This window comes from Crocodylus siamensis, chromosome 3 (assembly GCF_052110815.1).
Source record: "Crocodylus siamensis isolate JL-2025a chromosome 3, ASM5211081v1, whole genome shotgun sequence".
Lineage (NCBI taxonomy): Eukaryota > Metazoa > Chordata > Crocodylia > Crocodylidae > Crocodylus > Crocodylus siamensis.
Window position 1 is genome coordinate 173,303,467 of NC_143397.1, and position 243,793 is coordinate 173,547,259.

At 43.3% G+C, this 243,793-nt stretch overlaps 1 protein-coding gene and 1 long non-coding RNA gene across 2 annotated transcripts in view; one reads left to right on the top strand and one right to left on the bottom strand.

Annotated features, from left to right (window-relative positions):
* LOC149869133 (uncharacterized) overlaps window positions 1-9,006 on the bottom strand; it is a 10,018-nt gene extending 1,012 nt beyond the window's left edge. The window contains exons 1-2 of the long non-coding RNA XR_016441077.1: window positions 8,905-9,006; window positions 5,520-5,680 (exon numbers count right to left, since the gene is read on the bottom strand). This is a non-coding gene — a long non-coding RNA (uncharacterized LOC149869133). The remainder of the gene's footprint in view (window positions 1-5,519; window positions 5,681-8,904) is intronic.
* A 44,027-nt stretch (window positions 9,007-53,033) lies between these two features.
* COLEC12 (collectin subfamily member 12) lies at window positions 53,034-229,915 on the top strand. The gene is made up of 10 exons (XM_090039769.1): window positions 53,034-53,240; window positions 72,822-72,872; window positions 196,128-196,250; window positions 209,867-209,965; window positions 215,725-216,771; window positions 220,111-220,599; window positions 221,217-221,353; window positions 222,469-222,578; window positions 224,337-224,482; window positions 225,049-229,915. The coding sequence occupies exons 1-10, from the start codon at window positions 53,234-53,236 to the stop codon at window positions 225,069-225,071; spliced, it is 2,232 nt and encodes a 743-aa protein (XP_089895895.1). The 5' UTR covers window positions 53,034-53,233; the 3' UTR covers window positions 225,072-229,915.
* Window positions 229,916-243,793: the final 13,878 nt, after the last annotated feature.

Consider the following 243,793-nt stretch of genomic DNA (forward strand, 5'->3'; position numbering starts at 1 on the left):
TTGAACTTGGAAAAATACCATTACTAATGTTATGTTATCAGCAGGAGAGATCAAAGTCAGAGCAAGGATAACAAACTCAGTTAGAAACAATTTATTGTAAATGTATGAGGCAAATCTGGATGGAATAGTTACACAAATAGATTTCAGGAAGCATTTAATATTAAAATGCTCAAGTTTTCAGCCAGATGTTTTGAGAGGATTCAGTTTCAAGCTTCTTCAGGAACACGAAAATGGAAGAGTTTTCTTGCATGCAGATATGCAACATAACAGTTTTTAGTCTGACTGTGAAAGGAACAGGTTAAAATGATACCATGTGCTTGTTCATCTGGTTACTTAAATACCTATTCTGAATTCAGGTCTAAAGCAGCTGGTTGCTGATGAATTGCTGATTGTTGAAAATGCTCCTTGTATTTTAGTGAGCTGAAGATGAACGAATTGACACTCAATCCTGTGAGTGCTGAACACTCTGAGGGGTGCTGCTGACTGCCCTGAGAGGAAGGTGAGAGCGCTCAGGATCAGGCCTTTACAACAATAGTGAAAAAGCTGGAAATTGCTTTGGGGTACTTAGAGTCTCAAAATCTGAGATGTATACTTGGTCTCTTGCTTTTGATAGGCACTAGAACAAGTTGTACTCTATGTTTAAAGGAAAGGCTATACAAAGAAGGAGGTATAAAGATTAACTTCCTCAATATATCCAATAACACAACAATTGCAACCCCACAGCTTATTGTAGAACGGAAATGGAGTTGTGTCAGGGAGCAAAGCTGTAATGCTGCCTGAAGCTGAACTTTCCCCTTATTCATTCAAACATTAATTTCAAGTTCTATGAGGTTTACTACAAATTAGAATTTAATGACTTCATTCTTCTAGAAGTTCTTGTTTAATTGCCATCCTGTATGTTTTTACGGTTGTCTTTTTTCATATAATTACTATACTACTTGTTACATCTGCCTTGATTGCAAAGTGCTTCTGAAGTTCTGTGATAGAAACATTAGTTATTGATACTTGGGAAGAAATGGCAAAGAAAAGGGTGGGAGGGACAGAGAAGAGAAGCAAAGGTAGGGAAACAAGATAAGACCATAAGATACTAGAATTTAAAAGGAAACGTTGACAGAAGGAACAGACTGCAATTACAGTTATACTGTTATACTGTGTATGCTGTCATCTCACAAGTAGGCAAAAATTTAGCAAACCCACCCAACAAAAAAAAGTAATAGGATTCATCAAGATATGCACATGACAAAACAAAGTATCTCTATATCCCTTGAAAGCCAGCTCTTCTTTCCCCTCCAACTGTTTTCTTTTACCCGAGTTCTTGTGCCATGCCTTGAGGGCACAGAGTTTTTGGTGTTGGTAGTTTGTGTTTTAAAGTTTCCAGCTTTTGGACACTCTAAAATAACAACAATAGATGTTGTCCATAATATGGCCTTCAAAAAACAAATCTGTGCCAGGGACTGGACTTGTTGATTCTTGATGCCCCTTCCAACCCTTTGACTCAATTATTCTAAAGTGGTCCAAACAAAGACTCAGATTTGTGCTCCCTGCTCTGTTTTTGCCTACAAAAATCCATAAAAAATTCTGGATTACATCACTGTATGTAGGCTCTGAATATGCAAAGTGCAGCACAAGCAAAACTAGAAATTAGCTGAAGTTGTAAAATATTATATTTATGGCCCCTAGAATTCCCTGGTTCAGTCTCCAGAGTCTGCAAAGCTGTTGCATACAAATCAGCAGACTGTTGAAAACTGAATCAATGTCCTACATTTATTAAATGTGGAAGAAAACTTCCTTTGGATACAACATGTATTAATTGAATACTATACTTTAGTCTCTAACACCTTTAAAACCTGTTTGAATTTTTTTGGTACTCATTTACTCAAAGCTACAAAAACAATGGTCTGGTGCAATGTCAGACACTTTTTTAATTCCTCGGCAAGTAGCCAGTAGGGATTACTATTATCAATATTATTTTACTCGTGTTGTATTCAGATAACATGGTACAAAAAGCGGGGGAAAATAACAAACTGAATTGCTCAAATCCAGCTAACTGTGAACATAGTTTGTTTAAGCACCTGGTTCCTAAAACGCTGTCCTGGCCCTTCTTCCCTCAACCTCCCTCTGTCTGGCTGAACCCACTTGTAGCACTGAACCTTAAATTAGACCAGACTCTTCAGGCCAGCAACCAGGGGCTAGACTCACCCGTGGTCTGGCTCAAAGGCCAGTGCAGGGACAGAGAGAAGGAAGCTTGAGCCTGTTAGCCTGCTTTAAGTTGTGTCCTTACTGCAGTGGCTCCTTCAGCCATTTTAAGGATTCAGAATTAGTAATGTATAAGGAACATCTAGCTTTTCTCCTTTCCACAAGGGTCTCCTGTGAGGTAGAACCCATAGAGCTGACTTTGTAGTTCCTGTGGTCCTGTGGATTATTGCTTGCATATGCTTTTTGGCATGGGGAAGGTTCCTATGGCTGTCCTGCCCATAGTGGAGAGTAATACCATGGGGCCATATTAAGTTTTCTGGATTATAGTATAAATAATACTGACATATATTCACAAACTTTACCCTCAGCTGCACCCATGTCTGCTACTGACCTTTCACTCTACCATCTAGCCAAGAAAAAAAAAGGCGGTGGAACAGCAAAAATTATACCCTAATGGCAAAGGCATGATTTTATTAATTTTCCAAAACCTCAGAGAGAAAATGTCTTGTAGTAGCAGGCTGATAGTCTTCTGTCTGTGGGTTTTTCTGCTTTTCTTTTTTTTCTTGCAATGTTTGTTTTTTTCACAAACGCACAAAAGAAAGACTTTTCAGTGGTTTGCCAGCAGTGACTATTTTTCTAGAGCTCTGCTTGTGCTCTTTGTTTCTCTGATACAGGAAGACCTATGAAGCTGTTAGTCCAAAAACTTTGGCCTGTTTGCTCCTACTGCCCCTCATCTCTTCCCTCCTCTGATTGCAGTGTGTCTTTATAATAGAAACCTGTGTTTTCTGAATTATTTGAAAGATCAGGCAAAAATGAAGACACCTGTTCTGTCCTACCCTAAAACTGTACCATGTGATGTTAAAGGCCTATCCACCTTACCTTATATAGCTACTATTGTTTATGTTTAATCCCCATTCCAGGGGCTAATTTTCAATGCCCTTAATCTTTTACACCCCCCTTTTACACCTACTGATGGACAGTTTTAAAATATAATTAGCATCTATATTGGCAGTCATTGAAACAGGTATTACAGTTCATGCTTCAGTGCTACTGTTTCAGGTTTTCTGCAAAGCCAAGCAGACATTGTTGCCCCCATTATATTTTGAGTTACAGGCTGAGGTCCCTAGCATACTACTTGTACTGAGAGGGACTAACTTTTAAAAAGAAAGCCAAGACTATGAAGAACCACTAGAGTGTCTGTCTGTACTCCATGCCCGTTGAGTACTTCAGGCTACTCCCCTATCTTCCCTCTCCAGGGTGTCCACGCCATGTTTTAGGAAACACTGATGTACCACTATAATCCAGTGGTGTAAAGCTCACCTTGTACCCCAGGCCAGTTCCAAGCTGTGGGACTCCTTGTGGGCTGGATCCAATCTGGGGCAAAAGGTGATTCCAGACAAGGACATGGGGCAATGCAAGGGTAGCAACTGAGGGGGGGGGGTAGTAGTGGCAACAGGCAAAGTGGTGGAAAGGCAACCAGAACTATATCAGACCTTGATCACTTTCCTGCCCCTGATCACCATGTCCACCAAGGACTAAGGCAGGGGTGGGCAAAATGCAGCCCGTGGGCTAAATGCAGCCCACCAAGCCATTCTATCCAGCTCGCAGGGCCCTTAAAAATTTAGAAAATTAATATTTATCTTCCCCTGGCTGCCTGTCATGGAGCCCTCGATGGCTTACCAAAATTCAGTAAGTATCCCTCTGCCCAAAATAAATGCCCGCCCCTGGCCTAAGGGCTCTAGATTGTACAGCAGGTCATGCCCCTCCCCAAGAAATGCCCTTCAGCTTCTGGAAACATATCTGTAGTCCAGCAAGCCAGATAGAGCAGCTCTGAGAGCCATGCATTTGACATCGCTATACCAATATAAGGGCACGTCTACACATGCAATTAGTCATGACTAAATTTACTGCGCATTAAGCTCATGCGCAGAAAGCGGTTTTTGACAGGTGTCTACATGTGCAGGGACTTGGCACTAATTTAGTGCTAAGTCCCTCCAGCCATGCCATGTGCCCCTGTGGCCACCATGGAGAGCTCCATCCTCAGGCCCTAGATACCAGCACTTGGCAGCCATTCTTAGAAGCCAAAACCGGCTGCCAGCACTTGACAGCTATCCTGGAAAAACAACCCCAGCCTCTGACCACTGGCCAGAACCTTCCCTGCCCAGGAGCTGTGTATCTAGCATAGGGACAGCACAGAGCAGTTCCCTCCTTGCTCACCCTGCCTCCCTGCACCATGGCTGATCCAGCCCCTACCCCTGCCCCTGCCCCTGCCCCTGCCAGCAATGCCCAGTGCCCTGTGCTCTTGCTGGCCATGATGCTGGCTCTGGTGGCCCTAGCAGGCACCCCCTGCCCAGGTCCCAAAAGAGCCACACACCCACCAGCAGAAGCCAGAGCACTGGGTGCAGGAGGCCCTAGCCAACACCCTGGTCCTGCACTCCCCACTCCAGCCCACCTGCCCAACTACCCATACACCCCCTACTGCTTGCCCACCCCCAGCACCACTCTCAGGACACGCACATGTTCAAAATAAAAACCTTTATTTCCCTAACAATCCCCATCCCTCCCCCCACCCTCCCCAACAAACAGAGCTCCCTCCCCCTTCTCAACAAACAGAGCCCCTCCACCACCCTCCCCACCCCCCCAAACAATAAAAAACCTGTTTATAATGCCAAAACTATTTACAATGTCTCTGTTTTTCTGTCCCAGAGTGGGGAGCCATAGGTGGGGGGAGGTGCCCAGCACTTATGGCTTGGGCCATTCCCCCACAGGTCCAGGGGCCACGGTGACCCTAGTGGGTGGCAGCCTTGTGCTGCAGCCACCTGAGATGGCATTCTCCAAAGCTGGGTGGCTCCCCCCCGGCTGTCCCAGTGCAGCGCCAGCATCCCTGTGGGGCACATCTGGGTTCTCAGGTGCATGTTGCAGGAGACAGCAGCAGAGCTGGGCCCAGGCTCAAGGTCCAGGGTGAGGGTTGGGCCAGAGGCTCTGGTAGGCAAGAAGTGTCAGAGGACCATCTACCAGGCCCAGGTGGGGGCCTGCTATGGGGCAGAGGGTGGGATCAAGGGGCCCTGTGGGGCAATGGACAGAGAAGCAGTGGGGGGCATGGGCATGACCGCCAGGCCCAGGAGAGCGTCCAGGGTCTGAAGGTGCGTGTCCTCAGTTTCCATCACCTGGGATTGGAGGGCCACCTGCTGCCAGAGCACCTCAGTGGACTCCCACTCCAGGACCTCCACATGTGCCCAGTGCTCCTGCTGTGCCTGGTCCCATGCCTTCTCCTGGGCAGCCTCCCAGGCAATATCCTTCACCCATCAGGCCTGGTCCCATACCTCCCACTCCTCTGTCACTGCCACCAACTGTTGGAGCATGATAGTTCTACCCAGGGTGCGCCGCAGGTGCATCCAGATGGCTCCAGTGCTGGGTGGCGGTGACCTGGATCTTGCATCCATGCTGGGGCTGGTGGGCTCTCCCTAACATCCAGATGTTGGCCCTGCAGAGGCAGGAGACAGACACCTTTTGTGAGAGTTTGCAACATTTGCAGATGCTCTGCACCAGGCCTGACTGGTTTCAGATTGGGGGTCAGCCATGCATGGGTGCCCAGGAACTATGGTAAGTCATCTGGGCAGGCCCGGGCCTAGGCAGCCACTGGCTGAGTGCCCCATCCCCGCTTGTTCCTCTCGGACCAGCAGCCTGCCTACCTTGCCCCCTTCCCAGGGTGGGACAAGCCAGGCTACTGGCTGCTACTGCCACTCCAGACAGTGCTCCCTGCTGTGTCCCTGCAGGCCTGCCGCTCTGTCGACCATGCCATGGCACCCAGGCTCAAGGTGTGCAGGGCTGCCAGACAACTGGGGCAAGGGGCTGGCCATGTCCCCCCTTCCTCATTCAGGGCCTCTCTCATGAAACTCCCTGGGGCTGCCCCCTATCTGATGCTACTGTGCCACAAGTGTGCCCCAGGCTGTGCGCAATTACCTGTTTGTGCATGCTTAGGGATGCCTGACCCCCTATGCCCTGCTGATGATGATCCTTCTGGTGCCCAGGACACACTTGTGCTCTTGGTTTGGGACCTGTAACAGGAGGGGCGCTCTAGGGTTGCCATACTCTCCCCTAGTTGCCCTCTGTACTATGCCAAGCCACCTACAAGCACCGTCAAATCTCTCCTGCCATGTCTTTGTTCTTATAAATTTTATAGGGAGGCTGCCTTTTGTTCTCTTGACCACGGTTCTCCTGCTATTACTAGTCCCATTTCTGTAATGGGTGTTCTGTGCACCCAGGCCTTATGGGCTATGCCTGGCTCCAACCACCTCTGTACCACACTCCAAGCCTCACAGATGTACTGGATGTTTTTCAGTCTTTCTTGATACTTCACTGCCACTTGGGCTTTCCACAGCCCTATCTCAATCAGCGCCTTGCTGACGCTCTGTTCCTTCACAGCCTTGTCTTAATGGGCACCTCTCTAGTGCTCGGGTTCTCTACAATCTTGTCTTGGACTCACACTGCGCCTCTCTGGGTGCTCATGTTCTCCACAACCTTGTCTCAGACTCGCACTGCACCTCCCTGGGCACTCGGGTTCATAGGGGCATGGCCAGGGATTGGGAGCTGCATGGCAGAGGCATTTCACCACAGTACCTGCAAAGACAGGATACACTGATGGGGGTGAGCAGCAGCAGGGAGCAGGTGCTGGCCGTGCTGCCAGAGACAGCCAGCTAGCAGCCCTGGGGGGACATCAGCGCTGGGCAAGGGGTGCAGCAAGCTGTAGCCCTTTGCAACACTCATCTGTGGTCAAGCAGCAGCTGTGGAGAAGGGACAACCCAGGCAGAGACAGCTTGTGTTCTGCCCAAGGGGCCACACAAGGCCTGTAGTGATCCTGGGGATTGCACAGGAGCCACAAGGCTTCTGTGCAGTGTGCCCCAAGGCACAAAATAGCTGCACACTTTTATAGTCTGCAGCTAGGGACACAGCTAGGGGCCCAGCCCTGGCCCAGGAGTGGGTCCCAGCCGGGAGTCCTGCAGCTGGACTCAGGCCAGCCCCCTACTGGGAGGGCAGATCCAGCACTAAACTTAGTGCCAGGTTGTGTCTATACATGCATTACTGTGCATTAACCAACTGCGACTAAATTTGATACCTGCATTTGCAGGTTTCAGATTCAGCCACGAATAGCCATTTTTACTGCTCAGTAAGGACACACATGTGTAGAAGCATGCCCTTACTGTGAGATAGTGCTTATGCTAAGCAAGGCCTAGCATAATGAACAAAGCACTAAAACTCCCAGAATGCTTCAAGGAGGTTGAGAAGTCAGCGATTGACATTCTGGTGACCGGTATCTGACCCTGAGATGCAAATGCTACTATGACAACTTGTTAACTGCAATGATAAAAATTGCACATAGCAACCTGCAAGCCTTGACCTTTTAACCTGCCAAGGACAGCAAAATATATAGATGAATAATGTATTTAGGTCACTAAGAATTAACATAAGAAGTGTAAAAAATTATAATAAAGAGCATATCACCTGATGTTATGATGTAGATGAGTTGAGTAGTAACCAATAGAAGTAAGAATTAGAAATACATATGTATATTTGTTATCATATATAAGTGATAGTAAAGTTATGTTAGATGCCTCACTCAGAGACAGAGCGTGGACAGTTTTGTATCTTTGCCTAAAAAAAGATAAGGGACTCCTTTTTAAATGAGCTGTTGACCAGTTCTGAGACTACTAAATCGGGCAGCCACACCTAGCCTTCAGGTTAGAAAGCAAGGGCCTGATTTGGGAACCTCGTGAACCAACAGACCCCCTTAGTTTATGACTTTGTGAAACAATAAAAGTTTTAAATTGAACCTCCAGGTCTGAATCTGTGCTTAATTCAGTCCTTATATAATTCGGCACGAACTCACACACTTACTGTACAGTAAACTAAGCTAAGGTGTATTAACATGTCTCATGTAGATTCTCCCAAAAATGTGTTTGTTGTGCTGTCAAGGCTTTTCTGTCATGTATTTATCTATAAGCATGCATGCATGTAAGTAAGGTTGATAATGGGCCAAATCTTTACCTGATATAAGTTAGCATAACACATTGCTTTCTGTGAAGCAATCTTAGTTTATATAATCAGAAGACCAATTCACAGATGCATCCATTTTCTTTAGGTCTGGCTTTAACAAGCCACACACACTGCAACAAAGGTTCTTGTTGGAGGAAATATTTTTCATTTAGGGCACTGCTGAACAAATAAACTAGGCAGCAAAGGGGATTAGTAGTAATAAAAAGCATTAGTTCCTCAAAGAAAATAACATCCCAAAAACTAATGGTAACCATCAGCCAAAATTTTTTTCTTCAAAACAAAGTTGTCAAGGAAATGTAAAATTTTTCAGTGTACGTGAACCTGCACTGGGCTAGTTAATTTAATACTGCACTGCTAACATTTAGTACAGAATAAGCATGTAACATAAAGAAAAGAGAAAAGTAAATGAGAAAATAAAAAGACTTTAGACCCCATTCAAATGAAGTAGTTAAGCGCATTCTTAACTTCTATCATAAGAATAGTCCCTTTGAAATCAATGGGATTGTATGAGTTTAAAGTATAGAATGTGCTTAAATAATTCAGTGGATCAGGACTTTAAAAAAATAACTGTTAGCTAATAATTCAACCTGCATAGTACCTTTATAATTAATGAGCCCTTGAAAAGCTAGTGAAGAATGAGAAAAACTTTGTTACCTTTGCCATTTTGTGTCTAATTCACTTGATTTTTCTCATCAGAAGGCTGAAATAATCAGATATGGGAACAAGCGTGTTTATTCCCTCTACCGCTGTTGCTTTTTGGTAGCCTAGAACTTTATGTTCTATAGTGCAATAATGTTGCAATACTACTGAACAGAATTAGTCTCAATCACATTTCCTCCTTTGTCTAATGGGCTGAGTACAGACAGTTAAAAAGCCTGAGGCAAAATCAGTTTAGTCTTTGCAGGTTAGTTTAAGCTGCATAGATTGAACTGATAGGCTACTGAACAGACATATACTTTTGATTCCAGAAATGCAGCCACATGCTTGAAGTGGTCCAGGCAAGAAGCCAGGGGGCACTGGAGCATGACTCCTTGCTCAGCGGGTGCAGAAAGCTTGAGCCAAAGCTAGCCCCCACCCCCAACCCCCTGGGGGTCTTCAGAGGAGTCACAAAACATCCTGGGATGCTGGGGGACTGAAGTAACTTGAATCTGGAAGGGATCTGGAACGGAAGTTCAATAAATCAATTTAACCTAAAATCACTTACGTCTGATACTCTATTTATCCAGGTTTATCTTAAACCAGTTTTGGCCATTTTGGAAGTAGTTTATGTGCCCCGAACTTCTGTTGTGTTACAAATTTGAACCAGTTTCTGATCACTTATACAGCTTTATATGTCATTCCTGTCCCTAGCCATGATGAGCAACTTCAGGCCGGAATATAAAGATTATTGGTGGCTAGACACCCAGAAATTTAAGAACTGCACTTATAGGACTACTCTAACATCTACCTGGAAGGAAGGTAGGAAGGTAATTGTCTTTCTGTTGCCCATCATCATTTTTGTTTTGTTTTTTCAATAACCAAACCAAAACTCAGATCAGTATATGATATTGATATATGTGCTTTTAATGAAGAAAAGGACCCTGTGCAGGGATAGATTCTCAATAAGTATACACCTACTCATCTTATTCCTAGCATTAATATTTTTCAGGAGGTTCAAGTCAGTGGTCCTACTTGTTCATTAGGACAATTCACTATCATAAGATTTAATAAATAACTGCATTTGAGAGAAATTAAATCCGAAATTTACCAGCATATCACAATGGCACAACTCCCTGAACTTACTAATAGTAAGCTGATCATAGTCATAAAGGTTAATTCTGAAAAATAATTGCTGTGCCCTTTTCTAGATTTGTTTTATGCAGTCATACTCAGCCATACTTTGTACCCCTTATTCATTATTTCTATTTAATAATGAATTATTACTGCAGTTTCCATTGGAAAAAGTTTTCTTCACGTCCTATTCCTATTTCTTCACTTCACATCTTAGCTGAGCATTATTGTGATTAAGTGGCCTCCACATTACACATACAGATAGCTGTATGTCAACCTGTCTAGTGAAATATACCTTCAGAGGCATACATTGAAAGTTTGGTGCCCTGGGTGGCAGGCAGGAGGGAAGTGAGGACTGAGCGAACTCTTACCTCCCTATGCAAGGGCTGCCACAGTTGTGGCAGTGGCACTCCCTGAATAGGGGCAGTGGTGTGAGCTCCATGGGGGCTACTGTTCTAATGCCCCCTCTGAATTGGCACCTAGGACTTACTCCCTCACCTCTTCACCCACCCCAAGTTATACTACTGCATCCATTATCCAGATCTAGAGGATCGAGAAATATGTTTCCAAAAATAGGGTAAAATGCTTTTGGTGCTCAGAACGTCTCCATCTAAATTAATTTCAGGTCCCCATTCTAGCTAATTAAGGTTTACTATATTGAGAGGGTCCAGAGGAGAGCTACATGCATGATTAGAGAACAAGAGAGTAGGCCTTATGAGGACAGGATAAGAGCCATGGGACTCTTCAGCCTGGAAAAGCGTAGTCTCAGAGGTGAGTTGGTGGCTGCCTACGCACACCCCTAAGTACATAAGGGATGTGCATCAGGAACTGAGAGAATGTCTATTCCCCAGATCACGCCAAAACAAGATGTGGTCACAAACTCCTGGAAGACCGTTTTAGGCTGGACATAAGGAAAAACTTCTTTACTGTCTGAGTCCCCAGGGCCTGGAATAGACTCCCCCCAGAGGTGGTGCAAGCACCACTTTCAAGAAATGCTTGAATGCCTATCTTATTGGACCCCAGCTGACTTCCTGCCCTTTGAGCAGGGAGCTGGACCTGATCATCTTGCAAGGTCCCTTTCAGCCCTAGTGTCTATGAAATCTATGATATATTCACTTCAGAAAGTGCAGTCAGAACTCTTTGGAACAGAAGTACTCTAAATGTTAATCATTATCCTATTTAGATAAATGTTTACATAGCATTTCTGCTATTTCCTGACTTGTTCTTATTCAAATAAATATGAGGAGGATGTTTAGACCCAGAAAACTATTGAGGAATGAGGAATATTTAAGTTTATTTCAGTAGCTATTATACAACAGAACAGTCTACTCGCCTTTCACTGATGTGATTTTTTTTTTTATGTATAATCTGAAGTAGTGACATTTATATACAATTCTTTTGTGTGTCTTTTTGAGCACAAAACCTTTTGTCTTCTGCTTCCATAGTGAAAATTCAAGTTTTCATGACTTTATAAAGCATAAGTCCCACAAGTGAAATAAAATATTAAAAAATATTTGCATCTTTTAGAAACATAAGAATGTATCGCCAAGTTTTTCCATTTGTGTGTCTAAAGTTAGACAAGTCTAAAACCAAAAATAAATGGCCACATTTTCAGTCATCTAAATACTCCCAATTCCCACTGCTTTCTAAATACTCCCAATTCCCACTGAGTCTCTAGAACCCAGGACTCTTACACAGTCATTGAACCAAGCAGGAGGTGGATACAATTTACCTATGATTGCTGGCAAGTTTAGCACACCATGTAGGATATAGAACTCAGCTGAAAATTCAGCTTCTTGCTTCAGCTTCTAGAGCAGGGGTGGGCAAAATTCAGCCTGCGGGCCAGATACAGCTCGCCAGGTGATTCTGTCCAGCCCACGTGGCTCCTAAAAAATTTTTTAAATTAATATTTGTCTGCCCCTGACTGCCTGTCATGTGGCCCTTGAAGGCTTGCCATAACTCAGTAAGCAGCCCTCCCCCCAAAATAGTTGCTCACCCCTGTTCTAGAGAATGTTGCGTTGTGGCACCCAGATATACTTTACAAGGTAAAAAAATGCAAGATGTGAACCAGTCAACATGGATTTATGAATATTTAAAATATGAAACTAGGTGTTAAGGATGTGATTATATAAAAGACATAGGTAGATTATCAAGGAAGCCTAATGTTCTCACTTGTAGAGAAGAAATAACCTGCTTTGCTAGAAGAAGCCTCTCTCTTTTTTTTTCTTGATTGATTGGTTGCTCCTTCCTGGTTGGTGTGTTTTTAGGTTATGCTTTAGTTTGGATTTTTGAAGGGGAAAGGGCACTTATATTGGCCTGAAGAACTTTTAATGTACAAGCTTTAAAACCAGTTTACATGTATATTTGATGGTAAATATGTCAGTGTGTGTAAAGGTTAGTGGAATGATATTTGTTTGTTAACAGAGTGTAAACTGCACGTTATCTTGGTAGAGAAATCCAAGAAAGAATGCTGATTTTTTTTAACATAAATTATTGTAGAATTATCAAAATGCAGGAAGCTGCACCACTTATTTCAAAATGCTATGGGAGTGGGGAATGGAGAACTCCCACATTGACTTTAACTTTGTTCATTTTTACCTTGCTCCTAAACTTTTCTTCACACCAGAGAAGCAGACCAAGTGGATCTCATTCAGAAATAGATATATGAGTGGCAATCCCAAGTATGCCTACCACCATGTAGAAATAGCTATACAGCATCTATTTGGGCAACAGCACACATGAAGTAGCATGGCATGTTTGAGGACACCAGTGCCAGGCATAATGAGTTTGAGGACATGGCTTTAATTTTACACTGAACAAAATGCTAGGAAATCATTTGTGGAAAACAATCTTGTATTGGCATAGAGATAGGTCCATGTCAATCAGCTATGATTTTATGATCAGAGAAACAGAGTTAATCAGATGCCAGTAACGTCTACATATGAATTACATGAAGCTTCCTTATTGATATTACTCATTATAAACCTTTCTGAAAAACTAGGAACCCAGGAAGGATGCGCAAACAGGCAGATAGGCAGCCTGGTATACATAGCTGCCCTATGTCCTTCCTGTGAATTTTTTAGTAAATTGTTTATAGCCTGATTTTCAGACGTGCTGAGCTACCTCTGGGGACGATTAAATCTAGGGAGACATCTTGCCTGTGCAAGCAAGGACAGAAGATCTTTTGTTTGATAATACAGAACAGTGCTTAGTGAAGAGTCAGATGACCCTAGAGGTACATCTCAGCAGAGGTAGCTAAGTATTATTGGCCATCATTTGCAGATGAGGACACTAAAACACAGAAGGGTATAGCATGATTTTTCAGGTCATGACACCCACAGCAAAACTTCCACTAATTGAAAGATGAGCCCAAGGATGATAGAGAACATCTGTAGAAAATTGTGCAGGAACTCAGTGTCTGATCCTCCAAAGAGACATAACTCCAGCGGATCTAACTCCCCCTAGCCACTGTTCTGCATTATCAGATAAAAGACCTCCTGTCCTGACCAGCATAAGCAAGATGCCTCCCTGGATTTAATTGTCTCATTAGCTAACACTGCCTAAAGGAGGATGACATAGTGAAGGAGGGAGTTTTGGCACATCTGTCCAATGCACATGAAGTCAAAGGCAAACAAAAAGGCTAGATAGTAAAATTAGTTTGATAGACACAAAGATTTCGAAATCATCAAAGTCTTGACATGGATCTGAGAGGTCTAAAATGACATTTGGAATCTAAATCTACTCTCAAAATCTTCAAGGTCAGGCAAAGTTAACTATATAGCATTCCAATTTGTACTTTCCTATCAATTTGTTTCCTGTACCCCTTCACCCTGCTGCCTTTGTATCATTCTTATTTAGGTAGCAATATCTAATATTCTACCAAAACATGCACAAAAAATCCAGTATTTTTGGTTAGCTTCTAATAAAGCATTGTGATATTGAATCTCGGTTGCTGTTGAGGTTGGGAGCTCTGAAAGGGTTTGGTGGGTTGGGGGGCTCTCTGATCCTGCCAAATGCCACTAGATTAACCCCAGCACCCACCCCCCTCCAATGCCACCAAACTTCTCCTTATCTCGCAAACCACTCCTGGGGCCAATTTACTGGGGTTCACTGATCCCAGGAGCCTGATGGAAGTAAGTCAGTGTGGGGGAGGGGCAGGCAGGTTGGGGGAACCGGTGGTTCTGCAGGGGATAACGGGGGGGCTCTCTCCTCCCTTAGGACCAGGGGCTATTTTTAGCCCCTGTCTCACCACCAGGCAAATAACCACCCCCCCAGTAAAACAACCCCTCTGATTCTGCCAACCCCTCCCCTCAACCTGACATACTTCCTGGGCTCCTAGAATCAGTGAACACTGATAAAATCAGCACCAGGAGCAGCTTACAGAATGGCAGGGTTGGTGGGCTTGGCAGTGGGGCTGGTTGGTCCATAGGGGTTTGTCTGGGGGTGGCAGGAGTGGCTAGCAGGCTAAAAGTAGCACAGTGCCAGGGGGCAGGCAGGAAAAGCACAGCCCTAGGTCTGGGGCTAATGACTGGGTTTTTCCAGCCCTGGGGCTGTGCTGGGAACTGTACAGAATTTCAATTATATCAGTCTTGCCAGACTCAATCTAAGTTAGACCTTCTTCAAGGTAGGGTTAAATTAGATCAAGTTGGTCATTTTTAGACCAATCTAACCTCCCTGAACGTCTGTACAGTTCACACTTAGACCAACCTAACTAGGGATCTAAGTGTAAGGTCTGCACCTGTGCAAACTAAATTAGATCGGGTGGCCATTTTTAATGTGTTTTAATCTCCCCAAGGAGCTGTACCTAGCCTAGATGTCAGTCAGTCTTTATGGCTGTAGGACATAAATTCACAGCTAAAGTATTATATATTGTATATAAAACAAGTGTAAATACATATCAGATGCATCTAAAATAGAATTAGTTTGCTACAAACTAGGGTTTTATCACTTACCATTTCCCTTATAAATAACATGACTTCTTTTATCTAATAAAGCAATAAATAGTAAGACTTTATTTTTAAAAATTACCTTCCATACCTCAATTATCCACTGATAATACTTGTTCTTGTTGAAATCTAGTATGTCTGAAAACAGTTTCCAACCTGGAGAAGGCAGGTGAGCTAAATTTATTAAGAGCCCACTTCTTCATTTCAAGTGCTTTTCCCACTGATGGCCAGACCAAACAGGCATTTAGACACCAAACTTCCATTTAGGATTTCAAATCAATTGGAACCAAGGTGCCTATGTAGGAGTTACATGCCTAAATATCTTTGTAGACCTAGCCCTGCATTCCTAACCTGTGGAGATATGGAGCACTCAACTGTACCTTTCTTCCATATAATCATTTGCATCATCTTAGCTAATTTTGCCAGTCACAAAACAGCTATTCTTCTTTTTGTGTGTGTGTTTTTGAGACAAATGCTCATATCACTGCCAATCATGACAACATAAAATCCCATGACTCTGGAAGATGTTTTGGTTTTTCTCTGTATCATATACACAATTCATATGAGCACCAAGAATAATAGCATGTGACAATGTCCAACCAGCTTAAACAGCAGTTTTATAGTACCAAAGCAAGTGAGCATTTAATGGGTCAGCTGGGAAGGTCTTATCACAGCTGTAATCAGTGAATGCTGTCTCTATCATATGCAACTTGTCAGTATTAATGAAGCATTTACTTTTGTTGAAACAACATGTATCTGTGTGTTCCCTGAACCACGGTATTACAATATCCCATGCAAGATGCAGTTCCATAAAGACACCAATGGGAACAGACTTGGAAGCACATGCCTTCTAGATTCACATGCATTTAGAAAAGAAATTTTACATTAGCCACATTTATAGCAGAAATTAGGGCCCTGGGACAGATGCAACATCAGAAAGTATTACTCATTTTAATGACAGGGTCAAACCAGGGATCAGTTCCAGACCCTCCTCATAGTACAACAGAGGTAATTGTAAAGTAAGAGAAATCAAGTTTGAAGATTTAGCTAATCCAAAGCCCTCAGTAGAAGAATCCTCTCTTTATATGGCCCTTTATTGAAAAAGCAAGTAGACTATTCTCCTTCCATTCCCTTTAGCTAGGAGTCCTAGCATCTGACTTCCCTAGTAGATGTAGCTTATTTCTGTCAAAAGAAATGGACACAAGAATACGATGATAATGAACATAATTTCCAAAGATGTAAAGGTGTTTTACCTATTGTCCAAAAGCTCTGAAGGACCCATTTTGTGTCTGTCTTCTTCACTAGCTGAATCTCCTTTGACATCATTATGTATGTCTTACAGCTATGAATGCTGTATACCAGGGGTGGCCAATGTTGCATGAGTGCCGCAAATGGCACAGGCAGCCTCTGTATGTGGCACATGACAGATCAGGGAGGGGACAAGCAGCACAGTGGCAGGTAGACCAGGAGGAGGAAAGCAAAACAGTGGATTGGGCAGAAAGCACATGGCAGAAAGCATAAAGTAGGGTAGCAGATCATATATGGAAAGAGAATCAGAGTGACACTGAAGGAGAGTATGGTACAGCAGAGACCAGTCCAGAGTAAGACTAAATATTCATAGAACTACTTATTTCAACACTGTTCAATATTAGGATGAAATTAATACCACCATTCTTTCAACCTGAAGCAGATGAACAGCAGAAATGATGTTTATGGCAACATTAATGGACTGTGCATAATTTGGTTCCGTAAACTGTTATTATGTAAACGTAATGTAGTTTTTTTTGTAATGTTTACTTACTTTTGAACAGCATCTGTTGTTAAGTATGGGGCTTATGGTTCCTGAAAAACAGGAAGTTGTATTATACACCACTGAAGAAAATAAAAAATTAAATTTTGCCAACAAAATTTGCCAACAAAAATTTGCCAACAAAATCCAACACTTACCCATATCACATGAAAAGCTTCATGTCCTCTTGAATGCAGACTTTTTGATTTTTCCAGAAATATCCAGTGTATATCCTCTGCACATAATCTGGCCAATTCTCACTCGTCAGCTGACTCCTCTAGGGTCCTGGTCTTCTACTTGTTCAGTGTTTCTCAAGTAGTCAAGAAATTAACCTTAAATGAAAGGTTTAAATTTACCAACAGCCTTTGTTTGAGGGTGTATAAAAGCTGTATTTGCAAATGCAAACTACACTTAAAGCATAAGTCCTCTTAATTTTACTGTAAAACTCTCCTTATAAATCACCACCAGTTTTGCCAGTAGAAAATTATCTGGCTGATTCACTCTCTAGTGCAACCTCAAGCTAAAGGAAGTAGGGTTAATCCTATCTGTTTGGCATGGGAGATCTCCATGGAAAAATCCTAAGGTAGGGAGAAAATGTTCTGATTAACCAGTAGGTAGAACCTTTTTCTGTAAATCACAATCGAGTCAAACCACCAGCATATTATTAGCCCCAGAGGCAGCATCTTGAGAATGAAGCACTCCCAATCATTCATGAACATACTGTTTCCGTAGATGTAGGGGTGTTTGTTTAGACAGTCAGGGAGGTCAGGGGCAGGTTAGATCAAGTTAAAAATGGCCACTCTTCCCAAATGTCTGTACCTAACCATAATGTCCTACCTAAATTTAATTATGTGGATAAACAAACTTCTCCTACAAACTTCTCCTGTTGTTTTAATTAGATACAATATTTTCTTTTACTTCCTGTCTCTAAATAGTTGTATTTTTTATACTAATAACATTATTGTGGCTCTGACGTAGTGGTGAATAAAGAGAGATGAAGTTTTCTGTTATACAGCTTGTATATATTTTATAACAGACTGCTGGTCATCTGAGACCCACCATTTTGAGGTCCTTTATTCAGTTTGTATTCAGTCTTAATGCACACAAAATTCCCATAAGGTTAAAACAAGTGAGGACAAAATGAATTTAATAATGATAAAGTATTCTGAAACAGAAAGCTTCTTCCTTTTTGATTATGTAGCAAAATTTAAATAAAGGAAAAAATGAGTCATCCATTTTACTGTCCAGTTTCTTCTTTAATAGAGAAGTTGGTTTTGTCTGCTATGTTCCAGATTCAAGTACATGACTTATTTCCAAATCCCTCCTTACCTTGGTTTCCTCTGCTTTGGGTGGAGTGGCAGCAATAGCGCAACTATAGCAACAGTAGTTTAATATATCCAGCAATAATTGAGCAAGAATTTCAGTTCCTCACAGGGGCATTTTATTTTATTTGATACCTTTCAAATGAAGATAATTCTCTCCCTTGCCACATTTTCCACCACCTGCCTTGACCACCTATATGACTTTGTTCCTCAGTACACTGTCTTACGCAGGCCTCCATAGCATTAATTTAATCATCCATGTAAAAAATGTCTGTAAACATTCTGAACCCCTCCTAAAGAGGACAACCTGCTTCACCTTCTTAACTTACATCCTTTATACTACAACAACATCAGTTGAAAACTACCTGTTTACATCCTAACCATAGGCGAGCCCTGTCCAAAATGAATAATACAATTGCAAATATTCAGGAGGATTTTCATTATGGTCAAAACAGTACTTTCTACTAGGGGTGTGCGAAGCAGGCCCTATTCAATTTGGATTCGTATTTAGACCAAATTGGGGACAGTGATTCGATTTGTTGACAGATACAGCTTTAAATGTTTTTTCTACATACCTCGAGGTACCAGGCATGACTTGTGAATGCTGTGATGCTGGAGCAGATGGAGCATCTCACAGGAGCATGGGAGGCCCTCCACGTGCTCAGTGGTGAACCCAAAAGTGGACCAGAAGTACTTCCGGTCCACTTCCGGGTCCACTGGGGAATGCACTAGGGGGCCCCCTGCATCCCCCTGGCTCTGTGATTGGCTGCAGGGGGACCCTGGGTGCCCCCCCAGACCTAGGATGCACCAGTTGCTGACCCAGGAGGTCATGGGGGGGGGCCCCCAGCTCACTCCATGGTGGACCCAGAAGTGGACCAGAAGTGCTTCTGGTCTACTTCTGGGTCTACTGCCAAGCCTGCTGGGGAGGCCCCCATGCTCCTGTGGGATTCTTCATGAACCCCACCATCACAGCATTCACGCGCTGCCTGCTACCTAGAGGTACGTTGAAAAAACATTTAAAGCTATGTTTATTTCCAAATTGCCAAATCTTTCCAAACCTCTCCAAATCAATTCAGAAGGTTCTGATTCAATTCAGAGAGATTAAAGGGTCCTCTGATTCAATTCAGATTCAGAGATTCAGCCAAGGAATTGGGCTGAATCTCCGCTGAATCGAATCAGGGACCGAAGCTTCACCCAGCCCTACTTTCTACTTATTGGCCGGAAGATCTACATATGGGAGTGTGGCAGGGCACTGTTGGTGCCTGCCAGTTTAAGGACTGAGCCAAGCAGCCATCAGGTGCTTGACTGCAGCGGCCATTCTAGATCTCTTGCCGCCTATATAAACAGAACAGTACGTTGCTGGCAGGCCAGGCTGAAACATTGCCTGGCTGCATACAACATCCTGGAAGTAAGGACAGGAGCTTAAGGGAATGGTTTAGAGGCTCCTGGTCCTGGGCATGACCTAAAACTGCACCCTGCCGGGAGTGGGTGACCTGGTGGGGCTCCCGGTGGCACAGGAGCCTCCAGGAATTACCAGGCCAGTTACCACCATGGTGAAAGGTGAGTCAGGGCACCTCATTAATCCCAGCTCCCACAACTCGGTGGGTCACCCCATAATAGGGTCAAGAAGGCAGATCCAAGTTAGAGAGGGGGCTAGAGGCTCAGAGACCTGACTTGAAATCCCTCAACTGCTCGGGCCAGGATCAGAAGGGTCAAAAGGGCAACAGGCCTACCAAGAGGGATGCCCAAAGCTGAGGGCCTGGGGTTTCTGACTTGACTTGGAGGTGAGGCCAGGGTGTGTATGGCCAAAGGTCCTGGGGGAACCACACCCAAGAGGGGGAACAGTTCAGGGAGCTAGGCAGCCAGAATGAGAATGGAATAAGCCACCTGAGTAGAGAGATCTTGCAGGGGTCTGGACTGGAGGATTTGGGGCCCCAGAGTGGTGCCGGTGATGTTAACAACTGTGGATGCTGTCTACAAGGCTTGGGCTGCAGTGTAGGGGAGGAACGGAGCCACAGATAGTGCTCCCTGGCATCGGAGCAAGAAATAGGCAGCCTTACGCCTAGTTAACAACTTAATTAGATACTAGCAAGGCATGGCAGGAGAGAAGGCGGCCGGTTGGCCCAGAAACAGGTGGGTGAGCCAATGACAGATCGGCCCGGGAAGGCCCCCCCGTTACAGTGAGGTATCTGTGGAAACAACCTAAGCCTCTGGATTCAGAAAAAATGGACTTTATAGTAAAAGAGATGGTACTTTACAGAAGAATGGCTCACTGGTCATCAGGTACATCACAACTTTCCATCTGGAAGAATAGTTCATAGACCCCAATAATCCCTGAAAATTATAAAGGAAATATTATGTACCAAAGGGTTAAACCGTACCTTCAGCAGCACATGGAGTTTCCACTAAAGGAAGCAAAGTCCCACCTACAAATCTCAAGGCAGACCATGGCTTGCAGGATTCACATTTTTGGAGATGTTGTTGACCACAGGATATGATCTCTTAAAGGAGAAAAGAATACAGTTCTGCTTCTGAAATGTAGCTCTTTGGTTTGTATCAAACACTAAATCAAGTTACTTGTGGGTATCTGTTTTCCTCTTTTCACTCTCTCTTTGAGATGCATATAAGATATTACCTCCCATTTACCCACATCAAAGCAGTTGTATCTATTAACTTTTTGTCTTATTTATATGTTCAAGAATAGGCAACATTCCTTTTCCTGTTATACTAGAGGTTCAGTCCCTCCATAAAAGCACTTATTATAATGTAGAAAGAAACATTACATTTCCTGCCCATCCAAAGTGCATCAAAGTAACTTTTTTAAAATGTTAAAATGGTGTTATTTTTCCCAGTCTGCATTTGATTGTAGTGAAGATAATTCCTTGAGTACCACAGACGGAAAAAACAACAATGTTTAACATTTCAACTTCTTACTCAGCAGAGTTCTCTAAGGAAGACAGAGTGGCCAAAACATTAAACTTTGTTAGTTTTTCCATTTCTTTATTTAAATAAAGATAAATGATCTACATATGTTCTCTTTTATTTTGAAGATCTTAGTCTAAAAACCTTTGATGTACATTAACTTGATATTTCTATTTATTAGCATGGAAAAGCATAGCTGTTTGGTTCCATTTTGCACTCCACAATCAGGGTGAATAGGATGTATGTCACTGCATTATTTTGTCTGCAGAGTTTACCAATAATATTGGTCTAGCAAAATAGCTGTGGAATAGTATTGTTTGCATCTTCCCCCTTTTCAGAATGGCAAATTCAGGATTTAATTGGAAACAATGATCTTATATGGAAAGGTGGGGAACTGATAGGAAATACCATTTTTCATGATCTAGCTGCTGTATTTCATGAAGTAAATTAACTCATAAAAGAAGCCTTGTTCAACTTAGCTACCAATTCAGGAGAATTGCTTATGAGTGAGAGCTATATTACTGCACTCTCTGAACAAGTCATTTCAAACTGAAAGCTCACAAATGTTGTAAAACTCATGCAACCTTATTCTATTATTTATGCCTAAATACTACTCAGCATGAGAGACAGTTGCAGATTTGGGCTCTGCATGACAAGTTTAGTCTCTTCGTAGGGTGAGGATTTGAAATTCCTCACTTAATGAGTAATTGTGTTATACAATCCCTACTAAGCTGCTAAAAAGCAAAAGACAGACATTTTAGCATAGCAGAACATAAAGAATCCCTCCTAATTAAGTCTACCATGCCACCCTTTGTGTTTGTAAAGAAACTCCATGATATTACTTTTACCAAATTCTTACCCTACTCATCTTATTTAAACTATTTAATGCTTTTGGCTCATATTACCTAGTGCTGTCTCCTCCATATCCTATCAGCTAGTTTCTGTTTTCCTGAAGTTATGTCTGTATTCCTTCTGTTTTCCTTAACTTAACTCTGGCAAGAACCCATATTTCCTGCTAGCAGCTATCTAGATCCCTTTTATTTCTGCGCGTATCATAACAGTTCCTTTGAATCTTTTCTTTCAATAATTCACAGACTCAGCATTTTTAATGTTCTTTAACTAAGAACTTTCAGTCTCTGCATCATCTGGTTTCACTCTGGTGTCACTTGTTCATCTCTGATAGCCTGTCAACCAAAACGTAAACAGAACTCCATGCAGTGCGCCCAGGGCTTCTGTACCTCTCAAAATTCACTTACATTTACACAAGTGTATCTGAGGGCAGGATAGGGGTCACCGTTCTTAAACCTAAAAATATAATAAGCTGGGTGGGGAAAGAAAGATCTGGGTTCCTGAGCTCAAGCCATGCCACAAAGCTGCTGACATGCAGTTATAAATTGCATAATGAGTAGAGCAACAACATATCCTCTGTCTTTCTCTGACACACCTGCTTCCTGTCCCAAAACTCTCTGTCTTCTTTCTCTGATTAAAAACTACTGTACCAAGAGGCACAACTGCACCAGCGGAAATTCTCTGTTGATTATTTGCAAATAGTTTCAGGATTTTTGATGCAAAGTATATCACATTTGTCCCAGCAGATTACAGGTCTTTTTAAAGCAGGGCCTTAGCCCTATTGCTTAAATTGTGGTTTGTTCTGTCTACAGTTTAGGTTTATACTGGTGATGCTCCAATAGTCCATTGCCATCAATTGCTGAAACTAGAGCAAATCCCCACCAAAGATAAGGCCTTCATTTAAGTGTTCAAGGGTAGAGGCAAAATAGATGGATCATCTTGAAGGTGTAAATTAAATAAATGAGTGTGAATAAATAGGAAGAACAAAACAAGGCTGTTAAGTCTGGTTCTTTTTAATGAGAATACAGCATAACAGTAAGCCAAACAAAAATGAGTTGAATTTTAAAATATGCTTGGTGAAGTCTTTGTTCTGATCCTGTCCTTAGGATTCTGGTATGGAGTTATTCTGGCACTGAAATGTCATCACTCTTCAGATATGCTAATTAGCTTCTCAAACATGAGCCTAGTTTCCTACTTCAGTATTTATTTTTCCTCCCGTGAGATTATTCTTGGCATCTAATTTCGTATCATTATTTGAACACTGAGTAAAAATATTGTGTCTTAGTTTTAGTAACACTTACAGAATGTATCAAGGTAGAGATACTGGCTTATGTAAGAAATCCTATTCTCTTCTGTTATCTGTTTCCTATAACATGTTTTAACCCCTTATGGTATATTCCTTTCTTACTATCACTTTACCTACACTCTTCTGTGATCTGTAGCTGACACCTATTTCTGTGTTCATTCATCCAGATTCACTGAGAACCCAGGCTTAAAAGGTGCTGAAGAACTGCACATCCATTGAAGTGAGTGGTCACTCAACACCTTACAAAATTGAACCATAAGAGATGAAAGGATTCTGAACTATTTTTTGAGAACTTTGAAGTAAACGAGAGCAAAGGAAAGGGTTCTTATTTTTGGTCTGCCCACAACAAACTTTTCCTCATAATATTTAATCAAAATAAATGTAATTCCACTTCAATGGACTCTGGAACATGTTTTAAGCTGAACTGATGAACGACTTTCTACGTGTTGATTCTCAAGCAAGATCCAAAAGAATAAATTAAACAGTTCTTATTAGCATTTGTAAATAGACTTCAAGGATCTCAGGAAATACCGTTAGCTTAGTTGAGGACTAATGAAATCCCAAAAGGGTGTTTATTTATCAAATCTGTATGCTGGGAATGCAGATGTTCATACCTATAGCAGAACCTGGGCTAACACTTACTGGTATCTTATATCCTGTTAAAACTCTGTGACTGTTGAACTATTAAGCATGCCATGTATCACAAATCATTTAAAAAGTACTTCCTTAATGGAAGTCATGCTGGAATTTAAACCTCATATAATATTTTATTTACCTATCAGCTCTTCTGTGCCCTTATGGAAAGCAATGATCCTTCCATCTTTCCCAGAACCACTGTTTTTACAACGTGCTTTCCATTTGTTGTACAGTATAAATATATTGCCCCAGATGCTTAGTGGTGTACAAGAGCTCAGTGGCCTTGATCTCAGTGCACCCATGTAAATTTACACTACCTAAGGATAGTCCCAAGGTTTGTCTAGAGTATAATTAAATGTTCTTAACACCACAATGTTTTGTGGTTTGCCTTTAAGGCTTTCTCTTTCTTAAAAATAAGTGATATATTACATTGCATTCACAAATAGAAATGTGACTATTATCCTCAATTAAAGAGAACAACTGAGATACTGTTTTAAAAAGCATACTAATATCTATTTGCATTTGCATAGATATTAGGACATTCTCCTCTTCCTTTAAAGTTTGGAAAAAAGTTTATGATTATACAACAAAAATTTACAACGAATGCTTAGTAAAGAATAGCAATTTCAGGGCACAAGCAAAACAACAGTATTAAAGAGCACTACTGGTGTCATTTAAATGAGTCAGTATATTAAATAAACTGTGCTTTTTCCATTTGGCAAGTTCAGTCTTTTACAGCTGGTTCTACAACAGTTTGTCTGGTTGTTTTTTTCATTCTTAAATAATAACAAAGAAAAGAAGCCATTTGGCCATCTTACACTCATTTAAATGGAAAAAGAATTATTCTTCTGTCCTCTTCAAAATACAAACCTTTTAAAAATGAAGGTACACATATATTTAAAGAGGCCAACACAAATCTTTAAAGAGTAAATTAGCTGGATTTGTAGCATCTTGTGGAATTTAGGAAAACTACATTCTTTGGATTCCAAATCTCTAGCTGTTCCAGCTGCTATTCCTAATAATATTGATTTTGCTGACTGCTGCCTCTGAGGGCTAGCACAGTTGTTTAATTTTATGTAAATAATCTTGAAACATATCCATGTTTGACATAATGTCACACTAATATTTGCTGCATTGAAAAAGGGATTTACTTTGAGGATATTGAAAAATTCCATTGGTGTTTAGCGGAAGTAGCAACTCTGACCCTTTATATATTAAAATAGTTAACCTTGCTATATGATGCATATGATCCCAAACATTTATAAAACTCTAAAGGTAGAAAAAGAGTGGTTCATATGAAAACACAATGTAGCATTTATACAAGCAACACCCCCGAGTTGGTGTAGAGCCCTTTAACTTTACTGGAGATGTATTTGGTTATCTCATCATTTCATCAAGAAAGGACCTTATGCCTTAAAAGAACAAGAAGCTGTAAGCCTGTACCTAACTTTGAACATATAAATAGAATCCTTTATAGAATCACAGAAAAATATGGTTGGGAGGGACCTCTGGAAATCATTTAATCCAACTCCAAGCTCAAAGCAGGATCTTTCTTGACTGAATCATGTTATGTTGCAATTGTGCTGTTGTAGCTACAAAAGTCCAGGTAATATGCAAACAGTAGGAAGTCTCCTACCTGAGTTGGGCATTTTGTGCCTGACAGCTTGTTTAACCTCACTTCCAACTATATAGTTGGTCCAATAAAAGATGTTACTAAGCAAATCTTTTTTCCCTTTAACCATCCAGACAAATGTTTGTCTAACCTGTAGTTAAAACCTTCTAGTAACGGAGATTCTATAATCTCTCTAGATAACCTATTCCAGGCCTTCAACACCCTTGTAGTTAGAAAGTTCATCCTACTCTGACCTAAACCTCCCTTCTTGCAATTTAAGACCATTTCTTCCTGAACAATTGATCACTATCCTTCTTATAACATTTTTGGGGTATTTTGAAGACTGGTATCAAATTATTCTTATGTCTTCTCTCCTCTGGACTAATCAATCCCAATTCTTCCAACTTTTCCTCAGATGTTAAACTTTCAAGACCTCTAATGACTTTTGTCGTTCTCTTTTGGACCCTTTCTTATTCAGCCACGTCTTTCTTGAAGTGTGGTCCTCGGTATTCCAGTGGAGCTTCACCAGTACTGACTAGTATGGAAAAATAACTTCCTGTGGCTTGTATAATAGTAGTCCATTTGAAAACATTAAGACACTAAGATCCAAAATGATACACAGCAAATTACAGCATTGAAGACCATTCCCCAGATAGCATATTCAATTCTCACAACATATTTTTAAATAATACAATAAATAGTAACATATTATTTATCATTAAGAAATAATGAATTTCTTACAGAGATCAGTCAGTGTGACGTAGATGCATAAAGCTTAGCTGAAACTCTTGACTTGGAAAATCTTTTGAGATCAGGCTTTTTCTTTGGATTCCTCTATTTCTGTTTCCCTCTGAAATCAAACAAATAAGGAATACAAAAGGCTTTGGGATTAATTCATGGTGGGCACATCTACATGAGATGCTACTGCACAATGGTTACTGCACATTTATTTAGTACTTGTTTTAGCAAGTACTGAATAAATGCATACTAACCAGAGTTATTGCACAGTAGCACTGGTGAACATCTTTTAAGTGACACTACTACACAGTAGCCTAATAATACTGCACACTAGTGTATTACCACCATCTGTGCTGTGATGTGCTACTGCACAGTCATCATCTCATGTAGGTGTGCCCAGTATGGATAAAGAATCAGGTCAGTTCTCACTGCATATGCTTACACTTTGTTTCTAGTAAAACTATGTTACGATACCTGTTATTAGAGTCTTAGTCTACTTGAATTAAATTGTTTGATCATTATAAACTGAGTCAAGTAATTTTATGGACTTGCACATTTGAGTAACCCTGCAAAGACTGCCAATAAATCTTGCTAACAAATTTGCCCTTTGCAACCTCATGCTGTGAAGTTACCACAGTAATTAAAAGAGTTGCTATATCAGGTAACAGACCCCTTTTTGTCAGTGGAATGTGTAACCATTGTAGATTATCCTCTCCAGTTAACTATCAATTTTTTCAAAGGGAAGAAGAGAGATTCCTAGCGCTGAGATCACAGGACTGGGAGGCAGGAGGTCTGGGTTTCATTCTTGGTTTTGACGCTGTCCTGCTATGTGACACTGAACCCCTCTGTGCCACATTTTAGTCATTTATAAAATGCTTTTTACATATCTCACAGGGTTTTTGTAAGGTTTATTATTGTTCTTCCTGCTTGTAGTGCAGCAGTGCTGAAAGACTAAAGCTCATCAAAACTCTGTTTGGCTTCGTGCTGTAACAATACCCAAGAAGTTTTGGCTCTGAACATCTTACCATGTAAATGACATCTGCACACCAGCAGGTGAAAAGTGAGATAAGAGATGCATAAAGACACTTGATAAAAAAAATTGCTATAGTTATGGCAAGCATTCCTAAAGACTAATTTCAAACTCTTTCTTGTGTGACTATGGTCTAGTCATTTAATTCTCTTCTTCCTTAGTTTCCAGGTAGTAAATAAGGATCAAGAGTACCTTTTTTCAAGGCCTGATTCAGTATATATTGAAGTAAGTGAAAAAACTCCACTGACTTACAGTCCCTTTAGTGTCCCAAGAGTCATGAGAAGTATGATACTTTAAAGAAAGATTTTGCTGGTTAAACATTACTTTTATTACTTGCTCTGGCTTACAGCGCTCAGTTCTAGAAAGAACAAGGAGGTATCTTCAGTAATTCCACTGGAATTTAAATACATCTAACAGCTTGAAAGAGTTTATTACTGCGCACAAGATCTGGATGAAACAGTACTGCCCACCATCTCTAATCATAATGAAATCAATTATAGTCTTATCCTGACTTTTACATGCTGCCACAAATAGCAAATAGGGGCACTAAAGTTGCTGCAGCAGTCCATACCCAGAGTGCAGGAACAGCCTAGGGTATATATACATAGTCATATGCTGTCCAATCACACAGACCCCCAGTCTAGGGAGTGAGCCACAACAGGCCTAGGGCCCATGGAGTTCCCAGTGCTATAGGGATTTTGTGCTGTAGCACAGGGGTGGGCAAAATACAGCCCACAGGCTGGATCCAGCCCACAAAGGCGGTTTGTGTGGCCTGTGGTGGGTCCCTCAGTCCTGCCGGGCCCAGGCAGCGCCCACACGTGGTGCATCTTGCTGCCCCCATGACACACAATGGGGCTGGGGTGGCTACATGGCTAGACTGCCTTTCTACACAGCCCAGGCAGCAGTGACTTCTTTCAACTGCTGCCACCACTGGCCCCAGCCCAGTGGTACCAATGGGAACCAGTGCACACAAGTCCTGACCTGGCCTGCCCCTCACCTGTTCTGGACTTGCCCATCTAGGCTCTGCAGCTGTAGCAGTGGTGGCAGCTGGGCAGAAACTTTTCCTCAGCGTGGGGGAAAAGTGCATCCTCCTCCTCTGCTGGGCCTTTCCTGCTGCAGCCATGCTGGGTTGCCCTACATCTCCACTGCCATCACTGCTGCCTCCAGGCTACTCAGGGCAGCGGTGGCAGTGCAGAGCAGACACAGGGCAGCCTGGCATGGGGTCCAGGTGGCTGCAACAGGAAGGGCCCAGCAGTGGTGAGGGAGAGGAACTGCTTTTCCCCCCCACACTGAGGAACAGTTTCTGCCTGACCGCTGCCGCTGCTGAGCCTGAGCAAGTGAGTCCCAAGCAGGAGTAGAGTATACCAGGTTGGGGCTGTGCACACAGGTCCCCGCCTGTACCATGGGGCTGGAGCCAGTAGCAGTAGCAGCAGTGGCGATGTGTGGGTGGTGCACTCCCCTGAGAGCACTGATGCACCCCTTGACTGGCCATGCTTCCCACTTAGGCAATGGGTGGGGGGGGGGGGGCAGGTGGGAGCATCAGCGCCCCTCTTGCGAGCACTGGCTGAGGAGTGAGAGTGCTGGATGTAGTGCTGTGGCCACTTGCAGAAACATCACAGCCACTTCTGGAAGCACTGTGGCTGCTTCTCAGTCAGCCAGATTGGCTGTGGGAGGACCAGCCCTCCCTCCAGCCACTAACTGGTCACTGGGGGGGCATGTATGACCCTTGACTAAGGTGGCACTAGTCGCCCATGAGTAGAAGCCAGAAGGAGCTGCTGCTCCCTGGGCTGCCTAGAAAGGTAGGACTTGCCACAGGTGGGCAGTGCGGAGCAGGCACAGGGGAGGCTGGGGGTGGGACTATGCCTGCAGATTCTGGCTGATCTGCTCCTCCTGGGGTAAGTCTGGAGTGGGTGTGGGTTGAGGCTGAGGCTATGCACTGTTGGCAGTGGGGTACCACAGGGTGTACAGGCTCTGGGCTGTTGTGGAGTAAGTGCTGACCGGCTCAGGGGAGTGCACACAAGGGCTACCATGCACCCTTCACCATACCCACAAACCCTCCCCACAACCAGACTCAGAAACCCCACAACCACATCCTCCCCCATACACAACCACACACTCCACAAACACTGCACCCACCCACACCCACCCCCACAAACCCCACCCCACATACACATCCATGCACCTCTGGGGGGATCCCCACTCACTGGTATGCTTACACACCCCACTACACACACTTACCCACACACCCCCATCCACACCCCAGCCACCCTCCCCCTCTACACACCCCACAGCTCCCCACAAACCCCATACCTACCCACACACCCACCAATGCATCCACACAAGCAGCAACCCCATACCCACCCACCCACATCCACATATACACCCACACCCTCCCTCATCCCCCCACACACATCCAAACACACACACGTTTGTTTTAAACAGTATATTTTCTTCAATGATCCAGTAATATTTCCACAGAATCACAAATCGCTTTTTTTAAATTCTGGGGTGACAGTTCTCTAATAGAATGTGTTTGTTTTTTTCCTTTTGCTCAGTAAAGGAGTTTTTATTAAATCACAGTGGAGTGGAAAAAGAAAGCCTTATAGCAATTCCAAATTAAGCCATCTGGCTTTGTGTTCTTATAACAATGTTAACAAATGACCTGCATCTGAAAGAGAACTATGAAGATCTTTTCATATGACACATTCCTTCAATTTATCTGGAAATGCATAGAATGTGTACATGTACTTTTATATAATGTATATGTACTTTTACATAAATACATAGAATGTGTGCACATGTACTTTTACACGTACTTTTGTCTTTTGTTGGAGGTATTAAATTGCTTTCTTCCCTGTGCTTTATTCTCTTATACAGTTAAGGCCATGCATACATAGAAAACGCTTATATAGTTAAGGCACGCTGGTGGGGAGGGACAGAATCCAACCAGATCTAGACAAATTACAGAGGTGAGCGGATGAGAATAGGATGGATTTCAATGCAGACAAGTGCAAGGTACTGCATCTAGAGAGAAGGAACCAGTAACATACCTATAGGCTGGGGAACACCCCTCTTGTCAACACGGTGGCAGAAAGGGATCTAGGAGACATTGTTGACTCCAAGATGAACATGAGCCACCAATGCAAGGAAGCGGTCAGTAAGGCTAACCGCAACTTGCTATGCATCTACAGATGCATCACAAGCAGGTCCAGGGAGATGATCCTTCCCCTCTATGCAGCATTGACCAGGCCACACTTGGAGTACTGCATCCAGTTCTGGGTGCCGCACTTCAAGAGGGATGTGGCTAGTATTGAGAGGGTCCAGAGGTGGGCCACTTGCATGGTCAAGGAGCCGCAGGGCAGGCCCTATGAAGATAGGCTAAAGGGCCTGAACCTATTCAGTCTCCACAAGAGAAGGCTGAGAGGGGATCTGGTGGCCATTTAAATTCACCAGGTGGGAGACCAGCAAGAACTGGGGGAGGCTCTGTTTCCCCAGGCACCACCCTGGGTTACTAGGAATAATGGCCATGAATTATTAGAGAGAAGGTTCAGGCTGGACATCAAGAGATGTTATTTCACAGTTAGGGCTGCCAGGCTCTGGAATGAGCTTCCAAGAGAGGTGGTGCTCCCTCTTACCTTGGGGGTCTTCAAGAGGAGGCTAGACAGATATTTGGCTGGGGTGATATGACCACTAAGGCAGGAAGTCAGACCTGATGATCTGTTTAGGTCCCTTACGACCCTAAGCACTATGATACTATGAAAACTTAATACACCAGGCTTTAACCCCAGGTGCACCTTACTGCTCTACTTGGTTTGACTCACAAGACAGAAACAGTGTAGTCATCAAAATAGTGCCATGAGGTAGCTAATTAGCTTGGGTGCTTGGCTAATTGGCCCTGCTCTCTGGTTTAAAAGCTTGTTACACATTACCGTCTAAGCTGCACAAATGTTAATCAGCTTAGTGTTGCTCAGCTTAGTGGAGCAGTCTCACCTTAAGGAAAAAAACAACTCTGACTGTTATTCACTTACACAGCTGTGACTTGCCACTAGAGGCTTGGTGAGCAGAGACAAGACTTGGAGCTAGGGGCAGGACTGGCTTGCTACTCCCACCAGGCAGCATGAGCTATGCAGCCTCAGAGTGCCTGGCAGACATGAAGTCTCCCTCCACCCAAGCAGCAGTCCAGGTGATAGCAGGAGGCTGTGGCTTCCAGGCACTCCAGGGCTACAGCAAGCAGAGGGGCAGAGGTGCAGCACCTGGCCCCACTGTGCCCCAGCATTCCTGCTCATCCTGGCTCAGGAGAGGCCACTGCATCCTGGGATACTGAAAGACTTCAACTTGGGTGGAACAGCTGTGTGCAGTGGCCACACCTTAATGGGAACAGGAGCATGATTATGTAGGTTAGAATTAATCCTGCCCTGAAGTGACGTAACTTTAAGCCAAATAGCAAGTGCTCTAAGACACTTAAAGAAGTTAACATGTAGCCAATCCAGGGCGTAAGAGCTCCAGAAGCCACCTAAAATTACCATGTAACAAGGCCCTCAGTCTGTTCTGGTTTAAGGGGTAGCTGGCCCAGAGCAGTACAACATACTTGAGGGTGTTGCTGCTGGAGACATCCATTTTACCACATAGATGCAATATGGTTGGACTTCTCATTTCAATGGGCTTTGAATCAGGCTGCAAGCCTGCATTCTTCTTAACACCCTTCATGTCTCCACGTGCACACACACATGTTCTGCTGATGCAACTTTGATGTTATTAACAACTTTGCTTCTTCTTTTTGTTTGACCATCTGTGATTTTGACACATTTATTGCAAAAGTGTCCAGCTTTTCTTCTCTTTTTTTGCCTCTTGCGGTTTCCTGAAATTTTGTCCTCTCTTTTCTGGAAAGTGTTCAAGCAGGCATTTTAGGAGAAAAAACAAAGCACAGAAATCCCCTGCACCTCTCCTAAGTTTCTTTTTTCTGTGAATATGAAAAAAGTGTTTTTACATATAATCTCACCATGTGGGAATCAGTGACTTAATACTGGAAAGCCATTAGAATATTTTGGAAAGCTTACAAATCTTAATAACAAAAATAGGTTTAGAATCAAATAAAGCATAGATAATTACGATATATTACTTTTAATAGGCTGTCATATTATTGTGGTGTGTTTATTTTTAAAAAAAGTCATTCAGAGCAGTTGCTAATTAGTACTGATTGAAACATCTTTTCTTGATCATAGTTTCACATGTTTGCTGCCCTGAAACAGCCATACACTTATCCATTTAGAGAAGAAAAAATGTTTGTCAGTACTAAACAAAAGTTGAGTTTTTAAATAAATAATAAAACAAGCTATAAATAATAAGAGTATTATGGTATATAATATTATACCAAGTTAATGCTGACATAATATGAAGTGGTTACAAAATAAAAATAATAACATAAACATGAAAAGCCCATAACATAATATTCAAAATAAAATTTTAAAATTCTAAACACATTTTTAAATGGAGGAGCAACATTTCAAAATTAATTTTTTCTAAAACCAAACTCTTTTAGACTTTGTTTCATGGGATAATTTGGGAATGTAAACAAAAATAAATATTGAAATGTCAAAATTTCCTGCCAAACAAAAAATTGAGTTTCAACCAGATTTAGTATTTACACATACAGTTAATGTGTGCAGGAAATGCATATTTCTGAGTAGTACTATGTAGCTGTAGAAGAGCATGTTATATGGCCAGAGATTTAATCAAAACAGTTTAAACTCAGACTGTTATTCATGAACCATGAAAGAATTCTAGTGATTGTTCCAATATCAATTTCTACACCATTATTATAGGCAATATAAGATTATATGTTTCTTAATAGCCAGGAGTGCTGCCCATCAATATAACCAGGAAATACAAGTCAAAGTTAAACTGTGTAATTATACACAAACCATTTCAGGTCACTCTTGCCAAGGAAAATATTAACAAAATATAGGTTACATGACCAGCTAACTCCCAAGTGAAAGCTTGGCAGTTACGATCACAGGCTGTGATCTTCAACTGTGCCCAAAGAATGAACAGCGCAACTCAGGAAAGATGGTGAAAAAAGTTGCTTTAAGCCAAGAAGGCCAGTCTGTGGCACAGTCTGTGGCCACAAATGGTAGGGCAGCTTCTCTGTGTGTGGCATGCAGCAGATTGGGGACAGGGGGATGGGACAGGTAGGACCACAGCAGATACAGCAGGGAACAGAAAAAAAGAACACTAGATTGGGCAGGGGAAGGGAATCAGGGTGGCGGTGGGGAAGAGCGTGGGGTTAGTTTGTGGCACACCTGCCAAAAAAGGTTGGCTCTACTGCTTAAAGCTATCTTTCTGCTCCCCATTTTTCTACTGTCTGAAAGTGAATCCCTAACATCTAAGATGCCACTGGGAAATTTTGGTCCCAGCTGTGACCCCAGTAGCAGGAAGGAAGAATAGCATCAGAGTGGTTCAGCTAACAGTTTGTCACCATGATTTCCACTAAGTAATAATTAGTAGTAATAATGGTGAATAAAACCAGCTGTCAGGCTACTTCATGCTGCCAGCACAAAACAGCTCTAGTACCAGGAAGGACAGTATGTGGGTCACACACCTGAGGGCAATTTAAACTGTCACAAAAAATTACTCAGTAATTCAGTATAACTGACCTTTTGTAGAAGGTTAATTTTCACTAAGCTGTTCACACTTATTTTTGTTAATTACTAATAAAGGTCTTAGGAGGTGTGCCAAGACATTGAAATACCATTAAGACTTTCTAGGATGTGTTTCTTTGGAACAATGAAACTAAAAGAGCCAGTAGGTAGAAACTTGTCAGTAGAGAAAATAAAACATGCCAGGCAATGATCAAGATAATATAACTTGTTCCTACCAGAAATAAAAATGAACATGACTCAATCTTTTGCAGAGCTAAAGGCAAAGTTTATGTCTTTGTTTAAGATTAAACATCAAGTTCCAAAAACCCTATGTCCAAAAAGAAACCCTAAAACATTCAATACAAGCCCTCTCTCTTAAATAAAGGAAAAAGACAGGGCAATTTTTATGTCTATGTTTAAACAGTTGCTGCTAAGACATTAGGGTCTTGAGCCCCAGATAAGTACTGTATTATATAAACAGAAAAGCAGGCATTTTGGTCCTGTACACATTTAGGGCCAATTTTTTTTTAAAGGCTTTTAGCTCACTAACATTGCTTACACATGTTAAAAATCTTGGTGCTTTAATAAGCATTGTCAATGTTTTGAAGAGTTGTAAGAATTATAGCAGTGATATAATTTCATCCACATTTTTGAAGGATCCTTTTTATCCACATCAGAGCCCTGCAGAATCCTCAACCAGAAACTAGTTTCTCAACTTGACATCATTCTAACCTCAAATTCCTCTCTGTAAGTGAGTGTGGATGGGGCTATTTTTCCCAGAGATTGTTGCTGTACAACTTTTCCCATGGAACTGAGTAGGCTACATCAACAGCTGACAAACTGCTTTCATTCCACATTTGAAATCTGTAACTAGGCTGATAGAGCTTGAAAATGGCTTGTGTCTGTGCCTCCCTTCAATTTCAAGCATCCACATTGTCAAAATGTACAAAAGAAAAAATGCTCAATTCTTTAGATTAGATTCACTGAATCTGGTAAAGAAAGATATAGTTTATATCTCCGTGTACCAGTTTGATTGTGTATGATCTGGGTGCCTTTAGTCACACAGGGTATATCTACACTGCACTTCATGGTCATAGACACATCAGCCCAAACCAGTCTTGTTCCCAGTTGCCCATCCCATGCATGTACTATACCATGTATACCTTCATTTGCCCTGTCTTTCATGGTGCAGACTGAGCACCATAGGCATAACTGACCAAGACTATGCCCAAGTCAGTCCTCCCTTCTTCTTCCCCCTGTACCCTCTGGCTTTGGAGCCTTCAGCAATGGGCAACCCTCAGTACCAGCAGCTGAAGTTCACTGCTTCTGAGGGGAAGTGTCACCTTTTTTTTATTTTTGCTGCAGATGCCCATGTCAAGTGGGGAAAAAAAGCCTCCTGTTTTTAGCAGCAAAAAAATGCTGTGACATCTCCCCCAGGCAGGAGGGAAATCTACCCTCACGCCACAGAACTACATTTCCCAGAATGCCTGTCCCTCCCTGACACTCGCCTATCACCACTGCTTGCTGCTAGGGCTGGAACTAGATGTAAGAGGAGGTGCTTCCCCTTCCTCCCCCTAACTCCCACCCTGGCTCCATTCTGGCACCGGATAGTCCTCTTAACCAGCGCCCAGGGCTCATGCCCTGCTCTCACACCTGCTCTTAAGCTATTGTGCAGGTATATCCCAGGTTTTCAAGCACAGAATAGAACCTCTCTCGAAACTGGCTTGTAGTACATTGTGAGACTACTTGTCTTTCCTTCACAGACTTGAAGATGGATGTGATCTTTAGCCTGCCATCAGACCTATCTAAACTGCTACCAGTTGTGCAAGTTCTTCACTGCAGTACATTTTACCAATTGTTCAGTCGAAGAGCAGCTCCTGATTTTGGACTAAACACTTATGCAGCTGGGCAGGCACTCAAGGGCTGCTTGGTTATCTGTCTTTCAGGCCTGACTGCATCTTGGAATGGTGATGAGCTTGACAATACTTTCTTAGGTAGACACAGTGAATCCTAGCCGTGCAATCTCCACATGTACATTAATGCCTCTGGAGCAGGAGAACTAGCACAGTATGGCAGGATCATGTCATCTCACAGGCCAGTAGGGTCTCCAAGCCTTAAACAAGAATAAACAGACCTGAATGGATCTACGTGAAGAGCTTGTCCTTAGTCTGCATTGCTAGAATAGTTAATTGAATGAACGCACAAGTTTCACAAGTGTTTTCTTCTTCCTCTGGAAGCTAGCTACCCTATATTGATACAAGTCTGGGACTTATCAATGTGGCGTCAAAATGCTAGGTTGATGGTCCTGAAGGTTTGTAAGATGATTCTTAGCAATCTTAGCCATTGGTAGCAAATTTAAGAAATCTGCCTAAAATAATGGCTATTGGCAAAAGAAAATGGAGAGTTTTTAAGAGAATGGAGTTCCCAAACTTGTGCTGGAGTCACTGAGATAAGTTTGCCTGAAGGGCTGAGCAAATGTCAACCACAAGAACTACTACTGTTGAGGACTCAGTGGATCAAAGAAGCAAGTTCTTGAAAATACTTGTGTAACGTATAGGAAAGGTGGATGGTGCCAGATCTGGCGTTTATATGCTTGGACTGGTTTGGCAATACCATTTCCTCTTGATAGTGCTGTTGTTAGACTGAAGGCAAGGTGGTACTGCCTCCAAAATATTTAAATGCCATTGTTGCAATTGGTGTCTGTTCTGCTGCCCCCAGAACACTGTCTATGAGGCGTAAGTGAACCTTTTTTACTCAGAACGGACGTTGATGGCTTACAGACAACTGGAAAGCGCACCTATCAATACTGACACAGGTTCAAAGGAGACATCAGATATTAGTGAGGCCACAGCTAGGTACAGATATTAACTATAACCCAGTTTAATTGGTCAGAAACTGATTTAAACCTGTAACAGAACAGATGTTCAGTGCACATAAACCAGTTTGAAAGTGGCTGAAACTGGTTTGAGATAAACCTGGTTGAATGTAGTATCAGACTTTACTGATTTGGGTCAAACTGGTTTATGCTATGTCTGTCCCAGACCCCTTGTTGGTTTAAGATAAATCAGACTCCCCCAGCATCCCAGCATGCTCTCTGGGCTGGGCGGTTCCCATTTGCTCCCTGGCTGCAACTCTCCCAGAGCCTACAGGCATAGCAGGGTCTGCCTGGCTTCCCCCTGCCCTACCCACCCCCTCGCTGCTTAAGCAGAAATCCTACCCCCCCTCCCTCCCAACTCCCACAGCATGGACCCCAGCCCCACAGACCCTAAATATGTGGTATCCTAGTTAATGCCTAGAGGTGTCTGTCTGTGTCTCCAGTTTCACTGGGACAGGCAGGCAGACTAGTGACCGCTTAGGGCATTTCTGAGCTAATCAACAGGTCAGCTGGTAAGCTGTTCAAGAAGAGTTTTAACTAATGGAGAGAGGTTATTGTTTTGCTGATGAGATTATAAACACTGTTATCAGCTCCTTGCTGGCTTGCTTGCCTGTCAGTTTGCTGCAGACAGGTTAAAGAAGCAGGGTGGGAGATTGAAAAGTGGGGTGGGTAAAACAGCACAGCTCCAGGGCAAAGGTGAGCAGCTGGAGTTGTGAATGTCTACAGGGCTGTGCTGTGAATGTGTGTAGACATTCGTTATATCATGTTAATTTATTTGACATCAGGTTAACCCAGGCTGACTTAAAATTAGTTCACCTCTGAGGTGAAATAATTAGATTTCATAGACATTAGGGCTAGAAAGGACTGTGCAAGAAGGCCACCTCTGTTTCTCCCCAAAAACTCTGTTCTGTGACAATTTGATTAAGATGGGCCCTGCAGAGAGTACACACCTTACTCTATCTCTTTAGGTAACCTGAGCTGGATACATTCTTGAGGGAGGGGGGAAAACCTGCTCCCTCTACCTACGTGACTGGTATCACATACCTGGGTGAGGGGCTTGGGCTCCCTGGGGAGCTAGGAACTGCCAGTCTACCCAGCAACTAGTGATGCATTTCAAATTGGTTGACTGACAGCCAACAGGTGCTGGCCTCCATTGGACCCGGTAAATGAGGTCATAAGGGCTGTATAGGTTAAGGATTGCCCAGAAGGTGGGGAGCAGCAGCTAAGAGGAAGACTCAGAGAGAGAGAAGTGCTGCACCATCTGAAACTTGCTCTCTCTCTCAAAACTCATGATCAAGGAACTGCCTGCCTCCAGAGGGAATCTCCACCTGCCTCTGGATGATACTTGTGAGTAAGCTACTTGAGATCTAACTAGATATATAGCTTGCAGCAACTCAGATGCATGATCAAAGGCTACCCAGCCATGCTAGTTTGCTCTATGGGATTTCTCTCATATTGTTCTACCCTGTATCCTATTCCAACCCTACCCCTTGTAACCAGTAAAGTTCTTCTTTGTACCTAGCCTGGGAAACTTACTTGGGTGTGGGTCTAGATTATGCCCTGGGATCCCCTTGGTTCAGCTGACTAAGTGAAACCACTACTTGTGCTTCCTACTGAGAGAAGCACCCCCAAGTGCTTGAAGTGAGTCAAGTATTGTTGAGGGCTACTAGGTCTGTGTTTCCCAGGGTGCCCATGTTGCAAAATGGCAACGGCTATTGCTGGCAGTCATGCATTTGCAATTGCAAACTGGAAGTTGGTGTGTCTGCTTTACTCTGAGTGCCCAACTGTGCGCCTACACGACTGTTCACAGCCAGTTTGAATAGTATTCCTTAAACAAAGCATGAGGCTACACTTTGAAAAACAAAAAGAGAAATGAAATGCTCATTAAGTAATTACTGCAGAATAAGAAAGAGTTCCAGTGGAAAAATATAATCTATGACCATGTAAATAAAGATGTATTACATAGATTTCATAGACATTAGGGCTGGAAGGGACCTCAGAAGATCATCAAGTCCAGCCCCCCCGCAAAGGGCAGGAAGTCAGCTGGGGTCATAGGATCCCAGCAAGATAAGCATCCAATTTGCTCATGAAGGTGTTCAATGTAGATGCTTGAACCACCTCCGACGGCAGGCTGTTCCAGACCTCGGGGGCTCGGACAGTAAAGAAATTCTTCCTTATGTCCAGCCTGAAATGGTCTTGTAGTAGTTTATGACTGTTCGACCGCATCATCCCTTTGGGCACTCTGGTGAACAAATGTTCTCCCAGATCCTGGTGGTCACCCCTAATAAACTTATAGGTGGCCATCAGATCACCCCGAGCCTGTGCTTTTCCAGGCTAAAGAGCCCCATGGCTCTCAGCCTGTCATCGTAAGGTCTGTTTTCCTGACCTCTGATCATGTGCATGGCTCTCTTCTGGACTCTCTCAAGCTTCTCCACATCCTTTTTGAATTGTGGAGCCCAAAACTGGATGCAATACTATGAGGGAGCGGGGACTAGGGGTGGCTGTGAACTCCCTAGCGCCCCCTACCGTCACGTTAGGGTGACCTTAGCACCCTCAGAATCTCGCCCGCCACGACTTTGATGACCAATAAGTTGTATGGGAGGCTGCCTGTTTCCCTAGTGGATGGTATCGGTGTTCCTGCCCCTACTCCTAAATGGGGTATCTATATGCACCCCGCCTTAAGGGCTATGCGTGCCTCCAAACCTCCCCTTCAGCACGCCCCAAGCCTCGCAGCTGTTCTGGGGACGTTTGTACGCTCTTCGCCCACCTGGCGCCCCCTTGGGCCAGGCTCCTATCTCCAGCCCGCTCCCTGCGCCCTGGGCCTGTCTCGCTGCCGTCCAGCTAATCGCTGGCGCCCCCTGGGTCCGGCTCGCTACCACCGCCTAATACCGGCGCCCTTGGTTGGGCTTGCTACCGCCGCCCCGATGCCGGCGCCCTTGGGCGGGCTTCTCGCCGGTGTCCGGCTAATTGCTGGCGCCCCCTGGGTCCGGCTCGCTACCGCCGCCCCGATGCCGGCGCCCTTGGGTCGGCTAGTTACTGCTGCCCCGATGCCGGCGCCCTTGGGTCGGCTAGTTACTGCTGCCCCGATGCCGGCGCCCTTGGGTCGGCTAGTTACTGCTGCCCCGATGCCGGCGCCCTTGGGTCGGCTAGTTACTGCTGCCCCGATGCCGGCGCCCTTGGGTCGGCTAGTTACTGCTGCCCCGATGCCGGCGCCCTTGGGTCGGCTAGTTACTGCTGCCCCGATGCCGGCGCCCTTGGGTCGGCTAGTTACTGCTGCCCTGATGCCGGCGCCCTTGGGTCGGCTAAATCGCTTGTTCGGCCCCGCTCTGGGGCCGACGCCGCGCGCCTCGCGCTCTGTCCCTGCCCCGCTCTGGGGCCGACGCCGCGCGCCTCGCGCTCTGTCCCTGCCCCGCTCTGGGGCCGACGCCGCGCGCCTCGCGCTCTGTCCCTGCCCCGCTCTGGGGCCGACGCCGCGCGCCTCGCGCTCTGTCCCTGCCCCGCTCTGGGGCCTTGCCCCCTCCAGGGCCGACGCCGCGCGCCTCGCGCTCTGTCTCTGCCCCGCTCTGGGGCCTGGCCCTCTCCAGGGCCGACGCCGCACTCCGCACGCTAGGGGCACAGGCAATCACTGCCATGCCTGTCCCCTTGACCCTTCGCTGGGTCCGGTTGCCCCACTGGGCAAAACACCGCCCTTATAGGCTGGGGGTCTGCAACCCCGCACACTGCGCCTCCCTGGCAAAATACGGTGCCTCTCCGGCACTGACAGTAGTGCCCCGCTGGCACTGTGCCCCTACTGGGCACCAGGAACCCCCAAGCTACTGGGGAGCCCCCCGTGAAGCCTCCTCGCTCCCCTACAGCCTCACCCGGTCCTCCGGTGCAAACTGTAACATAAGCTCAAGCCATCTGGCTGCAACATAAACACAGAGGCTCTGTACTCCAAACCATAAACTCCAAGCCCCACCAGGGCTCTCAATCCTACCTCCCTTCAGGGTGTTCTTGTTCCCCGCATCATCGCAGCCGGTTAGTGTGATAAGGCTGCGACCACTAACACAGGCTGCTCCTGCTCCTGCTCCTGCTCCTGCTCCTGCTCCTGCTCCTGCTCCTGCTCCTGCTCCTGCTCCTGCTCCTGCTCCTGCTCCTGCTCCTGCTCCTGCAGCAGCCAGAAGGGAACTGTGTGGCAGGCTCCAGCCTAAGCTGTTTATAAAGGCCTGGCCCTGCCCCCTTCTGGCCACGTGACCCGCCTGGTCGCCCTGGTAACCGGCACCTGAGCTGCCTGGGTGATTGGCAGCTCTGCCAATCACACTCACAGTCACGGGGCACTTACGTGACTCCGTGACAAATACTCTAGCTGCGGCCTCACCAAGGCCGAGTACAGGGGGAGAAGGACATCCTGGGATTTGCTTGAGAAGCATCTATAAATGCAAGCCAGCGTTTTGGTCACTTTTTACTAGCCGTAGCATCACATTGCAGGCTCATCTTCATCTCGTGGTCAATGATGACTCCCAAGTCTCTTTCTTCCATAGTGCTACCCAGCGTAGCACTGCCGAGCCTATAAGGATGCTGCAGGGTTTTTTTCCCAAGATGGAGAACCTTGCATTTTTCGGTGTTAAACACCATCAGGTTCTCGTCCGCCCATTTGCTGAGCCTGTCCAGGTCAGCTTGGATCACCCGCCTGTCTTCTGGTATGGAAGCTTTGCCCCAAATTTTGGTGGCATTGGTGAACTTGGCCAGTCCGCTCCTGACTCCAATGTCCACATCATTAATGGAGATGTTGAACAATATGGGTCCAAGGATAGAGCCTTAGGGGACCCCACTAGTCACAGGACACCATGATGAGTGACTTCCATCAATTAATTCCCTCTGGGTCCGACCACAGAGCCAATTTCCCAGCCAGCGGATCGTGGTGGACCCAAGGCCACAATTGTCCAGTTTTGCCAAGAGGTGATCATGGGATACCAGATCGAAGGCTTTTTTTGAAGTCAAGATATATGACATCAATCTCTTCTCCCTTGTCCAGGTGATAGGTCACCTGGTTGTAGAAGGAAATGAGATTGGTCAAGCAAGACCTACCCACAACAAACCCATGCTGGCTATCCCTTAGGATGTTGGTGTCAACCAGTCCATTAAGGATGGCCTCTTTAATAAATTTTTCTAAGATCTTCCCCAGGATAGAAGTCAGGCTGATGGGCCTATAGCTAGCCGGATCCACTTTCCTCCCTTTCTTGAAGATCGGCACCACATTGGCCTTCTTCCAGTCTTCCGGCGCTACACCAAAGCACCAGGAGTTTTCAAAGATCTATGCCAGGGGCTGGGCTATGATGCTCGCCAGCTCCTTGAGTACTCTGGGGTGTAGATTGTCAGGGCCAGCTGACCTGAAGGTATCCAGCTTCTCAAGATGTTCCTTTACAAGGTCAGCATTGGTGGAGGGCAGGGGTTCTCCCTCACCCAGACCACCATGTCCCATAGCGGGCATGGATGTCCCATGAGACTGATGAAAGACCGACACAAAGTACCCATGTAATAGGTTGGCTTTTTCCTGGGCGTCAGTTGCCCCATTTGGTTCAGCGGGGTCCAATGTTGCCCTTGTTTTTCCTTCAGCTCCCCACATATCTGAAAAAGGACTTTTTATTGTCCTTGATGCTCGAAGCTAGTTGGAGTTCAGTTGCAGCCTTGGCTTTCCTGCATGCATACAAGTAAGCTAAATTAAGGTTACATAGGCAACCTCAATCCTAGCATTTTCTAAATTATGAGTGCTGGTTTTGCAACATAAACAGTGTTCTTGAAAATATTTTTTTATGCAGTGTGTATGTGTAAATATATACACTGGTGTATATATATTTATAGTGTGTACATACATGTGTAACTAGAAACAAGACACGAGCTCTTCTGAAGCTTTTAATTAATATTTTCAATGAATTCAATAGTACTGTGAATACATAGCACAATATGAAAGAGCACAGAAATGCTACATCAGAGGGAATTGCTGATAACATGTGCTCAGAAGTAACATACAAGAGGCAATTTATCTCCACCTATCTTTTAGTCTGTCTGTTCCTTTTGAAGTATGTTTAGACTAAAAAGCAATACCAACCTAAATCTAGTAAATAAGACCAAAAATACTTATTAAAGTGACTACAAGTTATTATCATTATACACCAACTAGCAAAACTTCAAAGTTCAATAGTTTCCATAAACAGTATTTACATAAATTACAGATGTGTTCTATATACTAAGCAAAATACTTTCTTATCTGAATCACAAGATTTCATTATTTTCAAAGTTCTTTTTGTACTTTCTGGGCCAAATTCAGAGATGGTATGTTGTAACTTTATACTTCCTTTGACCTACTTACACCCACTTACTGATGTGTAAAGGACTCTCAGTGGGTGTAAGAGGCTAAGGAGCCACAACAGGTTATAAGAAGTTAATTTAAAATCCTGACTAGGCAGGATACACTGCCTGTTCAGTTGCCTTTCTTGCTAGAGGATTAATAAATTGAAGTAAACTACAGATCGTGGAGATCAGAAGAAAATGTAAATCACATCAGCTTCAACTCCCTCTAGTGTTAGATAAGTTCATGAGACACCTTTTAAATGTCCTAGCCTACAAAAGAAGTAACAAAATCGGACTGGAGTGTACAGAACATTGCTAATGCTCTGCCTACTGCATATGGAACACTATCTGGCATCTTTAACTACCCTGTAAGCAATACTTCTTTTTGCTTACAGTGCACTTTCCTGCAAAGAGATGAATATAACTTAGATGGTGGCAGCCTTTCCAACTCCTATTGTAAATGGTAATTGATGATGCTTATTACCTCAAAATGCTTTGAATGTTGTGGGTTCTCTGCAATGCTATTCATTTCTTTTCTTTTCCCTGACACAAATCACACTATAGCTGGGGTTGTTTCCAAATATTATTCACTGCTGCTATCAAATAAAGTGTTTATATTTTGTCCCAACTCCAACAGAATAACATACACCATGGGGAAAGTATGAATTATTTTATTCCATGCTTTTTGTTGAAAAAAGTGGATTATAACCAAAGCAATTTTGTTATTAACATATGAAAAACTATCTGTGGAATGGCTTTATGAATGTTTGAAAATATGGCAGTAATTAATTGGGCCTGATTTTAATTCATTTTTAATTTAAACAATATAGTAACTGATTTTTTTTTTTGCCTTAAACTCTGAGTGCAGAGGAACTAAAATGTTTTGTTCATCAACATAGTCAATAAAGTTGAAATAACATTTCTAATCATTTTGGTGAAATAATATGCAAAGATGTTGGTTTATAATTTGCCAGGGAAAAAAGCCCCCAAATTCTTTATTCCAAATATGAAAAATATTATGAAGTGTTCCATCAGATATTAAACATATGAATCAGTGGTTCTCAGATGTCATCTGCAACTAATCATAAAAGGTGTCATTCTGGCGTGTTGTTTTTATTTAATTCTGGCTAATGTGATCTCCCAATCTGCTTTAGATCTAATGCTTTTGGAATAAAAAATGTTGCTATTTCTAAAAGTATAGTACCAGACAGAAGAATTCACAGTAATCCAAGCCAGAGAAGCTGCTGATAGAATGTGACTTGGAGCAGGACTAATATTAATATTCAGAAGGAATGACATAGAAAATCGAGTTTGGGACAGTTAGGTACAACTATATAGTTCAAGGCTTCCAGGTCCTGCTTCAATTATCTAGAGAACAAAAAAAAAAAAAGAAGGAAATTAAAATAAACTAAAAGAAAAGTCAAACTAATTAAATACTTTCAAATTTTGATGATAAATGGAAGAGACTGCATCATTCAGACTAAGGAAAAACTTGTCCGTAGGCTTTACAAAATGATTAGTAAATAACTTCACCATTTGTTCTGGATCATTTACAAACTCATTACCCAGATCCAAGGATAATATCTTTCTCCAGGCACAGATCCAAAAAGGTCATTAACTACAACACGAAATTGTTGATGGGAAACAAAGTTGAATACATTACAATATTCCATTTTTACTTTTCAAGCAAACATTTTGCATTAAACCCAAATGGTTCATTTTTTTCAGACAAGTGATCCCCTACATATGGTTCTAGAGCAGCATGCAACTCTCCTGAGTGAAGTTTACTCCATATGTTTGGGCTTCTTTGCACTGCACTTGGCACTGTCAAGTGAAGAGCTGCTCAAAAGGGCACTCCCAACATCACTCCACATGCAAACAGTGGGCGCATCTACACAAAATGTTTGCTGAGGAATAGACTAATTAGTTCCACAGTAAACATCTTGGTGTCTACATGGGCAAGGCTGTTAGTCTGGAGTAAACTAATAAACTCTGCAGCAGAGTAGTACTTGTAAATGCAAGTACTATCCTGCTGTAGAGTTTTTTACTCCATAGAAGTGCACGTGTAGATGCTGACCTGACTGCCTGGGGCACTGAGGGTGCTTCCATGCAGGGTCTGCCCACCAGCTAGCCCTGCACTGGAGCACCCTTACACCCCAGCCAGCTCCTCCACAGCACATTGAGCCAGGTCAGAGCAGCCCTGGGCTGGCAGGCTGATCCCTCAGGCTCCCTGCCAGCAGAGACTGCTCTGACCCAGCTCGAGGTGCCACAGTCCCAAGCACACATTCAAATGGCATGTACAGGAACAATAAACTATGGCACAATAAGCACCAGAGTTTATTCCTTCAAATTAATTACATGTGTAGATGTGCCCAGTATGGAGAACACATGGCCCAGAGCCTCTAGGACTACTTCAAATCCTTCCAAATGCTAATGGGGGGAGACACAATAGAAAGCAAATTCTAATGAAACTAAACATGCCTTATTATGAGATGTCTCCTGTATGTTGTCCATGTTTCAGCTTCATACACCAAGGTGAGTATGACAAGTTCTTGATAAACCATGAGTTTGGTTTCAGATCTGATGTTGTGATCTTTGAAAACCCATTTCTTCAGGTGTCCAAAGGCTGCACTTGCACATTTGAGGCAATGTTGGATTTCTTCGTCAATGTCAGGCTTCTGCAAAAGATAGCTTCTGAGGTACGGGAAATACTCAACATTCTCCAGAGTCTCGCCATGAATCTGGATTACCACAGCTGGGAACTGTTCATTAGCAGTTTGTTGGTGGAGGACCTTAGTTTTCTGAATGTTAAGTATCAGTCTCATTTTCTTGTATGCCTCGGTAAAGACGATTGCCTGAAGGTCTGCTTCTGAGTGAGCACACACTACAGCGTCATTAGCATACTGGAGCTCAATGATTGAGGTCGAGGTTGTCTTGGTTTTGGATCTGAGTTGGCTGAGGTTAAACAGCTTACCATCCATTTGGTAGTTTAGCTCCACTCTGGCTGGAAGCTTGTTGGTGATCAGATGTAGCATTGTGGTAAGGAATATTGAGAAGAATGTTGGACTGATGATGCAGCCTTGCTTAACTCCTGTTTTAACCTCAAAGGGATCTGTGATAGATCCATCACTGAAAAACAGTGTTTGCATCTTGGAGCAGGCAGAGAATCATGACAAATTTTGGTGTGTATCCATACTTCAGAAGGATCCTCCACAACACTTCTCAACTGACAGTGTAGAAAATTCCCATGAGATCAAAGAAGGTGATGCAGAGGCTTATGTTGTTGCCAGCATTTCTCCTGCAGCCAGCAAGCTGTTAAGATCATGTCAGTTGTGCCTCGTGATGCCCTAAACCCACACTAAGATTCCAGGAGGAGCTCTTCAGCAAGTGGAAGGAGTTGGTTTAGAAGGGTTCTCATAATGATCATTCTTGTGGTAGACAGTAAGGCCATCCCTCTGTAGTTTCCACAGTCAGAATTGTCTCCTTTCTTGAAGATTGAAGGTATCCCTGAGGTCATATGGGATTTCCTCATCATTCCAGATCCTTAAGATGAGGGCATGAAGCTATGATATGAACTCCTGAAGATTTCAGCAGGGATTCCATCCACTTCAGATACCCTGTTGTTCTTCATCTGCTTGATGGCTTTCCTCACATCATCAAAGATTGGAGGGATTCTGAGATCATTTCTGACTGGGTGTTGTGGGATGGAGTTGAGAACACTTTCATCAACAGCAAAGTCTTGGTTCAGAAGGTCTTCAACATGCTCCTTCCAATGGACGTTGATGGCTCCCCTTTCCTTGATCATGTCTCCACCATTCTTATATCTCAAGGAGGTTGGTCCCTGAGTGCTTGGACTATAGATGGCTGTGGTGGCACTGTACAAACTACACATATTCTGCATGTAGGTGAGATGTTGAATCTCTTTAGCCATGTCTTCTCATCATTTGTTTTTAATATCATGGGTCCACCTTTGCACCTCTGCCTTGGCTAGTTGGAGATTCAATTTCTTTTGCTTGGAGTTGGTGTCATTTTGCCAAGCACAAAATGCCACACACTTGAGATTAATCAACTCTTGGATCTCCAGGTCATTCTCATCAAACCAGTCTTGATGTTTCCTGGTAGAGAATCCAAGTGTCTATTTATAGGCTTTGATAACAGTGGTCTTGAGGGCACCTCACACACTGGTGACATTCGCCTATTGTTGTTGATTGGAATTCACCATTTTTTTGTTGAGGCACTGGTGGAAGAGGTCTTGCTTGCTTGGATCCTTGAGTCCTTCAACACTGATCTTCCATTGGCATTGCTTCTGCTGCAGCCATCATTTGAGAGCCAGTTTGAGTGACATACTTGAGTCGATGAGTCCGTGATCAGTCCAGCAATCATCAGCTCCTAGCATAGCTTGAGTGATGCAGACATCTTTGCGATCCCAGGCAGAGATGATGACATAGTCAATCAGGTGCAATGCTTAGATTATGGGTGTTGTCATGATGTGTTTTGTCTATTTTTCTGGTGGAACGGAGTGTTGGTGATGATGCATTTGATCAAGAGGAGGATGCCGTTGGAGTTGACCTTTCCTACTTCTTCCTTGCTGATGGTTCTGTTCCAGACATTATGGTCTCTTCCAACTCTGGTGTTGAAATCACTGAGAAGAATAAGTCTGCCTCCCTCTGGAACGTCAGAAAGGATTTGGTCAAGGTTGGCATAGAATTTCTCCTTGGCTTCATCGGCAGCCCCAAGAGTGGGGCATATGCTATGATGATAGTGGCATATTGGCTCCCTGCCAGTTTAAGACTGAAAGTCATGAGGTGCTCTATGAGGTGCTCATTCAGGGGTAGTCACCTCCTGTTCTTTGAGCTGCCTATCTCCTGCTCTCCCAGTCTTGCTCAGGACAGCTACACTGATGTTGTGTCACCTGAGTCCTCAGGCCATGATTGCAGTGCAGTGCTCCAGGCGTTCACTGTTAGGTTTGTCTATAAGTGTTCTGATGTTCCAGGTCCCAAAAATGATGATGCGTCTTCGCTAGTATTTTCAACCACAGTAAAGATGATCCTACTGGATGCAGCTATGCAGTCAGAAAGAAATGCAAAGTACTGTATTAGATGGGCTATGTTTAGGGCACCTTTCCTAGCCCCCTTCCCATGTGGGATGAGCAGAGCGGATCCTGAAGAGGGCTGCTTAGTCATGGTCACAGCTATCAAACCGCACTCCTGTCTCATCCAAGTGCTAGATGACCTTTTTGTAACTGTCACCTTCATGCCAGTTCATGATTAGGAGCTTCCAGACCTCACAACCCTGCCTCTCTCACCATTAGCTGGTAGCCAAAGGGCTTGTGGAATGTTCTGGAAAAGCTGTTTTCATGGAAGATGCCTGAAACAGCTTAGCCCTTGAAGCCCAGGCATGAGCCCAAAGGCTCCAAAATCAAGCAATACACCATGAGGAATGACCGATGCTGACTCACCACACTAGCATCAATTCAAAGCTTCTGTCCAGTTTGGGATCCTCTAAGTGGTGCATTATAGTGCCCTGGGCTGCTTGTACAGAATCCCAGTGGCTGTCTTGTAGGACCTTAACACCCCCTGGCCCTTACTGCAAGGGTCTGGTCTTAGACTTCAGGGGCCTCCTGTAGCCCATGCCGTAGTATAGATCTTGGGGCTTGAGGAAGTGCAGAGTCCCCAGATTCCCTTTAGAGTCTGATGCTGCTGTCTAAGGCCTGTTCAGGCTCAGCATTTAGACCTTCTGGTTGGTCCTCCTTCACCCAGGGTCCCTCTGACCTGCAATTGGTCCTAGGGTGCAGGGTGTTTGGATGACCAGTGATTGGGACCAAGTAGTGTGTTAGGGCTAGATGAAGAGTGATCCCATGGAGAGGCATTTTGCCACAGGCAGCACAACCCAAGGTCTCAGGGGATGGCCCAAGTAGGAGAAGGCAGCAGTTGCCTGAAAATAGCAGGAAACTATTAGTATCAGCAGGTAAAGAAATGCTGGTTTGATTTTTGTTGTTGTGAAAAGCAATTGTACCTGGGTGAAAGGATGGGCCAGTGTTTAGGGCACTAGCCTGAAATTTAGGAAAACTAAGTTCTAGCCATGTAACTTTCTAGCCATGTTACAGACTTTCTGTGGGACTATGAGGAAGTCCTAGCATCTTTGTCCCCCAGTTTTCATTTGTAAAATGGAGATAACAGCACTTCCAGTACAGGTAATGGGCACTATATAGGTACCTAAGAAGTAATAGTGCCTTTTAGCTTTGGGCAGCTTGAATAAAGCTTTTTGGAGGCATTCTGAGTGTGCAGATTTTTATGAGAATCCATTCAGAGTTTGACTGTGGAAGCCTTAAAAGCACTTGTTTCCAAATTCAAGGTACACAGGATACATTAGTAAAAGCTGAAAAGGGCTGTACAGTCCAGTGTTCATAGCAGTGCTTCACTATGGTGTTGTTTATGTTGATAATAAAAGTTGCAAAAAGATGTTGTCCTTGTTGCAACACAAAGTGGAGGATAAAATGTGAGCATATATACATCCTTGCTGCAAGTTGTGCCACAAATATCCATAAGTGTTTGCAAAACAATACCTATTAACAGTTTGTCCTGCTTTATTGCTAGCTTCTCATTACTGGCAACTGAAAATGGGAGAAATGGGGAGAATACTGGAAAACAGCTCTGTATGGCATTATCACTTGTCTTTCTGTCTGCATTCCTCAAGTGTGATACTCAAGGGCTCCTACTTTAAAATATATACGTAAGTGTATGTATATGTACACACACAAACTATTTAATGTCAATAATCCTTAGAGCCAAGGAACCCAGACAAAATCCTTCTCATTCCCTTACACAAGATACACTAAATATATTTAATTTGGTTCCTCTGTTTTCAGTGATCAACCACCTGTACAAGAAGCTCACATTTGATAGTTTCATAAATACTTGAGTTAATGAGCACTCTGGTAATAATGTTCAACAAACTTTACTGTCAGATACTGGAGTCTGAGTAGGGGCTTCAGGAGTGTTCAATGGATAAAAAAGGGGGCTACTTAGGTCAGAAACTCTGATAAATAAATGGTTTATTACAGAAAACTGGGTAAAGTTCTAATATTTTTTTTAAAGCTTTATCATTGCTAATATAGCTGTGCCTTTTAAAAGCTGTATAAAATGAGTAAATGTCAGCAGAGGATAATGAGGCTTCTAAAAAATATAATTACTTTCCATTCTATATACAATTTAAATGGATTTATAGTTTTACAAGGTGTGCTTTACTGCCTGGTATTATGGATTGTATTTTCCTAGTTAGCTGGAAATGTAATTTACTAAACATATAAATGTAGGATAACCATATATAATCATGATTTTAATTTTTTTTTAATTTCTGTAAATTCCACATGTGTGTTGACAATTTAGAGAGATCTTTCATTAGGTATTACTTCTTATTAAACAAAAGCAAAGAGGGTAGGTTTAGGTTAGATATCAGGAGGCGCTACTTCACGGTCAGGGCGGCTAGGGTCTGGAACCAACTTCCAAGAGAAGTGGTGCAGGCTCCTGCCCTGGGGGTGTTTAAGAGGAGTTTAGATGAACATCTTGCTGGGGTCGTTTGACCCCAGTATTCTTTCCTGCCATGGCAGGGGGTCGGACTAAATGATCTGCTCAGGTCCCTTCCAACCCTAGAAACTATGAAACTATGAAATATATATATAAAAACTACAATTCATACAACTCGGATGGTCAGAGGACATACAAACATCTTTAAAAGCATGAAGTGCTACAATAGACAAGTTTTAATAAACACTTTAGAAAAACAAAACTATGTATTAACAGACTCAAGCCCTAACTCATGTCATCAACATCTAAAAAACCTTATATGTATTCAAAATTCACAGTATTTCTTCAAAAGAATAGTTTTTGTCTGGTTCCCCCTAACCACCAATCATATCACTGCACTCATTGCACCACTCAGCAGTCAGTGGTTTATTTGCTGTCATGTTCCTAAGGTTGCTCTTCTGACAATTGCAAATGTTGTCAACAAACACTGCTTTTGAGGATTTTTCAGCCTTCTTGCAAATTCCAGCTCCTAGGATCTTCGGTAATCTGACTAATTTTAAGCAGCATTAATTCTTTTAATATCATCCAAAGCAGTTCAACTACAAGTCAGATGTAGTTCTTGTGTTGAAAAGAACTAGACCACTTAAAAAATCCAGAGCCCATTAAAATCAGTGGAAAGATGCCTGTTTGGAATCTACTCTGATGGGCTTTGGGGTCAGGCTTTAAAGATCTTTTAATACTGGCAATTTACTACATAGTAACACAGATTCCACAAACTCAGAAATTAGAAGTTGACTCAGGATCTCATTTAAGCTAAACATCTGAGCATTAAATATTACCAGTGCTGTTGCCTTTCAGATGAAAACTCTCATGACAGCCAAAATTCAGCAAAGCAGGTAAGCACATGCTCAAAGCTTTTAGGGCTTTTGGTTGGACTAGTGTTTTGCCCTCTACTTTCAAATGTTTGAAAATAAACTGGCGGAATATACATAAGATGGTGAGTGTACTTTGTCTGATAACCAACCCCTGATCTAAAATAAGCAGGTGATTCCTGGACTAATTACATGCATATGATACCCAAATGTTTTTTGTAATTCTGTGGAGAAAAAAAGATAAGGGACCTGTCATTTCTAAGCTAGAAAAATGATGATTGTCTCAATTGGAGTCAACAAAGGAGACTGCCTGCATTGAAAATATTAAGACTTTTTTGTGAACGGCAAGGGTTTTTATGGATGGGATCTTTTATTGGACTAACTGTGTAGTTGGGAGCTGGTATAATAAAAAATATCACTCACAAAAATCCCTGCATCTAACACTTTTCCTGGGCCATCGCTGTTCCAATGTCACCCCAGCATTAGCACAAGTCTTTATTTTTAAACTTTGCATTAGGGAAATGACTGTTTTTAAAGTCTGACCCTTAGACATGCCAAATGCCATTTGACTTAATACTGGTTTGGCTCCAGTATTTGGTCCCCCTGTGTTCAATGCTTTCCTGATTACTTTTAAAACTAACTAGACTGTGCACCACAGTTTTCTAAGTAATAGATGGCCTCTCTGGGCTGTGGGCTTTCTGAGAAGACCCTGTACAGCACAACAGTTGCTTTGGCTGGCCCTACTTGTGTGTACCCCTAATTTTATAGATGCCATAGACTTTAGGGGCTGGAAGGGACTTCGTGAGATTGTCGAGCCCAGCCGCCCTGCTAGAGGCAGGGATCAAATGATCCCAGTAAGACAAACATCCAGATGCCTTTTGAATGAGTCCAGTGTAGGTGCTTGCACCATTTCTGGGGGAGTTTGTTCCAGACCCTGGGCACTTGGACTGTGAAGAAGTTTTTCCTTATGTTCAATCTAAGTCGACCTTCCAGGAGTGTGTGGCCATTGGACCTTGCTATCCCTTGGGGAGCCCTGCTGAACAACTATTCTCCCAGGTCCTGATGCAACCCCCTTATATCCTTGTAGGCTGCCACCAAGTCCCCCCATGAGCCTTCGCTTCTCGAGGCTGAAGTCCCAAGTCCCTCAGCCTTTGCTTGTAAGGCTTGCCCTCTTGGCCTTTGATTACAGGGGTGGTGGCTCTCCTCTGGACTTCCTCGAGCTTATTGACATCCCCCCTGAAGTGGGGGGCCCAAAACTGGACGCAGTGCTCCAGCTGCGGCCTCACCCACTGATGCCGATGGCCAGGAGGGGACAAAACCAAGCGGCAAAAAAACACTTTGTGGGAAAGCAAAGATCTGCCACCGAGTCCCTAGGAAGCTCCTATGTCCCCTCCGTGGAGCAACTGCCCCAAGCCCACGCCTGAGAGGCCGGCGCGCACCGCTCGCGCTCAGGACCCGGGGGGGAGGGGGAGGCCCGGGGTGGGGGGGGGCGGCATGAGGGGCCAGGCAAGCGGGCCAAGTCCTCCCCCGACGCCGCCTGGCAGCCTCGGCCCTGCGCGAGGGAGGGAGCGGGGGAGGTTTCGAGGCGGGCGGCGGGAGGGAGGGGCAGGGGCCGGTCGGGGAGTTCAGGCGGGTCGGGGGAGCGCCGGCGGCTCCGGGTGCCGGAGGGTGCGCAGGAGAGCGCGGCGGACGCAGGGTTGGGCCCTCGCGCGGACGGGGCTGCAGGCAGGAGGCTCCCGCGCCCACCATGGGAGACCAGTGAAGGAGCGGAGCGGAGCCGCTGCGAGCCCCGCAGGCGCCGCCTGCCCCCCCGGCTGCCAACATGAAAGGTAAGGGCGGGCCGGGCCGGGGCTGCGCTCCCTCTCGGGCCAGCACCTCCTGCGGAGCCGGGGGGAAAACCAGCCGCGCAGGGGAGTAGAGCCCCTTCATTTCTGCGCACGTCCCGACCCTTTCTTTCTCCTCTCTTTTGCCCCGCTCCCTTTCCTCCTTCCTCTGTCGTTTTACCCCCCCCCCCCCAGCGTTTTGTGATGTTCTTACTGCTGCCCCTGCACATCTGGCAGCGATTAGGTGCCAGCTGAGGCTCACACGGGCTTGTGAAACGTGTTTGGCACCGAGAGCCGCAGGCTGGAAAATATTTTTTTCGCCTCTGCAAAAGCCGAAACTTTTTCTTCGCCCCTCTCTGCTCCTCCGGAAAAGCGGCGCCCAAGAGGGCCCAGGTAGGGCCGGGTGCCCAACCGCCTGAGGGAGCGGGGCGAGGGGCCACAGCTCTGGGAACACCCGGGCACGCGCCGGCAAGTTTCAGAAGCTCTTGGGAGTTTGCAGGCTTGGACTTCAGCTTCTCTAGAGGGGCCACCATAAAGGAAGGGGGGAGGGGATAACCCTGGTTTGGGGCGCTAGTTTGCAAGGTGCAGCAAGGGAAGTTGAAGTTGGATATTAGGAAACGTCTCTCACTAGGAGAGCAGTAAAGCACTGGAACAGGTTGCCCACCGAGGTTTTGGACTCTCCATCCTCGGAGGTTTTTAAGACCCGAGGTGGGATGATCTAGTTGGGGCTGGTGCTGCAATGAGCAGGGGGTTGGACTTAGATGCCCTCCTGAGGTCCCTGCCAACCCTCATTTTCTGTGCTTCTAGATGCCAACAGGCCAGTAAACATCATGCTCCTTACACTTAGTTTCCAGAGCGCAGGATAGCCAGTGATGTGATTCTTTATTTCCTTGCCAGAGGAGCTGCCTCCAGGGAGGGGAGAGTGAGATGTATTTATTGATGTACTTTGTCAGACCGTGAACACAACTTTAAAGAACTTCTGGCATTGTGCCTCCCTCCCTCCCTCCCTGTCTGGGGCCTGTAACACTGATGATATGGCCATCATTTTTATTTCTAGGGCCAGAAGTTTTGTTGCTTGGTACCTGGTCATAACTAGCCCCCGTGGAACAACAGGGACAGAGTAGAATGATGAGAAGCTTTTACATTTGAAACCAGTGATAGTTACTTAAGCTCTTGAATTCTTGTGTTTCTCCTTGGGTTGGCATCAGTGGCATGTGTTTATTTTCTGCCTGTGCCTGCTTGGGGAGAGGGGGGAATTAAAGCAATATTAGCATAGAATTTTTGAGCAGGCGGTTAGACTAGATGACCTCCTGAGGTCCATCCAACCCTCATTTTCTATGATTCTAGGATTTCTTATCTTGATGAATGTTACACTGAACACAATGATGAACCCATTGAAACCCACAGGAATTTGGCCATTGATTTAAATGGATACCAGTTTTGGTCTGATATGGTCTGTGGGTCTTTACCCTGGAACTGCTGCTTTTTCTCTACTAAGTGGAGAAATGGCACTGTGGAAGAAGGTATAACTTCTCCTATAAGACACTGCTGTTGATTCCAGCAATGCTTCACACCTTTTTATACTCCCTAACCACTCTGTTTCTCTAAGTGATTCCCTTTCCCCTCCAAATCATAGAAACCAATAACAAACCTTGTAAAATAAAATCTTTACATTACAGTGTTAATACAAAACTTCCTTCAGCCAAGACATCAAATCAACTGGTACTGCAAGAGTTAGGGAAGTCATAAATAGGTACTGCAGGAGTTAGGGAAGTCATAAATACTGCCAAAGTAAATTTTGCCTCTGTATTTTTCACATTGCTCTTTAATGTACATATTTGGATTTCCACATTCTCTGTCTAAACCTGGTGCTCGTAATAATTCTAGGGCTTCAGAACTTGATGGGAACACACATATACCTCATGAATAACAAGTTGACCCATTCAATGCAGTTGCCTCTCCACCTTTATCTACACTCTCTGAATAATGGAACAGTATCAAAAAAATTACAACATTAGATATTTGTAAGGAATAAATTATATTTGCCATTGCTGGAGTTCTTAATGTTTCAAATCAGTCAGATAAATTGGACCGCATGTTTAATTTAATGATAGTTTCAGTTCCAGCAAGCTAAACTGTACTCATAAACCTTGATGCTTTTTAAACAACAGTTCAAATTATTTATAAAGGGATTTGACTGTTTTAGGGTTCAGCTGTATCTTTACCTAATAATACTTCTCAGTTTTAAAAGTTTTAAGTATTTTATGAGTTATGAAGTGGTATTTGTTACCCAGGAGACAGATGAAAACAACTTTCTCACTCAGACAACAACACTTTCAAAACCATCGGGTCTGGGGTTTGTTAAAACAGAGGATGGAAATGCATATTTCAGAACTTCTGTTTACACCTCTGTAATAGTCTCTGTAATATCATGATTTTTTTTGTCAAGTATTTGTGCTATTTGAATGCTTGTTTTTATTTTGATGAGTACCATATTAAAGCACTCAGAAGCAAGGCAAACACCGAAGTTAAGGTTCTAGGTTCTATATGCAATTACTGTTGCTTGGGAAGCCAAACTTTTTTGTAGTATGTTGTTAAGAAGTAGTTTAGCAGGCACTGTTCATAAAGTTTGTTTTTGTGAGCCCTGCTTGGCTGTCATGTACAAAGCTATGGGATATTATGTGTCTATGAAAGGTTGTGGGAGGGAAAATGCCTGATCTATCATCTGAGAAATAGCATGTAACCAGAATGCCCTCTCCTGTACAAAGTGACCTCTCATCTTAAGCTCTGCACACTCATGTAAGGCCAGATTCACACCGATATAATCCCACCTAGGTCACTAGGTAGGCCAGAGTCATCCCTGGTGTTCTTGCCTCTTCAGAGCCCTGGTTCATCATAGTGCATTGGCTTGTGTCGGGAAACTTTGGCACACAATTTTTTTAATGGGCCAAGCCAATATTTGTCTTATGCAGCACATGACTGGATAGTTAGTAAGTTATGCCTCCCACTCTATCATAATTACAATAATTGCTGTTATGCTTCTACTCAGGGCCATGGGACATCTAGGAGGAAAAAAAAATCTTTGTTTTCTTTCCTTTTAAATAAAAAAAAAAAAAGTGCACCCATACTTGCCAGACATGGAGTAAAAAGGCAGCCACTATTCCTTTATAGCATTGGACAATCTTTCTTTAAAATATAGCCTCCACTCTTGCCACATAAAGACTATTTTCCTGCCAAATTTCAGTTATTCTCTCCCAGCTATTTTTGGTCCTTGAACTGTTTTTAAAGACTAAAGGAGGTAACAAGAGTTTTCTTTTGTTGGAGAAAAGTACATCTCTTCTTATATTCAGAAAAAGCCGAACTGACTTTCTACAAACCAGTCTTTCCTGGAGAGAGATCAAGTTTCCAGAATTTATTTCAGTACAACATGTAAATGATTTGGGAATTTTGCCATTAGCAACTGAAAGGAGTAAATTTGGAATAATTCAGTAACTTTAATTTAGCCTTCCCCTTAAGACAGTATTAGTGTGTCTATACTGACATAACCAGACAAGACATATATTTACACTGTCTTGTAAATGTGGCAGTGGTTTTATTGTGGTCTTAAGAGTGATGCCAAGGAGCATAGCCCTACCTACCTGCTCTTGTTCCACTTAATCTGTGCCAAATCTGGAAACAATGTTGGATCTAGCCTGAATGCATCCCCTGCCTGCCTGCTTGCTGCTGCTGTCCAGCATGCCAGATATGGGAGCTTGAGAGTAGCAGTGGGGTTGCTCCTTGATGGCTTCACTGCCACATTTCTGGGTGGGGGCATCTGGAATGGAATTGGGTAGGTACGGTGTGTTTCTCACAATCACCATAGAAGCAACTTAGGTGTACCCTGGCTGACCTATGCTATGCATATTCCAGGACTTTACCAATAGAAAGGCATGAGCAGTACACCAAACTAAATACAACACAGAACAAAAACTAAGCTGTGCCAATATATGGTCATTATATCATGAATGAATTGGCAGACTATAAGGGTTATTTTTAAGTTTGTTACACATAGCGGGAGAGGGGAATCTTACATTCATGAGTAGGGAGGATATTTTTTTTTGGCAGTGTAGAGAAAGGCAGAGTGCCATAAGATGGAAAAAGAGGGAAAAATATAACTGTTTGGACATAATGCAGTTAGGAAAATCACTGTATTAAATTAGTATGGAAACTAAAAGTTACATTTTTAGAAATTGTATATGGTAAATCTCTATATTCTGTTTTCCATAGGCTTGCAGAACTGTGACTAGTGTCTCCAGGGGTCTCTGTGTATGTTGAGAGAGTTAGTAATTAAATATTTAGGCCCCTTAGTCTTTTATTTTCTTTTTATTCCATTTTGCAGAATCCAGTGCCATTGCTCTAGATTGCCAGTGATACAACAGAGTTAAATTTAGCAGGACTCTGCTCCCCAGCGCTGCTGCTGGCTGTTGCAATGGAGCAGAGGTGGTGGTTGTTGTGGCAGAGCAGAGCCCGCCTTCTCCCCTGCTGCCTGCCTGCTGTGGGCTCAGCTCTCTGTGGCTGTGCCCACTCCCAGAGGGGTAGGGGAGACCTGTGCCCCCCAGATCTGTGCACGGGGTGGGGGTGGGCACAGGCTGTGGGCTCCCGCCCTGCTGCCCTCTCCCAGGGCCTTTGCAGTCTGGCAGGTGTGACCTGGCACTGCAGGGTAGAGCAGGGCCACGCAGAAAAGCTGCTTGCTGCTGAGAGCTTTGCACTGCACTGCCCTGGTGATGTATCCCCTGCCTGCGTGGTAGCAGCAAGAGGCATAACCCCACACTGTTGCCTCTGCTGCTGCCGCGCATGCAGGTGATGTGTTGCCAGGGCAGTGCAGAGCTCTTAGTGGCAAGCAGCTTTCCTGTGGAGCCCCACTCTGTCCTGCAGTGCCAGGTCGCACCCGCTGGACTGCGGAGGCCCCAGGGGAGGGCAGCAGGGTGGGGAGACTGACCTCACAGCGGGCAGCCTACACCTACTCCACCTCTACCCCATGCACAGATCTGTGGGGCACGGGTCTCCCCTGCCCCCCAGAAGAGCACTCGGTGGGGAACCAACCCTATTGTGTCCCCTGGATGAGCCACCCACAGCCCTGTCCTGCTTCCCACTGGGGCCCTGTGGCTGTGCATTGCAGCCCCAAGCTCCGAGACCCACGCAACTGGGCAGCAGCCCCAGTAACTCCCTCCTCCATTCCCATCTCCCTCCACTTACGTGCAGGAGCTGCTCTCCAGACTGCCTGGCGGCCATGTGCATGTGTGAGTGTGCACATGCACATAGCAGCCCCTGCCTGATTGCCCTCCTCCTGCCCACTCCCAGCCCTTTGCAGGCTGGAACTCTGCCAGCCTGAAGAGAGCTCATTGCAAAACAGCAAAATCCACGGTAAAGGAAAAAATCCATGCTTTTCTCCATTTTTCCATGGGATATGGAAAACCCAGATCCCTTGTTATGATTCCTAAATTATTTTTTTCTTCCTGATTGTAGCAAAGGTGTGCTCATAGGTCTAAACATTGCTGTTTGTTTGAAATGTAAGATAAAGAGAGAAACATATAATTGTGTTTAGAGACAGAAGGTGTTTTCTTGCACAGTAAGAGGAAGAGTAAAAATAGAATAATTATAATTGAAGAGCACTGAAATATGGGTGAAATGAGAGAGATTTCTAAAAAAAACCCAACCCCCCCCCCAAATATTAGTACACTATCATCTCAGAAGTTGCTTAAGATTTCTACTTTGATAAAACAGATGTGACCCTGTGGTCAAGCAAAACTAAAAAAAAAATAAAATCGAAGTTTCTATTAGGCATTAGATTCATAGATACTAGGGCTGGAAGTGACCTTGGAAGATCATTGAGTCCAGCCCCCTGCCCCAGGGGCAGGAAGTCATCAGGGGTCATAGGATCCCAGCAAGGTAAACATCCAAATGTCTCTTGAAGGTGTTCAAAGTGGGTGCTTGAACCACCTCTGCTGGCAGTCTATTCCAGACCTTGGGGGCTCAGACAGTAAAGAAGTTCTTCCTTATGTCCAGCCTGAAACGGTCGCGGGGGAGTTTGTGACCGTTGGACCGAGTCATCCCTTGGGGCGCTCTGGTGAACAGATGTTCCCCCAGATCCTGGTGAGCACCCCTGATAAACTTATAGGTGGCCACCAAATCACCCCTGAGCCTGTGCTTTTCCAGGCTGAAGAGTCCCATGGCTCTCAGCCTCTCATCATAAGGTCTGTTTTCCTGATCTTTGATTATGCGTGTGGCTCTCCTCTGCACTCTCTCAAGCTTCTCCACATCCTTTTTGAATTGTGGAGCCCAAAACTGGATGCAGTACTCCAGCTGCGGCCTCACCAAGGCCGAGTACAATGGAAGAATGATGTCCTGGGATTTGCTTGAGAAGCATCTATGGATGCAAGCCAGCATTTTGCTCGCTTTACTAGCTGGAGCATCACATTGAAGGATCATGTTCATCTTGTGGTCAATCATGACCCCCAAGTCCCTTTCATCTGTAGTGCTAGCCAGCGTAGCACTGCCGAGCCTATAAGGATGCTGCAGGGTTTTTTTCCCCAAGATGGAGAACCTTGCATTTTTCGGTGTTAAACACCATCAGGTTCTCATCCGCCCATTTGCTGAGCCTGTCCAGGTCAGCTTGGATCACCCGCCTGTCTTCTGGTATGGAAGCTTTGCCCAAAATTTTGGTGTCATCGTTGAACTTGGCCAATCCGCTTCTGACACCAATGTCCACATCATTAATGAAGATGTTAAACAGTATAGGCCCTAGGACAGAGCCTTAAGGGACCCCACTGGTCACAGCGCACCATGATAATTGACTTCTGTTAACCACCACCCTCTGGGTCCTATCACGGTGCCAATTCACCAGCCAAGGAATTGTGGTGAGGCCGAGGCCATAGTTAGCCAGTTTCGCCAAGAGGTGATTGTGGCATACCAGATTGAAGACTTGTTTAAAATCAAGATATATGACATTGTTCTCTTCTCCCTGGTCCAGGTGATAGGTCACCTGGTCATAAAAGGAAATAAGATTGGTCAAGCAAGACCTACCTGCAACAAACCCATGCTGGCTGTCCCTTAGGCCGTTAAGAATGGCCTTTTTGATAAACCCTTTTCCAAGACCTCCCCAGGATAGAGGTCAGGCTAACGGGCCTGTAGTTTGCCAGATCCACTTTCCTCTGTTTCTTGAAGATAGGCACTACATTGGCCTTCTTCCAATCTTTGGGCACTTCACCAGAGCACCAGGAGGTCTTGAAGATCTGTGCCAGGGGCTAAGCTATGATGCCTGCCAGCTCCTTGAGTACTCTGGGGTGTAAACTGTCAGGGCCTGCTGACTTGAAGGTGTCTAGCCTCTCAAGGTGTTCCTTCACAAGGTCAGCACTGATGCAGGGTAAGGAATCTCCCTCACCCAGGCCTCCCTGTCCTGTAATGGGCAGGGGTGTCCCATAGCACTGGTGAAAGACCAACACAAAGTACCTATTTAGCAAGTTGGCTTTTTCCTGGGTGTCAGTTGTCCCATCTAGTTTAGCAGGGGTCCAATGTTGCCCTTGCTTTTCCTCTGGCTCCCCACATATCTAAAAAAGGACTTTTTATTGTCCTTGATATTTGTAGCTAGCTGGAGCTCCATTGCAGCCTTGGCTTTCCTGGTTTGCTCCCTGCAGGTCTGGACCAGTGCAGAGCATTCCTCCTTGGAAGTGGATCCAGTCCTCCATCCTTTGTAGGTCTTTCTTTTTAGATGGAGGATGTCTTCTAATTCCCTGGAGAGCCAAGAGGGCTGCTGTTCCCTTTTGCTGCCTTTCCTCTGAGATGGGGTAGACTTTGCTTGCGCATTCAGGATTGCTCCCTTGAGGAGCAACCACTTGTCCTGAGCACCCCTCCCCTTTAGGTCCTCGCTGACAAGTCTTCTTAGCTTGTCAAAGTCAGCTTTTCTGAAGTCCGGGACTTCTGTATTGCTAACTGACTTGCCAGATTTACGGTGGATGGTGAAGGTGATCAGCTCGTGATCACTGTCACCCAGCTTCCCTTCAGTCATTAGGTCACTGATTAGGTCATCCCCTGTTGCCAATACCAGGTCGAGCAGTGCTTTACTTCTCGTTGACCCGTAGACTTCCTGCATCAGATAGAGCTTGTCCACGCACAAGAGAAAGCTTTGCGACCACTCGGATTTGTCCAAGCGCTCTTTCCACGAGATATCTGGGTAGTTGAAGTCTCCATAACAACTATGCACTGGGAGCATGCAGCCTCAGCCAATTTCCTGGCAAACTCCTGGTCAAACTCTTAATCCTGGGTAGGGGGTCTGTAGCAGACTCCCACCTTTGTGTCCCCTGTGCCATGTTCCCCATGGATTTTAACCGAGGGGGTCTCCAATCGTCCACCCTGGGTGCCAATGTCAGCTTGCAGGGACGCATAGCTTTCCTTGACATAGACCCCCTCCCCTTTTGTCCACTCTATGTCTCCTATACAGGGTATAGCCATCTATACCTGTGGCCCAGTCATGGATGGAGTCCCACCAGATCTCCATTATCCCTATGACATCATAATTATTTGTGTTTAGCAGGAGGACAAGTTCCTCCTGTTTATTCCCCAGGCTCCTGGCATTTGTGTACAGGCATGCAAGTGTCCCTTTGGGGGCCCCTGCCTTGCCTACAGCTTGTTCTAGGGTGGGCCAGGGGTGGGTTCCCTTAAGTGTCTTGGCCTGCTGGCTTTGCAAGGGTTGCTCAGCAGGCCAGCAGTGGCAGTAGTTCCCCTGTCCCCCGGCAGGCTTAGTTTAGAGCCTGGTGGAGCAGGTCACCCAGTCTGGCTGAGAAGAGCCTAGAACTGCATGGGATCATCTTCATGTGCTAAATGTTAAGTTACACACGTGCAGGCTCAGCATAACATAAATTCTCTTTGAGATTAACCTGCCCCCTTCTAAAACTGCAGCCTAGTTTGGTACCTAAATTGGAAGTGAAGACTGAGATGTGACTGGGAAATAAAGTGAATGAATTATGGAAGGCACTGCAGCAATATATTCAGAAAAGTATAGCCCGTGCTCTAACTCTGGGAAATAAAACCTATAAAATACAAGTGGTAAAGTGATCATTTTAAGTTCATGAGGAGGAGCAAACTCATCATATCATTATTCTGAATTATGATTAGATTTAAAATTCAGGCATGAGATTCTAATAGTTAAATTCTGTCTGACCTTATGTAATGCAGCCGTCCCTGGTCTCACTGCTGGTGGACATATGTCAGTACTAGGCTCCAAGAGACTGCTTTTGTTTGTTTTTTGTTTTTGTCCAAGAGAACAGTCTTCAGCATGTGCCTGGCAAGTAAAATTCTTTCCTAAACCTCCAGTACATCATTATGGATAGATATCTAATTTAAAATACTTGAGGGTTTTTTCTCTCCTTTTGTTCTTGAAGTGGATTATCTATTTTATTGGGTAGATCAATGGGGGATGAAACTTGAGGTTTAGATGATACAAATAATTGGGAATGGGGGTATTGAACTTCATCTGTTTATTCCTGATAATTAGTAGTGTTATAGTCATGCTAAGAGCTCACTAAAATCCAAGGCCCATTTTACAAGACCCTAGACAAATGCAGAATAAAAATTGTAAATCCATTTACAATCCAAGGAGTCCAGTCCAAACAAAGGGCTGGAGAAAATTAATTACATAGTGGTACAAACATGCCATATTAATGACTTTTTTGTTTTTAATTTTGGGGAGAAAACTGGGAAATGCTGTGGTGAGAGAGGAAGGGCAGCTTGGGAAAACAGATAAAGTAAAGAATTTGTGAAGGGTGGAGTAAGGCAATTGGTGTTAACACAGGGGAGAGACTGTCCAGAGTAAAAGCTGTAGAAAACCAACTGAATACTGATGAAGTCATCAGCATCCAAAGCCTGCAGCTGCTTCTCTCTGCTCTTGCTGGCTCAGTTTAATCTCTAGTCAGCATTTTGAAACTGGAACAACTTAATAGTGAATAAAATATGTTAAAATCTGATGAGTTTTCAGCAACATTTAATAAAGATATTGGTGTTCTTAGTGCTTTTATTTATGTATAGTTATTAATATTACAGAAAAACCCACAAATACATGAGTTGGCACCTTTAGCAGTGTCCTAAGAAAAGGGAGAGATATGAATTTAATTTTTTTTCTACCGGAGACACGCAAGATTTGGTGTGAGAAACAGTGGTATAGAATTTGAGGAGAACTTTACATTGGCATTGCATGTACTCTCTTTTTAGTGAATTAAACGATAATTCCAGTTCTCAGTTATCGAGGTAGCACTGTTCAAAACTGTTCTTGATAATAATAAAGAGTATTTTACAGAACTACATAGATATAGAACTGTACTATTTCCATGATATCAGTGGGAAAGACAGAGCCCAAGCCACAAAAACTCCTTGAAAATAAATTTTAGAGAAAAAACACAGTGAGTGTCATTTGTTGCTAGAAGTTAGTAGCTATTCAAATATGAGCTGAAACCTGGCAGCATAATTTTCAAGCCTAATTTCTCATTCCTGATCTATATCTTCACTTGGTTTAGAAATTTGGTGCTGAAATATTTGTGTACGTATGTTTTGTTTTGGGTGGGTGGGGTGGGAGTTGGTATTTTAGTCTTTTCATTCATTCTTTGGTTTAAAAGCCTGCAAATTCAAGTTTTACCCTTGCTTACATGTGCCCAGTGTTGTAGACCAGGGCTGGGCAACTCTTTAGAACATTAGGCCAAGCACTTGTGACCCAGGTGCTGTGGGCTGCTGATTCCCTGCATCTCAAATTCCCTCCCTGCTCTGCTTACTGAGTGCCACTGAAAGCCACCGGGATTGGTGGATTCAGAGCTGAAGGCACAGAGCAGAAGATTTTAATGTGACCCCTTTAAATTACTACTTTAATTTGGCTCCTTTAAATTGGTCATCCCTCCCGCCACATCAGACCTGCCAAGGCTGGATCCAAGATGGCCTGTGGGCCATAAGGTACTGAGCCCTGTTCTAGACATTGTTGGATTCTGTGCATATATGATCAAGGTGAAATTTTGCTCTAAAGTTTGTCATATCCTCAATGTTATTCATTGGGGAACTAGTGTTTTTCATTAGTTTAATATTTAAATGAGCGAGTTATCTGCTTTTGAAAAGCAGTAGCTCCACATGTATATTAGTAGCTTTCTGCAACACATTTTCTGTGCCAAGAATGACATCTACAAAACACAGGGGTATGATTATAACAATTCCTCCAAAATGGTATTGGATCCAAAGAACTTTTGGATCTGACACACTTCCAGTGGATAGGGAGGTATGGGCTGGTTATGGGCCATATGACTAGGACAGATTTGAAATCCTTCCTGGCTCCAGCTCGGGTTTTTTAAATTGGCTTTGAACTGATTTGCAAGTGGCCCATGATTCATTTTTTTTAAGAACACAAAGCAGTGTTTGCTGGCAACCTGTTAAGATATGGTTGCCCCAAAAAGCCTCTCAATTTTTTTTAACCTGAGCCTTTTCTTCACATTTTCTTCCTAAGGCTAGGAACAGAAGTTGCATGTAAACTGGTTTAAGTCATCAGAAACTGGTTTAAACTTGTAACGGAACAGAAGTTCAGTATACATTAATCCATTTCAAAATGGCTGAAACTGGTTGAAGATAAACCTGGTTGAATGTAGTAGTATCAGACTTAACTGATTTGTGTCAAACTGGTTTATGAAACTTATGTCTCAGACCCCTTTCTGGTTTAAGTTAAATCAGAGTCCCCCAGCATCCCAGCATGATTTCCAGCCCTGGGCTGGACTGTGTTGTCTGCTCCAGCAGACGAGGGTTGGGGAGGGGGCAGGGAAGGCAGGGACCCTTGGCTGATATCTGGGTCTAGGTATCTCCCTGGATAACCCCCCCTTCTCCCAAGTACAGGGCTGCCCTGCCCTACTAAACTTACTGGAAATTACTGCTGGCTGTGACTGTGGACTACAAATTCCAGAGCCACTGGGAAGCAGGAAGAAGTAATAAACAACCCTGCAGCGTCCTGCTGCTGTGATTCTGGACGACAAATCCCAAAGACCATGGGGGGCAGCAGGAAGAGGAAGTGAATGCACAGCCCATGCTGGCTATGTGCGATAGAGTCATGCTCTAGCACCTCCTGGCTTCTGGCCTAAGCCACTGCAGGGACGCGGCTGAATTTCCTGAATCAAAAGTGAAGGTGTGTCCAGTTGCTTTTCAAGTTAATCTCTGCATCTTAGACTAACACAGAGACTGAATCGATTCAGCCTTGGGATTTTGGGCTGTCTGTACTTAGCCTAAATGTACCTGATCTCTTCCTATCACATTCAGCTGTGAAGCACCCATTACCTTCAGTGGTTTAGCACTGAGCCCTGTGTGAAGATCTGGTATAAAAGATAAAGATGTATCACTGGTGATGCCTGTCTTTCAAATGATTCATTCATTCTTCCTATTTGACATTCTTTGTGTGTGTAAAGGTTGACTAGTTACCCCACACTTTTTTAGCATTAACCATCTTACTGATTGGTCTCCCTGTTTTTGTACATCTTTCTTCTGGTAGATCTCCAGTTGAAGCTAATAGATGCTTTGCCTGGGCAAAAACCTGTTTTAAATTAGATGTTCCTCTTGTTCTTTTTTCTCTAGGTTTGCTGTCATTCTCCTCACTAATAACTGAGAGCTCTGTAAGTCACACCACTTATAATAGGTAGCCAGGTGCACTCATTTTAATGCACTGAGCAAGTTAGCATCGCACAGGGTTTGACCAAACCCTGAAAGTCTTGTTTCTGGGTTCAGTTTAAAATCTTGAAAGGCAGTTTCTTTTATTGGTGATTTAATTGTCATGATCAAAAATCTGGATGGGGTTTCCATAAGACACTGTTCTTCGAAGACTGACCTGTCTTTTACAGTGTATTTTTATGTTTTTAGAGGATCAGGCCAAACTTAGACAGGAAAACCCCTGCCAGGCTATCAGTTGTGTGAATGAGGTAACATTCTTTTGCTGTTCTAGTGATTCCACTAGAACAGCATAAGAACTCCAGCCTCACAAGGAATAGTCTCAGTTATGGCTGCAGCCTCCTGCCCTAGTCAGAAGTCAACTCTCTTCAAGCCAGATAGTGGAATGTTGTGGCTGCTTTAATGTCACATTACTTTCTTCATTACCATAAAGGAAATTATGCTCTTTATATTTGCCACTTAAGGAAAAATTGTATTAAGTTAATATATATATATAATTAGATACTTCCAAAGTACTTTTAATATAGCCGGTATCTAACTTACACATAAGTAAGAAGTTTCAAAATGAAGGCTTTTGTGTTCTCAAATGCTGCTCTGTAATAGCAGCAAGGCTCCATTGAAATAATAGGACTGTACAGCTATAAGTAAACTCAATACCAGTAATGCTAAACACAGATGGTCAAAAACCATGAGTCAGGACCCTAAAATTTCTGATATTTGCTTTCAAATAGTGACATTAAAATAATAGGGGTTTTTTATGCTTTTTGAACTTTTATGGTACCCTGGCATAGCATTTTCATTCTTTTCACCGCAATCAAGAGGGCTAGAAATTGTTTTCATGGGAAGGATGGGGAAGAAACTTCCTATTTATTCATGACTCCAGGAACCGTAAATTTAAGAAAAGCTCCAATTTTCATATGAGTCAAGATGCCCCAAAGATGTATGACAGCTCACTTCTCAAATTTTAGTTCAACATCATCTCCAATATAATTACACTATGTTGCTAAATATATCATTATAGTTATTGTTATTTTTTAAATGAAAGATTGCTATTCTGTTTGCAAATAGGGTCATAGATTTGAGTAAAACTCTTAGTAGTAGTTCTGGGTAAGGGATTGCTCAATGTGGGAAAATAAATAATCCTGCCCCTAAAAAAGACATTATCTGTTCCTAGAGCACAAGCACATGGTAAAACTTTCTTTAAAAAAATTAATATATGTTCTTTAATTAAAAAAACCACAAAGACTTTTTGACAATTTTTTTTCTTGCACACTACATTTTTCCTTCAAATATAAGCATGCTTTGTAGTTGAGAAAGATAGTGATTAATTATTAAGACTTTTTAACTCGAGGGAAAGAAAACTGTAATCTTCAGTAAACTACATTGTGCACTGTTGCAAAAATAAAAAAAAAGTGGTCCAGGAAACTCAAAATAAATCTTTGGCAATGCTACTGGGCCTAAGCAATTAAATTACTTTCAGTCCATGTAGTATTTTAGGGAAAAAAGTAAAGCTTTCAGCAAACAAATATAGCTAATTAACTATTTGTAATTTGTAAACTTCCTAGATTCTTCAGCATTTTTATTGCACTCCACTAACATTCAGTGACTTGTGACTTTGAAAATGGTACCTTGGTAGTCGTATCTATTCCTTCTGTATATTTAGGCTCAAATCTGCTTACATTAATGACAAATAATGTTTTTCATATTAGTACTACAAAGCCAAGACTGAAAAAAGTGTAGGTGGAGGTTTTGGGGAGGGCAGAAAGAGATCTTATTTCATGTGCATCTTTGCCAATTTTCATTTCAAAATTGGCAAAGATGCATACCTGTTTACAGAATCTCTATCACATAGGGTGATGTATGAGAGTCCTGTTTCACTCGCAGGTTATAAATGAGTTTATAACCTTCTTTCTAATGGTCCCTGTATTTTGTAAAATAAACATCTGATGTTTACGTTATTTAGAGAATAAATATGGAACTCCATAGCTCCATATTTTAGTAACAGAGTGAACTATATACATCAAGTACAATTAGTTTTTTTATCCAAAACAAAATGCATATATCAACCTGCTAGTTTTTTTCTTTTATACAAGACCTTGAGTAGAACTGCAATAATAAAATAAGAAAACTACAACAACTAAATAGATCAGCCATAATTCGCTAAAAGGGTCTAAACTAGGGATGTGAATAGTTAAATGATTAATTGTTTAACCAATAAGTTCAGTGATGAGTGGTTGGCTTACCAGTTATCCTTTAGCTTGGTGCTGGCGCAGTCTGGCAGGCAGGGGAAGTCACACAGTACCCCAGCAGGGATCAGGTGGCAGCAGTGCCCTGGGGAGGAGAGGGGAAGGAGGAGAGGAAGCAGGACTAGTACCCCAGCCTAAGAGGAAAACAGGAACAGCTTAATGATTAATCAATTAAGTGATTAGCTGCTTCTTCACAGGTGCTCCCTCCCTCTTAGCACAGGATTTCACCTGGGCTGTGTTGTCTGGCTAGGCTTGCCCCCTTCCCGCCCCTCTTCCCCCAGTCAAACAGTCCTGGGAGCCAGGAGCAGCTCCCAGCAGCAGCTGTGTCTGCGGTGCTGTGTTATCCATTAATTATTTAATCAGTATAATTAGAGGAGGTTAAATGAATAGTTTTTAAACAATATTTAGTCTAAATAGCATACGGACAGACTTTTTTCCTATAGAATAGGGTAGCAGAAGTACATTCTCTACTAGTGTCCTATCCTTCCAGTGCCTACTGTTATCCTTTCCAGCAGAACTCTCCTTCATAGTTTTGTCTACCAGGTTCCTTGAAAAATTATTTTAATGAGTCTCCAGTGGTTCCACTGGTAGCAGGAGTGAGAGCTCTCTTTAAACGAGGGATGAGCAGTTATTTCAGGTGGAGGGTCACTTAACAAGTTTTGGTGAGCTATCGAGGGCCGCATGGCTTTCCCCACCCCTTGACAGTTGCCTTGCCACCATCTTGGGACCGGAAGTCCCACCCCTAACCCCTGCCCTTTGCCACCGGAAGTCCCTCCTCTTGCCCCCCCCCCCAATACTCCTCTTGGGAAGGTGGGATTGCCATCATAAAACCAAAAAAAATCAAATCATACACTAAACATCAAACACCTACTATAACATATATTAATTTTATTACAAAAAATATTTTGTCATGATTTGTGTTTGCATAGTATACAATTAAAAATAAGCTCTTCGTTTTGTATATTGTGTGATATGTGTATGTATGGGGGGTGTGGCTGTGTGTGTGTATGGGGGGCGTGGGTGTGGGGGGTATGGGGGGGTATGGTGGGTGTGGTATGTGAGGTGGGTGTGGCCTATCAGGTATGTGTGGTGTGTGTGTGTGTGTGGTAGGATGTGGGGGGGTTTGGGGAGGTTGTGTATATATGGGGGGTTGTGGGGGCAGGGTATGGGTGTGAGGGGGAGTGGGGCCCCCCACACTCCCCCAATAGTGCAGCAGCAAGGGGTCCCGCAGGCGGGATGAACGTGCTTGTCAGGCCAGATCTGGCCCACGGGTCGTATTTTGCCCACCCCTGCTCTATACTCAGCATCCCTTTTTTAGTTGGTCTGCTTTTTTTCTTTCCATGGTATCCTGGATTTTTTCATTTCTTGGTATGGCTTTGTGCCTTCTGATTAAAGTGCCACCTATGTGCTTTCCTTCAGTCCACATTTTGTAATAGGAGCAAAGGCAGCAGTTTCTTACATAAAGTAGATATTTTTATATTTAGTTTCAACATAGCACAATGATATAAATTTCTGTCCAAAAGATGTACAGGCATTTCTCATACCTGGGTCCTTCTGGATTTATTTCCCTCAGTTGTTTCATTGGTCCTTACAGGAGAAAAATTTAGAAACAAAATAGAGTTTATTAACCACTCCAGATGCGTAATTAGAAACAGAAAATGCTTTTTCTTCTGGGCTGTATTGTAGCCCCATCCAATATGTCCATCAAGACTGTTTATCTTCATGTTCGTGACCTTAGTTTTACCTTCCAAGGCAGGCACAGTCTGTTGCTTCTGAGCTTTGTTTCTTCCAAGAGTTTGCTGATCAAACAACTTTCAAGTTATCTTTCTTAGCAGCAGCATTTTGAATGGATTGCAGTGGCTGAGCTTATGAGCTTGAAGTCCAAGAAAAGGATATTACAATATACATGGTGCAAGATGATTGGAGGCCTGGAATTAGGAAGTGGGAGCAGGGAAAAATGGTCAGACATGGCAGATGTGCAGAAAGCAGTGAGTTAGGGTCTAGTCGAAGAGGAGACCAAGGTTAGACTCCTGAGCAACAAAGAGGGTGATTACTATGATTAAAAAGGGTGGGAAGAATTGAAAAATTGGGAATCTTGGGCTGAAGTCTGTTTCATGCAGTTCTTCCCATTTGATAAAAAGGACAGTATATTTCTGAAGCTCTGAGTAGTGAACAAGGAAGCTGTTTTGTTTTTGTTTGCATACCGATTTGTTAGTGTTCACCATGGGGTGATCTTCATCTTTGCTGGGTAGGATTCTCAGTGTTGGAATCTGCAGAATTTGGGAGCTTTGAGAAAAACCCTGATAGTGGTTTCTTTGGGCCTTAAAAAGCAGCTATGTTGTTTTAGGAAGTAGACCTGAGTTCTGGCATTTCTTAGGCGGCTGCCAGATGTGCAGGTAAAGGTGCGATGGGATCTGATGGATGATCCACACAATTGTGCTTCCTGCCATGCCACATGTTATACTTTTACTATTAAAAGTGATCGGAAACTGCTCTCTACCTGTAACAGAAGAGAAATCAGGCACATAAAACTGGTCTATGCCTGTAACAACAGAAATTCAGTACACACAGACTGGTTTAAAAATGACAGAATCTGATTTAAGGTTACCCCTCTCCCCTCCTCCACCAAAGGACAAATGTGTGTTCTGCTTGCTACTGATATAAACAGTGCTTACAGAGAAACAGGTAACTTAGATCGATTCCACCTAGGTCCAGATCGAGTCTTTTCCATAGCTATGGAGAACAGCATATATAGTTGGGTGCAGCACCTGTAGAAAATGTTGTGTAAGGAGTTTAGATAGGGTGTTTTCCACTGTCTGATGAATTTTGTGAATATTCTTACCATGTCAAGCAACATCTTCAGCAAGTCTTCTGGGAGCCTTTGATATTTGGAAGTTTATAGATCTGTTTTCTGATTATACCAGATCAAGTAACTTTTGAGTTGAAATCTTTCCCAGTGCTGGATGGCATTTTCTTCATTTTTTTCCCTTCTATAACTTTGTCCTCAGCAGATGGGGGTGAGCCAGATAGACAGTGAAGGCAACTTGCATGTCATGGGTCTAGAGACTGGCATCATCTCCCAAAAAGAATAAATTGAGATGAGCCATTGGTGAAGATGTGGGATTGCTTTGGATCCTGAAGCATGGCAGAAATACTTGACGCTATCTGGCAGGCTGCTAATACTGATTTTGATGTGGGAAGGAGTGAGGTTCTATTGCAGTGTAGTAGAAAGTGGTGCTGCAGATGGATGGCTGATATTCAGCCATATCATCCTTGGCTTCTGGGATTCTGTGGAACTGATATGGAGCTGGTAACAGGAAGTATAGGAGAGGGGCTACCTTTATTTTAGCAACTGGGGTTAGAGAAGAATAAAGCGCTGCTTAGCCATGGCTCCAGACTCAGAAAATTCAGCTGCTGAGCTTGTCCTGAGTAGCTAAGAAAAGGGCCACACTCTTCTTCCTGGCTGTAGGAGGAAGGGGACAAATGATTAAGGAAGTTTACATACATATACACCTATATATGTATACATGAGAGAGTTGTGATATGGTTCTCAGATACAGTCACAGCTACTTTTTTGTTTTTTTGTTCCCCAAAGGAATGGGAGACCTGATTCCCAGCCTCCTATTCTCCACTAAAAGCCAGATGAAAATTTAGGGCACCTATACCCGTGCTCCCGGTGTTTTAATTAGAGTAGCTCTTGGGAGCCACTCTAATTAAAATGCATACAGTGTCTCATGTATTTACCATCTCTGCTCTGCAAAATGTCAGTGGGGGCTCTTTAACTAAAGTCCGTTTGATGAGGTTTAGTTAAAGTGTCCCCACCGCCATTTTGAAATATGAGGATGCTGAATACATGAGATGCTGCTAGCATCTGGAGTGTCCTGATTAGAATGTTCCAACAGACTCGATTAATCGAGTCCGCTCCAACACGCTCTAATCAGAACATGTCAGAGCACATGTAAAAGAACCCAAAGGGACAAAACACACTTATTTTGGTACCTCTCTGAGTTTAGCCAGCTTGTCATTTCTGTTTCCCACACCTTAATGGGACTGACCTCTCCAAGTGAATATAGTGGGCGTGAAAATGTGAGACTTACGGTTTTGGCATCTAAGTCTTTATCTTCCCTTTTTTTACAGAAAAAAGTGCAGTACGTAATAGCCCAAGCTTGCCCAAAAGACCTTGTCACCCTTAACTTGGAAGGAACCCTGCTTTCCTCTGCTGTTTAGAAAACAGTTAAATCTCTGCCCCTACTTATTCTTTTGACTTGCTGAAGCTGCCAACACAGATACTCTAAGTGCCAGTTGTGGTGTGTTTTGTGAATAGGGACTTGTCTAGTCAAGTTTATACTTACACTGCCAGAATAACCATCATATGAGACAGTTTGTGGACTGAATTTCTTCTGGTGACACAGGAAACAAACTCCATGTATCAGCCAGTAGCCAAAGATTAGAGTAGATGAGGAGTAGTGGCAAGAAGAAAATTTCAGTGATCTTTTTCTATGCTAATGATCAGCAATATGTGTTAAAATCAACTGAACTCTCAAAGACAAGGTTCAGTAGTTTGCTTGTAGTATGCTTGCTATGCATCCTAATCTAATCATGGTATAAATCTGTTTCTCTCCCTCTGTAGACGACTTTGCAGAAGAGGAGGAGGTGCAGTCCTTTGGTTACAAGAGGTTTGGTAAGTAACAAAGCATCTGTTATTTTGCTGTTCCTGAGTTAAGGTCTAACATTTGTTTTAAAGCCCTTCACTGGAAACAGTAAAACAAGATATGAGTATATGGTAACCACTGGACCAAGACAGATATGCAGAATACAAAAGGGGCTTGGTATGACCTTATCAATAAGCAGCATCCTTTAGAAGTGGTCTTCAGCTAATTGAAGTTTTTAAAAGGTTTTTTTAAACTTCCTTTCACATTCCAAGTTATTGGTTTTTATCTTGTTTTCATAAATACTTCATACAAAGTCTGTTCTTCAGCACTAGTGAATTGCTGCTGATAGTTAAGAAAATGGTATATTAGTGTACCTCGTTCATTTCGTCTTGGCAATCACTCATTCCTTAGGCCTATAGAAGACTATTTTAGTTGTCAGGAATAGCACGATGGGAATTATAATGGTTCCAGGAAGACAACGTGACACTTCAGCTAGAGTTTCTGTATATGTCCTTCTCAAAAGATGGAAGTTATCAAGGCAGAAATAGGTATGGTGCCTGGTTATTCACCATTTAAAACAAGCCCTAATAATAATAATAATAGTAACCTCATCACCATTTCATTATTTGCTTCTGATTTTAACACAGTGCAACATGATAACTTATTAATAGCTATGTATGAATATTCTTTACTAATCCTACAATATCAGTTGTCACCTTTTTAAAAAAAACCCAAACCTTTATTGAAATGATTATGGAGTGCATTGGAATCAGTCCCATACAAGTCTAAAAAGGGCCAGAAGCTTCTGAGGCTATTTGCTGTTCTCGTGGGATAACCTTCTCCTTGGCAGCCAACCTTGAAGGCATTCTTTGCCCTCCCAAGGTCAAGGGCCACTCCATCTAATTATCACTAATGTCATGGTATTGATCGTGTGGAAGTCCTGAGCCCAAGTGTTGCTAAATGCTGGGCAAGATATTTTTTTCCTAGACAAGCAATAGATAATAGCCCATTGGGTCAGACTTTTGGGGGGCCTGTGGTCCAGAGATTCTTTTTTGTTTGGTAGCTGTTTACAGGTAGGTGAAGGTTGTAGTACCTATCAGGCAAAAAACTTACCTTATATTTCTGTCCTTCAAATTATGCATAGCAGTAGGGAAAGAAGTGTCCTCCATCTATATCTACAATCTGGAACAGGAGACCCTTTAGTTGCCCCTGTTTTCAATGGGAATGGGAATTTAAATGATGTATATTAATAAGGCCTCTCCCCAAAATGAGGAAGAGGTTAAGGAGTTGTGGTGTTTGGGAGGTGAGGATTGCATTTGATGACCTCTTCTGCTGAACTACACTACAGTTGCCTGTGGCTGAGCTTTATGTTGGATAGGTCAGCTCACTGTATAGCCAGCATCTGTGGCTTGGAAAGCCTATATAGCTGTACATACTTTCTGCTGGATTAAACCCTAGAATTCCAGCAGATTGTAACTGGTTGTCACCTCCAGCTAGGAAGAGTACAAAATTCAACATGAATTATAAAAATAGTTTCCCTCGAAGTTGCATATTTGCTATGCAGATTCCTTCAGGGTATTCTTGCAAAGGACTGGAAAGTTTTAGTGTGGAAGTCCTCATGTTCTTGTAGCAGTGAAATAGTGTAGCATATTAGGTACATCTTTCCTCCATGAAAACAAAATTCCAGTGTTCAGGGAGGTTTTCCTGACATCTGCAGAATCTGGAAATAAAACCCTAAACTGTTCTTTGGTTTGGAAGAACCATATGTAAGGGGAAGGCAGGAAATTTCATGTGCATATCCAATACTCACACTGTGGTGGGAATTTTATAATCCTCTTGCATCCCATTCAAATACCTTCTTGAAATATCTACATTATTTGTTGTTTTCTTTCAGGGAGGCAGGCAAGAGGAGTAATTTTTCAAAAAGAACTGCCAGATCTGAAACTAGCCACAGCCTTCTCCTTCATGCTCGCTATGGTAGCAGGGAAAACTTGCTTTGCCCCTGCTTCAACCTGCTATTCAAAAACTAGTCCTTAATGTCTCCCACTAAGAAATGCATAAATTACCTATTTGTGCATGCCATCTTTGTGTTGCAAGAAATGTTCTTTAATAGTCCAATTACCTGATTTGTGTGTGTGAACAGTACAAATTGGAGTAATTATGTGATATACACACACACATACACAGTGGGGTGTTAACCTCTTGAACTTGGAGGTAGATACCACTACTTGGAATGGAAACCTGCAATCTAGTTTAAAGTCAGACTCTGTGGGTATCAAAATATATCATAGAATGCTAGTTTAAGGTTGTAAGTGAGAACCAGGACGTGTGAGTTTTTAATCCTGACTTCAGTGCTTTAGTCTATCTTGGAACAAGTTTCCTTGCCTCAGTTTCCTTATCTGTAAAGTTGGTGGTACTGGGCACCTCCCTACCTCCCCAAGATGTTATAGGGACTAGATATTTGTAAAGGTCTTTGAATCAGAAAAGCGTAATACAAGTGATGGTGTTGTGGATATATTAATTAAGGATAACTGAAGAATTCCCTTTAGTGCATCTACTAGGCTGCTGTTGATTGCCAGGCTCTTCTTGGAACATGGTTTTTACAGAGCAGGACACTATAACATTGTTTCTGCATGAGCCCTTAATGTAGGAGCTACTGTGTTGATGTGATCAGCTGGAAGCAGTGCTTTGCTGTAATATCAGTTTCTCATATATAGCCCCCTGGCAGAAGTGACATTGGCTCAAGTACCACTGACCCCAACTTGGTGGAGGGGGCGGGGAGGGGGTTGTTTGGAGCATAAAGTACTCCATAGAGACTGAGAGCTAAAGCCCGTCTGATTTCATTAAAAACATGGCTCACAGTGAGTAATTGCTGGCAGCTGGAAACAGTTGTTGGTCAGTGTTTGGCAAGCAAAGCTTTGACCAAACCACTTCCCTAGAATTCAGCTAAAGAGATTATTATTAGCTACATTGTTTTTATTGCCATTAGATCTGTTCATAGAATGATCTGATCTGTAATGTTTCAAGTCACTGAGAAGAAAAGAACACTGATAAACAGTCTTAACTCCCGATGTACTCTGTTTCATTGATGTTTACTGGAAGAAGAAGACATCCTTGGAGAAACCTTTTGTTTTTTGGAGGAAACTTTTGAAAAAATAGACTAAACACAGATCCACCCTGCCAATACACACCACTTCTCCTCTTTGAATCTTCCTCTCTCTCTCTCTCTTACAAGCTAATTTCAAATAAATTATGATGCCATCATTCTTTTCAACTGGGAAATATTAGACAATTGTATTAAGCCAAACTTACTAAATATAACTTACAAGTATATTTACTAACATCCACTGCAAACTGGCCCATTGCATGATGCTACCTGGAAGTATGCAGGACCATGTATTTTTTCTTTGGCCTAAGCCAAGAATAATATTGCTGAAAGAAATCAGGGAGATTGAGGAAAATGTTCTTTCCAGCTGAGCAATGGTTGAGGCTGTTTACTTCTTTTTAATGGAAGCTGCAGATGTGCACAAAAACTGCCAAGAATGAGTTGCCTGCTGACTCCACTGTCCATTACTCTGGATTGCTATGATGAGCCTGCACTTGACAAAGTGTGCTTCTTATCACCATTACTTCATTATCAGTGCTGGTAGCTATAGTTTGAAGTTATACTTTGTAGCTATACTTTGAAGTTATCTACCCCAGATAACAAGCTAGAGCTCCTGCCATTGTTTTCTTCTGCAAAACTACCTTAACCCTTTGCTCACAATGTTATTTCCATCTTTTCCTTTAGAATGACCACATCTGGAGACTATCTTTTCTAGGGCATGCATCTCCTAATTTCTTGTGGATTTTTTTTAGTAGCCCCTACCCAAACACAGTTAAGATTTTGAAGGGGATATTAAAGCCCCTGCATCAGTGCTTAAGCCAGCCTCTAATGGAGACCAGGTTGAGAACCATATGGGGACAGATTAATGCATACTTATTTACTGTGGTAGTCTAACATCCTCTGCAGCAGAAGCTGGCAACCTTTTGCTATGGTGGGCTGAAGCTTGGAAATTGGCCCCCTGCCACAGGCTGAAAAATTCTGCATCCCAGCAAGCTGAAGCTACCTGCTCTTACCTTGTTGCAGATAATTGGCTCCTGGCTGCAGATACCATGTAGAATGGTGCAACAATGACGGGGGCAGGCAGCTTGGCACAGCTCTGTGCCATCCAATCCGTGTGCTTCCCCAAGACAGATTGGATCTTTCTGGGCCAGACCTGACCAATTTGCAGTTTGAATGTGTACTCAGGACTGCAACACATTGAGCTGGGTCAGAGCAGCCATGGCTAATTAGGCAACTCCACAGTAAATCTCTTGTGTAGATGTACCTACAGTGGATAGAATACCAAAACAGTTGCAGACAGTATGCTCACCTGTGATTTGTGGGACTGAAGTATAACTTTCCTACTGGTGTAACTTATTCTTCTTATATCTGGCTTAAATTTCCTAATTTTTCTAACCTAAAATTCTTAACATGGCACAGAGGTTGGGAACAAAAGCCAGGATGGATCTTGCTTGATGTTAATAGAACAAGACCCTTTCTGGCATAAGTGATACAGTGTCTGTGCTGGAGTGTTTGTCTCCCTCTCCCAGTTGAACTCTGTTATGCTGCTGCCAGGCATATATTTGCATGTGTTCACATACCTGTATTCATAGCAGGATGTATTTGAGGTTGTATGAAACACTTTGGTGTTATTCAGACCTGTTATTCTACAGTAGACACAACCATATACTGAGGAGTTCTACAGGATTATCTTGTTTCATTTTACTTTTTACTTATACCTTTTTTTTTCTTTTCTTTTTTTGGACCCCCTTTTGCCCTGTGGACAATGCTGTTTCACAGCTGCATAAAGTCACTGGTTCACACAGGGAATGTTCTCCTGCAGCCTCTTTTCCTTTTCCTTCAAAAGGGCACTTGCATAGCACCTCATTTATTTTCTAAACAGGATGTGTTTTGAAAATATTTTACATCCCACAGATTTCATAGACACTAGGGCTGGAAGGGACCTTGGAAGATCTTTGAGTCCAGCCCCCTGCCCCAGGGGCAGGAAGTCATCAGGGGTCATAGGATCCCAGCAACATAAACATCCAAATGTCCCTTGAAGGCATTCAAAGTAGGTGCTTTAACCACCTCCAGCGGCAGTCTATTCCAGACCTTGGGGGCTCAGACAGTAAAGAAGTTCTTCCTTATGTCCAGCCTGAAATGGTCTTGGAGGAGTTTGTGACCATTCAACCGTGTCATCCCTTTGGGTGCTGTGGTGAACAAATGTTCCCCCAGATCCTGGTGAGCACCCCAATAAACTTATAGGTGGCCACCAGGTCCCCCCGATCCTGTGTTTTTCCAGGCTGAAGAGTCCCATAGCTTGCAAACTGTCTTCATAAGGTCTGTTTTCCTGACTTCTGATCATGTGCATGGCTCTCCTCTGGACTCTCTCAAGCTTCTCCACACCCTTTTTGAATTGTGGAGCCCAAAACTGGACGCAGTACTCCAGCTGCGACCTCACCAAGGGCAAGTACAATGGGAGATTGATGTCCTGGGATTTGCTTGAGAAGCATCTATGGATCCAAGCTAACGTTTTGCTCGCTTTACTAGCTGGAGCATCACATTGATGGCTCATGTTCATCTTGTGGTCAATCATGACTCCCAAGTCCCTTTCATGCATAGTACTAGCCAGCATAGCACCGCTGAGCCTATAAGGATGCTGCAGGTTTTTCCTCCCAAGGTGGAGAACCTTGCATTTTTCAGTGTTAAACACCATCATGTTCTCATCTGCCCATTTCCTGAGCCTTCCATGTTTACCTCCATGTGTAAATTGTCATCCCAGGTGTGGAAATGAATCCAGCAGCTTCTGACTCCAAAATAAGAACGTTAGAAGACCCTACTATCATACAGTATTGTGGAACCTACCGCATAAAAAGAAAATCTGTTATTTTAAAATAATATAGATCATAGCCCAAAAAATGAGGATACTTTTGTAATGAGTAGCACAAGAATAATTGGACAGGATCCCTCTAGCCACTAATTTCTAAATATTAATTGTGAATAGTATCATCCCTCTACCTTTTGATAGTATTAAAACAAATTTTAAAGAAAAGCTACATAAAAAATTAAACTGTAATTGAGAGGAAAAATCTAGATACATTTTCACATAATAAAACAAACAAACTTTCTTTTATTAACATGGTGCAGAATTATCACTATAAGCATATGTTTAAACACTCCTTTTGGTATTTTCTGTTAGTTGCAGAAATAACAATGTGACAAAGTAATCAGTAAAGATAACCACGCTCTATCATGCATTAGCAGGTGCATCACAGACAGGTCCAGGGAGGTGATACTGGACACTGGATACTGGATATGTGGCATTGGTCAGGCCACAGTTGGAGTACTGCGTCCAGTTCTGGGTGCCACACTTCAATAGGGATGTGGATAACCTCAAGGGGGTTTGGATAACCAGAGGAGGGCCACTCATATGGTTAGGGACCTGCAGGTAAGGCCTTATGAGGAGAGACTGAGGGAGAAGGCTGAAAGGGGATCTTCTGGCCATTGACAAATTAATTGGGGGGAGGGTGGGGCATCAAGAAATAGGAGATGCTCTGTTTACAAGGGTGCCCCTTGGAATAACCAGGAACAAAGGCCACAAACTGATAGACAGCAGGTTTAGATTGGACATCAGGAAGAGCTTCTCCGCAGTAATGGTTGACAGAATCCAGAAAGGGCTTCCAAGGAAGGTGGCGCCCTCCCCTACCTTGGGGGTCTTTAAGAGGAGACTGGACAAGCACCTGGCTGGGGTCATATAACGCCAGTGCTCTTTCCTGCCTAGGGCAGGGGGTCGGACTCAATGATCTATTGAGGTCCCTTCCAACCCTAACAGCTATGAAACAATGAAACATTTATTTATTAATAATGCACAGACAAAAAAAAATCCCTACCCTTTATCCTTTGATTAATCCAGCCCATTGTTCAAACCTGTAACAACACACACAAAACCTCTTCATCAATCTAGCAGTGTGCTACGTGCACATAAACCTTAAGTCTTCAAACAAAATATAAGCTTTAGGAGACTGAGTCAACTTTTCTTTTAAGTTTAAAAATATGCAGTGGAGGATTTCACTCCTCACAAACCACAGAGTGCAATGGGGCATTTTTAAAAAATAGGTGTCTACAAATTTAATAAAAAATTAGTAAGCTAGCATTAATAACGAGCACAGATAGGTCACCTCTAGTTCAGCATTCAGAATTTAGCAAATTATAAAAATGTGTCTGTTTTCTAATATTAATTAAGGCCATGCTCAGTGCAAGCCTTCATGTTGTGATGTGTTTTAGGATGGGAACTTCCATCTGAATTGTGGCCCTTGTATCTGAGAAGGGCAGTCAGGCAGAAGCCAGCTTTATCTCTTCACTTCTCCTACAAGCTAAGGTTGCTGACACTGTACATAAATTTCCTGAAACAGTCCCATATACTCTGTTCTGACCTTGATTTTCAGAGCATGTGGTCACATAATACATCAGAGAAGATAATGACAAGTCTTTTTCCCAAACGGTCTGTTTCCTGGATCTAGATTTGCACTGGAAAATATGACATTTCCTGATTTAAAGAAGAAAAGTGGGGAGGTAGGAGATAGACCCCTAGACTTGCATATCTGAGCCCAGTCCTCTCTCAAGGATTTCTACAATTGCTATCATGTGGCTCTTTTCAACCTGCCTGGTTGTAGCAGATCTTTCAAGACTTTTTCCAGTAGTTTAGTATTACTTCTGTGAGAGGCAAGGAATTTTTTTGGTTGGCATCTTTTACTGAACCAAGTGCATAGTTGGGACAAAGTTAGACAAACTTTCAAATGCAAAACATTCTTCTTCAGGTCTGAGGAAGTTACCACTATGCAGTTAGTGTTTGCTTTTCTCCTCAGATCTAAAGAAGGATGTTTTGCATTCAAAAGCTTGTCTAATTTCCTTGGACCATAGTTTGGATAAAAGATACCAACCAAAAAATTCTTTGCCTCCAACATAATTGCTTGACCACCACAGCTACAACATCACCCTAACACTATCCAGTACTTCTGCCTGAGTTATTCGTATCCTTATATAGAGATAATCTCCCTTTCAAAGAAATCTTTTTTGAGCTTTGTAGATAGGGGAGTATACCCCACTTACTTGCTCCCACTCAGCATGTGCTGGCTTAGAGTGGCCTTGAGCATGTCCCAGCATCACTCTTCAAACTCTGTTCCTTAATACAAACTCAGAGTCTTTCTAAGGTGGCCTCATGGCCTCATATCCAGGATCTGGGGCATGTTGCAGAGGAATGGGTGGGTGGGGTGTTCATCTTGGTGGTGAGCCTGATTCAGACACAGTAGTGGTATAGAAATTTACAAAATTGTTTTACAATGTATGCTCAATGCACTTAGCAAGGAATTGATGAAACAAAGGTTGATATGCATGAGCAGGATGATCATTATAGAGTACATACAGAAATTTGGGGAAATAAGGGGGGGATTAGATCTCTTTAAAAATGGCGACCCGGTCTAACTTAGTTTGTCCAGGTGTGGACCTTACACTTAGATCCTTCATTAGCGTGAACTGTGCAGAAGTTCAGAACAGTTAGTTTGGTCTAAAGATGGCCAACCTGATCTAAGTTAACTCTACCTCCAGGGTAGTCTAACTTAGATCGGGTCTGGCAATTAAACTTTTGTACAATTCTTAGGGCTGGGAAAGCCCAACCACTGGCGCCAGTCCCAGGGCTGCACTTTCCCTAACTCCCCTTCCTCCCTGGCTCTGGGCTATTTTTAGCCCCTCCCAGCCTCTTCTCTAGATGGACAACCCCCCCTGCAGACCAATTAGCCCCCTGCCCAAGCTTGCCTCAGGCTATTCCTGGTGCTGATTTTACCAGTGTTTGCTAGTGCCAGGAGCCTAGGAAGTAAATTGGGGTGGGGAGAGGGGCAGGCAGGATGGGAGGGTTAGTTCACTGGAGGTTTGGGGGCTAAAAATAGCCCCTGGTCCCAGGTGCTGGGGGAGAGAGCCGTCCTGTAGATCCCTCTAACACCCTTGATCTCACCAAACCCCCCAGCAGACCCCGCTTGCCCCTCTGATCTTCCTAATCTCCATTGTGAACCCTGCTTGGCCCCCTGATATTCCTCAACCCACCCTGTGGATCCTACTTGCATCCCTGATCACACTAATACCCAAGCTGAAGCTTGCTTGCCTCCCCAACCCTCTACAGAGTCCTCTTAGTAACTAACATGGGTAACTCAAGTCATTCCAGCTGTGTATTATACAGGCAGCCTAATTTTTCTTAGTCATGGGGTTTGGCATCTAAAATTGTCTGAATGCAATGAAAATCGCTGAGGCATTTCATTTGCATGTTTAGAATCATACCTGTTTGACCAACCTTATCCATTTTTTGAGATGTGTTGAGAGGAGATGCATAACACTGAGTTTACCTTCCCTTTATTGGAATTAGAAAACAGCTGCAGGAGCTTGAGGGGCTGTGTGCATCTGTGTTTTGGTGGTGATAGTGGTGTTATACCTGAGGAACTAAATTTTCAAACTGTATGGTATATAATGTTTAAGGATTTTGCTTTTTCTGTAAATTGGTACAATAGGTGGATAGATCACAAAATACCTAACAACTAGTAATTAACGAGATTTGCCACCCAGTTACACATAATGCTGTTCAAGTGGTTTAAATCAATTACCAGAAAATGACTGCTCTAAACAGAGACACAGAATTGTCTCATCAGAATTCAGCACCTCTGTGATGGAACAAAGGAAAAACTGTGAAAGAAATGAAGATTAAAAATGAGTAGCCTGTCCTGAAAAGATGAACACGGCAATGACTGGAAATATTTGTTAGAAAATAATCCCCCAGTCATATATGTTAATATTTCACTGTGTGCATTCTCGCCAATAACTTATGAAATTGGCATTCTTAGGTATTATTCAAACAAATGTTATGTACATATAGCTATTACTAATTCCTTCTCTTCACTAAACTACAATAATTTCAATGATGTCTTCATACAGTTAAACATTGCTGAACTGTAATGTAAACTTGCTCTACCTAGGAAATAATTTAGCCTTGTTAGGCAGAAGGCAGGTCAGGGAAGCACTTTTATAGACTAGCTCATTTAGGGAGGTATGAGCTTTTGTAAGCTACAACGTAGTTCAGTGGTGTTCAACCCTTTCCCGCAGGAGGCTGGATGGGCTGTACCTGGTCCGACTGCAGGCTGGATGGTGGTTCTGATCCAGTACCTGGGCACTCATGCAGAAGCCACCATCTAGTCATGCAGAAGGGGGCAGGAATGAGACCAGCCTGAAACTGGCCCTGCAGGGGGCAGGACCTTACCCAGCCCTGCAGTGAAGGGGGGGGAAGGTGTGACTCGGCCCCATTGAGGGGCAAGGGTCATGGTCTGGCCCTCTGGGGAAGAGGGCATGGCCTGTCCCTGCAAGCGGAAACAGGGCCCAGCCTTTGCACAACCCCGCGGTGGGGAAATGGGAATCTTGTGTCAGGAAGGAGTGGTGTGGCTGTATTAATGGCCACCACTCTCCACTGCCACATTTCCTGACCTGTGAGGAGTCCAGAAGGCCAAATGCGATGGCCCACATTTGGCCCACAGGCCAGAGGTTGAGCACCCCTTAGTTCATCAGAATGGACTTGCAAACATCAGGAGTACTAAATAGGAAGGAATAAAATAATTTAAATACAAAAAATAGGGAAAGGGGGAGAAAAGGATAGGGGAGGGGGCACTGCTGTGTGAGGCAAAAGTAGGTTGAAGAGATCAGAAAGGAAAAACAAAACAGTTAACCTACTAAGGGACGTAGGGGTTATAAAAGCTAGCTCAGGGAATGGTTTAAGAATCCAGAGTTTCTGTTTCTTTAGCACAGTCCAGTCTCTGAATAATTTTTGTCCTGCAATTTTGCATTCAAGTTGCTTTTTAGAGTTTTGTTTTCTAAGAACAGCTACTCCACAATCAGTAAGAGAATGTCCAGAGTGTTTAATGTGTTCTGCCACAGGCTTTTATGTCTTTCTAGAACTGATGTCAAATTGCACATCCCTACATGAAAAAATGAATGAAGAACAAAATAGACAGCAGTGGGACATTGTGAGTAGGTGATGGCATATATAACATTACACTACTTAGCTTATTTCATTCAGTAGCATAACAAGTAAGAAAGTTGTTGCACTGAATTTCCTTCTGATGGCTTGGCTATGGCACAGACACAGGTGCTAGTGAAATGAAGCTAGCTACATAAACCTAAACATAGGTGCAACTTTCTCTTGGTTAAATATGTTGTACTAGTGGCAGTCAGAAATAAAATGCACATCAGGTACCATCAGGTACACATCCTAGGTGCTACTAAAATTAATGACACAGATTCCCTTCTGCTCTCTGGAAAACCTCTTGAAATACAGGAAGATCAAACTTACAGGAAGCTCAAACTTCAGCAAGTTACAGTCTGGAAATTCATGACACCACCGTATTTGAATCTCAGTTCTGCAAAGTCATGGGCTATTTTCCTCTTGATGAATGTTGATGAAGAAGAACTTTGGAGGAGGTCAAAGCAGGAGGTTAAAACTTGGTCTTGGCTAAAGGAGACAATCTGGTGAGGGACTTGAATATAGATGGTAGCCTGGGCAGCAGCAACCACAAAACCATCACATTCACTATCCATCATAAGGCAGGCAAATCAGCTCACAAGGTTGAAGTTTTGGACTTCAAAAAAGTGAATTTCAACAGGCTCAGGGCAATAGTAGCAGAAGCACTGTGGGACCAAGGACCAAAGGTGAGAGGAGTGCATGAGTGGTTCTTCAAGGACACAATCCTTGAAGCCCAAAAGAAGTCCATTCCCATGCAGAGGAAAGGTAGCAGAAGGGCTGGTAGCTTAATAGGGATATCATGGCCCTCTTGAAAAAGAAGAAAGAAGCATACAAAGAATGGAAACTTGGGATAGTCCCCAAGGTGGACTATACAACAATGCCCTGCATTTGTAGGGAGCAAATTAGCAAGGCTAAGGTGACAACTGAATTTAAATTAGCAAATGAAATCAAGGAAAATAAGAAATCCTTCTTTAGATATGTAGGGAGTAGGAAGAAAACAAATGGAAGTGTGGGGCCATTCCTTAACAACTCAGGACAGCTGATTACCGATGCGCAGGAGAAAACTGAACTCCTGAATGACTACTTTGCTTCAGTATTTCACTGGACTAAGGGGAAAATCATACTAGATAAGGTTCAGAATTGGCATGGGGGGACTGGCCACCTTCCTGCTGTTGCTGTTGAACTGGTGTGTGATCAGTTAGGAAAGTTAGACATTTATAAGTCAGCAGGATCGGATGAACTTCATCTGAGAGTGCTGAAGGAGCTGGCCGCAGTCATCACCTCTGGCAAAACCCGTCCAAAACTTGTGGTGCCTGGAGTAGGTCCCTGAAGATTGGAAGAGGGCCAATGTGCCCATCTCCAAGAAGGGGAGGATAGAGGATCCAGGCAACTATAGGCCGATTAGCTTAACTTCTATCCCAGGAAAAATCCTGGAAGAATTAATCAAGGAGTCCATGTGTGATACGCTTTCAGAAGGTAGGATTCTGAACAGTAGCAAGCATGGCTTCATCGTAGGCAGGTCTTGTCTTACCAATCTCATCTCCTTCTACGACCAGGTAACTTGCCACCTGGATAAGAGAGAGGTCGACATTGTATACCTAGACTTCCAAAAGCCCTTTGATCTGGTATCCCATGATGTTCTCACAGGAAAATTGGAGGATTGCAGGTTTAATTGCTTGACTGTCAGGTACGTAGGAAGCTGGCTGCAGGGTAGGACCCCGAGAGTTCTTATGAACAGATCTGTATCATCCTGGCAAGAAGTAGCCAGTGGTGTCCCTCAGGGGTCCATGCTTGGTCCAGTGCTTTTCAACATCTTTATCAATGATTTGGAAGTGGGGGTGAAGAGCTCACTGGCCAAGTTTGTGGATGACACCAAGTTATGGGGGAGCATGGTCACACTTGAAGATAGGCTGCAGATACAGGCAGGCCTAGACAGGCTGGCAAGTTGGGCAGATCAGAACCAGATGAATTTCAATATTAAGAAGTGTAAAGTGCTCCATCTGGGGACAAAGAACCCCCAACATAATTACAGGCTCAGTGGCGCCAAACTGACTAGCACCATGGCTGACAGGGATCTAGAGGTAATAACAGACCATAGTATGAACATGAGCCATCAGTGCAATGCCGTAGCCAGCAGGGCAAACAATACTCTGGCATACATCAACCGATGCACCTCAGGCAAAAGCAAGGAAGTGATTCTTCCCCTTTACTCAGCATTGGTGAGACTGCAGCTGGAGTACTGTGTCCAGTTCTCGGTGCTGCACTTCAACAAGGACATGGAAAAGCTTGAGAGAGTCCAGAGAAGAACCACCCATATATCAGAGACTTGCAAGGCAAGCCATATAAGGAAAGGCTGAGGGATTTGGGCCTCTTCAGCGTAAAAAAGAGAAGGCTGAGAGCCATGAACACTGCTTGCCCCCGGAGGCAAGATCCCGCAGGCTGGCAAGATCCCGCAGGTGGTGGCAGCGCTGTTGGCAATGGAAGCGTGGCGGCGGCAAGTGGGGAACTCCCACAGGCAGCTGCAGTGCTATCAGCAGTGGTACGGGGGAGTGGGGAGTGGTGAGCACTGACTGGCAGTCGGCAACCACCCACAGATACCACCGACAGTCTCAGTGGTGGCCAGCGGTGATTGAGAACCCTCTGCAGATGCCACTGGCAGTGTCAGTGGTGAGGAGGGGGTGGCAAGCAGCGACTGCCTGCAGGTGCCACCAGCAGTGTGGGTGGTGCCTTTGCGCAGGGGGTGCACCACCAAGGGGTGCATGTGTACCCGCATGCATCCTCTACGCATTGCCAGTGCTGAAAAGAGACTTGGTAGCAGCTTACCTCTACATCAGGGGATACATCAAGGGCTCAGCGGACAACTGTTCACCAAGGCACCCTTGGGGAAAACCAGGAATAATGGCCACAAACTCCTGGAAGACCATTTCGATCTTAACACTAGGAAAAACATCTTCACAGTTAGGGTGTCCAGACTGGATCTTGGACAGTCACCTCGCTGGGGTCCCCTGACCCCAGTTATCTTTCCTGCCTAGTGCAGGGGGCTGGACCCACAATCTATGAATCTTTGAAAGCATCTCATAGGATCAGGCCATCATTTTTTTCCCAACAAAGCAGTTCTTGTATAAAGCTATGGTATTTATGTTACTTTCACAGGTCAGCAAGCTGTAAGCAACAAATAATGTTAACGGCTAAGAATTGCATATTTTAATCAACAGCTCAAAGACAAATCTTCAGTATAACCTAGCCTAACAGAAGAACTGATGTACATGTGCACTTGATAAGACATTTAAGTTAAAAAGCCTTGGATTCTTTTGACACCTTGCTAGAAAATCTCCCATGCCTGTCTGTATGCTTGCATTTAAAGGAGCAACCCTGTTCCCTCCTTTCTGTTTTAGACATGTTCCATTGAGGGGAAAGAGCCGATTAAATTGTTAGTATGACATTTTGTCAGCTAAAGTCTCAATAGAATCAAAATATCACAATGTTTTGACAAATAATGTTATTTAATATTATATCAAGGTTCCCTGCCTCTATTTGGCTGTTGTCTTTTTTTCCCCCCATGCTTGAAGGAGTGCAAACCAGTAAGTCACACAGAATCAGGCCTGAGCACTCTTTGCTCTGACATATTCAAAACCTTACCTTGTGGTTAGTTTCCTAGGACAGAAAGCTGGAGAGATGTGATTATACTGTATTACAGCTGCAAGCAGCAAGAATTTTGAAGTTAGTGTTTATATAAACCAAATTTTATGTCTAAAGATGCATTCAGCTATCACATAAGATGAGAGAGTCATTTAAATGACTTCCATATTTAGAGAGGTGCTTTCCATATTCGTCTTGATACTTCATTGCCTTGATACCAAGTCAAATAAAGTTATGTTATATGGGGGCTATTGTCAACCTTCATCTATAGATCTCTGTATTAGATTATAAAAATCCTCAATGTAAGGAATTCCATGTGTTCCCTGGCTGGAAAAACCTGCTGGTGACTGACCTAGAAAAGCTGCTTTAGGAAGAATGTGGCTTTGGGAATAGACTAAATGATGGACTTAAAAGTATTTTATGCTGGGCATGACTGACAGACAATGATGAGAAAGCCTATATGGTTTTGCTGTTGGTATAATGGAATTGAAATCAAATCAAAGGCCAGTGTGCAGAAATATAACACAGCCCAAGATGGGCAAAGATGAATGTTTTACTTTCTCTTTATTACCTGTGTTAATATTTGTGGTGTTTGACTTAACCAAAAGCAAAGCAAGGCAAATGGATAGTTCTTCTTGCTGGTGGCTAAGTGAGTGGGCTGAAATCTTGGGAGGAGTAGAAACATAAGCACATCTTGGAAGATGTATGAAATGGAAGAAGGCCTCTCTAGTGTATAGGAAGAATGTGGAGAAGTGTTGTGCAATCAGTCCTTTGACTGTTTCTATGTGCTACAGACACTTGATATTCAGCTCAGTCAGGAATACATCCAGACTGCTTCCTCTCTGTCCCAAAGCCAAAAAGTGGGATTGATGCCTTAGAAAAATAAAAATATGTAAATATAATGTTATTTATTTTTAAATTTTCTCTCTTCATGAAACAAGTGGAAATCTTTGTAGGAGGTTCAGCATGCAAGGGAAGAACATGTTTCAGTTTAATGCAAGTATGCTGGTGTTGTGGGCTTTTGGAGTTGGTTAAGATATAAATGGAAGAGGGTGCTCTGGGGTCTTGTTCTACTGACCATTATTTGTGCTGAGTTGGAGTTTTCTAAAGAACTGAAGTTGACTGAATATGTTTTTTAGAGCAGTGATTCTTAACTAGGGTGCCACAACACCCTGAAGTACCTTGAAATCCTTTCAAAGATGCCATGGGGTACCACACACAATGTTAGCACTGCTTGATTTACAAACAAGATTCACAAGATAAACTCAGATTTCAAATAGAAATCCATAGTTCTATTTCTTTGCAACAGAAAAGCTGTTATTTTTCTGTAGGTAAAAAAAGTGAGAAAACTAAGAGCTAGCATTTTCTGAGGGGTGCCTTGAGTCTATTCAGGGTGCCTCAAATCTGTCCCAGGTGTCTTTGAGTGTGAAAAGGTTGAGAACCGCTGGTTTAGAGGATGGCAAGATGGGGACAAATTTGGATGGGATTGTCTTTGTGTATCTTACAAATAGAATTTTTTTTTAAAAGAAGCTTTGCACCTTGGAAAGTGTATGTTAGTGTATATTAGCTTCTAGAGCTTGTTTCTGACAGGAAAGGTACCTGCGATATAAAGGAACATGAAAGATCAGAGAGAAAGTCTATCCATCCTAGATGAGAAGCAGGCTCCTTGCAAACTCTGTTCAGATGGGTAAACCAGTCTAGTGGTGAAAAATACATGCCTTTTTAAATTTTGTTTGGAGTTAAAATTTCATTTTGGTGTATGTCCAGGTTACCTGCATATATGATTCAACTGGTAACAGAAAGATCCTTCACTGGTATTTTGTTTCATCATGTAATAGAGAAAATCTGGTTATAATTGCAGGTTTACCTCCAATCCAATACTAATAAACAGTACTAGCCAAGGATTGTATATTAATACCATAAGTAGTTCATACAGTCAAGAGATCTCTTTCCCCCTTCCTATAGCATTTTTACCAACAGAACTTTGATGTCTAACTTCTCAGATGTCATTTGCCTGCCTGTTTTTCTGCCTAACTGAATATTTGAATGGCCTGTGGTTCAGTCTTCAAACTAAGAAAAAAAATCGTGGTTTGATTGGGGATACGGTATATAGTGGTCTATGTAACTCGGCATTTCTTGAATCAGAAAAGTAAAAGTCAAATTAAAAGTTAGAGACTTCCTTGAAAAACATGTCTTTCTGTACATGCTAACTGAATTCCAAGAGCCAAGTTCTATCGTGTGCAGCACACTATCACATGCCTTCAAGAATTTTGCACGCACAAAAATTTGTAGGTGTAAATGTATATAAATGTACAAATTCCATGGTGGGAGGAAAGGACATAAACACATAGGTTGGGTTACATTTTTTTTGAATATTTGCCCTGCAGGGCTAGAGACAGACATTACGAATAAACTGGTTTAAGTGATCAGAAACTGGTTTAAACCTGTAACAGAACAGATGTTCAGTGCACATAAACCAGTTTCAAAATGGCCAGAACTGGGTTGAAATAAACCTGGTTGAATGTAGTATCAGACTTAACTGATTTGGTTCAAACCAGTTAATGCAATATCTGTCCCAGACCCCTTGCTGGTTTAAGATAAACCAGACACCCCCAGCATCCTGGCATGCTCTCTGGGCCTGGTGGGGCTCTCTGCTCCAGCCACAGGGCTGGCCCCTCCCCTCTGCTCTCTAGCTGAAGCAGGGACCGGGCCTAGCAGAGACACCAGCCAGCATGGCCCCATTAAGGCAAAGTGGGCAGGGGGGTGGTTAATTCTTCCCTCCTTCCCCCACCACAGTCAGGGTCAGCCTATCTGCCGGGGAGCAGAGGGGAGGGGGCTGCAGCGATGGCCCCTGGACCTGGCAGACCCCCCACTGCAGGGAAGGGAGGGAAGAATTAACCCTTCTCCCTGCCTCCTTCACCTTAACAGCGCCATGTTGGGTTAGTTGTCCTGCGGGGTGGGGAGTGGGGCTCTATTCCATGCTGGGGGCACTGTTCCCACTCCTTCTCCTCCCAGGGTGAGGAGGGGGACTCTGTGAGGCACTGGATGGGAACTCTTCCTCCTTCTCCCCTTCACCGTGCCACCCCAGGGCTGGGAGGGGGTGCTCCATGCAATGCTGCCCAGCCCCAGAGTGGGGGTGGGGGACAGGGTACAGGGGAAGGCTTTGTTCCATGCTGGGGGGAACTCTTACCCCTCCTCCCCCCGAGGGGCAGTGGGAACACAGAGCTCAGCTGGGCAGGGTGTGGGTATGTGTGGTGTGAGGGAGGGTGGGGGGTGTAGAGACCTCTACACACTCTCCCCATGACGTGCAGCCCCCACTGCCTGGCAGCAGCAGCAGGTGGGGAGGTCAGGGCGCTCATGTCCAGCACAGGTGCGGTTCCAGCCAGTGCTGTGTAGGGGCGGGGGAGTGGAGCCTGCCTTATCTCTGTGGTTCTGCTCCCTGAGCCTGAAGCTCCTGCCCTTGCAGTGAGGGAAACCCTACACTGGAGCTAGCTGCTTCCCCCAGTCCCTGCTGTCCAGGTCCCAAACTCTGCTGGGCGTGGAAGGAGTCTTGCCCCCTGCTTCCCCACAGAGTCCAGTGTGGGGCTTCCCCATGTGAGTGTGGAGCTGCAGGCATGGTGCAGAGCTGCATGGGTAGAAGCAGCTGGGCAGGCTGTGCAGAGCTGTGCTCTGGCTGCCTCTATTGCAGCTTTGCACCGCCTACCCTTCCTCACACCCCATACACCCACACCGTGCCCAGCTGAGCTCCACACTCCCTCTGCGGGGAGGAGGAGAAGGAGGAAGAGTTCCCTCCAGGACGGAACAGAGCCTCCCCCTGCCCGGGGCAGAGGGGAAGAGTCCCTCTCTGGGGCTGGGCAGCATCCCATAGAGCCCCCCCGCCCATCCTGTAGCAGTGGGAGAGAAACAGGGTGAAGAGTCCCTGGCAGCCTCACAGAGCCCCACTCCCCACCCCACCATGGGGGGGAAGGGAGGAGGAGGGAGAAGGCTCATGGTGATGGGGCAGAAGGAAGAAAGGGAAGAGCTCCCCTCTGGGGCTGGGCAGTCCTGTGTGCCTGGATTGCTCCAGGCTGTCAGGGAGCCACTGGGGCAGGCCTGCCAGGGCCTGACCAAACCTCCTCCTCAGCTCAGCTTCCCTGTGAAAGGGATGGCTGCTCTAGCACCCCCGGGCTTCTGGCTTGAGCCAGTGCAGGCATGTGCTGAAGGTTAGACTAACCTGCAAGACTGAATCAATTCAGGCTCAGGCTTTTTTAATGTCTCTCCCTAGCCCAGATCTCCAGTCATCACATTCCCATAGCCTGTGAAAAACCTGGGGTAGCTTCTCTCTTTTGTCTGTGCCAGATTCTTAGCAAGAATTTTGGAAGGCCTTTTTCCAAAACCAGTACACTGCATGTGACTTTTCCTAAAGCTCCCTAAAAATTACTGTTCTGTAATTTATTTCCCAAGAAAAATGGAACTTTTGCTTGATTAATGACACCTATTAATTTAAAGCATCAAAAAATTGTATCCCTTTCTTAAACCTGGCACTGTGTCCTTAGTAAGTACCTTGTAGAAAGTAAGAGAGACTAGGCCTTTAGAGAATACTCTGTGAGTCAGTTTTAAAGAAAACAAACAAACCAACATCTGGTTCTTCTGCTTATTGCAAAGGATTGGAAAGAGCTTTCCAAAAGCATTAAAACATTTAAGAGATGGCCAGTTTGTAGATATTTAAAAAAAATGAAAAATAACTCTATAAAAAGAGAGAGAGATTTTAAAGTCATTGATTGGGTCTGAGAGAAGGCCTGAACTATCTGAAACATCAAGAGTGAAAAGCATAGTCAGAAACCTTGTAAAGAAAAGAAGGACTAACTAGGTCATCAATCATACAACAAAAGTCAAGATTTTTTGTAAAGAAAATCTGTGGTGCATCTAAGTAATTTTGAAAGAGAGCCAGGTTTCTCTAGATAGAAACATATTTTAGTCTATTTGGGTAGGTCTTATCCCATAGTAGAAGCTAAACTGGTTCAAACAGAACTGTCGAAGCTATATCCATAGGATAGCTTGGTCACAGGAGATCCAAGTATTTGTTTGTTGTGTAATATATGGTGTGGAGGGTCAGCAGCTCTATGCAAATGCTAGTTTGTGGTTCCCCTCAAGGAATCAGGCTGCCTCTTTTTCTTCTTTTGAAGTATTGGCTCTGGCAAATGAGAAGTGGCACCTCCCCTGTTAACAGGAAACCTCTATCCTAAATTCCTCTCAGCTCTGCTGAAAAGTCATGGTCTACTTCTGTACCATTGCTGCAGTATGAACATATATATATTGTGAGGAATATATTATCCCAGCCCCACCTCCCTCAGCCTATCCTGAAGGCAGAGGGCGCAGGTATTTGGGAAAGGTGTGAGGAGGGATTATCACACCTTGATGAGCCACCTTGATGGCTGTTTGCTTAAACATGCCTTAACTACAAGCCAAGAATAAATAAAGGCCAGGCACAGTTATTCAAGAAGTCTGAGGTGAAAGTGATTTAAGTTTCATGTTCTACTCTAAATGCCCAAAAGTTAGGTTGGGAGCAGACAGAACAGACGTTCACCCTTTGATGTGGGGGGCGTGCAAGCTGCCTGCACTGGCTGAGGCCAGCAGGTTGGGGGGACTCCTGCATGCCTCCCAGAAGGCCAAACCAGCCAAGCAGCTGAGTAGCTAGCCATCCCTGCTTGGCCAGTGCAGGCCCTCTCCCCAGCCCTGTCACCCCCACCAGCAGCTGCTGTCACCAGCCACAGCGGGGAGTGGAGGCCCCTGCCTTGGCCCTGGCCCCAGTCTCCCCAGACCTAAGCAAGCATAGCTGGGAGGTGGGCTGTGCAGTGGGAGCCTCCGTTTCCTTCCCTCTGCTGCCTGCCCCAGCTGGCCAGCATGGCCCCCAGTGCTGCCTTCTGCCTGCAGCTGTCACTCAAACCAGGCAGTGTGGGAGGGGGGAGCAGAGGCCCCCACTCTGGCCCCAGCCTTCCCACACCAAAGCCAGCCCACCTGGGGGAGACTGTACAATGGGGACCTCTGCTTCCCACCCCCTACTGCCTGGCTCAGCTGGCCAACTCTTCCTAGCCCCGGCCCCCCACTGGTGGCCAACTGTCAGTGGGAGGGAAGGAGTGGAGGTCTCCATCACATGGGCCCTCTCCAGCTGTTTGAGCTTCTGTCTGGGGGGGTTGGGCCTGAGGCCAGGGCAGGAACCTCCACTCCCATCCCACACCACTGCTGACAGCCTGCCATTGGCAGTGGGGTGGGGAGGGCTGGGAAGCAGGTGGGGCAGTGGAGGCCTCTGCCACATGGATTCCCCAGTTAGAATCATAAAAAGTTAAGGTTGGAAGGGACCTCAGGAGGCCATCTAGTCCAACCTCCTGTTCAAAGCAGGACCATCCCCAATTAGACCATCCCAGCCAAGGCTTTGTCTAGACGGGTCTTAAAAACCTCCAAGAATGGAGATTCCATAGCCGCTCTGGGTAACCTGTTCCAGTGCTTTACTACCCTCCTAATGAGAAAACTCTTCCTAATATCTAACCCAAACTTCCCTTGCTGCAACTTGAGACCATTGCTCCTGTTATCTGCCACCACTGAGAAAATGTAGCTCCATCCTCTTTTGAACCCCCCCCTTCAGGTAGTTGAAGGCTGCTATTAAGACCCCTTTCAGTTTCCTCTTCTCTAGATTAAATAAGCCCAGTTCCTTCAGTCTTTCCTCATAAGTCATGTCCTCCAGCCCCCTCACCATTTTTTGTTGTCCTCCACTGGACTCCCTCCAATATCTCCACATCTTTTTTGTAGTTGGGGGCCCAAAACTGAACACATTACTCCAAATGTAGCTTCACCAGTGCTGAATACAGGGGAATAATTACTTCCGTTGACCTACTGGCAGCACACTTACCAATGCAGCCCAATATGCTGTTAGCTTTCTTAGCACAAGGACACACTGCTGGATCATATTCAGCTTATTGTCCACTGTAACCCCCACATCCTTTCCTGCAGAGCTGCTACCCAGCCAGTCATCCCCCAGCCTGTACTGCTGCATGGGATGGTTCTGTCCTAGGTGTAGGACTTTGCACTTGTCCTTGTTGAACCTCATGAGATTCCTTTTGGCCCAGTCTTCCAATTTGCCCTCCAGCATATCCACTACTCCCCACAGCTTTGTGTCACCTACAGACTTGCTGAGGGTGCACTCTATGCCCTCTTCCAGGTCGTTGATGAAGACATTGAACAAAACTGGCCCCCAGACCGATCCCTGGGGGACTCCACTTGATACCAGCTGCCAACTAGACATTGAGCCATTCATTATTACTCTCTGAGCCTGATGCTTCAGCCAGTTTTCTATCTACGTTACAGTCCATTCATCCAACCAACCCATACTTTCGTAGCTTGCCTATGAGAACGTTGTGGGAGACCATATCAGAAGCCTGGCTAAAATCAAGGTACACCACATCCACCTGTCTCCTGGCATCTACAGAGCCAGTCACTTCATCGTACAAGGCAATCAGGTTGGTCAGTAGGGCCATGCAAAATTTCACTGGCAGTTTTGTTTTGACGCTGTTTCGACTCGTTTCAAGCTCAAAACAGGGAAATCGAAATGAAGCAGAGAGCTTCAAAACAGCCATCCCTGACAGCTGACATGGCTTTCAGCTCTACTTCCTGCCTCAGCTGCAGCAGAGGAGTACGGGCCAAGGTTAGTATGCTGCCCTGTGAAGGCGTGGTTAGCAAGGTGCTGCAAGGCGGTCTGGGATGCCAGCAGATTGTGACCTAACTTGAGTCAGTACGAAATCTGGTACAGAAGTTTAATAGACTGGCCTAACCTAAAACACTTAAGTCTGACATTACCATCATCCAGGTCTATCTTAGAAGGGGTTCTGTCATCTTTAAACTAGTCTATGTGTGCTGAACTTCTGTACTGTTAGTGTTTTAGGCTGATTTTCGCTCACTTATACCAGTTTATGTGTAACGTCTGTACCTAGCCTAAGAGACGATGAAACAGACAAAAACAGTGCCTCTTCCACTTTGTTCACTCTTTCATTCGCTCACTGTATACTAGGGGTGCACCAGTAAAGATTTTTTTGGCCAATACACATAGCCAATTAACCAGACATATTGACCAATACTGATCTGATAGCCTATTTGCAGGAATACAGCCCTGCAGCTTGGAGTGCAGCATCCTGCTGGTAAGCCTGTGGGGGGAAAGGGATATGGGGGAGGGAAGACATATGGGTTTGGCAGATGGAGGCCCCCATAGTAAGAGTGAGTAGAGGCAGGCACTGTCCAGCCAGAGCAGTAAATAGAACCCTAGGGCTGGGAGCAAGATGGAGCTGTGGGCAGCTCATCCAGGTGGTCGCTCCCCACTCCTGCATGCACCTCTGGGGGAGGCATGGGGGGCAGTGCCCTCCTGGATTCATGGACAGGCTGGAGGCAGGCTGCCTGTTGCAGGCTCAGGACCAGGGCTGCACCAGTCTCTTCCCAGCAGGGGGGCTGGGCTGGGGTTGGGTTCAAGCAGGCAGGAGCAGGGTGGGCTCAGCTATGCCCCTGCCCCTGCCCCACTCCCTCTTTCACCATGGAGGCCTCAATCTTCCCACCATGCCCCTTCCCTCCCCCATGTTCCTTCCCCCCACAGACTTACTGGCAGGATGCTACTCTCCAAGCTGCCAGGCTGCATTCCTGGTTGCATGCATGCTGTGGCTGCATGCATGCACATGGTATTTATCAGTGACATTATTGGGTACACTAGGCCAATAGCCAATAATGTTAATTTTCCTTTTATGGGTGCCCATCCTATGTATAACCAGTATATCAGTGCACCTCTAGTGTGTACCCATCTTGTACACCAACTCCTGAAATGTATGTGTTGTAAGCTGGAAGCCACCTTTATAGTGATTGCTATATCTTCTGATTTTGTAGCAGAAATTATTGTATGTGCATACAGGCAGTCCCCGCTTAACGCTCTTAATTGGTTGTAGGAAAACAGAGCGTTAAGTGGAACCATGTTAAGCAAAACCCATTACCCCATAGGCATTAATGTAACACTTCTTGCCATAGCTTCTCACCATTGCCACCGCCTCTCCCCACCCCTCTACCTGCCTGCTGGCCATTCCAGCCCCACATGCCAGCCCATGGCCCATGCTCCTGCCAGCTTTGGCACCACAGGGCCCCGCACTCACTGCTTCTCCCTGCCACCACTTCTCCCAACCCTCCCTCCCCCACCCACTAGCTGCTCCAGCACCATGTGCCAGCCCAGGCCCTGTGCTCCTGTTGCCCTGACCTGGACCCCTGCTGGTACTGGCAGGGGCCCCACATTCATGCCTGCCACCTCCACTTGCTGATTCTTGCCGCTGCCACTTCTCCCTACCCCTCCACCCACCAACTGCTCCAGAACCGTGTGCCAGCCTGGGCCCCACCTTGGGCCCCTGCTGCCCCTGGCCCTGCAGCACTAGTGTGGGCCCTGAGCTTATGCCCTCCTGCCTACTCGCTGCCACTCACTGTTTTTTGCCACTGCTGCTGCATCACTGAACGCTATAATGAAACTGGCTCAGCAGTAAGTGAAATCAGGTATGAATTTTAAATGAGTGCTATAGCAAAATAGTGCTAAGTGAAACCGCGTTAAGTGGGGGTTGCCTGTATTTTTATTCTGTAATGTCAATGGAAGAGATTGCTGTTAGTGATTGTCTTAGTACAGAGAAACAGAGCTGTATTTCTGGCAACAGCCATTTTACAACACATTTGTTTGAATGACAAGTTTCTAATTACATCTTCAGTGTCAGAAAGGCACCTTGCCAGGTCTGTTTCTTAACACAGAGAATGAAATTTTAAGTAGAAATTGGAAAATTTAAATTTGGTCACTAAAGAGGAAACACAGCAACCGTAGAAGAAACCTCTTCATAGAACAGGGACATTATGTTTACACAGCTATGATGTTCCAGCTATGATAGCTTGTAAGGGGACTTTCGCCATGAAGGCAAATGGGCAAAAGCTAGTGAGAAATCCCCCTCCACCAAAGTACAGGTTTAATAACATCTTATGTCAAAACTTATTTATGCTGTTTCATATCTTCCCCCCCCCGCCCCCAAATGCTTGCTGATTAAAATACGGCACTATAATTTAATCCTTTTTTTTTCCTTCTCTCCCTTTTGGGAGCTTTATGAAACAGCATTTTAGAAACAAAATAAATTAGTCATGGTATCTTCCCAGAAAAAATACCAAAAAGAGTTGTGGTGAACTGAGAGTAGTATTCACAGTGACTGGAAGAAACTATTACAGTGGGTGTGGTGTTTTGTTTTAATATACTATACTATTTTCACAATGCAAAATTATAGTTTTGACTCAAATGGAAGTTAAATCAATTAAATAAAAACAAACTCCTCTTGTTCTAAGTATTGTGCAATGTAACAGAAAGAATAAAATAGTTCTTTGTCCTTTCCACTTCATACATATCCATAAAAGTATTATATTGGTAGCATTTAGGAAACCATCATCTAGGGACAAATCCTACAACCTTCAGTCAAGCAAATTCCCAGAGCCATCTCCATTTCTCAGACATTTGTAGTTTCCTTTATTTTCAAAATGGCTTCATGATGTCCCTTTTTCTATATACAGTATGTAATATCCCTCTATATACATGATATCCTTCTATATGTTTTGTGTGTGAGTATAGTTATATTAGATATATACATACATCTATATGTATATATGTAAATATAGATAATTATTATTTAAATTTACCTTAATGCCAGATGTACACAGTCTCTTCCCCACAGTGTTTATGATCTGGAGGTTATGGTCTCCTATCCTTGTCATTCATGTTGAATAGTATTTTACAATAATTTAAGGCCAAGTTCTATCTGCATTCTGCTACAATCAAAATCCACGTCTAAAGGCAAAGCAGTATTTCATGGAATCTGTGACATGTTTATAAACACAGTTAAAAATGATTTTAAGCTAAATACTCCCAGTACTGCAGAGTTAATCCCATTTATGAAAGGCTACCTGTATCCTGTCTGCTAGATATGTTACATTAACTCAGTCACTAACAGTAAACAGTCAAGGATCCAGTTATTCTTGGCACAGAATTTATTAAACCTGAATGAAGGCAGTTTGATTTTCCTGCCCTCTGTTTGATGTGCCGTGCTGAGAGCACCTAAAAAGAAGAATATGGCAACACAACAGAGACACTCTGCGGTTGTAGGAGGAGTTGGGATCTTGGTTGAACAGTCCTTGTTCCTCCCATTCATAGTGAGAAGCACTTATAAGAAAGTGGAAAGGTGTATTTTGCCCAGTTTGCTGAGATTATCATGAAAGAGGTCATCCACTATCATTTGGATGTGGTTCAGCACAGTACATATTTTTATGCTCATTCACAGAAAGTAATATGAAATGCTTCAAACTGTTTCTTTCCTGGCAGAAATTGTTTTAGTTTATATAGTGTACTTGACTCTATCAGACTGGAACATGTGATACAGACATATTTCAACACAAGGGTTAAAAGCATCTGCAGTTTGGAAATCAACGTAGTCCCTGAGGAGTTGTTAAATCCAGAGAGTGCTGATCTGTTTCCTGTCTTTGTTATGATTTCTTCACTGTAACTGAATATCCCTCTGAGTTCCAGTGAATGTGCATTATCGTAGTACAGCTGTGTCAGCAGGCCAAGAAGTGCTGGCTTGGCGTCCGCCTTTCACGTTCACCCTGCTAGCTTCCAGGATCCCAGTGTAGATTTTATTAATGTGCAGGTTAAACCACTCCAAGCTTGTCTTGAAATCAGGGGACACTTGCTACATGGTTCCTTCACCTACTTAAAAAAAAAAACAAAAATAAAGCAAAACTAGATAAAATCATTAGTCAAATTGGTTCCTGTCCAAAGAAGATATACAAAGCTATAAATATGGTTCATTATCAGCTGTCTGAGTCCTGAGCTGGTACTTGGTAAGATTGCAAAAAATGAATATTGTATTTAAAGCTCCAGGTGGGGAATTTTTTTTTCATATGTAACTGCAGAATTTTAAAATTTGTTCAGTGTTCTTCAAGAAGATTCTCCACACACTTTATCACATTTTTAGCAGGGCACATTCTAACTGGGCTTCTTCGTAAGTGTCCTTTAAGATCGTTGTGGGAAAATGTACATATTTTGGTGAGAGCAGAGTAGAAGTCATGGATTGATGAACAGACAACCTCCCACATTTATAGAGTTCAAATGCCACAGGTACATAAGTTATTCCATCTTGTAGGGCAGCTGTGTAAGGCTTGACACATGCTGTTCAATAGCTGAAATAAATCAGAACAAAGTCTCATTCTTCCTCCTGCAATGGTTTGTCAGCAAGGAGATAAGTGGGTGAAAACTCCTTGGCTGTTGTCAACTGGGGCCTAGTTTGAAGCCTGGTAGGGTACTGTTTGGTAGAAAAATCTAATCTTTTTTTGACTGTCCCATACAACCTGTGCTCTCTATATTCAGGTATATCTAGTGAAATATAGTGCTTGCCTAACACCATGGATTCTGTAGATTCTTTTTGTATGCCACAACTGGACCCAGAGGCATAATACGATGTGCAGGTACTCTGAGTGGCAGTACCGTTCAAGCAGTCTCATTGGCAGTGCTGCTGGCAGCTGGCTCAGCAAGGAGCTGCTGTTCTTTTTGCACTCTGCCTCCCCCCACTTCCCTCCCTTAGGTGGTCATTGCCAGGAGTTGGTGCCCCAGTTTCCCTTCCCCACCCCTCTGTTCGTTACACTACTAACTGGACCCAAACTATTAATGTTTTGCAGCTTCATTCTGGGATAAGGACTTCACTGGTTTCCCACATACAGCCAAGTGAACATTTAACTCAGCATTGTCTTTGCAGAGCATAGCAACATGGCAGTCAGTCACTGCTGTTGCTAAGTACCATAGGTATTGCTAGCAGTGGAGCTGTAATAGCATCTGGCTCAGTATGGGCTGATTGAGCATTTCATCTACTTATTGTGCAAGACTTGCAGTTTGTACTAACTTTTGTGCTGCAAATGCACAGCTGATATCATGTGGGCAGATTAGTTTAACAGTAGTGTAGGTTTGTCTATACATCCTACAGTCACAATCATAACTGCAGTGTAGCCATACTTATCTTTTTTTCTGGTTAACTCTTTTAGTCTGCTAAGAGAAATCTTATCTTCCTCTTGGCCTTTTTTGTTTGTTTTCTTTCTCTCTTGTTAGATTGAGATCTGGCAGTGCCATCTGATTTGCTTTTGATCTTTTCTAGCCTGGTCTGTGTGTTTACAAAATGTTTATTTGCCAGGACTGACCACTACTAAGAGTCAGCATATCCAGTCAGAAAACTTATTCAGCTTAAAAATGTGCTGTTTTAAAAGCTTGCCGATGGCATTGCTTATTCTTGAACCAAGTCACAAAGATGTTGCCAACAGATTTCCAGTAAACTAGACATTTAAATCAAAGTGGCTTCTTTGAAATACTTGAACTGTGGTATATGGAAGATTTTAGTGAAAGATGTGTTTCTGGGTTACATCTGTAATGCATACGATTTGTACTACAGATGAGATGTTCAAAGCAGCCCACTTTCTTTTCAATTCAAGGCTTGTGAGAGGGTTTATAATTTCCCATACATTTTTTCTAGTCTTTAAAATATTGTTTATTGCATTCTAGACATAACAAAAACCCAATTCTTGATGATTTATACATTTTTGGGGAAGATGGGGGGGGTGGTTTGACTTCTTCCTGAGATTTAAATTCATGTTGTTTGTCTAGGAAATCATTTTATAATATTAAGTCTAAAAAGGCTTTAGCAATGTTGACTTCATCTCTAGAATTTGGCTCCTTCTTAGTAATGACAATCTTGAGTTAGATTCAGATATCCTGTTAGTAAGTACAGCTCCACTGATTTGATTTGTTCCTAGGTGTGATTTGTTCCTAGGTGTGAAATGGTAAGCACTTTGGGCCAGTAAAGGAATAGGACTAATTTTATTGTTTTGTTGTTATGTGTAAATTCCAGTTTATCAAGAATATTCTATTGTGCCCATGAAGAAGGGAGGGAATTGGGCAGGGCTGGGACTGTTGCCCAGCCGGGCAGTGCATGGGGCTTGGGGCACAGGGCCAAAATGTGTGGCTTCAGGGCCCAGGTGGGGAGTGGGATGGGGCTGCGGGTGGTTTGTCCGGAGGGCAGGGAGGGGTGGTACCAGCTCCTCGCTGCTGCACACACTCCTGGGGAAGAAGGGGGGCACATTCCCCCCAGATCTGTGCATGGGGCGGGGGTGGGGGCAGGCTGCCTGCTGTGGGCTCGGGGCTTCCTGCCCTGCTGCCTGCCCCCTGGGGCACTGGCAATGTGTAGGAGGTGCATATAGGTGCATGTGCACCCCCTGAGTGTGGCAGTGCACCCCCTATGAAAAGGCGTGCCAACACTGCTGGTTGGTGGGTGGTCTGTGGGTGGTCAGCAATTGCCGCTGGCCACCGCTCACGGCGGTGTCTGTGGGTGGTCGCCACCCGCTGGTCGGTGCTCGCCACCCCACTCCCACTGCCAGCATTGTCAGAGCTCCCTGCTTGTCACTGCTGCCATGCTCCCACTGGCACTTCCGCTGCACTCATGCTCCTGCCACTTTCTCCACGTTCCCACCACCACCATGCCGGGGCACATGTCGTTCATGCCCTGAGGCCTCTGCAGTGCCGTGTGTGGGACCTGGCATGGCAGGGCAGAGCAGGGCAACATGCACCCGCCCCTCTTCCACTGCTCCAGCCATGCTGCCTTTGGGAGAAGGGAGCCAGGCTCTGTTCTCTGCTCCCTACTTGGGCTGCAGCAGCTGGCACCTAGGCCTAGGGTGGCAGCCAGGGCTTGGACATGGACGTGGGTTCCTAGTCCCATAGCCCTGGCATCTGGGGGCCCTCTCCAGAAGGGCCAGGGTGGGGGCAGGAGGCTGTGGATGGTTAGTGAGGGGCACCTGCAGGGCTAGGGAGCTGCTTTGGGGGTGGGGGGTGAGGAACAAGGGTTACCAGCAGGGCCATGGGGCTGTAGGTGTGGAGTGAGGGGCTTGGACTTGCATCCTGGTGAGTGAAGGGGGCAGCGGGAGCTCTGATTTTCCATGATAAAAAACCTAAAATCAAATACCAAAATTTATAGTTATTTAGAATTTAAAATTATTGGGAAAGGGGCCAAGAGGCTTCCTTGGCTGATCAGAGAAATTCAGAGCAGAAGGGCAAAAAGCGGGGTATATAAGCAGTGGAAACAGGGAGAGATTACTAAGGAGAAGTATGCCTCCTTAGCTTACAGTTGTAGGGAGGCAGTTAGAAAGTCCAAAGCTACCATGGAGCTGAGGATGGCATCCCAAGTTAAGGATAACAAAACATTGTTTTTCAGATATATAGGGAGTAAAAGGAAGGCCCAAGGTGGAATAGGACCACTACTGAATGGGCAAAAGCAATTGGTGACAGACTCCTCAATGAGTTCTTTGCCTCAGTCTTCCTAAACAAGGGGCAAGACAAATCTCACATTGTAGAGAGGCAACAGCTGTGTGCCAGACTACCAAGTGTTGACCCTGAGATGTTGCAGAGTCACTTGGAAGGACTGGATGTGTTTAAGTCGGCAGGCTCAGATGAGCTCCATCCAAGGGTACTGAAGGCACCGGTCGATATCATTGCACAGCCACTGGCAAGAATATTTGAGCACTCATGGCACACGGGACAGGTCCTGGAGGACTAGAAAAGGGCCAGGGTGATCCCTATTTTCAAGAAGGGGAGGAAGGAGGATGCAGGCAACTATAGGCCAGTCAGTCTCACCTCCATCCTTGGCAAAGTCTTTGAAAAGATTATTAAGTCTCATATATGTGAGAGCCCAGCAGGGAAAATTATGCTGAGGGGAAACCAGCATGGGTTTGTAGCGGGTAGATCATGCTTGACTAATCTAGTTTCTTTTTATGACCAGGTTACAAAACACCTCGACAGAAGAATAGGGGTTGATATCATTTACTTAGACTTCAGGAAGGCCTTCGATATGGTATCCCACTGTATACTGGTGAACAAGTTAAGAGGCTGTGACTTGGATAATTACACAGCCTGGTGGGTGGCAAATTGGCTAGAGGGTTGTACCCAGAGAGTGGTAGTGGATGGGTTGGTATTGACCTCCCTTTGGAAGGGAGTGGGTAGTGGGGTCCCGCAGGGCTCGGTCCTTGGACCGATACTCTTCAGTGTCTTCATCAGTGACTTGGATGAGGGAATGAAGTGTACTCTGTCCAGGTTTGCAGATGATACAAAACTGTGGGGTGAAGTGGACACACCGGACGGCAGGGAACAGCTACAGGCAGATCGGATTTGGACAGGTTGGATAAATGGGCAGAAAATAATAGAATGCAATTTAACAAGGAGAAATGCAAAGTGCTGCACCTAGGGAGGAAAAATATCCAGCATACCTACTGCCTAGGAAATAACCTGCTCAGTAGCATGGAAGCGGAAAGGGATCTTGGAGTCCTAGTGGACCCCAAGATAAACATGAGTCGCCAGTGTGATGAAGTCATCAGAAAAGCTAACTGCACTTTATCGTGCATTATCAGATACGTGACAAACAGAACCAAGGAGATGATACTTTCCCTCTATCGGGCACTGGTCAGACAGCACTTGGAATACTGCATGCAGTTTTGGGTGCCACGCTTCAAGAGGGATGTGGATAACCTGGAGAGGGTCCAGAGAAGGGCCACTCATATGGTTAAGGGTTTTCAGGCCAAGCCCTACAAAGAGAGACTAAGGCACCTGGACCTCTTCAGCCTCCACAAGAGAAGGTTGAGAGGTGACCTTGTGGCTGCCTTTAAATTCATCATGGGGAATTAGTGAGGCTCTACCCACCAAGGCGCCTCAGGGGTCATAAGAAATAATGGCCATAAGCTAGCAGAGAGCAGATTTATACTGGACATTAGGAGGAACTTCTTCACAGTTAGAGTGGCCAAGGTCTGGAATGGGCTCCCAAGGGAGTTGGTGCTCTCCCCTACCCTGGGGGCTTTCAAGAGGAGGTTGGATGGGCATCTGGCTGGGGTCACCTGAGCCCAGAACTCTTCCCTATCTATGCAGGGAGTCGGACTTGATGATCTGTTGCGGTCCCTTCCAACCCTAACATCTATGAATCTATGAATTTATTTTATTATAGTGATTGAGGCACTGGTAGGCTTCCAAATTGTTTTAAAATGATAAATATATCAATAAAACATTGTGTTCAACTGATACCTATGTACATAGTGGTGTTTTATTTTAATCACAGGTTTTGGTGTTTTTATCAGAGAATTTGTGATTTTTTGAGCAGCGAAAACCAGGATTCATGGCAATAAGTAATAGGCAGATGATGTAAACCTGTAAAACTGGGGTGACTATATCCTGCCTGGTGTTTCAGCTAGAGGTGCACGGATACATCAGATGAGCAGGCGTGTAGTGGCAGGAGCTGCCCCACCCCACCTTTCCCACTCCCCCCGGACAAGGCATTGCTCCATGCTGTGTCTGCCCCACCCCGGCTGGGCAGTGCTTGTCCCAGCCTCTGCCCCAGCCCCACCCCACTTTCCCCGCAGGGCTCTTGATCTGCCCCCCTACACCCCTTCCCTCCCCACTCCCCTTCCACCACACCAGACTTACCAGCTGGAGGCAGCTGGGCTGGTATTGGAAATGGGATCGATATCAGCCGATATACCTCCTTAAAAATTGGCTATTGGTATCGGCTGCAAAAATCTCTATTGGTGCACCCCTCATTTCAACTTAATTGTATGATCAAAGATAAAACTCTACCACTGTAAGGAAGGTGGATGAAAGTGTTGTAGGTCCTTTCTCATCTCTAGCCCTTTGCTAAAGACAAAAAAGGTATTGTGTTTTCTTTCACCACGTAGTAGTGATGTGCTGTAATAGCTGCCAACTGTATGAGCTGCCCTCGGATACTTTATGTCATTTTGTCATTCCCAATACCGGTGTAATTTAGAAGACTATACAAAACCAATGTAAATTATACCGGGGCTTGTGATCATCTGTCCATGTCCTAATAAAGATTCTACTCTGTCTTTGGTTATTCTTTTGCAGTTCCATTGTCTGCATGTTATATGAAATGATACCTGTGCATCTAATTGAAAGATAACATAGATAAGGGTATAATTCAAAGTCCTGTGAAGCCCCTGATTTTTCTTCATTGACATCAGTGGACCTGAATATGGTTTTTTAATTAGTAAAAAGAACAGTTTCTACAGTGATTTAGACTTGGAGCAATCCCATTGAAATCAGTCAGTGAAGGATTTATGTCAAAAGCCAGAAATGTATTTAGGCACATAACTCCCATTCAGTCAATTGAAACCACTGGCATTAGGTGCCTAAAAACAGTAGTTAGATGTATAGACACCTTTTATGATCTGGGCTTGGCTTTTAATTTTTGCATGAAATAATTGACATGTATTATAATTATTAACCGTTATCGTTATCTATCATCTATTCTTTATTGTTGGTGGTGTTATTCTTGACTTTTAGTAAGATTATATTCTTTTTTCAGTAAGACTATATTCACCTTCTCCATAACAGTAGCTAGAAAATTGACCTTTGCCCTTTTCTGAGATGACAGTTTCTCATCTCCTGAAATCTTGTAAGAGCTGAACTAAGAGGGGATAGTTTTCTTTATAGCACAATTAAATTCTGTGAAAGACATAAGTGACATAAATTCATAGATGCTAGGGTTGGAAGAGACCTCAACGGATCATTGAATCAAACCAGATGCCTATCCAACCATCTCTCCAAAGGGACCACAACCCCAGGGGGAGGGAAGTTCAGGAAGAGTGGTTGCTCCTCAAGGGAGCGATCCTCAATTCACAAGCTAATTCGATTCTATCTCAGTGGCACAGCAAGAGCGGACAGCAGCCCCCCGGCTCTCCAAGGATCTAACAGACAACCTGAGGCTAAAAAGAAAGGCCTACAAAGGATGGAGGATGGGATTCACCTCCAAGGAGGAATATACTACACTGGTCTGGTCCGGTCCGGTCCTGCAACCAAAACAGGAAAGCCAAGGCTGCAACTGAACTCCAACTAGATTTGAGCATCAAGGACAATAAGAAGTCCTTTTTCAGGTATGTGGGGAGCTGGAGGAAAAGCAAGGGCAACATTGGACCCCTGCTGAACCAGATGGGGCAACTGATGCCCAGGAAAAAGCCAACCTATTAAATGGGTATTTTGCATTGGTCTTTCATCAGTTGCATGGGACGCCCGTGCCTGCTACGGGACAGGGAGGTCTGGGTGAGGGAGATCCCCTGCCCTCCATCACTGCTGGCCTTGTAAAGGAACACCTTGAGAGGCTAGATACCTTCAAGTCAGCTGGCCCTGACAGTCTACACCCCAGGGTACTCAAGGAACTGGTGAGCATCATAGTCAGCCTCTGGCATGGATTGTTGAGATCTCCTGGTGCTCTGGTGTAGTGCCGAAAGACTGGAAGAAGGCCAATGTGGTGCCTGTCTTCAAGAAAGGGGGGAAAGTGGATCCAGCAAACTATAGGCCCATCAGCTTGACTTCTATCCCGGGGTAGATCTTAGAAAAGTTTATTAAAGAGGCCATCCTTAATGGACTGGCCAACACCCTGAGGTGTTGAAAGGGTTTGTTGTGGGTAGGTCTTCCTTGGCCAATCTCATTTCCTTTTATGACCAGGTGACCTATCACCTGGACAAGGGAAAAGAGATCGATGTCATATATCTTGACTTCAGAAAAGCCTTTGATCTGGTATCCCATTATCACTTCTTAGTGAAACTGGCTAGTTGAGGCCTTGGGTCCACCACGATCCGCTGGCTGGGAAATTGGCTCCGTGGTCGGACCCAGAGGGTAGTAATTGGTGGAAGTCAATTGTTATGGTGCCCCGTGACCAGTGGGGTCCCCCAAAGCTCTGTCCTCGGATCCATGTTGTTCAACATCTTCATTAGTGATGTAGACATTGGAGTCAGGAGCAGACTGGCCAAGTTTGCCAATGACACCAAACTTTGGGGCAAAGCTTCCATACCAGAAGACAGGCGGGTGATCCAGGCTGACCTGGACAGGCTCAGCAAATGGGCAGCCGAGAACCTGATGTTGTTTAACACCGAAAAATGCAAGTTTCTCCACCTTGGGAGGAAAAACCTGCAGCATCCTTATAGGCTCAGTAGTGCTATGCTGGCTAGTACTACAGAAGACAGAGACTTGAGAGTCATCGTTGACCACAAGATGAATATGAGCCTTCAATGTGATGCTGCGGCTAGTAAAGCTACCAAAACGCTTGCTTGCATCCATAGATACTTCTCAGGCAAATCCCATTACGTCATTCTCCCCTTGTACTCGGCCTTGATGAGGCCGCAGCTGGAGTACTGCATCCGGTTTTGGGCTCCACAATTCAAAAAGGATGTGGAGAAGCTTGAGAGAGTCCAGAGAAGAGCCACGCGCATGATCAGAGGTCAGGAAAACAGACCTTACGATGACAGGCTGAGAGCCATAGGGCTCTTTAGCCTGGAAAAGCGTAGGCTCAGGGGTGATCCAGTGGCCACCTATAAGTTTATCAGGGGTGACCACCAGTATCTGGGAGAACGTTCGTTCACCAGAGCACCCCAAGGGATGATGAGGTCGAACGGTTATAAACTACTGCAAGACCGTTTCAAGGTGGACATAAGGAAGAATTTCTTTACTGTCCGAGCCCCCAAGGTCTGGAACAGCCTGCCATCGGAGGTGGATCAAGCACTCACATAGAACTCCTTAAAGAGTAAATTGGATGCTTATCTTGCTGGGATCCTATGACCTCAGCTGGCTTCCTGCCTTTTGGGCAGGTGGCTGGACTTGATGATCTTCCGAGGTCCCTTCCAGCCCTAATGTCTACGAAATCTATGAAATCTTAAAGACCCCCAAGGTAGGGGAGAGCACTACCTCCCTTGGAAGCCCATTGCAAATTTTGGCCACCCTTACCATGAAGAAGTTTTTTCCTGATGTCTAGCCTAAATTTGCTCTCTGTCAGTCTGTGACCATTGTTCCTTGTTACCCCAAGAGACCTGGTGAACAGAGCATCTCTGATTCCTTGCTGTGCCCCTGTAATGAATTGGTAGGCAGCCACAAGATCACCTCTCAGCCTTCTCTTGTGGAGGCTGAAGATATCCAGGTCCCTCAGTCTCTCCTCAAAGGTTTTGTCCTGTAAGCCCCGTACCATACGAGTGGCCCTCCTCCTTACCCTCTCAAGGTTATCCACATCCTTCTTAAAGTATGGCTCCCAAAACTGGATGCAGTACTCCAACTGCGGTTGGATCAATGCTGCATAGAGGAGAAGTATCACCTCCTTAGTTTTATTTGTCATGCATTTGCTGATGCATGATAAAGTGCGGTTATCTTTACTGGTGGCATGATAAAGTGCGGTTATCTTTACTGGTGATTTGATCACACTGATGACTTATGTTCATCTTGGAGTTCACTATGACTCCAGGATCCCTTTCCATTTCTTTGCTGCTGAAAGAGTCATTTCCCAGTCAGTAGGTGTGCTGGATATTTTTACGCTCTAGGTGCAGCACTCTGCATTTGTCCTTGTTGTACTGCATCCTATTGTGTACTGCCCACTTTTCCAACCTGTCCAGGTCTGTCTGCAATCATTCCCTCCTCCACTTCACCCCACAATTTAGTATCATCCACAAACTTAAACAGAATACACTTTACACCCACATCTAAGTCACTGATGAACACATTGAAGAGCACAGGTCCAAGGACCGAGCCCTGCAGGACCCCACTACCCACATCCTTCCAGGTCCATACCAACTTGAATACTGCCACTTTCTAGGTATGACCCTCAAGCCAGTTTACCACCTACCGGACCATGTAAACATCTGTCACAGCCTCTTTATTTATGAGAATGGGATGAGATACCGTATCAAAGGTCTTCCTAAAATTCAAGAAAACAACAACTACCTCTACTCCTGCAGCTAAGCATTTTGTGACCTGGTCATAAAATGAAACCAGATTAGTTAGGCATGATCTACCTGCTATGAATCCATGCTGGTTGCCCGGCTGCATTATTTTTCCTGCTGGACTCACACAAATATGATCCTTCGTAATCTTTTTCAAAAACTTTTCCAAGGATGGAGGTGAGACTGACTGCCCTATAATTACTCGGATCCTCCTTCCTCCCCTTCTTAAAAATAGGGACCACATTGGCTCTTTTCCAGTCCTCTGGGACCTGACCCGAGCACCATGAGCGCTCAAACAGCCATGCCAGTGATTCTGCTATGACACTGGGCAATTCCTTCAATACTCTTGGATGCTGCTGGTTTAAACACATCCAGTCCATCCAAGTGACTCTGCACCAAGTCAGCGTCAACAGTTGGTGGGCTGGTGTCCCTCTGATACCCATCTGAGAACCCATTAGGAGAATTGACCCTTGTTCAGGAACACTAAGGCAAAAAACTTATTGAAGAGCTCAGCCTTTTCCCCCTGGCTGTCAGTAATTGCTCCTGCTTGTTCAGTAGGGGTCCTATGCTGCCCTGCACCTTCCTTTTACTCCCTACATACCTAAAACAAGACTGTTGTTGTCTTTAATTTGTGTTGCCAGCCTCTGCTCCATAGTTGCTTTGGCCTTTCTAACTGCCTCCCTGCAAGTGCGGGCCAAGTAGATATACTCCTCTTTGGTAGCTTCCCCCTGCTTCCACCGCCTGTATGCCTCTTTTTTTTGCCCTTAGACTTCCCTGGATTTCTCTGTTTAGCCAAGGGAGTTTTTTGGCCCCTTTCCCCCATTTCCTTCATACTGGAATCATCTCCCTCTATGCCCGAAGGATCGCTTCCTTTAGGAACTACCACCCTTCCTGGACTCTTATTTTGCCAATACTCCTATCCTGCAGTGCATCATTGACTAAACTCCTGAGCACACTGAAGTTAGCCTTCCTGAAGTCAAGAACTTCCACCCTACTAGTTATCTTACCCACCCTACGCCATATGGTGAATTCAGTTGATTGGTGGTCACTGTCCCCAAGGTGACCACGAATCTGCAGCTCCCCTACCAGGTCATCCCCCGTAGGCAACACTAAGTCCAGGAAGACATTCCCCCAAGTCAGACCATATACCTCCTGCATTAGGTGAAGGTCCTACATGCAGGTTAAGAATCTACGTGAATGGTTGGATTTGGCTGACTGCTCCTCCCAGCAGATGTCAGGGTAGTTTAGGTCCCCCATGACAGCCATGTCCCTAGACCATATGGCCTCTGAAAGCTGCCTCAAGAGTTCCAAGTCTAGCTCTTCCTTTTGATGCAGTGGTCTGTAGCGGACCTCCACCACCAAGTCCCTTTCCCCTCGACCTCCATGTATCCTAACCCACAATGCCTCAACTTTCTCCTCCTCTGATCCCATTTTGATTAGGGTAGATTTATAATGCTCCTTAACATAGACAGCAACCCCAGCCCCTTTCCTCCCTACTCTGTCCTATATTGACGGCATATTTGCATGTGGCAAAAACAACTACTTAATGATTGATGAAGTGGCTAGCAAACTATTGGACATATTTTCAATATTTTTTCATTGGAATTTTTCTCTCTAATAATTTGAATTTGTAGCTGGGATGGCCACTGCTGCCAGCAGCCTTTTTCCTTCTGCTGTGACTTCTGCTGGGGCTTGGGCTATGTGGGGAAGCCCCAGGTAGCTGCTTGGAGACAGGATGGAGTGGGTGGGGGAGCTGCTTCCAGCCAGGCCCAGCCTCTGCACATGGGGGATGGGGTCCAGCCACTGGCCTCTGCACTGTCCCATGCCGGCATGCCATCAGGGCTCCTGGGAGATGCAGGGTTGGGGAGGAAGGGGTGTGTATGTGTGCGCGCGCACATGCGCGCATGTGGGGTTGGGGCAGGTGTATGTGTAGGTTGGGCTTTGTGTGTGTGCATGGGTTGGGGGTATGTGTATGTGCACAGGGTCAGCGTGTGTGTGTGTGTGTGCACGCGCATGCACACGCACATGTTGGGTTGGGGTTGTGTGTGTGTGTGAGGGGTCGGGGGGCATATGTGTGCACAGGGTTGGAGTGGGGGGCGTATGTGTGTGTATATGTGCACATAAACAGGGTTGGGGTTCGTATGTGTGTTTGAGTGTGTGTGCACCCACACCAGGTGGGGCAAGCATGCGTACTGGCGCTTCTGTCCCTGATTCCCTTAACAATAATATGGTCACCCTACCTAAAAGCCTTTGTCTTCATGTCTCTCAGAAGTGAGTGAGATTTTAATGAACACCTTTTTATTTAACAAAACTATGCAACCACGTGTATCATGATTTGGTAATAAGTGACCTTAATGCTGCAGTCTTTGTACTTCTTCAACCTCTCCCAACTATTTGCAGTTACACTGTCATAGTATTGCATGTACAATGAAATTGTAAGTGCCTTGTGACAGGAATTTGTCTTTTTATTTGTAAAAGACTTTTGGGCACAACACAAAATAAGTGATAACAATGAATAATTAAACAAAATAGAAACAGTAAGAGCACTGCTGTTCTCACTAAACCTAGTATCACTAAACCTAGTAACTAACACTGAATGGTCAATATTTGTGAATCATGAGCTTGATCCCATGGTTGTTTTGTATATCACATTACCAGTGAAATTTCAGGGAGTTTAGTGTGGAAGGCAACTGCAGGAATGGGCACCTACTTTGTTCTCTTTGCTGATCACTGCAGAATCAAGGCTGCCCACATTAATCAGAATTGACAGCAATTAAATTAATTAAATTAAATTAATCAGAATTGACAGCAATTAAGGAAGAATTTCTAACTCAGTGATTTCGCTGCCATTTTTTTTTAATAAGGAGAAATCAGAGAGTAAAACAAACGTTCTCATTTGATAAGTTTTAGGGACTGGGCATTTCTAATGTCCAGAGATTCAGCAATTCACTGGAATGTAGAATTATAAGTATCTTATATGTAAGGGAGAATGTGGAGCCATATGTCTTCATAGAAATGCACTATATCTTGAAAGTAATGTTTGTTTCCTTCATGTTGTTGTTATGATGATACTTTGTTTATGTTCTATGTGTGGAATGTAAACTTTTCTGTTTTCTTGTATTTTGAGTACAAGTTTGTATGCCTTCATAGTGTTGTAAGTGCAGGGAGTCAAAACAATAGGAAATGTCTAATTTCCTATTCTGTACTGGATATAAAGGATGTTTGTAGCCCTAGTAGCCAAGCATTACTCTTTACTATCTTTTTAAACAAAATAGTACACTTGGAATTGAAAAGTAATGGAGGTATTAATGGGGTCATCTGTAAGTGGTTTGTCCCCCTTCCCACTTCCTAATTTTCCACATCTTTCTTTGAGTTATTGGTTCAGATACAGACTGTATATATAACTATATGTGACTGATAGATAAACCACATATGTGGTAGTGACAACTGTGTGATAAATTGCTACCTCACCTGCATTCTGCACACTGATCTGTCTCCGCAAGGACCACTTCTAACATTCCAAACCTGTGAGCAGCTTCAAGCAGCTGCCTGTAAAAAGAAAATTAAAACATTAAAATAAAATAAGAGGGGGAGAACATATCAGAGGAATATTTCTTTCTTTACCCCCACAGGCAGTCAAAAAGCCCAAGGCTGAATCAATTCAATCTTTGCAGGTTAGGCTAAGATGTGTAGATTGAACTGATAAGAAAGAGAATGGACATTCATTTTGATTCTGGAAATGCAGCCGCATGCCTGCAGTGGCCCAGACCAGAAGCTGGGGAGGCGCTAGAATATGCCTCCCTGCTTGGCTGGAGCAGACAGCTAGGGCCAAACCTAGCCCATCCACCCTGCTAGGGAGCCACAGGGGATGGGGAGATGGGAACCTAGCCTCTGCTTGCTCTCCAGAGCAGCTCTGCACAGCGCAGAGTTGGGAAATCCAGTCCCCACTTGCTTACTAGAGTTTCCAGCTCTGTGTTGCACAGAGCTGCTTCAGAGAATGGGCAGGAGCTGGGAACCCTAGCAGGGCTACCCTAGCTTCCAGCAAGACCTGTGCCCCCCCTCCACTCAGCAGGGGGCTGGCCAGGGTACTGTCCCATAAGTGAGGCAGCTGCCGGTGAGCCCCCTGGCTGAGCAGGGGGCTTGAGGCTTTGTGGCAGCTGCCCAGTTTACAGGACAGTTCCTGGCCAGCCCCCTGCCAAGCAGGAGTGGGGGGCCCACCTGGCAGAAGGCTTGCCAACAGCTTCCCCACACGGGGCACAGCTCCCGGGAAACCCCCTGCCAGGCAGGGAAGTCTCACCCTTCCGGGGGGCTCTCTGACAGCTGTATGTCCTAATGTGCACGAGGCCAGGAGAGCTCTGCCAGCTGCAGTAGCAGCTGTCTCCCAGCCTCATGCACATCAGGTCTTGTCCCAGTGTGCATGGGGCCAGGAGATACTTGCCGCTGCAAACAGCATAGGTCTCCTGGCCCCATGCTCATTGGGACCAGCCCCCATACTCCTTGCTAACACCTGGGCTAGCACCCTGGGGAGCCTGGAGGCTTGTGTAGACATGCCCCTTTTGTAGTTTGAGATGTAATATCTGTTCCAAAAAATTGTCAGTATTGACTATTAAAACTCTGGATATTTCTGTTTAGCCATATAAATGTGCAGGGTTTTTTTTAAATTCTTGCTACATTTCTGTACCTACTTGAGTTATCACAGTTCCTCACAAAATATACGTTTTGGGTGCATTATGTACCCTACTCTTACCTATGCTTTGGGCCCTCTGGCCAGACTAAATCTCCTGTGGTGCACCACACTGCTTTAATCAGACATGTTTCTCTTTTGTTCAGAATACATAAATGTTTTGTTTCAGGACAACCCAATACAAAGCTATTTAATTCCATTATATTTCATGACAGAAAATCGGAAAAATTCAGAAAAAATATTTTTGTCTAAAGAAAATTTTAATTGTGCACAAATTACAGTTTCCATTTAAATAACACTTTGACAGCCTTTGATAGTGCTTAAATGCACATATGTTCCTGCTCCCAGCCTGTTTTTCTACCAATACGAATTTCAGAAAAATTCTTACCGGTAGAAATGAACACCTGCCTGTGGCCTAAGTTCATTCTGAAATGAACATTTGCACAAATGCATACATTCAGTTGTAGTGCTTTCCACAAACAATATGTAAACAAATAATTATCTTTATAAACTTTTCATGAAAAACTAATATATAAAAAGTTGAATACTATTCAAACTAATTCATAGGAGTTTTCTTCTTTGCTTTATTTCTTTTATTTTTTAATCTATTCCCCATTCACATCTACTTGTTGTAAATGGGACTGGGAGAATATTTGCTGCCAGCACTATTCTAGTTAGATTTTGTAATTGAGGATTGATTACATGTAAGGCCACTTTGAGAGATTTCAGATCATTTCAATACTTTGTACAGTAGAATGAAAATCTCAGAACACAACATCTAGCTAGCTACCTTCTTTGTAGGCTGATGATACTATAAAAGAAAAGATCTAACAACTTTATCTAGCTGCTGCTACATATTCCCAAAACATATATAGGAAGCTGATAGAAATCCATTTTACCAGTAGTGCCTGTGCTCATGGTTGTGGTACAGAGAGATATAATGGCTCCAGAACATGATAGTGTGTTTGCAGAAAGGATCTAAAGTCCACTGTGGGTAAAACCTGCTAAAATCACATTTTACCACAATGAAAGAACAGATGTGTTATTATTGTACCTTCTGGTATTAAACTTACTCTGTTCACCATGTGAAAATGAATGTATTGGACAGTTATGATTAGTATTATATGTATTAGATGTTCACATGAAAATGCCAAATTGCATGTGGTAAAACCATTTTCAGTATAAATAAATGAGCTGTGGATTTTATTGTAAAGGAAGAAAATAAATGAGATTTGACTTCGTCACACAGTTCCTACTAATAACATTTCAGGATATGTGAAATGAATTTTGTAGTTTGGGGCTAGATTTAGGTCTGTTATAAAAGGGTACAGTTTTCACTGAACTGACTCAAGGAATGCAATGGAATATAAACCCCATCCATGGGTCTGAGCATTTTAAACAGGTGGAAAGGAAAGAGTCCTTGACTTTTCTTTTGAATTTTATTTACTAATGCAGAGCAACTAGTTGCCACTTACTGTGTGCATCATAAAGGAAGTTTATCAACTAAAACCTATTACATTTTGTTATTAATCAGTAGGAATCACTTTGAAGATTTGTCTACTACTGCTCTGCTTTTTATTTTTATTTTTTTAGATACTCAGACCCAGTTCAGCAATTTCTTTCCCACAAAAGTGTAACTCCAGTTCAACTTGGCTTCCAACTCCTTTGGTGAACTCTGTAGGGAATTACGCAGTTCTGATGCATCCCATCCCAAAAGTGCATATGAGGAAACCTGCCAGAATCAGAGTGAAACTTTGATTTGATAAGTTAATCTGCCAGTAAGATTTCAGAATCAGGACAGAGTGACAGTCCCAGATGGGAGCAAATTCACGCAGCTGTTTCTTAATCTCAACATAGTTAGCCGTCTGCCAAAGAGTGGTGTGTTTCTGCTGACCACGAGCCAGAGTAGGGAAGTCTCTAAGAAACAAAAGATCTAGAGTGATTCTTTATCATTTAATTTTTGGGGTCTGGAATTTATTCTGTATATAAAGCTGTCTTGTAAAGTAATAAGCTGGCTTGCTAGACACTTTGACCCTAAGCCTTTCATACAAAAGACCTACCACTGGATCTGTCTCATCTAACCTATCTTGCTTAGCGTTTGTTTCTTGCCACTTAGCAGCTCTCTAGCATCGCTAACTAATGCAGTCACACTAATGGGAGAAAATTCAGTATCTTCTACAATTGACTTATCCTGAAGCTAGTGTAACATCAATATTCCATGGTATTTTCCAGCTGTTAACATATCCATCTTGGCATAATAGTCACCTCAATGTGCACCCTTCATGCTTCATTTTCTGGTGTATTGCTTTGCTTATAAGACTGATAGGTCTCCTAACCTCCAGTTAAAGGAGACCTGCATTTAACTATAGGTGGTGCAACAGAGTCCTGTTAGTGTTAAACAACAAAACATGTTATGTATATTGCAGGTTACCAAGGCACATGGGGCCAGGAGGTTAGGGGTAGGAATGGAAAGGTAAGGAAGACAGGAAGTGATGCACAACAGAAACTGCTCATTGCAGAGAAATGATCTAGCTAACATACTCCGTATGTTGGTTATGGATCATTAATTTTTGCTTAAATTCCCTGCAGGTATGAAATAGAGGAAAACTAAGCAAAGAGGCTAGCAGGTTACTGAGAGCACCTTCTTGGCAAGAAGACAGCAAGAGACTTCTACTGTCACTATTTATCATGCACATGAGACATTTCAGTTCAAAGGTTTTCTTCTGTGTGATGTCAAAAGGAAAGATGTGAAATTTCCAGGGAATTCTCTGGAATTATATAACAAAATAGTATGAGCAGACAGCATCTACTTTCTGCAAATGTTCTCCTGGCTTATGTTCTTCATTGTAAAGGCAGCTTTCCCTGTGAATTTACACTGCAAACAGAATTTTTTTTCAATCTGGTGTAGAAATATCTGAGCTAGCTTTAAATTAGCAGCTTGGGAACCCCTAGCAGTTTAGCCCCTTCAGTATGGCAAATTTTTCCTACTGAGATCCAATTCTCCAAGGTATCGAGCACTTGTTTTCTGACCAACATTCAATGTGCGGTTTATGACAGTTAGTGGACTAAATTCCATGGTAACATAAAGATGCCTTGATGAAAAGCCAGTTTTAGCTCCTGGCCAGAACCTAGCCTTGCCAATGAACATTTTTTTTGGCCTGTGGTTCTGGAGAGGTCTCCCTTCTTCAGTATTTGAAAACTCAAACTAGAATGAATGTGTAGATGGTAAGGACAGGGACAAATTAACCTTAGAAGTAGAGGTTCTGATTCGTCACTTAGCTCTTTTAGTTTATGCCAGTGAAATGCTATTGACTACAACAGCATCATTACAGCATAAAACAATAGTAACAATAGTAATACTGTAGTGAATCAGGCTCTATAACTTTGGTTCTAGGGTGGATCCATTTCTCAATCATGTGTACTATCCCTTCTTCCCTTGAGGGTCTTTCTGTAGCTTGAAACTAACGGTTGTTAATAAAATGACAGATTCTTAAGAGAGGTTTCCTACTTTGCTTATTTGCCAACCTCCCCCCAGATGAGAGACATATTGTTGAATCTAGGGTTTATGACCCACAAATATACAGTGATAATGAGAATAAAACTGCTTGCAACACTTGTAAAACTAGGAAAGCACCCAGATAATTTTATCAGAGCAGCTTGTTTCCTAAAAATGTTTCACATTTGCATTTTTTTCTATCTATACTGGCTGTTGAAAAATGCAAAGAATTTTCTTTTTGAAATTACTTTTTAAAAAAGATACCCCCCCCATTACATATATTTAATGAATGAGAATTCTAAATTCTAGGCACATCTACATAAGACGCTTTACTGTGCAATATACCAGTTTACTGCGCAGTAAGCATCACCATCTATATGTACACATACTTACTGTGCAGTAAATTGGTTTACCCCACAGTTCAAATGAACCCTGGAGTGGTTACTGTGTAGTAACAGGAAATTTCTCCATGCCACTTGGAGCTGCCTGTTGCCGGGGCAGGCTCCAAGCTCAGAGTGTGGCCAGGGCAACGTCCCCCTGATCCGGCAGCAGGCAGTTCCCAGGTCGATTGAGCAATCTCCCAGCCCCTGCTCTAATCATGGATCTGGGGCCAGGAGCACCCTGCACAGGGAGAGTTCCCTGACCAGCCTGGAGCTGGCTTGGACCTGACCCAGACCAGGACAGGTTCCACCCATCCCCAGGCTGCATGGGGAAGTCTGCCCATGCAGCCTGGAGCTGGCTGGGAACTGTCCTGTTTCAGGGCAGGTTCCAGCCAGATCCAGGCTGCACAAGCAGGCTTTCCTGCACAGCCCAGAGCTGACTGGAAATGGTGCCAATCTGGGCCAGGTCTCTGCCCTGCAGCAATTTCCCAGCTTCATGCCCTCATCAGGCAATCAAGGCACAGGGCTTGGAAAGATCTGTGGGGGCAGGGCAAGGCAGGTCCCAGCCCCTGCCCCAATACACTGGTGGGGCAGCTAGCAGCAAGCCCCCAGCTGAGCAAGGAATCACAGTGGGACAGCTCCTGGCCTCCCCTGGCTGAGCAGGGATTCCCCAACCAGCCGGAGGCTCACTGGATTTGGGCAGGGGGCTGGGACCTGCCACTCCCTCACAGCTGTTCCCCAGCCCTGTGCTCCAATCGGGCATTCATGGCATGAGGCATGGCATTTGGAAGAGTCCCCTCCATCACTGCTCTTTCTGAGGCCCATGTCCTGATTGCCCAATCGGGGCATGGGGCTGAGAAACAACTTCAGGGGAGGGGCGCAGCGTGGAGCTGGGCCAGACCTGCCCCAGACAGGACAGGTCCTGTCCAGCTGCAGAGAAGCCCCACTGGACCCATGCTCCACAGCAGCAGCTCTCCCACCCCATGCACATTAGAACCCCTCCCAATATGCATGGGACCAGGAGACAGTCTTCTGGCCCCGTGCTCCCTGCCAGCTCCTGAGCTAGCATGAGCTCCCTCTGGCTGCTGCAGGGGGGCAGAGCAGGATAGGAGCAAATCTGCTACCAAGAGGGAGCACATGTACACATGCTTCCCAGTAGGCTTACTGTGCAGTATTTTTACTGTGCAGTAAGCCTACTGCATATTAATTGCACATGTAGGCATGCCCTCTAAATTGTATTTTAAGTGCATCCACTTCAAGCTGTTGCGATAATCTGAGGCTAAACAGATTTTTACTGATATTTACCAGTTTATTCATTTATTTATTTATTTGTTATTAAGGAAAACCTTCCTGTCTTCACAAATACTCAGAGTGGTTTTGTTCATTGTGGGTGGTTTCTCTCATAATTTCATATCCACTAGCAAAGTTAGACATCTCTAAGACAAATCTTTAACTCAATTTTAATGACCCAGAGAAACAAAAATTACCCATACCCCAAAGCAAATTCCTTATCCTGAAAAGAGAGAAGGCTCCATGAATCTTACTAGGCTTTTCACCATTTCTGTATAATAGGGATGTCAAAGATATGGGCTTGCAGAGCCCTATTATTCAATCCCTAGTGCTGCCAGGTGGTCTTGGATTAAATTCACACACCATTGTGGCTTATGCCAGATTGGCCCTGCACACTGTACAGAGCATGGGGCTGGTCCTGGGCGCATACTGTCACTGGCACTTGGAGCCTGACCCAGGTACCAAACCAGCCTAAAGACCAGTCATCTGGCCTGTGGAGCTTGATGCGTTTGACATCTGTGCTACAGAAGACACTTAGCTGCTATGCTCATAAAGAGCCCTTATTTACCTGTCAAATTCCTTGGAATCCTTGAATGGAAGGACTTTAGGTTTTTCACAACTTAGGGTGGGCAGGAGCAGAGTGGGCAGCAGTGGGGCTGGGTGGGGGGTGCTATGGGATGAGCTACAACCACCCCAAAATTCACTGTGAGCACCCTGTAGCCCCCCTCCCCCATGCTACCACTGCGTGCCCCGCTCCACCCATCCTGAATGCAACCACAGCCCAGTCCTCCCACCAGGAAGAGTTCAGCCCCTTGCCTCAAGCCCACAGTGGGCAGCCCACCCTCTCCCCACATACAGATCTGGGGGACATACCTCCCCACCCATGCCTCCCCAGGAGTTTGAACAGTGATGGGAGCCACCACCCCCAACCTGGATGAGCCACCCACAGCTTGATCCTGCACCCTCAGTGCCTACCCCACTCCCTCCTCACCATGGGGGCCTTGACCTGCTCCCCTCATGCCTCTTCCCTCCCACGCCACAGATTTACCAGCTGGATGCTGCTGTCCATGCTGCTGGGCTGCATTCCTGACTGTGTGCACGTTGCAGCTGCATGTGGCATTTACTGGTGACATTACTGGCCACGCTGGTCAAAAAAAGCTGATCAACAATAATGGCAATTTTCCTTTGATCAGTGCCAGTTTGATATGGACTGATATATCAGTGCACCTCTAGTTACCAAACACAAAGAAAGGCAGTAGCTATGCCATGTAGAAGAACAAGTTTGTAACAAATACACAACAAATAGACCATGTTGGATCTCATCAGGAAATGCTGTTATCTAGCACTGGAGCAAAAGCCTGTCTCATCTACAGCACCCCTCCCCTTTCACCATTCCCATTTAATTTAATATCACATTGTGCTCACAGCTCAACACAGCTTAAGGGAGAATCCCATGATCATAAAGATTATAGATTTTATACAAGATTTGATCATGGTATTGTGGAAAGGAACGGTGAGTAGAGGGATTATCTTCCAAGAGATATAGCTGGCTACTCTTTTGTTTCTGAGAGTCAAATTTTCAAACTTCATCCCTTGCAAAATGTGTGGGTGCTTTTCATCTGAAAAAACAAAATATTTCTTTCTTCGTGCAAACAAATAAAGGCAAGATTTTTTTTTAATTTAATGAGCAGAAAATCCTATCAAACAACCAAACATTCTTTATTTCCTGCAGGTTTAAAGCTACCTACTAGTTTCTCAGAGTTTTTTGCAAAAAGCAAATTAGCCATTCACAAGTGCAAATTTAGCTCCGTGATAATAGTTGATAAAAGCATTTAGACCTTATTGTTGCCACTTGTACTTGGTTCCAACTTGACAGGTTTTACTCATGCCACTCTTAGAAGAGTTGAATTCAGGGCTTGGAATCTGTACATCTTTTTGTTTTAGGGAGGAAGGGGTCAGTTTATTATTTTAAATGAAAATCTGCCCCTATTATTTTGCATCTAAGATGGACCCATGATTAGAAGAAACCTGTTTTCTGGGTTCGTCCTGTAAAAAGCTAAAATCTTAATAAAGAGTCTGATTTCCTAAAATATGTACTATTCGAAAGGGAAGAAGTCTTATGAGAGAGACTTGAATTTTGTATTCATCATGAGATTTCTGCCCTTTTGACCCTTTTTGAAGAGCAGTGAATTGATATGTTCCAATCCCACTTGTTCCCAAAAGTTGGCATATCTGTAGGATACATGGCCCCAAAATGAGAAAAAAAGTCACCTGTGTCAGTCATGGAAGTGCAAGCGTTCAGTTGATGATTTGATGGCTAAAAAAAATGGAGGGAAGTGAAAAAATGGAGGGAAGTGAAATATTTAAGTGATTTATTGTGGATGAAATCAGGTATCTGCAGCCAGGAGATGGATATTAAGTAGGGCTTCCCTGATTGTCAAAGTGAGGGACACACATAGCCATATGGTTAGGAATAACTTGGAAGAAATATGAGGTCTCACCTGGGCCTCTCTCCTCCTCTCTAAATGAGCTTCATTTACAGAGTCAATTAACCAAAAAACACCTTGGTACCAAATTGTCATTTACAAAGTCCTGCTTAGCTGACTGAGACAGGACAGCTCTAGAAAGCCAGCAGCCTTAGATGACAATACAATCCCTAAAATTGTTTTATGGACAGCCTACTTCAGGAGACATATCTCTTGAAATAGAGAGGAGTCTTCATGGTGGTGTAACCCAGGAAGCCTACAAGGCAAACAGCTGTGGAAGCTGCATTTCTGTTGGGCAGTATATGCAGTTAGTTGATTAGTTAAATTGAACTAGCATTGTTTATAAGGCTGATGGTCCTTGCTTTACTATACAAGTTGAAAAATTCAGAGCAACATTTCTTGGTTACACAGTGCAAGAATAAAAATGCCAGCTGAAGTTTTAGAATTAGTAGGGGACTATTTTTGGCTTTCTCAGAGACAGCATCTGTAAATAATCAGGCAGAAGCCTTTCCATAAAACAACACAGAAAAACCTCAAAGAGCATTTGGAGTCTGCAACATTTAAACAAGATTTTTAACCCATGGGGAAGCCAAAATCAACACAATGCTTCCTGCACATAAAAGCCTGGAATTTCATTGCAGTGTGGGGGCAATTAATGACTATCACATTTCCCTCTTTTTAAAAACTAAGTACTTCTCAGTATTGATATGGATATTGGTGGAAAAGAACCAGGATTTTTGGTATGCACAAACTGACTTAGCATTGAGCTTCTATACATTCCAGACTGGAATGCTAATTAGAGAAGTGACTGTGCTGCTGAGTTCAGACCAAAAAGTGGACACGCATCTATAACTAACTTTCTGCAAGGACTAAAAGGGCTTGAATCTAGCATTCAAATTTAGATATATCTTGTAATTTTGGGTCTGAACTCTTAAGCTCAGGTTACAAACATGGTCCAAATTCCAGGAGGTCAGGTCTGCTGCTTTTGTCTCAATCCATCTGTAATGCAAGTGGAAATAGTGAATAATGCACCCCGTAAATTGTATTGTTTTCAGACAATTAATGCATAGGTACTTGTATCTGTGAGATGGTAACCAGTTATTTCAATGCCATGCAACTAAATTAGTCAGTTAGTGTTATTGTTTATCTTCTGCCTTCACAAACAGAAAAATGGTACCATTCTTGCATAAAAAAATCATCCAGGAAATCCTAACTACATAAAAGAAGCATTAAATGCAAATATTCATCAGGGTAATGGAGGCTATTTTTTATTTCACTTTCTTTTTCAGCTTTCCTAGCTGCAGAAGAGTTTTTAGAGCATAAAGTTAGATGCTGCTATTTGCTCAAAATAATAACCAGTTTACTGGGTCTACTTGCTTTCCATGAACAGCTATTATGTGTTTTAACTCATCTTTAAAAAAAACAACACGTTCGCCATAACCGTGTGTGTGTGTGTGGGTATTAGTTTTGAATTTGGTAACCAGATTCTGAATATTCTTTTGGCTAGAAATCAATAATGAATATAAGGTGTCTTAACCCCCATCTTGCAGCTTTTATCTGAGTAGCTTTATGGATTTTAAACAGCTACCTAAGGCTCCTGGGCTTTAGAAAGTAGGTAATTGTCTAACATTTTTAGCAGTTAGGTTGCCATTAATAAGCATGTATTTCATACTTGTTAAGCCATTGTGTAGAGCAGATGAAAACTTGTGAATGAATTTGCAATGGTAAGAAGCATTTACTGCTTGCTTACTTTTCTGGTCAGTTTTTGCCTCGTGTTTCTTAAATTGTATTTTAGAATCAGTAACTGCCTAACTTTCCACAAAAGACAGATAGATTGTGCCTCCTTCTAGGTCACATGCCATTACTGTAAGTCATGTAGCAAAAACCTCAAGCTAATGGCATGGCCAAGCTGCCTGACACTATTTCTAATTTCCTCTAATAACTGAAAGATATATTTTGATATTCTCAGAGATGCTATTATAATATGGGGGTGGGGAATTAACATTTATTTTACATACATACTTCACTTCACCTCTCTTGAAACAGGCTTCCCAGAGAGGTGGTGCTCTCACCTTCCCTGGAAATCTTCAAGAGGAGACTGGATAGGCACCTGGCTGGGGTCTTATGACCCCTCCCACCCCAGTGCTCCTTCCTGCCCATGGCAGGCGGTCGGACTAGATGATCTGTCTAGGGCCCTTCTGACTCATTGATTCTATGATTCTCTGATTCACTCAAATAGAATAAAGAGTGCTAAAAATGCCTAGTTAACCATGTAATTCTGGTTCAAATTGTCACTAAAGTATTGAGTTTACTTCATTCATCCCAATAAATTTCTTAGGCTAAGTATAAATGTTCAAAAAGCACCTGGCAGAAGTACTGTATTGCACTTTATTTAAAGTTCTATAAGTTAGAGTGGGAATGAACCATACAGATGTTCATCATTCAGTGAGTGGGACTTGATGCCTGCCTGCACTGGCCAAGACCAGCAGGTGGAGGGTACTCCCATATGCCTCCCAGAAGGCTGTTGGGGTGGTCCCTCTCCCCAGCCTCGCCACCCCACCAGCTGGCAACTGTCAGCAGCAGCTGGGGAGAACGGGGGAGAACAGAGCCCCCCTCCATTAGGGCCCCCCAAAGCTTGCTGGCTGGGGCCTGGGGGGGGTGGGGCAGATGGGTCAGGTCCACATGGCAGGGGTGCTCCCTTCCTTTCTGCCTGGCCCAGCCTCTTGACAGCTGCAGCCAGAAGCCAGCCTGGCTTTTCACCATCCTGGAAACTGGTACCAAGGGAGAAGGGAGTTCCCCTGCCATGTGGACTTGGCCTGGGCCTCTCCTTCCAGCACCCCAACCAGCAAGCTGTGGGGTGTTCCTGTCCTCCCAGCCCCAGTTCCCAGCACAGTGAAAAGCTGGGCTGAGCAGCCTTGCACTACAACTCCTGGCTGCTGCTGTCCAGAGGCTGGGGAGAGGAGGAAGGGAATCTTTTTGCTGCACAGACCCTGTCTGCCTCCCCCCTGAGACCTCAGTCTGCAAGCTGTGGAAGGGTTGCCTTCCCCCCTTCAGCCCACCCAAGCCTCCTGACAATGGCTGCCAGAAGCTGCAGCATGGGGCTGCCAGGCCAGGCTTTTCATCACACTGGGAACTGGCACCAGGGGAGGGGGAGAAGGGGAAGAACAGAGCCTCTCTGCTGAACAGATTCAGCCTGGCTCCCACGAAAACCTTAGCCTGCACCTGGGGATGGGGGGAGGAGGATCTGTGCAATAGAGAAGCTCCATTTCCCCACCCCTCTGCCTGGCCATACAGAGAGAAGACAGAGCCCAGGGGTGGGACTGGTCTGGTATTCACCCAGAGCAGATGAGTACCAGAGGGGGCTAGCAAGCCACCCAGCGTGGGGCCCATGAAATGGTGGCAAAATGTGACCTACATTAAAGCATGATGGATATGGTACAGATGTTTAAAAAGCACTTTAACCTAAAGCAATTTAGCCTAATACCACATCCATCAAGGGTTAACATAGAGCAGGGTCTGCCATTATTAAAGCACTTTAAGTGCTGTGAACATCTGGGCGGCCTATACATGTTCTGGTTCACATTCTAATTAGAATGCTACAGCATGGCCTCACTGTCGCATGTATAAGTTCTGGCATGTTTAAAAATGACCGCAAGGGCTCTTTATCTAAACCTCATCAAATGGGTTTTACATAAAGCATCTTGTAGCTATTCTTAAATCTGTGGAGGCTTAATACACGTGACGGTGAGGTGTTTTAATTAAAGCGGCTGCATAGGAACTGCTCTATTAAAATGCCCCCCACCCCTGAGCATGTGTATAGGCAATTTTGTTGTTACAGTTTTAAAGCACTGGCTGTACCTAGCCTTATACTCTCAATACAAAGTCAGTAGTTGTGGTATATTATCACATATCCCTCAGAATATTTTTTGTAGGGCAGTGGACCCAGTGGCAAGGCAGTAGAGCAGACTATGGTCTGGCTGCACTTTATTTTGGTGGCAGCTCCTGTTTTCCAAGCCCTAGGGAAAATAGTTCAGACTCTTCTCAATGGACCATATCCATTTCTGGACAATCTAGGGGTTCTTTAGGACAAACGTCTGTCACTTTTTAACACTTAGATTTCCAAATCCTATAGGATTTCAATGGAAATAGTATGCCTTCCTTTTCTTGGTGATGCTGAAAATCCTGCATTGTTCATGTACTGCCAACCATAACATGCATGAAGTCTCAGCTTGCTTCACCAGTTAGCTCCTTCACAATAACAATGCTTAATAACAGCAAAATATGAGTGTATATCTTCTGTGGCTAAAAAGGTTTACAGGGTTGCAACAAACATGTTATTTCAAAGAACTCTTCCAAAACTGGTAACTTCACAAATTGATACAATTTGATAGCGGCACTGCATGAAATCCAAATTATTTTGTCATACTTTCCTTCTCAAAGCATTTGTCATTTCCACTCTATCCATACTGCTGTCAGAAACATTAAAAAAAAACTAGCTTTGTAGTTTGGTTGTGTGTGATTAACAAATTCACAATGATTGAAATGTATGCTGTCTCCTGTATATTGGACATGTTAGTTTGTTTGTTTACTATTGAATGTAGCTGTCAGTTATGGCTTTTAACATTTTTTTCCTTGACTGCAATGTGAACTGATTTAAGAAAGTGTTATTGTGTATGGGAACAATCCTGAACATTCCAGATGAGATCCCTGACAAAGTAGGTCCGTTTTTAACTCTACACATGTTTAAAGGGTCTCTTTACAGTGTGATAGCAAAGTGCCACTTATCTGCAATGTGGGTGGTAAAGGTTTTTGTAAAATCTTGGTTAATACACATATCTTATATATACATCACTTAGGTTGAGTAAGCTGGTTTTCTAAATTAAAGGCTTAGGTTTTCCAAATTACAGACACAAAAATCAGCTATAATTCCTTGAGTTACTTGACCATCTTTCTTCTTTTGGTGGTAATATTTGATGTGTGCATTCTGACTTCTCATATTGTATGCATCACACATGAAAATCTGGTGCAGCTGGGAAATTTTACATCATTACATGGAGTCAAAGAATAATTGATTTTGAACAAAGCTAATGTAGCTTTGGGGAGATATAAAATCAGGTAATTTGAGAATTATGAAATATTTTCCACTATGCTCTTAAAATAGTTATTAGTACACTATGAGAAGGCGGGGAGGTGTGTCATTGTACGGTATGTTTAATTTCTTGTTCATGTTATACCATACAATCTCTCATACCACTCGGGCAGCAAACAGATGCATTGCATTACACTACATTGAATTCTGCAGAGGCAATAGTCAGAAGTGGTGCATCAAATATTTATAATGTGGGATTGTTTTAGGCCAGGAGCCAAGTACAATATGGCATTCTTCATATAGTCATATTTGTTTTTGTAAGAACCGGAAGCCTCGCTACTGCTTTGCACGTATGTTTCTTCCCTGACCTTCAACGTCCCTTTTTATCTGTCACCTTCCGAATATGCTTTATTATGATGATATATTACTTTGTGTAGCAATTAGTAAATCTGTTCTATGTTACTTAAAAGTAGCTGAATTTTCAAGGACTCTTCTGTGGTACCATCACCGATTTGTTTAAGATTCATATTTTTACATGGAAATTAAATATTGAATTAGGGAACACCACATGTGCTATTAAAGCATATATAGTATGTATGCATACAAAATGGATACCTTGAAAATTTGGCTCCTAGATTGAGCAGTAGTTTGTTCAACAGATTTAGAAGCAGCACCACCTTGTGACTCATGGAAATGGAGTCATAGGATCATAAGAAAGTAGGGCTGAAAGGGACCTCATGCGGTCATCTAGTTCTAGTTCAGCCTCCTGATCAAGGCAGGATCACATTTGAGTAAGTCATGCTAGCCAAGTGTCTATTTAACCTGCTCTTGAAAATTTTCAAGGATAGAGATGTCACGATTTCTGTAGGTATCCTGTTCCACTGCTTGACCAACCACATAATCAGAAAGTTCTTCCTAATCCCAAGACTGTATTTCCTCTGCTGCATCTTGAGACTGTTGCCTACAGTCACAGATAAAAAGCCCGTCTCCATCTATAATCACCCTTCAGTTTTTTGAAGGCTATTATCAAATCCCCAATCAGTCTTCTCTGCTCCAGACTAAATAACCCTACTTCTTTTAGCCTTGCCTCATAAATCTTGCCTCTAATCATTTTTGTTGTTTCATGCTGGACTCTTTCCAATCTGTCCATATTCTTTGTGAAGTGTGAGGCCCAAAATAGGACACAGCACTCCAGATGAGGCCCCACCAGTGCTGAATAGAGCAGAGAAATCACTTCCTTTGATTTGCAAGTGGCACTCCTGTAAATATGGCTCCATATGCTGTTGTCTTTTTTGCAATAAGAGCACACTGTTAGCTCATATTCAGCTCATGGTCCACTGTAATCCCTAGGTCCTTCTCTGCAGTACTGAAGCATAGGCAGTTATTACCCAGTCATCGCTATCTACCATTTGGCAAAGTCCTTATAGCAGTGGTGCCCTATCTTTCTGGTCTGCGGGCCAGATAAATGGTGCAGGTTGGCCTACAGGCCAGATCCTGTACACAGGATTGGTCTGGGGGCCCAATTTAGTGTGAGGTCCATATTCAGGCAAGATCCAGTGCATGGCCCCAGCCCCACATTCCAGATTGGACCTACTGCCCTGCTTGTTGACCCAATACAGTACATCTGGCCCATGGGGCTTAGAAATTAAGCATCTGGGGAGCTGTAGCAATGTTATTTGCCACGACTCCCCTGCTACCAAATTTTCGGACCTGTGGGCTACATGACATAACTGTGCAGGCCATATTTGGCCCACAAGCTGAAGACTGCATTCATCAAGGAGGGCTTAAATTCAGGCTTTTAAAAAATCTTTTCTTCTGTCCTATGCAGCAGAAATTGAATTAGCCTAAACTTGTTTATCCTCTAATTAACATTACTATACTACTTGTTGCTAGATGCTGATTTTTTTTCCAGAAAGATGCCAAATTCATACTTTAACAGTTGATTCTTAAAAATTCTCAAATAGGTGCAGTTATTTTTCATTTTATCTATTTTCTCCCTGAAAAATCAACACAAGAAATGAGCTTTTTTTCTCTTGCTGATCAGCAGCCGTTGTGCCTTTTATTTATAGTTAAATTCCAAATTAAACATGCTTTCTTTACCCTCTTTTGACTTATGAGCAGTTTTTCTGAACCATTCTTACATGCCCATTATATTTAGATACCTGAAAATTAATATGTAGCTGGTCAAAAATTAATATATAGCTGGTCAAATTATTAATTTTACACTAACAACTTTTTGTTGTAGTCTGAGAAATGAGAAATGAGAAATGTTTATTAGCAAACTATTTACTTCCTTTGATTGTTGAATACCTTGCCTATAGTACCCTTTTCCAGCATTCAGCCAGCTCTAGCTTCACCATATTTTCAGTCAGCAGAAGAAATATTCTTTGATTGCCCCATTAATTTATATCCCTTTTTTATGGATATGGAAATTTTCGGGTATCAAATTTGTAATTGCTTACAGATCTATTTATTGGATTATGTTCAGAACTGTGTTTTCTTTCCTGTGTGTTCAGGTTCTCAGATGCAGGTTAAGCTAACTGTGATTACCATTTTCATTTTTGTGATGGTCTTTCATAAATTATGCTTAAAATATGCTATCATTTCCTGTGGTGGCAAATACACTCACTTTCTATGTGGCAAAGCTACTAGAACATGATTCTTTATTAACAAAGTGGTGTACCTTGTCCCCTAATGAAGGGATGGATTTGATCATGGGACCAGTGTGGCCTTCTAATCTGATCTTTGTAATGCTGGTGTAACAGGGGGCCTTCCCGGGGCCAGTTTGATGTTGAGTCACCCACCTGTCTCTGGGCTAACAGCCTGCCTTCCTCTTCTGCTGTGCCTTGATGATACATGATTAGGATGTTATATAGGCAGGAGGCTGTCCATTTTGAACCCTGCTATTCAGGGGAATCTCTACCCCTACACTGTGGCCCAAGCCTTGCAGATGGCATCCCAGGCAGCTAAACTCAGCCGTTCCCTTTACCCATTACCTGTGGTCCCCCCTCTGAGACCTTCAGCTCCCCCTTAGGCCCTGGCCCCATCTCAGGCCAGTCGGGATCCCAAGCCTCTTTTCTCTGCGGGCATCCCTTGTGGTGGGCCCCTTGCCCTTTTGTCCCTTCTCTGGGTCCTGGCCCCAGCATGAACCAGTTGAATACCTCAGGACAAACCTGAGCTGCTTGCCAGCTTTTACCCTCACAACTCCACTGGAACAACTGAGCCACAGGCCACTCCAAGCTCTCACAGGTCTGGGCATTCCCCAGCTAGGGCTGTGCAGGGTCTGGAGGTTATTAGTCACCCCTGACCCACCTTTCACCAGGGAGGTAACTGGTCTGGTATTTCATGGGGCTGCTGTGCCACCGGCAGTCCCACAAGGCCTCCCTACCCTGGCAGGGTACAGTTTTAGGTCATGCCCAGGACCTGAAGCCTCCTCCATCCCCATAGCCCCAGCCCATAGACCTCTAAGATGTTCCTGAGCCTCAGCTCTGTTAGCTGATGTCTCTCTCATGGCAGCTAGCAGCAAACTGTAGCTTCACCCTGTTTATAGCCTGCTCTCACAATGGCCACCGTAATCAAGTACCTGACTGTTGCCTGCTCCAGCACTTGAAGTGGCAAGCACCAACTCTGTCCTGCCACAGCTGGCCATAGAATTGTTCTGTCTAGTAATTCTTACAGTGTGTGATTATGTAGACTTGTGTTTGCAATTCCTAGGTTGCAGTGTAGAGTAGAAGGCCCTCATTTCTGGACTTTGCTGGTTGCCATGTGGCACCCGGAAAGAATTTTTTTCCTTCCTGTTGCTACTGGTGTCTGGGGCTTTTCAGAAGCATTGGGCATTGGCCACGGCCAAGGCTGTAGCTTTTTGACTGCAGTATGCTAATGACTTTGCTGAAACTTAAGAAGCACTGAGGTTCCTGACTAGTGGGTTTTGCTCCTCTACTCAAGGTCAGACTGATCACCGCATTTGGATGTGGGAAGGAGTTTTACCTCACAGTCAGATCTGGACAGACTATGAGGGATTTTTTCCCCTTTCTTTTGTAGCAGTGACAAGTCTGTAACAGAACATAAGTTCGGTGCACATAAACCAGTTTCAAAAAGGCTGAAACTGTTTTAAGATAAACCTGGTTGAATGTAGTATCAGACTTAACTGATTTGAGTCAAACCAGTTTATGGAATTTCTGTCCCAGACTCCTTCCTGGTTTAAATTAAATCAGAGTCCCCCAGCATCCCAATATGCTTTTCAGGTCTGAGCTGGGCTGTGCTCTGTGCTCCAGAGACCAGAGCTGGCCCGGCCACTCTGCTCCCTAGCTGGAACGGGGCAGAGCATGGCCAGATGCTGGCTGGGCATGGCCCCATGAGGCAAAGTGGGTAGGGAGGGGCTCAATCATACTAAGGTCTGCCAGGGCCTGGCTATACCCCCTCCCCCAGTTCAGCTTCTCCCCATTTGGCCCCTAGGGAAGGGAAGGGAGGGCTTGCTTTAGCGCTCCCCAGCTTCTGGCTTGAGCCGCTGAAGGCATGTGCCTGCATTTCCAGAATCAAAAGTGAATGTTTATTCACTTACAAATTGGTTCAATCTAGACAGGTTAGAGTAACCTGCAATGATTGAATCAATTCAGACTTGGGTTTTTTGAATGTCTATACTTAGCCTGAAAGTATAATGTCTGTACCTGACCTAAAACAGGTACATTTAATCCTAATGACTACAGGATGAATGAAACAACACCTTTTGTGTATTCTTTGACTAATTTACTTTGTTTTTATACTTAATATATAATATGGCAAATTAATGCACATTACAATACAATTATATTTGATTTGGCTTCAATGTTAAACTGAATAATATAGCCCTAGTATATTACTTTTACTGTTACCTAGTTACTTTTTTAGCTGGAGAAATACATGTGTTGTGTTATATGTGGTGAAACACTGCACCATCTGCAACCCCCTTTTCAAAATCTTGTATCTGCCCATGCCTTTCTCTTTAGTGCCCATTGTAACAATAAAGCCCAAATTTTACTTTGGGCACATCTACACATGACACTATGTTGCCATAGCAACATACTATGGTGATATAGCATTTGCGGGCATCTACATGTGACCAGCAGGTACTTCGCTATGGCGAAGGCTCTGCTGGAGTAGCAAGCTGCTATGGCGAAGTAACTGCTAGAAATAACCATTTGCTGTGTATAAGGTACAGTGTAGGTTGTTACTGTACCATGATTTAGTACTTCCAAAAGGAAGTATTAAATCACAACACAGTAACAACTTGACCATAGCAACACATGTAGATGCATCCTTTGATATTTGTTTCCTGGATTCCATGGTATAGTGAAATTAGTTTGTTTTTTTTTCTCTGAAAATATAGTGTATGGAAAGCCACAAATTTTATATTGTTTATAATTTTTTAATCACTTTCTGATGTCAAGAATTAAATGCCATTGCATATGCTCATGTTAGAGCAACAGATATTCTATCTGTGAATAGAATTGATTTTTATCCTTAATGGGAGAATGCATACAGTCACTCCAGGCATATCATTCTGCAGGAAATCCTTTTCTCTGTCCAGGCGTTCTTTGATTAGAAAGTAGCATTTGTGTTACATTTTGCCTGTTTTAGTGCTGATCTCAAAATCAAATCTAGCAGCCTCTCTGTTATAAAGCTTTATCAAATTCTCAAAAGGAGGGTATGATTGCTCTATTTTGATGAATCTTTTAAAATTAAGACAATCCAAAATCTGTCATGGTCCCTTTCAGTGCTAAAAAATTATATTTCTATCACAAAAGTAACATAGATCTTATCACTGTATTCTGGAAAACTTAATCCTCTGCTGTCTCAAGCAATAACTCCCTCTTCAGCCTCTTGTTGCTCATTTCAAATGGCTCCCAAATCATGGAAACTGCTATCTGCTGTTACATTAGAAAGCCAATTGAAATTGGGATATCTTAGCACAAGAGTCTGAGTCCATCTATTTTTCTGTTCCTCAAACACAGCTTGACATTTCTGATTCCATAAAAAAGCAACAGTGTCTGAGGTTTTCTGTTCCTTCTGGTGGGATCATGAGCCAACAAAACCAAGTGGTGGTTTCTACAAAATTTGGCAGAAATATTATATATCAGCTCATAATTATACTTAGTGATTTGTATAACCTCTTCAGTGCTTGAAGGAAGGAGATTGTCTGCACTTTTGTCATATAAGGATCATTTTTAAGCATTCATCTGAAATAATACAAGCCCATGTACTTCACATCCTTCCTAAATAATTGTCATTTTCTTGGCTTTACCTTCAACCCACATTGGCGTGACCCAAACCCAGATTCCATCTTGATAAGAAGAACATTTCAGTCAGTTGGATGGAGCAAACTGACCATCACCTAAAAGCTGAGACCATTTCAAACTTTGGGCTATTTCTATTTAAAATTACATAAGTGATATATTCTCCAAACCTTTCTTATTTTGCAAATCTCATTGAGACTTAAAAAAAGGAAATTAAACTTGGGCCTGGTTTTCATTTTACAATAATCTTATCCCCAGTGTAATTGAGAATCTGGTCTTATAAGTACTCTATCCACTCCCTACCCTTCTTTTAGATCTGTTGGTTTCCCTTATGGTGTGTCGTTAAAAACTTTTGTGAGGGAAAACACGTGAAATTGTAGGGAATAAATTACATATTGACAGAAGATTGGATTAGATTACCTAAGAATTATGTTTGATCCTTAAATTCTGTGATGTAATGCAATCTTGTATTTTACTAATGCAATACAGCAGGAAATTCTGGCAGTCTTTTTTCTTTTTTGTTTCTCATAGTTCTGTGATTGATTTTTCAATGAGAGTTATGTGTTCAGACACTAGAAAATCCCACTATGTTTCTATTTGCATAACAAGAGGCTTAAATACCTTCAAACATTTGGCCCTAAACATACATTATATGTTCAAAGTTACACAAGAAATCTGTGGCAGGGTAGAGAATAGAACCCAAGCACCCTTCCCGAGTATATCCATTTTTTGGTGGGGGGAGAATCTTAGTTGCCAAATTAAAATCATGCCATTAACATTGTCTATAAAATGAGGAAATTAGAACAACCAAACTAATAGATCTCTTGTACTATAAGGTGGAATAATTGAAAATTGAAAAAAAAAAATTAACTTGCTTATAAAATGAGGGTAGAAATGATAATGCATCTGAATTTATACCCTTAGTGTTAAAAAAAACACCAAGTTGATTTTAACAAGGTCAACTGCTTTATGCTAACTGCTAAATCTGTATCTGTATCTGAATCCTTGTCCCATGGCCTTAGACACAGCTTAAGGTACAAACAAAGCTCTGCCATCCCCATCTATCCTGGCTTGTTCCTTTCATGTTGTTTTCCTTCTCTAAGCATTGTTTGGCAAAAGGATACTTTTGGTTAGCCCCTTATGCATGTTCCTCCAGTTGCTCAGTGCCATTTCTACAAACCTGGGCCTGGTTTTCATTTTACAATAATCTTATCCCCAGTGTAATTGAGAATCTGGCCTTATAAGTACTCAATCCACTCCCTGCCCTTTTAGATCCTTTGGTTTCCCTTACGATGTGTCATTAAAAACTTGACAGAAGATTGGATTAGATTGGATTAGATTGGAGCAGATAAAATGGCTTCAGTTTTAGCAGGTAGCAAAAATATCCACACCCTTTTCTGTCCCATAGTAAAATGTGAGGGAGACTGCCAAATGTTTTCTTTACATCTGGAATTTGTGACATGGCTTTTTTGTCAGTCTTCTCTTTGGCTTTTTGGTTAGGTGAAAATTCAGTTAATTAATTATCTTCCAGTTCAAATCCAGCCTGCTCTTCCCTGACCTTCCCTACCTTTATTCATTGCTTTTATTCTGCTTAAAATGATGTTGCAAGAGGCATTAATTATTTCTTTAAAAGTCACACTTTGCCAATTCCTTTTTTTAACTTAGGTCCCCTTTCTTGATATTTTGACTATTTCCAAAGGTCTGGAAGTTTTTCTTTGTCTTATGTTTTGTTAAAGAGTTTGATTTTTAGTACCATCAGTCTTAGCATTTCTCTCTTCACTTGCTGCGGCTTTCCCAAGTTTGTATTGCATCTTGTTACTGCTTTGAATTATGATGTTTAGTTCCATATTTTTCATTTCTATAGATTTGCTTATGTTGCAGAGCTAGTCTTGCCATAACTTTGCCTTACTAGACATGCGGTACATGCTAACAGAAAGCTGTTTTTCTGTCAACGTTACTATACCACCTACGCAAATGACATTAAGCTGGCAAAAGCCCTTTTTGGTCAGCGTTGCTATGCCCAGATTGGGGTATTTTCTAGCACAGCTACACTGGCAAAGGATGTGATCTTTTCACTCTCCTAAGTGCCACAACTTTGCAACATTGACCAGACCTGTGTTAAAGCCAAGAGCTCCTTATTGAGTCAACTCTTTAGCACCCTTGAACAGTTCTCCACATATTGGTCTTTGTTTTTTTCTGTTGTTAAACTCTTTTCTTGTCTGCCTTGAATAGATCCACTCACTTCTGTAAACTGGTTAGTCATGGCTTTGAGCTGGTAGTGTTATGCTAAATCCCATGCTTTAAAAATATCCCATTTTTATAAGGGGTAGGAGTGAAAGTACTTGAATGGAATATATGTTTTCTGTGAACATCTGACATTTTAGTTACAGGACTAATATCATGGGCCACAATCTACTTGTTAGAGTCATCAGCATGACTACTTTTGATTTCAGTGAGAGCTGCATGTACATCAAAAGGTAGAATGTGTCTGTAAATGGAAGAAAGAAAACGTATGAGTCACCACTATGATATTTAAAGCTTAATATATTAGTTTAGCATTAACCTTGTAGTTATAAGGACTATTTGAGCTATATTTGAAGAAATTCACTGAAGAGTGCAGCCAAGTGAGGGTAAAGGGTCAGTCCCCTTGTGTTTTTGGGAACCTAGGGCTATCTAGAAGCCAATTTAGCCACCTTTTGTGTTTTCTACAGATGTTTTCAGGGTTTGCCCTAGCTTCTACCTGGGCTGCTTAGTTCCCCAACACAAGATCCAGAATCCCAAAATATGTCATACAGAGTATGGTATTGTGTTTCTGCCACACTTCCTGCCTTTCTTCACATTTATGTACCCATTCCATAAACCTGTCCACATACATATATCTCCTACTACTGGTTGAATTGTGTAACTACTAAGCTAATCTTCAGACACTGCATGAACACCCCCACCACTGTCAGTAAGTTGCCTCCCATCTAAGTGTTCTGGCTGCCAAATTGATGAGAATGCCTATTATGCATTCCTGCTTCAGACACCAAAATTCAAGCACTAGTGCTTCCTCTTGGCTATCTCTGTGTGCTTCCCTACTCAGTACTTAGGTGCTCTGAATCACCCTGTGGAGTTGCCCGATTTTCTTAATTAATTTTATAGGGATCCTTGCACCCAGTCCTTTCTATTTGGATTGATGTCCTGAGGCATTGTAATTTCTTCTTTCTTCAGGCATTGTAATTTCTAAGTGGAGGAGCTTTCCAACTGATCTCTATCTAACTTTTAGTCCTTGGGCTTGTCTATGCCACAGCAGCTGCAAGTCTTGTGTGTCTGGCCTTGTTCTCCCTCCCAGCCATGCAAGTCTACAGACATACTCTAAACTTGGGAGTTTGCCAGGGAGGATCCTTCAGTTCCACCCCCACCACCAGTATTTGAACTCACTGGACACAAAGGACTCAACAGTGGGCATTAGGGGCAAGTCTAGTGCTGCCTCACTCTTGATCTTCTGGCCCTAGAGCTGTCCAACAGATTCAGGTAAGCAGGGTATACCCAGACCCCTACCCCAAAGGACATGCCACTGCCATGGTATAGACAAGCCCCATGCATCTGAGTGTACCACCTGTAAAATGGGGTTGAAATGATTTCCTTACTACAGGCCTGTTAGGTGGGGAAATCTGTTAAAAACTATGAAGTGCCATGAGGTGTTCAAGCTGCAAACATACATGAAACAGCTATCTCTTCAAATATTTTGGTTTTAGTGGTTTATATTGGAAAGGGATAGAAACCAACATTAGTAGCTCTTAGAGGGGATAACAGAGCCCTAAAAGAGAGAATCACAGTGGAAAATAAATGGATCAGTAATGAGGGTGGGGTGGGGTTGGTGGGAAAAGTAATCCTGTTTCATGGCATATTTCAAAATACTGTTTCATGCTAATGCACAGTTGAAACCAAAAATGTTGAAACTCTCTCTGAAGGGTAGAAGTGGGGGGTTCTGTCAAAGCTTTGAGGTGTTTCACTGGCACTTCACCAAAACTGTTACCATCTCCATGAAGCATTGCCATTTCAACACATCGGCAAACTCTGACAATGTTCCACTGCAGTTTTTCCAACCAGTTTTATAGAAATCTTGGGCAAAAGACTGAAACTAAGAGCTTTCCCTTTTAATGATTGTGCTCCAGTGTGTGCAAGAATTGTATTGAAATAGCAGTAAGCAAAGGACTGTTCATTCAGTCTTCACAGATAGGGTAAGGATTTGTTCATAAAATACACAGGCATCCTATCAAGTGCTGCATCAACATGATTGCTACGAATGCCCTGCTGTTTGCCCACTACCACATTCAGAACAACTTCAGCTGCAAGGCACATGCTTTCTCCTGGATATCATGTTTTACAAAAATCAGAGTATGGAAAAAAACAAAAGGAATTATATTTATAGGCTTTGACTTTGCTTTCCAGGCCAAGAGTATGTACCACAGGAAACATGAAGTAAAAATGAAGTAAGCGAAAATGCTTTAATAAGATGTGCTTATGACTCAAAATCGCTAGTTGCAGAATTAGAACAAGGGATAAACTTACAAAGGTCCTACTGCCTATCCAGATCCCTGTTCTCATGAGCTCACAAGCTAGAGCCTGGACTGAGTAGGAGTGAATGCAAGTCCCCCTCTCCCTCAGATTTTAACCACAGAACCTCCAAAGATTAGGAAAGATGCAGTGGTATGAAGGCCTTTCCAGCCTTACTTGAAAAAAATCATTAAAAGTTCATCACAATCTTAACATATACAATTTTCTATGGGACACTAGAACTACCAACATGCTTTGGAAGGTTACATGACAGGCATGCATCTCCCCTGCAACTGGGACATCCTAACACAGTGCTCTGCGATGCAATTTTTCTCTGAATAGTTTTATAACCAGTCACATCTCATCTCAGAGACTTGCACAGCAAGCCATATGAGGTAAGGCTGAGGGACCTGGAACTCTTCAGCCTGAAGAAGTGAAGGCTGTGAGGAGACTTGCTAGCAGCTTACTGCTACATCAGGGGCATGCATCAAAGGCTTAGTGAATAACTGCTCACCAGGGCACCCTTGGGGAAAACCAGGAGTAATGGTCACAAACTCCTGGAAGACCATTTCAGGCTTAACGTTAGGAAAAACTTCTTCACAGCCAGGGTGTCCAGACTATGAAGTAAGCTCCCTCCTGAGGTGGTGTAATCACCGACCCTGGAAATTTTCAAGAGGAAACTGGATGGTTACCTTGCTGGGGTCACTTTACCCCAGTTGTCTTTTCTGCTTGGTGCAGGGGGGCTGGACTTGATGATCTTCTGAGGTCCTTTCCAGCCTACACTCTATGAATGAATCTATGAGTCACACAGAGGCCTTTGCCCTTCTCATTGTATGTACAGGGAGAGTTAATTCAGATTTCACCCATATTTTGCTTTCCCCATTTCATCTATTGGAACCTAAATACATTTCACTATTTTTTGTCTCATTGGAAATAAAAATGTGACTGACATTACTTTACTTTTTAATATGCAGGACTCCACAAGAGTTGAATGAAATATTTATAATGGCTCTATTTTATCATAGCTTAGCTTCAACTATAATTTGAAGCTTCTCTTACTATGTGAAGTGTGGTATGCCCAAGAGAATTTGGAGCTTTGAGATAAGCTGTTCAGCTGCCAGGGAGCATCAGGCAGCTGTCAGAGACATTTTCCAAAGGCAAGAGGTGTCCATCACTGAGTTATATTCGGTACTTTTTACTTCTTGGAGCTGACTCTTTCAGCCTGTAAGCATGCCATTGAACTCTTGATTTTTGGAGGGATTCTTCTTGGATAAAAGAATCTTTGGAGCTGTGTATAAGGTTCTCCTACTCAAAACCTATTCAGAAACTTTAAAATATGTCTTTAGTAATCCAGGAATCAATGTTAACTTGGTCCATAAGATTAAATGCCCATTTTCCACTTTTAATAGTCATCGTACTTTTTAACATTGCCAATAAATGTACAGTCTAATTAATAATAAAATCAAGGTAATACATTGATCTTAAGGAAAATAATGTATCTGAATTTAAAATGATTGTAAAATTAAAGAAGGTTGATTTAAATGATGTATGAAAATTCCTAGGTTATGCTGAACAACTTTTATTTTTTATAATTTGGAAAGGTGCTGAGATATGGTGGGGAAAGTACAACTAAATTCAGATACAACTCCTGCTAAATAAGTTGTTTAAAACAAAAATCAGATTAGTTTTCTGGTTTTGTTTGTGAATTGACCATCCCTGTCTCTCATGACAGCTGTATCCCCATGAAAATGTCTCATTTGAGCTCCCTACTGAATCCTGCATAGAAACAACCATGAATAATTCAACCCTGACCTTAAATTTATTACTTTCCAAGGTTCAGAATTGACATTCTTTGTATATTTATGATGTGCCAGCTCTTTTGTTACATGAAAATGATTGAAAGGATTGATTTCTAAATGAAGGCTGGTTATTTAATGTTTAATTTATTTAATTCAGAAGGGCCAGTACTGTGTGTGATTGTAAGATACTCTTTTTTTTGGAAAAGGGGGACTCTTATAAGGCCATTTCATTTTTCTCTTTTTTGTGTGCAGGTGATTATATGTAACTGAGTATTAAAAAAATAAACTCATACACACAGCTTATAATATATAGAGTACGTGTACACTATGTACATGTGTCATGCATATGTAACCTACGTCTGTTAAATGTAATTACTTTCCCCTGCAGCTGGCTTGATAAAAGTGTGTCTTCTAATGGAATGTGGCTATTAAACACCACCTGGCAAACACTGTAACAGCTAAATAAAGGTGACTGTTAAGTAAACACATCTTTTATCTGGATTATGCATGATTCCCAATACTCTTGGCTTTAATTCAACAATTGACTTTTTGTATCAGGTGACAACACTGAAAAGAATCTTACCCCATATGAATATCTATATATTCAGAATTCAGGCAGTGTTAAGAAGTGAAAAGATCATTTACAATCATTGAGACTAAAGGTATTTAAACACAACAACATAGTTCGCTGTTATAAATAGTCTATTTGGTTCTGATCCTTTCCTTTCATCTTGCATCTCCTTGTAACAAGGTATTTAGCAGAATTTGCAGATTTCACTGGAATCTGACAGACTGTACTGTGAGCACTTCTGCTTTCTCCTCAAACTTGTGATCTTTGGGCTGTCAGCCATGTGCCTTCGTGCCTGTGTCACCCCAGCCCTCCTTGGTTCTGATGAGAATAATTCAGTTTGATCCATCATGCTAAAAGAGAGGTTGGCTCTAACCCAATGAAAATGCTTTAAACAGATGAAAAAGAATATTTCCTTTTGTGTTTAGAAATAGGACAAGAACTTTTCCCCGATGAGGTCAGTATGGTTTCAAAGTATTCTAGGGCCACATTCTTCTAAGGAAATTGGTGTTAATACTCCTGCTGGCTTTCCTGGGAGCAATTTCTGTTCTTTTCCAATAAATGTTTCATGTTGCCATCACTTGTGCATTCCTGACTATACTTAATGCTGAACAATTTCACAACTCTTCTCAGAGGTCTTTTGTCATAGAAAGCATTTTCTCATTGGTTTATTAATGTTGAGAGCAGAAATTTAATGTGACATGGATAGTACCTGAATTTTAAGATACTATCTTTATTAATTCTAAGGATGAGGTCCCCAGCTGGTACATATTGGCATAGCCACATTGATCTATGACCGCTGAAGAGCTGGCTCTATAGTTTTATAGTATTGGACAAAAGATCTTGTATTTTAAAGAGCAAGAAACTTTAAAACATTTTACATTAAAAACAAAACACAAAAAACCTAACAATTTTCATAGATTTCATAGACTTTAGGGCTGGAAGGGACCATGGTAGATTATCGAGTCCAGCCCCCTGCCCCAGGGGCAGGAAGTCAGCTAGGGTCAAAAGATCCCAGCAAGGTAGGCATCCAAATGTTTCTTAAAAGAGTCCAGAGTAGGTGCTTCCTCCACCTCTGGAGGCAGTCTATTCCAGGCCTTGGGGGCTCGAACAGTAAAGAAGCTTTTCCTGATTTTCAGCCTAAAATGATCTTGGAGGAGTTTGTGAACATTTGACCTTGTCATCCCTTGGGGCACTGTGGTGAACAGGTGTTCCCCCAGGTCCTGATGCACACCCTTTATATACTTATAGGCAGCCACTAAATCATCCCTGAGCCTGCACTTTTCCAGGCTGAAGAGTCCCATAGTTCTCAGCCTTTCTTCATAAGGCCTGTTCTCCTGCCCTCTGATCATGCGCGTGGCTCGCCTCTGGACTCTCTCAAGATTTTCTACATCCTTTTTAAATTGTGGAGCCCAGAATTGGATGCAGTACTCCAGCTGCGGCCTTACTAAGGCCACGTACAGCAGGAGGATGACATCCTGAGATTTGCTTGAGAAGCATCTGTGGATGCAAGCCAGCATTTTGCTCACTTTACCAGCTGCAACATCACATTGGTGGCTCATGTTCATCTTATGGTCAATCCTATAAGCGTGATGCGGAGTTTTTTCCCCCCAAGGTGGAGTACCTAGCATTTTTCAATATTGAATGTCATCAGGTTTTCATCCACCCATTTTCTGAGACTGTCAAGGTCAGCCTGGATCCACAACCTCAGGTGTGTGGATGTTTTACCCCAAAGTTTGGTTTCATCAGTGAGCTTGGCCAGTCCACTTCTGACACTAATGTCCACATTGTTAATAAAGATGTTAAAGAGTATAGGTCCAAGGATGGAGCCTTGGGGGACCCCACTGGTCACAGCACACCACGATGATTTACATCCATTGATTACCACCCTCTAGGTCTGACCTCAGAGCCAATTCCCCAGCCATTGGACTGTGATGTAGTTGAGGCCGCAGCTGGCAAATGTTTCCATGAGGAGATCATGGGACACTAGATCAAAGGCTTTTTTAAAGTCCAGACATATGACATCAATCTCTTCTCCCTTGTCCAGGTGATATGTCACCTGGTCATAGAAGGAGATGAGATTGGTTAGGCAAGACCTACCCACAGCAAACCCATGCTGGCTGTCCCTCGGGATGTTGCCATCAGCCAGTTTGTCAAGAATGGTCTCTTCGATAATTTTTTCCAACATCTTCCCAGGGATAGAGGTCAGGCTGATAGACCAGTAGTTCCCTGGATCTACTTTCCTACCTTTCTTCAAGATAAGCACCACATTGGCCTTCTTCCAATCTTCAGGCACTTCACCTTTACCTTGGAAAAGCTTAGAGGTAAAATTCGTAGCCTACTTGAACTCAGACCCACTCTTCATACCCATTACCCTCCAGATAATGGTTTATGGGTCTATCAGAACCATTATACATTTTCACTTTGTTGACCAGCTTTCACCTGGGGTGGAAGTCTGGGGAGGTAGCAGAAAACATTAACACCCCCTCCACTGAGAAGTTGGATTGAGGGGTTGGCGCTGCCATAAATTTGACAGTGTTGGAATAATTGGGGCAAACAAAGGATGCACTAACTCATTAGAGATCTGTAAACATAGTCTTATGTTGCTGGTATGAGGATGATTATTCTAATAATAACTGCTAAATACCTGTTACGTCCCTGAGCATGCCTGGTACAAATTACTGTTTTCCTGAGCAAAACCCAGTACAAGTTAAGTGCTCATGTAGATTATATGAATTCTCTGTCTATTCTCCAAGCAGTCTGCTTTGTTGAATATTTATGAAGTGTTGCAGTTCCCTACTACCACCAGATATGAAACTATAAAATAGAAGGACAATGTGTACATTAACTTTACTTGATTGGTCTTAGTCTGCCACAGATTGTTAGAGAGAAGGTTCAGGCTGGACATCAGGAGACATTGCTTTACAGTTAGGACTGCCAGGCTCTGGAATGGCCTCCCAAGGGAGGCGGTGCTCTCTCCTACCTTGGGGATCTTCAAGAGGAGGCTGGACAGATATTTGGCTGAGGTGTTATGACCCCACACTCGTTCTTGCCCAGGGCAGGGGGTTGGACCTGATGATCTTTTTAGGTCCCTTCTGACCCTAAGCACTATGATACCTGAAGCCAGAGATGTAACCGTTCAGTTGTGGTGGCACATGATGGAGCTATTGGAGCTTCACCACTGTGGAAGGAGATGTCACTTCCTTCTTTTTGCTGCCAACAGGTGTGTTAAGTGGCCATTTAAAAACTTATTTTTTAGTGGCAGAAAAAGAAGATGAAAAGGGCTAAGTGAATCTCCTCCTCAGTTAAAGGAAGCTTTTGTTTTTCTTGCTCCCCAAATACTGAATGACAGAAGAGGCTGAACTGAAAAATAAAAGTGGGTTAAGAGTTTGAGGTAGGTTATGAGAAGACCCAAAAAAGAGAATAAAACATGCAGGATACAGAAAAATAAACCACTTAAAGAGAGGACTTGAATGAGAAACTAGGCTGCAGGCCAAAACAGAGCAGCTGCATCAAAGAGGCCCAGATCCCAGTGAAACAGAGAGGAGGGGATAGGGCAATCCCTACTGCAGCACTGAGGGGAGCAAAAAACAGGCCACCTTTATAGACACAGATGTGGAATGAGAGGGGAAGAATTAAAATAAAGTTTGTAACAAGGTGAGTTATTTAAGTGTGATGGAGCGAGTATTTCCAAACATCCTTCCAAGAGGCTTTAACTGCATAGATAAATCAGCATGGCCAAAATGGATAAGCCACTCCAAGCAATTTAATTTTGCATTAGGATTGGTGAATGAGTGATGAGCACCAAGTAAATTTCTTAATTTATGCCAAGGGAGATTAAATAGATGGCATAGCATAGTGATGACATCAGGCCTAGCTCCAGATGTGAGCAAAAAGGGAAGGAAGGTATTTGACATGCATTACACTGGGAGACCAGAACAACCACCACCAAATATCAAAGGGGTACCTTGGATTACAAATTCCAATGCATTGAATGTAAAGAGAGGCTAATAAGAAATGCAAAACAGAAACCTGGGCATCTCTGACAGGAAATGTTGGAGTCAGGCAAGAAGGAAAAGATGACACCTTATTTGAGGCAGATGGTTTTAAAGCACCTAAACACTCTGGAAAAATACTCCTTGTGCACCCTGAATGCTCTTATGATCACTAAAAAGACATCATTCAGCACTGTATAAATCTTCACAGCAGTTAAAGGAAATATAGAGGCAACAACTAAAGGGGAAATAGCATTCCTTCATTAAATGTCCATAATGCACTTAATTGCAGAACTGTCCATTTCAAATTGAGAAGAATTATTTTTTTAAAAGAAGTGTGAGACTGAAGAGAAGAGATGACTACTATCGCCATCTGTTTGTGACTGTAAGAAGAAATTCAAGGGGAGTTGTCAGACATATTTATCTACCAAAAGCATTTCCCATTAGTAACTGATAGGGTTGGAGTTCTGAAATCCTGAAGATGCAAAATCTCCCCTGCACATGGATGTTCCCTATTGACATCCTAAAATAATGGAGCAGAACTCTGCATCTGCAGTGGATCATACCAGCTCCAGACAGTTGAGTTAATGGATTCGTCAAACTCTAGCAAAAAAGGGTAAGTTTAGATATCTATATCTAGATAGATCTGAGAGTGTGTGTAGACTGTTCAAAGCAAGGTGGTAAATTCTCTTGCAAGCAACTTCACCTTCTTTACGAAGGATGAAAATAGACATTATCCTGAGCTGACCGAAAAAATTCAGAGCTGCCTCTATTAATCTTGGAAACAATGAGAGAAAAATTCTGTTCCCTCTGCTAACCACTTTTTACTGAAGAGCAGCTTTGTGAAGATTGTAATCATGCTTCAGTAGCAAATTCAAAGCAAATTTAGGAATGTGGCTCATAAATCATACACTGTGTACCAAATGAATAAAGTACCAAAAGAACAAGCTAAACAAATGGTTTGTTTCCACGTGGCGTGCTTCTCCTGAGCTGTGTTTCTTTTTTATTGAGCATTCAGCGCTAACAGATTTTTTTTAACGTTACATATTTTGAAAGTCACATGGCATAAGCCCCACTTTTGATTCTGGAAAAGGACCAAACTATTTTAATTAGTATAAGCACTTGAATTCTTACTTCATCTTTTTCTTTTTTTTTCCCCTCCAAATTACTCAAATTTTTTTCATTATGGTAGAACTTATGACTGATCTGGAGACACTTGCATTAATCCCTGGGTGGTTTAGCCATATTCTTTGAATATCTTAAGTGTCAAAGAAACCCCAGAAGGTCATGACTGTCAAAAACATCATGGTTTGTATGTCTGCTGGTTTCTCAACAGTACATAAATTACCAACAAACTAGAAATGGTTTTAAACTATACAAAGACATTCTGAAGTTTTCCAGTATAATAATGCACTCTAAAGCCTTCTGTGAACTATAAACAGTAAGACTAAAGAAAAACAGTTACGTTTTGCCATATAATTCTTTTGCAATGTTTTCCCAAAATCTTAACTAATATTGCAAACAAACAAAGTTACAGGAGTGACTCCAATTAATCAGTATAAACAGAAAATAAAAGTCAGCTAAATTCAGACAACTATTTGAATGTTCGCCAATTTTGAATTGGAGCATAGTAGAGTATAATGGGAAATAGGAAAATCTATAGTCCCATCCTCCGCCTCTCAGCAGCCATTGACATGTGAAAAACTTCCAGCTTCTTCTCTTGTCCAAAAGTCGTAAAAGATTGATAGTCTGCAGAAATCAACAGGCTACCCTCCCTGGGCATCACCTGAATCATGTTCTTGACTTAAGAGATGTGACTTGGATTTCACCCTAGAGACCAAGAGCCATGGCCTATGTTAAGCCAGAAGGAAAAGTGATTTTTGCAGCTGTCTTCTACTGAGAGTGCCATACTGCCATCCACCACTAGCTGGAAATTTGGTGCCAATTTAGGTACCTAAATGCAACAGTCAGGCAACATCAAAATCCTCCAAGTCCTTGCTCAGCTGCTGTTTGGAAGCACCTAAATTTCTTTGACACTTAAGTTTTACCAGTTAAGTCCCTGGATGCTGAAGTTTCTGTTAGTTGGGATACATAGAATCAACCAAGTTCTTACACCGCTGAGATGCTTGGATCCCTGGTTCACATTTATACCTCTACAAGATTCTCAAGGCAGGCAATCCCATACCTGCCTTGGGCTCAATTCAGTAAGTGTTTTCAGAGCAAACCTAACTTTTACAAAAGGTAACAAACTGGTGGTGGTGCTTAGCTTTCTTATTGTAATCCAGTCATTTGGCATATAGGAGACAGTTCAAATCCTCTCCCTGCATGCTTTATAGTAGGAATTTAAACGGTTTCTCCTATGACAACTAAAAGTTAGGTGTCACAAAGCTGAGTGTCTCAGGATTTAGCCTCAGATTTTGTCAATCTAGGGACTGCTATCTTAAGAATTTCAATCACCATAGTGACAGAAACAAGCAGAGGTGATCTGTAGAGATTACATACAGGTACAGACATTGTACTTTTACCAATATAAGTGATTGGAAACAGATCTGTACCCATAAGAGAACAGAAATTTAGCACACATAGACTAGTTTAAAAATGGCAGAACCTGGTCTGAGATTTGCCCCCCAAATGTGTGTTCTGTTCGCTACTGAGCTAAACAACGCTGTTTAGATTGAGTCTGCCTCAGGCTTTTTGAATGTCTGTAACTAACCAAAATTTACACTAACACAGATCTTAGTGTACTGCTGTGACATGCTGCCTGCAGTGAATACTGCCTAACTGCTGTGTGTACCAGCTAGAACTTCTGAGTAGTCTCCTAGGGTTAGCCCTAGCTTGAGTGCCTCACAATAATCCCATTTTAAAGCAAAAAACAAAGAAAAGGAGAGCCCTTAATTTACCCTGGCAAGTCCCAATGCTGACATAAAGATATAAAGACCATTAAATCTTCAGGGATGTGGATACAAAATATTAATCTGGGATACTACGATTGGTTGGCCATCTCCAAACAATCAACTTCTTACATAAGGAATTCTACAATAGCAGTTGGAACCATCCTTCCTATCAATAGCCTTCCTCCTCCTGCCAACAGCATCCCAGCTTGTAAGATTGACCCTTGGCTGGCTTGCTCATGCACATCCCAGTTTGGACCCAGGCACCATCAAAGCAAAGACTACACTATCCAGGTGTGAAAACAAGGCACAGATGCACAGGTCATCTATCTGCTGGGGGAACTGCCTCTGAAATTGCATGATGAACCAGAGAGTGAGCAAAACTGAATCTTGAAGCATTCACAGTAGAGGTCCTTAGAGAAGAAGAATCAGTATGTTACATTCTGGATGGGAATAAGGAAATAGCCTGTGTAGACAAAACTAATTGACTCCTGTAATTAAATTCTAATGATATTCTGAAAAATAATGTATTATTTTATTATGTTTTTGAATATGCATTTAAGTGACAGACAAGATATGCTATAGAAACTAATGGTGTGTAGAGAATTAGAATTGGTTAGTAATCTGGAAGACTTTATTTTCATCACGGCCTGCACTGAGGATGAAGTAGCTTTGAATTCAACATCTGAATTTCCATGGTTTTTATGAGCTAAAGCCAGAAGCTTTACATTAGTCAAACATACTGTTTTATATTATTGGTAATGCAAGTGTTGGAATTTAGACATATTTAGGTTAAGCTTAACTTTGGATTTTGACCCGTCTATATCCTGAGTGCTTTCTTTCTACATTTTTATATTTCTCCATGTTGTGTTATTTAAGAACTTAGCACTTTTAAGTGCATATATAAACATCCCCCCCCATGCCGTGAAATGAGGCAGTGTGCAGAACGTGTGGTTAAAGCTGTCAACTACACATATTTCCACATGGAGTCATAGAAATCTCACTGACACTCAGATGTTTTCAATCTGCTGCATTCATTGAATTTTTTCCCCATAAATCTCCTTTACTTTGTTTGTATTCATATTATCTGAATCTAAGTTAATAGCACTTTACAAATGTTTCAGAGTTATTATAACAGACATTCCTATTTATAATTAGTAGATTATTTTAAAAACACAGATCTGCTACATTAAGAAGCCTCATTCATGGGTTGGCAATCCTATAGTCAGGATCATTATCTAATACTATAGTTTCCTTCCTTATTTACCTATCTGATATTTATTGTCTCTGAAAACAATGAAAGTTTGGCATTTATAATACTATGTTGATTTTGCAAAAGTTTCCTTAGCAAAACCTGATAAAGTGTTGGCTTTATATTCTTGGTGATAAAGGGTGTATGCTAAAGGAAATCAACTGACATTGCTTTGCTTTGGAGTAGTATTTACTTATTTAAAAGCTAAAAGAAATCAAAACAATTGTTAGTTCATCACTAAAAAAGCTAGCAATTAATCACTTTCTAGCAGCTGGAAATGTTTGATGGATATACAATTATGTCTTGACTGCAAATAATGAAAGAAGTAGAGTGTGACTGCCCTTGGGCATGTGCTCAAGCTGGGGAATGACTACAAGGAGCCTTTCTTCCTTTGTCCAGCCAGCAACCAGAACCCCAATCATTGTCATCCAGGACAGAAGAGGTATGAATCTGGTCCCAATTTAGGGGTTTTTTGGTTTGTTTGCTTGCTTGCTTGTTTGTTTGGTTTTTTGCCTTGACTTATTTTCAAGATAATACTAAATTTCTGTGGGATTGGATTTTTTAATATATTAACTTTTTAATCATGGGAGGGGAAACAGAGACATAAAGGTTGCCAGTCAACTCTTCGAGGTACATTTTGCAAACTAGTCCTGACCCTTTGTTTTGGAAATTGATAGGATCTTTGCCATTGATTTCAGTGAGCACAAGATCAAACCCTCTGCAGCACATTTTGTTGAATCACTTTGAATGTATGCTAGCAGTATATTTTTGGAATAACTTGTAAATGGGTGCATCTACATGAGATGTTAAAAGTGCATAAGACTAATTCTGCTGAGCATTTGCATGGCACAGCAAAGGCTGTACTAATGTGCTAATGCACAGTAGAATTAATCTACTAGCATCATGTGTAAGACAGCATTAGAATCATGTAAAAGACATGTGCTGGCACTACTGCACAGTAGTGCCAATTATGGTGCATTAAGTTAGTACATGTTGTAACAGGTACTGAACTTAATGTGCCATAAATACAGTGCCTTAATGCACATATAGACATGCCCAATCTGGACTAAATACCAACCCCATAATTATTCCAGATAAATAAAAAGTTACAGTTTTTATTTAGCACTATGCTTGTCTACATGGTGTCATGCAACAAAGTTATACTCTTGTATAAAAGTATCCACCGTGGAGTTTTATTTTAGGTGTGTTAACTTCATACCTTTAAATCATTAGTCTTAACTTCCTGGAGTGTCCTCCTCAAGCTCTCAGCATGCAGCTTGAAAATGGGGAAAATGCCATCAATGTTGAAAGGTTGCTAGGCAAATAATTTAACTTAGCAGCAGTGAGAACCCCTGAGACCAAATCCTTGGCAGTTTTCTACACCATGTACTGTGCATCAGGTCACAAAGGGCCTGTAAATATCATGGTAATGGCTGGCTCCTCAGCAGGAATAAACATGTGTTTTGAGTTTTCTAAGTGATTTGGAGGCGTGCTGTGAGATAACGACTGATAACAAGCAGATGTGAAGCTTGCTTTTCAAGACAGGAAGACAAGAGGAAAGTCATACAGGTTTTGGCTCCTCATCTCCTCAGAGGGCCTGATTTTGATCTCACTAAATCTGTTATTTATGCTGGTGTATCTTTGCTAAAGTCAATGAAATTACTTCTGAGTTATGCCAGTGTTAGTGCTTGTAGAATCAGGCTGAATGGTATAATATAAAATGAAGCTTTATGGGATCCAATCCCATATGGATAATTTTTCTGCAGTCATAAGAAAAATGTATATATTACATTAGGGTGGTCTCTACTTGACTCTTTTCAGAAAGCTTCTCAGGACTTCTGTAAGCCTAAATTAATTCTGAAAAAGGGATTTACTTGTCTAAATTGTCTGGGGATTTTCTTGTCTAGACACGTAAAGTGGGACTTGGATAGAAGTTAGGTACTTCTTCCCAACTAAACTATCCACAAAAACCTTGCTTAAGCTATTTATGCCTCAACAGCTGTAGGTACCTATGCTTTCACTAGGTACATCCATTCTGCTACTGCTTATTTCTAGTCATCTTGGCTGAGCTGACTATTTCAGCACCTCTTTTTGTTTAAGTCAATTTGGAAAACTTGGCATGCCTTGAACTTTAGCCCTTGAAGGGCCTGATCATGTTGTCTTGTGCGTAATATGTGCTTGATACCTATTGACAGCACTGAATTCAACATAATATACAACAGCCATAGCCACTTCCTTCAGAAATGTGGCACAGGGAGTACTGGCACCAGTGCCTTCCTTTTTCCCTATTGCCTAGTGGTTTGAACAGTCACCCTGGAAGTAGCGGATTTTTAAACCTACACCTCCCACTTCTCAGGAGAGTGCCCTAACTTAACTACAGTAGTATAGGAAACCCTCATTGTTCATGGGTTCGGCATTCGCCATTTCAAATATTCGCAAATGCCAAACCCACATTTTAAATACACTTTATACATTTCCAGAAGCTTCTTGGGAGCTGTGTGCTTGCTGCTGCCAGGCTCCCGTGAAAGCCATGCCCTCCTCCCCCCCTCTCCACTCCCCCAGCTGCCAGGGGCACTACGTTCATGAATTCAGACTCCGTTCATGAATGTAGTGCCTTATTCACAGATTTCGCCATTTGCAAGGGATACGAGAACATATCCCCCACGAATGGTGAGGGTCACCTGTAGTTACGGTAGTAGTCTTTTCCCCTCCTGTTGAAGCTATGGTACTGTACAGCTGAGAGTGCAAGACTCGTACAGGCAGAGAAAGAGACCATAAATGCAAGAAATGGCAAGACTGTAGTCCAGTGATGAAGGGGAAGACATGTGTGTTCCAGTCCCTGCTCCCACCATTGTTTATGTATTTTATCTAGTGACTCTTTTTAATACAAAATGGATAAGCAGTCCTAGGAACCCAGATCTCTCCTCTCCCCTTCCTCACACACTCATCACTGGCTACAGAGTTAAATTTGCACGTACACACTGAGTGTGCTTTTATTAGTTGGGGTCTCTTTTTGTGTCCTTTTGTCTATTACCATCTTGTCTAAAACACCATTGATGCGTCCAGATATGCAGGCAAGTGCAGTTTGTACATTAAACTGTGTGCGGCACTGCTAATTTGCAGTGTAGAGGCAAAATTTGCTGCCAGGATTTCTCAGTAGGAAAAAAAAAAATTTTAAGAGAAAAAAACCCAGCACAAAGCACGCCAAAATAGCATGCACCAGGACAAACATGAAGATGGATGAGCTGGCAACCCTCTATGCACTGTGAAGCCCTTGCACTGAGGCACACTGTGCTCCACCTCAGGGGCTCCCCCATCTCCACATGCCTCAGTGTGGGGGCTCCACTGCAGAGCCTCCATGCTGAGGCACATGGAGACAGAGGAGTAGCAGCCTAGGGCTGCCTTCTGCCACATCTCAAAGCAGACTGCACCCCATCCAGCCACTTTGCGGCTGCCTCAGCACAGGAGCTGCCTGCTGGTGATCCCCACGCTGAGGCACCTTGTGCCCCAGCCAGCCAATTCCCACCGCAGCACATGGATCCAGGCTGGGAGCTGGGAGGAGCTGTGCATGGCCTGCAAGAAATGGCATGTATAGGGGTGTGTGTTGTGACACAAAGTAGAGGCACAAATTTGTTCCGCTACCATTTGTGCCACTGCAAGCACACACTCCTATTTGTCTGGACATGGCTGCTGTGTCATAAGGCCTTGTTTTAAATACTCTCATCATGTTGCCTTGGTCCCCCTCTCTTTCTCCTGCCTCTGACTTCCGTGGCTGAATTTTTTTTCTCTATAGTCTTCAGGCCTCCTAGCTACATGTCCAAATCATCTCAATCTGCTTTCTCTCAGCTTTACCTCTATTGCTGTCTCCTTTGCATGGTTGCATACTTCTTTTCTTTTATAATCTTTCATGCTGACTTCACAAAACCACTTCAGCATCTTCATCTTTGTCACCTGTACTCTGGATGATTGTTTTTTCTTTATTGCTCAGCACTCTGATATATACAATTGCATTGGATTTATCACAGTATTACAGATTTTTCCTTTCAGACAACTTGGTGTTTTCTTATTACACAGCACCACATTCACTTCCTACCATTTCATCCATGCCACATTCTGCTCCTAATTTCCTCACCTAACTCTCCATTGTCTTGCACAATGGACCCCAGATACTGAACTTACACATAAATGATATTTTCTCATCCTTCAGTGCCACAGGTGTGTTCACTTTGCTATTGTCTGAAAACATGCACGCCATATCCGCTGTTTCTTCTCTAGTGAAGCTCAGTATTCAAACCATTATATATCTAAATCATTCTCTGCCTGTTCTCTGTTTTCTGCAATGAATACCATATCTGCAGACATCATGCACCAAAGGACATCCTTTTGAACATCCATTTTAAGTGTATCCAGGACTAGTAGGAACAGGAAAAAAGTTAATATTAATTTTTGATTGCCCCCAAATCTTGATCAGTTAGCTTTCATGTGCTTTTAAGTCTTGTTGAGTCTTTATTTATGTTTTGCACAAGTCTCACGTAAACTAATGGTACCAGTTGTTTCCTTATATACTACCACATCACTTGTTTTTTCCCTGTCATGAAGTACCAGGAAGGCCTTCGACACTGTCTCACCCCATTCTCATTAAAAAACTAGGGGACTGTGGCAATGACACCTACACAGTCAAATGGGTCACTAGTTGGCTGGAGGGACCCACTTCTCCCCACATTTTAGTGTCATCTGCGAATATGAACAAGGTGCTTTTCCTTGTCCAAGTCACTGATGAAGATGTTGAACAGTGCGGGCCCGAAGACCAAGCCCTGGGTGACCCCACTGCCCATGTCCCTCCAGGTTGAAAAAGACCCATCCACCACCACTCTCTGGGTGTGGCCCTCCAGCCAATTTGTGACCCATCTGACTGTGTAGGCATCGACGCCACAGTCACCTAATTTCTTAATGAGAATGGGGTGAGAGACAGTGTCAAAGGCCTTCCTAAAGTCCAGAAAGACTACATCCACCGTGACACCTCTGTCCAAAGATTTTGTGACCTGGTCGTAAAAGTATGCATATAACTTCCTGCCCTCAAAGGTGTATTTGTTTACTAAAAGTCTTTTCTGATCCCATTTTGACCAGGAGACCTATTTACATCCTTTCAGATGACTTACCAGTCCAGTATCCTAAAGATACTCTCTCATTTAATTTCCCTACTGTGCGAAATGTTCTTCCCTAAATAGCCAGAATAGTCACATGTCATTCTTGTGGGTCTCTTTTTCAAAATGTAAATTTGCCATTGTCGGGAAGGGCCTGGCTTATGTGCTTCCTACCATGATCACAAGGGTCTATTTGACTGGCCATGAAACACAGCTATATTGGATGCTAATTTTCAGAGCCATTCTCTGAGAACTATTCTCTGAACAACTTCTCTCAGTCATTTCAGCTTTGAGTCTCTCCTAAGTGCATAATTCATTGTTTAGGGAGTGTATATAAAAATACATTTATATCAAACACCACAATTCAGATCAGCATAAGGATGATAAGTCTAAACACAGTGTGGCACTACCTATGCATAGAGACCACATGCACACCATATCAGTCAAATGAATTCAAGAAAACATAGATGAGATTCCACAATCACCTCAAAATATTATGGATTCATGACAGTCATGAACTTGGATCTCTCGAGTTTACTTTAACATCTCTTGCAGCAGCTGAACATTGATCACCATTGTCCCCCTACTTTACCTGTGGCAGTTTAGGGTGCTGTGCTCTGCAGTTGTGAGACAGGGTTGCCTATGCAGTTTTAGTAATAAATTAGACAAGGATTCACTAGGGATGGTTTGGATAGAAGTGATCCTGCCTCAGGTAGCAGGTTGGACTAAATGACCTCTAGACGTCCCCTGTTTTTTTAGGATTCTATGATTTTATAATTCATTACGCTTTTGTAATTTTGGGGCCTCTGCTGGTACACTTGATGCAAAAAGCGGTTCGTTTCTTTGGAGGCTCGCAAAGAAATCTCAGACACACACTTATTAGCAGCACAAAAGGTGTATTTGCAAATAGGGTCGGAGCAGAGCCAAAGGACTCAGATTACTCCACGCCCCTGAGGAAATTCTCAGCTGGTATTTATCTCTTTCTTCCTGGGCACGTGTGCAGAAACAGGAACTCTTACAGCTCATTTCTGGTTCATACAAACAGGCATGTGATCACGTCACTTCATCCAACGCATGTATATTATAGTTAACTACTTAAGTATGCGGGGTGGATAGGTGAATATGCATCAGCTAATTGCGCACGCTCAGAAAGTTCTTTAGGTCACCAAGAGTTGAAATCCCCCCCGCTTTCAAGGACACAGTCAGTTGAATTCCAGCTTCTGTAATCTGCATGTGAAAATCAGGGGGAGTCTGAAGGAGTGTCGGGGAGGGAGTGATTTAGCATAAGAAAAAAAACTGTAGCAAAGCTAGCTAAGAAAGAAAAGTCCTTGGCAGTGTTTTTTTCTTATCAGGTACGAGATGCAAACTGTGCAGTTCTAACAACACTCCATTTCTAACAATATTATAACAATACTCCATTTACTGTGCATTTCTAACACACTGATTCAGATTTGAATGTTGGCTGATTGGTTGAATGAAATTGAATGAAAATAGTGCAAACAAGTTTTGTGTGCCAAAACTGAAGAAGATAGAGGAGAATCAGTGTTGGGAGCTTAAGAAGGAAAAGTTTAAATTAAGAATTTGGAAGAAGGAAATATAACAAGTGCCACTTTTATATAACTGGCCACTGTTATAACTGTTGGTTTTTTATTGATCAATTTTGAAAAAGTCAGTTTTCTCTGAGAACATGTTTTAAATAGTATATCTTGATATTTACAAAATATATATTGGATTTCTGCTCATATTCTTAAAAAGGTCTTTATGGACTATCCAAAAGGCCAACCATAAATGCACATGCATGCATGCATGCACTTGTTGTCTCTGTAGTTTCAGCCTTACATCAACTGTACATGATAAACATTCACTTAATAAATCCAGGGATAGGGATGGAGGTGATATACCTGAGCAGAGCATCAGAGTGATTAACAAAACAACAAGAAAAATACCTGCATTCTAAGGCTAGGTACAAAAATTACATATAAACTGGTATAAGTGATTGGAAACTGGTTCAAATCTGTAACACAACAGAAGTGCAGTGCATATAAACTGCTTTCAAAATGGCTAAAACTGGTTTAAGATAAACCTGGATGGATGTAGTATCAGATTTAACTGATATAGGTTAAATTGCTTTATTTAACTTCTGTCCTAGATTCCCCCCCAGATTCAAGTTAACTCACAGTGCCCCAGAATCCCAGGATGCTTTGTATCTCTTCCTGCAAATCTCCCCTCACAGGGTGGGTAGGCTACCCTTGCCCAGGCTGTCTCCTCCAGCAATGCGGGGAGGTGTGCACTAGAGCCTGCCAGCTTCCGGCCTGGGCCACTGCAGGCATATGGCTGCATTTCTGGAATCAAAAGTAAATGTTAGTTCACTTGTTTATTGGTTCAATCTATGCAGCTTAAACTAACCTGCAAAAGCTACACCAGGCTTTTTTGACTATCTGTACCTAGCCTAAGTGCTGTCACATGCACAAAGCAAACATGCTGAAAAGGACTATGAATATTTTCCTTGATCTTTTTCAAACATCATAATTTGAGAAATAGATCATTGATTATCCAAGAAACGTATTATTCATACCTCCTATGAAAGTAGGAGATAAAAAATACCAAATGAAAATTTGATGGTGTCTGGATTTTCTAAGACGGGGCAGGCAGTTATTTTGGGCAGAGGGCCACTTACTGAGTTTTGGCAAGCTACAGAGAGCCACATGATAGGCAGTCAGGGGCAGATAAATCTTAATTTTCTGAATTTTTTAGGGGCCCTGTGGGCTGAATAGAATGGCCTGGTGGGCCGCATCCAGCCCCCAGGGCACATTTTGCCCACCTCTGTTCTAAGTACTCTTTGAAAAAGTAAAACATAAAGCTGCAAATCAGTAACACATTCCCTGTTGTCTGCCTTCAGTTGATACAGACTAATGCTGGCCTTTCTCATCCCATAATACATAAAGTATTTAGGGTGGCTAAATATTTAAGGGCAAACCCACACAAGGCTGTGAGGGACAAGGGAGGTTAGTAATGTATGATAAAAAGATTAAGTTTCCTAAGTTTCCTGCTTATTGTTCTTAGGCCAGCCCTTAATCTTAGTTTCGATTTACTTTTATGGCCCTTGGTCACAACTGAGAGCAGCACATATGTTATTAATGTTCACGGCATTCCTGTAAATTAAGGCCGTATGATTTTATTTTCCATGGGGAAATAGATGTATGTAGATGGTGACTTGTCAAATGCCACAGAAAATACATAGCAGGGCTGGGAACAAAAATGATGTCTTCTAATACCCTATCTAGTGCTTTATCCCCAAAGCTATAATTTTCATCATGTTAATAAAACATTATATAGTTTCATGCAATTAATAGCTTCAAAGAACCTCAGACATTGACAAATGTTTCATACATTCAGATATTTTTTAGGCAAGAAGCAACCATTATGATGATCTAGCCTGACCTCCTGCATAACATAGAATATAGAACTTGATAGACTTCCTGCATGAACACCGTAAATTCTGGTTAAGCAAAAACGTGTCCTTTACAAAAGCATCCAGCTTTTATTTAGAGACTTCAAAAGATTGAGAACCCTCTAAATCTTTAAATAAATTGGTGTAGTGCCTAATCAGCTTAAGCATTTGCATTTTATTTCTAGTCTATCTTCAGCTTCTCTCTATTGGGTTTTGCTGACTTTGTTACCTAAATGAACCTTCTTCTATCAGAAATCCATTTCTTCATGTCAATATAGATCAGCGACCTATCAGCTCTTAACTTTCTTTATGGCAAACTGAAAAAATTGAGCTTTTTTAGTCTTTCATTTTAAGGCACATTTTCCACTTCTTTTTCAGTCCTTTCCAATATTTCAACTTTTTTTTTGAAGTATGAACACCAGACCTGGACAGATTATTTCAGTAGTATTTTCCTTAATATTACATGCAATGATTACTTCCCTAGTTCTACTTAATAGTCTTCTGCTTTTATATTGAAGGATTATATTTGTTTTCTTATCTGTAGCTATGTGTTCTGAGCTTGTTCTGTTGGCTCAGTGACATGACCCTTTGGTCCTTCTCTTGGTTTTATTAGGGTGATCTATGTCCTGGTTCCTAACCTTGTGACCATGCATTTACTTTGCTGTAGTAATATATGTGCTATTCAAGTGAAGTCAATTTGCCACAGAATCCAGACTGCTCTGTTGAACTGAAATATCTTTGCCATTATTTTACTCCACTATTTTTGTCAGCAGCAAAATTTGTCAGCAGTAATTTTATGTTCTAGACATATGTGAGGAAACCTGCTGAAAAGCCAGTGGAGGTTCAGTCCCAACCCTTCTTCCCCAACCATTTAGTTGTAGATTAAGTGGGCATGTAAAAGGTATGCCCTCTGAATACTGATTATATATATAGGTCTTACTATTTCTGGGTCATGTTGTTTGGTTTTCTTTCTGCTTCCAATGGCCATATCAATTTTGTGACTATCAGAATAGTTTTTTGAGAACTGCAACCCTCAGATACCAAATTAATAAAGAGCATTTGTAATCTTAGTTCAGTACAACATCAGCAGCTGACCACTTAGTAGGCAAGGGCACTCAGTCTCTCACTAAGTGACTACTGATGTGGGGCTGTTAAAGAAATGACTAGATTGCCTAAAGAAGATAAGATAGACATTATACTATGTGACTGTTCAAGCAGAAAGTCTTCACAAAAGGGAGTGAAATTCTAAGAAGGTGGGAAGAAAAGAAGCTTCTTGGGGTCTAAGAAGTAAGAGTCCTTTTCAAACAGGGAGAACTCGGGGCTTATTCAGCTCTCACTGAAATAAAAAAACACATGGACCTGAACATGAGAGACAATTTATGTTGTTGTGAGAGGGTTGAACATGGGAGAGAGCAGCCCAGTTCAGTGGAAAAGAGTGGAAAAATGAGTGAAGACATTTAGCAAGAGTGATATAGTCAGGACTGTAGGAGAGAAAGACAATCTTAACCATCAGTGTGACAATACCTCATGGTCAAGTATGATCACTCCCACAGGTCAAATAAAGGGTAGTAGATTAGTCCACTGATGCTAAGAAGGCCAATCCTAGAGGTGCAGGCTCTCTGGCAGACACCACCGATGGTGGTTAAAGGGGGGAAGGTCTTGGATTTCTCAGTCCTTGTTTCTGTTATTTTTCGGCCTCCAGGGAGAGATGGTTTTCCTCAAAGTAAGATGTACATTGTCTCACAAGGTGTTAGCATGTAGCTTTGTCCCAGGTTAGTTTTTCCCAGTTTGTGATGTCAGTGCCATACTTCTTTAAATTCACCTTAAGGATGTCCTTGAAGTGTTTCCTCTGGTCTTCACATGTCCTTTGTCCTTGGCTGAGTTGGGAGTATAGCAGTTGTTTTGATAAACATACATGAGCCACACACACGATGCCCTGTCCACCACAGCTGATGTTGAATAATCATACTGATGGTGTTAGCACTGGTGAGGACACTGGCATTTGTGACAACCCTCCTACTTTATGCCAAGGATCTTCCAGAGGTAATGCTGGTGAAGGTATTCCAGGCTTGTCAGATGGTCCCTTTAGGTCATCCAAGCTTCACAGCCATAGAGAAGAGTTGGAGTTATCAGAGCTGTATGTAACAAGAGCTTTGTTTGAGTCCTGATGTTGTGATCATTGAGCACATGATGATACAGTCTTCCAAAGGCAGAGCTGGTACCTTGGATCCTATACTGGATCTCCTCATTGATGTTGACCTTCTTTGAGAGGTGGCTGCTAAGGTATGCAAAGTGTTCAGCATTCTCCAGCTCCTTTTGGTCAATGAGGATCTTTGCTGGGAGAGTTGATCGGCCTGAAGCAGGCTGGTGAAGCACCTTTGTTTTCTGATATTAAGGGTCAGTCCCAGGGACTGGTATGCTTGAGATAAGCAGGTAAGTGTCATTTGTAGGAGAAGAATACAATCTTAGCAGTGGTATATTGACATCTTGAAGGGGTAAAGGGGTACAGAGAAAATCAATGACAAGGAGGTTTTCATAATTGAGCTAAGATGACTAACCTGTGGATCTGGATTTAATGGAAGGGAAGTAGAAAGCTCACTTCAGAAATGGATAGGAATCAGTTATACCTAGTGAAAGCTACAGCATAAGGAATATGAATCTGAAAATGTATTCATAAATCTGAAGAAAATATACTGTTTATATTTGTCTTTTTTGAAACAACCTGAGGATTGCAACTTTACTATACTAGAAATATTTCTGATATCTTTAATCCCACTCTGCTTACAGTTTTAACTCTCTGGTGAATATCCTGAATTCCTAAACAGATGGGAAACATACTCCAGAAATAGTGTTGAATATCTAGCTCTCCATACATTTTCAGCTCCATTCAGAGATTTAGATGTGTGAGTGATATTGTCAATAAAATAAAATATCAAAGAAGACCCTGAGAGCTCCCCATAGATCTAAGAACACGCATAATCTGCAAAGAAAGGGAAAAAATATGTGATTCTGAAGTTAGATGAAGACTTAAAATGGTTAAGTTGTGAGCTAATGTATTACTTTGATCCACACAATTTTTACCTCATCTGATTAGAATTCAAAGGCTGGTAACAATGAGCTTGTTGCTCCAAGCCTTATGTCTATTTCTCCATATCCTATAACTACCATTTAGGCAGGCTAAGATTGACATTTCTGGGGAAGAGAGGCCCAGTATGTGAGCAGCAGGGAGGCTGTCGGTAAGGATTGTGGTTTATTGGCAGAACAGTAGGAAAACGTTTACATGTTCTTTGATCACTTTATGCACTGACCTCTCATATTCACAAGTATCCACAAGTGAGCAAGTCTTACAAAATAACAACAGAGGTATTTGGCTAATAGATATCTTGTTGAGTATAGCTCATTCTAAAGGCTGTTTATTATCTAAAACTCATGGTATGTGAAAAAGAATTTTGCAACCTTCATGGAGAAGCAACATCACAGATATACTCAATGATCAATCTGAGACTCAAGCTTGCATTTAGTTAACTTTTAGAGAGAAGTTACTGCAGCTTTGCCTATTCTAAAAATTCCCCAGACAAGTCATATGAGACACTTAGAGACAGTTATCGCTATCTTCTCTTCATTAGAACTTGAGTTGCAAATTCTGGCCTGATCCTCCCATATTTCTTTTTTGATTACAAAAAATATCCCTATTGACTTCAGTGGGAGTGTTGTCTAGATGAAGAATGAGTAAGCACTACAAGATTTGGCCCTTAGAAACTATGTAAATAGTTTCATTATTTCTTTCTGAATCAGATGATCATTATTTTTTCTGAAATTGATACCACTAAACAAGAGCCTTTGGATATCTTGGGAAATTTCTTAAAACATGGTACCAGAGCTACTGAATAATACATCTAAATTTATTTTGAGAAGAAATATCTTAAATACGAAGAGACATACTCTGTTTACGTCTACACTAACTTAAACAATGAGTAACTCCACTAAAATCAGTAATTTTGGATTTAAGCTAGTATAAATCACATCAGAATCTGGACTATAAGAAATAAATTCCATGTGACGGAAGCAAATTCCATCCCAAACCTTTGAGTGTGTCCATTACTTGGTATATTTCATTGCGCTATAAAAGCTATATCCTTAACACAAAGCCTGCTTAGAATATTTATTGTTCCCATGACTATTTGCAGAGTAAGCACTATGGTAAGCAGTGCCTGTTTAAAGCAGTGATGCTTAACCCGTCTGGTTCTGCGGATCAGATGAGTCATGTGGAGTTTGTCCATAGGCCTGATTCAGCACACAAGATCACTCTTTACGTTTGATTTAGCACACAGTGCCAGCCCTGAACACTGGCCCAACTCAGCCTGCAAGATCTGGCTGTGGACTGACTCCACACTTCAGATCTAACTGTGAACTGAGCTTGTGTGCTTGGTCTGGCCATGGACCCAAGAAGCTGGGGTCTAGCCATGGACCAACCCCATACTATGACCATGTCATCCAACCTGAGGGGTCCCTATAGGCACAGAAATTTGGCAATGATGGAGCTGTGGCAATGTTAATTGTGATGGCAATTGCCCAGATCCACAGCAAGTAATGCTGCCTCCCCAGCACCACATTTTCAGAGCTATTGGGGGTCCCACAGTTCAGAAGATATGGCTCCATGGGCTGGATATGGCCCATGGGCCTTACGTTAAACACCACTGGTTTAAAAGATTGGGTTTTGGAACAGAATATTTCTACATATATATTGCTGTGCTTGTTAGTGCAAGCGGTGAGAAGAGTTGGTTGACAAAAATTGGTTGAAAACTGTCTTTTAAATTTTTGGCAAAAGAGATTTTTGTCAAAAATGTTTGTTGAAAAAATGTTTGTAGAATGAGCATTTCTTGATCGCGTTTGTTTCTATGCCTGTGAAGGCAAATGTGGTTGAATGGAATCCCCATATAAAACTTTCTTTTTGCAAGGCCTTCCAGTGTGAATACATATGAACCTTCAATGGATCTGAATTAGGAGTCATTAGGATCTGTGTGGTTATATACATGCTACATTTAGGATGATTCTGTTCTACAGGTTAATGACCCAGTGCTATTATTGGCCATTGTAGAATTACAAGAAAATAGAATCTCAGTCAGTAATGAGTAGTAAACAAATAGAATTAATTCAAGTAAGCACAAGGGGCACATCCCCACAAGTGGGAACGTGCATTCCCCGGGGACAAATAGCAGCAGCACTTTTAGTTGTCCCTGGGGAATGCCCCTGCACGCATGCTCTGGCACACAGCAGGTTGCCCCAGCTGGGGTAGGGGAGGCTGGGGCCAGCATCTGGGTTGACCCCAGCAGCCTTATCTGGGGCCAGGCTCCAGTTTTGGGATGGGTCTGTGGCACCACAAACTGCACATGTGCATTTGTGTGGATGTGCCCAAAGGGTTTTTTTAGTCTAACTTTAAGGAAATAAATATTTTATATTTGAAGAATGCAATATCTTGTATAGAATTGTTTGTCCTACAAAAAAGCATCTCTAGTTCCCAATAAAAACAAGTTACCTTTTTCAGGCCTTATGCAATATGTGTCCAAAATGTTGCTTGGCTTTTCACATTCATATTCACACAGTAATCAATGACTCAATAATACCAATCAATGGCTCAATGTCACCAATAAATGGCTCAGCATCTCAATAATCAGTGGCCCTATATCTAGTTGGCAGCTGGAATCAAGTGGAGTCCCCGAGAACTCAGTCCTGGGGCTTATTTTGTTCAATATCTTCATCAATGATTTGAAAGATGGGATGAGCACATCCTCAGCAAGTCTGCAGATGACACCAAGCTGTGGGGAGTAGTAGATACACTGGAGAGTAGGGCTAGGATTCAAAGTGACCTAGACAAATTGGAGGATTGGGCCAAAAGGAATGTCATGGGGTTCAACAAAGACAAGTGCAAAGTCCTGCGCTTAGGATGGAACAGTCCCATTCAACAGTACAGGCTAGGGACCAACTAACTAAGCAGCAGCTCTGCAGAAAAGGGCTTGGGGGTTACAGTGGACAAGAAGCTGAATATTAGTCAACACTGTGCCCTTGTTGCCAAGAAGGCTAACAGTGTACTGGGCTGCATTAGTAAGCGGGTTGCCAGCAGGATTGAGGGAAATCATTCTGCCCCTCTATTTGGCACTGGTGAGGTCACATCTGAAGTATTGTGTTACATTTTGCATACACCCCCTACCCCCCACTACAGAAAGGATGTAGACAAATGGAGAGAGTGCAGCTGAGGTAACACAAATGATTAGGAGGCTGGAGCACAAAACTTGTGAGAAGAGGCTGAGGGAACTGGACTTACTGAGTCTGCAGAAGAAAAAAATGAGAGGGGATTTAATAGCAGTCTTCAACTAGCCGATGGTTGCACCATTCCAAGGAAGATGGAGCTAGACTGTTCTCAGTGGTGGGAGATGACAGAACAAGGATCAATGGTTTCAAGCTGCAGCAAGGGAGATTTAGATTTGATATTAGGAAAAGCTTTCTCACTAGCAGGGCAGTAAAACACTGGAACAGGTTATAGGGAAGTTGTAGAATCTTCTTGCTTGTAAGTTTTAAGACCCAAGTAGACAAGGCCTTGGCTGGGATGGTCCTGCTTTGAACGAGGGCCTCCTGAGGTCCCTTCCAATCCTCATTTTCTATGATTCTTTGTTTCTGGAGAATTATCTTCTCCATTCCTCTTTCTTCTCACTGCATTATTTTAGATGAGAAAGATGGAAAAAAATCAGATAATGTCTGCAGCAAACCCCAGACGTTATTCTAAAAAAAAAATGAGTTTCAAGCATATGTTTTCTGCATTTGCTCAGTCAATTGGGCCATTTTAAATGGAGAAGCAGGAGCAATGTTCCTCCTCTGCAAAAGATATATTTTACTTTCTTTTCCTAGAATGGAAAAATAAAGCTGAAAGCCAAGCACCCTTTTCCTTACTGAGGCTACAATGGTAAATAATTAAAGTTGTCACTCACTGGGAATTGGGTTTATTGGTAATAAAGGCAGATGCACTGACAACTTTATCAATTACTCTGTCATAAAAAACTGGCAAGCTGTCTTGTAAAGGAACAGAAATAGGAACCATCCCAGCAGGTGAGTTCTCATTAGACCATATTTTCATGCTTTATTCTTTATAGCAAATGACCAGTCCTTCTGGAAATTGTAAAGTATTTGATTATTAATGTGTTCTATATATGTTTAAGGTTAACCGGCTTATTGTTGAAATAGTCTTAAAAGGAAACATTTATTTTTATTCCTGTGACCATGGAACACAGAAAAAACACTGGCTCTGATCAGAACCAAGCTATAAAGGCTAGTTTGATCAAAATAGTTTATTACCTTCAGTAAATTAATTCTAAACAAGAAGTTTTCAAATAATTTCTGTGTCCATGACCCATATTCTAGAATACACTAGTGATCTCAGATCCAAGTCCAAAAGTGCCACTCCTGCTACCCAGACTTTTAACAGTTGTTGACATTCCAGGTCATTCTGCTAACGTGTTTGTGCCATTGAAGCATGCTTTAGCAAAACCACCATTTTCCTATAATTCTTTTCAAGGCCAAATCATAGAATCATAGAAAATTAGGGTTGGAAGGGACCTCAGGAGGTCATCTAATCCTATCCCCTGCTCAAACCAGGACCATCCCCAAATAGATCATTCCATCCAGGGTTTTGTTGAGCTGGGCCTTAAAAACCTCCAAGGATGGAGATTCCACTACCTCTCTAGGTCACCTGTTCTAGGGCTTTACCACCCTTCTAGTGAGAAAGTTCTTCCTAGTATCCAACTTAACCTCCCTTCCTGCAACTTGAAACCATTGCTTCTTGTTCTGTCATCTGTCACCACTGAGAACAGTCTCTAGCTCCATCCTCTCTGGCACCCCCCTTCAGGTAGTTAAAAGCTGGTATCAAATCCCCTCTCAGTCTTCTCTTGTGCAGACTAAATAAACCTAATTTCCTCAGCTTCTTCTCATAACTCATATGCCCTATCCCCCTAAACATATTTGTTGCTCTCCATAGTTTCATAGTTTCGTAATAGGTAGAGTCAGAAGGGACCTGAGCAGATCATCAAGTCCAACCCCCTGCCACGGGCAGGAAAGAATGCTGGCGTCAAACGACCCCAGCTAGGTGATTAGCCAGCCTTCTTTTGAAGACCCCCATGATAGGAGTGAGCACCACTTCCCTTGGAAATTGGTTCCAGATCCTAGCTGCCCTGACAGTGAAGTAGTGCCTCCTGATATCCTGCCTGAATCTTGGTCAACTTATGGCCATTATTCCTTGTTACTAGTGCTTGGGGGAACAGGGACTCTCTCATAGCCTGCTGGTCCCCCTTGGCCAGTTTGTAGATGGCCACCAGATACCCACTCAACCTTCTCTTGTTCAGGCTGAACAGGTTCAGGTCCCATAACCTCTCCTCGTAGGGCCTAACCTGCTGCCCCCGATCATGCAAGTGGCCCTCCTCTGGACCCTCTCAGTGCTATCCACATCCCTCCTGAAGTGCGGTGCCCAGAACTGGATGCAGTACTCCAACTGCATCCTGACCAGTGTCGCATAGAGGGGGAGGATCACCTCCTTGGACCTGCTTATGATGCATCTGTGGATGCATGACAAGGTGCGGTTAGTCTTCCTGATCGCGTCCCCACATTGGTGGCCCATGTTCATTTTGGAATCAATAATGACACCAAGATCCTTTTCTCATTCTGCCTCTGTGCTGACTAGAAGGGATTTCTCCAGCCTGTATGTTGCTGCTAGTTCTTCATCCTCAGGTGCAGTACCTTCCACTTGTCAGTATTGAATCCCATCCTGTTCTCGTTCACCCACTCCTGTAACCGGTCTAGATCTAGTTGCAGCCTGTCCTTGGACTCTGCTGGACTCTCTCCAACTTGTCCACATGCTTTCTACAGGTGGGGGGTCCAAAACTGGACACAGTACTCCAAATGTGACCTCCTCAGTGCAGAATAGAGTGGAATAATTCCTTCCCTCAATCTGCTGCCAATGCTCCTACTAATGCAGCCCAATAGGCTGTTAGCCTTCTTGGCAACAAGGGCACACTGCTGACTCATATCAATCTTACTGTCCATTGTAACCCTCAGGTCCTTTTCTGCAGAGCTGCTGCTTAGCCAGTCAGTCTCCAGGCTGTAGCAGAGCATAGGATTCTTTTGTCCTAAGTGCAGGACTTTGCATTTGTCCTTATTGATCCTCATGAGATTTCTTTTGGCTCTATCTTCCAAGTTGTCTAGGTCACTGTGAATCCTAGCCCTACCTTCAGAAGTATCTACTACACCCCTCCCCCCCCAGCTTGGTGTCATCTGCAGACTTGCTTAGGACACAATCCATCCCATCTTCCAGATCTTTGATGAAGATATTGAACAAAACAGGCCCCGTGGTGAACCCCTGGGGCACTCCTCTTGATACCAACTGCCAACTAGACACTGAGCCATTGATTACTACCCACTAAGCCACAGACAATGCATGGGGGGGCATGTGCCCCCCCCCAAGACTGCTGGTGCCCCCCCTGTCAGCAAGCACTCTGGCTGGTAGGGGGGCACAGAGAGCACTAATTTGCACCCTGAAATTGGCTCCACCAGCAGCACGTTGATGGTGGAAGTGCCAGCCCTTCCGCCACCTCTGTGCTGCATGCAGAAGCCTTCCCCCACACCCTCTGGTTGCTGGCTGGCTGCTGGGGGATCCCCCAGTCCAGTCGTGCCCTGCTGGTGTCCTCCCAGACTCAGGAGGCACCAATCGCCCATGTGCTGAGCCTGACAATCCAGCCAGCTTTCTATCCACTTTACAGTCCATTCGTCCAACCCATATTCCTCAGTTTACTTGCAAGAATGCTGTGGGAGATGGTATTAAAAGACTTATTAAAGTCAAGGTATATCACATCCACTGCTTTCCCTGCATCCACAGAGCCAGTCATCTCATCACAGAAGGCAATCAGGTTAATCAGGTATGACTTGCTGTTGGTGAATCCATGCTGACTGTTGATACACATGAGTTTTCAAAGATAATGGCCAGCAGTTCTGCAATCTCATCTTCCAACTCCCTCAGCACCCTTGGATCCATTTCATCTGGCCCCATGGACTTGTACACATTCAGCTTTTCTAAATAGTCCCTCACCTGTTTTTTCACCACTGAGGGCTGCTCACCTGCTCCCCAAACTGTGCTGCTAGGTTCAGTAATCTGGGAGCTGACCTTGCCTGCGAAGACTGAGGCAAAAAAGGCATTGAGTACGTCAGCCTTTTCCTCATCATATGTCACTTGGTTGCCTCCCCCATTCAGTTAGGGACCCACACTTTCCCTGACCTTCTTGTTGCTAACATACTTGTAGAAACCCTTCTTGTTGCCCTTCATGTCCCTTGCTAGCTGCAACTCCAGTTGTGCTTTGGCCTTCCTGACTTCATCCCTGCATGACCGAGCAATATTCTTATATATCTCCCAAGTGGTTTGCCCAAGCTTCCACTTCTTGTAAGCTTCCTTTTTGTGTTTAAGCTCACCAAAGAGTTCTCTGCTAAGCCAAGCTTGGTCACTTGCCACACTTCCTATTCTTCTTGCACATCGGGTGGATTGTTCCTACACCCTCAGTAATGTTTCTTTAAAATACAACCAACAATCCTGGACTCCTTTCCCCCTCTGACTGGCCTCCCAGGGTATCCTTCCTATCAGTTCTCTGAGGGAGTCAAAGTCTGCTTTTCTGAAATCCAGGGTCTATACTTTGCTGCTCTCTTTTCTTCCTTTTGTCAGGACCCCGAAATCAATCATTTCATGGTCACTGCTGCCCAACTTGCCATCCACTTTTACATCCTCCACCAAGTCTTTCCTGTTTGTGAGCAGTAGATTAAGAAGAGTCTGGCTCCTAGTTGGTCTGTCTAACACTCAAACTAGGAAGTTGCCTCCAATGCTCTCCAAAAACCTCCTGGATTGTCTGTGTACTTCTGTAAACAGACACCTCATTTACAGAAGCTTCATTCTTCCCCTATTAGATTAGATTAGACATCCACAAGAACTACTTCACAGTTAGGGCAGCTACGAGCTGGAACCAACTTCCAAGGGAAGTGGTGCTGGCTCCTACCCTGGGGGTCTTTAAGAAGAGTCTTGATGCCTACCTGGCTGGACTCATTTGAGTCCAGTTTTTCTTCTGCCCAGGCGGGGAGTCGGACTTGAAGATCTGCAAGGTCTCTTCCGACCCTACTTCTATGAACTTACGAACCTATTTATCCCTATTTTTTGTGTGCTTTTTGAGAAGTACATTGCATTTCAGTGAAATGTTCCTTCTAAAGCTTTGTGGGCAATTCTGAAAAATGCCTATGCAATGGGTGCTTGCCAGAAAGGGGAAATCAGATTCTACATACGAACATACCTAAGTTCAGAGCTGTTCAGTTCTAGCATCTGATTCTGCCCTTTTTTGAGAAAAAAAGTCGCTCCCCCTCTCCCCCAAGTTCAGATTTGTAAATTTGCCCTTCTTCCAGTATCTAGAAAGAGTGGCTATAATAGGAGACCTTAGGCCATGATGACCATATTACCCATTATACTTTGCACAGGCTTTTTGAAAAAAATAAAATAGATAAGATTGTTCCACTCTGGAATATTTACATGCAAGACCAAAGCTGACTCACCAAAACTGTCACTGACCTTGGCAGAATTACAGGCTCACAGTTTCACATGGATGAACTGTTCCTAAACAGTTTCACCAATTATGCTAGACACAAACTGGCTTTTCATTAACATCCAGCTTTTGTGTCTTCTAGTTCATCCTATTTGTTCCTTGAACAAACAAATCTATTATTGACCTTATAAGTAAAATCATCCTTACAGTTTCTGAAGTACTAAGAGAATACAGATTGTTGTCCCATATTCATCATCTTTACTGGCAGTCCCTGTCTAGTCTTCAGTGGCATCATATAACTGTTAGTGATTTTCTTCTTACAGGAAGCTTGAGGCAGTGAGCTACTGAATCATCATAGTTGGAGTTCTGCATTATCGGAAAAGAGCCACATTTACCTTGGCACTGGATCAGTTGGGAGAGTCTGTGGCCTACTCCCTTTCCCAGATTTTAAGGTCAAAAGAGATTTTTGATTCTCAAGTCTGGCCTTTTTCATATCATAGGCCATTAAATTTCACCCTATTACAACCCCTTTGTATTGCTGAAGCCTCTTTGACCAGAAGGCATCTAGTCTTGATTTGAAGAGAGATGAACAGAGAATTTACAATTCTCTTGGAATACTGAAATGATTATTAAAATATACAAATGCTTCTCTGACCTCTAGTTCCTTCTGTGCAACAAGATTTTGATTTGTGTTTGTGACCACATCTCCTGCAAAATACTTAGTGAAAGGAAGTTAAAAAATTCCATTCAGTAGAAACTTTATTACAAGAAAGATAGGAAGGAAAAGGCACCCTCACTTCAAGCTACATTGTGTTAAATTTTCTAAAGACACAGGTTACATTTCATTGTTCACAGCTGTACCACATCTGTGGCATAAGAACTCCCAAAATGTTTGTCAAGGCTTTAATTTATCTGAAGGTTGTATCTGTTTCAGTGCACTTTTTTAAATTGTGCAGCTATGTCCCTAATTACACTGCATAGGAATATAGAGATCTTACCTTTGACCTTGCCGGTTAAAAATAATATAATCAAAGTAGCAGATAGATGAGCTGAATCTGTTCTCTTTAGAAATAATCTTACAATATTTGTATTATGCTAACATAAAATACCATCTAATTTAGGCTATTTAATAGGAACTATGTAGCATTCCAACCAGTGAACAGGAGATTATCTTTTCTTGTACACCAAGCCAATAGTTCAGAATGAGAAGAGCAGACAAAGTAGTCTGTAGTCTTTAAAGTGAAAATGTCCCCCCTATGTCTTCAAAACTTTTGATCTTATGTCGGTTTGAATGAGATTTTGACAGAGTATAGAGAAATGTTTTGTAACATATGTATCTTATGAAACGCATGTAAACAGTGCAACATAACACTGAAAGCTGTACCATTCATGATGTAGTTCATGGTGCATAGTGCTAACTATAGTTTATGGTTTATCAACATTTCCATCATTGCTTCTCAATAGTTTATAGCTCAGGCATGAAAAATTCATACTGGGCTCCAACCTGACATACAAAAATCAGGCAAGAAATAGATTTCATAGATTTCATAGACATTAGGGCTGGAAGGGACCTTGGAAGATCATCAAATCCAGCCCCCCGCCCAAAGCAGGAAGTCAGCTGGGGTCATAGATTCCCAGCAAGATAAGCATCCAATTTGCTCTTGAAGGTGTTCAATGTGGGTGCTTGAACCACCTCTGATGGCAGGCTGTTCCAGACCTTGGGGGCTCAGACAGTAGAAAAATTCTTCCTTATGTCCAGCCTGAAACAGTCTCGCAGTAGTTTATGACTGTTCAACCTCGTCATCCCTTGGGGCGCTCTGGTGATCAAATATTCCCCCAGATCCTGGTGGTCACCCCTGATAAACTTATAGGTGGCCATCAGGTCACCCCTGAGCCTGCACTTTTCCAGGCTAAAGAGCCCCGTGGCTCTCAGCCTGTCATCGTAAGGTCTGTTTTCCTGATCTCTGATCATGCACGTGGCTCTTCTCTGGACTCTCTCAAGCTTCTCCACATTCTTTTTGAATTGTGGAGCCCAAAGCTGGACGCAGTACTCCAGCTGCAGCCTCACCAAGGCCAAGTACAAGGGGAGAATGACGTCCCGGGATCTGCTTGAGAAGCATCTATGGATGCAAGCCAGTGTTTTGGTCACTTTTAAAACTTTTAAAGTTAAATAGAACTACACAGAGAGAAACATTTTAGGTGATTTTTACTCTCCTAATAAATCAATATTATTCAGGTGAAATTTTACAAAGTATTAGAACATAATGTAGATTCACTGTAGACTCACTGCCTCTAATTTTAAAGACACTAAGGCACATAAATCATTTTTATAAACATTACATGCATGAATTTCTTAAGTAAAATTTGAAGAGCAATGGCTTGATTCTAATCTCGTTTCCACTGTTCTAAAACTGGGGGTAATACTATCAAAGCCACTGAGTTTATACATGTATAATTGTGATCATAATAGTTACAGTGACTTCTTGAGAACATTTGCCACTTGAATTGAGCTACTGGAATTGCACTTATTGTGCAAGCTTATCTTGTTCCATGCTTTTGGCTTAATGAGCAGGAAAAGACAATTTCCTATTAATTGGTTTGAATCATGCATTTACATTCATGCAAATATAGTTAAACTGTTGAAATAAGTGAAATTACACCTAATGGAAATCAAACTTGGAACAAGAGATTTTAGTAAAATGACCATAGAGAACATTTGCCACTTTCCTTGAGCCGGTATGCTAGAATGCCTCCACATTAGGGCCAAAAGGCCTTGTAATGGTTACAGTTTATTTCAGTGCCAGTTTTCAGAGGAGCAGCAGTTGAGTACAGAGTGCATAATAGACAGTGACTTCTTGTAGAGTAAAAAAAAAAAAAGTTTTATTGACCTCAGAGTTAAGTATTGATCCCAGACTTGTGTCAGTCAACATCTATTTCCTTTCCATTAGTTAGCTCAGTGCTGATAATGAGGCTAAACAAAGTCTTGATACTCATTCAGCATCTATGTTTGTGTTTGCTAAATATTCAGTCATTATTACATGGCTTGTATTTATTGTGCCTTGGATTACAAAGTGGTCTTCAATCCAAATACTAGGCAGGCCCAGGACTGCTTAGCTTGCAAGAGCCAGAAAGAATTAGGTGCATTCAGCCTCATTTTAAGGCCGACTAATTCAGAAAGAAAAAGTTTGCATGTATGTACTGATTGGTTAATTTGGTCTCACCTGCTGTGCTCTCTCTAAGTAAGCCAACATCATTTTTTGCATATATCATGACTAATATTATCCAACCTCAAAACATGATTTTTTTTGTACGTAGCATTAACTTTTTTTTGCATTTCTAATAATATAATTGTACTTCAGTGAACAAAAACACTTTCTCATTCTTATTATTTGAGTCCTTTAAATTATTTCAAGGAAATTACAATTACATAGTTTTCTAGGATTTTACAAACTGCCAAGTATAGTATTATATGTTCTTTTAACATTCTCAACAGCTGGAGTATACTGCAGAAAGATTTCTTTTTCCTGGGGTAACATGTTTGTTGCTTTAGGTGGCTTTTTAGTTACTTTTCCTTCATGTTTCCAGGCACGTGTATGCATATAGAAAGTTAACATTATTAACAGATTTATCGACTGATTTATTTTACCAATTGGAATAGGATTTTGATCCATCTTGCAGCTTTATTCTATAGATATTCACTAAGTAGAGGGATACTTATATAGATCTGCATACACTGCTGCAATGAACATAGAATCATAGAAAAGCAGGGGCTCAAATGGATCTCAGGCAATTATCTAATCTAACCTCCAGCTCAAGTGTCTAAACCATCCCAGTCAAGTACCCATCTAACCTACTTTTAAAAAACTTCCAAGAATGCAGGTTTTACAACCATTCCAGGTAGCCTTGTTCCTTGTTCATCCACCCTTAGAGTGAGAAAGTTCTTCCTCATATCCAACCTAAACTTTCCCTCCTACAGTGTGAGACCACTGCTCTTAGTTCTGTCCTCTGTGGCCACAGAGAAGTCATACTGTATCCTCTTGATGACCTCTCTTCAGGTATATAACATAGTAAAGGTATTTCCTTCTGAAAGATTTATCCTACAATGTATGGGTTATTTACCTGCTGTTTAAATAGAAACTACAGTGCTTTGCTGCCACGAAGTTTCTGGATGTGTGAGGACATTGGAGGATTGGGCCAAAAGAAATCTCATGAGGTTCAACAAGGACAAGTGCAAAGTCCTGCACTTAGGATAGAAGACTCTCTCATGCACTGCTACAGGCTGGGGACTAACTGGCTAAGTACCAGCTCTGCAGAAAAGGACCTGGGGGTTACAGTGGACAATAAGCTGAATATGAGTCAGCCCTTGTTGCCAAGAAGGCTAATGGGATATTGGGCTCCATTGGTAGGAGCATTGCCAGCAAATCAAGGTAAGTAATTATTCCCCTCTATTTTGCATGTGAGACCACATCTGGAGTACTCTGTCCAGTTTTGGGCTCCCCACTGCAGGAAGGATGTGGACAAGTTGGAGAGAGCCAAGTGGAGTACAGCAAAAATGGTTAGGGGCTGGGCCACATGACTTATGAGGGGCTGAGGGAACTGGGGGATTTGATATCAGCCTTTAAATACCTGAAAGGAGTTTCCAAAGAGGATGGAGCAAAACTATTCTCAGTGGTGGCAGATAACAGAACAAGGAGCAATGGTCTCAAATTGCAGCAAGTTGTATATTAGGAAGGTTAGTTGTATATTAGGAAGGTTAGATAGGAATAACTTTCTCACTAGGGGGGTGGTAAAGCCCTGGAACAGGTGAGCTAGAGAGGTGGTGGAATCTCCATCCTAGGAGGTTTTTAAGACCTGGCTTGACAAGGCCCTGCCTGGAATGATCTAGTTGGGGATGGTCCTGCTTTGAGCAGAGGATAGGACTCAATGACCTCCTGAGGTCCCCTCCAACCCTAGTTTCTATGATTCTATGATGATATTCTCAATTTGGATCAGATGTATAAGGAGGCACAATTGCCCTGGTATAATGTTCATACATGAGCAGAACTTCTTGCAGGTGATGATGCAGATTTTTGAGACTAAAATCTTTTGAGACTCATACTAGGGTGAATGTAATCCTATATCTGTAGGGATCTTCCTTTTTTCTATACTGTGACAAAGTCTCAGTCATCCCCTATCAGGAGCAGAGGCATACTTGTGATGTCTTGGTGGTATATAGTTGTATGCAATCCATGTGTTTTTGCACGCACACATTTTCATAAGATTCGTGATTATGCTCAGAAATGGGTTTGTGTTCACAGTCCTCATTATTTTTGTGCATCATTCTCGCTCAGTTGCATTCCAAATAAGAGCCCTGTTTAGCTGCTAAATACTCAAGGCTAACAGGGCTACCTGCATGTCTTTCTTCACACATGCATAAGTCTTTTTAATTCTAAATAATGCCCCCAATTAGACTTTTCATTTGGAAAAGGGGCACTTCATACTTTATGGATTTCATTCTAATTGAAGTCAGTGGAAATGCTGTCATTGACTTCAGTGGCAGGAGGACGGAGGTCTATACATTAATCGGAGTCTTTTAACTCATGGTTGATTTACTATATTCTATTAGACATTTTGGTTACAGTATTAAGGTAAAGAATGTAGCAAAGACCATAGACCAGTAAACCCAGACATTTTCTTTCTAACAGATCACTCACCATTTTTAAAAACTTTCTCAGACTTTCATTTATTTTCAGCCAAAATTTGATACAGTTGTTCAAAGTCCAGATGTATCCTTTTTTCTGACAGCTTTGACATATATGGTTCTGCAGTTTTAAGAGATGGAAAAAGAGAAAATGTAATTTTTCTGTTATTATGTATTTTATTACCTTATTTTGGATATCTCTAATACTACAGTGGGAAGCAATGGAAGCTTGACATTCTTCAAGGACATCTTTTCTAGGTTATAAATGTACCTTTTACTGGTCCCTTGAAATTTGTTTTTGATTCACTTAACTTATGGGAGTGTCCACACGTGCACACACGTCTGTAGCCCTGCCTCAAACCCCTTTGAGACGGGGGAACAGGCACATACAGGAACAAGAAAATGTTCCCCATGCTGCAAACTTGCAGTGTGGGGAGAAAATTAGACCCCTGGATATCCAGGAGTCTAAAAAAATTGATGTTTAAAAAAGTCCCCTGATGGCCCCACCCACTCCCTCAGCACCTCCACCAGCACCCTGAGGGCCCCTCCCCCCACCTTGGTCAGTCCCTCCCCCCACCAACCCCCCCGAGCGGCCCGACCCCTGCTGGGGCTGGCTCCTCCCCCCGCCAGCTCCTCTAAGGCCCCCGACCCCTTCCAGGCCTAGCCCCATTCCTGCAAGGCCCCCATCCCTGTCCCCCCACCCCAGACTTAAAAAAACCCCCAAACCCTGGCACTTACCTGCAGTTCAGCTGCTGTCTGGCTGACTGGAGCCTGCCCACACAGTGCGAGATAGGCTGACAGCCCCAGCAGCCCCAGCCTGTGCCCTCCTGCCCCTCTGTTGCTCTGTGCTGCCCTGGGGGGCTCTGCCGGGAGGCCTTGGAGCCCCCCCACCCCTGCTTCTAAGGTAAGCAGAGGCTTTTTTCCCCATTTTTTTCTGTTTTTTATTCTGGGTTTTTTAAGTGATGGTGCCTGGGGTTGTAGGGGTAGCCATGGTGGGCCTGGGGGTGCAAGTTGGGCGGGTGAGGCTGGGTGGGGCAGCCATTGGGGGGCCTGGGTGTCCAGGAGTGGGGCTGGGTGGGGCAGCCATTGGGGGGCTGCAGGAAATGGTGGGGGATAGGGCAAGGTAGGACAACAATTGGGGGAGTGGGGTGGGGTATGTGGGGCTTGCAAGGGGGTGGTAGCCCCTGTGGGGGCCATTTGGCCCCTGTTCGGGGGCCATACCCCTTGTTTGGGGGATGAATCCCCTGTTGGGGGCCCATACCCCTTGTGTGGGGGTTGAACCCCCTGTTGGTGGGCTGTACCCCTTGTGAGAGGACTGAACCCCCTGTTGGGGGGCCGTACCCTTGTGAGACTGCCGAACCCCTTGTTTGGGGGCCAAACCCCCTGTTGGGGGGGCATACCCCTTGTGTGGGGGCCATCGTCCCGTAGGAGTGCAGCAAAACATGTATTTATGAATTCATGAAACATGTATTACAGTTCACTTTATTATTATGATAAGAGACTTGCTTTAACACTGTAAGATATAGCAATACAACATTGTCCAACTGATCACTGTCTCTTTCTTGCTCTCTGTCTTTATAGTGGTCTTTTGTTTTACTTGTGGAGGAACATGGATTTGGGGGTATTTTACAGAGTGACTTGGAGATTTTTTTTATCAGGAATTTTTTAGTTTTCCAATAGGGAACACCAGAATTCCTGATAAGGAGGCCAGTGGCAGGACCCTGCTTGCTCAGAGCTGGCACCTTGGACCCATCTGGCTGTGGCTGACCTCCTGGCCAAATGGGGCCAGGAGGATATGTTTTGACAGTTCAGAGTAGGCCACCACACCCAGAACATCTTTCTGGTGATAGCTGCCCAGATGGCCAGGCAGGGGGAACAAATGGCAGTAGTGCCTCACAAAGGCCAACCCTGCAACTACGGTCATCTGGCAGCTGGCCCAGAGGAGTAGATGCCTCTTCTGGCTCTGCAGTCCCCATCCGAGTCTGGCAGGTGGGCAGCAGGTCACAGCCAGGCAGCAGCCCCCACTGCCAGACTGCTGCAGTGGGTAAAGTGTGCAGGGAACTCTCAGGGCTGTTGCAGCAGTCCAGCTGGCACAAGGGGTATTGCCCCCAGGTACCAGTTGGCTGGGCCCCAGAAGCTTCTGAGAGCTAGTAGCCCTGAGCTATGTGCCAGGGCGGCTTTTATACTGCCGGGGCCAGGACAGGGTAGCTTTTTATACTGCTGGGGACAGCACAGGTGCTGGCCTCAGGCTCTAGCTCCCTTTGGCTGAAGATCGAGGAGGAGCCAGGCAGGGTTTTTTTGCCCCAAGTGGCACAATTTACTTTACAACAAAGCGCATGTCCAAGCACATGCTCTGAAGCAAAAAGCCCTGGCTCAGGTTTGCACCACTTCTATTTGAGGTGCTGCAAGTGCATGTGCTTGCATGTGTGGACACGCCCTATGAGTTTCATAGTTTCTAGGGCCGGAAGGGACCTGAGTAGATCATCTAGTCCGACCCCCTGTCATGGGCAGGAAAGAATGCTGGGATCAAACGACCCCAGCAAGGTGTACATCTAGCCTCCTCTTAAACACCCCCAGGGTAGGAGCCAGCATCACTTCCCTTGGAAATTGGTTCCAGATCCTAGCCACCCTGACCATGAAGTAGCATCTCCTGATACCTAGCTTAAATCTACCCTCTGCCAGCTTGTGACCATTATTCCTGGTCATTCCTGGTAGTGCTCGAGGGAACAGGGACTTTCCTAGTGGCTGCTGATCCCCGCTGACTAGTTTGTAACAGGCCACTAGATCCCCCCTCAGCCTTCTCTTGTGGAGGCTGAACAGGTTCAGGTCCCATAGCCTCTCCTCATAAGACCTGCCCTGCTGCCCCCTGATCACGCAAGTGGCCCACCTCTGGACCCTCTCCATGTTGTCCACATCCCTCTTGAAGTGCGGCGCCCAGACCTGGATGCAGTACTCTGGCTGCGGCTTGACCAGTGCCGCATAGAAGGGGAGTATCACCTCCTTGTACCTTCTTGAGATGCATCTGTGGATGCATGACAAGGTACGGTTGGCCTTCCTGACTGCATCCCCACACTGCCAGCCCATGTTCACCTTGGAGTCAGTGATGACTCCAAGATCTTTTTCTGCCTCTGTACTGACAAGAATGGAATTCCCCAACCTGTAGGTATGGTGCCAGTTGTTCTTCCCCAGGTGCATCAGTTTGCACTTGTCTCTGTTGAATCCCATCCTATTCTCATCCACCCACCCCTGTAACCTGTCTAGGTCCGATTGCAGCCTATTCCTCCCTTCTAGCGTGCCCACATCCCCCCACACCTTAGTGTTATCAGCAAATTTGAACAGGGTGCTTTTTACCCCCTCATCCAAGTCACTGATGAAGATGTTGAACAGTGCGGGTCCGAGGACCAAGCCCTGCAGAACCCCACTGCCCACATCCCTCCAGGTCGAAAATGACCCATCCACTACCACTCTCTGGATGTGGGCTTCCAGCCAGTTGGCGACCCAATTGACTGTGTGGGTGTCGACACCACAGTCCCCCAGTTTCTTAATGAGAACAGGGTGAGAGACAGTGTCGAAGGCCTTCCAGGAAGACTTATGTCCACTGCTACCCCTACATCTAATGATTTGGTGATCTGATCATAGAAGGCCACCAGGTTGGTCTGACAGGACCTGCCACTTATGAACCCGTGTTAGTTGCCCCTAAGCATGATCTCCCTTGCTGGCCCCTTGTGGATATGTGCTAGAATAATTTTCTCAAAAAGCTTGCCCAGGATCGAGGTAAGACTAACTGGTCTATAGTTTCCCAGGTCCTCCTTCTTCCCTTTTTGAAGATGGGAACTCATGTTGGCCATGAGTGCTCGTAAAGCCGTGCCAGGGGTCCTGTAATGACCTCAGCTAATTCCCTTAGTACTCTAGGGTGGAGATTGTCCAGACCAGCTGACTTGAATACATCCAGTCCCTCCAGAAGTTCCCTAACTAGTTCCTCACTAACCCGTGGCCTAGGTGTGCCTCCCCTGGGGCCTGAGGGGGCCCAGCGGGGGCATGACTGTTTCGGTCCCTGCTTAGGAAAATGGAGGCAAAGAAATCATTAAATATGTTGGCTTTGTCGTCTGGTGTGACGACCAAATTTCCTAACGTGTCCTGCAGGGGCCCCATGTTACCCGGTACCTTCTTTTTAACCCCATGTATTTAAAAAAGGACTTCTTGTTGTCCTTAATCTGGGAAGCTAGTCCCAGTTCCATCTCTGCGTTGGCCTTCCTGACTGCCCCCCTACCATGACTGCAGTATAGTCATCCCTGGTGATGTCCCCTCCTTTTCATTGGGTGTACGCCTCCCTTTTAGCTAGGAGACATTCCTGGATGCTTTTGGTGAGCCATGGGGGCTTGTGTGCCCTCCTGCTCCCTTTGATCTGTGTTGGGATTACCTCTCTTTGGGCTTGGGGGATCATCTCCTTAAGGAGCGACCACTCTCCTTGGACACCCCTCCCCTCTGGGACCTCAGTGCTTCCCCGACTACTTTCCTTAGCTCATTGAAGTAAAAATAATTGAAGTTTAAAAATATATACCACATAGATGTGAATGGGATTTTATTACAACAAAACTAACAAGCTGCTTATATTCTGTTAGAACTGTACCTGTGGACACATATACATTTTACAGAAATTACCTTTGAACAGATGGTCTTCCAGTAATCCCATTGGAGTTGCACTTGCACGTACAAGAAATTTTAGTTGTAAAAGCTGGAATATGGTTTGTAATGTTATGTGTAAAAGCAAGAGCTCTTGCCTCTTTGTGTATAATAATGAGCAGGAAAGAAGAGGTCTACTGCAGTCTACATAATAGTGGCACAAGCTTTTTGGCTTGCTTTTTCTTTCTTTCTTTCTTTCTTGGACTTCTCTGAGACAGCATGCATTTTCTCTCTCCCGTATTGGGAAACCAGGTGGAGTATGATCTACCTGACAAAGTTCCTTTTGGGCCAGGCCACGATAGCAACCCTGAAGAGCCACAGGGGCAGGCCCTAACAATGTCCTCCATCTCTTTCATTACTTATCCGTACACATCTGTCTTCTGAGTTTGGACACTACACCTGCCAACATTACATAGACCAGTTTATGTCACGCTGGCCATTGAGAGGGCCCTTTGTATGGTTATAGATGGCTGGCTAGTCCTACAAGTGTGACCCCTTGAATGGCATGGAGAGGAGGTGGGTTTTAACTTCTAGTTAGATTATGATGTAATTTTGATTGACAAATACTTTCATGATCAGACTCTTGTAGGGTTATATACTTTTATCTTTCTGTTTTTAATATTAGTCGACGTTAAAATAAAGCCGAGTAAAGGACTAACGAAAAAGAATCTTAGAATTCCAAAGCAAAGATTCTCTAGAAGGGTCCTGAAATTTCATCTGTCCCTCTGAGGAGTCTTACAGTCTCCGCTCATAAATCTTACCCTAAGCAAATATATCTGGTGTCCAGTATCGTAACCAAAATAACTTCCAGATTTCTCAAAGACCTGATGGTACTTCTTGGTCTCTTTAAAGATAGTTCAAGAGCAATAAAGAATGCATTTCTTATTTCTTCTGCCTAAAAGCTTTGACATAAATCATCACCAAAATCACTACCATTTACTTAATATGGTTTAGAATTTTAGATTAAGAAAAAATTCTAAACATGAACCTCTTTTTTTTTTGTTTTTCTTCAATCTAGTTTACATTAAATTAGAGAACAAAAATTGGGTACATTGTCTCATCTTCTTATGATATAATATTAATCAGGCATTATTTTCATATTATATAATATATAAACATTACCAGGAACTCTAGAGATTCAGCTGCAGCTTCTGTTTCAGAATTTGAAGTCAAGGAAGTATAAATTATGAAAAGACATACCAGGCTGTTTGGACAAAGGCACTGCCACTGAAGGAGTGTTCATGTCTGCATATTTACAGCACTTTATTTAATTTTAATTGAATCTCAGTTACTTGGTCCACAGCTTCTCTCAAGAGACTGCATAATCTTGCAGATCTTGTTGTTAGGGATATTTCCTGCTTTTTAGTCTAAATTTGTTTTTGGTTACTTGATTTGAGAAAGACTTTTAGCTGGAAAGTTAGCCACCTGTTTTGCTGTCAGTAAGCACTTCCTTAATTCACATGCAGTTTTATCTTCTTTTCAGTTTTTTTGTTTTTCTCTCTTGGGTGCTTTAATTGCATTTTTTTATTTCCAGGGACGTGTACTCATTAAAGCATTTTTTGATGTTTTGTATTAACTGAGGGCAGTGCCATCTCCCCCACTACAGACTGTTACTTAAAAGCCTATTGTTTTCAACAATAGTTATTGGAGTTTTGTTCTAGGTTTAGCTTTGGCCACATCTTTTAATCTAATCTCAGGCCCTTCTGGAGTTTAATATCCTTACCACATTTCTATGGATTGACATTGTTCAATCTCTTTATCAGTGATTTGGACGACGGGGTGAAAAGCTCCCTGTTTAAATTTGCTGAGGATACCAAAATTTGGGGTGAGGTGAGCATGCTAGTAGGGAGGGAAAGACTGCAGCAAGACTTGGATAGGTTGCAGGAGTGGGCTAGCAAAAACAGGATGCGCTTCAATACTGACAAGTGCAGGGTGCTGCACTTGGGCAGTAGTAACCAGCAGCACACTTATAAGATGGGAAATGCACTTCTTGAAAGCACGGAAGCAGAAAGGGATCTTGGAGTCATTATTGACTCCAAGATGAACATGAGCTGACAATGCGAGGTCATGGCTGGCAGGGCTAACCGCACCTTGTCGTGCATCCCCAGGTGCATCTCAAGTAGAGCCAAGGAGGTGATCCTCCCCCTCTAGGCAACGCTGGTCAGGCCACAGCTGGAGTACTGTGTCCAGTTCTGTGCGCCCCTATAGCAGGGCACTAGGGTGCCTGCTACTGATAGTGGTAATATGGGCTCAGCTGCCAGTCACCAGGGCAGCACAGGTGCGGGTTGCCGGGGCAACCAGTCTGGTCAGCTGACCAGAAGGGGGCAGGGCCTGGCCTATATAATAACAGCAAGGCTGAGGCCAGCGGTCAGTTCCCCTCTGGCAGAACAGAGCTCTGTGGGCCTAGTAAGGAAGCCGGATGGCTTAAGCAGTGTTGGCATGGCAATACAGGATGGAGAGAACCCTGACCAGGAAAGGGGTCTGGGGGCCAGGTAAGGCTGAGGCTGCCTGAGCTCCAATTGCGAGGAGCCCCAATGGGGCGTAGGACCCAGGAAAGGTGTCTGGGGCCAGGTAAGGCTGAGGCTGCCTGAGCCCCAATTGCGAGGAGCCCCAGTGGGGCGTAGGACCCAGGAAAGGGGTCTGGGGCCAGGTAAGGCTGAGGCCGCCTGAGCCACGATTTGCGAGGAGCGCGAGCAAGGCCCCAGTGTGGGCGGGGAGTGTGAGGAGTGTGAGCAAGGCCCCAGTGTGGACGGGGAGTGCAAGAAGCGTGAGCAAGGCCCCAGTGCGGGTGGAGAGCGTGAGGCACAGGTCCCGGTTGGGGGCGAGAGCGCGGGAGACAGGTCCCGGTGCAACGAGGGCCGTGAGGGAAGCAAGGGGGCACCCATGAGGGTGACGGTACAAGGGCAAGGCCCCGGTGCGGGCTACGAGAGCCGGGCAGGGCCCCAGAGCGAGCAGCAGTATAGAGCGGGTGGCGGTGTAGAGGCCCCGGTGTGGACGACGATTTAGAGGCCAGCCCAGGGAGGGTGACCGTATCGAGGCAAGGCCCCAGTGCGAGCCACAAGAGCCTCACGAGACAGTCCCCAGTGCAGGCGAGAGCATGGGAGACAGGTCCCGGTGCGACGAGGGCCGTGAGGGAAGCGAGGGGGCACCCATGAGGGTGACGGTACAAGGGCAAGGCCCCAGTGCGGGCTACGAGAGCCCGGGAGACAGGCCCCAGTGCGGCAAGGGCCACGAGAGAAGCGAGGGGGCACCCGTGAGGGCGCAGGTGGGCAATTGGACAGAGCCTTGGTACAGCAAGGTAGGCACTGTGCCAAGGAGGGCAGGAAGGCAGCCTCCCTTTGATATTTACCAGCAAGACGCGGTGCGCGAGATAGAGGGTGCATTCAGGACCTGATTTGGCACGGTAGATTGGGGTGTTGGGGGTGGTCACGGCACCCCTAAGGGTGTCCTGCCACAACCCCACTTCAGGAGGGATGTGGACAACATTGAGAGGCTCCAGAGGAGGGCCACCCGAATGATCCAGGGACAGCAAGGCAGACCCTACAATGAGAGACTGCGGGACCTGAACCTGTTCAGCCTTCACAAGAGAAGGTTGAGAGGGGACCGGGTGACAGTCTATAAACTCACTAGGGGGGACCAGAAGGGTTTGGGAGAGACCTTGTTTCCCCTAGCGCCCCCTGGCATAACAAGGAATAACGGCCACAAGTTGTTGGAGAGTAGATTCAGACTAGACATCAGGAGGCGCTACTTCACAGTTAGGGCGGCTAGGATCTGGAACCAACTTCCAAGGGAAGTGGTGCTGGCTCCTACCCTGGGGGTCTTTAAGAGGAGGCTTGATGCCTACCTAGCTGGGATCATTTGAGCCCAGTTTTTTTCTCCTGCTCAGGCAGGGGCTCAGATTTGAAAATCTACAAGGTCCCTTCCGACCCTACTTCTATGATTCTATGACATTGTATTGTAACAAATTCACAATTTTCCTCAACATTTACCATGACAGTCCTACAGGTCTATTCGTAATATTTGGTAACATGCAGTTCATATGCTTGGCAGTCTTAGCATTGCCTGTATGGTGGTTGGGCCTTTGGGTACCCTTTTAATTAAGATACTTGGTGTTTAAGCACAGTAGGATATGGTTTGGTAATACTATATAATTAAATGGTTATGGCTGCTGAAATGTGTAATTAGGATTTTTGACGATTCATTCTGTATCTCTCCTTGTGGTAAACAAGAACAAAGCTAAAGTGAAAATGCTGGCTGGGTTACATAGATAAGTGAGAGATGATGATCCAGCTGAATAATGTTCAAGCTCTCCTTTTAAATGAAAAGGTTTCTATATATTCTGTATAATAGAAGATTGCTTAGGCTCAAAGCTTTCCAGAAGAAATAACTCTAGCCCTTTGAGTTGCTTTATTATGTCAGGTGTAGAATAATGGAGTCACAGAAATGGACCACAGTTATTAACAGACTAGGCCTTGCAAAGGAGAACTTTCTCTACCCGTGATGTGTGCAGGATTTAGGTTTCAAACCTGTGGTTGGGAAGTGAGGCTCCCAAATCCCTTCAAATTCCCTACATCCTTCTGACATTTCTAGCCATACTGCCTCCTGAGATGTGCCAAATGCTTTCAATTCTCATTATCTTCAGTGGAAGTTAAGAGTATACGTTGCTTCCACTATTACCAACTCTAAGCTTCCCTCACTAGGGTGGTCATTGGTCCTGTTTTATACCAGACCATCCTGTTTTTAAACCTTTGTCCCCTGTCCATTTTTGAATGAGGAACGGACTGCAAAAAGTCCTGGTTTTCAGTTCATTGGTGGAAATACATGTCAATCATTTGTCCTCACAATTCTGTTGGTTGTACTTAGTGGTAGGGTGGTGCACAATCCAGAGGAGCAGGGTTCCACACCAGCCAGTCAAGGAGGGAGGGAGGTGGCCTGTTTGTGGGAGCTTCACCCCTTGCTGCTGATTGGCCAGGGGGCCTAGTGGCCCCACCCCTCGCTAGTGATTGGCCAAGGAGACAGTGCCTTGCCCCTCACCCCTGGTTGACCGAGGGGGCCAATTGTCCTACCCCTCACCAAAGGGATATGTATTCTGGGGATACATCAGTGGCCACTCTACCCGTCCCAAATTCCCAAACAATTAAATTTGATTAAAAATCATGACATTCATTTTCAAAAAGTAAGAAAGACTCTTACTTGTTTCTGGTTTTGAGCCCTAAAGATTTACATTTTCAAGATGCTTTTTGCAACCAAAAGGCCAAAAATGTTCTGTTTCTTAACTTGAAAGATGAGATTCTAATATAATCCCTTGACTACATCTGTAAAGGGAAAAATCTAATATTATGAAACTCAAAATGAAATCACATGACTTGGCAGTAGTTATCTTTCAGAAATATCTCAGCTTACCTAGACCTTCACACATATAAAAGTGATTTTAATTTTTTTCATCATCTTATTTCCTGCAAAGTTATCATCACTATAACAGGGAAGTCAGATTTTCTAGATTCTGAATTAATCTGTATCTGTGAGATACTTTGAGGTTAGCTTGTTTATTTTTTTAAAGAGAAAGAGGTTGTCCTGCTGTATATACTTGACATCTAAAATAACTCTTTCCAACTATTATCTTGCTGCCATCTTTCATGATTTTCCACCTGGCATTGGAAAACTGGCATTCATTAGGTGATGTTATATCCACTGCTGCACTTTACATTTGAGCCATTTAATTGCTTCCTTGTAAACAACTAGAAACCCTTAGAAAATAAACCTATTTTGCATTAGCCTGCAGTTAACCAAATAAACAGCAACAAGACCAGTAATTTGCAGAGTGAAGCATAGAATATGTGTTCATTACTCCCCATTCAAATATCCGCAGACCAACCAATTTACTTTGACAATACCATCCTAGGTGGGGTTACTGGTGCTGCTACCTGATATTAAGGGAAACAGATCTGTCAGTGATTTGGGAAAAAACTGGGAATATGTAGGCGAAGATAATGAGCCAGTGAGGGAGGAAACCTATGCTGAAATCCATGCTTGAGTGGGCAGAAGAGATCTGCAGATGCAAGAGTATACTCCCCACTAAAGCCTGGAATGGAAATCACCATTCTCCTACTGAGATAAAGAAATCTAGAAAGCCCACTGGCAAAATGTGCATCTTGTTCCCTTAGTCCTATCTATGCATAAGTTAGGAGGCCTGTGAAAAAATAATTTGTGGTCATATCATTCTAAAATGTTTCATAATGCATATGCACAACAGGAGGCAAATTAAGGTTGGACAGGCAACCTTAATTCTGGCATTTCCTAACTTGAATGTTCTATCCTGCAACCTTAATAGTGTCTTTTGACCTGACTTTTTGTGTAAGTTATATAAAAACTGAAGGGCCAAGTTCTATAAAAAAAAAAAAATCTCACTGTGTTGTGCTTTATTCCATGAGTACTGAAATCAGCACAATGAATCATGTTGTAAAGAACTGCTTAGCTTGAATATGTTAGCAAAATCTGGCCCTAAGTTAGGGTACTTAATACCCTAGCTCACGGATGGCCACAAGTGGCATGGACAGCCTCTGCGTGTGGCACATGGGAAATTGGGGAGGGGACAGGAACCACACTGGCAGATAGGGCAGAGAGCAGAGCAGCAGATCAGGCAAGAAGCCCAGGGCAGAAAGCAAACCAGTATATCAGACAGGGAAAGGTGATTTGAGTAGCACTTGGGAGAATGTAGAGCTCATTTGTGGAGCATCTGCCAGAAAGGCTGGCCCCATTGTTCTACCCTGTGGGTCTCATGGTATCATTGATGGGCAACTTCAATCCCAGCTGTAGATTTTATAATGCAGGATCAACTCTTAAATATAAAAGAACATGTATATCTTAAAATCTGAAAAAAAAATCAACCTGATTTTTGTAACAAATAAACTTTAGAAAAAGAAATCAGCCATTTATTTTAAAGTTTTATGGACTTGTTGCTTTCTGTGGTATGGTACTTTTTGGAATTTGTCATAATCATAGGTTTTGCTATTTATAACCAAACCATTCACATGGGATTACAGGAATTCTTACCATGAATCAATAGGTAAATAATCTGTAAAGACCACATGAAAAAGAAGTTGCAAATTGCAATTCAAACTTTGTGGTTTGCTGGATTAAAAATCTCCAGTCTTTATGGATGTTTATCCCTGGTTGAACTCTGAACATGCTAATACAAAATGCTGATTTTATTTCCAGAATAACTTCAGCAGCTTCAGTTATTATTTACTGGGATCCCAGTTTTCATGTTTGAACACCTAATCTTGTCCCTTTGATGTTGAAGTCAATACTTAGGCAGCCAGGTTCTCACTTTAGGTGCCTTGTGTGTCAATTCAAACACCCAAATTCATGTCTGAGGCTAAGGACAGACATTCAAAAACCCTGAGTTTGAATTGATTCAATCTTTGCAGGTTAGTCTAACCTGCAAAGCTTGAACCAATCTGGAGGTAGATACTGTAGACATTCCCTTTTCATTCCAGAAATGCAGGCACATGCCTGCAGTGGCTCAGGCTAGAAGCTGGGGGTTGCTAGAGCAGCCCTCCCTTCCCTTCTACAGTGCTGAGCTGAGGGGCATGTGACCAGGCTCCAGCAGGACACTCTGATTAGGGAGGCGTGCCCCCCCCTTTGTTGATAACAGAACATTTATCAGCTCTGTCATCCGCATTTAGCACCCCATCAGAAAATAAAGCATCTCTCATTAGTTCAAGCTCTTCTTAAACAGCTTTTTCCAAGGAAGAAATGGAGGGACATTACCAGCTGACCTGTTGATTAGCTCCAAAAAGCCCTAAGCAGACACTGTCTTGTCTGCCTTTGTCCTGTCTGCCTTACACAGAAACCTCTTGGCATTAGCTAGCATACCACATACTGGCTACAGTCCATGCCCTGGGAGAGAGGAGGGGGGGATTCCTGGTTGAGCAGTGAGCAGTGCCGGTGGGGGGGTGTGAGCAGTGGGGACAGGGGAAGCCAGGCAGATGCTGCTGTGCCTGCAAGTCTCTGCTAGAGCTCCAACAAGGGAGCAGAAGGGAGGGGCCAGCTCAGCTCTCTGGAACAGAGAGGCCAGCCCAGCCCAGAGAGCATGCCAGAATGCTGGGGACTCTGGTTTAACTAAAACCAGGAAATAGCTACATTTAAGCCTCAGAGTCTGAAATTGCCTCTTTTGCCACACACACATATACAGTGTTTAATGTTATTAATATAAAAGTATTGTTATAATTGATTAACAACAGTCTTTTAGTTTTTAACATTAAAGCATCATGACTTTGTTTGTCAAGTGCAAAACTGATTCATAGTTTCATAGTTAGGAGGGTTGGAAGGGACCTGAGCAGATCATCAAGTCTGACCCCCTACCACAGGCAGGAAAGAACGCAGGGGTCAGACGACACCGGCAAGGTGTCTATCTAGCCTCCTATTAAAGACCCCCAGGGTAGAAGCGAGGACCACTTCCCTTGGAAATTGGTTCCAGATCCTAGCCGCCCTGACTGTGAAGAAGTGCCTCCTGATATCCAGCCTGAATCTGCTCTCTGTCAGCTTATGGCCATTGTTTCTTGTTACTCCTGGTAGTGCTTGGGGGAACAGGGACTCTCCCATAGCTTGCTGGTCTCCCTTGGCCAGTTTATAGATGGCCACCAGATCCCCTCTCAGCCTCCTCAGGTAGAGGCTGAACAGGTTCAGATCCTGTAGCCTATCATCATAAGACCTGCCCTGCTGCCCCCTGATCATGAGAGTGGCCCTCCTCTGGACCCTCTCCATGTTGTCCACATCCCTCCTGAAGTGTGGCACCCAGAACTGGATGCAGTACTCCAACTGACTAGTGTCGTATAGAGGGGAAGGATCACCTCCTTGGACCTGCTTGTGATGCAACTGTGGATGCATGGCAAGGTGCACTTAGCCTTTCTGACTGCATCCACACATTGGCAGCCCATGTTCATCTTTGAGTCAATAATGACTCCAAGATCCTTTTCTGCCTCTGTGCTGGTGAGATGGGAGTTCCCCAGCCTGTAGGTATGCTGCTGGTTCTTCCTCCCCAGGTGCTGTACCTTGCACTTTTCAGTGTTGAAACCCATCCTATTCTCATCCGCCCACCTCTGTAACCTGTCCAGATCTGATTGCAGCTTGTCCCTCCCCTCTAGCATGCCCACCTCCCCCCACATCTTAGTGTTGTCTGTGAATTTGAACAAGGTGCTATTCACCCTTGTCCAAGTCGCTGATGAAGATGTTGAACAGCGCGGGCCTGAGGACCGAGCCCTGCGGAACCCCACTGCCCACATCCTTCCAGGTCGAAAAAGACCCATCTACCACCACTCTGATTACAGCCCTCCAGCCAATTGGTGATTCATCTGACCATGTAGGGGTCAACACCACAGTCATTTAATTTTTTAATGAGAACGGGGTGAGAGACAGTGTCAAAGGCTTTTCTAAAGTCCAGAAAAACTATGTCCACCGCAACACCTGCGTCCAAGGATTTGGTGACCTGATCATAGAAGGCCACCAGGTTGGTTTGACAGGACCTGCTGCCTCTGATGAACCCATGTTGGGTGCCCCTAAGCATACACTCCCCTGCTGGTCCCTTGCAGCTGTGCTCCTGGATAATTTTCTCAAAAAGCTTCCCCAGGACCAATGTAAGATTAACAGGCCTATAGTTTCCTGGGTCCTCCTCCCTTTTTTTGAAAATGGGGACCACATTAGTCCTCTTCCAGTCCTCTGGCACCTTGCCAGAGCCCCATCAGTGCTCGTAAAGCTGTCTCAGGGGACCCACAATGACCTCTGCTAATTCTCTTAGCACTCTGGGGTGGAGATCATCAGTACCTGCTGATTTGCACATGTCCAGTCCTATCAGGAGGTCCCTGACTAGGTCCATTCCAACCCTGGGCCTGGCTGCACCTCCCCTGGGACTGTCAGGGATCATGATGGGGGGGATGACCTGTTCCCTGCTCAGAAAAATGGAGGCAAAGAAGTTGTTAAATAAGTTAGCTTTGACATCTGGTGTGACCACCAGACTTCCTAGTGTGTCCTGCAGAGGCCCTACGTTACCTGGAACCTTCTTTTTACCTTCCATGTATTTAAAAAAGGACTTCTTATTTGTCCTTGATTGGACTGCTAGTCCCAGTTCCAGCTTTGCCTTACCCTTCCTAACAGCCCCCCTGCAAACCCAAGCAACGGCTGTGTAGTCCTCCCTGGTGATGGCCCCTCCCTTCCATTGGGTGTACACCTCCTTTTTAGCCTTGAGATGTTCCTGGATGCTTTTTGTTAGCCAAGGGGACTTTTGAGCACTCTTGCTCCCTTTGACCCTTATTTGAGCTTGGAGGATCATCTCCTTAAGGAATGACCCCTCTTCTTGGACTCTCAACTCCCCTCCTCTCTGGGACCTCAGTCTCTCCCCAACTAATCTCCTTACCTCATTGAAATTTGCCCTCCTGAAGTCCAGGGTTACTGTCTTGCTGCAGGCTTTTGCCGCCCTATGCTGGCTGGTCAATTCCAGTAGGTGATGATCACTGTAGCCCAGGTGATGAAGCACCCGCTGTCCTCTCAACCGGGTCATTACCTATGGCCAGGACCAGGTCTAACAAGGCATTTCCCCTGGTGGGACTGTGCACCTCCTGGATTAGATGGAGGTCCTGTAACATGGCTAGGAACCTACGTGAGTGGTCAGACCTGGCTGACTACTCTTCCCAGCAAATGTCTGGATAGTTTAGGTCCCCCATGCTGATCACATCTATTGACCTAACTGCCTATGTGAGCTGACCTGAAAATTCCCGGTCAAGTTCTTCTCCCTGGTTGGGTGGTCTGTAGTAGACGCCCACCATTAAGTCCCTTCCCCCCCCCCGGCCCCCTTGTAATCTGACCCAGAGCACTTCAGTCTGCCCCTCCTCTGACCAAGTGCTGCTCGTTGAGGATGTGAATTGCTCTTTGACGTAAAGCACCACACCTCCACCTTTCCTCCCTATTCTATCCTTCCTGTACAGCCTATAGCCCTTGATGTTTGCTGTCCAGTCATGCGTTGGATCCCACCACATTTCGGTGAGCCCCACCATGTCTGGGTTTGCATTAGCTATCAGGAGGGCAAGTTTCTCCTGCTTGTTCCCTATTCTCAAACTTCAGTTCTCCAGTTTAGGTAGATAGCACAGTTATTTGCCTAAAGTTACACAGTGGCAGTTGATGAGATTTTCACAAGTACTTAGATATCTCACTCTCTTTATATCTTGAAATTAAACATCAAGACATTTTGAAAAATACCACCAGCTCCCTATTTGCAAATTTATATAACCAAATATTCAAAATTTAGTCTTGGTCTACTTATTCTATGGAAATCACTTGTCCTATTCAGCCCAAAAAATTAGACTACTAATTCAGGTGGCCAAGTATGGATTTTGGTGCACAATTATAGACAACTGGATTTGATAATGTTAGCAACAGCTGCTATATCATTTTGAGCCTGTAAACTAGGTTTAAAGCCTTCCTTTGAACTTCAAGAGATGCTATCCCTCTAAAGTGAATCAAACTGGAAAGGCAGAAGACAAGGCAGAGTATCACCTTAGGTTACGTGTACGTGTTACTGCATGTATGTTCATGGAGTTTAGATTGGGCAAAAATGTCCAACCCATCTCACTTAGTTTACCCACACTGCAGACCTTACACTTAGATTGACCTAACTAGGGTTCAATTAGAAGGTGAACTACAGCTAACCCATGCCTGATCTAACCCAAATGTGTGTACACATTCAAAGCACAGCCCTGGGGCTGAGACAGCCCACCTGCTGTCCTCAGTCCTAGGGTTGTGCTTTTTCAACCCTCCCCCCTCACCCTCCAACTGTGTTATCTTTAGCCCTTCAATCCCTCACCTCTGGCTGATGCCTCCCCTGCAGACTCACCAACCTCCCCTGGCCCTGCATACCCCCCCACCCCAATCCTGCCAAACCTACCCCTGGACCTGCCAACCACCCACCACAGACCCACTAACCCCCTGATCCCACCCTGACTTGGATCTGGCCGCTGGCACTAGCAAATGTCTGCACATTTGGGGCTCAGTATATAATCATGCAGCATGATTGTAGATTGAGTCCTGGGAACATCTGCACATGGCCTTAGAGACTAACTGGTTCAGAGAGCCTCTGAGCCAGTTAGTGTCTGAGGCACCATCCTGCCCTGTCTCCTGCGTGACTTCAGACTAATATGGAAATCTCTATACATACTGGAAAGGGACTCTTCTAACTAGTATACATATCTGGCTTTCTGCATTTTGTTTCTTTTAAGATTTCATTATTGTAACACTCCGTTGTTGTTATTGTTGTTATAGTGATGCAGGGAACCTTGTGGCTTTGCAACAACTCACTTTTATGAGGCTACCTAAGATCCTGAAGCAAGGGCCAAGAAAAGAGTTCAAAAGAAAATATTTCAAGAGAATTATTCAGGCTGTTAGGCTCAGGCTTTCTAAGGCACGGTTCTTGAAACTGCATATGTTTGAGGAGTCTGGCATCTCATAGGGTATCTACTCAATGGCAAAGGGCAAAAGCATATAGCTTCTTTAGTGAAAAACCTGCTTATCTGCAGCACGAAAGAAACCTGCAGATGGATACCCCCTGCATGAGACCAAAGTCCCCAGTCATTGGAATGTAAGACTAGAAAAAACAAATACTACAAAGACCAGTAACAGGGGGCGATCTCTTGCATATTTTTTGTGACCATCTTAGTTCACAGAGAAGGGGGTCCCCAAAACATGTGAGCCAGCAGGGTCCCTTTGTACTGAGTAGCTATCTGTTTGCCCAGATGTCTTCCCAACCGTGAGACAGAAAAAACAGAGCTCTTATAAAAATAAGTTGGGGAAAAGAAAAGTGTGTCAAGTGAAACAAGGCACATTGTGTCCCATCTGATATTTATTAAATGTTGATCAAGTCAGCAATGAGAAATGCACATCATCCGGAAGTGACCTTGGCTCTCTGGGATTTGAAGTTAGTGACAAATGTCTGGGAGTAGCAGATCAACATTAAAACCATGTGTACAGAATGCATAGTGGAGTATGCTGTGCTATGCAGAACAATAACAAATAAAGGAACCTGGGCTAAGCCCAGTTCTGTGGTGTTTACATCTATTCTGTTACTGGAACTGATGCAGGGTATTTTCCTATGGAGTTAATTAAAGTTCTCCAAATAAGTGGTGATATACCTAACAGGATAACACTGATCAAGAGAATCTTACAGTCTTTATACTCAGACCTCAGTCAGGCAAAAATGCTAGTGCAAGTTTTGTCTCATTAAAGACCAAATACAGGGTTTTTTTAGTATGTGAATTTGTTCTTCCAAGGAAAAGGTTTCTGATGGTATCTAGTTTATGCTGAGCTGCAGTGTTTTACAAATTCTGGATCCACATTGCCTCGTCTTCTGATAGATTGACGTGGTCATGTTTCCATTCCCTATCTAATTAGGATTTTAGTAAAGTGAATTTGAACTCTTCAGCCTTCCAGAGAAATATTGTATTAATATCTATTCACTCACCCAAGACATGTCCAGGTTTCCAACATCTTTGGTCATCTGCATTTAATTGGTATGAAAGCCAGCCAGAATCAGGAACTAATACAGGTGTTCCTAACCTATCATAAAATCCACAGGACAGAAGCGGTTAAAATGATACAGCTGTAATACATTGTCAATCCAAATTCTCAACTGTGCCCACTTCTAAGGGAAAAAAACATTGTTACAGCTCCCTGAATTCTTTATCCCAGCCCTGGCCCTAGTACAGATAAATCAATTTAGGGTATTTGAGACTACAAGTCTGATGCAATTTTAAGCTGGCATGCACAGAGAACCAGCATGCAGTATAACCCAGGGCTCAAATGTATATTACTCAATAAAATCATGTTAGTCTTTTTGGCTGCTTTCATATATATTGTATGTTATTAGTACTGACAGCACTGAATTGCTAAAAAAAAAAAAAAAAAAAGGGTCTGTCTCAAGTTGGGATGTTATTTTATGAAACCCATTGAAAGTGAAAATTCCACAAAGCCAACATGTTTTTTATTGATGTGGAGAAGAGTACAAAAGACAGGAAATAAGTGGTTTGCAAAATATTGGTGTATATATACAATGCTAAATGATGAATTGTATTACATTCAGGGAGGATTGCAGCTCTTTATGTGGCCCAGAAAATCATATTAAGTTCAGTGACAAAAAGAAAATCACAATGTGGACATGAGCAACTTTAATATAGGATTTTAATATGGATGAAGCATTTCAACATAAGGTGCTATCAGACATATATTTCTGCCTCCTCTTATGCTTTGTATATCTGTAATCTATTAGCTTTTCTAATTATGGACTTGTTACTCCTTCCACTGATTCCAATAGGAACAGAATCCTGCTTTCTGTTACCTGGAGAATGGAACGAGGAAGCTGACTGTGGTGTTCTGAGTACTTTGAACTTGAATGAATTTCAGTGGATGGTGAGGTGTTTGGAAGATTATAAAATGGGGTCCTAAATTATAAACCCCTCCAAGGAGGAGCCTGTTATTTCAAGCTTATCTCAAAGAGCATTTTTACATGTGCTCCAGGAGTAGGGGAGAGGGGAGGGAGCTTTAATTAGAGTACCTGGAACATCTCATGTGTTAGCATCCCTGCAAATGGTGGTGGGGGTGCTTTAAAGCTCATTTGACGAGCTTTAGATAAAGCGCCACTGCCACCATTTTGAAGTGCGGGAATGCTGACACACGAGACACAGAGGCTGGCTGGAATGCGGTTATTACCATGCTCCAGCAGATTGAGTCTGCTCTGATGCACTATAATTACAGCGCATCAGAGCAGCCTCCTGGCTCATGCATAGGCAGCCAAAAGTGCCACTGAGCCTATTTTGATCCTTCTGCCACATGCTTAGAAACAGCAGAAAAGTTCAAAATATCTATGGTCACTCTTAAAAAACTACTAAATCAGCTAAAACTGCCCCCCAGATAGCTTTGGAAAACTAGGCACACACTTTTTGTGTGCCTAAATCATGCAGAGTTCCCTTTCTTACCCTCTAGGATTGTGGACAAGCAGGAAAGAGAAGCCATGCACATTAGAACTCAAGTGTAGAGTCTGTTCTGCTTGATAATGAGCTTTTTGCCTCTTTAAATCTGTCTGAGAGCCCACCAAAAAAAGAAGGGATGGGTGAATAGCCCATTTCAAAAAGAAGTTCTCTTTGTCAGCCCTTTTCCCTTTTCCACCATCAGAGGACATAAAGAGCCCTTTCCCCCTGGAACTTCTATCCTTACAGCTTATATCAGTGATTCTTAACCAGGATGCTGCAACACCTTCTGGTGCCTTGAGATCCTTTCAGAGGTGCGACAGAATGTGATGCAATGTTATCACTGTTAGGTTTAAAAACATGATTCACAAGATAAACCCATGGCTGCTTGCAAATGTAAAAAAATAAAAAGGGTTTATTTTAAGTAATAAAAAAAGCAGTGCATTACTTCAACCCGGCTCCTCAGTGTCTGAATAGACTGGGCACTTCAGCGGGGCTTTTTGGCACTTTTAGCTAAAGGTGATTCAATCAGCTATTAAATAAAAGCACCAAAAAATTAAAACCCCTCTTTAAAGCACTTTAGGTTTAAGAAACTGTTAATTGGCTTGGTTTAATATGCTGTTTCCATCAGTAAATGTAGCTGAAGCTGCCTGTGCATTTCTCTGAAGGACTACATAGTGTAGAACAGGGGTAGGCAACCTCCAGCCCGGGTGCCAGAGCATGGCACACCAAGGCATTTTGCTTGGCACGCATGCCTCGGGGCAGATGGCAAGGGAGGATCCAGGGCTTCACTGACAGAACAACTGAGCCCCTTGCAGCTCCCCTACCATCTGGCCCAGAATGCCAACATCTAACAAGTTGAGGTTGCAGGTGTTTTTGTAGTGTTTTTGGCACTCTGCCCAAAAACGTTGCTGACCCCTTGTGTAGAAGGTCACCGTTGGAGGAAAGTAAAGTCAACTGTGGGTGAATCCTCACAGGCAATATAATTTACTCATAAAGAGTTACCAAGCAAGTTTCATTAGATAGGTAATTTGGTATGTACAATTTATTAAAGCTTAAAGCTCTCTTGCGGACGATTATTTTAAGATATTATGTTGCCATAGCGATGAGCTACGGTGATGTAGCTCGTCTCTATGGCAGTGTAGCTTTGGCGTCACAGTTTGTGCCCACTGATGCTATGTCACCGTAGCGACGAGCTACGGCAATGTAACATCTCATGTAGACACCTACAGAGAGCTATATTCATTACCCTTGAATTACTCTCATCCGAGTGAGGGATGAATGTCGCCTATTCATTCCAACATGGTCTTTATATTTTTGTGCTTTTATGTTTCTGTTCCTCTTGCATTTTGTAGTAGTCTAAGCAAAGTTTGCAGAGTTTAAGAGCTACTCCCTGTGTTTGTTTACAGATGAATGACTGCTGGGGCCCAAAATGGGTTGGTATTGGTATATTTTCTAAAAAACACAGCTAGTAAAGTTTTGTCTTCTCTGATAAACTAGAGGCTTCTTTTTTGATGTTTTGGGGTTTTTTGGGTTTGTCTTTAGAGAGATTTACCAGCATGGCTATACTGGTATAATTAAATAAGTTAGAACTTCCTGGGTAGGCACTCTTATTCCAGAATAAGAATGTTCTGTTCTTGTTCTGTTTCTAAACACACAGACTATTATGGCAGAGCAGCTAATGTTGAGCAGAGCTTTGCTCCCCTGGTAAATTGTTCATGTGTCCATTTCCCAACTGAAGAAAGACAATTTTATTCTGATATAACTGTATGAGAAGAGTTATGTTCAGAAAGTGTCCATGTAAGCAAGCCATACATCTCATGAACCTTATTCTACTCAGTGCCAACACAATGGCTAATATTTCCCTTGTAAGTGTGTGTAAAGTAAAATTCTCCTTTTCGACATTTATAATAGTCAAGTTTTGTATTCTGCCTCTGCTTGAGTGTGTATCACCAACTCCTGACAATGCAGGCAAGCTGACTCAGAGGGAATATTGCCATAAATATTTTCTACTTAAGTGTACCTTATTCTCATGAGCATATTCTGTTAATATAACTGAGTTTTGGAAGCTACATTGTGTTTTCCAGTTAAGTTGCATCTAGTAATCTTTGAAACCTTAAATTGAGCATATCACTGAAGCGAGAATGTAAAAAATTACCATGTATTAATTAGCTTGTCCAGGATAGACATATGTTAACAGTTATAATCTGTTTATGTAAACGTCATTCTTTGGTCATTTACAGAGATCTAGACAAAGAAACCAGAAGATAAAAGCTGAAAATTGTTCTTTGCCTCTGTTCTAAAATTCCCATCTTCTTTTACAGGCATTCAGGAGGGGACTCAGTGTACCAAATGTAAAAATAATTGGGCACTGAAGTTTTCCATCATATTACTATATATTTTGTGCGCCCTGCTAACAATTACAGTGGCTATTCTGGGATACAAAGGTATGTACCATATCTATCTCAGCATTTCACTTTCAGACAGGGACCCAACAAAATCTGTGCATGCTAGAAAGAGATGAAGGGACTGTATTTTATTATCCCCTGTGGGTTCATTACAATGTAAAATCTGTCTGTCGGCATGACTTATTGCATGCTTGGCATCATTTGTACCAGAAAAATCTGAAGTCTCTCTTTTAAATAATTTTAAAATTTTGAATTAGGTTATAAAATTAAGAGAGATTTTTTTAAAGGAATAGAATTGTATTATGGGGTGTCAATATGTATGGGTATTAATTGGGAGACCTAATGAGCTATACAAATCCCCTGGCCTCACAAAGAAAATCCTTACCTGTAGACTCACATGTCTGTTTGGAACAGTATCGACTTCATTGGGCTACGTGAGGGTCTGCCCATACAGAACATCTGATGTGCTGGGAGGGCCAGGACCCTCATGAATCATAGAGAATCATTGGGAAAATGGGGCAGGAAGGAACTTCCAGAGGTTATCTAGTCCAACCCCCTGCTTGAGGCAGGATCATCCCTACCCAAACCATCCTATACAAATCCATTGCCTAACCTATTAGCAAGATGATGTAACCAACTCTGACACAACCACAAGACATAGCTCCCTGATCTGCCACAGGTAAAGCAAGGTGACCATGATTGCCAATGCTCTGCTGCTGCAAAGGCTGTTAAACTATGCTTGAGAAATATGCAAGAAAGAGGGTCATGGCTCCCACTGCAGAAGAAACCTCTCACAGGTTTTATCCCACACCCTGACTGTGGGATAAAATTCTTTCCTGATCCAAAATATAGTGATCAGTCTGATCCTGAGCAGAGAAACAAGACCCTTTAGCCAAGAACTTCGGGGTTTAAGTCCCAGGAGGCGCACTGGCACACCCCAGTTAAAATCCCCAGCCTTTGCTGCAGCTAACACCCAATGCTTCTGAGGAAGGTTTAAAAAAACTATAGTGAGACTTATAATAGGAGCCCAGTTGTATTATTGTTTGAATGATTTGGAAGAGGGGCTGAAGGGTGAGGTGCCAATATTGAATTACATACAGTTATTTTGACTGGCCAGGCCTTACGCTAATTTTAAAATCTGTGAGGAAATTCCAAAGAATTTAACAATGAGAATTTAGACAACATGATGACAGAGGAAATTCCATGCAAATGAGAACAAGAAAATGTATATTGGATGGAATGGCTTGAACCTCTCATGTCCACTGATTACTTTAATTTAGCAGTAGTCATTCTAGCATTGTAGTCAACAGATCAGTTCAGATACTGGCTCATACTGCAGTACCAATCAAAATAAGCAAACAAGATACTAGTCTGCTTAAGAAATGAATACTGAAATTTTTATACTGGGACTGCAGGAATGGTTACAATAGCGATTCTCAACTAGGCTGCTGTGAGATCCTCTTAAGGGTGTTACAGGGTGCTGTACAGTATTAATACTATTAGGTAACCTAACACCTCTCACAATTCACGTGATAAACCAAAAGATTTCAAGTGAGTCACAGTGTTAAAAACATTCTGACTTGGTGTGGTCTTTCTGGCCACGGCTACACATGCTATTAATATGCAGCAATAAACTCCAATGTATATTGTGCAAGAATTTATTGCTCCCAAGCATACTGTCTGAATGTGCACCCAAGACCACAGCATGTTGAGCTGAGTTGGAATGGCCCTGGCTGGTAGCGGGTTCAGGGAGTCAGCCTGCTGGGGCTACTCCAACCTGCTCGATGTGCTGCAGAGGGTCTGGCTGGGGCACATGGGTGCTCAGTATGGGGTTAGCTGGTAAGGCAGCCCCCAGACTGAAGCACCCTCATGCCCCAGCCAGCCTGGTGTATTGCTCTATATGGAAAAAAATGCAGCAGGATATTTGTATTTACAAGTAGTAACCTATGGCAGAACTAATTGTTTTCCTGAAGCCTAATAGGGCTGCACATGTAGATGTGGAGACTTTACTGCAGAGCTAATTAGGCAGCTCCACAGTAAACATCTTGTGTAGATGCGCTCTCTGAGTTCTTTACAACAGAAGATTTGCTCTATTATTTTTATATAGTCCAGAAAAAAATGAAAGCTTAGAGCTTATATTTTCCAAGGGGTGCCTTGAGTCTAAAAAGGTTGAGAATCATTGGTCTACACTGTAGTCACAATAGAGACTGCAACCTAGGGTAGATGCATTTGAACTAACTTTAGACTAGGTAACTCAGGTACTTATAGTAATGGCACTACGGCAGCACAGAGCTCAGTGAGAGCTATAAAACCTGTTCAGAAGCCACTTGGGTGGCTTTGCCCACACTGAGTTCCCCATTGCCATTGTTTATAACAGCCATATTCTGGAATGTCTGTGGTGCTTTTTTTGGATTTTTTTTCCTAAAAAGGAAATAAAGGAAATAGAAAAATGATAGAAAAGGGCAACAAACATGATGAAGAGACTTGGGGAAAATTTTGAATGGGAAGAAAATGAAACAGAAAAAAAATTATAATTTGGAAGGGAAATTTATTAAGCAAAGATGCAACAAAAATATGAATGATAAACAAATTTGGGTGCTCTTGTTTACCTTTTTAATTAAAATACAAGAACAAGGAGGTGGTTAGTAAATAAAAATCCAACATATAACTGGTAACATTTACTTGTGAACAACTTGCCCAGTACATTGTCACAATATATTGAGGCACATAATTTAGTAGGATTCACAGTACAAGAGATCTACTAGAAAACTATAAGTAACTTTAGTTTAACTTATTCTAAAGATCTAAAGTAGGGGTGGACAGTTATTTAGGCTGGAGGGCCACTTAGGGAGTTTTGGTGAGCTGTTGTGGGCTTGAGGGTAGGGATGCAGTTGAGCCTATCTGGCCCTGGGGCCCATCCACCCTGCACCCACCTCCAGAGACAATGGATGGATCAGGCAGGTGTGTAGTGTCTCCATGGAAACTCGCCCAGGACCACCGTCGGCAGTGCATGCTCAGACAGGCAGATGGGATGGGGCCACGGGTGGGCAGGGAGTGATGTCCAGGAGCAGAATGGGCAGAAAGGGCTGGGATTCTGGGGCAGTGATGGCACAGGGCTGGGGCCCAGCACAGAGCCCCAATCCACCCACCACACATCCCCTCCCGCAGAACCAGCACCCATCGAAGGGATATGTGGGGAGTGGATTGCAGCTCTGCCCTGGCTCTGGCCTTGGCCCTGCGCTGCCCCACATTGCACCTGGTTTGTGCCAGGGCTGCTCGCAGCTTGGCAGCACAGGGCACCTTTATGGATCATGACTGGATTAGGCCTCTCCATGCTGCTGCGCCATACTGCTCCATGACTATGCTGTGAGGACTATGGAGTGGGGCTGTCCACATGTTCCTGCACTGAGGCAGGGGGAGCTGGGCTGGGTGACAGGTGTGTGCTCCATTGTCCTCCCAGGTCGGCCTGGTCACAATCCATCAGGGCTACCCCACACTGCCAGGCCACAAGCAGCCACAATGTGAACCAGGTGCGGTATGGGCAGCATGTGGATCTGGGGCCAGGGCCAGGGGCTGAGGCAAAGCCATTATCCACACCCCACACATTCCTGCAATGGGCACTACTTCCAGAGGCAGGAATGTGCAAGGAGCAGATCAGGCCCCGGCTCTGCACTGTTACCACCTCATGATCCCAATCCTGGCCCTGCCTGCCCATCCCATTCCCAGACACCACTCTCTGTTTACCCACCCATGGCCTCATCCGATCCACACAGCCAAGCGTGCCTTGCCTGCAGAGTCCTGCACCAGTCTCCTTGGAGACCCCACCTGCCTACCTACTCCATACCCCCAGTGGTGGGTGCAGGGCATACAGGCTAAGGTGCCCAGGCAGCAGGGCCTGGTCCAGTGGCATTGGCAGCAGCAGCAGGGCACACACCTGTTTCTGGGTGGCAGCAGGGGCTTCCAGGAAGTCGAGTGTGGCTGCCCCCAACCTACCACCTAGCCCTGTGAACTATAGTTCCTGACATGCCCAAGAGCTATGTGTCAGGACAGGGTGGTCTGCACCAGGCAGCACCTCCATGCCCGGGGGTAGCAGGACCAGCCACACACACCACATCCCAGGCTGCCTCCTACACCAGGGCCAGGTAGGGTCAAGGGACCTGCAGTGGGCCAGATAGAATCACACCGTGGGCCAGATTTTGCCAACACCTGGCCTATAGATTTCCCTCCTGTCCCTGACCCCCACATTAGATTTCATAGACATTAGGGCTGGAAGGGACCTCGCAAAATCATTGAGTCCAGCCCCTCACCCAAAGGGCAGGAAGTCAGCTGGGGTTATAGGATCCCAGCAAGATAAGCATCCAATTTGCTCTTGAAGGTGTTCAATGTAGGTGATTGAACCACCTCCGGTGGCAGGCTGTTCCAGACCTTGGGGGCTCGGACAGTAAAGAAATTCTTCCTTATGTCCAGCCTGAAATGGTTTTGTAGTAGTTTATGACCATTTGACCTCGTCATCCCTTGGGGCGCTCTGGTGAACAAACATTCCCCCAGAAACTGGTGGTCACCCCGATAAACTTATAGGTGGCCATCAGATCACCCCTGAGCCTCCACATTTCCAGGCTAAAGAGCCCCATGGCTCTCAGTCTGTTGTCGTAAGGTCTGTTTTCCTGACCTCTGATTACCAAGTTTATAAATGCATCAGTGTCTGAATCAAATATGGGTAATGATACTGTGAAAGAAAGTATCACATCCCACCACCCCTCACTAGACCTTGTGCAATTCTTCTTTAAATAACATCTGTTACGATTAAGGTGAGGTGAAACAGCTCCTCAATTTCAAATTTTTCCTGAAGAGAGATATGAACATTTTTCCATACATTGACTTTTGTCTTCCTTGATGTCATAGGTACAACTTGGACAGTACCAATTAAAATCTGTTGATCCTTAAGAAGGTTTGGGAACTTTCCCATTTAGATCTCTTGAAGATCCTGTGAAATAATATTTTTAAAATGATGGTATTCCCCATAGGATGAACAAATTATTTCTTTTCCCACATGCTTTCCCAGAATTTGGTCATTATGAAAATCAATTTATTGATTAATTCCAGGAAGCCAAGTCTGGCCACCCCAACCCTACCACCCATTTTGTTAGTTCCTGCACTCTTTGTTGATAAGAGACAATTATATCTAGCAACAAGACCAAATAGAAAGATGCCACTTTAGTGTTTTTGCAAAAAGGGAATTCATTCATTTTCATATTCCAGAGTGATAAATTTAGCAGGGAATGAATTGTACTTGGTTGAGTAATACTCTGAGCACAGGGGTAGCAACCAAGCCATTTTGGGACCCTCCTTAAAGTAAGGACATTCAGATTGAGGTTGAGGAAAAAAGTCTTTACCTTCTTGATGAAGGGCAGCTCAGACCATTTCATGGGCAAGTCAACAATGAATTTCACCAAATTAACTTATTTGATAGATGTGCCATCCACGGATGTGAAGCCATTATGTTACCATAAAGGAAAGAATTCAGTTAGGGAATTCCAAATCCAGTTAAAATCTTTAAAAATTTACAATTTGGGCATCTGGATATTGATTTTGGCCAGCTGTGACACAATATTCCTGGGCATTGGTTACAGCTTCCAATTCAGTGTTTTGAGCTGAGTGTGGAAGACAGGATCAAAATATTTCAGCAGATAATTAAAAAATGCCAAATTGGGTATACCTTTTCCTTCCTCATAAAATCTGGGCTATTCACAAAAATGCTTAGGTGCTGATTTGTATCAGTAGTCTTGAAGACAAGGTAAAAAAGTATTTTCAGTTTATTTTGAATTTCCAGTTGGATGCTTGTGAGGAATTCTGTCAAACTGTAAAGCAATGACAGTTGGTAGCAATGATGGATTTTTGTCAGAGATTACCATAATTGATCTGCCTAAGAATCCACTGGGTAAGCCTAGCACTAGAAACATGGCCATCCTTGACGCTGTCTAACAACAAGTACTTAATTGGAGTGTGGTGTTTATGGATCACAATTGGATTTGGGCCAGTTAGATGAACCCAGTGCTAAATTGCCCAAGAGCAAGCAAGCATGGACAATATTTACTTGAATACAAGATGTGGTTTTTTCCCTGCAGTTGACATGGGGGAAAAAAGCACTTCATCTTATAATCACATAAAAGAAAGTCTTACTAAATACATTGTCTATCATTAAACTGCTGCCAAAGGCAGCATGTGCTTAGCAATGGAAACCAGCTATGAAGTTGATGCAGCCAACACTGAGCATGACTAAAAAACACATGGCCCACATTGGGCAAACATGCTGATGGGAACCTACCACGATAATAGGTTAGTGTAGCTCATCTGAATAAGACATATGGTAGTGTCCATTAAGTGCAGCCTCTCTCACTGCTGACTCTTTTTCAAGTCATGGTGAGCAATGTCACTGCATACAGTTCACCCAGAAGCCCTCTGTTGGCCCCCCTTTCAGCCTATGGCACATATGATTATTATAGCTCTACCCCCATGAGGTGAAGCCAGGCCAGGTTACATGGAGTCTTGTCTGCATATACATTTTTGGAGCATCCCAGGACTTGTGACGAGAACACCCAGTTCTAGGTATGAGTGGGAGATAATTAACAAATGGATCCTTTATGGGGGTATCTGAAGCACACACCCACACTGAGCAGTGGTGAGCTATGGGGTTACCATGTCTTTAACTCTTCTGGGGCCCAGCCCTATGAACCATGTGGTGAATCATAAGCCTTTGGTTTTGGACTAATATCATGCATAGTTTGTGCGACATAACTAGGTGATAAAGTGCTGCTCAAAAGTATGTCTATGGAGTACCTGTGCTAGAACTTGCAGCAGTTTTGAAACAGGTAGTATGTATTGATTCTGAATGAACTAAGTACATGGATATTATATGTTTAATTTAATTATTAAAGGAGATGTCAATCCCTTCTCCTGCCATTGGCAGGTTATTTGATTAGCAAGGCCAAGGACCAATCTAAATTTCCCTCAAAAAACATATCCCAATAGGTTAGACAGGTAAGGTAATTTGTGTAGGGCAAAAACATGCTCACATTCCAAATTGCCTAAAACACATTGTAGGGACTTAGACAAGCATCTCTTTCTCTGTTTCTTGGTAAATGTCTCAATTTTGATTGGAATTTCATGTGCCCATGGTCATTGTTCAGGATGAGGATGATTTAGCATTGAAACTGTGACCCCAGCATCCAATAAAAAGCAACTTGGGTGCCCCCCCACCCACATCAACACTTGGATTCTACATTCTTTATTACCAGAGATGCATGGTAATGGAAGCCAGAAAACAACTTGATGGGGGCTGTTGGCATCATAGGGAAATTACAACAGTTGTTTTTTCAAATTACATACCAGGTAAACCAGATCATACCTTCATGCAGACAGTTCTGTGTCTGCCTCCTCCCCTCCCAGCCTCTTATGGTGCAGAGATCAGTAAAGCAGAAGCAGAGCTGAAAAGAGAAGTTGAATTGCAAGAAACTGTAGAAGTTGCAACCTCCTTAAATTGAAGCAGATGGTTGACCTTCTCCATCAGGTCCTTGAGAGATGTAAGCATCTAGTTAATTAAGGGGATGAAGAAGTTAGAGCCGGTGTTGGAGCGAAGCAAAACTAAAAGGTTTGTCAGGACACCAGAGCTTTCACAGACTGTAATCTTCCCACTCCATAAAGGATCCATGTGCCAATTATGTGCTCATCCCCCAAGGGAAGAAATTGTTGGTTAGTCAGTCATCCTTTGAGGAAATCTGCACTGACTTGGGGTTGTGAAGGTTCCCAATCTGAGAGAGTGTTGCTAAAAGTGATCCCTGCCTCCTGTTTGGGGAGCTGAATTTATCATAGCCACAGGTTTAGTTTACCCTTATTTTTGCCTTCAGGAAATTCTGATACTCCTGTGTAAAGAAAATATTCATTTAGTCCACAATGTCATCCCCTTCACTATGGGAGTTTACATGGAGGCTGACCTATCCTTTAATAAAAGACTGAGCATTAGCAACTAAAACCTCAATAAAAGCTAGATAATTAACAGGTTCTTTCTATCCTGCAACCTGCCAGGCTGCAGCAAGACAGCTGAGATACTCATTGGCTGGCTTATCAGCATGCTGAGTGGTCCTTGAAAGCAATACAAAATAGAAGTTAGTTTGTTGATAACACTGGAAACAATTTCCAGTTTGCATCTCCTTGGGAATAGATCCATGAACCCAGTAGAAGAATATTCAGCAAAACAAGTAATTTGTCCTGATCTGTGAAACTTAAAGCAATCAACATTTTCATTAAGATTCTCCCAATATTGAGTCAAAAGTCTAGGAGGTTGAATAGTTTGACTACACGAGTCAATAGTCTTCACATCAGCCACACAGACAAACTGAGTGCTTTCTGAGTCTGTGTCAGAGGTTTCATCAGTTTCCTCTGTCCCTTCATGAGTAAATAAAGAGCCATTGTGATGGTGAGTGGCCATTTCAGAGGGAACCGATGGGTTATGAGAAACTTTAATGTAATTTTTCAACCATACAGAGGTGGAAACATCATTAGAAGGTGATTCAGCAAGGCTAACTCAGTGAATGACTGGGATTGCTGAATGGGTGATGTGTTATTAGAAAAAGGTACCTGAGGTATAGTTGGACCCGCCTGGACTTTTTCCATCTCTTCATTTCCTCATACATAAGGAAGTAAGGAATCTGAAACTGGTTAGAGGTCAGAGGGAACCGTATCAGTTACTGCCTGTTCCACCTATGCAGGGGGCATATCTACACGTGCAATTAATTCAACTGAATAAACTCCCAAGCAGTTTGTGCTGGAGTGAATTGCTTCTGGGTGCCACATTCACACATGTACCCAGGAGTGCAGCGTGTTGAGCCAGGTCAGAACAGCCCCAGCTGGCAGGGGATCCAGGGGGTGGAGGTCAGCTTGCCAGCGTGGGGTGCTCCGACCCAGCTCAACATGTTGTGGAAGGTCTGGCTGGGGCATGAGGGTGCTCCAGTGTGGGGCTAGCTGGCAGGGAGCCCTCGCACTGGAGCACCCTCATGCCCCAGCCTGACCCATCAGCATCTGCATGAGCAGAGTACAACACTAAACCTATCAAGGCTAAAAATTTACAATCCAGAGTTATACCAACTTACTGTTATTATTCTTAGATTATAGGAAGTGGTGCTTACTAATTAAAATTGTGCAGGATTTGTCTCAAAGCCAAATTGTGGCTTAAAAGTTTGTGTTCTCTCACTAACTTTTACAGCAAAAGGAAGAATAAGGGGCAAAGTAAAACCAGCAGCTTGAAAATAGGTATTAATATATGAAATTTCCTAACTTACTGGTGCACCTATTCTTAATGCTCATAAATTTATAAAGAGATCCTTTTTCTTAATTAAGATTGCTGAATGACTGCCAGGAAGCATAACTAGGTGGCTGCTGCCTGGCTTACCTAATCTATGGTTCCCCCAGGGGAGGTAGACTGAAAAGAAATATGTTAAACCAGCCCCTTTGTTCCCAGCAAAACAATAATTTTCTACAGGAATCATACGGAGAACTTTATTAAAATATTGCAAAAATGAATATGGCTAGCAAATAAATGAGAATGCAATACAGCTAATGTATCACACACACACGTACATATATATATCTATATCTAGCAATATTCTATAATCAATCACAAACTTAACAAGAATGAGCAGTCTTACAACCTAGTATCATCTAAAACCCCAAATCCCCAAAAGGGCCCAACGGGTGGCCATTAAAGCAATATATTTGAAGTCAGGGAAGTACTTAAGGCTAAATCCAATTAAGGACTTAGGCCAACTGGTTCCTAGGTTAGAATGTGGAATCTAGCCGAGGCTCCACATATAAAGCATGGGGAGAGTCAGACACTTCAAAATGGAGATCCAGAAAGCTCACATGCTGAGCAAGTAGCAGCTAGAGTTTGCCAGAAGGAAACACAGCACTCCAGAGTCTGAAATCCCACCACTCACTGTATTGTCAGTGCCTGTCTGAGAACCCAGAACACCTTTCTGAGGATAGTTGTCAACAACCATTCTTTTACAGAATTCAAAAGAGCTTGCTTGTTTAAGATGAGGCCAGAGGAAGAGGTGGTGATGACATATAAGGAAGTGGTGATGTCATATAATAGCCAAGTGATTAGAGCACTCATCCAGGGAGTGGGAAATGTGGATAAAGTTCTTTCCCCAATCTGAGGAAGTTCAAAACCACCTCAGCCATCACCAGAAAGCTTGCCTAACTACCAGACTGTAGGCTGGTCAGGGATGCACAGAAAGATGTATTTAACCCTCCTGTTGAAACCAGGCTCCTGTGTAGCAAAGAAGGTAAGACTAAGGACTGGGAAATGGAACAGCTGACAGTGAGACCCTTAGGCCTGATCTTGTATTTTATATAAATCTATGATCGGAAAAAAAAATCAAAACAGACTTCAAAGCTGGGATCAAAACCCATGACTTCCCAGGTAAGTGCTCTAACTACTAGGACACAGAGTCATATTTTCTTTGTGATTCCTTACTTCTGTATGTATGAGGAAATGAAGAGATGGAAAAAGTCCAGGAGGGTCCCACTATACCTTAGGTACCTTTTCCTAATAACATATCACCCATTCAGCAATCCCAGTCATTCACCATGAATTTTACATTCTTTGCCACCCAAACCAGAATAGCTGATAGCTTGGTGATTAGACCATTCTCCTGGGATTTAATGTGTTTTTAAATCCTGTCTGGCTGAGGAAAGCATAAAACTCAGATCTCCCACTTTCTAGGTAAGTGCTGTAACCAGTAAGGTATTATAATATAAAAGGTGGATACAACTTCCTTCACCAAGAGTGATCATAACTTCAATTTGCAAGAAGTCCAGGTTGGTTGGTGTGTGGTGAGCATGTTGTGAGAGTAACTATCACAACAGACCTTTTGGAGACTTAGGCAAAGAATTACCTAGTTCCTGAATCCTAGTTTGGCTTAAGCAGGAGGTGGTTGTTGTCTATTTGGGGCTGCTCTGGGTTTGCCAAGATGCAGAATTCAAGGCACCGAAAGAACTTTAACATTAAACCTGGAAGTGCCAAGCATGTTTCAGCAACAAATGAACAGGGTGTTTTTAGACAACCATTTTGGATTTAGGTCTGCTTAAGTCCTCCTTTAAGTCTTTTCTAGACATAGCATTTAAAGATATGCAGAAGTCTAATTCAAGTCAATGGTACTTAAAAGCATGCCTGAGTATTTTGTGGTACTGAAGTTTTAGTCTAGAAGAGGAAAGGAGCTAGAGGGAGATCTCAAGTTTCCTCCCTAATTTGATTTAGAAGGAATATTTTGTATGGCATTTCTCTACCTTTAAATAAAAAAAGAATCCTTCCTATTTTTGAGAAAATCCCTGGTAAGGTGGAAGACAGTGAGAAACATTTTTACCTTAAAAATCAGACAGCCACTGTTACATCTGCATTTGGTTTAGTTTCTCTTTGTGCTAGAGATTATTTTTTCAAGGAGACTCTAAAAAAGTTTTAAGATTTTATTTGGTATCTCTGCTAGGCTCTTAAGTAGTTCTGAGTAAAATAAATTAAGAAAAAGGACCGAGAAACAGCTGCCTTCTGTTACATTAAGTGTTAGTTCTGGATCTCTATCAGCATAGATCTTGAAGGTAGCAGGCCAGCTGCCATCACCCCAGCCCTGAAATGCAGATCTCTGCTCCGTGGCTCTATTTTTATACACACACACTGGGGCCTCTGTGTAGCCAGCTCATTAGCACTATGGAAAGGAGAAAAAAGGAAACTTTGCACCCAAGAATGTTCAAGCTCCTCAAAAAACCATGAGGCCAAATTTATCTCTACTGTAACTCCAAATACTTCCATGTAGTTACACCAATGCTGATTGTAGCCCTCTGTCTGCCTGTTCTATGTTTTTGAAGCATGAAAAGCTTGCTATATACATGTACCTACTTTCAGAAAAAACAAGGGGGAAGGAATTGAGGATTGGGAATAAAGGATTGAGAAGCACTTGTCTACCACAAATTATAGGTGCAAATTATATAGGATTTTTCTGTGGGTGCAAAGTGTGAGAGGAAAGCTTCTGAAATTACTCCTAACACAAGAACCAGGCACAGTCTCATGTCCTATACTAAGTGGAGCATGCGGGCTGCTCTTCCCTTGCTTGTGTCCCTCCTGCAAAGGGTGGGAAGATGGAGTGGATGCAAGGCTATGGCTGGCTGTGCCAGTTATTTCCGTATTGCCTCATAGAACTGACTGCTACATCCAATGACATGATGCAGTAACTTTTTTTTCCTCGTGGCATGTGGCTGGGGACATACCACATTGAGACTCAGAGCTTCCTGGAGCCCCTCCAGGAACAATTCAGATGGACCTTCCCCCACAAACAACTTGTAGCTAGGTAATCTGGTTATAAGACATGAGTTCTGGCGTGATATAATAGATGCATATTTTTATCACTGTGAATCTCAAGGTTCTTATTTCTGGCTCTCATCATCTTCCTCCATATCATTACCATAAAATCAGTTAAATGTGTCACTGCCAGGAGAATAATTCAGACTTTTAAAACAAAGAGCACACTAGAAAGAGCATAAGTGTACGGCTGTTAAATGATTATTGCATAAACCCTTACAAGTCAGAATTTTTTTTTTTAAATGAGTACCTTTATATAGTTATCAAGATGATTAACAGTTCCTTAGCTTTTCAGAAAATATCATTTAAGAATCGTACCTTAGGAATAATGCCCTTGATGCCAACATTAGTAGCTTGGAAAGTAGTTTATAATTAGTAAGAAACAGAAATAACACAGAGCAAATAAATATAAATTCTGTCCTTTTAGTTGTGACCTGTTATTCTACCCTCTTATTATGAACAAACTTCTAGCACACAGCATACTTTCATTATCCTGTGGCATTGGTGACTGGTGCCACCTTAGTCTGGGGTGGGGGGCATTTGCCCCATCAGCAACCAGTCAGTGACTGGGGGGGTCCCCCCATGACCAATCTCGCCGACCAGGGCAGGCAGAGAGGGTGTCGCTAAGGCTGATCATGCTGACCGGGAAGTGCCCATTGGGCTTCATCTGGCGCTCCCACTCCCGGGCCAGCACCTGCAGGCTGGGGCACCAGCGCTCCCACCTACCCTCCCTCCCCACCTGCCCATTGCCTAAGTGGGGGTGTGGCCTGTTAGGGGTGCACCAGCGCTCTCAGGGGGTGCACATGCACCCCCTACATGTCACCACTGGACCGTGGGATACCATTAGCATTTAAGTACTGGAAAAAAGTAAATTTGTGAGGAAGATTCTCAAAGAGGAATCTTCACAAATCTATTTATTATCACAAGAAAAAATTGATCCAAATATATTGAAGGACTGCCTAGCAGAGTATTAGGTTATACAAGCAGAAAACAACATATTCTGAAATTCTGTAAAGTAATCTGATTGTGGAGTTTAAAGGCAAGTGAGGTAAATAGCTTAAGGATCTTTTTATCTATGACCTAAATTTTTTTGTATTTTTCCATCATTTATTACTCTTGTTTATTTGCTGTTCTATATGATCTGTTGTTAAAAATCATGAATTACTTATATTTAATTATTTGACTTTTACATGATGCCTCCAGAATAGAAATGGAAGTGCTTATTAACCCATTGCTCTTGTGTTCCCAGTTGTAGAAAAAATGGACAATGTTACAGGTGGCATGGAAACGTCCCATAGAAGATACAATGAAAAACTCACAGAAGTGGAAAGTGGTCTGAAGAAATTAGGTAACCTGCATGCCGTTTAGGGGTATCATCATGGGAGATGGAGAAATGTTTATCAGGCATCCTTGATGAGTCTGATGAATATCTAACCAAAGCAAGATAAAATACCATCTTCCGACAGTTACAATCATCTGCATTTGCAGTGGTGAATTCAAAGAAAGGAAATGTTGGAGCTGAAGATACGTACAGCTTTCTGCATTATTCTGTTATTTAGATTAATTACAGTTTGGAACTGCTGTGATTAGATTTGTTCTGAAGCATTCTTGTGTATTGTGCTATGGTTAGTATGAAAGGCTCAGTAACATCAATTCTGATTTTAAATCTGCTTCAAACTGGGGAAAGTTTAAACATACATTGGTGGGGGGGTGGATAAGAGTGTATATATGTGTGTGTGTGTATATATATGTGTATGGATCAACAGATTATTAATTGGTACTGTCCAAATGGATAAGAGTAAAGGAGCTCTTTAAGGGGTGCTGGGAAGTCAGGTTATGGTGGAGTTGGCATGAAGGAAATGTAGGTTGTAGGGCTGGAGGAGACTATGACTTGTCTTTGGAGTTGAGGCTGTGTGCAAGAAGAGTTGAGGGAGAAGTAGAACTTGAACAGAGGGTCCAGGAGTAAGACAAAGAGAAGGGAAAAGACCTGCATTCTGACAAACTGTCTATTTGCATAACTTTGTATAAACATTTTTGAATGAAGTATGATCCACCACTGCAAACAGTCATCAAGCCTCATTTGTACAATAAGACTACACTCAGAACTGTGTTTAGTATGATTTATGAAAATCTTCTAAACACACAAATATATCACCGTTGAATTAGTAAACACGATTAAATTTTAAGGTTGAGCAAATGTGAGGCTGGAGATAATATGGGCTATGAGTAGTGGAAGGAAATGGTTGAGGCTGAGGTAATACACTGATAAATGGGATTTACATGAAGTGCTAACCATTTATTTCTCTGCTTTTTATGGTTTGGCAGTCTAGAAAACTTCATTACATGTGTAAAAATATATTACATGCAAACCAGAATTACATGATAGTTCAGTGTGAGCAATAAAAGTGTGGCTCCTCAAAGTGTAAAGATTTTAACTTACTGAAACGAAGAACATGAGGAAACAACTGGGTGCCTATCCACATGCTCCAATTCATTCTAATTAGAATACACTGGAGCATGTGTATGGGCACCCAGTCGTTTCCTCATGTTCTCAATGAATCTTGATTAATCACGTCTGCTCCGCATTCTAATTAGAATGCTTTAGCATCACTGCAGCATCCTATGTAAACCCCACATCGGGTTAAAAATGGCTGCCGGGGTGCAGCACCTTACCTAGACTCCTGGCGACCCTGGGCAAACTTTTAGTATTGGGCCCCTCTTCTCCAGAGATAATGATAATAATAATTTAAAAATACCATTTTGGGGCCCCCTTTCTGTCTGGGCCCTGCACAGCTGCCCCGTTCACCCATGCCAGTGTCCGGCCCTGCTAGGGTGCTTTAACTAAAGCTCATTGAATGAACTTTAGTTAAAATGTCCCATGGCCATTTTTAAATGCAGTGGAACTTAATGCATGTGATACCGTGGTGTTTTAATTAGAGTGGTCTCTGGGAAGTGCTCTAATTAAAGTGCCCCCCCAACACCCCTGAGCATGTGTATAGGTACCCAATCATAGCAAAACAGATATACAGTAAAAGCTTTGTTATCTGGCATTAGTGGGGTAAAGAGGGTACTGGTTATCTAAAAATTCTAGTTATCTGAGAGTTATATTAGCCCCAGTCCACAGCAGCAGCATGCCCTACCCCATGCAGATCCCTTCCCCTTCCCCCTGCTCTTTCCCCCTCAGACTTTCCTGCCTGGGGTGGGGCACAGCCCTCCCCCGTCAAAATTTTCTCCCTCCGCCTATGTGGATATCAACTAGAGGGACTCCCAGCAGCTCCTCTCACGGCAGTGTCACTAACTAATGTAAACAACAGAAATACTTGATGCACATGCCAGATAGACTCGGCAAAGACTCCAGTTGCTAAAGTGAGGATTTGTATTGGGAGATATTGGAAATTCCAGTTAATAGAGTATTCTGGTTAGTAAAATTCCAGTTAACACAGCTTTTACTGTAATTAGGTTCAATATAGGCACCCAATTGTTTCCTCATGTTCTCAATTTCAACAAGCAAGGAAGGAGAGGAACAAAGTAAGGTCTCTGGACTTGAATAAAGCAGACCGAGGGGGAGAGGAGTCCAGAAGAGCTAGCTGTACTTTAAAGAAACCTTACTGAGAGTACAGGAACAAACCATCCCAATGTGCAGGAAGACTAGCAAGTATGGTAGAAGACCACCTTGGCTTAGGATCAAATTTTTCAGTAAGTTAAATCACAAAAAGGAAGCTTAAAAGAAGTGGAATCTTGGACAGACAACTAGAGAGGAGTATAAGAACACCGCTCAAATGTGCAGGGATGAAGTCAAGAAGGCCAAAGCACAACTGGAGTTGCGGCTACCAAGGGACATGAAGCGTAACAAGAAGGGTTTCTACAAGTATATCAGTAACAAAAGAAGGATCAGGAAAGTGTACTGAATGGGGGAGGCAACCTAGTGACAGAGGATGCAGAAAAGGCTGAAGTACTCAGTGCTTTTTTCACCTCAGTCTTCACAGGCAAGATCAGCTCCTGAACTACTGCACCTGGCAGCACAGTTTGGGGAGAGGGTGAGCAGCCAACTATGGCAAAAGAACAGGTTAGGGACCATTTACAAAAGCTGAACATATTCAAGTCCATGAGACTGGACAGAACGCACCCAAGGGTGGTGGGGCAGTTGACTGATGTGATTGCAGAGCCACTGGCCATCATGTTTGAAAACGCAGGGCAATTGGGAGAGGTCCCAGACGACTGGAAAAAGGCAAATATAGTTCCCAATATTTAAGGGAAAAGGGAGGATCCAGGGAACTACAGACTGATCAGCCTCACCTCAGTCCCTGGAAATGATATGGAGCACATGCTCAAGGAATCCATTTCTAAGCACTTGGAGGAGGAGCAGGTGATTAGGAACAGTCAGCATGGATTCACCAGGCGCAAGTCATGCCTGACCAGAATGATTGCCTTCTGTGTTGAGATCACTGGCTATGTGGATGCAGAGAGACCAATGGATGTGGAATACCTTGACTTTAGCAAGGCTTTTGATAGTCTCGCACAACATTCTCACAGGCAAGCTCAGAAAGTATGGGTTGGATGAATGGACTGTAAGGTGGATAGAAAACTGGCTGGATCATTGGGCTCAGAGGGTAATAGCCAATGACTCGATGTCTTGTTGGCAGCCTGTATCAAGAGGAGTGCCCCTGCGATCAGTCCTGGCGCCGATTTTATTCAATATCTTCATTAATGATCTGGAAGATGGCACAGAGTGCACCCTCAGCAAGTTTGAAGATGACATCAAGCTGGGGGGAGTAGTAGATACTCTGGAGAGTAGGGCTAGGATTCAGAGAGACGTAGACAAATTGGAGGATTGGACCAACAGAAAATTGTAAATGTATCAATAAATTGTGTTCAACTGATACCTATATATATAGTGGCATTTCATTTTAATCACAGAAAAACACAGATTTGGGGGTTTTTTAATCAGAGAATTCACACATTTTTATCAGAGAATTTGCAATTGTTAAACAGGATCCCTGCTTATAACCCTCTCCTTTGTCGAACTCCACTAAACCATATGAGTTATTTTCATCGTTTCTAGGGTCGGAAGGGACCTGAGCAGATCATCTAGTCTGACCCCCTGCCATGGCAGGAAAGAATACTGGGGTCAAATGACCCCAGCAAGATGTTCATCTAACCTCCTCTTAAACACCCCCAGAGTAGGAGCCTGTACCACTTCTCTTGGAAGCTGGTTCCAGGCCCTAGCCGCCCTGACCATGAAGTAGTGCCTCCTGATATCTAACCTAAACCTACCCTCTGCCAGCTTGTGACCGTTATTCCTGGTCACTCCTGGCAGTGCTCGGGGGAACAGTGACTCCCCCAATGCCTGCTGATCCCCCCTGACTAGTTTATAACAGGCCACAAGATCCCCCCCTCAGCCTTCTCTTTTGGAGGCTGAACAGGTTCAGGTCCCTCAGCCTCTCCTCATAGGGCCTGCCCTGTTGTCCCCTGATCATACGAGTGGCCCTCCTCTGGACCCTCTCCAAGCTGTCGACATCCCTCTTGAAGTGTGGCGCCCAGAACTGGACGCAATACTCCAGCTGCGGCCTGACCAGTGCCGCATAGAGGGGGAGGATCACCTCTTTGGACCTCCTCGAGATGCATCTGTGGATGCATGCCAAGGTGCGGTTGGCCTTCCTAACTGCCTCTCCACGCTGCTGGCCCATGTTCATCTTGGAGTCAATGATGACCCCCAGATCCCTTTCCGCCTCCGTGCTGACAAGAGGGGAGTTCCCTAACCTGTAGGTATGGTGCCAGTTGTTCCTCCCGAGGTGCAGCACCTTGCACTTTTCTGTGTTGAAACCCATCCTATTCTCGTCCGCCCACCGTTGTAACCTGTCTAGGTCTGATTGTAGCCTGTTGCATCCTTCCAATGTGCCCACATCCCCCCACATCTTAGTGTCATCAGCAAATTTGAACAGGGTGCTTTTTACCCCCTCATCCAAATCACTGATGAAGATGTTGAACAGCACGGGCCTGAGGACCGAGCCCTGGGGAACCCCACTGCCCACGTCCTTCCAGGTTGAGAAGGACCCATCCCTCTGGGTGCGGCCCTCCAGCCAGTTGGCGAACCATTTGACTGTGTGGGTGTCTACACCACAGCCCCCCAGTTTCTTGATGAGAACGGGGTAAGAGACAGTGTCAAAAGCCTTCCAGAAGTCCAGGAAGATTATATCCACTGCTACCCCTGCATCTAATGATCTGGTGATCTGATCGTAAAAGGCCACCGGGTTGGTCTGACAGGACCTGCCACTGATGAACCCATGTTGGTTGCCCCTAAGCATGCAGTCCCCTGCTGGCCCCTCCTCGATGTGTGCCAGCATAATTTTCTCAAACAGCTTGCCTGGGATTGAGGTAAGACTAAGCGGCCTATAGTTTCCCGGGTCCTCCTTCCTGCCTTTTTTGAAGATGGGGACCACGTTGGCCCTCTTCCAGTCCTCCAGTACTTCACCAGAGCACCATGAGTGCTCATAAAGTTGTGCCAGGGGACTTGCAATGACCTCGGCCAGTTCCTTTAGAACTCTACAGTGGAGATCATCCGGGCCGGCTGACTTGAATACGTCCAACCCCTTCAGAAGCTCCCTAACTAAATCCTCGCTAACCCATGGCCCAGGTGTGCCTCCTCCCAGGGCCCGAGAGGGGCCCAGCAGGGAGGTGGCTGTTCTGGTCCCTACTTAGGAAGACGGAGGCAAAGAAATCGTTAAACATGTTAGCTTTCAGTATAGTAAGTACCATTTGAATCCACATATTCTATAGTACTCTCTTTTAAAAGATATTTTTAAAAGAAAGTACAACTCTGACTTTTAGTGACACATATGTAAACTTCCTTCCACAATAGCGCCAACAGACTATTCATTCTATCCCATCAACAAGATAAAGGATCATATTCCATTGACTTTTAAGTGCATCAGAGGCAGAATTCAGCCCTGAAGCATGAGAAGCAGGATAATCCATTGTTCCACCAACTGAATGCTGTGATTGCCTGACTACTTTTATATATTTTTACAATGCAAGAGAGTGCTTTTTTATATTTCATTTTTAATAATATAACTTGTTAATGGTTCTAAAAATGTCTCTTTCTAACAGATGACCAAACTGGACAAAAAGCTGTGAGCACTAACACAGAACTTTCTGGCTTCAGAGCTGACATCCTAGCCCTTCGCCAGCAGCTTCAGGAGGTTTCAGAGAAAACTACCAAAAACGAAGACACACTGGAGAAGCTGCAAGAGTCTGGAAATGCATTAGATGACAGGCAGAGCCAAATGAAAGGTGTCCTGGATAGCAACTCTTTCATGATCATCGGTGTCAATAAAACTCTCCAGGCATACACTGGCTACATCAACAATCTCCAGCAGGACACAAGTAATATTCAAACAAATTTACAAAACCAAATGCATTCGCATAATGTGGTCATCATGAATCTGAACAACTTAAATCTGACACAAATCCAGCAGAGGAATCTTATCAATGTTTTGCAAAAGTCTATGGAAGATACAAGTTTGGCTATCGTAAGAATCAAGAATGATTTTCAAAATCTGCAGCAGGTTGTCCTTCAAGCACGGAAGGATACTGATTGGCTTAAGGAGAAAGTGCAAAATTTACAAACATTAGCAGCAAACAACTCAGCATTGGCCAAAGCCAACAATGACACACTTGAAGATATGAACAGTCAGCTCAGCTCATTCAGTGGGCAGATGGAGAACATTACCATGATCGCACAAGCTAATGAACAAAACCTTAAGGATCTACAAGATCAGCACAGAGATTATGAGAACAGAACTGCTTCCAAATTTAACCAATTTGAAGAACGATTTCAGGTCTTTGAAACAGATATAGTTAATATCATTAGCAATATCAGCTATACTGCTCATCATCTACGGACACTGACAGGTAATCTCAATGAGGTCAGGACAACTTGTACAGACACCTTAAGTAAACATTCAGATGAACTCCTTTTTATGAACAACACATTAGCCAATATTCGCTTAGATTCTACATCTCTCAAGATGCAACAGGATACGATGAGATTAAGATTAGATACTGAAGTTGCAAATTTATCAGTAATTATGGAAGAAATGAAGCTGGTGGATTCCAAGCATGGCCAGCTAATCAAGAACTTCACTATATTGCAAGGTAAGCTGAATCTTAGATAATGCTTTTGGTCTGTTGTTCAAGGACAACCCTAGTAATGATATATAATTTTACTAGCTTTAAATGAACACATACTAGTTCAGCCTTATACGGTATATAGAAATATATATTCTGGACTGGATCCTATTATTCTGAACAAATCCTGAATAGATTTGGCATGTATGTATTATGAGACAGCTTGGGTAAGAACAAGCTCTGGATAAACATTAGCCACAATGCTATAGAAAAGTGATTCTAATTCCTATGAGTTTGGCAGAAAACAGGACAAAGTGACATCTTATTATAGACTAATTCAGAGAACATCAAAGAATTAGTCTATAAAGTGCCTTCTGGGTGTGTCTACACGAGATGCTTTACTACACAAAAGAGCTGATTACTGCACAGTAAGCACCCACATCTACACATGCAAATGCTTACTGTTCAGTAAATGGCTTTAATTGTAAGTAAATTTGCTACCTGCAAATGCAAGGAGAAAATATACTTATGATTAGTAACTGTGCAGTAGTGCATGTGTAAAACCCTGGCAGTAGGGAGTGGGAGATTGCTCCCTGCCCCCAGGAGCTGCCTGATGCAAGGGTGGGCTCTACTATCAGAGCCCAAACAGGGACAATGTTCCCTTGCCCCAGCAGCAGGGAGCTCCCAGCCCCACTCTGCAATTGCAGGTTTGGGGCTAGAAGATCCTTGTCTCCCAGCCCGAGTCCCACGGTCAGAGGGCCATGCTGAAATATCCTTATCTCCCAGCACCAGCTCCATGGATAAAGTTCTCTTAGCCCCATGACCATGGGACTCAGGCTGGGAAATTAGATCTCCTGATGCTGCGATCATGGACAGGGGGCTGGAAGCTCCCTGCTGCCAAGGCAGAGAGACATTGTCCTCACCCTAGCAGCAGACAGTTCTGTGGGGTAGGGAGAAATGTCCTAGCCCCCACCTGGAGACAGTTGTCTCCTTGCCCCAGGGTTAGCACCCAGGAGGATCATAGAGCTACCCCTGGCTGCTTCAGGGGCTGGTTGCAAGGCCACAGCGAGTGGGAGCAGTCTGCTGCTAGGAACAGCAAATCTTCTCCCGTGCCCCTGCACATGTAGACACATGCCCAGGAGAGTTTATTCTTGAGTAGTTTACTCATGAGTAGACTGCTCCCAGATCATTTGCCCATGTAGATGTGTAGATGTATTACAGCTAACATGTCTAAATTATTTTCTTTGCTATGAGTCTGGGATAGCTGTCAGAGCTTCCTGGTCCTCTATTTTGCTGGGAGAGAATCCAGGGTTTTTTGCAGATATGGCAAATCTTCCGTTTCTGTTTCTGCCATGTGTCATACCCATCCTGGCCAGCTTCTGCTCTTGGCTGGATTTTGTGAAGCTAGAATTTGGCTATGACATAAACACTCAGCCACTCATCTAATATGTCTAGCAGCACCAGGGTAAAGGTTAATCTTAAGAAAGGAAACTGTACCCAAGATGACACAAAAATTGCTATCTACACTTTTTTAATAGTATTGTGGGTCTATAGCTTCTGTCCCTAGAGAGAGGACAAGAAAGCCTTAGTATAATGTTTAATCAAAAAAGATTAGATAAATTAATTCTCCTTTATTTTATGAAAATCTTCCCCATAATTCTGTTACATAGACTTCACTTTGTTCCATTATCTAATTCTAAACCTGAGAAGCAGCGTTCCCTCTAAGATGCATATGAGTGCAGCCACACAGGTGTATTCATGCTGCACTGGCAGGCACACCTGCGCAGCTGCACACACCAGGTAGTTTAGAGGAAACACCACTGAGAGCTATCAATCTGGCTTGCAATTTTTCCACCTTCCTACATTTTCCATCTCTTCTTTACCTGCCTAGAATTGGGATTTTATTAAAAAAATCTTCCTTCATTACATTTTGTTCTAACTGCTGGGTCTGCTTTTAATTTAGCTTCCAAAATTAGCTATAGAAGGTGTGGAACCTCAAGAAACCAATCTCTGCTAAGGAGGGCATGGCTGAAAAACATACATTGGATCATTCCCAGAGTGGTTCCACCCAGTGTGAAAAACAGGTTCCTATTTTGTTTTAAGCCAGCTGCGATCAGGTCAGAAACTATCCTGTTTCGTTTAATCAAAGAATACTTTATTTTCCAGTGAAGTAAATAACATAAATAAGGTTGTTAGGAAAGCCAAGTATTCTTCTAAATCCAGCTAACATTGCCAACCTGTTTTGAACCAATAACTGTCAGGCCTTGAACTCTGGTTACAGAAACAAAACCTGTCCACAGAATAAATCAAGATTGAAGCAGGATCCAAAATATGTTACTCATACTCATAATAAAATTCCAGAGTACCTTTATTTTTATTTTTTTTACCCTTTCTCACAGATTGAGCTAGGCATGTTAGGAGCTTATGATTTAACCTCCATCAGTGAAGCAGATTGGGAGGAAAATAAGAATTTCCTAAAACATTCACTCATTTATGAACAGAATACAAACCTAATTTAATGTTTAAAGGTGGAAAGCTCTCACCATTTCCCCATTGCTTTTTGTGATTCTTGCAACATTTTTCTTTGATAATTATCCAATAAATAGGTAGTCTCAGGCACTGGACTGGCAAGCACATACAATGGTTTTGTCTGCACTGGGGTGAGGAATGGATAGATGTATAGCTATGCTGGGGTAGTTCCCAAAATAGGTAATGCTGCTGCACCTTACTGCTATGTGGCTGGAGAGCAGCCTGTTTGCCTTTAGCAAGAAGCTATCCTGGGCTGGACAAAGACAGATGACACCTGAACTAATGTAACTTGGGCTAGCACAGTTTTATCCATGATCGTTTTAGTGGTAATTATCCACAAATTGGACAAAGTTACTGGTTAGAGGCTTGCATTGTCTATATATTGTTGTAATGCTGATTTCACTGCTGTGATTGTTATCCATCTCCCGAGCCTCAGTCTTTCCTTTCCATGAACCGTGCATTTCACTTGCTGCTCACTACCCATCCATCGCATGGCTCTTAAATAGCCTGTAGTTTTTTCTCTTTCTTCCTACTTCCTCAAACTGGCCTGTAGTCTGCATTCAGTCTGCTTCTCATTTGACAGGCATATGGGTGCATAGAAAATGGTAGTCACTGCTGTTAGAGACCTGAACCTTTCCCGATCATTTGGTGAATTACATACCTGCTGAACTTAATTACAAGGTCCATGTCCTGCATGGAATCATATACTTTGAGAAGACTCATTGAATAATAGGGATAACTAAGGCATTTGAAGAGATATTTTTAAGGCTAGATAAATTAAACAAACTCTCCTCTTGGTTTTTGTTCCCTCCACTGTCCATGTTTCAATTGTTCCAGGACCTCCAGGTCCAAGGGGGCCTAAAGGTGAAAGGGGGCCTCCAGGGTCTTTTGGCCCAACTGGTGCAAAAGGACAGAAAGGAGAAAAGGGAGAGCCAGGACCACCAGGACCGGCAGGTGAAAAGGGCCCCCCTGGTCCAATTGGGCCACCTGGAGAAAAAGGTGGAAAAGGTTCCAGAGGATCACCTGGTTCCAAAGGTCAGAGAGGCTCTCCAGGCAAGACTGGCCTGCCAGGACCAACTGGAGATCCAGGACCACCAGGACCACCTGGTAAAGATGGTCCTCCAGGTCCACAGGGCCCACCTGGATTTCAAGGATTGCAAGGAACGGTTGGAGAGCCAGGGGTACCTGGACCTCGAGGACTGCCTGGTCTGCCTGGAATACCAGGACTACCTGGTCCAAAGGGGCCACCTGGGCCTCCTGGCCCCTCTGGTACAGGAATGCCACTGGCCCTGCAGAGTGAACCAACATCAACACCTGAGGCTAATGGTAAGCTACCCACCTACACTGTGAATAGCTGCTTATCTTGGCATTTGTATTTCACCCATTAACCTCTGTTATCTTAGAACTTCCCAGTGCTCAGAGGGGGGCTGGGGTGATGTGGGTGCTAAGCTGCACAGTTGACACCCCAGATGTCACAAGTTTGAGGCTATAGCAGAAGTGCTCATGGTATAGCCCTGTCAGATTCTAACAAATCTGTGAGATCCACTAAATACTTTGTCACAAGGCCATGAGAAAGAATGATGTTCTTGGGGACACAGAACATGGAGCTCAGAATTGTATACCAAAGCCAAGTCTGCCTTTTTGTTTCTGCTGTTCTGGAATTTGATTTAAAAAAATGTATCTTTCAGCCAAAAGGGTGGCAGCAGTGAAGTGAGTAATAAGCCATTCCCCTGAGCCTGCTGTGGTTAAACTATGGTCTGCATTCTGGCACAGATTTCTGATAAGTACATTTTCATTGCTCACCACACAGATAGCTCCTATATTGCCCTACTGTGGAACAGTGCATAATCCCTACTTTAAGGAGGTTTCAGGCTGGGTTTAAAAATTACCACAGCTCATAGATTTATAGGAAGTCAGTTTAACAGAAGGGTTATGTATTATAGGTTGTTCTGCTCACTGGAAGAACTTTACAGAGAAATGCTATTACTTTTCATTTGAGAGAGAAATTTTTGAAGAGGCAAAGTCTTTCTGTGAAGAAAGGTCATCGCATCTGGTTATCATAAACAACAAAGATGAGCAGGTAAATAACCTTGTTTGTTGTTCTGAGCAGTAGCTAGTTTGAGGGTGCTATGAACATGGATCCCACATAGTGAATAAAGAAACCAAGAGTATCCTGCATTTCTGTGGTGAAATAAACACACTGAATTACCCCATCCAGAATTCTGTACACCTATGTCTGCTCAGCCCTTAGTGCAGAACAGCAGTGCAGGTAGCACTGAACCTGATCCTGAAGCTAATGCACCCCCTTGCAACACCCTTGAGAGATGGTAGGACTTGGAAATGCTCAGTCCCTTCAAGATAAAGTCCATTGTTAGCTGCAGATGGTCTGTAACATATCTTTCCATCAATGCAAATACTTTATTTTTAAAATTCCATCTTTTACTATAAGCATCTTAAGTCTTTAGCGGGATCTGAAGATCTGTAGGAATTGCAGCAATAATGAACAACAACTATATCTTTTGTCACTAGGTGGTATAATTGCATGATAGCCAACACATCCCTATCATCCAGTAGTGGTATAACAAAGTACACCTTGTGGCTTTGTTTTGGTTGATTTAAAAACTCTAGCATTGACTGCTGTCTAACCAACAGCTCAGTGTTCAAGGCAAAAATGCTCAGTGTTCTTGCCCAAATAGTGTCACTGATTTTAATGGGTCTGTTAATGTAAGCAAGGGTTACAGGATCAGGCCTGAAAACACAACTTGAGCTGCCTAAAAACTTCTACAACCATTTGTACTCTAGTAGTGATTACCTCTCAAAAGCAAAACTAGTACTGACAGCTCTGGAGAAATGATCGAGTTACAGACTACAGTCTCTTTGCATAGCAAGGAAGTTCCAACCAGCAGAGTTGTATCTGGAAAGAGTGTACTTCAGTTACAAGAAGGGTAAAATCACTCCCAGAGCCCCCTCGGACTGCTTCACTCTCTAGTTGAGGTGATAGTAGTGCACAAAAGAAGGAGAATGAGGGAGGGTCTCATCCAAAATTAAAAAGAAGGGGAACACTGGAGTGGAACATTGGGAAGAGGAAGACCATTGCATTTGATTTGTCTTCAGAAAGCCAATTATCCACCAAGCATGTGTTTGCCTGCTCTGTAAAGGAATAAAATGCAGTCACTTAACTTCTTTCTTTCACAGCAATGGATTAAAAAACAGATTGCAGGGAAAGGCAGCTTCTGGATTGGGCTTACAGATTCAGAACATGAAAATCAGTGGAAATGGTTGGATGGAACCTTACCAGTGTACACGTATGTATTGAAAAAACCGCAATGGTTACTTTCTGCAGAGCTCTACTCTTCTTACTGCCACTATACAGAGCAGTATCAATACATGATTTGTAGCACGCAGGGTTAAAGGGTGCCACTGAAGGAATTCTGTGTTTAATGCTGTTGTTGAATATTGCTTTCTCCCCTCTCCTTTCTCTGTGCTTTATTTGCTTAGAAGAAAAGTGAACATTGAAATAATACTATAACTTCACAGTGCAATGCTGTTTGCCAAGGTGCTTGCCTCTGAATGTTATTACAAAGTTGGGGTGGAAAGCACAGACACTTTTTCAGTCTTGGTTTAAATTGTCCTCATTTGCATTGTAAATGGCCATAAACAGAGAGTTTGCTCTTGTAAAAAATGACTAGCCGAGAGCCAAATGTCAGGCACTAAACATACGGAAAACATATAAAGCAAGGATGTCCAAGTTTTGGCCAACTGGGAGCTGAACTGGCAACTAACCAAGAATTAGCGGGCTTCACCTAATTTGTACTAAATGGAGCAGATTGCAGCCACTCTACATTTCAAGACAAAGAAGTGGACCACAGAGATTAGAGTCCAATGTGCGGTGCTCCAGAAAGAAACTGTGTTTCAAATCTGTTAATGAGCTAGGCTCTAATTAGAAGCTACTTTGACCCTCCTTTCTGCCCATCCTCCAATTTCAAAATGACTATGGGGCCTGTGTCATGGCCACCATTCCTTTAGATTTGCATTATGCTGTACTCCTAACTGTCCTCTAGTGCCCTCAGAACTGTAAGTCCTGATTTTGAACTTGATTTGATAGTTCTGGAAAACTGTGTGTTTTCCCCACTGCTTGCTTATACCCTCTGTGTCAAGGAGACATGTTCTTTAGCTGCCTGTGGCACCATTTCATGCAGCGATCACAAGTGTCTGTTCAGCAACCTGTTTCTCCAATGAGTAGAGGGTAGTGAGCTGTGTTAAACTCAAATCAGGTGGGAGGCAGGGCAGGATTGCAGCATAGACTAGCTTGTTCAGGGGAGCATAAGGTTTTGTATGTGATAACCTAGTTTGTCAGAAGCTATGAATGGACTTGCAGACAGTTGGGGTACTAAACAGAAAAGAATAGAGTCATTTAAATAAAATGATAGGGAAAAGGGGAGGAAAGGGAGAGGGGACACTGCTGAAAGAAGTGATGGTAGGGAAAGAGAACAAAAGTGATAAACAAAGCAGTTAACCCACTTAAAGGGCATAAGGATTATAAAATATGTTGGTCACCTGTCCACTCAGTATAATATTCACTTGCTCACATCTGGTCAGAAAGAAGGTATCTGAATATACCTGAGCCAATTTCTTTTGTGGATTGATTGTAGTCCATTACACCTATCTACACCATGGTCTGCAAAATGATATGGATTGCAATACTATAGGAAGAATCCTGTATGCCCTAGTACCATCTGCTGGCAACAAAGAAATAGACACAGCAGAGGATGTGCAGTGTGCATGTGATATGGACTGTCATCATGTATGAAAGTACACTCACAAACCAAAATATAGTTCATTGGTCTAATTTTAGGACTTTGAGCTTTGGCAGGCTTAGGCCAAGTAGATTCCCTTCCCAGCAGCACATCTGTTTTCCATTTTCAGTAAGAGTCACGTATTGTTTGCTAAAGAGTGCATTTCCCATTCAGAACAGATCTCATGATGCTTTTGCTAATCTCTTGCATGTGGAGAACAATGATATGATGCTGAGTTATGAAATAATGGTCACTTTTTTTTTTAAGAAACTGGAAAACTGGGCAACCTGATAACTGGAGCCCTGGGAATGGACCAGGAGAAGATTGTGCAGGGTTAATCTCTGCTGGGCTCTGGAATGACTTTCACTGTGAAGATATTAACAACTTTATTTGTGAAAAAGATATGGATAAAGGTAAGCTTGAGGCTTGATTTGAATAGTTTTGGCCTGTCCACAGAAGGCCAACTCCTGTGCCATGTTTATACAGCTGGAGCAAAGACAATCCATGCCCGTTGTGTGTGAGTGGAAGGTACAGGGCTGTTTTGTAAGGAAGGAAGAGCCTCTCATAAATTAGATCTCCATCCCCTCTGGCAGATATATACAGACTTAACCCTTAACCCTTCTTCCAGCTTTTCTTTGGCACCTGGGGCCCCAAGTGTCACATAGGCAGCTCATGGGCTGGATCCAGCCTGCAGAGCTGGTAGAGCAGCTGGGAGTTTGGGGACAGGATGAGTGAGGGCAGGGCCAGAGGAAATCAAATATATAAACTCTCTTCCTAGATAAATATGAATTATATTAGTAGACATTTAGGTTTAAAATGTACCAACTGTTGGGTAAGTACAAGCTCCTAATATGTACTGAAAAAAAGTATTTTTCTTGTTAGGATTTTCCAGGAGATCTCAAATTCAGTCAGTTTCCATGTTGGCAGTTCATTTTACTTTTATGAGCCTTTCACCTATGATTTTTCTCTCTCACTCTAGCCCAAACATCTGGAGCACAATAGGCTGTGAATTCGTAGATGCTTACAAATGATTAAAATCTCCTTGAAGAAGAGAAATCCTATGGGACTGCATCATCTCCCAACAAAATTGAAAGAGGAAGCACTGAAAACTGGCTTAATAGGGGGAAAAAAAGAATTCAGCCACAACTCTTCCTCACCATCTTGCAGTTATTCAAGGGCTTCAGCCCATGGCATGAAGAGTTTTTGGAAATGCAATTGGACTGAATCAGTTAGATTTTTTTTCCTCAGCTAGTTACCATATACTTATGCAAGTTTTGACTTCAGAGAAAAGACAGTTTGTCAGTCTGAGTAAGACTCTTGGTCATTCAGCTATAGGAAAAACTTATAAAGCTACTGTATAAACAGTACAGTTCATTTGCTAAAATCCCAAATGTAGGAAAATTACACAGATACACATATATATATAGATTTTATATAAATATATATATATATATATATAGTCCAATTCTTATCAATAATATGGAATATACTTTTAAGAGCTTTTAAAACTTTGTATTTTTGTACAAAATATTTTCTTTTTACAATTGTTCTCTTTTTTATTGTCTTTTTTACAAATATAGTACACAGGGGCCAAAGAAAACTGTAGGTACTACTAAATCATTAGGGTTTGTTGTCAGTCTTACCTCTGCTCAGCCATAGAGAAATATTTTTCCAGTTAGAAAGCTACATAGTTTACCAGATGAATCATTCTCTTTAAGTAACTTTGAAGCAGATTTTAGATAGTTTTCAGTATTTTATACCTACAGATTAGACTTTCATAAAAGGTGAGCAAGGACAATCTTCATGATAGCTATGATCATAGCCAGTGATTCATCAGCAGTAGGGTACTGGACATGTTAAGTGAAGCCTTTTTACTATTTTCTCCCTCTTTCCCTCCCTTCATTCTTGGAAAGTGTTGCAGAAGTAAATCACTGGCTATTATAAAATAATATTTCAAAGGTTTTTAGTATTTCTCTAAAGTAAGAAAAGAAAGTTTATGAGCTTTTGTGTAACAGGTGCTGCTTACTTTGAAAGTCAAACCAAGAAGACATTAAAAGGGAGTACATTTCATAAAACTGAATCAAAAAGTTGAGCATGATGAAATGTGATTCTTTTACAAATGGATTTCAAAATAAAACATTCTGTACTCTGAAAGGTTAAATCAACATACATTTTTCCAAAACATTTTCCTGTAAGTTGATGTCAGTATTTCATTGGCCCAGCTTTTCCTTACTGAACAAACTAGAGAAATAGTGGGCTAGAAAAGAATGTAGCATGCCTAATGAGAAGATATCACCACCCAACAAACATCCCAAAGGAGCTGCTGCCTAGACCGCAAGACTGCCTTAAATATAAATAAACAAAGAGTTTGCAGTAGATTAGTTAGAAACCATGTACTTGGGTTCTGTGTTGCGTATTCTCTGTTTGGCCACATGCTACACCAACATTTAAGTCCTTTTGGACCCATCTGAAAGAGGTTTTGTTGGTTTTTTTCAACTGCTTTGCAACCTCTAGTTTACCATGGCTGCATGTGGAAAAGCCTGTTGAAATTCTTCAGCGTGGCTGGAAAGGGACAAGATTTTGTATTGCAGTTTCAGACATTCCAGCTTGGCTGTTTGAAGCCAGGCCCTGTGACTTTGCCCTCCACGCCATGGCAATAGCTGGGTGGCTTGGCACCTCACCTGGGGAAGGCACCAGGGAAGAGAGTCCCGAACTCACACCCAGCTGCTCTGTTGGCCTTCACAATGGGTATTGTCTGTGGGACCTAAGGAAGGTCAACTGGAAAAAATAAAAGCCACTGCTGCCAGAAGGGAGATGTGACCAAGCCAGAACAGTATCCTGAACCCAGGACCTCACTCTTAGGAGTCCATCAAGCCTGTCACTCCACAGCTACATAGGGCTTGAAACCAGGAGCCTGCTCTGAGGCACTCCTTGATTGGTGATGCCTAAAAGCTGGGGGAAATTTAAAAAAAACACTGGGAGCAGAGGAAATGCAGCTGAGCCAGATCAGGGTCTTGAACTTAGGATGCTGTGCCTATCACTGTGCCACAGGAATAAGCCTTTGTAGCTCCCTTTTGCCATTGCCAGAGCTGGCCCACTTGTGAACTTGTTTTCTTCTCTTCCCGTAATGCACATTCTCTGAGCAAGGCTCCAGATTGGCAGCAAGGGAGGGGGGAGGAATCCTTTCCTTGTTTGCCTTTCTGGGATGAGAATTTCCAGAGCCCAAATTCCATGCTCCTTAAGTATCTGCCCTGTTCTTAATGTAATTTCCAAGAAACTACCTACAAAGAAAAATTTGGAACTCCATCATAGGGTTTATATTGGACACGGAAAAGAAACATTAAGGCAAATCTGTATCAGAAAGGGTGCTCTCTTAAACAAGTTGTATTTCTGGAGAGATCTTCTTTGTACATTTTAGTCATTGATTGACTAAAAATCAGATGATACCTGACTCTTATGGTACCTATATACATATTTACACACATTTATAGAGGTTTTCCCTATGTTTAATACATATTTATACAATATACCTGGCAATAACATGAGCATGATATCTTTTAACAGACAGGGACAGCATTAACTCTTTTTAACTCCTATTGAACGTTCCATCTTACAGTTATACTCACATTAAAATGACACCTTACAGGGCCACTGTGATTTAGAGATGTATTAATATTTTGATTTTAAGTACTGGAATATTGAAGCACCAGAGGCTTCATCCTGATCTTCTGCCTAACGAACTTAAATGGAATTATGCATGCTTCAGATTGGTAGAATTGAGACACAACTTGCGCTTATGATCACACACAGCATGCGTAGCAAAACAGTGCATAAAGCCTTAGTTTCTTGTCTCTTGGTTCTGTGCCTAACCACAAAGCCATCTTTCCTCTCCTAGTTGTAGACATATTGCATTCAGTGAAAAGATTGCTTTTTCCCTGTAAGAACCATATTACAATGTTCTTCAAGTAAAATACTCTTTAGAAAGTAATCCTCCCAAGGTCCTCCTTTTCAGAGAAATTTCCCATTCAGAAGCTATTGGCAGCGATATCATTATTTATGTCTAAATTGCCAAAACAGAAATGACTGGAGCAGTGCATTGTAGAGAAAAACAGGCCTACCTTAGCAGTTGATGTACTTTATGATGCACAGAGCTGAGAAGCAGGGTAACTTAGTCAGTGCCAAGCTCTGTATTGTTATGGCTAGACTGCTACCCAGTAGGTGGTTTAAAGCTCCCTCAGGAGTGTCTACACTACTTTGTTGCCAGTTTTACAAATTCACCATCAGCTATCCAGTGAACTGAGATGTTTAAGACTGTCTACAGTTTATGAATTAAATAACTATTATATGAAGAGTTTAAATGCTGTCTGATGGCAGTAATGGGTAATAATGTTCCTATTACTTACTCCTGACTCAGGGACACAGTGATTAGCTGCTCATGCACACAGCTGTCCCCCTCACTTTTGATGACACCTAAGGCATCTAGTTGTAGAAAGAAGTTCTCATTTATTGTTTTTTTCTAGTAGTAAATATTTATTTTGGCTCCACGATGCAGGAAAAAACTTGGTTTCTTTTTCAAAATATATTCTGATTTAATGCTCAAAAATGTGTTTCAGACTTTAAAAAAAAAATTCTAATATGACTAAATGCTACATCATATGTAATGCTCTCATTAGATAATGTTTTGTGTATGTTTAGGGCTTCTTTTTATCTAAGTCAATGGTTTTCAACCTTATTAGACTCACAGAAGCCCTCAGAAAATGCCAGCTCTTAGGGTGCCTGTACACAGGGTCCAATGTGTTCTAATTAGAATGTGTCAGAGCAGACTTGATTAATCGAGTCTGCTCCGTGTTCTGATTAGAACATTGTAGCATTGCCACAGTGTCACATGTATAAACCCCCACATGCACATCCACACATGCAAGCACGTGCACTTGCAGCAGTTCAAATAGAAGCGGTGCAAATTTGAGCCGGGGCTTTTCGCCTCAGTGCACATGCCCAGACATGCACTTTGGTGTGGGGCAACTTGTGCCACTTGGGGCAAAATAACCCTGCCTGGCTTCTCCCAGAGCTGCAGCCAGAGCCCAGGGCTGTTCCCAGCAGTATAAAAAGCCACCCTGGCAAGTATCTCAGGGCTACTCTCTCCCAGGAGCTCCTGGGGCCCAGGCAATTGGTACCTGGGGACACTACCCCTTGTGCCAGCTGGACTGCTGAAGCAGCCCTGAGAGTTCCCTGCACACTTTACCCACTGCAGCAGTCTGGCAGTGGGGGCTGCTGCCTGGCTGTGACCTGCTGCCCACCTGCCAGACCAAGATAGGGACTGCACAGCCAGTAGAGGCATCTGCTCCTCTGGGCCAGCTGCCAGTGGGCTGTGGCTGCAGAGTTGGCCTTTGTGTGGCACTCCTGCCACATGTGCCCCCTGACCAGCCATCTGGGCAGCTATTGCCCAGAAGATGTTCCCAGTGTGGTGGCCTTCATTGAACTGTCAAAGCATGTCCTCCTAGCCCCAATTGGCCAGGAGGTTAGCCACCTCCAGCTGGCTCTAAGGTGCCAGCTCTGAGCAGGCTCCTGTGCCTGGGTCCTGCCACTTGCCTCCCTAGCAGGAGTTCTGGTGTTTCCTATTTGAAAACTGAAAAATCCCTGATAAAAAAATCCCAAAGTAACTCTCTAAAACACCTCAAAATCCACGTTCCTCCACAATTAAAACAAAAGGCCACTACATATAGAGTGAGAGACAGAGAGACAGTGATCAGCTGGGCAATGTTTTATCGATATATCTTCAGTGTTAAAGTGTTGGAAGCCTACCAGTGTCTCTGTCATCATAATAAAATGAATTCTAAATACCTGTATGCTTTGCTGTTTGCCTTTGGTTTTCTTACCATAGAGCAGTTAGAGCTCCCTGTGACGCCTTCACTAACTAGGATGTGGGGACATCTGCCCCTGCATGCCAGCTCTTGCCAGCAGGTCTCATCCTGTCTGGCAGCTGGGCATGCAGGATTTGTGCTGGGGGAATGTGGAGTTTGCAGGATGGGGGTGGGAAGGTGGCTGTGGAGGGATGTGGAGGGCCGTGGGGTGTCTGGGTAGGTGTGGATGGATTGTGGAGGGACTGTGAGGGGGGGGCCTACTCAGGAGGGGTGGGTTCCCTGCTCCCCGCAGGGTGCAGCCCTCCTGCACAGCTCATGGACTTCTCCCCACAGGAGCTACAAACCCCCCACAGGGGTTACAGTCCCCCACAGGTGCTACAGCCCCCAACAGGGGTTGCAGCCGCCCAACAGGGCCACATGGCCACTGCAGGGGCTACCCCCCCCCCACAGGGCCCGCATTCCCCACTTCCACTTGCTCCCCCAGCCCCCCAGTTTGCTGCCCCACCTGGCCCCATCCCCCACCAGCACCTGCAGCCCCCCCGATGGCTACCCCACCCAGCCTGTTAAAAAAAAAACAAAAAAAACAAGCCTCGTCCTCACCAGCAGTAGCAGGGGCTTTGGAGGCTGTGGTCAGCGAGGCATCGTGCAGCTCCAGCTGTGGCCACTGCGACTGTCACCTGGGCCCTGTGCTGCCAGGAGGCTCTGCCAGAGGCCCCAGTGACCCCGATGGCAGCTGCTACTGCCAGTGAGAGCAGGCTTTTTTTTTTTAATTCCTGGGATGCTGGGGCCGGGTGGGGTAGTGATCGGGGCAGACAGGGGATGGGGATGGGGATGGGTGGAGCAGGGGTTGGGGAAACTCAAGGGGCGGGTAGGGGATAGGGCCAGGCAGGGCAGTGATCGGGGGCCCAGGGGGCAGATGGGGGAGGGGTCAGGCAGGGCAGTGATCAGGGTGTGGGGGAGTAGGCGGGACTGGTGGGGGTTCCCCCATTGTCCCCTCCCACCTCCTCCAGCCTCCCCCCACCTCCTACTTACTGGCAAGAACCCAGTTCCAGCTCCCTGTGGCTGGCATGCTGACTGCCCTGCATAAGCAGGCAGCATGCTCCAGCATGGGGGTGAAGGCCAACCATAGAGATGCTCTGGCTGGCAACTGTAGCCTCAGTTGCCTCAGGACATGGTTTGGGACTGTACCGTGCCCTGCTTTTTTTCCTCTGCAGTTTTTTCTGACCACTGCATATCTAGGGGTCTAATTTTGCCCCGTGCTCCCTCATGTGTCTCTTGCAGTATCTCAAAGAGCTTTGGGATGCTGTAAGAGGCACATGTGCACTCATCTGGATGTGCCCCACCATTTTAAAAATGGCCACTGAGGCGCTTTAACTACAGCTCATCAATTAGCTTTAGTTAAAGCATCTTGCAGCCATTTTTAAATGCTCAGGGGCTTAATACACATGATGCTGTAGAGTTTTAAGTAGAACAGCTCTCCAGAAACTGCTGTAATGAAAACGCCCCACCACCCAGGGACATATAGGCTCCCTTAACTTCCACTTGTGTTTTCACTACAGAAAAATAATAGAGCAATTCTTCCGTTGCAGAGAACTCTGACCACAATAGGTCAGAATGTTTTTGATACACTGGATTCCTGTATGAAATCTTTGGGTCTATATTGTGAATCGTATGTAAGTGTTTCTTGAAGTTATATATCACTTTCTCAGCAAAAGCTGAATCTCTTGGTGGTTCTGAGTCTTCTTGGGGTTTTAATTGGGGAATAAGGGTTTGCTTGTTTTTGTTGGGGGTTTTTTGTTTTTGTGGTTTTTTTGTTGGGAGGGGGGTTTAGTACATCCTGTTCCTCCTACAAACGTTCAGCAGTATGTATTTTTTCTAGTTGTCTTTCTGTACTAAAAGTGCAATATCCTGAGCTAAAGTACAAAAAAGAAGTTATGGCATAGGATACAGCAGGCCCTAAAACAACTCTATGAGAAGTATCACCTTAATAAGAATCTTAAAAACCAGAAAGAAGATACAGGTAGAGGCAAAATTGGAATTATTTAAATAAAATTGGAGCTACTTTTTATTTTAAAAAGCTAGTCATTTCAATTTTGAATGATAGTTCAGCTCCCAGTTTATTCAATCTTACAAGAGATCTTTCTGGATAATGGTTATGAGGGAGATGTTTTTGAATCAATGGCCCCAATCTTGTCTTATGCATACTTAATTGAAAGGGACAAAATTAAGAAATGGTTTGAGACTTTTCACTGTCACCTGTTGGAGGTTTCATTTTTTTAAAACCCCAAGAGATTTCAGAAGTAGTTCAGATCTAGATCCAACCCCCCCCCTTCCCACCCCCACTCAACATTTGGGAAAGGAATAGGTTGACAAAAGTATTGATTTAAATCTTCCAATTTCCTCTTGCTGTGTGGTTTTACCATTTGGGATAAAGTATATTAGGCACAATGTTTCATTTGCATGTCATTAGAAGCTAGTTATTTAACAGACTAAGACTAAGACTCCCAGTGTACATTCAGTTCCAGGCATTTCACATTTACAAAGGCTAAAACAAAAACCAAAACAAAACATAAGCAGAATAGTTGTTCTATCCAGACCCACATTTGAATCTAGGCTATTATAAGGAAGCAAGCATCATGGCTAGAGACCGACATTACACCTAAACCAGTTTAAGTCATCAGAAACTGGTTTAAACCTGTAACAGAACAGATGTTCAGTGCACATAAACCAGCTTGAAAATGGCTGAAACTGGTTTGAGATAAACCTGGCTGAATGTAGTTATCAGACTTAACTGCTTTGGTTCAAACCCATTTATGTAATGTCTGTCCCAGACCCCTTGCTGGTTTAAGATAAACCAGACTCCCCCAGCATCCCGGCATGCTCTCTGGGCTAGGTAGAGCTTTCTGCTCCACAGCAGGGCTGGCCCCTCTCCTCTGCTACCTGGCTGCAGCTCTGGCAGAGACTTGCAGGCACAAAGCATCTGCCTGGCTTCTCCCTGCTAAACAGGAATTATTCCCCTCTTCCCTCTGCCTTATGTAGGCACCTCAGCATTAGCAAGCAGGGAAATGACAAAGGCAGACAGACTTCCTGGAGCTAATCAACAGGTACTTAATGTCCTTCCTTGGAAATGCTGTTTAAGAAGAGCTCCATTAGTTAATGGAGAGAGGCTTTGTTTTCTTAATGGGTTGATAAACACTGAGTTGGGGTGATAAAGATTCCCTGCTGGGCTGCTTAGGATGGGGGGGAGGAATAATAAGAGCCTCCTGCCAGGGCCTGGCTATACCCCCCTCCCACTGCCCCTGTTCAGCTCAGCCCCATGGAAGTGAGGGGAGGGCTGCTCTAGCAACCCCCGGCTTCTAGCCTGAGCCACTGCAAGCATGTGTCTGCATTTCTGGAATGAAAAGGGAAGTCTATCCACCTCCAAATCAGTTTAAGCTGTGCAGGGAATCAATTCAGGCTCAGGCTTTTTGAATGTCTGTCTCTAGCTTATAATTACAAATCCATTTACATTTTCAAGTCTGATTCCAGTGTAAGCTTGATATTATATTTATGACAAATTATAAAAGCTGGCCCTGATGTACTTCTCACTAGCAAGGGAAAATCATCTGCACAGCATCATCTGTGGTTGCTTCAACTCTAGGTACAATATTTGGAAATTACATAGTAGCTGAATTTGTTTTTCATTTGCCTTCACAAGCAACTAAACCATTTGTACTGCATCCCCTACAGCAAAGCTAAAGTTGGAACCTGGGTCAAGGATGCTGACACATGTTTTGATTTTTCTCTTTTCCCTTCATTTTAAGGGCCACTGTACTACTTTGTACTCCACCGAACCAGGAAAAATACCAAAACAATGCATGGCCTGTGAAACAAGACAAAGAGCCAGAAATATTCCTATCACTTTATATAAATAAATGAGGATTGAAAATGAATACTTATGATGTAATAGGCTGGATGAACCAGTCTGGAAATTACTTACTTCAGCTTGTCTATGGTGTTCTGGGCTCTATGTTCCTCCTGGTTTGGTTGCGGATGGGCAATAGGCATGTTGAGTGAAGCACTTCAGACACTCAAGTCCCATTTAAGCTTTGTTTTAATGGTTTAATTCAACTTGAGCAATACACATAGCTTGCACTGGTCCTCTGCAGAGAGGTTAATTTTCTCTCCAAGAGCCTTTAGGAGCCTAAGGAGATACTGAATGACCCCACATCTCATTGACCTCATTAAGAGCTGTGTTGAGCACCTTCCAGGCGCATAGACTGCAGATTAAAGCCTCAGATCCCTAACTGATACTGAAGTATATTAAATTAAGAGGAGAATGAAGAAAACAGGAAAACTCTACTGCCATGGATTTAGAAATTGTTGAATTCTTTGGCAATTAACTAACAGCTTTAGTGATCAATGGAACTTTAAAAGTAACTGACAACGGTGGTGGTGATTTATTTGTTGAGAGTTCATAGGATCACACAAAAGTAGGGCTGGAAGGGACATGACAAGGGCATCTAGTCTGGCCTCCCACTTAAGGCAGTATCAGCTCTGACTAAACATCCCTGCCAAGTGTCTATGCAACCTGCTCTTGAAAATTTCCAAGGATAGAGACTCCACAACTTCACTAAGTAGCCTCTTCCATTGCTTGACCACCTTCATAGTCAGAAACTTCCTCCTGATCTCCAGCCTAAATTGTTCCTAGTCTTATCCCATATGGCCAGAGTGAAAAGCCCATCTCCAGCCCCTCCATTTTCACCCTTCAGGTATTTGAAGACTGTTATCAACCCCTCCCCTCTTCAGTCTTCTCTTCTTTAGACAAAATAACCATAGTTCTTGCAGCCTTTCCTTGTAAGTCATGCTTTCCAAGGCTCATATTTTTGTTGCTCTCCACTGGACTCTTTCCAATCTGCCCACATCTTTTGTGAATTGTGGGGCACAAAACTGGACACAGTATTCAAGGTGAGGCCTCACCAGTGCTGAATAGAACAGAAGAATCACTTCACTTGATTTGCAAGTTGCACTCATATTAATATAACCCAGTACAGGTTCCCCTCACTTTATGCTGTACCTGCGTTCCTGGAAAAAGGCGCATAACTCGAATTCGCATAAAGGGAACCCACTTTACAATGTAACAAATAGGGATATGTTCCAAGACCTCAACTGTACTTCCCCCCAGACCCATTTCTACCACTTTTACAAGACAATTTTGGTACTCACCAACAGCAGACAGTACACACAAGCACTATCACAATGGGGACAGCAACTACAGAAATGTGTTGCAGATGAGAGAGGAGCACAGATCCACACAGAAGACTATATTTAGTGTGCATCGTTCCCACAATGCACTGCATAAAGCTTTTCCTGGGTTAACAGTGCACTCAGTGCTGTACAGAATACTCGGGGAGATGCTGAGATAATCCTTGCATCAGTATACATCTGTAGTGATTCCCTAGCAGTCAGAGGAGAGATAATGGTATAAAATTTGTCTGAAGTCAGAATCAGGCCCATTGCTTCAGAGAAGATAAGCCAATTAAATCAATTAAATACACACACATATGCACACTCACATGCACACACAACCATGTCACCCATGCAGTGGAGTCAGAGAAGACTTTGTTGTTTTGGTTTTGTTTATGTAAGGCTGAGGCTGTAGTATAATGGCATAAATAGTTTACGCTTTAACAAACAATGTGGTTTTTATTTCTCCTAAACACAAAACTTGCTTAAAGAACCAGCAGATCTTCTCTCAATTTCACAATTAATTTAGCAGGCCAAAATACTACAGGAACCATTTGAAGCCCAAGTAGAGAGTGAGTGCTACATAAAGGATTACTTTATTGAACAAGCAGGCTCTGAACATGTAATAACTATCTTGAACACTCAGATTAGCTTGATAAGCAATTTTACTGGCCTGGCACCAGTACCTGTTTGTATGCTTCTCTAATGCTAACAGCACTGGGCCTAAAGTAAGGGGACTTCAGATGAAGGGGGCGAAGCTAGACTGTATCCCAGAACCCTCTAGCAGCAGTATGAGGGGAGAGAGAGAGGACAAACTGCAATGTCCCTTGAAAAGTTTTCTCCCCCACTGCATCTGGTCAACCTTTCCTCTGCCATCTCTACCCTTTGTTGGCCCTTTAATCAAGTTGCTTCTCATGAGATGCATCTTGAGAGCCATCTCAACCCTCCAAGGACCACAAAGGCCACGTAAGAATGAGGAATGGAGGCTTCTTACTCTTTTCCAGTCCTCACTGTACAGCCACATAAGGATTAGTCATGGCCCAGACCAGGTTAATGTGCTATTGTATAGCAAAGAGACACTGTAATCACTTTTAAATTAAATATAATCTGCTGGCCTGCCCACAGGAAGGAAGTCATGGGTTCTGTTCCTTTCCCATGGAGAGGTGTCCGCATCATGAACACCAATAACAATCACGACTGAGCCGGTTTATCACTTTCAGTAGAGGTCCAAGCTGGAAAGGTCAATGAACTAAACAGCCGTACCATCACAAGAGCTGGTTTCTCTAGTTCAGTGTTGAGACAATTTAGCTGAGCAGTGAAAAGATGCATGCTTTGCCACCGTCTGTAATGGACCTGTTCTGGGATTTAAAAGAGGACTCCAGGGGGCGGTGAGCCCAGCATCTTTCACCAGCACTCAACTGACACTTAAAAAAGTTTGCAGGAAGAAGATTATGATTTACATGCATGTCAGAAGTAAATATGCACATATGCATACACATATACACATTAGAGAGAGAGGTAGTTAGCTGTGCTAGTCAGAAGTCAGGCAGGAGGCAGGGCAGGGTGGCATCTTAGAGTAACTGGTTCAGAGATGCATAAGCTTTTATAGGTTCAAACCAGGAGAAAAATAACGTCACCAAAACCAATTTGATAGTATTCATTCTTCTGTAAATCAGGAAGCAAGGAGCTGGGAGGGCATCTAGTCATCAGGAGCAGAGAAGGCAGAACACAAAGATGCAGGGCTAAATCCTACCTTGCTTCAAGGGCAGACTGCACTTGGCATGGAAGAGTTCAGTGGAATTTGAGGGAGAAATCCTCTTCACCGGACGGTGATGCTACTCGCAGTACTTTGCTATTCCCAAGCTTCTGTGCACATCTAGACATGCTCCCCACCGTGCAGTTGGTACTTGCTAAATGACTGAGCCGTACCAACTGCACAGTGGGGCACACATGTATTCTGAACATACGAAATTCAGATCCACACATGCTAAAACCTATGAAATTCAGAGTCAAACTTGCTAAAGCAAGTACTAAATGTGCAGTTCCTGCTGGTACTGCGCAGTCCCAATGGCGTACAGATCATTTCTGACCCTACTGCGCAATGGCAGTGGTGCTATGGTTAGTGCCTGCTGATGCTACGCCATAGTGACAAACTATGTTGCAGTAGCTTGTTGCTATGGCGATGTAGCATCTGGTGTTGATGCACCCTCTGTTGTGCAGGGGAGAGAAACAGAATGATTCTTATGGCTCTCTGCAGCATGCACGGACGGTAACTTCATTATAGGCTTCCCAGATTCACACAGAACAATATTTATGATAGGTCTGCAGAAGAGGTGACAGGATTTACTTCAGACACTCCTGCTGGCCAAATCAGGTGACATGGATTGAGGTTTGCTGTTTATTTTTCAGCACTTATGGACTGTCCTCACCTTTGGGGTTCATACAAGTAGAGAATTAGCTTATTCAACCACTAGCTAATTGGCCTTGTACCAGATACATTTAGCAAACGAGCTGCCCACAAATAGTGAACAGTAATCTGGTGTGCCATGGATAGGTCTGTATAACCAACAGAAGGTCCCTGACATATACAGTAAAAGCTTCATTATTTAGTATGAGTGGGGTAAGAGGGGTGCTGGTTATCTAAAAACTCTGGTTATCTAGGCTTGCATGCACCACCGCCACATGCAAACTCCACCCCCCTGCATCTGGCTGGCCAGGTGGCGCCTGTGCAGCCCGCAGAGGGGACCCACTGCCCTCGCCCCCCACCCCCCAGCCCTACTCAAGAAATACTTGAGTAATTCCAGGTAATAGAGTATTCCAGTCAGTAAAATGCCAGTTAACACAGCTTTTACTAGACTTCTATACTGCCTTCCATTCAACTTTCTCAGAATACTTGACCTGGCCCCCCCAAACTTTTGTGAGACAGGTGGATACCATCTTCAGGTCTAATTCTCAACTGAAGAAACTGGAAGGGGGATATATTTAAACTCCAATCAGTAATATAATAATATAGTTAAATGCATGCTTGAATGATCTGATGGACCAGGAGCTCAGAAGCTTGCTAAAGGTCACCCAGAAAATTTATGGTGGAATGAGGGATATAAGCCATAGTTCCTGTCAGCCAAGCTGAGGCTTTATTTATTAGATAAAGCCTTTTTTCAGTTTTGTATAAAATTTGGATGGAATAAGGCAGGAAGACAGTTGGCCCGACTTGGTGACAGACTGTTGTGCATGAAAAGCTTCTGTCAGAGGGTTATAAAATTGAGTCTGAAATCATTTGTATCAAGGAAAAAGGAAGCCTGAAGAATCAGTCTGACATGTGTCTGATGTAAGGGGATGGAAGTGCTCTCAGCAGTTCCTGCACAGTCTGATCGTAACATTTATAAAACAACAGTCAAAACTGGCTTCCCATCTTGTAACTGCCTGGGTCTCAAGCAACTTAGAAGTGTATGGGTATCAAGAAACAAGTCTTCAGCCCAAGCTTTACTGAACTGCACAAATATCACAAGATACTAACTTATCTCAGTGTGCATTTGGCTACCCATGACAGCCCAGTGCAAACCTTGCCTATCCTTGTTGAAGAGACTAGCAGGGAAGGAGGTGATAGGCAGGGAAGGAGGTACCAAATCCCTTCTAGATTTATTGTCTTCTTCATTTTTCCTTCCAGTTAATCACATATATATGGAGTTTTCCCAAAATTACCAATCAAGTTGCCTATCAGAAGTAATATATATGTGTATGTGTATGTACATATATACATGCATACATACATATATATATATATATATATACACATATATATATATATACACACACACACATATTATTCATGTGGCACCTTGGTGCATGTATAAAATGCCCAAAAGTTTAAGGTCTCTACTAAATCTGGAGTCCCTCCACTAGTACAGGGAAGTACCATGAGCAACTATTTGAACTGATTTTTAGTCCACCAGACCAAGACTTTAATAAAAGTTCCTTGAGGGTGCACTGTAGATACAGCTGGGAGCCCTTTCAAAAGGTGATACTCTAAAAGGCAGCAGCTGGTATGCTCTCTTTGTTGTGTGAATGAGCTGATTCCAGTGCAGCAAACCCACCCCAACTTCAGCACTCCTTCAGCTAGGGTTAAAGTTGGAGCAGGGTTGTCATATATGAATCAGTCTCAGCTCATTCATGCACAACAGTTAGAACATACCAGCTGCCACCCTTTTGAGACTTCCCTTTTTGAAAGTGCTCCAAGTGCCCATGTGTCCACACCCTAAGGGTAGAGTTAGCCTAGATATGGATCTAGGAAACAGATGAACAGTCTGGGGAAACTTTGACAGGTTATGTAACACAGTGGAATCCCTTCAGTATACCCTTGAAGGAGAAATCTTGTGTGAAGGTAAAAGCATCTGACATGGCAACAGGTTGTAAGCGGCTAGTTTAGTTTACATTCTAGCTAGCCTATGTAGGGTATTTCTGCAATGCCTCCAGAGCACACTGCATGTACCAGACCCCAACACTATGTAAAGGAATAGCTGAACTTGGGCCTAGAAGCAAGCTTCAGACAGAGACTGTCTTGGTTTGTACTCAGCACTGATATAAAATAGCTCCATTCCATCCATTTTCAGGTGTAGTGTGTGGAGTTGGTGCCACGCTTTACTGTAGCAGTCCTAGGTGTGGTCCAGGGGTATTGAAGACCTGATCAGACAGCTAAAGTGTGGGAATACTATCCTAGGAATAGTATGTGATTAACTCGCAGTAAGATTTTATTTTCTGTAACCGTAAAGCACAATCACCCTGTAAAAATCACACTTCTTTCCCTTCTATTTGGTATATTCTGCAGCAGTTGTTAGAAGTAGTGCCTCTGCTTAGAGTAAGCAAAAGAAGCTGGAGATAGAAAATACCTTATCACTATTTCTTACTTGGTTACTCTGGGCATTTGACAGGGCTTTGTGCATGATTATGATCACTGTTTTCCCCAGGGAATCAGCTGCCCTTTTGTTTGTGGATCTTCCACACAAACTACAGGAGAACACATAACAGATCCATATACCTTACTAAGGAGAATCAGGGGTGGACAGAGCACCAGAAATGACTTTTAACTCTCTTTTCATCCTTAACTGAATAGATTTCAAACTGATGGCCTCCTTGTACCTTTAGTGACCATTTAAGCCAGTAGTGATTATTTTGCTGTTGCTGCTGCTTGCCCAACCCCCAGTTTAGTAAAGCAGTTAAGCACATTAGTAAATTTCCCATTGGAACTAGTCATGTGTTCAAAAATATGCATGTGATTAAGTGTTTGCTGGACTGGGGATTAAGTCATTTACTGTAGCATACGACTTTCACAAACTATTTATGAGCAAAGCAAAACCTACATAGACTCTTTATGTTTTCACAATGACCCAGTGAGACCTTAATTTAATGTTTCCTCTGTGCAATGGTACCTCTAACAGCATAACATAACCCTAGAGCCATGCTGCCCTTGAAGCAGTGAGTATGATTTCACTGTCCTTGCGTACATCCCAAATCTAGAACTGACTGGCTCTGAGACTAGGGTGTTTCTTCTGGACTCTCTGGATACTGTAACAATAACTTCTTCAACAAAGAAAGCAGTAATCTGTAACTGCAGAAATGTTAATATATTTGCAAAATTCCAAGCACAAGCCACTACAATAGAACATGTCAGTTTACAGTTACAGTGTAACAAAACCAAATGTGGCAAGGAAATGAGAAATCTGAGTAACATGGACATCAATAGAGTGTGAGAGAATTTAGTCATGTGAGAGAGTCTGGGGAATCTGGATTTGCAACATGTAAATTATGAGAGAAGTCAGAGAAACAGACATCTCAAATATGATAGTGTTGGGGTTATTTCTTAAGGCGCACACTTCTCCCTTATGTCATATGAAATGCCCTGCACTGAAACCATAATGCAGCACTAGGGAAAGGAAGAGGCTCATCAGGTTTCCCCTTAGACCTGTAGGAAGCATCTGACATCAGTAGGCGCCTGGGAAAAGCAATAGACTTGGCTTATCTAGTATAGTTTTGGGAGGAAAAAAGTGCAGCAATTAGTTCTGAAGGAAGGTTACACTGAAGCACAGTATAGGTGTAAACCAACTTGTCAGAGCCCTAGTCTAATCTTGAGGACAGTCAGGCTCAAGGCACAGGAGGAGTAGAGTGGGTCAGTACCTGGTCCTCTCCCTGATGCTTGCTGAAAAGCGTGAAACTCAAATAAATTCCTCTCTACCCCTACACAGATCCTTACCCATTCTCCCTTCTCCTGATCATTTTAGTGCTGAAGTTCACTACAGGAGGAAATTCAGAAGACCAGGTTCATCTTCATGCAGGCACTGGAAAAGGAGGAAGCGTCTTTTTCTACTCTGAGCTGGAGGAGCTGAGAAGGGTTCCAGGGAGATGCACTGCAGTAAGGTTGACTGAGAGAGGGCCAATATAGTTTTGGGGCTTGTACTATGTCCTTGTTCCAGCAAAATCTCTTGTTCAGTGTTAGCAGAGAGCATTTACCATTTTCATATGACACCTAAGTTATAAGAGTATGCGTAATTCTACTGATAGCAGGTATGTAACATAACACACAACTAGCAAGCATTGTGCTAATGTCAAGGCTGGCATAAGAGCCCAGCTATTGTGAAGAACAGGCTTCACTTCCATACTCTATTCTGTACTACACTAGGTGACTTGTGCATTTAGAGACAGTTGTATTAAAAGAATGTTGAAAACAAGAACGCCTCTGGGAGGTTGTTTCATTGTGAGGCATGCTGATGTTGCAGGGATTTTAAAGTGATTGGATACTCTGAGGTAATGAGTGACTAATTTCCCGTTCAGTGAATCCACATATGCTAGGCATTCATGTTTTGAAAACCAGCCAAAGTAACATTCTTTCAGACTTAAAGATGATATAAATAAAATGTAACAGAAAGCCCTGATAGCAAAGTTTATCAATGACATATGCTTTGGTTATAATTTACACATGGACACAGCTGGATTTTCCACTTCCTGTTCAAATGACTTTTAAAGAATCTGACCGACTGCCATAAAATCTATATATTTCCAACCACTGTCAGGGTGAGAGCACAAAACAAGACACCCCCTTGCACAAACAGCCTGGCATTATTAGTGTTTTTGGTGGCATTTGTATCACAGCAGCTCCCAAGGGGGGAGCAGTGCATCAATGTGCTAGTCTAGTCTTTTGAAAAAGAAAAGCAGCTATAGTGTGAAAGAAAGGGATAAACCATAGCACCCACGTGGTCAGAATGACCGTGGGCACATAGCTTCTTGGCAACTGCTACTTCTTTGCCCCTTTCTTCCCACAAAATGGGTTCTTGGGGCTGATGCCCCCTCTTAGTTACACTACTGCTTTGGGGCATGATGATGCCGAAAAAGAAGAAATCAACTCCAGTAGCTCCAAGACTAATCTGAAAACATGGTTGCATCTAAGAATTCATGGTAACAACTGATTTAAATGTAAAGGAAATACCTCAAAACTCAAAGTATTGAAATAAGGATTTGTGGTCTAGAAAAAGCCTCTTTGCAGTATGTTATGTTGTTAAATAACCCAGTCAGGAATTGTAAAGCATTCCTGAATAAAATGAGTATGTTAAAAGGCAAAACTATGTACTTTGGGTACAGAAGGAATGTCCAAAGAAAGATGCGATTTGGAGGAAAATAATATACAAAATACCCAAGATAATTACAGTTAGGTTTCACACAGAAACCACAGTGTCTTTATTAAGTTAAAGTTCAAAGGAGACTAATTTAGGGAACCAGATATGTGATAACTTATTGAACAGTATAGATTCCCTAATGTAAGTGTGACTGAAAGGATCTCTGAGACAAAAATGATACATAGTTTTATATCAGGATCAAATAGATATTGTAATACCTAACTACCAGTTTTGGAATATGAATAAATTAATACCCAGGTGATGGTGAAAGATTGACTGAATGCAAATGGATCTGTTAAAGGTAACAAATACAAGTTATGAATGAGTTTTGTTAATACTCATGTGGAAAATATGTATATGTTAACAATGAAAAATAAAAAAGCTTTACAAACAGAAGTGATCAAAAGATTAGGAGAGGTCAGAAAGGTTGCACTAAGAAAATGGGAGAAATTATAAACGGAAAAGTTAGGAAAAGATTTCAGCCCAGCAGGAGGAAATGGGAATAGGAAATATAATTCAAATATGCAGTAAGAGGCTCACCAGGAATGATATTGTTGTTTATTGACAATTTTTAAAAAAGGCTATTCAAATCACCACCATCCAAGGTTAAATGTTCCCCGTGTAATGGCCTTGGTTCAGTGTAATTTTTATGAAATCAAAGAATCCTAGAAATGTAGAGCTGAAAGGGACCTCAGAGTATCACCTAGTCCAGCCTCCTGCACAGAGGCAGGATGACTCTACACAAAATTGTATATGGATCTAAATGGCTCTCCAGTCTTCAAAATGTATTATGTTAAATATGATGTAAAATGGCCATACCTCACTTCATAGGCTGTGACATCAGTGACACCCTTCCCTATCTGCATATCAGTTAAATGATACTCTTAATCATATACACATCAATTTCTAACACTCTTCTCCGCATAACAGTTGCCCTGTATGCTGAAAAACATTTAAACTTGGACAAAGCCAA

Bases quoted from the DNA above. Each gene is read 5' to 3' on its own strand.
- COLEC12 (XM_090039769.1), top strand. The intron at 209,966-215,724 runs GTAACCTGCATG...TCTTTCTAACAG, and splicing joins AAGTGGTCTGAAGAAATTAG to ATGACCAAACTGGACAAAAA. The intron at 222,579-224,336 runs GTATGTATTGAA...TTTTTTTTTAAG, and splicing joins GGAACCTTACCAGTGTACAC to AAACTGGAAAACTGGGCAAC.